The sequence below is a fragment of the Brachypodium distachyon genome, chromosome 1, assembly GCF_000005505.3.
Source record: "Brachypodium distachyon strain Bd21 chromosome 1, Brachypodium_distachyon_v3.0, whole genome shotgun sequence".
NCBI lineage: Eukaryota > Viridiplantae > Streptophyta > Magnoliopsida > Poales > Poaceae > Brachypodium > Brachypodium distachyon.
In genome coordinates this window covers 52,616,562-52,895,032 of record NC_016131.3, presented here as the reverse complement: position 1 = coordinate 52,895,032, position 278,471 = coordinate 52,616,562, and the positions used below count along the sequence as shown (strand labels likewise).

The 278,471-nt window shown below is 46.2% G+C and overlaps 24 protein-coding genes, 4 long non-coding RNA genes and 2 pseudogenes across 91 annotated transcripts; 16 read left to right on the top strand and 14 right to left on the bottom strand.

Moving 5' to 3' along the window:
• Positions 1-1,031: 1,031 nt before the first annotated feature.
• Positions 1,032-13,093, bottom strand: LOC100835136 (probable Xaa-Pro aminopeptidase P). 2 transcript variants are annotated; one of them, XR_002961637.1, is made up of 14 exons: positions 12,717-13,093; positions 11,729-11,854; positions 11,514-11,633; positions 10,454-10,729; positions 9,550-9,722; positions 7,152-7,424; positions 6,439-6,590; positions 5,675-5,865; positions 5,414-5,522; positions 5,135-5,289; positions 4,923-5,015; positions 2,633-2,920; positions 1,857-1,937; positions 1,412-1,453 (listed from the first exon to the last, which is right to left on the bottom strand). XR_002961637.1 is itself a non-coding variant. In XM_003557353.4 (13 exons), exons 1-13 carry the CDS (start codon positions 13,017-13,019, stop codon positions 1,391-1,393), a joined length of 2,115 nt encoding a protein of 704 aa, XP_003557401.1. In that variant the 5' UTR covers positions 13,020-13,091; the 3' UTR covers positions 1,032-1,390. The 2 variants fall into 2 exon arrangements, 1 of the variants encoding a protein (XP_003557401.1); XM_003557353.4 differs by lacking the exon at positions 2,633-2,920 and having other exon boundaries at positions 1,032-1,453; positions 12,717-13,091.
• Positions 13,094-14,913: 1,820 nt separating this feature from the next.
• LOC100834529 (sugar transport protein 8) lies at positions 14,914-16,899 on the bottom strand. The gene is made up of 3 exons (XM_003557351.4): positions 16,673-16,899; positions 15,619-16,574; positions 14,914-15,524 (listed from the first exon to the last, which is right to left on the bottom strand). Exons 1-3 carry the CDS (start codon positions 16,812-16,814, stop codon positions 15,084-15,086), a joined length of 1,539 nt encoding a protein of 512 aa, XP_003557399.1. The 5' UTR covers positions 16,815-16,899; the 3' UTR covers positions 14,914-15,083.
• A 799-nt stretch (positions 16,900-17,698) lies between these two features.
• Positions 17,699-28,569, bottom strand: LOC100834229 (cycloartenol-C-24-methyltransferase 1). 2 transcript variants are annotated; one of them, XM_010229936.3, is made up of 14 exons: positions 28,361-28,569; positions 27,977-28,181; positions 27,112-27,178; positions 26,545-26,618; positions 26,328-26,412; positions 25,945-26,000; positions 25,419-25,473; positions 25,233-25,280; positions 19,598-19,681; positions 19,307-19,507; positions 19,014-19,139; positions 18,279-18,376; positions 18,091-18,159; positions 17,699-18,011 (listed from the first exon to the last, which is right to left on the bottom strand). In XM_010229936.3, the coding sequence occupies exons 2-13, from the start codon at positions 28,057-28,059 to the stop codon at positions 18,102-18,104; spliced, it is 1,035 nt and encodes a 344-aa protein (XP_010228238.1). In that variant the 5' UTR covers positions 28,060-28,181; positions 28,361-28,569; the 3' UTR covers positions 17,699-18,011; positions 18,091-18,101. The 2 variants fall into 2 exon arrangements, with proteins under 2 accessions (XP_010228238.1, XP_014752873.1); XM_014897387.2 differs by having other exon boundaries at positions 27,977-28,073; positions 28,361-28,568.
• LOC106865883 (protein FAR1-RELATED SEQUENCE 7-like) lies at positions 20,166-24,618 on the top strand. 4 transcript variants are annotated; one of them, XM_024456949.1, is made up of 8 exons: positions 20,166-20,573; positions 20,692-20,928; positions 21,089-21,353; positions 21,492-21,750; positions 22,611-23,068; positions 23,228-23,273; positions 23,346-23,515; positions 23,652-24,618. In XM_024456949.1, the coding sequence occupies exons 1-5, from the start codon at positions 20,524-20,526 to the stop codon at positions 23,048-23,050; spliced, it is 1,251 nt and encodes a 416-aa protein (XP_024312717.1). In that variant the 5' UTR covers positions 20,166-20,523; the 3' UTR covers positions 23,051-23,068; positions 23,228-23,273; positions 23,346-23,515; positions 23,652-24,618. The 4 variants fall into 4 exon arrangements, with proteins under 4 accessions (XP_024312717.1, XP_024312718.1, XP_024312715.1 ...); XM_024456950.1 differs by having other exon boundaries at positions 20,692-20,880; positions 23,228-23,515; XM_024456947.1 differs by having other exon boundaries at positions 23,228-23,515.
• A 10,607-nt stretch (positions 28,570-39,176) lies between the features above and the next one.
• LOC100842709 lies at positions 39,177-42,631 on the bottom strand. Of its 2 annotated transcripts, none has more exons than XM_010229935.2 (3): positions 41,840-42,631; positions 39,596-39,665; positions 39,177-39,506 (listed from the first exon to the last, which is right to left on the bottom strand). In XM_010229935.2, the coding sequence occupies exons 1-2, from the start codon at positions 42,527-42,529 to the stop codon at positions 39,597-39,599; spliced, it is 759 nt and encodes a 252-aa protein (XP_010228237.1). In that variant the 5' UTR covers positions 42,530-42,631; the 3' UTR covers positions 39,177-39,506; position 39,596. The 2 variants fall into 2 exon arrangements, with proteins under 2 accessions (XP_010228237.1, XP_010228236.1); XM_010229934.2 differs by having other exon boundaries at positions 39,177-39,509; positions 41,840-42,630.
• Positions 42,632-44,344: 1,713 nt separating this feature from the next.
• Positions 44,345-46,593, top strand: LOC104581689. Its single transcript, XR_002962167.1, has 2 exons — positions 44,345-46,123; positions 46,196-46,593. It is a non-coding gene; the product is annotated as an uncharacterized LOC104581689 (long non-coding RNA).
• Positions 46,594-47,953: 1,360 nt separating this feature from the next.
• LOC100842403 (leucine-rich repeat receptor-like tyrosine-protein kinase PXC3) lies at positions 47,954-51,392 on the bottom strand. Its single transcript, XM_014897676.2, has 2 exons — positions 48,683-51,392; positions 47,954-48,611 (listed from the first exon to the last, which is right to left on the bottom strand). The coding sequence occupies exons 1-2, from the start codon at positions 51,066-51,068 to the stop codon at positions 48,286-48,288; spliced, it is 2,712 nt and encodes a 903-aa protein (XP_014753162.1). The 5' UTR covers positions 51,069-51,392; the 3' UTR covers positions 47,954-48,285.
• A 4,589-nt stretch (positions 51,393-55,981) lies between these two features.
• Positions 55,982-58,361, top strand: LOC100833918 (40S ribosomal protein S2-4). The gene is made up of 2 exons (XM_003557349.2): positions 55,982-56,774; positions 57,942-58,361. The coding sequence occupies exons 1-2, from the start codon at positions 56,091-56,093 to the stop codon at positions 58,101-58,103; spliced, it is 846 nt and encodes a 281-aa protein (XP_003557397.1). The 5' UTR covers positions 55,982-56,090; the 3' UTR covers positions 58,104-58,361.
• An 806-nt stretch (positions 58,362-59,167) lies between these two features.
• Positions 59,168-60,316, top strand: LOC104582276 (putative F-box protein At3g10240). The gene has a single exon (XM_010231710.1). It carries the CDS (start codon positions 59,168-59,170, stop codon positions 60,314-60,316), a length of 1,149 nt encoding a protein of 382 aa, XP_010230012.1.
• A 15,478-nt stretch (positions 60,317-75,794) lies between these two features.
• On the top strand, positions 75,795-79,522 carry LOC104581688. 3 transcript variants are annotated; one of them, XR_729768.3, is made up of 4 exons: positions 75,795-76,365; positions 76,823-76,937; positions 78,196-79,036; positions 79,138-79,522. It is a non-coding gene; the product is annotated as an uncharacterized LOC104581688 (long non-coding RNA). The 3 variants fall into 3 exon arrangements; XR_729769.3 differs by having other exon boundaries at positions 75,808-76,365; positions 78,196-78,357; XR_002962554.1 differs by having other exon boundaries at positions 75,811-76,365; positions 78,196-79,498.
• Positions 79,523-85,487: 5,965 nt separating this feature from the next.
• On the bottom strand, positions 85,488-91,197 carry LOC100833611 (probable cellulose synthase A catalytic subunit 8 [UDP-forming]). 2 transcript variants are annotated; one of them, XM_003557348.4, is made up of 15 exons: positions 91,042-91,197; positions 90,842-90,959; positions 90,533-90,725; positions 89,939-90,201; positions 89,755-89,854; positions 89,475-89,661; positions 88,992-89,258; positions 88,554-88,899; positions 88,334-88,471; positions 88,054-88,179; positions 87,744-87,956; positions 87,342-87,597; positions 87,017-87,219; positions 86,439-86,789; positions 85,488-86,356 (listed from the first exon to the last, which is right to left on the bottom strand). In XM_003557348.4, the coding sequence occupies exons 2-15, from the start codon at positions 90,863-90,865 to the stop codon at positions 85,772-85,774; spliced, it is 3,252 nt and encodes a 1,083-aa protein (XP_003557396.1). In that variant the 5' UTR covers positions 90,866-90,959; positions 91,042-91,197; the 3' UTR covers positions 85,488-85,771. The 2 variants fall into 2 exon arrangements, with proteins under 2 accessions (XP_003557396.1, XP_010228235.1); XM_010229933.2 differs by having other exon boundaries at positions 85,772-86,356; positions 90,533-90,722.
• A 6,484-nt stretch (positions 91,198-97,681) lies between these two features.
• LOC100841799 (remorin 4.1) lies at positions 97,682-99,011 on the top strand. The gene is made up of 2 exons (XM_003561258.4): positions 97,682-98,442; positions 98,542-99,011. The coding sequence occupies exons 1-2, from the start codon at positions 97,849-97,851 to the stop codon at positions 98,740-98,742; spliced, it is 795 nt and encodes a 264-aa protein (XP_003561306.1). The 5' UTR covers positions 97,682-97,848; the 3' UTR covers positions 98,743-99,011.
• Positions 99,012-101,226: 2,215 nt separating this feature from the next.
• Positions 101,227-104,323, top strand: LOC100833304. The gene is made up of 2 exons (XM_003557347.4): positions 101,227-102,426; positions 103,702-104,323. Exons 1-2 carry the CDS (start codon positions 101,361-101,363, stop codon positions 103,740-103,742), a joined length of 1,107 nt encoding a protein of 368 aa, XP_003557395.1. The 5' UTR covers positions 101,227-101,360; the 3' UTR covers positions 103,743-104,323.
• On the top strand, positions 104,176-112,985 carry LOC100841493. 8 transcript variants are annotated; one of them, XM_024457009.1, is made up of 14 exons: positions 105,567-105,598; positions 105,697-105,919; positions 106,017-106,082; positions 106,175-106,240; positions 106,727-106,828; positions 107,576-107,662; positions 107,764-108,390; positions 108,583-109,044; positions 109,481-109,542; positions 109,634-109,733; positions 110,442-110,521; positions 110,614-110,904; positions 111,030-111,187; positions 112,272-112,985. In XM_024457009.1, exons 1-13 carry the CDS (start codon positions 105,582-105,584, stop codon positions 111,064-111,066), a joined length of 2,220 nt encoding a protein of 739 aa, XP_024312777.1. In that variant the 5' UTR covers positions 105,567-105,581; the 3' UTR covers positions 111,067-111,187; positions 112,272-112,985. The 8 variants fall into 8 exon arrangements, with proteins under 8 accessions (XP_024312775.1, XP_024312777.1, XP_024312776.1 ...); XM_024457008.1 differs by lacking the exon at positions 112,272-112,985 and adding an exon at positions 111,667-112,187; XM_024457007.1 differs by lacking the exons at positions 105,567-105,598; positions 112,272-112,985 and adding an exon at positions 104,176-104,303 and having other exon boundaries at positions 110,614-110,920.
• Positions 112,986-120,340: 7,355 nt separating this feature from the next.
• Positions 120,341-124,273, top strand: LOC100832989 (probable galactinol--sucrose galactosyltransferase 2). Its single transcript, XM_003557346.4, has 7 exons — positions 120,341-120,501; positions 120,605-120,828; positions 121,364-121,596; positions 121,701-121,791; positions 121,899-122,850; positions 122,947-123,149; positions 123,265-124,273. Exons 2-7 carry the CDS (start codon positions 120,638-120,640, stop codon positions 123,875-123,877), a joined length of 2,283 nt encoding a protein of 760 aa, XP_003557394.1. The 5' UTR covers positions 120,341-120,501; positions 120,605-120,637; the 3' UTR covers positions 123,878-124,273.
• Positions 124,274-124,877: 604 nt separating this feature from the next.
• LOC100832679 (dolichyl-diphosphooligosaccharide--protein glycosyltransferase 48 kDa subunit) lies at positions 124,878-129,833 on the bottom strand. Its single transcript, XM_003557345.4, has 13 exons — positions 129,465-129,833; positions 128,881-129,017; positions 128,651-128,776; positions 127,573-127,626; positions 127,375-127,488; positions 127,192-127,247; positions 127,081-127,122; positions 126,280-126,355; positions 126,126-126,197; positions 125,928-126,053; positions 125,745-125,849; positions 125,538-125,621; positions 124,878-125,343 (listed from the first exon to the last, which is right to left on the bottom strand). The coding sequence occupies exons 1-13, from the start codon at positions 129,739-129,741 to the stop codon at positions 125,296-125,298; spliced, it is 1,317 nt and encodes a 438-aa protein (XP_003557393.1). The 5' UTR covers positions 129,742-129,833; the 3' UTR covers positions 124,878-125,295.
• Positions 129,834-130,147: 314 nt separating this feature from the next.
• Positions 130,148-135,941, bottom strand: LOC100841189. The gene is made up of 4 exons (XM_010229931.3): positions 135,687-135,941; positions 132,124-132,747; positions 131,395-131,570; positions 130,148-131,308 (listed from the first exon to the last, which is right to left on the bottom strand). Exons 1-4 carry the CDS (start codon positions 135,749-135,751, stop codon positions 130,710-130,712), a joined length of 1,464 nt encoding a protein of 487 aa, XP_010228233.1. The 5' UTR covers positions 135,752-135,941; the 3' UTR covers positions 130,148-130,709.
• A 3,078-nt stretch (positions 135,942-139,019) lies between these two features.
• LOC112269784 lies at positions 139,020-140,314 on the bottom strand. Its single transcript, XR_002961829.1, has 2 exons — positions 139,524-140,314; positions 139,020-139,286 (listed from the first exon to the last, which is right to left on the bottom strand). It is a non-coding gene; the product is annotated as an uncharacterized LOC112269784 (long non-coding RNA).
• A 15-nt stretch (positions 140,315-140,329) lies between these two features.
• Positions 140,330-145,428, top strand: LOC100831882 (DNA-binding protein EMBP-1). Of its 2 annotated transcripts, none has more exons than XM_010229930.3 (9): positions 140,330-140,485; positions 140,577-140,687; positions 140,799-140,935; positions 141,016-141,073; positions 141,173-141,221; positions 141,308-141,549; positions 141,634-141,711; positions 144,622-144,747; positions 144,871-145,428. In XM_010229930.3, the coding sequence occupies exons 1-9, from the start codon at positions 140,330-140,332 to the stop codon at positions 145,024-145,026; spliced, it is 1,113 nt and encodes a 370-aa protein (XP_010228232.1). In that variant the 3' UTR covers positions 145,027-145,428. The 2 variants fall into 2 exon arrangements, with proteins under 2 accessions (XP_010228232.1, XP_003557390.1); XM_003557342.4 differs by having other exon boundaries at positions 144,850-145,428.
• A 251-nt stretch (positions 145,429-145,679) lies between these two features.
• On the top strand, positions 145,680-148,793 carry LOC100832364 (L-type lectin-domain containing receptor kinase IV.1). Of its 3 annotated transcripts, none has more exons than XM_010229928.3 (2): positions 145,680-147,680; positions 148,110-148,793. In XM_010229928.3, the coding sequence occupies exons 1-2, from the start codon at positions 145,887-145,889 to the stop codon at positions 148,230-148,232; spliced, it is 1,917 nt and encodes a 638-aa protein (XP_010228230.1). In that variant the 5' UTR covers positions 145,680-145,886; the 3' UTR covers positions 148,233-148,793. The 3 variants fall into 3 exon arrangements, with proteins under 3 accessions (XP_010228230.1, XP_014752697.1, XP_014752696.1); XM_014897211.2 differs by lacking the exon at positions 148,110-148,793 and adding an exon at positions 147,837-148,102; XM_014897210.2 differs by lacking the exon at positions 148,110-148,793 and adding an exon at positions 147,837-148,102 and having other exon boundaries at positions 145,680-147,748.
• Positions 148,794-152,980: 4,187 nt separating this feature from the next.
• On the bottom strand, positions 152,981-155,507 carry LOC100840882 (L-type lectin-domain containing receptor kinase IV.1). Its single transcript, XM_010229927.3, has one exon. The coding sequence runs from the start codon at positions 155,260-155,262 to the stop codon at positions 153,250-153,252; it is 2,013 nt and encodes a 670-aa protein (XP_010228229.1). The 5' UTR covers positions 155,263-155,507; the 3' UTR covers positions 152,981-153,249.
• A 5,696-nt stretch (positions 155,508-161,203) lies between these two features.
• On the top strand, positions 161,204-168,367 carry LOC100828721 (mediator of RNA polymerase II transcription subunit 33A). The gene is made up of 12 exons (XM_003557333.4): positions 161,204-161,612; positions 162,108-162,218; positions 162,564-162,908; positions 163,652-163,962; positions 164,071-164,162; positions 164,247-164,586; positions 164,671-164,881; positions 165,337-165,451; positions 165,581-165,742; positions 165,838-166,510; positions 166,657-166,863; positions 167,025-168,367. Exons 1-12 carry the CDS (start codon positions 161,323-161,325, stop codon positions 168,131-168,133), a joined length of 3,966 nt encoding a protein of 1,321 aa, XP_003557381.2. The 5' UTR covers positions 161,204-161,322; the 3' UTR covers positions 168,134-168,367.
• LOC100840585 lies at positions 168,288-171,485 on the bottom strand (annotated as a pseudogene).
• A 613-nt stretch (positions 171,486-172,098) lies between these two features.
• On the bottom strand, positions 172,099-176,976 carry LOC100840278. Its single transcript, XM_003561253.4, has 3 exons — positions 174,424-176,976; positions 173,256-173,429; positions 172,099-172,526 (listed from the first exon to the last, which is right to left on the bottom strand). The coding sequence occupies exons 1-3, from the start codon at positions 175,357-175,359 to the stop codon at positions 172,215-172,217; spliced, it is 1,422 nt and encodes a 473-aa protein (XP_003561301.3). The 5' UTR covers positions 175,360-176,976; the 3' UTR covers positions 172,099-172,214.
• Positions 176,977-188,131: 11,155 nt separating this feature from the next.
• LOC100839969 lies at positions 188,132-200,374 on the top strand (annotated as a pseudogene).
• Positions 200,375-200,604: 230 nt separating this feature from the next.
• On the top strand, positions 200,605-206,919 carry LOC100839663 (basic helix-loop-helix protein A). 2 transcript variants are annotated; one of them, XM_010231709.3, is made up of 9 exons: positions 200,605-200,811; positions 201,101-201,427; positions 202,961-203,057; positions 203,368-203,382; positions 203,475-203,531; positions 203,639-204,140; positions 204,293-204,705; positions 204,824-205,222; positions 205,451-206,919. In XM_010231709.3, exons 1-9 carry the CDS (start codon positions 200,714-200,716, stop codon positions 205,526-205,528), a joined length of 1,986 nt encoding a protein of 661 aa, XP_010230011.1. In that variant the 5' UTR covers positions 200,605-200,713; the 3' UTR covers positions 205,529-206,919. The 2 variants fall into 2 exon arrangements, with proteins under 2 accessions (XP_010230011.1, XP_024312732.1); XM_024456964.1 differs by having other exon boundaries at positions 204,290-204,705.
• A 5,920-nt stretch (positions 206,920-212,839) lies between these two features.
• On the bottom strand, positions 212,840-222,910 carry LOC104581687. Of its 41 annotated transcripts, none has more exons than XR_002961913.1 (8): positions 220,727-222,898; positions 220,459-220,506; positions 220,131-220,240; positions 219,303-219,395; positions 218,391-218,663; positions 217,733-218,250; positions 213,371-217,625; positions 212,840-213,203 (listed from the first exon to the last, which is right to left on the bottom strand). It is a non-coding gene; the product is annotated as an uncharacterized LOC104581687 (long non-coding RNA). The 41 variants fall into 41 exon arrangements; XR_002961900.1 differs by having other exon boundaries at positions 219,303-220,506; positions 220,727-221,764; positions 222,699-222,741; positions 222,827-222,841; XR_002961902.1 differs by having other exon boundaries at positions 219,303-220,506; positions 220,727-221,256; positions 222,699-222,741; positions 222,827-222,841.
• A 3,097-nt stretch (positions 222,911-226,007) lies between these two features.
• On the bottom strand, positions 226,008-232,075 carry LOC104581686. Of its 4 annotated transcripts, XR_002961894.1 has the most exons (4): positions 231,723-232,075; positions 229,901-230,162; positions 227,135-227,308; positions 226,008-226,503 (listed from the first exon to the last, which is right to left on the bottom strand). XR_002961894.1 is itself a non-coding variant. In XM_024456966.1 (3 exons), the coding sequence occupies exons 1-3, from the start codon at positions 229,907-229,909 to the stop codon at positions 226,192-226,194; spliced, it is 495 nt and encodes a 164-aa protein (XP_024312734.1). In that variant the 5' UTR covers positions 229,910-232,075; the 3' UTR covers positions 226,008-226,191. The 4 variants fall into 4 exon arrangements, 1 of the variants encoding a protein (XP_024312734.1); XR_729763.3 differs by lacking the exon at positions 229,901-230,162; XR_002961893.1 differs by lacking the exons at positions 229,901-230,162; positions 231,723-232,075 and adding an exon at positions 228,295-228,839.
• Positions 232,076-240,802: 8,727 nt separating this feature from the next.
• LOC100838859 (protein phosphatase 2C 70) lies at positions 240,803-241,873 on the top strand. Its single transcript, XM_010231708.1, has 6 exons — positions 240,803-240,859; positions 240,908-241,002; positions 241,175-241,290; positions 241,375-241,504; positions 241,593-241,668; positions 241,724-241,873. Exons 1-6 carry the CDS (start codon positions 240,803-240,805, stop codon positions 241,871-241,873), a joined length of 624 nt encoding a protein of 207 aa, XP_010230010.1.
• A 1,119-nt stretch (positions 241,874-242,992) lies between these two features.
• LOC100838549 (basic helix-loop-helix protein A) lies at positions 242,993-248,413 on the top strand. Its single transcript, XM_024456965.1, has 9 exons — positions 242,993-243,118; positions 243,279-243,608; positions 245,541-245,637; positions 245,966-245,980; positions 246,073-246,129; positions 246,237-246,738; positions 246,925-247,299; positions 247,437-247,852; positions 247,978-248,413. The coding sequence occupies exons 1-9, from the start codon at positions 243,021-243,023 to the stop codon at positions 248,053-248,055; spliced, it is 1,968 nt and encodes a 655-aa protein (XP_024312733.1). The 5' UTR covers positions 242,993-243,020; the 3' UTR covers positions 248,056-248,413.
• Positions 248,414-278,471: the final 30,058 nt, after the last annotated feature.

Sequence of the window (278,471 nt, the reverse complement as noted above, 5' to 3'; positions counted from 1 at the left end):
TATACTAGTTACTCCACTCGATTCAAGAATCTGGTAATTTGCTTCGTGTTTCTGTCAAATCTGCCGCTATCTTTTTACCTCACTCGGTGGAAATTCCTTGGGGCTGCCTATTTAAGAATTTTTTTTCCTAACCTATACCCGGTTTAGGGCTTCTTTCCTTGACATCATCCGATCGACCCCTTTGTTGTCTTCCGATTGTGACTCGTGGAATCTCCCTGTTGGCCCTTCTGAGTTTCTACAAGGCTTATTTTGCTGATCTGCAATCGGATAAGGTCTTAAGCTGGATTTGGAAGAGTCATTGTGTTCCAAAACTTAAAGTCTTTGCTTGGCTGCCGCTCAATGGAAGGCTGAACACGTATGATATGGTGGATAAGGCTTGTAATAGATCCAATAACTCTTCCTGTAGACTTTGCCCTTCTGCTTCCTTGGAGGACTGCAGACACTTTGCTATTTCAATGTTCTTTCAGTGCTCGCTGCTGGAGCAAAATCAGCCTATCCTGGGATCTGTTGCCTGATATCAAGAACAGAGTTTTGATTTCTAGGGGTGCTTTTGGTAGGCCCTGCTTTATGATGATTTTCATCTGTGCTGCTTGGCACATCTGGAAGCAAAGCAATAACCTCATCTTTAATTTGTCCAGCCACGGTTTGCCAGTGGCTCGAGAATTTCAAACATGAGATTACGTTTAGGCTGAAAGAAGCTCTTCGGTTAGCTGTGCTTGACTGGCTTTACGTCCTGGAAAATAAACACCACCTTGAGTTGGTCGTTGTTTAGGTTTTGCTCTAGTCTTGGTTCTTAGTTTGGTCCTTGTGTCCTTTTCTCTGGGGGTCGTCCCCCCTCCTTTGTGCATCCCTCGTGTGTTATCTTAATACTCCCTCCGTCCCAAAATAAGTGACTTGAATTTGTAGACTCTTATACAAATCAGAGTGAGTATATTTTACTATCATGGCCTCTTCTCTACTTAAAGAAACATGTATGCCACATTTGTGCAAAGAAAGAAAAGGTACAAGCTAGTGACATGATCAAGTTGGTAGGAATCCCGGAAACAACCCTGTGCAATTTACATATATTTCTAAAAAATGTCATCATACAAAATATTCCGCATGAGTTTGTACAACCAACCATCTATTACCCGCACCATAGAGGAATTAAGATCCCAGGAAACAATTGAATCGTCATGGACTCATGGTGGACAATTGAATTGTCGTGCTAATCATTAACAAATGGCAACACATGCAAAACGTTTCACCCCTTTGAATATTGCGCTAAACTGACCGGGTATCATATAAATCACGTTCAACAAATGACCCTGCCACCATCTTTTCCACGCAGTGAATATCTACTGACTCCCTACCTTTTGTAGCTATTGTCATGTCGCGCCATTTTGCATGTCTAAAGAGGTCTTGTGTTCTTCCACAGCCAGTCACGAGGATCACCACTCAACATAGGAGAAACCTGCAAATGATTGTGTTTGATACTTTAGCATGGTAATTATGCTAACAAGATGACATTGGTTACCACAGGAAGGTAATCTTATTGTTTCAAACAGCGTGCAACGAAAAACCATTCATATATGAAATCCTTTGATGGACATATACACGATTATAATACCTAAAATAACTATAGTACGGACAGTAAACACAGGTGTAGGCATGCTGCCATAAATATTTGTTAGTTAAACATCCAACAATAGCTCCTTTATGAGATTGCAAGATGTAAGTGCATATACGTCTTACCCAAAAAAATGCATATACGTATGAGAACACACAATTTTTTGGTCATGCACCACATTCAAATCTCAACCACAACCAGGTTTATAAACAAATTTGTCTCAAGTATGCAGAATTGCAGAGCTCACCTTTTCCCAGACTTGTTCATGGTATTCATTGACCCAATTGATCTCCGAAGGGGATAGCAAGGATAAGTCAATAAGATTGCTCTGAGATTACACAATTTATAAGAAAATAATCAGGAACTTCATGCATAATAACAATAAGTTTAAAGTGAACAATAATAACCAGCAGCTATCAGCAGGTACAACTCAAACATGATCAGTAGACGCAGCAAAAGCTCCAAGCTTGGGACTCCGCATCAATGGGACAGAGACCGTACATGCAAGTCACCATCAATTAAATACTGCTGGGGGGATTTGTTAATGTTGCACTTCTAAAATAGCTTATTCTAAACTTGATTACCAACTATTCAAATTAGACTATTATTTCATGGGAAAGTTACACACATGCCGTTACTTCTGATAAAAACTTGCCTGCTGCCCACTTTTCAGGTAATTGTAAGTTTGCCACTCTTCTGTTGATTTTCTTGTTTTTGCAATTGCTATCAATTTCAAGTCATTACCATCTGTTAGCGAATTTTACTGACCACACTCGTCAGTTCTTTTGGCAAAACTGACTCATAACCTAGCCCTATCTTTTTTCTTTTCGAGAAAACACAGAAGCATTGTGCCTCGATGCATTGATACATAGAAAAAGTAATTTGCAGGCGCATTAATAGGCAGTTATAACCCATGAACACCATGCCCTAAGCGCTAACCACAGCAGGAAGCAACTCCTGAATTATGGATGCCCCAGTTCTGCTGCATAGAAGCATAGAAGCATGGATAGTGTCGAAGTCTACCAGTGTGGGGACCTCTGGCCTCTCGCCAATGAAGATGGAACTATCATGCTGCTTCAGTGCTTCTTGATCCACCACAGTGAGCATTATAAGCGAGGATAAGCCTTTTTACTGTGAGAAAGGGGTGGAGTCGACTGCTGATTGCCACCAGCAAGCAAACTCGTCTCCAGTGGCTAGAGGGCAACCGTTGATCAGATCCAGGAGAGCTTGGGAGGGGCCTGAGTCTTCCAGTTGGGCTTCGAGGACTGAGACAATGCTCCCCTGAAACAGGATGTCTTTTTTTTTTGCGCCCTGAAACAGGATGTCATCAAAGATATGTACTCTAATGTTGTGACAAGTGTTCACGCAGGAAGTGGTGAGACTGATCCATTTCCAATTACGATAGGACTACATCAAGGGTCGGCCTTGAGCCCATACATTTTTGACTTGGTGACAGACGAGGTCACTAAGGATATACAAGGAGATATTCCCTGGTGTATGCTCTTTGCTGATGATGTGGTTCTAGTAGATGAGAGTAGGGTGGGCGTCAGTAGGAAGCTGGAGCTGTGGAGACAAACCTTGGAATCCAAGGGGTTTAGACTTAGTAGGACTAAGACCGAGTATATGTAGTGTGACTTTAGTAGCTCTAGGTGCGATGACGGATAGGTTAGTCTAGGAGGGCAAATAATGCCTAAGAGGGACACCTTTCGATACTTGGGTTCAATGCTACAAAGCAATGGGGGTATCGATGAGGATGTTAGCCACAGGATCAAGACAGGGTGGATGAAGTGGCAGCAAGCGTCTGGAATCTTGTGTGACAAGAATGTCCCACAAAAGCTAAAAGGTAAGTTCTATAGGATGGCCGTCAGACCTGCCATGCTTTATGGAGCAGAATGTTGGCCCACTAAAAGACAACACATCCAACAAATGAGTGTTGCAGAGATGCGTATGCTAAGGTGGATGTGTGGTCACACAAGAAGAGACCAGATAAGAAACGAGGTGATTCGTGATAGGGTAGGGATGGCACCAATTGAAGAAAAACTTGTACAAAACAGACTTAGGTGGTTTGGGCATGTCCAACGGAGGCCACCAGAAGCACCAGTTAACAGTGGGATTTTAAATGGCTTTGATAATGCAAAGAGGGGTAGAGGGCGACCTAAGTTAACATGGGTGGAGGCAGTTAAAAGGGACCTAAAAGGCTGGAATGTGTCCAGAGATCTGGCTTCCGACAGGGCTGCATGGAAATCCGCAATCCATGTGCCTGAACCTTGATTTTTTTTTCTTTGTTTTTGTGTTTACTTTTATTTTCCACAAACTTCTGTTTGGGTTTCATATCTAGTCTACCCCAACTTGCTTGGGACAAAAGGCTTAGTAAGATTTGGAGTATTAGCCGTCTGTGCACCAGCACCAAATGAGGCTGTCAGTCGGCGCTCTACATCTGGATGTACTCCACTGATGTCGGTGATCCAGGATCTCCTGGCAAGAACCTCCAGCATTGTCCCCTTCCTCGTCCGCTTGACACAAGATTGTGAACCTCCGGGGCTAGCTCGACTAAGTACCCTGTCTTCTCCTTAAACTTCTTCATTAACCATTCGTTGTTCCCCACCTGTGGTTGTCCTCCAACCACTCAATCCATTTCGTCTGCTTACCCCATATTGGCCAGCTTGTTTGCACACGCACACCTTGCAGCAGGGACCTCTGCAGCCATTGAAGCTCGCGCTCCTTACTGCTCTGCTTCTTGTAAAAATCTAAATGTCTTGATGAAATTGAATCTTGATTTTTGCTAGTAATCCCAAACGTGATAGTGGGATGATTGGAGTATTCTGATTGTGTGTAAACAATAACAGATCTGGATCAAGAACCAAGAACAAAAAAAAAACTGCCAGAAGATTACAAGCTAGATCTTGAGGGTTTGAGACTTGAGAGAACCTAAGGCAGTGGCTGGCTCAGGGATTAGCAGCCTAGGTTGGGAGGAAAAAGATCTCTCTTCCCTACCGGAGGATGCCTGAACAGAAACAGCGGCGGCAATCAACAATTTGGGCTAGGAGAGAAGGTCGTACAAGGGAGAGGGAGAGAGATAAATGCTAATTTACATCGAACTGCAGAACGGATGGTAATGACCAGAAATTGATGGCAGCGACAAATGAATAAAGAAAATTAACAGAATAATGACAAAGTGTAACTCCAAAAAGCAAGGGCAGCAAATGAGTTTCAATTGGGATTAAACGCATGTGTAATTTCCTTCGTTTCATTGTTATAACTATTGCTAATTTTCATCAATAGAAACATGGAAACTAATAAAATGCATGGGTACCTGAATTGGAACAAAAGTGAGTTTCTCAAACCCAAGGTATGAAATGCCACCAAAAGAATTTGCTAAATTAACCTCCTTCACCAGAACTAGATTCTGCAAGATTCAGAAGGAAAAAAAGTGAGATAAATGACTACTTCCAGCACAAACTCAAGTGTACAATCTAGTCTAAAAAATGTCAAAGATTGACAAGACCACAGAATAGAAAAACCAACCTCTATTCGGATGCCAAATGAATTGTCTTCATAATAACCAGGTTCATTGCTGACAATCATGCCTTTTTGTAAAGCTGTCAAATTTCCATATCGATAGCTTATGCTCTGTGGGCCCTCGTGGACATTAAGTGCAGCTCCAACTCCATGACCTGTGCCTGAAACAAGGACAAACATGAGGAACAATTTAAATTCCATTCCATAACTTATAAGACCAGCCTAAGCACAAGTTAGTATATGGATGATTCAGAGATAAGAGTTTTGAGTGCTTAGAAAAGGTACCATGTCTATAATCAAGTCCAATTTTCCAGAGAGACGAGCGTGCCAGAACATCTAGCACAAAGCCAGGAGTTCTCTCTGGAAATACTGCCTGGTCGAGAGCTATATGGCCCTGTACCAACAAAACTTCATGACATTGCATAAGGTATGAATAACAAGGAAACTGAGTGTCAGAAGAACTATTCTACTACTCCAGTACAAAAACACAACAAGTTATAACAAGTCACTGTTACGGATATGTGTAGTCTAAAAGAAATGAAGCACCTGCAAAACCCTGGTGAAGCATTCCTTCTGCCTCTGGGAAGGCTCACCAAAATGAACTGTCCTTGTTATGTCAGTCGTTCCATCAATATATTGAGCACCACTATCTAACAAAAAGAGATTGTCGCTTCCAACAGAGCTGCAGCTATCTGGAGTTGGTCTGTAGTGTATTATAGCACCATTTGCACCATAACCTGCATGTACAAAACAGTTAATGGTTAAAAAGTCAAGAACTTAGGTCTCTGGACAGTGCACAGGGCACATCATAAACTTTGGCAGACTGGCAGAGATGGCAGAATGTCAACGAGAACAAAATGTTTCCTTTCATCCCTTTCAGCATGACAATCAAGCCAAATATACACCATACCCCAACATTTATATCGTACTAAAGGCCCAGAGTACATAAAAACATGTTTATAAACTACTGTGTGTAGTGTGTACAGCCAACATAGCAGTCCTTGATACAACACAAAAGAGAAAAGCAACTTTCTTGAAATAGGTTAAAGATGGGTGAATTCAGACACATTCAAGTACCCAAGAGGGCACCATCAACAGAAAAAGAATACCACATCCCACCCCACCCAGCATCCTGTCATCAACAGGGCCTCAGACAAGCACAGTTAGGTTTCTAAAGCCTCCTTTTGATACAATGTATCCAGACATACCAAAGAAATCACAAGGAAATATCACAATAGCATATAAGAGTCAACAAATTAGATGAGCAACCCGATACGATTTTACTATTCATGCATAATGTAGAAACATACCACTTATAGTGTCAAAGCTTGTCTCTATAAAGCCATCTTGCTTTTGCCGAAATTCAAGAAGCTTTTCTGCAACTTGAACTTCTGTAAGAGCCACAGTTTTACGAACTTCCTCCTCTAGCCAGCACCAGAATTCTGCTAAAGCGGCAGCATCTCTGCAAATTTATTGATCAAATGGTCTGAAATTGAACAGAAGAGGTGATAGAAAAAAAGATGGTGTGTGCTGAAAATAAAAACAAATATTTCTTTTAAGGTCACATTTAGGAGAAAAAAGTGAAGAACATCTACAGTACTGAAGGTCATGATGCTTCTGCATCTTCATGGACAAATAATTATAGAATTTAATTTGTACGCCCTCCGATCCATAAAAGTGTCGCCCATTTTGTACACTAAAATGGGCGACACTTTTTAAGGATCGGAGGGAGTAAGTGCAAAGGCAAAAACAAAACGAAGTGATTACTGTGATAGGCTACAAACATAAATATCCCATTTATTAATATTAAGAAGCTAATAAATCTGTGGAACCTTGTTTGTGTTCGTGCTACAGTATAATAGCTCATGCATATGTTTCACTACCATAAGTTCAAATTTTATTCGTAAATTGTGGCTGAACCTAGGCTGCCTTCAGTATACTTTTATTTTAGATTTCAGTGAAATTGGTGTTTAGTTTTTCAACAGAATAAAACCATAAATTCATAAGTATGTTGAAGTGATACCTTAGGTGCGAGTTCTTCATTCCTCTGATTTCTGCATTATTTTTAATAGATTTGGCAAGGGTCACTGGTGAAACTTTGTACAGACCATTTAATGCACCATTCTGAACATGGCTTTTGGAGGTTAGCTCATCTGAAGATGTGTCTTTTCCTATTTGTCTCCCTGTCTTTCCTGTCTTTTTCCTGTATCTGTCACAACTAGATCTAAATACACTAGCTATGGCGGCATTCACACTTGAAGAATCCAACCACAGCTTTGCACCCTTCTCTGCCAATCTAGACAAGGAAAATCATCTCAGAATTCAGATGAGAATATGATGGAACACAGAAGAGGTAACCGCAGAGGAATAAAAGATTCGGGGATTGGCCATTCATAATTATATACTTATAATTTTCAGCTTTGCCTTCAGCAGACAAACAACTCAGTGAGATCAAAGTACAAAAGAAGTTTGCATGCTATGATAACCAATTATAGCATGTGCATCCAGGCCCGTCGAAGGGCATGCGCGAGGTGCACGATCGCTCAGGGCCCCCAAAATCGTGGGGCCTCCCAACCTATAGGTAGTTATGGTATTAATCAGAAAAAAGGCGCTAATCACGCACGGACGGCCGACTGCTCGTCTTCTCCGTTGCCTCGATTTTGACTCGCACGGCGCGCTGCCTCCACGGCTCCTCCCGAGGCGATCTTAATCGAGGAATCGCCCTACCAGGCTGCCCCCTGCTGCTCGTCCAGACCGTGCGCACGTCTCGTGATCTCGTTGATTCACTTGATTGCTTGGTGCCCTCAGTCCGTGGCCATCTTCTCTGATCTCTCTGCCCTCGCTAGTTGGCTTGCTGAGTTGCTGCGTTGATATGTGATCTCCAGGCGCTGCTTATCTCTTCTATTTTTTGTTCATATTCAGGTTTGGTCATAGTTAATTTATCTACTGAAAGAATCTATGGGTCCTCTTGATATTCTAAAGTTTTTGAAGGAGCACCCTTATATCATAATACTATGATTGCATACAGAATTTTGGTAACCAATCTGGTGACTGTTGCTTCTGCGGAAAGAAGTTGTTGAAATCTTACTTTCATTTCAAAAGACACTACACCAATGATGCTTTTCAGTAGAACATGAGGTCAGTTTGTTGCTCCAGTACTAATATGTTACCATTACGTTTCTACTATATTTTTAGATGTTGTGTGAAATGAGGCATATTATAATCGTGAAGTTATATAAGTAAATGATGCTTATGATTTAGTTACATGAAGTTGTCCCAATTTTAGAACAAAATTTTCAATTTCGCTCCAAGGCCTCCAATTCCTGGAGACGGCCCTGTGTGCATCTCAAACACATGTTCAACGATTTAAATAATAACCCGTCCACATCCAGTAGGTGTGACATATGTGCAATACCACAATACAATTGTTACTTTTCCACATTATTATTTACATGATTTGGAACTCATATATAAACAAGTCTTCTATCTTATTTTTACATCTTACCAAATTAATGTGTTCGGGAGAAACTCCACTCAGCCCCAGGGCAGGAATGTATTTCACAGGGGAGTTGGATGGTGAACTATAAACTTACAACTAATGATAGTCAAATCTTCAAAAATATATGTCTGTTTGGCCAGAACTAATATTTGACGTAATCAACTGCCAAAGCAAAACATGTCGTTCCCACAGAAGTCAAATCATAAAACAAGATAATGCCATCGAGATCAAAATCAGGAAGCATGCAAGCATGTGTTTTGGTGAACATAAACCCATCCAACGTTTTGAAGATGCTGTCAAATCAGTATTTGTTTAATTGACCAAACATATATCTCAGGTAACCCGGGGCAGAACCAAGTACTGGTCTTCTCTACAACTTAAGATTGTTTTCCTGAGACAGGTAATATCAAAGACGTGTGCACTCAACTGGTAGAAAACAAGGGGAAAACTATGAAGCTCACAAATACACATTCCATTAACATTATTAGAGGCCTTTATAGAAAACAAAAAATCTTGGTCCAAGTTTGATTCAGGGTTTTGCAGTTAGTGATAGAAGATCTTGAATACACTTCCACTGACCTTGAGATGCTGTAGAAAAACTTTTTTTTATCGAATTTCACATAGATGAAACACGAATTGGTTAGATTAATGAGATCCATGATGTTGCACAAAGATCAGAAACAGCTGATTAACAAACCTAGTTAAATCACATTTGAAACTAAAAAGGTTCATTAATACTCCCTCTGATCCTAAATTCTTGACTCAAATTTGTCCAAATATGGATGTATCTATTCTTAAAAAAAGTCTACATGCATGTAATATTTCGACAACAATTTAGGATCGGAGGGAGTACTAAATTACAGAGAATAAATACTGCATATCCTAATTCATATATTACAGAAAATAATTCTGTAAAATATACCTTTCTACAGAGGATAAAATTGCATTGTATGGTTTTAGTGTTACTCCAGCCTTCTCGAGGTGCTCCAGAACATCTTCAGATACTTTGTTTCTATCTACGAATAAGGTAGCAGTGCTCATCTCCACAATCAAGTAACTATAGAACACAGGTGAATGTGGAACGTCACTTCCTCTCTGCACTCAAATGTGGTGCGTACCATGAGTTTCATAGAAAGTATATTAAACTAGATGGGAGAATGATTAACAGGGTTGAAGAAGTGCAAAATCCATCATACTGCTTATTTGCCACAAATTTGCTACGTGCTAACACATCATAAAACTTTCCTTTTAAAGATTTAACGACCTCCAAAATTTGCTAATGATTCTCAAAAAATTTAACAGAATAGTAAAGATTATCATGCAAACTATAACAATCAACACAAAATATATATATAAATGTTAGTTCCAAGAATAAAGTACTATAAGTGGTAAATGGTAAGTAGATCAGTCGACTGGAAAGTACTCCCTCTGATCCTAAATTCTTGACTCAAATTTGTCCAAATATGGATGTATCTATTCTTAAAAAACGTCTAGATACATGTAATATTTCGACAATAATTTAGGATCGGAGGGAGTACTAAATACAAATAAAATATAACATTTAAAAATAAGAATTGCATTGTTGTTACACTATATAAGTATGTAATGCTGTTAAATCAAGGATTTCAGGAATAAGTGACTGCTCACAAGTCACAACAGACATTTATTATTCAAAAGATTTGAAGAAAATTCCTACAGACAAGGTAAGAAGAACATGCAGAGTGTCAGGTACAGCACTTCATACATGCGTAATGTGTTTGCTTAAACTGCAGGACACTCCTATGCAAAAAACCATGTCAAAGTAATGTTGAAAACCAAAATCTCACCATGTTCAACAACCAGGCAATTTCATCAAGCATTGAAATAACCACAGATTCGCACCCATTTTCAGCAAGCTCTGATCTAACATAAGACAATTTTGATGGCACATCAATACCAGCATATTTGATGTCATGCACCCTAACAGGTTCTTTTGGGGGCTCTGGCCTTGATTCTCCCCATATCTCATCAACAAGGTTAAAATCACTAATCATAATTAACTCATGATTCTTGTTGGCAATAGCATCCTTCAATTCCTCAGCAGCGTCAAATGAGAAAAGAAACTGCATCCTTCAAGCAAACAAAGGATTAAAGATTAGGCTAAAGAAACAAAAAAAAACAATTGAAAGAACCAGCAATGTATGACGTAACCAATGGGGAATAATAACAAAAAGAATATAACATGAAAAAGCCTAATACCTAGCCCATTTTTCAGCATAGTGTCTTTTGTGAGTAACTAAGTAAGAAGGCCACACAAATCCGCAGAAGAATGTAAATTTTAACGAGTAAGAGGAAAGAAGAAGACTTTGTAGATATGTAATTAACTAAATACTACCGTAAATTTCTGTTTCAGAAGTTAACTTATGACTTCTTTAATGGTACCTGTTACATATTACAAAGACATGTAAATCCAGAACCTGAAGGTATCATGAATACAAAAAATAATACAACGAAAGACGGATGGCTTGTAAATCCAGAACCTGAGGTATCATGACTACAAAAAATTACAATGAAAGAAGAAGACCAGATCATAAATCTTAAGATTACTGTTACATGGCAGTGTGCTATGAAGCAAATAAGATTAAATTCAGGATATGATATGGCAGTTCCAGCAATTCATAGTTCCCTTATGACATCCATGTATCACTTTCTAATGAAATGGCCAAGTAAGAATTTTAGCTCCAAAAACAGCACGAAGAAGCCTCTAAAATCAAACAAACAACTGCTGCATAGCATCATCAATGAGCACGATATAAAGCATACTAACAAAAGTATTTATTTTGTAAGGTAAGTTCAGTGACAACTTATGTAAATTCTCATGCAACACAAAGCAAAACAAAAGCTCACCGGGTCAATACCAATTCGGCAACCAGATGGTAAGACATCATTCAACCACTCAATAGTGGTTGGAACACCATGATTTCCACTCCGCATGAGTGTCCACTCATGGCTCAATTCCTTCTCGGCCTGCTCAACAGAAAAACAAAACATGAAAGGTTAACCACATTAGCATCATATGAGTATGTGCTAAGAAATTAATTTGCACTATCGGAATGAAATACCTGGAGAAAATACCGGCCATCGGTCCAAAACGCAGCATTATTTTTGGTGACCACAGCTGTACCAGCACTACCAGTAAACCCAGTCAGGTAGGTACGTCTCATGAAGCATTCCGCAATGAATTCACTCTAAATAAAAGTTAACGAAAAAAACCAGATTCAGGGAGCAGGCAGCTTCACAGATACAAGAATAAATTAACAATTTTTTGAGCAATAGACAACAGTATTAACCCCACCAATTCACCAAACAATGGGGACGCTATGCAACATATGCTCTTATGTGTATTGCACTGATCATGATTTCCTACGACTATGGCTCAATGACGTCCTGGTTTCACACACTATGGAGATGGCTTATTTAGGTAACGCGCTGGGTGTATCAAATACATTATACATGTGCATTGTGCACATGTATAACAATGATATCTCGAGCTGATGCCTATTCCTATAACGGCCATCATATTAAAAGCAATCAACAGACCATTACCAGCATGCCTGATATATCATATCAAATGTTTGCTCACTATATATTTCAAATTTTCAATTCTATAGGTCAATACTCGGTAATAGTCACCAATCTGCACATGAACAAAAGGATTTGGAGCTCTCCTAGGACTTGTGCATGATTAACACCACACATACAGCGACAAACTGTTCGCTCCGAGTGACTACAGAAATGTGCTGTGACAACTGGCAAGTGAGGATCATCATGCCGGGAGCAGTAGGTTAAAGTGCATGAGTGGCGCGGAGTTTGCACAACAATTAGTCTATTGCTACTTCTTATGTCACCAGTCACCACTAGCGCAACATTTCACCGTTGTGGGCAAAACCAAATTAGGCAAAATTACATCATTTTATTTCTACTCCCTCCGATCCTAAATTGTTGTTGAAATATTACATGTATCTAGACGCTTTTTAAGAATAGATACATTCATAATTGGGCAAATTTGAGTCAAGAATTTAGGATCAGGGAGTAGCATTTAGGAGAAACCTGGTGGGCGTCCTGCGAGGGGACGATGTAGGCGTCGATAGCGATGTCCGGCCGCACGAAGAGCCGGCGGATCGCTCCCAGCTTACTGTCCTCTCCGGTGGCGGATGCCGAGCTGCGGCGCTTGCGGAGCTCCGAAGAGGGGAGGGCAACGGCGCGGCCGTCCCCGCCGGAGGAGGAAGCGCTGGCGCGGGAAAGGAGGAGGAGCGGTAGGCGGCGGGTGAAATGGGTAGCTGGGAGAGCCCGGCGGCCGAGGAAGGCGGCGGCGGCGAGTGAAGGGGAGAGGCGCGCGGCTTCGATCGCCATGGGCGCGGCCGCGTGGAGGGAACGAGGGAGGGAGAGAGATAAGGGAGCAGAGATGATAGAACACTTGTTTTGTGGAGAGTTTTGTGTGGTGACCCGCAGTAAGGCTTTTTTTTCGTTTGGCTGTTTTCTCTGCAGCAGTTAGACCGAACAAATTTGGAACGGATATGGGTAAAACCCCGCTGCACGGGACGGCAATAGTACTTTTGGATAGCACAACTGGATGGCCGCTCGTTGCTCTGCTCTCATGACTTTGGTGTCTTGCTTTGCACCGCACTGACAGCCTGCATCGAATCTGCACCAAACCTATGTCTAGTCGGCCTGCTACTGTGGAACGACTATATTAACGTACCTCATACAACATCCGTGAGAGAACTTGGCATATAGTCCAGTTTATATCAGAACTATTTTTGTGTCATGCCAATTGTCCGTGTTTGCCATATTAGGTTGTCCTGCATTGCTAGGAGTGTTTTACCTGCTGGCCTAAAGTTTATGGAAAGTTTATTTGCATCATTTCATTATTGTGAAATATGTGTCCTGTTAATTCCTAGAAATTATGATATTTTCCAACACATAGTGGCAGATCTGCTAGTTGGTTTAATTTGTTCATGTCAAACTATCCAATCCGTTCGTCCGAATAATTATCAATGAAATTTGAATAAAAAACATACATCATTGATATTGCATCATCATACAAATAAAATGCTACATGCTCATATGGCAGACTATCATCCTTTTTTGTTTTCAAGGACGCATGGTTAAGGAGTATCTAACCGAAGAGATTGCATAGTCTGCTGATTTCTGGTGCAGTTCCAAGTCGCCAGTTAATTACATCTACAAAATTGTGCCTGCAGGATACCCCGGTTGAACTATAAGTGGTTGTCGTTTAATTTTGGGTTGCTCGTCTAGATGCATACATGATTTTTGTTAAAAGAAAGTGCATACTTCCTTTGTCCAACAAAGGATGTCTTAACTTTGACTAAATTTGAATGCATCTATACACTAAGTTATGTCTAGATACATCCAAATTTTGACAAATTTTAGACATCTTTTGTTGGACGGAGAAAGTACATGATTTTTGTTTTAAAAAAGTGTACCTGGCTTGTTTTATCGATACCGATATCTGGCCACAAGCATGTGTCTCGTCATGTTGGTATTGTCAATCGAATTTGTTGGTGGATGGGATGATTTCCTGTCGATGTCCAATCATGTATTCACCCAGACTTCATCAAGCTCACACACATGTTATATATGTTGTTTTCACCTCGTCGATCCCCGGATTGGGAAAATTTGAGACCTAACCTTCTCAGTGCAACAAATTTTCTAACAAGGATTTTGAGCTTTTTCACATGTTAGAGAGTTTTTAGTCCAGTTCTTTTTCTAACAAGGATTTTTGCGCACATGGTTGGGTGAGTTGCAAGTCACCAGTTAATCACATCTACAAAGTCACGCCTGCAGGATTCCCCGATTAAGCTACAAGTGGTTGTCGTTTAATTTTGGGTTGCTCGTCTAGATGCATACATGATTTTTGTTAAGGAAAAAGTGTAGCTGGCTTGTTTTACCGATACCGATATCTGGTCACAAGCATATGTCTCGTCATGTTGGTATTGCCAATCGAATTTGTGGATGAATGGGATGATTATGTCGATGTCCAAATCATGTATTTGCCCGACTTCATTCAAGCTCACACACATGTTATATACGTTGCTTTCGCCTCGTCGGGCCCAACAACCACTACTGGAGATCTCGTGGATTGGGAAAATTTGAGACCTAACCTTCTCGGTGAAACTAGGTTAACATGTTAGAGAATTTTTAGTCCAGTTAACAAGGATTTTGCGCACACGGTTGGGTAAGTTGTGCATATCACGAATAATGGAAAAATACGAGAATGACACGATTAGCATGGATTACATATGTATTATTCTCACAAGGGTGAAATCACAGTCGTGTCACAAATAATAACCATCATCAAACTAATCAATGATAAATAAATACACAAGCTAATTAATTAATTAATTTCATCATCATCGTCACCACCGTGGTACGTACGTGAGCTAACTAAGCCAGCTAGCAGTTGTTAACCTTGGCGTCGTCGGCGTCGCGGAAGTACCTCTTCCAGAACCAGTGCTTGCGCCAGACCCTGTCGACCATCTCGTCGATGGGCACGCCCTTGGTCTCCGGCAGCAGCGTGAGCACGAAGGCCCCCATTACGACGATGCAGATGCCGAAGAAGAAGAAGATGAATGCCCGCATGGTGCACATCATGGTGAGGAACGCCTGCGCGATGACGAACGTGAACAACATGTTTGAGCTGACGGCGAAGGAGAAGCCCGCCGTGCGCGTCTCCAGCGGGAACGTCTCCGACGGGATGAGCCAGCCCAGCGGCCCCCACGACCACGCGAAGCTCGACACGTAGACGCAGATGAGCACCACCGTCGCCAGCGCCCACCCGTGGCTCGGGCTGTTGCTCGCCTTCACGTGCACCCACATTATCCCCCCCACCGCCACCTGAGATAGAATCCATATTGTCCAATTCAATTCATTACTAGTTCCGATCAGTATGTATATATCTATGTTTATTTACATGTATATATATGTGTACCTGGGCGATGAGCATTTGGACGCAGGCCTCGAGGAGCAGCTTGCGGCGGCCGATCTTGTCGACGAGCACGATGGAGACGAGCGTGGACAGGACATTCACCCCGCCGGTCACGACGGCAGAGAGCAGGGACGCGTTGCTGGCGAAGCCCATGGTCTGGAACAGCACGGGCGCGTAGAACATGATGGCGTTGATCCCCGTGAACTGCTGGAACACCTGCATCACAATCGCGATCACCAGCGGCGGCCGGCTCTCCCTCCGCCGGAGCCTCCGGAACGGCTTCTCCTCCTCGCACATCTTCGCCGCGGTCTCGCACGCCAGAGAAATCTCCTCAAACTCCTCGTCCACTTCCTTGGTCCCCCGGATCCGCTCCAGCATGGCGCGGCCGGCCTCCTTCTGCCCGCGCTCCACGAGGCTCGTGGGCGTCTCCGTGATCACCAGCGAGCCCAGGAACAACACGGCCGCCGGGCCCGCGGCGCCGCCGAGCGAGTAGCGCCAGCCCATGGGGTGGACGGTGGAGGTCAGGTAGTTGACGATCTGGGCCACGAGGATCCCGATGGTGACGTTGAGCTGGAAGAGGATGTTGAGCGCGCCGCGGATGTGGGCCGGCGCGATCTCGGAGAGGAACAAGGGCGCGGCCTGGTTGCCGAAGCCCACGCCCACGCCCAGGCAGATCCGGCCCACGATGAGCATCGCCAGGTTGGACGCCCCCGCGCAGAGGCCCGTCCCGGCCAGGAAGAAGACGGACGCGGCCTGCATGGTCCGCTTGCGCCCGAACCGGGTGCACACCATGGACGCGCCGAAGCTGGCCGTGAGCGCCGCCAGGTAGAGGGACGACGTGAAGAGCTGGAGACGCTGGTCGTCGAACTTGCAGTAGTTGTTCTCCTTGGCACGGTGCTTCCGCGCGTACACCGACGGGAAGAACTCGATCAGGAAGTCGTCCATGGCCGTCACACCACCTGGATGAAATATAACAATCGAATCATATTAATTCCAACACACAATCTGATTGAAAAAACTCGTGACATCAGATCGAAGAACACAGATGATTTTTTACCTGAGATGCCGATGTCGTAGCCGAACATGAGGCCGCAGGTGGCGGCGATGATGCCGCAGATCCAGACGTACCACGTGATCTTGCCCTTGAATTCACGCCGGCCGGACTTGCCGTCGGCGGCGATCGAAAAACCTCCGGCCATTATCGATCTCGATATCGATATCAGGGTTCAGCAGGAAAAGCTAGTAAGACGTACGTGTGTTTGAGTGGATATAATAAGGAAAGTGAGCGGATATATGCAGATAAGTAGAGGTAGATGTGTATATATAAGGGATGCGGGTGGATAAGAGAGGATAATAGTAGGCCGGATCGGTGAGGGTTTGAATTACAACTGATATCCGATAACTACTGGGTCAAGATCCCCGCGTATTTTGCAACGTAAACCGCGTGTTGCCGCGCTCAGGAATCAAGATGCATGCACGCCATGCAAATCCGAAGTTAAAAAATACGGGTAGACCGTACATACGGAGAATCCTCGTTTTAGGCTTAGTACAGGAGTAAAAGCCTGCTGTCCGGAAGAAAAGTACCATAACAGGCCGGCCCAGGATTTTCCCTATGTCATTTGGATGTAAGATATTGGAGATTGAATTGGGCTGGAATACCAATTCATCTACGAATCTGAATTGAACTGGAATACCAATTCTAGTGTGTTTCTCAAAAAAATTTAAAAAATCTAGTGTTTGCACGATCAGATCAAAACCAACAAACACTAGTAGAAGCATGCAGCATTGTGCAGATGTGCCCGTTGCAGCTGAACTTGACGCCAAGCCACACGCTACAAGAAGTTCAGCATTGTATGAATTGGGAGCCGAGGTAACAAATTGAGCAGGCCATCGCCCTACACCAGCAGGAAATTACCGTGAATCAGCAGGCCCCTGATGGAAGCACGCTGACTCTTCCCCACCAGTTTAGCAATACAACGTACTAAAGCTGATGGGCCTGAAGTCCCTAATCTCGAGCACGTCAGTCTTCTTAGGGGGTACAATGCTTTGTTCATCATCTGAATGGAACCTTATGCACACTACAGAGAAAACAAACTGCATCCAGCTTATTTATGTCACTGATAACTTAGCACAATGATTGTCGCAAATCGTCAGTTCATCCTAAGCCTAGCACAAGCACATACCCCACAGACGAAATGCTTGGATTAAAAGCTCATATGGGAATACAAGTATACAACAAAAACTAAACAGAAGCCCAACATTTAGCACAGAACATACAGAAACAACACATTTCACTGCTTCTCTTCTACAGATCACAACCTAGGATTCCCAGCATATCATCAAACTCCCCAAGCGTGCTTCTCCAAAATGCATCCTTGCCTTGTTTGGCTTCAAACCTACCCACGGTAAGGACTTGGAATTACATAAACAGGAAAGTGCTCATCATTTTGAAAACTGGCCAAGATTATCTGGTACCTGAAAGTTGCTCATTCTGAAAGAGGCTTGCGAACCACAAAGAAGTACATCGGCGTGAATATTTCCTTCCTGTAGGTATTGCCCGTGTTACATTCAGATATATAGTATTTAACATGAGGGGGCATAAAAAAGAAAACCAGCGAAGGTGACGAGGAGCTCCAGAAGTTCCATTCTGTTTCATGACTTACTTGCCACCTTCAACAAGACCTTCCGCAGCCTTCTCTAGGAAACTAGAGACCCTCTGACTACCTTGTGGAGCAAGACCAATGTATTCTAATGCCTTGACCTGAACAATATCACCAAGAGAATCATAATGTCAAGTTCATTATCTCATGTGAACAAAGCTTGAAATCATGATTGAACCACTTTGGCTACCATGGCTTACTGCATTGGAAGTTTAACTCTCCCCTAGTTATTATCTATACCTCGTTATGGATTAGGAACTAAATTTTATTGAATTGAAGCAGTCTGATGTTTTCCAGGAATGGCATTGCCGATAATAGGCAAGCCATATATAAATGTTACCAAATGTCAAGAGTTCAAGATCAAAGCCTAGTTGCAAGAGGTGAAACTCAAATTTTTGAAATTATTATCCATATAATTATTATCTTCTACAAATAGTAAATCCATATTATACTATTCCTCGTATTAGTTAAGAGTCCAATTTTGCTCTAGTTGCAAGAGGTGAAACTCAAAATTTTCCTGTTTGTGTCTAATTCAATACAAAATTACTGGCATGATACCTCTCATGATAAAAAACCACAGAACAGGATTCTAATAAAAAAAAAAGGTTTGTAGGAATGGTTTAGAAATTGTCAGCCTATAGTCCTAGTCCTTCATAAGACAGAGATAATAATTTCATTTGATTGTGCAGAATGAAATGATAGAAAGAATAGAAAAAAGTCGAGTATTCATTGTCTCACCATATTGCGAGTAATTAATCGTCCCACGGTAGTCAAACGGAAGCTGCTCAATGAAAATCGACTTGGATCCAAGGGCAAGTACCAAGGCAATGGAGAATCTTCAGCTAGATCCTTATCCCAAATAACCTTCATTAAGACAAAAATATTATCTCCATTAGGGACCCAATGAAACTCCATGAAATTGAAAAGAAATAAATATTTGCAGCACTTTCCTATTCCAGAAGTGGATTCCTCTCAGAAAATCCTAGAAGCACATGACTAAACAAAAAAAGACGGAAATAATAATATCTTACCTCAAACCCAGCATCTTTAACAGCTTGAAGACACTGCCTAGTACTTCGGATATCTGGCAGGCCATTTCCAAGCTCGATTTCATCCTTAATCCTCTTGTGGGTTGCATTGTTTGGATCATAGTGATCAGTTATGCACCACTCATATACGGCAAAAAACTGACCAGGTTTCAATACACGGTAGATCTCCTTATAGCAGCCAACCTGTGCAACAAAAAGATCAATTCACTTTTGCATTGCTAGAAGGTACTAAAAGAGAAGGCAATTCTAATACATAAATGACAGAGGTCATACCGGATCAGGTGCATGGCATGTTGCCTCAATAGCATAAACAGCGTCGAAAGTGTTATCGGAGAATGGCATCTTCATGAAGTCTGCCTGTATTCCGATCAATACGTAGGAAATGAAAACTGTCATTTAATTTCAAAAAGCCACAAGCATATAACTTTTTTTACACAGTCAACATTTGTCTTCATCCAATATACAGATTCTTTATTAAAAGCACCACTCCGCCATCCTCCTAGCACTTTTTGGAACTGTGGGCAAAGCAAATGCAAAGATTTCTTGGACAAGGAATAATAGGACCCGAGCGAGTGTTAGCTCGGTATCTAGAGTGCACAATCGGTCGTCAGGATATGGGCCAGTGGGCCAAGTGACATGGGAAAAGGTTGGGCTTCTCGGCAGAAATTAAGGAATACTGAGGCTTTGGCCCAGGGAGCGTATGGGGTAACAGTGACAAATACTGGACCTCGGTTACGTTTCAGGATTACATTTTGGGCCGTCCAGGGACGAATTAAAAAATGGGACAGGTCTGATATGGGCTTTGCATTGATGGTGGTTTAGGGTGAATAAAATATGCTCACCTCAGGCACCTTGCATTGAAGATGCTTGGCCCCTGTAGGTGAGCATATTTTATTCGTTCCAAGAAGGCTTCATCTCACCCCCTCAAAAAAAGAAAAAAAATGCTCTCAAAAAAAAAAAAAGGCTTCATCTCACTCCAACCGACCTCTCCCGTCGTAGACACCAGGCGGCGGCGGCGCTGTTTGCCTGTTCCTCCGGCGGGGATAACTCTTCCCGGGACAGATCTGGTACGGCACTTGAAGCTCAAATCCGGAGCGCTGGCTCTGCAATCCATTCCCGTGTGGCGAGGGGGATTTTTTGCTGTGGTTGTGTGGTGGTGGTCAGTGTCTCGGCGGCTCTGCACCTAGAACGCGGCGACCATGGGAAGATCATTGACGGAGGCGTCTGGCGACGACGAAGGATGTGCCATGTAAGTCGTCCCCCACCTTCGCCTAAGCTGTTTTGATTGTATTGGATTGGCTTTCTCTCCCCCTCTGTTCCTGTAGTAGCGGGGTACCTTTGACGATGATCATCTGATATGCTTGCAGCGTTCCGGGCTTTTCGAACGACGGTGTGCTGATAGATCCAAGCGTCATTCTCGCTTCTGGCAGCGCAGACCAGCCATCGGAGGAGGTATTTATGGAGGAGGCGGCTCACGATGAGGCTGGCAGGGAGGATGTCGACGCACCTATGCAGGAGGGGCTGATGAAGATCAACTCTGAAGGATGGACGCACAGGTTTGAAAATAGTTTATGGAGCAACGACAGCGCTCAAATCAGTCGGAGGTAGTGCTGCGAGCTTAGAATCATCATGAAAAGCTGGTTAATAACCTGTTAATTTTTCTTTCTGCCGAACGTAGTATAATATGAGGTTCGTGGGACGATTAGGAATGATGTTGTTTATTCAGAGTCTGAGGCCTGCTAATTGGTTTTTATTTCCTTTCAGGGTTCGGACTGGTGCGGCCCCTGAAGAAAGGGAACTGAACCATGAACTAACGAGTGCCCTTGAGAATTCGATTAAGAACTATGCGGAAAGAAAGAGTGACATCGTAGTGAATCCGGCGGTAGGGACGTCATTCGACTGTTTGGACGACGCATACAACTTCTACAACCTGTATTCCTGGGAGGTTGGGTTTAGCATTCGGTATGCTAAATGCAGGCTAAACGTCCACCGGGAGAAGTGCATGCAGGAAATCGTGTGTGCTTGTGCGGTAAATTAGATCTGACCTTCCATTTTGCTACGCATATATTTGGGAAAATGTTATTTCTGTTATTCAGTTATATCTATTCAGTTATTTCTGACCTTCCAAAATGTCCTGATATGATTTAGTGGCATGTTATGGCTGTAGGGGAAGCCGTTGACGGAAAACAGCCGGTCTGCTAGATGTGGGTGCCCAGCTCTCATTAGATTACTTCGATCAGAAGACAAAGGATGGTACATCTGTGAGCATAGAGACAAACACAACCATCCCCTGTCAAAAACTTGTGGTGAAAAGCCGTGCTGGAAGTATACCTGGGCATGGGTGGCCCGGCCTGAAGCCCGACGTCCCGGGCCGGGCTTGGGCCTCCCTTTTCAGTCCCAAGCCCGGCCCGAAATGACTAAAAAAGGTATTTTTAGGGAAAATAGGTATAAAAAATCAAATATTTATTCCAAAAATAATTATTTTAATGCTTAAATGGCCTATTTTCGGTGTTTCGGGCCGGGCTCGACTCGGGCTTCAGGTTCGGGCTTTTATGAAGCCCGGCCCGGGGTTTGCCCAGGTATAGCTGGAAGTCCCATAAGCACATCTATAGGTACACGAAGCAACTGGTGAAGCAAGTCCCATCAGCCTTGGTAAGGTTTACAGCATAATTGGTAGTTTCTTTGGGAGCATGGATCGTATACCATTCACGAAGATGTCTTTGAAGACTCTTTGTGGAAAGATAAGCCAGGAGCAGTCAGATAATGACGCGGTGAAAACACTGGATGTCTTTAGCAAGATGCTGGAGGCGGACCCCAATTTCAAGTATACAGTGCAGGTCGACGACGACAGACGGATTAAGACTCTAATGTGGACGTCGGGCAAGTGCATGGACCAGTACATATGATTCGGAGATGTACTGACATTTGATACGACGTACAGGACCAATCTGTATGACATGCCATTTGGTCTATTCATGGCTGTGAACAACCACTTCCAAAGCATTATTTTGGGTGGAGTTCTCATGAGGGATGAGAGAGTGGAGAGCTCTAAATGGGTGTTCGCAGAGTTCATGCGGATGATAGGTGGGAAGGACCGGCACCCACAAACAATACTCACAGGTTCTTCCTCTAGAAAAACTCCCCAAGTGCCATATTGCCCACATGGCATGGCCAGTTGGTGTGGTCTTTTTTTTTCTTGATTAGATTATGTCCGCATCATGGGCCAATTTGTGTGACCTGTCGGCGATCCCATCAACATATCATAACGGGTGATTGTTGTTTGCAGATCAGGCTAGATCAATGGAACTTGCAATAGCCGAAGTGTTCCCCAACACGAAGCACCGTTGGTGCAAGTGGCACGTGTTGAAAAAAGCAAAAGAGTCGCTAGGGGCTTTGTATGGCAAGAAGAGTGAATTCAGAGCTGAATTCCACAAGCTGGTGAACCTTATGTGTATGGAGGAGGAATTTGAGAGCTGCTGGGCGGAGATGTTGGAGAAATATGGTTTGCAGAAGCAGCCGTTTCTTACTCAGATTTATGAGGTTCGTCGCAAATGGGCGAAATCTTATTTCAGGAACATCTCTTGTGCCAAGATAACAAGCACTCAACGAAGCGAGAGCGCCAGCCATGTTCTGAAGACTTACATGCCTCCTGGATGCCCAATGCATATATTTGTGAAGCAACACGAGAAGCTGCAATTCGACATAGACTCGGAGGAGAGCTACTAGGAAAAAAGGACAGCCCTGGTAAGTGACGTATTCAAGCTATTTTTTATTACATTATGAAGCCGCTATTTGTGGGTTAGATGTAATGAAACATATGTGTTGTGTTTTGATTTCACATGCCATTATGCTCAAGTACTATTTGTTAGTTCGTGATACTACAAATGTTCAAAAATAAAACAGAATGGTGTGGTCCTGAAGGCTAATCTGCCGATTGAGGTGCATGCGGGTAAGGTATATACCAGAACTATGTTAGAGCAATTTGGACACTCTCTATCTGAGTATGGTCAGTACATGCTAGAGGAAATAGAGCCGAGGAAGTCGTACATCGCTAGACATACCAGGCATGTATTCAGGGAAAAATGGTGCAAGACAATATACCGTCTCCAGGTAGATGAAGATAAGGGGGAGTACAAATGTGAGTGTGGCTCGTTTGAGCATTCCGGGATGCCCTGCTGTCACCAAATAAAGGTATGTTCTCTTCTGATATCCGTTTGATAAAAATAGTACTTTGAAATAAAAGGAAGGCTGGTCATAATATGTTCTGTTGAGCTGCTAGTCCCAAAGGGAACTGACGGGATGGTTGCTGGTGTATTTGTTTTTTCAGGTGCTGCTGCATCTGGGGCACATGGAAATACCTAGCAGTTTGGTTCTGAAAAGATGGACAAGGGATGCAGGGGACATTTTGCCACCACATCTCCGCAGCTACCAGAAAGATCAAGGGCGTCACTCAAATTTGTCGCTTACTGCATTCGAGATCGTCAGGATGGGTGATTCGAATCCTGCTGCTTATGAACTGGCAATGGAACTCATGGTTGATGTGAATACCAGGTTGGAGCCTCTTTGTGCAACTCCGGACGGTCTTGGTGTCCACGAGAGAGGGCAGGCGGAATTAACAAGGGAAAATGCGGAGGTCGGGGTTAGGGACGATTTAACAGGGGTCGCGCCGACTCGCCAGGAATTGGACAGGAAACAGCAACAACCCCAGGAACGGGCGAAGCGTGCAAGTCAGGAATGAATGCTCAAAATGGAAGCGGGGTAACGATGACAAGCAAGAAAAGACCTGTTGGGTGACCAAGCAATGGAAGGGAAAAAGCGCCGTACGAGGAAGTCAGCAAGAGGAGCAGGTTCTGTTCAGTTTGCCGTTTATCTGGACACAAGAGCACGACCTGTCCGCACCAGAGTGATATCCCGAAGGTTCCTAGGCGTCAGCCGAAGTGCTCAAACTGTGGCGGTACAGGTCATCAGAAGAACAACTGCGGAAACCCCAAGATTTTGCTTGGCTGAGTCTCTCTTTCATTCAGACTGGTCATCATTGGAGGATAGAAAATAGTGTGGATCATATCCAGCGTCAGAAAACGTAATGTAGCGAGGTGTGTTTCCTTTGGACATGTGATTTAACTTGTAGTGGATTCCGAATGGATGACAATGTATTAAGTTGATTGAAAACGTAATGTAGGGAGGTGTGTTTAAGCTGCTGGTTCGTGAGAACTGAATAAGTTGTAGTTTGTGGTCGGTATGATGCTATTTTTGTGTCTTATCAGTCTCAGCAAGGGGGATTCTGTTTTGTGGAATGTTTCGAAATCTCTGTTTGAATTGTGAAATTGGTACCATAATCGTAGCACAATTGTTGACCCGCGTTGAGCCTAGTATTATTGTCTATTAATTGAAGATGGTGGCATGGCATGGCATGGCACTGTGGACCTATACAACTTTGTACTAAATTCAAGAGACTTATTATGGATGGGAGGGGGTAGTTGACTAGGACAATCAGTTGAGGAGAGAGTATTAAAAAAATTAAACAGCAGATTCTGAGGGATCGAAATGCTAACAAAAATAGATATACATTACGGGACGCGTTTGATGCATATAATTGTAAAAATAAATTGTTCAATAAAGAAGAAACGAATTTGTAATAAGTTAGGGGCATACGGAAAAAATTATCATTTGTGGCAAGAAGATATATGATCATGAATACTGGATGGGCTGGAAAGAATACGCGGAGGTGGAGCCTGCGGCAGGGGATCCCGAGCTTCCTTTCGCGGCCAAGATAACGAGCTAGATGTCGCACGGGTTCTAAAAGGAATTTTCGAGATTTCTTTGCTTACTAAGGAGGGGGGAAGAACAGGAAACTAGGCAAAAAGCTGAACCCAAAATAAATGTGATCTAGTGGGTAGGCCAATAATACCTTGACAAAATCACAAGTTCCACTAAGTCCTGCCAACCGATTGAGCTCCTGAATACAAAAATGTCAATATTAGTATTCAGTTAATTACTGATAAGTGTAACACTTCAAGATGCACATTGAACTGAAGTCCTTAACCACCGATCATCAGCAAAATGAATGAAATTAATTGTGGGAGTGTTGAATCACCTTCCCCCTAGTTATCTGATAGTCGTTGTTGTTCAAACCGGTAACTGAGGTCGAGCTGCAGAGAACGATTGTCAGGTTAGTAATTTCTGGCTGCAAGTACAATGTAATGATATTATGACAAAGCCAATAATATTTTATTTAAAATTACCGAGACATGCGATTTATACATCTTCAATTATTTAAAAACAGAGAAAAGAATTATATTATTTATTTATATGGTTGAGAGATTGACTACCTTGTTTTAAGAGTGAATGGATCAAGGCTTATACCAAAAAATATTTGTAGTGCTCGGTAAATTATCAGGCTCTGTTTTTTATCTTTTCCCAAAGAAGAAGCACATTATAGCTTAGTTGAAAATGTAAATAGAGAAGCAGCTCTGTCTCCCCGAAATCATATCACCACAACTTTATAATTTAAGAAATACAAACATTGATCATTTCTGATGCATTAGTCGTGCATATGAAAAAGACTAATCTGAATGCGTCCCAATTCATGAGAATGAAGAGAGGGGCCCCTGGAATCAAACCTGAATCTGGCAATTTCTCTTAATGGTCCGCCTATTCCGCAGCCCACGTCCAAAACCTATGCAAAGAAGTGAAGAAAACAGTATCTGGTTATTATATGCTTCCTTGTCATGTCATGTTGTACTCCCTCCGGCCTATTTTTGTAGGGGTCTTAGATTTTACTCCAGTAACAAGGCAGTCTACGGAGGCAGCACAGGAGGAAAGAAAACAGGGGTAGTTTAGGCACCGTACAGCTGGAAAAAGTTGTACGCCTACAAAAGCTGGACAACACCATACAAATAAAACGCCTACTAAAAGAGGATGGAGGGAGTAGCAAGAGCTGCGAAAAACTTTAAAGCATTCTGGCTTTGGTTATTTGTTCTTCATAAGAAGTAAGAATGCTGACCTTCATTCCTGGTTTTAACTCGAGCTGTAAGGCCAGAAAGTGCTCATGTCTTTTGATGCTTTCTCTTAATGATTCTCCATTCCATCTGAAATTTCAAGGACCTTTGGTATCACATTCAGTGATAACTTAGATTACTTCATTTGTTTTTTTTTCTTGGAACATTTTTTGTGAAAAATGAAAGGTCAGCTATTTGTTCTTTCAACAAGAGAGTGTTCACCTGTGAGCAAAATGGAAGGATTCACCCCAGCCATACTCATAGAAGCTAGTAGCAAGATCATAATATTTATTGACCTGATAAGACATCGTAGTGTCAGGTGCTGGTATTCAAATCCTAGTGGGCCATGATCATGGGCCATCATACGATATAGCACAGTAAACATATGTCAGCATTCTCAATTGTAACATTAAACATCTCGTTCTTGCACAAACACAAATTGCGCATTCGATATGTAGCCACAAATGATATGTATCCACAAAGATTGCAAGGCAGAACCTAGAAGTTGCAGTTGTATTTGTAACTTTAACCATCTTTCCCATTACTGACTATACGAGAAATATTGAGGCATTAAGTCATCTTTTGAAGAACATAGATCTTTAATGATATCATGTAAGCAGAGTTGCAAGCTAACAAATTTGTTTTAAATACGCTGAAGCTAACTACAAAATTACCAGATTTCATGGAGAAATAAATGAATAATCACTGCTGACAGATAACTTAAGTAGGGATGCATCAAATTTATAGAAATATTTTCCCAAACTGTCTTCCATATAGGATAATTATTACCATATCAGTGTAGTTGGATTTCCTTGCTTCCTCCTTCCCTCCATAATATCCATGATATTTCTCGTACCTTGTGGCATAATTTTGTCCAAATTAATTGTAAAACAAGGAAAATAATGGCAGGAGATACATTTTTATTCAAGAGAATAAGCATACATAAACACTCTCAGGAATGAAGATGCTAATCAACAAGATTACACTCAGCAGATTCTACAGTGCGTCAGTGCTAAGGAGAAACTGAATATTTTGATGGCCCTCTGAATAGTGTGTATATCGAAAGGACCGGTTTAACAGGACACGTTTCCTAGGTACAGTGGTAGGTACAGTCTTAAATGACCAGTTGGATGCCTTGTACTAGCACACAAAGGGGGCAGAAATCGATATGCACGTTTAATCAACCAAAATAGTACCACCGATTGTGAAATCTAAGCTAACAATCACATCAAGAACATGTCCAGAACTGGTAACTCAAAAGGATAGTATTCTTATCAGAAGGGATGCCAAGAATTTTCTGGGTGCAGATTGCAAAGGCAAACTGATGACAGTCGTCATCCGGAAAGGAAAAGGATGGAATACGGTTGTTCTGTCAGATCAACTCATTGGAGCTACAGCTCTATGGCTCTGAACGACATTATTGACATGGAAATCCGAAAACAAGCGAGCCAAATCTTTTATTTCTATTTAATTTAGGCTCACAACTGCAGATACGATTTGAACAACACAAAGAATGCATGGAATTGTAAAAATGACTTGCATCGGGTCAACTCCCTTGCCGCCTTATTTATTCCTTAATACCATCGAGCCCTGCGGGATATTAAAAACAAAAATCTGTACTTCTGGATCACGCAATTGGCATGGAGATACGTACTCATCGACAGCCGATTTGACTTCTTCCTTGGTGATCTTCCCGCCAAGGCCAGATGCGAGATCCAGGGCTCCCGTCTTCGACATCGTGAAGTCCGCCGCTGCGCACAAAGTTACAGTCAGTCAGTAACTTCGGGAGAACGTCCACCCAATAGGGCTTAACGAACGGGCGAACTGAGCGGCGACCTCTCAGGGCGAGGCCCCCAAATCTGTGTTTAGTTAGTTAGGAGAATTAGCGGAGGGAAAAAAAATCTGCCGGCAATCACGCAGCAGGGCCACGCATGGAGGAAAAACAGCAATCTCGCGGCTGTTCGATCGCAATTCCTGGGGACGGCCCTGCAACTAGAGGAGGAGGAACAAGGATTCGAGCAAGACAGAGAATCCTTACCGATGGGAGGGGAGATGCCAGACGGAAGGAGGAGGGAGGAGGGTGCCTTAGGGGAGGACCGAGCTGAACTGCTGAAGTGGGAAGAAGACGCGGAGGAAGAAGGCGGGGCTGGGAATCTGGGATATGACACGGGAGGGAGCCGGCTGCCAGTCCAGCTGAGCCGCCTGGTGCACAAGTGTGCCGACTGCCGACGCCGAGAAAGAAGACAAAAGGCTCCATTTCGATATTCGGATTCGGATTTTATTACTTTGTGATCTGTGATGCACTGGATGCCCCAATTTCCTGATCCAATCGTGCTTGTCCATTTCTAAATGCACGAGGCTCCGTTTATTTTTAGGACGCGCAACAAACGCTAGACTTCTGAAAATATTACACAGGAGACACACAAGATGCCCGTGGCCTATTTGAGAACTGCATACCCATGCGCTGTTCAAAAAATATATATAGGAACTGCATACGCATGCATGAGTATGCAATAAGCCCTCACTTGGTAGTTTTTTTTTTGCCGAACCTCTTCGAGAGGGCAGGGGTCATGCAGTGCGTTAAAGAAGAATAGAATGGTTCTATTTATAAGGAAAACCGAGCCGAAAACCGAACAACGTGACCGACCTGGCCACCCACGCACACTCAACACACACAGCAGAAAGAAGAATACCGCCGAGGTTGTACGCAGATGTTATCGTCATCACACAAACACTCTTCTGAGCTGGCGACTCCGACTTCCCCCACAAACGCCCAAGAACGGGGACTCTACCTCTGCAGGCACGCAAGCACACGCCGGCCCGTGCCAAACAACCAGTCACCCTCGCTAGCGAACAAAAGACGCTGATTCTGATGGCAAGCTTCAGAGGGGTAAAAAGCAGGCCTGCGCCGAACACCCCAGAGAACGAACCACTCCTCCACCGAGTCATCGTCATCACACAACACTCCACTGAGCTGGCGACTCCGACTTCCCAACGGCGAAGCAAAACCAACTTTGGAAAGCCAACGGACATGTCGGAGGACCGACTACCAATCGCCGCAGCCCAACCTCAGCACAACACACCGTCGTCGCTGCCACACATGCCGCTAACGGACACCACGCAGACAGGCAGCCCACAAACCACTAGACCCACGGTAGATGCGAACTCCAAAAGCGATGCCCCTAAGGAGGAAAGCGGCGCCGAAAGCGTCACCATCGCTCAATCCAACTGGATCTCAGGTTTCCCTCGGAGCTCGGTCAGAAGGAGAGAAAAGCAAGACCGAAACAACGATGCCTTCAAGAAGGTAACGACGCCCATGGACGACGCCATCGTTGGCCCCAACCAAGGCTAGAGCACGGCTTTCGCCAAGGCCACGCCATTCACTCCTCAAACATGCGGACAGCCAACCTGCAACGACAACCAACGCTACGCACAACGAAGGAGTGGCGCCAGAAGCACGGGGAGTCTGCCGACCGCTGTTGCGTCACCGCCGACCACCAAAACCGCCACACTGCCACCGCCGCCACAACAACACTCCAGAACCGGCTGGAGCCGACCCAAAGGCGGCTACAGGATAGCAGCAGCGCCGCCCTAGCCTTGCCATCTACCGCCGTGCCGCGGAGCCGCCCGAAAAACCACCCCGCAGCCAGCCACCTCGAGCGCCAGACCACCGCTGGACCTCCGGCCCCGGATCTGGCGACCCCGAGCGCAGATCCGCAGAGAACGGGGCAGCCAGCGCCTGCCCTGTCCGCAGCCCGCGCCGGCCCCGAACCGGGCCCGCCCCACCACAGCGGCAGCCCCCGCCTCCAACGCCGGACCCGCGCGGCCGCCAACGCGCCGCCCTGCGCCGGAACCGCCCTGCACCGGCCCCGCCCAGCAGCCACCCCGTGCAGAACCGCCGCCTCCACGCGCGAAGGGGAAGAAAACCGTGACGAAGGGTCACCTTCGACAATGCCCATGTTGATGAGCTTTAGATCAGGGAGAAGACACGTAGCGTGCATATCGGCGACTTCGTCGGCTAACAAGGACACAAGGGACACGATTTACCCAGGTTCAGGGCCCTCGGAAGGTAATACCCCTACGTCCTGCTTGTCTGATCTTGATATCGATGGAGAGATTACAAGGGAGCCGTTGGGGCTATGATGCGCAGAGTAGATCTGGCAAAGGGGAGTCTCGCAACTCTAGGGTTCTACGTGGAGATGGGTGTATGCGAGAGGCTTGTTCGTTGTTGCCTTTTGTCCTGGCTCCCCCCTCCTAGTCCTTTATATATGCAGGAGTCTAGGTCTCAGGAAGAGTTCAAGCCCATTACAATGATGAGATATGCTATATTTAAAGCTTCCTTATCTCGAGTCGTCGAGATTGGCATGTTGACTCCAGGAGTTGTAGTCATTTTCCTCATGACCCCGTGGTGGGCCATGATGGGTATCCTTGAGTTGAATACGTGATTAGTCATAACCACGTCAAACCGCCCCACCGCCACCTTCCCTGGGCGTGCCCGGCTTCGCCGGCACCCCTCCGGCGACGGCAATGCGAGGGAAGGAGATGGGGGAGGGCTAGGGCCGCCGGCGCCTAGGGTTCCCTCGGGTCGCCAGAGGAGGGCGACGCGGGGGTTAGAGTTTGACGCATCTTCCCAGCTGTCGTTGCTCGTGTTTTCGCGAACCCTCACTTGGTAGTTCGCATAGAGTAAAATATATCCGCGGTACTAATATTATTTACGAGGTGTCAAGTTAGTCCTAAAATTATTAAACTGCGTATTTAGGTCCCAATTTTTTGCTAAGTGTGTCACGACAAGCCCTATGCTCGTCCAGGAGCGTTTGACCTGCTTACGTGGCGCGTTGACCGAGTACACGTCAGTCAAAGAGCCCGCTGGACATAACTGACGTGAGGAAAAATGCATCCGCGGTCCTAATATTATTGATGAGGTGCAAAGTTAGTTCTAAAATTATTAAACCGCATATTTAGGTCCTAATTTTTTGTTAAGTGGGTTACGAGAGGTCCTAAGCTCGATTAGGAGCGTTTGACCGTCCTACGTGACCGAATACACGTCGGCTAAGGGGCATGTTGTCATAATTGACGCTATGAAATAGTGTGTTGTCTCACCCATCGCCGCGGTTCTTGCCGGCGAGTCACTAGAGTTGCGGCTAGGGAGAGTAGAAAATTGGGGTGGCCATTGGCCGAGGCGGTGTACAGCGACGGCGTGCAGTGTGCCCAGGACCACACGCAACGGCACAAATGTCATTCACGTTCCCGACGATACAGGGCACTAGCGCAGGACTAGCTTGTGGCTCTAGCTTCGGCGGAGAAAAACGGTCAAGGCAACGTAGCTTAGAGACCGTGGAAGGCCGTGGGGTTGGTCGTGGTGTCACAAAGGACGAGGTTAGGACCTGTTGTGACCCACTTACCAAAAAAGTTGGACTTAAATATGCAGTTTTAGTAATTTTAGGACTAACTTGGCACTTTGTCAATAATATTAGGACCGAGGGTGTATTTAATCTAATTTTATAGCTTCAGTCATGTCGAGCGGGCCCTTTAGCTGACATGTATTCGATCAGCGCGCCACGTAAGCTGGTCAAACGTTTTTGGACGAGCTTAGGACCTGTCATGACACACTTAAAAAAATAGGACCTAAATATGCAGTTTAGTAATTTTAGGACTAACTTGACCTCTCGTCAATAATATTAGGACCGCGGGTGTATTTTACTATTAGCAAATACTCACTCCTATCCTAAATTATCGCTGTGATTTTAGTAGAAATTTATACTAAAACCACGAGAAGAATTATGATCGGAGGAAGTAGCAAGAAGTAAATCTATATTCATATAATATATAACAACTTGTTTGGCACCCATTATTTGGGAATAGAATTCATTTGAATTAAGAAACCATCATGTCTGGTTCGCACATAATTGGTCACAGGAATTCAATTTCAAATTTCATGAAATCAAATTGTAACTAACCTCAATTCCTTTCTAAAGCCATCATCTCTCTGGAATTGTCTCTCACCTTACAAATTCATGTGGTAGACAAACATGATGTTTGAACCCGAATTCAAATTCAACCAAATGAAATCGTATCAAAAATTGGATTTCATTTAAGGATAGATGTCAAACGAACTGGTAGAGGAAAAGGCTCCAACGTGGATGCTCATAATGCAGGCAAGGTGTGAGCCAGCATTGGTCCTCATGTCATCTATTTGGTTGAAAGCAAGCAATGGCAGCTACCGATCCACCAAGGACCGGGCGTTCGATGTCCTTGTAAACATTTCTGTTGTAATGGGATTCCTTCTCGTTAATAAATGTGTAACAGATTTGCCGAACTAGTGGAACAACGGCATGCCTGCAACTACAATGTACTCTCCCTCTGATCTATAACAAGTCTCTCATTTTGTACCAACTTAAAGTTAGTACAAAATTTGAGACATTGGAGGGGGTAGAATCCAGGGATGAAAATTCAAATGTTGATCCATCCATAAAGTGTTGCAACAAACCGATTGTATGTACAATGATTTTTTTTTTTGTTAAAACATCTTCTTAGCAACAAATTTGGTTAAGGCACGCAAAATTTGGTTAATGCACGCAAAATGATGGCTTAGTTTATCATGGACCATTTCTCCATCCACCAGTACACCATAGATTTTGGACTGAATTTCGCCATCATATGCCTAGTTTCTCTCTTAAGGGCAACGACATTCTTTATTTATCAAGTCATTTAGCTAGGAGCCGCCATCATATGCCTAGTTTCTCTCTTAAGGGCAACGACATTCTTTATTTATCAAGTCATTTAGCTAGGAGCCATATGATGTACTCCCTCTGATTTTAAATTGCTGTCGAAATATTACATGTATCTAGACGTTTTTAAAAAATAGATATATCCATATTTGGACAAATTTGAGTCAAGAATTTAGAATCAGAAGGAGTACGTAGATACTCTCAAAATGCAAGTACTCTCATTCATTTCATCTTAAATCCATTCAAAGGGAGAGCTCCTCCAAATTACCTTAGGCTAGTCATTGTGGGAGTAACAAAAGTGGTAACATAAGTACCAACTAAGCAAATTTGGTGATGTTAGCATGTTATTAATGAGGAGAGAGAGGTATGTGGTAACTAGATATGTTAACATAACATCACACAAATCAAAGTAAGATGAGTCTACAACGTAATAAATGACACAATACATCAAACCACGTATATGTTACTACCCACTATGAAGGTAATAACTTAAAGTAGTAACAAAGACATGTTATTATTCTAAATTATCATGCACTGTGACCGGCCTTACAACGGAAATCGATGAACCTGGGGTTTCAATAGCATAGAGTGGCTTGGAACCGACAGCCTAGGAGCATCATCCTATTTACTCACCGTTCTCCTAACATATCAGGTTTTCAATAGCATAGAGTGGCTTGGAACCGACGACCGAAGCTATTTAAGAGCATCGACATGTCAGGTTTGTCCAGTGTGTACGATGACGTTGTCTAATAAAACTAGTGCATTTGTACCATCGACTATCGACATCGCTAGCATGGTTCAACAATAGCAGTAATCTTAATATTTTTAACAAAACTACCACGTGCGTGAAACGTACGACTGCCATGATAATCATTCTGATTTGACTAAATCCATCCGAAACAGATTTGACGCTAAAAGTTAAGGGCCAAACATATTTGATCCTTAAGTTTATGGACAAACGGACAAAATCAGATTTCTTTTTCACTACAAGAAAGAACATGAAAAAACAGATTTATTTTTCCCTACAAGAAAGAACAGGAAAATCAGATTTATTTTCCCTACAAGAAATAACATTTTCCCTACAATAAAGAACATGGAATTGTCTGTGCACCTTGAAAGTCGTTTTTGTTTTTTGCGAAACACCTTGAAACTTGCCGTCGGCGGCCTGGCATCTTTTTCATGTAGCACTGGACATCCGGATGTTGGCAATGTAGCCGGAGTAGGTTGCCTCTGACCGATCTGCTGGCAAGATCGGCAACTTTGCTACGTATATAGTTTCGTTCTTAATTAAACCGGCCAGAGCAAATTCAACAGCGACAAGCAACAAGTATCTCCCTGCACGATCCGACGTGGTAATATAAAATTGATAGATCCCCTTTAGCAAAATGGATTGCCCTCCTTCATAATTTAGCACCCGCTCATTAAACAGCTTTGCCATGGCATACGATCTATCCAGTACGTACAATTTTAGCAGACTTTGCATAGCAGCCTTCGATGAACCGTACTAGAGCAAGGGAGTCTGCTGAATTGACATCGCAAGTCGTATCGATCTTCGAGTGCCGTACCTGACTGGTACCGTTTCTGTTCACGAGAAGGCCAGCAAAACTCAACCGTAGCAGAAGTAAAGAAAGGGAGGGAGAAGAGAAAAGCAACAAAAAAGCTGGCCAGCCGAGGACGTCACGTAACCCCCAACTCCCTCCTTTACGCTGGATAGGAGCAATAAAAAGAGCGAAAGCTACACTGGATGGACATGCACGGCTCAGGATACACAATTGACAGCATCCTAGATCTTCGAGGCGTCCCACAGAAAACGACCCTACACACCACGCCATCATCAGATCTTAAGTAGACTAATCCGCCTACTATCCTTGGTCCTTGCTGCGGTCAGTTTGATGATAATTCGAGACCATTCCAGCAGCGTCTTTTGTGCCCTGGGCTTGTGCAGATGGCTCGAGGCAAGAGTCAGTGACAAAGTTAAACAAGAAATCAGAACATTCAAAAGGACACAAAAAAAACACTGCTGTCACCATCCACGTGGGATCAAGCGAGCATTCCACTGCTGCGCGCAAGCTAGCACGGCACTAGTGATCACTAACAAAGATGCTGACATATGCATGCATCTGGATCTTGCGCTTGTTAATCGGCTACTCTACGTACGGATACTCCAAAAAATCCAAGCAGACGACGGCCATTTCAGACTCGATTTCAGACTCGCAGATGCACGTAGATCAGAGCATCTCCGTCCGTCCTCCCAAAAACTATCCATCCCGTCCTGCCAATTCTGAAAAGTAGCCGGGACGGTCTAAAAATTTAGCCGGCGCCCTCAGACCGCACCCAACTCGCATGGGGGACGATCCGGGGCGCCGACTGAATCTGAAAAGCAAGACGGGCCACCCCTATCGACGAGATAATCCAAAATTCTCTCCAAATTTTAGCAGGTCCCCTTTTCCCTCCACTCCCCCCCCCCCCCCACCTGGACGGCAGGTCCCGCCATTTTCCACCATTCTCCACACATGCCGCCGCCGCTGCCCAAAAGTCATACCGTCGAAGAGATCGAGGACTGAGCGTCCGCCTGGGATGAGCACTGCCGACTAGGTCGAGGATTGCACCCATCGCGTAGTCGAGAACGCCGCCCGCCGAGGTCGAGAGAAGGAGCCAAGGAGAGGAACGCCCGGTAGCTGGACGCGCAGAGGGTCGTGGCCGCGGTGCAGATGGCCACGACCATGGCTGACATGATCAACGACGCTCCCAGCACGCCCACTACACCTACACTCAAGAAGAGGCCTACGCCGGCGAGGAGGACGAAGAGGTGGCCGGCGAGGAGGCCTACAGCGGGGCAGAAGAGACCGAGGGGCCTGCTGTCGCCGAGCCGAAGTAGAAGAAGAAGGCGGCAGCTGAGAAGAAGAAGGCCGGCGGCGGAGGCCGGGGACCCAAGTAGACTTCCAAGGAGGACGAGTGCCTCGCCGAAGCTTGGAAGGTCGTGAGCATGGATCCCTTCACCGGCGCGAATCAAAATGCCAACACCTATTGGAGGTGGGTGAAGGCGGCGTATGATGAGCACCGGCTTATCAATCGGGAGTTCCAGACGTTAACCCACGATCGCAACGAGTCCGGCATGTCGCACCGTTGGGGCTTGATCCAACAAATGTGCAACAAATGGCATGACATTCAAGAAGAGGTGCCCCAGCGACTCCAAAGCGGCAGCAACGTCCACGATCGGGTAAAGCCGTCGTTTTTTGCTCTTTTTGTGTCGCCGATTTAGCATTTGCCGGCCGGCGTCAGTAGATGGTCGCCATGTTCACCGCCTCCCAAGAGGACAACGACGACGTCAAGTTCAAGTTCATCTACGTCTTCGCAAGAATTGAGACGTGCGAAAAGTGGATGGAGACGCGAAATGCTCTCGCCAAGTCCAAGGACGCCCCCTACGACCCAAAAGCCGCTCCTTCGGTGGCGTCGGAGGGACGGCACATCGGCATCAAGAATTCAAAGGCATCGAGGGATGCTGTGCCAGCCACGAAGCGCCTGTACACATGCATCGAGAAGTGCATGACTGACGCCGCCGCACAAGCCGCAAAGAGGGAGGAGCTCGCCGCCAAGAGGGAAGAGGTCGTGGCCTCATAGTGGGCGACGATGATCAAGAAGTAGTATGACAAGCTCGTGATCCTCAAGGCAAACATCGCGGCAAAGAAGAGGCCGGAGGACTTGGCGATCTTGATGTACGGCACCATCGACATGGACGACGAGGTGAAGGCGTTGTACATCAGGCAACGCAAGCTCATTTTGGCCAAAGCGAGAGCGGTGACATCCACTCCATCATCGGTGCCCGACACAGCAACTCCAACCACCTCCACACCTTCGGCACCCGACATTGCAACTCCGGCCACCTCTACATCACCGGCGAACTCGGAAGCGCCTTCAACCCCGGCGGAGGATGAAATGGCCGAGTGAATGTATCTACTTTATTTAATTTGTGTTTATTTGATTCGCCAATACTTGAATTTGGGACGATTTGCGGAGATTTTGGCTGGGCTGGCAAAACTTGGTTTGAATTGTATTTTTTGGGAGCCGTTGTTTGGAGGGTGCGGCTGGGTCGCGACTCGGCCTCAAACAAAAGGTGCGCCGGCGTCTACCATATGGCCTAGCGCCGAACGCAATATGTGGGACCGAGTGGAGATGCTCTCGGTATCAGTTTGACCATAGCCCCATGCGAGAACATCTGGCGTCCTGCGCAAGTCACAAGAGTACGAATACATAATAGTACTCTTGCGACTTGCTGAAGGAGTCAATATGCTAGCTAGCTAGCGGAAACTCTTTTCTACCGGTTCTGCTACGTAGCGAAGCCGGCAGAACCCATGTGATGCTTGCATGCAGAGGCCATGTGCTGCATGAGACCAGCGACGCAATGACATGTGGCATCATACATCATATACCATTAAATATATCATATATCATTGACTGACACCATGTACAAAGACCATATATATTGACTGATACCATATATCATTGTCCGATATCATATAGCAATACCATATACGATTGACCGATACCATATATCAATAAAAATATCATTGGTATACCATATACCATTGATCGATACCATATACTATTAACTCATAACAGAATATAATAATAAAGTAGGCCGCCCTCTACCCGCTACTTAGCGGTGCTGGTAGAATCCCAGCTTACAGCTAGCTAGGGACTCTTTCCGCAAGTCGTAGGAGTACGTACAAAGCCCCACGCGCCACGTGAGTAGCACGAGCACAATTATGCACAGTGAGACAGATTGCATTTGGGATATGTGGAGGGGACTGCGTTCTCCAGCCCAGCTATAGGTCGCTCCAGGTTGTCCGGTTCAGATTTAGCTGCAACAATCCGCCATACTCAAACAGTCCATGTCGTACTCCTTCATCCACGTGACAGCACATACAGGTCGCACTACCTATCAACTTCAGCACACGATGTCCATTTCATTTTTTTGAGGGGAAAACTTAGAAGGACATGATGGACTCAATGGCTGCCCACATATTCGGATACTTCAGCCCATGCTGCCTGCTCACATCATCGTCACGGTACAGTACAGTACTAGCACATCAATACAGTTGTGTGTAAACCATACGCAATGCAATTGATATCAACATCGGCACCACTGGATCCTTCTTCTATTTTTTTTACCAATGTCACGTGCCTTCTTTGGACAGCTCGAAACCTTTCAGCTTTAATTCTTTAAAAAGTTGACGTATTTTGTTTCCTTGAGACAAACTTTTGATCGAAAATTACTTTATTAATATGTAAGTTATATGATATGAAATCATGATCATTAGTAAGAACTTTTAAAGACAAATCCATCGCTATAAATTTCATGTATTTCATTGGTCAAAATTTTGTCTTAACGAAACAAAATATGTCAACCTCACAAAATGGAGGAGGTAGCTGTGCTAGCTGTGTACTGAACTGCAAGGACTGCTCAGTATACGAACTACTACTCATCACGTCTCCTTTTATTCAGATGATCACGTCTCCTACCAAAGGCTCATTCGGTTTGAAGAAAAATACTAAAACACAAGGAAATGGAAAGATATCAATTGGTGCACTTGTCAATCTAAGAAATGGAGGGGGTAGCACTTGTCAATCTAAGAAATTGTCCTGTCTCAGTCCTATGATTTTTTTTTATTGAACCATAATGTTCATTTTCCTCAAAGAAAAAAAAACATGAAACCTCTAGAATTCCAAAGAAATCACTTTGTTTGTTCGTGCGAACCGAATGCATCTACATCAATAGTTAACTTTTCTATGGAATTCCTAATCCCTTGAACACGTGAAAAAACTCTAATAAACGAATGAGCGCTGAGCTAGTGTTTGCCATTTACTCATTCTGATGACTGATGCGTGGCCAGGAGCTACTGCTGCTGATTCCTCGGCAGCGGCTTCAAACAATTTCTCCTCTAAGACCCTGCAGGTACAACAAGCTTCTGCAGTCTGCGCCTTCAGCACTTGCAAACAATAAAAATGCAGAAAAGGCCAATGTCTTTTTCAGAACCGCAAACTTTGCAGTGGCAACTATCAATATTTCCAAGAAACTGCTATATGCCCAGTTCATGAGTTGTGGCCTGCCGGTTTCATAGTTAGTTACAAACAAATTCACTGACAATCCATCATTTATCAACTTCGATTCAAATATGACAAACTGTAAGAGCTCCAGCCCATACATGTTCCTGTCAAATAATGTGCCATTATGTTTTTTCATGTGCGCTGGAAGACCAAATTATGTATATGTGGAGCGAGTTAAATATACACCAGTGGTCGTAGGTGGGCTCTTATTCCAGCCTGTACAATACAATATTCAAACTATTTACAAGCATATACTCTGACAGTTATTTGGAAGCAGCTCTGCAGCTTTGATAATAGCTACATGTATGAATTGTGCGATCATGCCTCATCAAGAGAGACATAGCTTCGCTGCTGAGGGAAAGGGTAAAATAATCAGCCAAGTATAAGTTGCTCCAAAACTGGCATGTCCAAAACCAACAACAGAGCCAAAGCTTTACCTCAATAACAATCCTGACTTATGATACTCTGAGTGTCTGGGCTGACATTCACTGAGCACGATATGAGGCCCTGAGAAAGTAGATACGTTAGAGGTTGACTCAAAATAGTTGCTCAAAACAGATCCAATATGCAGCACGGTAAAATATTCAACATATCCTAATTGTCGACACGTGTTAAACCCATATGCAAACATGTCACAAATTAATATGATAAACCAGCAAACAATAGCTCAGACAACTGAGTCGCAATGAGAAACGAACTTCTGAATAAATTGCAGTTTCAAGGCAAAAGCATTTGAAAAATAATAAGTTAACATTAAGAAGTGGGATAGCTCATCCAGTGCTCCATCATAGCTTTTTTCAGTTTTGTCACAACTTCACATCCCCACTTTGCCCATTGAAGCTAACCCTCTAGCACTATATTACATTTGTCCAAGTAAGAGAACATTTCAATTCCACTCTTTCCGTTGAAGCATCATCTGGTGCCATCCAATATCATGCGAGTAGTCATCCCACACTCTTTAATCTTTATCATCCCATTCACATATCTTTCCATGTCCCTTTACATCCAGGCATCCCTCTTTGATTCACAGGATTTCTAACATACAGGAAAAACGCAGGATTGGAGTGCCATGCCCACTCCAATCCAACAAGATTGAATTACTACAAAAAAGTTTTTTTTATTCCACCACAGGAAAAACAAGGATTCTTTCCCAGAGGTTTGAGTGGATCGAAATTTTCCTTTGAAAGGTAGTGCGAATGAATCCTAGGAAAAATTCCTATGGGATTCAACCATACAAATCAAACAACCAACTCGCTAAAGGTCCAATTAACAGTCCAGTGCCAATTATAGATGTTCAAGTAGTCAATTTCCAATTCAACCCTTTTTTGACTCTCCATTCCCCTTCTCTACAGTTTGCACAATTGAAACCACAACAATTATGAAAACCTCAACTACTTCCATCTTTTGCTTTTATGAACCATTCATTTCAAATATACAGCCCCTCTGCTAGTAAAACTGCACTATTAACTGTTTCTGTGGTTAGTTTCAGTACTCTATTAATTTCAGTTGACATAAGTAATATTTTTCCTTAACAGTCCTCTTTCCATGGGTTTTATCTCATTAGGCTCTTGTTTTTAAAACAGAAAAGTATGACTGTATTTTGATTGAAGTAATGTGTATGTCTTTTTTACATGGATCAACAAAGTGGTTGCTTGAGCGGCGCTTACAGCGAAGTGCAGGCGTTCCGCCTTGCTTTGGGCCTGCACGGCCGATTGTGAGCTAAGTGCGATTAAGCGTTCTGCGTAATGCCTGAGTGTCCGCTTCCGCACGCCGAAGCGTCGATTTGCTGAGAAAGCGACAGGTGCGTGGGCAGGAGAAATTTTGGGTCAGTGCAGGGGGGAAAAGAAAATTGGGGATGAGGGTTAGGAGGCTGTAGGCATACGGGACACTCGTCCAGTCCTCCTGAGTCGAGACAGAGAGAACAGAGAGAGATGACAGTTTGGACCAAGCTGGCAATTTGGGAATCAATACATTAGCGGTGAAAAACTAAATTTCCTTTTTGCAGTAACACAATAGAAAATAAAATGATGCAGCCCAGTTTAAGCCCACGTCTTAGGCCTGATGAAGCCTAGACATGCATACAAAAGGGAAATTGTTGAAGTATATTGTTTACCTTTCCTCATCTGCTTACACCTTTAGGTGAATGGTTCGTGCGTGCAACTAAATATTTCTTACATACTCGATATGAGTTATGAGCTACCTATGGAGTTGATTACCTTCCCAAGAAATTCAATAGCATATAGCGGCATTATAATGGACCAACGAATTATACTCTAATTATCCCTCCCAACATCCAAACTACCAATTTTTTGTTCAGACCTGGCCAGGCGGGAGTACAGTTATCATGTCATCAGTCCTCCAAGTTCCTTTTAAATTGAAATTTAACCACAACCAATACTAAGCTAAGAACAAGCATAAACACCCACAATTCCACATTTAACATCTTAGGCAGCAAGGCTCCTATGATCACACCAAATGTCCTTCAATAACTCGGCAATCTCATGAATTATGACCCAGTCCACCCCAAGAGCTAAAATGTGATTCGAACAGGAAGTGCATAAGCTAGCCCGTGGTAACCTAATACAGCTTTTGAATTCTCCAACCTAATCTCTGCAACCAATAGCATATACCACTAGTAATTCGTAACAATCAATCACAAAAACATGAAGTTAGCCAATTACCTTCACGGGTATGTCAAAACGGAACACCCTGACCGCGCCGATCACCTCAGTGACGATCTCCAGCGGCACAGACCCAGCGGCGATGTCGCCAATCAGCTCGATCACGTCATCCAGCACCTTCCCGGCGTCTACCCACACCTCAGAATAGGCATACGTGTCCCCTCTGGCCGCGAGCTCGCCGGATCCAGGGCGCGCGGTGGCGGAGCCGAGCAGACGGCCGCGGTAGGAGACGGCGGAGGAGACGGCGCGGTAGCGGAGAGGGAGGAGGAATCCAGGGTTGTGGACGCGGAGGCGGAGCGCGAGGTTGAAATCCAGCGCGGGGAGAGGGGGCGGGTTGACGCGGAAGCGGTCGAGGCGGATGTCGGCGACGCGGGCGGCGGGGGCGGACGGGTAGAGGAGGAAAGCGAGGCCGGCGAGGAGCGCGAGGGCGAGGAGGAGCGGGAGCGTGCGGGTGCAGAAGCGGCGGATGCAGGGGATGCGGCGTGGGCGGAGGCGGCGGAGGCGCACGAAGACGGGGGAGGTAGGGAGGACGAAGAGCGTCGGGGGAGGCGGCGGCGGCGGCGGTGCGGGGGCGTAGGCGTAGGTGGCGGCGGGGTAGGCGTAGCAGGGGTGCGGATGCTGGGGCTGCCCGAGGAGAGGGTGGGCGAGGTGGGCCGAGGGCTTCTCGTCGGCCGCCGCCGCGGATGCCATCGCCGACGTTGTGGTTGCGGCTGCGAGACGATTGTTAGCGTTAAGATGAGATAATCTTCCCGCAAGCGGACGCGGCTGGGGGAAGACTTGGAACAGAGCTGAGGCTCATTTTTTTTTCCTTTTTTGTTTGAGGCTCTTGATCACCAATGGTAAGCCGCCACGTGTGTGTTGTAGGAATGGGATTCGTTTGGTGCCCACGGATAAATGGTCCAGGCTGATAACCCATTCGTCATCTCAGGCTTGGGATAGGCCCGTTCGGCCGACCGCTTGCCTTCCCTTGCTCCCCTGACCCTCAATCGCTTCCATCAGAAAAAGAAAAAAAAAAACTCGGCCGGTCGCCTCGGCCCCTCCTCCAGTGCCTGCCCCGCCGGCGACGATGCTCCCCGCCTCCCCGGCTCGGCTGCGCTCTGAGAGACCTACCTCCCTTCCTTCTCCAGGTGAGCTCCCTGATCTATTCAGAGAATGCGGCCCCTGATGCTGTTTGCTCTGTTTAGATTCCGAGCACCTCCATCGTGGGGAACAAGTAGAACGATGTGTCTGGTTGTTGGTGCTTCTTGGAGGAGGTCTGTACTGCAGTTAACCAGAGAAGGAGCCAGGTTCAAATCGTTCTTGGAGTAGATCTGCACTTATCACATATTAGCATGCCCTATCCACATTAATACTGCCTCTAAATTTGATGTGCGCACGATTGTGCGTAGTAGTGGTTAATCTGTTTGGAGAATCACTTTTTTTAGCAATTTCGGAGAATCACTTTCATCAGTGCTCTCTTTGTAAAATTGTTACCCGACGGGCTAGCTGAAGCGAATTTGAGTTAGAACTCAGAAGTAGGGTGGTTTATGATTAAACATAATGCTAGCACGAAGCTGGCAGAATTTGGTGATGAGATTTAATATGATGTTGTTTTGCACCTCTGCGTTAATTGTTGAGAAAATAACTAATGAGGTAGCCTGTTTATTCTGTCGGTGTCGGATCATCCAGTTTTTCCATTTACTGGTCGTTGAGCATTGTACCACAATTACGTAATGAAGTTCAAACAGCTCTCTATTGGTCTGACTTATACTGTTATTATGACACAGGGTGGACAGTGTCAACTGACTTGTGTCATGCTTCGTGAACGAAATCACCCTGACAGGCTGCCTGTTTTCCCTTTATCTTCGTCAAGCAATGGATGGCGAACTGCGGGGGCCGAAATCCCTAACCAGATCTTCCAGCTCCATAAGTGCGATCAGTGATGACCTTCTGCGTGAGATCTTCCTCCGCCTCCCCTCCCTTCCGATCTTTTTGGTGCTGCATTCACCTGCAAGTCTTGGCACCATGCAATCCGTTGCTCCGCAAAGTTTCGCCGCCACTTCCACTGTATCGACCCACCACCCCTCCTCGGCATCTTCTTTGACACTGATGATGCCACCATCCCCGCCTTTCCCACCTTCATCCTAGCACGCCGCTCTGACAAGGACCTAACAGCCACTGTTCGTGGTGGCGACTTCTTCCTCAACTTGCTTCCACAGGACAATGATGTATCCCCTAGCTGGCGTATCAGAGCTTGCTATGATGGCTACCTCTTTCTCGACAACTGCTCTATGAGAATGTTAGCCACCTTCAATCCCTTGACACGGCGAGTTTGCTTCCTTCGTATGCCGTCAGAAGACAATGGGTGGCGGTCAGAGTACTTTTTGTTCCCCTCTATCCCGGACCCTGGGTTGCTTTCTGTTATGCATGTTGATGTGAATGGGCATCTGGCTCACTGCAGCTTAGTCTCTTCAGACACCAAGAGCTGCCATCATGTTTCACTGGGGAATGCTGCAATATACGATATATAAGATGGAGTATTAACAACAGTAGGATGCAAGTCAATGGGTTTGTCTATTGGTCCAATTACAAGCAATCACACTTGAGGAGATTGAACATGGCAACATTTGAATTCTCCATGTGTGACCTACCAGCGAAATTGAAACAGGAGACTCCTCAAAACTTTCAGGTTGGAGAGGCCATGGACGGAGTGCTTTTTATTGTGTGTGCATTTGAATTCCAAGTTGTCATTTGGTTCCGTGAAGCAGGTAATAATGGGGTTGAGAAATGGGTGTTGGACAGGGTAGTCCCTATGGAAGCAGAGGTTGGTCGAATCACTGGCCGATCAGAACGTGATCGTCATGGCCTGAATGTTTTGGCAGTTAGAGATGGTTTTGCATACTTGACAACAATGGCGAAATCCAAATATTGATGGCTTCCTTTATTCCTTTCCCTCTGCCTTGACACCATGAAGCTTGAGAAGCTCTTTCAGAAGGAATATGACTGCCCTATTCATCTGTATTTCATGGCATGGCCCCCTTCTCTGACAGGTAATGGTGGGAACTTTGGGCCTGAAGAGGCTCCATGAAATGCTTACCAGGTATCATTGTACTTATGAGAGAAAGGATGATATTAACAATATGCCATGCACATGTATGCACATATGTGGGTTAGTGCAGATATGTGTGCTTATATGTTTCGAACTATTTTGTGATCAACATATCATACAACTGGATGCTATTGACATAATTACATCAGCACTTCAGTTCTTTCTCCTTACGGTCGACTGGTTCATACACTTGATGCATTTTATTTTTATCTTTGATGGTCCAGTGATGTTTATCTAGTGTCGGTGGTTAACTATCTTTGTGTTGTCATTTTTTTGATCTTCTAATTTTGTTCTGTGCATGGTGAATTTGTCCCGCATATTTGTCAAACTGTTAGGTTCTCAAAGGTATCCATCACATGATTGTTTTGAGAGTCTTTTGTGTTGTGCCTCAATCATGTAGGATTAGTACAACAATAGCGATTGAGCTATCACTGGAGACAGCGAAACTGATGGCTACACTGCAGGGTACTCCGCTCATTTTTTTTTATTGTGAGAGCAGTCTTCCCCCACTCTGAAGCGTGTGCCGTTACTAGTCTCTTGTAGTATACTCTCCCGTAAAGCTTTGTTCTCTGGAAAAGACTAAATACGAGGTGAAAATGATCCTTACGTTGCAAACTTCGCAGAATTCATGTTTACTTTTTTTTTCTAAAAGTCATACGAAATACCATATGTTTGAGGTGTGATATTCTGTGAGTGTGCAAAACTTCGAGTCCAAACTTTGTTGTATTTGAAAGAAACTAAAAAGTACCCCCTACGATCCATCATAAGTGTCGGAGATTTAGTATAATATCAAACAGGAAGAACCATTATTCATGTTGATCTTTTATTTTTGTTCTGATGTCAATGCAATTGTGTCTGCATTTGAAATTTTCCACACCACTGCCTCCTCAATACTCCTATATGCTATATTTTCATGAATTTTTTGAAATGTTTAAAGTAGGTTTTAGTACCATCTAGGTGGTTTTCACCTTCCTTTATAATGATTCCATGGATTTCACCTGTGTTTTTGTGCCACTCCATAATGCTAACACAGCATGGAACTAGAACCGGGGTGTTCGGTGCAAGCCTATCTCCAGGCTCCAGCGCGCCGTTGGATCAAGGAGTCCATGAGCAGATTATCAGCTACGGGCCTACGGCTACACCCTACACAAACAAATGGATGCAACATGGACGCTGTAGACGAAGAATCAAGCAGGGTAAGCAGCAAGCACTGTACGTTCACGTGATCGCATCGGAAGTTCTGAACCGCTGAGTTTTCGGACGGACAGGTGAGGGAGGAACTGAGGAGACAGCTTCACTGTACGCTACTGCAACCTCTGTCTGTTCATTCTTCTTGGTTGGAAATGTCAGAAATGCTGGTTGTTGTATGTCACCACAACTGGAACCAAGAAGTTTGAATCTGAATTCGGTCTATATGTGTAGTTTAGCAATACAAATTCCGTTCAAAAGAAAGTTACAAGTCAGAAAGAACCAAGGATATAAAGGTACAAGTGCTAGTACAGGGAAATTTATCTTCTTATTTTTTTTTACACCCAAGCTGAATTTCTCAGCACCATATTGATTGTCTCATGTCCTATTCAACCAAAGCTTTGGGAATTTTCGATAAACATTCATCATCGTTTGAAAAAGAATGCCTGACAGTACCCAAAGTGTGGGACATATCGCATATGGGATGCGTCCAGTTTTTTTCCCTTGATATGCCGACAGTTTAAATCTCATGTCCCTTACAAACATAGGAGTTCCAGGTGAACTTTACTGGAGCTACTTCATTTGCAGTTAAATTTAGAGTAAATTTCACAGAACCACATTTTTTGGGGTTAGGGTTTCATCGGGCCACAGTTATCGCTAATTGTCTTGCAGAACCACACTTTTTGGGGCACGTCGTCTCAAAGAACCCAAATCACCCAGATTAGGCCATTTGATGGAATTCCCGACAGGTAGGTCCCACCTTGTCAGGTGCCACGTCAGACGACCCGACCCGTTTTCTCCACGTCAGCTCACAGACCCGTTAACCCGAGCCGTCTACCCGAATCCCCTGTTCAATTCCCCATTCGCGACTCTCCCACTCTCGACTCGGACTGGCGACAGGGGTGGCGAACCGGGGGGAGAGGGGCGGCCGCCGGCGGCGAGCGATGGCGACGACAAAAATTGACTGGGCCAACCCCACCGCTGGCGGCGGACGAGGGGAGGCGGGGGGGGGGGGAGGGGAGGGCGGAGGACGCGTGTTAGCGGCGGACGCGGGGAAGATGCGGACTTCCTCTGTGGTGTCAATGCCCACAATCGATTTTCAATCGGGCGAGGAAGCTAGGGGGAGCGAGCTAGAGTTCATGGCTCCGTCGCGAATGGGGAATTGAACAGGGGATTCGGGATTCGGGAGAGGATTCGGGTAGACGGCTCAGGTTAACGGGTCCATGAGTTGACGTGGAGAAAACGGGTCGGGTTGTCCGACGTGGCACCTGACAAGGTGGGACCTACCTGTCGGGAATTCCATCAAATGGCCTAATCTGGGTGATTTGGGTTCTTTGAAACGACGTGCCCCAAAAAGTGTGGTTCCGTGAGACAATTAGCGATAATCGTGGCCGATGAAATCCTAACCCTAAAAAGTGTGGTTCTGTAAAATTTACTCTTAAATTTATGTCCTATAAACTGCCAGGCTAGTTTTTATTATATTAGTAGTAGTGCCCACCAGTTGATCCAAATCCAAGGAATGTCCCCAGTTATCATCACTGCCACAGAAAGTCACGATCGCTTTGTGGCAAGCAAATGGGATAAGAATTGAAGAAAAGCATCTGCTCATCTGTGGACGAATGTCAAGGGCTAATCATTCCACACAGCGATTTCGACGGGCAGATGCTGCGGTTGCTTTCCTAATCGAGTTTCATTAAACAGGTGGAATTTAAAAGCTACAAAAATGTCTAATGCATCTCCCAGAATAAAAGTACTCAGCATCTGACATTACTATTATCATTTTATTTGTATACGCAAGAAGAAGAAAACAATGTAATGATACTATCAACATCAACCAGTTGATTAACTAAAGTTAGATTAGTGGAGCATCCAGCCAGAAATGTACCAAGAATTCTCACATTGCCAGTTGCAAGCAATAGTGCAAAGCACTTTGCTCAAAACTATCAACATCCAACAATGCACAATTCTATGATGCTGCAAGGTTCAGCATCAGGCAATACATACTGGCTTGCGAGAAATTTAGACTATATACACAGAAGAAAATGGCCACTTGATTTTATACCCAGACGGACGAATTACTACAAATAAACGGCGCACAATTGTTCTTAATGCTTGTCATTTTGTCTCCAAAGGAGCAATCTCAGCATTCAGCAAGAGGATGATGCATTTGTCAGCTGTTCTTGGCCTCCTGCAGCATCTCCACCGCCTTCTTCATTTTGGGTCGCTTCGCCGGAGCACGCTCCGTGCACAGCATCGCAACCTTGAGCACGGCGAGCATCTGTCTCCGCCACACAAATGACACGGTGCTCAGTCTCGGATCCATGATCTGCTCCGGCGTCTCCCCCCTCGCCGGGGCTGAGTGCACCCATTTGACAAGGTCCACACCCTCGCCAAACTCCTCATCTACCGGCATCTTGGATGTCAGGATCTCCAGCAGCAGTACACCAAAGCTGTACACATTGCCTGGTACAGTAACCTGCATTGTGTAGGCATACTCTGCAAGAATATAAACACTCTGTTACAATAAGTTCTTGTGTAGTGAGCAACATGTGGGAAAGAGTCCAGACCTGGAGGTATGTAACCAAATGTTCCGGCAACCGCACTGATGCTGGCAGTGCCCTTTGATGGATCCAGCAGCTTGGAGATCTCAACTTCGCCAAGAAGCCCATTGTAGTGCGAGTCAAGGAAGACATTCCCCGAAGAAATATCCAGGTGAATGGTGGCAACCTGGTGGAGAAATGCCAGCCCTTCGGCGACATCAATGGCTATTGACAACAGCTTTGGCCAGTCAGGTTTCTGGATGTCACTGTCGCAGTTATTTGAATTGTGCAGCAGCTGAAGCAGTGTACCATTCGGCATGTGGTACTGCAGCAGCAGTGCAACATCCTCGTAGATGACATACCCAATAGGACGAACCAGGTTAGGGTGGTTCATGTGTGCAAGGCGCTCGAGCTCTCGGATCATCTTAGACTGGTGGTGGATGACCGCACGATCAACCGACTTCAGCTTCTTGACACAGACCACCATTCCGGATGGCATGACAGCTTTGTAGGTTGTGCTGAACGTCCCGCTCCTCAGTGCATTGGCATCCTTGAATGTTGCCTTCACGCAACTCTGAAAATCAATTGCCTGCTGCAAGCTCTCAATGAACACGCTTGAGGCCATGACCTGTGGTGCTTCCACGATCACCTCGCCTGCATTGGCCTTCTTTGCATCAGCCTCCTTCTCCTGTCTCTCACGCCACATGAACAATGTGACCACCAATGATACCACTGAGAAGATGAGAACACAGGATCCCACAACTGCCAAAGCCACCCTGGAAGACACCTTCCTGTGGTCCAATCCATAATTGGATCCATAAATTGATCCACAGTCCACATCCAGCGGGTCACCGCACAGCTTGGCATTGCCAGAGAAACTGGACCCTGAACTCTTCTGAAATGGTCCGAACACCGGTATGGCACCACGGAGCCGATTGTTTGACAAATTGACAACTATCAAGCTCATCATCCCTCTCATATCACCAGGGATCTCACCAGATATCTGATTGCTTGACAAGTCCAGCGCAACGAGCTTATCAAGCCGCCCAAGCTCACGGGGCAGAGGCCCTGAAAGGTGATTGAAGCTGAGATTCAGAGCAATCTGTAAGCTCTTGATCTTGCCCATTTCAGCTGGTATCTCACCACTAAGATTGTTGTTAGCAAGTTGCAGCTCAAGAAGCCGGCTGCAACCAGCTATACCACGCGGGATGCTACCAGAGAACTCATTGTGATCGAGCACTAGAAATTGCATCCTCGATCCGTTACAGATGGTCTCTGGCAAGCCACCACGGAAAGCGTTGTAGCTCAAGTCCAGTTTGCTCAAGTTCCGGCACCGCAGTACTGACCTCGGGAACTCACCGCCGAGGCCGTTGCCAGATATAATGAGCTCTTGCAGGTTTCTCAGCTCCCCTAGCATGTCTGGCACCTCACCCACGAGGCGATTGTAGGCCAGATTGAGCAGCGTCAGGTTGGCGCAGCGAGCGAACTGAGCAGGGATGGCACCGGACAGCTGGTTGCTGTCGGCCTCGAAGTAGGTCAGGCTGGTAACGTCGCCAATCGACGCCGGGATGGCGCCGGCGAGGCGGTTGTTGCCGATGCGCACGTTGGAGAGGCCGAGGCACCGGCCGATGGTGTCCGGGATGGTGCCGTTGAGCCTATTCACGGTGAGGATCAGGACCTGCAAAGTACCGAGATCGAAGACGCTGCTGGGTATGCTCCCCTCGAGGCCATTGGAGTGGAGGTTGAGCACCTGGAGCTTCGACGAGAGCCCGAGACCCGGCGGGATCGGCCCGGAGAGCGCGTTCTCGTAGGCGGACAGCACGCGGAGGCCGGGGAGCCCGGCGAGCCAGGCGGGGATGGCGCCTGTCAGGTTGTTGCCGGAAATCTGCACTTCTTGGAGTCCCTTGAGGGCCTTGAGCTCATCGGGTATGGCGCCGGACAGCGCGTTGTTGGAGAGGTTCAAGAACTTGAGACCGACGGCGCGGCCGAGGGCGGGCGGGATGGGCCCGGAGAGCTTGTTCATGGAGAGGTCGAGGAGCTCGAGGCGGGCGAGCGCGCCGAGCGCCGCGGGGACGCCTCCGGCGAGCGCGTTGAAGGAGAGGTCGAGCCGCGCCAGCGCGCGGAGCCCCGCGGCGGCCGAGAAGTCGCCGCGGAGGCCCCGGCGCGGCAGGTCGATCGCGGTGACCGCGCCCGCGCCGCCGTCGCCGCACGTGACGCCGCGCCAGGAGCAGTGGTCCGCGGCCGCCCAGTCCGGCGGCGCCAGCCCCCGCCGCAGCGCCTGCATTGCGGCGGCATCTCCGCCGTCCCCGGCGCCGCCGCCGGCGCCGTCCGCCCCGAGCGCGAGGAAGGAGGCCGAGAGGAGGGAGAAGAAAAGGCAGCGGCGGGGGCAGGGGGAGGGGGAGGGAGGAGGCATTTGGGGCGCGGGTGGGGGGTTCTTGGCCTTGGGCCGGCCGAGGGTGGGGTGGTGGTGTTGGTGGTGGTGGTCAGGCCCTCCGCGTGAGTGCCCGGCTGCTTTTCTTGAGAGAGCACGGGAGGAGAAGGGGGACACAGCGACAGGCGCTGGCTGTGGCCGCTGACACTCTCACTGCCTCACACAAACCCCTCTCTCTGGGCTCTGGCTCCGGCTCCATCGATGAGAGTTTTCTAGGGGAGGAAAAGGGAAAGGTGGTTTTCTGATTATTTCGAACCACTTCCTACCAGCGTAGGTCATGCATTCATTCATCTACAGGGTTTAACATAATTTCTATCCGATGTGTACGAATTTTTACAAATTCCCTCCACGAAATGAAAAGCAACGTGCATGATTTTTTCTCTCCACGTTAGAAACATGGCATAATTTTCATAACAACTCTTCGCGTCATTTCGCTTTCAGATCTGACTACGACAGAATTTCATTGCAAACTCGGTTATCTAGACACAAGAAGCCATAGCGGTTCAGAGCAAGATGATTCTCTTGGCTCTAAGTACAAAGATGTTATTGCACATTTGGAACAATGAAGATCTTATACGAAATTGAAGATGTCACCGATGGTTTCTAAATCATGCCGTGGCCAGATAAATCAGACGAGCGATGGGGTTAACATGCACCATCTCTTTGCAGTGTAGATGTCTTGTTTTTATGGTGCCTCCTATAAATATAAAGATGCGAAACTCATGGAACCAAGCAAGTATAAAAATTAAAAAAGGTAAATGATGTTGGCCTTTGTTGTTGAATTTCTAGTAACAAATGCTCCATATTTTTGCGGCGGTTAAAGTGATAACACAACCACGGTAAGCCGTCTATCCTTGTTTGTTGACTTTCCTCTACTAACATCAGCAAAATGTAATACTCCAGTACACAAATGTTTTCTTGATAAACTAAAGATATAGTTTTCTAAGATCCAAACATTACAGGACTTTGTTATTCGTGGGATTATGAAATAACATGAGCATGATAGGAGTGCATGCGCAAAAACAAAGGATTAAAGAGCATAAGAATTATGTAAATTTGGTCTCTTTGATAACAGAATATCGGTAAATATGGTCGAATTAAGTCAAATCACATGCAAAAAGAGTTCTAATTTTATTCATGCAAATGAGTAAACAAACGTGCATGTGAAGTTTGTGTTTTCCTTTTAAAGTGAGAACATCGAAAAAATTCCTCTATTTGTTCCTTTTCTTTATTATATTGGATCAAATGGAAATTGATGAATTGTTACAAAATAAAATTTTCATATTCCTATTTTCCTTCGCTCTTTCTACATATCTTAGAGGCTCTAAGATGATACCAGTGGTCAAAGTTTGATCAAAATCTTGTCCAACATGTCACTTATTTATGAAACGAAGGAAACGGTACCGACAAAACAATGTAGAAAGTAGATTTCACGATCTGTTCTCTAAATCAACTTTGGAGCCCTTGCAAACGTGTGATTCGGGCTTAGTTTGCGTTTATTGAACTGAGTTATGCCGAACTTATTTTATAAATATTTAAAAATAGATAGTATTATTGAGCGAAAAATAAAATACACAAAAAGTGGAACAAACGGCGTTAGGGGCCTCCACAGTGTTGGCTAAATAGCGGTGCCAAATTCTCTATTTGGCATTTGGCACCTTGAACAACATTGTGAGGCTGATGGCAATATCGAAATTTGTGGAACCGGTGCAAGTAGCTGCTCCGGTGACAAATTCGTTGAGGCAATAAAAAATTCAGCTAGCTCCTGTCTCTCGCGCGGATGGATCCCGGGAAGGCACCGGAAAAGCACCATTGATGGACTGCACAGCGCACCTACACGCATCTAGATTGGGGCGGCGCCGGGGTGCACGGGGACGACACGTGCCTGGACTGCCGCCTGGGAACGACGCCGACAACAGCGCAGGTCTCTAGCCACAGCCTTCCTGCCCTCCCCGACCATGCCGCCGGAGAGCAGATCTTCGGTCCCGTCCGGCACAAGGTGCCTGTCGTCCCTCCGGCCGCGAGAATAGAACCACGGCAAGCGGCTGCTCCAGTGGTCCAGCTTAATTTCTCACTCGGCTTGGTCTTGACTGTGATTTGGGAGTGGAATTTGTGAAAAGTTGAGCTGGAAACTTGGGAGCAGAGAGAGTTCGTGAGAGCTGTCACGGGGAAAGAGAAGGGGAGAGCTGTGTTTTTTTGATTATTTTATTTTCAGGTGGAGACCTTCTTAGCTAATTTGGCACTGCACACGTTGCGGAGAAAACTGACATTTGACACCGATGACAGGCAAATTTGGTTTTGACTCACCGTGAAAGAAAAGAAACAAATCACACGGAAACAGCAAAAAATATTCCGTCTTCTCGGTGTGTTGGTGTACCTAGTGATTCGGCCGCTGGACATAGTGAATTTCTTGGGCAGTGTGCCTGCGAATCTTTGTGCTCTGTTCCTTTCTCTACCCAAAACAGTATCTAATTAATTAAGACGTACGACCTGTCCTGAGTTTACTGACATTGAGGGGCCTTTGTCCTTGGCTATGGCGCCGATGGGAAAGCTTTCCCTTCCGATGTAATCACTCACGTTCTTCCCAGCCATTGTGAATGTTGTTCTTGCTCAAAAGGCCGTGAATCATGGTCCAGAGAGAAGATAATGCCATAAGTAAACTTGGAATTAGGAAAAAAAAAATCTTGAGCGGGTGGAATTAGGATATTAGTAATACTCGCAGAACAGGGAAAAAAAATATTTTGTAAAAAAAAACGTATCCGAGAAATAATAGCAGCCTATGTGATCAAGCGTGTCAGATTGTAGGAGAAACCAGATGCGACCTCAGTTTACGATATTCCGTATATGGTTCCTTGTCCTCACCTGTCTCTTTCTCTAGCTGTGTGTGATTGGTATCCACATCCTTCATGAGCCATAATTCGATTTCTTCTTTCTTCTCTTCTTCTTTTTGGACCATCAACTTTGCAAGAATCGATTCCTTTATCTTACTTATCTCTGCAAATGGCCTCCACTAACTAACCATCATTAGTACTCATTAGTACTAATGATGGTTTGCCAAGACAATGGATCACCCACATAGATGGTTTGTTAATTTACCTCTTTTGCACTCGGCGGAAAAGAGAGAGCAAATTATGATTCCTTTCCAGAAGAAGTTAGGCCTAACAATAAAAGGCTTACCTGTGCTTGGAAATTATTAGGTCAATGTCGATGTCCAATTGTCCATGATGTCTCTGCTATTAGATTGGTTCACATGGCCGCTGCGAATCTTAGGCTCTGTTTGAAACACAGGAAATTTCGGCCAAAATATCTACACAGTTTATGTCTGAACCTTTTTCTCTTGATGGGAACTATGTCTGAATCTTTGTGCTATGGAAAAACCCATCATTACGGCGTTTCTTCTGTCTTCCCAAAAGGATGCATCCTTCTCTTTTAGTATATCGTTTTATAAAAACAAGTTTTGCGGTGTTTAGTTGTTTTGCCTAGATTTCAAACTTGAATAAAAAAATGACCAGTTTTTGTAGGGAAAAAAAAGACCATGTAAGATCTTGGAGCGACCTGCTTCGTTCAGCCCGTAATTTACAGATGTCTTCAAGGCCGTGTTAATCATATTCATTGGGGGATACGGCTATGTACGTATGTACATACATTGCACTATGCACCTTCTGCTGTACTCCAACCTTGGAGGCAGGGAAGCACTTGATGCTGGTTGTTGAGGTACATGGAATACGGTGCCGCTCCTTTCTTAATTGCATATTCGCAGCGCTGTCAACTCCGAACTTTTTGCTGCATTGGCCTTCTCACCGATGTTTTTGACAGAAATGACTTCCTCCAAAAACTAATGACAAAAGTAGCCCGACGGAAAGCTCAAAAAGCGACACATAACTCATTCCGCCATCTCAGTTCGCGGCCCATGCTTATTGCCAATGTCATTGACGGGAAGAACTTAAATCCAATGACATCGGAGGAAGGCCTATAAATTGCCATTTTAAGCTGGTACAAGAAAGACTCGTAAAAAAAAAAGCTAGTACAAGAAAGGTCACATGTGAAAGGTGAAGGGGGCTCGGCTAGCAGAAAGTGGCAATCCATAGGCCTTCCTCCAATGTCATTGGATTTAAGTGCTTTCCGCCAACGGCATTGGCACGAAGAGGTGGCAGCGTTTTGAGATGACGGAAAGGGCTACGTGGCGCCTTCTAAGCCTTCCGCCATGCTAGTTTTGTGAATAGTTATTGGAGGAGGTCATTTTTGTCAAAAGCGTTGTCCAATGGGCCAGTGCAGCAAAAAATTCGTCTAACTCCAAAATTTGCAGTCCCATGGTAGCTAAGCTACCCGAATTTGGATTGGGGAACTTCTGTGCTCTGAAGAGCAGGGACTACAAAACTTAAAAGTGACGAATAATTCGAATGGTGAACGCCATTAGATGATGTGAAGATGCATGAGAAATTATGACATGCTAATTTTGTTTGTGTCAGGATTTCAGCCCATTTGTTAGGCTGGCCCATGTGTGCATAAGCCTTGGCCCATTTTCTAAATTTTTGGAAATATATAGTTTCCCATGGTTCGGTTCGTCTGAACCCAATCATCTCAGCCCAGCTGGAACGAAAGTGAACCAAAACAAGCTCTGAAGGGATCTTAGCGACTCTGCCACTGGAATTCTTCAAAACATTATTTATTTGAGGGATAGAGGAATTCGTGCTGTTGCTTGAACAACCTTATTTTTTTTAGAATCTGTTGCCTTTTTTTAGATCGATCTGTTTCTTGAACAACTGCAAAAGAACTGACGGCCTGAGGATCAGCCACCATTTGGGCCCACTTGATTCGGCTTTCTCGATCCAGTCCGACGGCCCAGCCCAACAACTCCTCTGTGCAAAAACCCTAATCCTACCGTCTCGATATATATATATATATATTTCGCCGCTACCATCTTCCTTCTCCTTCCCCACCCTCGCTCCGCCGCCATCCGACGCCCGAGCGAACCGAGCTCTCCCCCGAACCCTAACCCTAACCATGGCGGACCGCGGCGGTGAGCGCGGAGGAGACCGTGGCGGTTTCGGCCGCGGGTTCGGACGCGGCGACCGCGGCGGGCGTGGCGACCGTGGCCGCGGTGGTCGCGGTGGTCGCGGTGGCCGTCGCGGCGGCCGCCAGGAGGAGGAGAAGTGGGTGCCGGTGACCAAGCTCGGCCGCCTCGTGAGGGAAGGCAAGTTCCAGAAGATCGAGCAGATCTACCTCCACTCGCTCCCCGTCAAGGAGCACCAGATCGTGGACACGCTCTGCCCTGGCCTCAAGGACGAGGTGATGAAGATCACCCCGGTGCAGAAGCAGACGCGTGCCGGGCAGCGCACCCGCTTCAAGGCCTTCGTTGTCGTCGGCGACAGCAACGGCCACGTCGGGCTCGGGGTCAAGTGCGCCAAGGAGGTGGCTACTGCGATCCGCGGCGCCATCATCCTTGCCAAGCTCTCCGTGGTGCCTGTCAGGAGGGGCTACTGGGGGAACAAGATCGGCCAGCCCCACACCGTGCCGTGCAAGGTGACTGGCAAGTGTGGGTCCGTGACTGTGCGCATGGTGCCGGCTCCCAGGGGTTCCGGTATCGTGGCGGCGCGCGTGCCCAAGAAGGTGCTCCAGTTCGCCGGCATTGATGACGTCTTCACCTCGTCTCGCGGCTCCACCAAAACCCTCGGCAACTTCGTCAAGGTGATAACAAATCATCCTATACTTTAAATTTACACTGACTTGTACATTAAACACACGAATGACTGGCCAAGGACACGCAGCTTGTTATGGTGTGTGCGGATATTTATGTTGCTGTTATATATTTAGTGTTGGTAGGAGAATCTGCATGTGAGACATGGACGTGCTATATCCTGCCATTGAACTAAGTATGGTCCTTTTGACCTCCGATGCCTTTTCCCTGTCTCATCTCATCAATTTTCCTGTCTCATCTCATCAATTTTCCTGTCTAAACCTTATCCTAGTGACTACCCTATTACCATATACATGTCCATGGTTTACACATATGGTGTAATTATTTAATGTTGATCACGAAATTATCCATGACTCCATGCTCATGTTGTATGTCTTTCCTATGCTCTGGTAGGTTGTATTTTTATTGTGAAGCATGTGTTATGCTCTTAGGTTTCTTTTAATGACTTGTTTGAGTGTGCTACCTTGTCCTGCCGTATCTAAATTCTCTAAATGTTTTTGGTCCTTGCAATGTTAATTTTATTGCCACACTCTGGTTTTCTGTGCAAGGACATTTGCATTTCCTCCCCAATCCAAAACTAGTCTGGAGGTCAAAATAACCATACTTAGTTCAATGGCAGGATATAGCACGGCCATGTCTCACATAACCATACTTGGTAAATACCAACACTGAATACTTAGTTCAATGGCAGGATATAGCACTGGCCAATGATATTTTCCCACAATCCCTCCCAGTCCCCTCCAATCCAGAGGGAGTAGCCTTGAACTGAAACTTCAACCTCTTTTGGTCAATAGTTTGCTAACTTCTGGTCATATTTTTGGGCTTATGAATTGTTTAGTTCGAATTTGGAAGCAAACTAGTATGATGTTCATGGCCAGTAAGAACACATATGGTTATTGGCAAGACGTAATCTTAATTGTTATTTTAGGTCTACTTGGAGAATCATCTCATGAGCAAATGAGCTTGCTTGCCATGTATATGTTTATAGTAGCAAGCAGCATGTGTACTATTCAGATATCCTCGGATGCTCGTTATGACTTAAATAGATTTCTTGCTTTCATGATGGATCATTTTGCCTGCTCTGGAATATCTGTTACCCAAGTGTTCTAGCTACTTTGAAGCGTGTATGTGGACCTAAATTTTGTGTTATTTCGCAGGCCACCTTTGATTGCCTTATGAAGACCTATGGCTTCCTGACTCCGGACTTCTGGACGGAGACAAGGTTTGTCAAGGCCCCATACCAGGAGTACACCGACCTGTTGGCTGCTAAGCCAGCAAAGCTCATGATTGAGGCACCTGTTGACCTGCCAGAAGCTTAGATGGTTTGTGTGGAGTACATTGCAGAGTAAGAATTTTGGCATTGGCAGGGAACTTGGCTTCATACTCTTTTGTGCAAGACTTAAGTCTTATGTTTGGGAGGATCAAAAAATTTAATTTTTGAATGTTAAGTTGCACTTTAGATTGTCGAGATGCTTCTCTTGCATACATTGTGCTACCAGTTCCTGTTATTGGTTATGAACTCCTGCTGATAATTTTGGCCAGACTGCTTTGGTTACACAAGAACGTAACTTGCTGAAGAGTGATTGACGTGTCAAATTTACTTCATAAGTGCGTCGACTAGTATTTTGCTGGGTGTTTTGGCCGCAGGGATTTGCTTTTTAAGCTGCATATCCCCTTTTGCGTCCCTGTTTACCTTGTTGCAGCGGAACAACCTAGGCTTGAGAACAGTATTTTTTTGAGCGAATCCTAGGCTTGAGATGAACCCCCACTCAACCTCTTGGGCTCAGTGGCTCCATCCCTCCAACCTCCGGGGACGACCTGAGACCTACAGAAATCGTAGTTCTATTTCAAACAGAGCTTCACTGTTTTAGTACCAATATATGCTTGCTTGAGTACAGGAGCAAACTATGACAACGTAAATGTATGCTTGCTCGCAAGTGTGATTGGCATATAGTTAGGAGTTGTATTCTAGGCGATTTCGTCCTGGTATTCTTGGCTATTTCGTCCTATCTTTTTTCTTTTGCGGGGATTTCGTCCTATCGTCAGGAGCTCGACATATACAACGGAGAAGGTCAATGCCTAGTTCTTGGTATTCTAGGCGATTTCCCCTATCTTCAGGAGCTCGCCAACGGAGCAACAACAATTGAGGAGCGGGGTCTCGATCCAAAAAACGGTTCATTACCCGGAGAGGGCTGTAGGTGTAGCCGTGCCCGTGTGCAGGCCCTCTCTTGTGCCTCCTAATCGTTCACAGTTACGAACCAATTCGGTCTGCGCTCCGGCCAGTGCCCTTGTACATCTCGGAATCCTACCTTGTTTCCCTAAACTAAAATCTTTTGCATCATACATATGCATCCTTACTCGTACGAGCGGTGAGCAAAGAACCATGGATCTGCTGCCGGAGGACGCGATCCACGAGATCCTGCTGCGAGTCCCAGCCAAGCCGCTGTGCCGCCTCCGCGCCGTCTGCCGGCCATGGCGACCCCTCACCACGAGCTCCTCCTTCATCGCGGCCCACACGGCCCGCCACGGCCCACTCGTCGCCGCCATCAAATGGATCCCATACTTCGACGCCTCCAGGCGATCGCAACTCCACCTCCTGGACACGTCGGGCCACGTCGTGTGGCAGATGCGCCTCGACAAGAACTATCACCATCTAGAGCAGAACGGGGAAGTGAGCCTGACGAGTCTGGACGTGCTCTGCCTCGTCGTCGGCGCCGGGGAAGACAAGCGCCTCTGCGTGCTCGACCCAGCCTGCAGCACCGGTCCCATGTCACTCTTGCCACCTTATTGCTGCCACCATGACACCGACTACAACTATCCAGTGTACACACCATTTGCGGTAGGCCGGGCCTCCTCCACGGGAGAGACCAAGGTGCTGGGCTTCACCATGGCCGATTCTGTGGAGATCCAAGGCTGCAAGGTCATCACCCTCGCCGGCGCCGGCCGTAGCGAGTGGAGGGACACGGGTCGCCCACCGGGTTCAGTTCAAACGTTAATGCCCGGGATGCCCAGGTGCGTGGCCCTCGTCAAGGGGGTCCTCTATTTCTTGTCATACGGATTCGAAGAACACCGGATTACGGGCATTGGGGCATACGATGTCGGCGAGGAGAAGTGGCGGCCGGATCTGCTACACCTGCCGGCGACGGCAGTCCCTGGGCAGGAGATGGGTTTGGTTGAGCTGAGTGGCAGCTTGGTTGTTTTCTACTACAAGCATAAAAAGGATTCTGGCGCTGGCAAAGAGAGTGGTTTCTCCATGGATTTATGGTTCCTCACGGACTGCAACAAGGCGATCTGGTCCAAGCAGTGCACAGTCAGCTCGTATGACTCGACTGGCGGTCAGCCCTTGTGGATGCTGGATGACGGGAGGATTGTGTTGTCGATGTGGAAGTACGGCTGGGACACGCCTGTTGAGTCGTCGCTGCGGGTGTATGATCCGAGAACAAACACTTTCACGTCTGGGGTCGAGATGCCAGACTACCACATTATTGGTGTGTACAACGGGAGTTTACTTAAGTCTTGTGTAGATCAATAATTGAGCGGGTATTGGATTGATTTTTTTGACGACTATTGTTCATTGCTAGTTTGATCGATGCATGATGCATGCGTTGGATGCAAATGTTACCTTTCCTGAAACTTATTCTGTGAGTGTCCCTTCAATGTAATTTACATTTATAACTAGCACGGTATCCTTTAAAATTTCGTGGATAAACGTTTCTAATCATGTTTAAGAACTTCTTTTATTCAACGGAAAATCTAAACCCCTGTCGTACTGTATGTGTGCTTAAGCGCAGACGCTTCCTTTGTCGTTCGATTTTAATTTCCACACTGCCGCATCTTAGTTTCTCCTTTTTTTCCCCCTCCTAGCTCTGTCTGCCACACCTCCCCGCAAGCTCTCCCTCCCAGAAGATCAGACCCCGCTCACCTCTCTTCCAACCCTCTCGGCGCACAGCGAGCTCTCACTACCCGAAAAAGGGATCGAGTTTGCAAATATTACCATTTCTCAAAAACACGAACGTTCTCACATGAAAGTTGCGGTAACCTAGTGCTGAATTGCACATCAAAACATAGCCTTTTAAGTGTTTCACAACTCAGTTATAGGAAGGCTACAACATAATTGACTCTAGTTTTCTGAACAAAGGCAGAGAGATCAAAGTACCCAATATATCTAACAACCACATTACCAAATGCTCAAAGATTGCAAAGCAAAGTGCACATTGACGAACGATGGTCACAGAAAATGGGGCTGCCATATAATATTTACAAACTGCTAGAACACAAAAAAAAAGAGAGAGGAGAAAGAGCTGCAAGGCTTATTTAACAACTGAATATTTATCCTGCTGAATGTTTAGCATATGCTCAGAGCATTAATTTACAAGTCTGAATGTTCAGTGTATGTGAAATCTCTTAACCGAATTTACAAGGAATGAACGTTTGCCCTTTCGTCTCCTAGAGCAAACACTTGGTTGTTCGATCGGGAAGAGGCGGGTAAAGTTTAGATACAGCAAACCTGAATTTTTTACTTGGCTTCGTCGATGGTATCGGTTAGGGCACTCCCAATGCACCGTATCTTAACATGCCATCTAAGCAAAAATCTGATGTGGCACCCTATTTAATGAAGAAAGAGAGAGACATGGTATCTTAATCTAGATACAACTCTTAGCGTTGAACCCAAGAAAAATCATAATTGTTCTCTCACAAAACATAATAAATGAGAGGGTGTTTAGATACAACACTAGGATACAAAAAGCATTGGAGGAATTGTATCTAAATGTGTATTTAATGCATAAGATACAATATAAGATATGATGCATTGGGAGTGCCCTTATATCCAACAAGATGGTTATTCGATGTCATGACTGGATCCCAAAATGGAGGAAGTTCATCCTCTTAACTTTCCTTATCAATTGAATATCTAATCTCACTGATTTCGAGGATGGTCAAGCAGGATTCGAAGTTACCGATTCCAAGCAAGCTGCTGCTGCTTCCCAATTGGTTGGTGATTCACGGAGGGGCCCGTTCTGCACGCCGCTTCACCTTCCCGAGGCATGAAACGGGTGGGTCGCGGTCTCTGGGCGCTTCTGCCGGTCTGCCATGCAGCTCGGATTTTTTGGCTTTTCCCGAAGTGGAGGCGCCACGCTGGAAAAGGGAGGCAGTGGCGCTGCGAGGGCGGCGCCGGTGGGAAATGAGCGTTTAATTTGTTTACAAACGTAAAAGACTATACACCCTTCGTACTAAAAAGGATGTCGCAATTTTTTTAAAATATGGATGTATTTAGACATGTTTTAGTGTCTAGATACATCCAAATTTAAACAAATTTCAGACAAATTTTTTTGGACGGAGGAGTTGACGTGGTTATGTCTAACCACGTACTAGCTCGAGTATACCGTCCATGGCCTAGCTAGGGCCCATGCAGAAGCCTACTACGCCTTGCCGAGTCCATATGCCCAATCTTGCGGCTCAAGACAAAGAAGATTAAACATAGTATCTTGCGGCTCAAATAAGGGAGAACAATATGTATTGAGTTTCTAAATTTTCAAATAGCAACACAAAATTCAAATAAAGTTCTTTGAGCTTGCATAAATTTCCTGACCATTTTGTATAATTTGGAGTCATTTTGATTTTTGTCAAACATTCCAACATAGTGAGGTCCAATTTCCAATTCAGTCAAGTCTTGATTCTTCAGTAATCTCCACAAAAGGATTTTCAAAACCATAAATGCAAATAAGATATAATTAATGTTGGGGGTGTTACATTTTATTATTAGTTGAGGCCGTTGATATTGAGATATTCAACTATGGTGCCATCGAAAAAGATATGCATGACTGCATACGATCTTTTATTATGAAATAACAGGTAGATTTTGATGCCCAAAATTTGACATCAACACAGGTATGCATGCAAACTACGACATTATGCAGGTTTCTGGAATCATTAATTGGACTCATCAATTGAAAAAGATTTTAGGCAATAGTTCTAGATTTAAAATAGACGGTCGAGATCATGCAGCCATCGGCTGACAATATCGACCTCACACCTTCGATTGGCCTATAAATACCCTGCAAAGGTGGGGCTACAATGCACAAGCAAACTCACAAGCATCATAGCCTCCTCCTCCTCCCCCAAAGGCTCTAGCTAGAGCCCGTGTTCAAGGTCCACATCCATTCCTTTCTCCATTCCATTCTCTAATTTCTGTAGCCATAGAAAAGTTCTATGTGTAGTTTTGATACCCATACAAAAATTGTTTGTTAGAGGTCCTACATATATACATGTGTAACATGAAACTAGGCCTTTTGATTCTTATACCACACAATATTTCATTGTTTTCATCCATGCACACGTCTAGCTATGTATAACAACCCGTTTTTTTTTTATTGTTAATTCTTTCCTATGTTGTTATTACCCTTACAGATGCGACATGCATGTTGCAAAGAATCTAGGTAATTTTCCATGTTATAATCTGGTATATTATTTTTATTCAAAGAACTACATTTCTTTGTCATTTTCGTCATTTTTTAATTGTTGTTATCTTCATAAAACATGTGATTACATATATGCCACGCCACATGTTCAGATATGCATAAAAAAAAGATTTGGGTATCACAACACCCAGTATGACAATCTCCTTGAAATATTTGGTCGGCCAGAAATATTTGACCTCCTAATTATTTTTGCAGTTTATTGACCATGGATTCCAAAACCCAAGGATCATCCCTGAAGGTGTTGGTAATTGAGGATTGTGAAATTCAGAGCAAGATTCTCCTGATAATGCTGCAAATGTTCAACTGTCACACAACTCGGGTAGAGAATGGGAAAGAAGCTGTGGATCTGTGCCTTGAAGGCAAGAAATTTGATATTATTCTGTGCGACAAATGGATGCCCATAATGAAGGGCCCAGAGGTACTTTCATAAGTTCCCATGTAGATTTAACAATAATTGCATTTTATGGAAACTGGAAACAAAATAAAAATTATCTTGTGTGATTTGACAGGCAGTAGCGAAAATCCGTTCTATGCGAGCCAGTGAGGTGAAGATTGTTGGTGTGTCTTGCTGATTCTGATGCCACCGAGGAGTTCTTGAGTGCTGGGGCAGATATGTTTGTGGCCAAACCAATGAAGCTTGAGGTCCTTGAGGCTATTATTCAGGAGGTCAGCAACTAAGAAGACAATGGCGTGGTGTAAACTAGCTTTTTCCCAATGGAGGAATAAATGTCTACCTAGCTCTTATATGTGTGATTGTGTTTACATTGTCTCATGGTTTCATTATCTGTGTCCGTTTGTATTGTTGTTGTTTCATTTTCCGAGTGAAGCCGGGAAATATATGTCATTATGATTGTTCAATTTTGAGGTTCTATTCATGTCTAAGGTCGGTTTGTGAAGATGAGGTAGTAGTTAGAGCTCTATGGGTTGTGTTATATCGCTGTTCTAAATATTAGTATAATAATTTTGTTAACTCATGGTGTATGGAGCCAGACATGTCCCCCTTTTGATTAAAATGATTCGACTATCAATATATGATAGATATTGGAATCATAGTTTGAATAGACAGTAAACGTACTCCTACTTCATGAACAATCATATTCTCTTCAGAGTTTTGTACCTCATAAAGTTTCTAGATCTAGAGTACATCTCTTGATCTCGCAAACTTAATTGCGTCTGAAGTGTATATTGGTCAGGTTGCGAAAGCCTGATTGGCCAACTCGGTTACGTTCTCCGACCTTCTGGAACAAACACATCATACAAATTTCATTAATTCCAGTCAGTTTTGAGTATATATTATAATGTACGGTGCAAGGTTTTTAATTGTGGTGCACGGGTATTTGCTATAAATCCCGATATGGTATAAATAATGTCTTTTTTGTCCGTATACAGCATGATTAATATATTTCTGATCAATATATTTCACATAAATGCGTAAGAAAAACATACATTTATCACCAAATATCCGAGATACGGTTTTTATTTTATTTACTATCTATTATATATCGGCAAAATCTTATGAAACTTAATTTAAGAACAATCAATACATACCATAACATCGAAATTTATGGAAGAAATATAATTGACGTGGTTATCACAAACCACGTACTCGACTCGAGTATACACTCCATGGCCCTGGTGGGGGCCCATGCAGAAGTCTACTACGATTCCATGAGTCCATATGCCCAATCTTGCGGCTCAAGACAAAAGAGTTTAAACATATATCTTAATGATGTAATTGACTTGGACTCTACCCGAGACCTGGTCTCCTGCATATATAAAGGAAATAGGAGGGGGAGCCAAGATCAACCAATCTCGCATAGAAGTCACCAAGACGCACTCGCCAGATCCAATCTGAGCTTATGCCTCGACGGCAGCTTTGTAATCGACTCATCAATACAGATCAAAGAAGCAGGACCTAGGGGTATTACCTTCCGAGGGTCATGAACCTGGGTAAATTTTCGACTCCCCTTGCTTGTAAACCGACGGGTTCGCCAACACACATTCACGTAGCTTTCCTAGATATAAGTTCATCGATATGGATATTGCCTAAGTTAACCCTTCGTCATTGGCGCCGACCGTGGGGAACGCGTGCATTGGAGTTATGGCCCCGGCGGTTCCATCCTCTTCAATGACAAGTCATTGACTCAGACGGAGTTGATGACGTTCGACACCTTCCACTTCATTGCCCATCCACCGGCCAGGCGCCCGGATTTCGACACGCTCAGCACCGGCGTGGATCTCACGCTTGGGGATTTTCATCTCCGAGATGATCGATCAGGCATCCTTCGCCTGCCCGATTTGACTGGTCCTACATCGGAGGAGTTGCCTTGCGGGACTGATTTGAATCTCGCAGGGGTGTAGTGAGTGTGCAGACCTCCTCCCTAATGCAAGCCTTGCGGGAGAGACACCGCCGCTCAATCCACCTCTCAGTTACGATTTTGTGGATAAACAGCTTGATTCGCCTCCAATCGTAAAACAAAGCAGCCACCAACGGATTGATTATGTCGTTGTGGGGCAGCAACATTCTTTCACCCGCACAACCGGTAGACAGGATGGGCAAGCAGCCATGATGTCGGCTACCGCGCGCGCCAGCGACAGGTACTCATCGTGGTGCCGACAGGGGCAACGCATGGAGGCAGGTACGGCGTAAGGCGCCAGATGAGGCGGGGAAGGCGCACGACGGCAGGCATCGCCCATGGCACGCGCAGAGGCATGCGATGCGGCACGGCGGCGAAGGAGGTGGGCACTATGCACGGCGGCAAGGGCGCCATGGATGGAAGCGACAGCCACGGGGAACGAAAAAGAAAAAAAAGTGCATGCATGCACCTAGGCACCTAGCACTGCAGCCGCATGATTGAAAGCACATGCATGTGTCACGCGGGAATGGCCGCGCGTCATAATTTCATGGAATTGATATTGAGCGAGTGTTCAATCTTTTGTCTCTCGGAGCGAACGATCTGCTGGCCATCCGATTGAGAAGACTATGCTGAGATCGTGCCACATGTCTTCTGGGGTGACAACTTTAGTTCTGTGGTGTGGCAATTTTGGTCTGTGAGGACGGCAACATTAGTTCTGTGCGGGTGGCAACTTTACACCTTCGCGACAGAAGGTCAGGGAGCGAACGTTTAATTCCGTGTAGATGACAACTTTAGTTCTATGGGGACAATAATTTTAGTCTGTGAGAGTGGCAACTTTAGTTCTGCGCGGCTAGCAACTTTACCCGTCGGAAGACCAGGGAGCGAAACCCCTTATCAGTGTATGGAGAGCTATCTCTCGAACGCAAGTTGAGGTCCGTCCTCAATGAAAAAATAGAGAACCTAACAACGCATATCACGGACCAAGAACTATGAGATCACCCCTTTCATTCTGGGTAACCGAGGGATCGTACCATTAGCCTTTTTTTTTCATGTTTTTCCCGGCAGTCCGGACAAAGCCACGTTACCTCCATATTCCATCCCACGATAAGATATACTGGTCGGTTCGTTTCCTGGTCACAGCTAGCGTCATGACGCCTCTCTCTGTGTCCCAGTAGTCCGCATCGTAACCGTCAGTTAACCAATTCCGTGTGTGCTCCAGTGCCCTTGTCTCCCTAAAACCTTTTGCACCATATATTTGCATCGTCGTCGTACGTACGATCGAGCTTTCATCAAATACCGATATGGTCGGACGCAGCAGCACCCCAATCGTCGCCACCTCCTCCATCCAGCTCCCCGAGGACGTGATCCACGATATCCTGCTCCGTGTCCCAGCGAAGCCGCTCCGCCGCCTCCGCGCCGTCTGCCGGTCATGGCGATCCCTCACCTCGACCTCATCCTTCATCGCGGCCCATACGGCCCGCCACGGCCCACTCGTCGCCGCCGGCCACCGGGTCGCGTATGGGCGTGGTTGAGCTGAGTGACAGCTTGGTTGCTTTCTACAATCGTCGCTCTTCTATGGAGCTGTGGTTCCTCACGGACGGCGAGGAGAAGGGTCTCTGGGCCAAGCGGTACACGATCAGCTTGCTAGTGGCAAACTTTGGTTGCAGCCGCCCGTTTGACGGGAGTACCCGCGGGCATCCCTTGTGTATGCTGGGCGATGGCAGGATTGTGTTCTCGGAGTGGCAGTCCAGCTGGGAAGACGAGGAATGGGATTTTGAGCTGCTGCGGGTGTATGATCCGAGAACAAGCACTTGCACAGATGGGGTTAAGATGGTAGACTACTCCATCATGGGTGTGTACAACGGACTTTACTCAAGTCTTCTGTATGAGCAGGTTTATGATTAAGGGTGTGGCTATTTTTCGGTACGATTGTTTTTAAGAAAAAATTCTTAAATTTCGGTCGACGTACTAGAGTCGTTGGATTAAGATCTGTACGGCACCCCCTTTCTCACCTCCCACACACTGCCATTTGATTAAGGTCTAACGGTCCATGTAAATTCACATTCTGATTCCTTGACACGTCCGGCCACGTCGCGAGACAGATCCAAGTCGAGAATTGCGCCACAAATTGTTGTAGCAGCCTTGACCTCTTGTGCTTCCCAGAATCCCAGCCTGGGAGAAGGACGACAGACGCCTCCGTGCGCTCGACCCAGCCACCGGCGCCGTGTCCCTCCTGCCGCGATGCGGCACTCGCATTCCCCATGTCGACCATCGCATCACATTGTTTGCACTACGCCGAGCCTCCTCGACGGGGGATACCAAGGTGCTGGGCATCACGGAAGGCTTGTACAGTTGTACCAACAGCCCCAAAGCTGCATGGTCCTCACCCTCGGCGATCCCGGCGGGTGGAGAGACACAGGGTCACAGGCAGCCCACGGATCGTCGTCATGGCAGCTCTCAGGTACGTGGCCCTCGCCAACGGGGTGCTCTATTTTTGGCGCTACGATGTCATTGTGGCGTACGACCTTGGCAGGGAGAAATGGCGGCCGGATATCCTTGGCACCCTGCCATCAATCGCCGGAAAGAAGGTGGAATTGGCCGAGCTGAGAGACAGCTTGGTTGCAGCAGCCTACTACCCGAACCACGATGGCGGATTGGCGGTGATGCCTTCATGGTTTCCCCACCCTCTTTCGTACCCCACCCCGTCCCGTCCACCCGCCATGTCAGACCTCCCCGTCGGCGTTTCCCGATTCTCTGACCGTCGCCCATGGGTACTCATCGACAGAAGATCGCGCATCGGCGGCTGCAGAAACCCAAACCACCGCAGAAACATGGACGAGCGGAGGCCCCATCGTCAGGGTGTCCTTCGAGGTCGCCGACCCCCCTGGGGAAGGAAGGGGCGGTGATTTATCTGTACCTGGAGTTCTGGACGGGACGTGCAGACGGCGGCAGAAGATTGGGGAAGAATCAGCGTTTAGGTTTCTTTTTTAGATGGATGCATGCTTCTCTTCTCTGTTTCTGTTTCTGTCTTGCCTCTGCTTTTATATCTCTCTTTTTTTTTGAACGCTCGTCTGTTTTTATCTCTATCTCTACTCCGTGGACAAGAACATCAATTCGACAGGAAAATATTTATCTTTACTACTCTTTAAGCCACGGTTACGTACGTATGTGCATCCCTCGTGCGTCCTCCCTTCCGCCCGTGGCACCCATGCAACAGAAAACCAACGAGGACCAAAAAAAAGAAAAAAGAAAAACCGGATCCCGATGCTCTCTCCTCTCCCGATCTCTCTCCTTTCCAGATCCTCTCAATCCGAAAAACCAGCACCTCCAACCCCCGATCCCTTGATCTCAGAAAACTGAGACGGAATCCTGCACCTCCCGGACTTCACGGTGGCGGCATGCTTCGGGTGGAGGAGGGTGTCACGATAGCGACTCCTGCTACTGCTGTACTTGGGCCAAGACGTCGCCGGCCCACTGGGCGCTACGACGCAGCCCAGTGGGTGACAAACTGAAGTGGGATAAATTCCCATAGAGAGCTGTTCTAAGTTGTCGTCGAGAATCTGATTACCTGAAGCAACACCCGGCCAAACCCCAAACTGTATTCGATCCCCCAAATTCCCAAACATTGTATCCGAACAATTAGTCAATTCAATCGAGAGTAGATCGGGTACGCAACATTCTGGTATCAGAGCATTCGATCCTAGAGAAGCCACATTGTCTCACCAAGCAGGCGAAGCAGATCATGTTGCAGGAGGCAGTGATTTCCGAGTTGATGGCTGCCATGAAGGAGTTGGTGGCGGGGCAAGGAACGTTGGTGGCGGGCCAAGAGCGGCTGGTGGCGGAGTCCATGACCCTGCGGGACACGGTCATGGAGGTGGCAGGCCAGTGGCGACCACAAGTGGAGGCGAACATGGTGGTGTGATATCGAGATAGGCAATGAGACGGGGGAGGGGTGAATGATTGCGCGGAAGCAAATTAAAACTTTTCCGGAAAGTTCAAATCCTGAAATCATAATCTGTTCGTGATAGTAAATCCAATGTAACATTAGATCGGCTGAACCAAAAATTACGTATAAGTATTCAAAAGAAAGGTATTGAAATTAGCTAACCAACGCAACAAGAATAAACTCAATGGGACGTATGATTCAAAATATATGATCAAAACAGTAACAGCTGACAGAAAGTTACGAGAATTAATCTATACTCGATTTCGAGGAATAACAAAAAAGATGAAGTAATCGCGATCTTTCCTTGATCTCGTGATAAACCTGCCGCAAAGTATTATGAACTCATGTGAACCTGCAGCAAAGTGTTAGAAAGATGTAGCACGAAGAATCCACGATGATCCGAGAAGAACAGAGATGACACCGCCAACGAATTTCTTTATTGCAACGATGTCAATCGATTACAAAAGATGCAATCTTGCATCCATTAACTCTCCCATAGTTGATCTAGACCCAAATCTCTGAGTTTCCTCACGTCCTTGCTAAAACCTTAACCGGGAGGCCGTCTATTTATATTTTATAAGGGAAAATTCGCGACCCTAACCCGAGTCCGAACCCAACACGAACACCTCTGTCCCGGTCGTTATTCTGCCCGTTGGGCCCGCATACGACCTCAGATTGAGATGACTCCAAAAGCAAAGTTGTTCATCTTGACGACACGCACAACGCTCATGTGGTCCACCTTTCCATTGGACGTCATCTTACTGACGCTACTGTCCAGTCTTTAACAGCACTCAACCGGCCAGGACTAGACCTATGCGTCTTCCGTCGATGCCACTCCATGCCATCAATTCTTCTTGTGATGTCTTCAAAACTTGACCATCACATGTCGAATATCTCCAATAACGTACATCTCCAGTATAAACAATTTACGACAAACCGGTGCCCTTCCGGATCATCGTAGGCTTCACTTTCATTGTTCCTTCGCACGGATGTCCCACATGACCTTGATCCTCAACCTCAGCTTCTCCCAAGCTTCGTCCCTCGATCTCGTCATCGACCACAATCCTCCAGCTCCGGCAACACCTGAAAGCGAACACACACATAACCAGTACGAGCACAAGTCCACGAGTTGACTCAGGATAAGTTTCCACACAACTCACGCCATGTTTTCACATAAGAAACTAATGGATCAACACACCACTAGCAAAGCAGTAAGTCCAAACAAGATACACGTCATCTCATAAGTATCCATATAACCGAAAGTATCCACATCAATGTTTCACTAAAACACTTGCCAATGTTACACATCACCTATGACTTCACAATCTCGACTGGCAATTGGGCGATCTTCGCACGTGCCTGGATTCAATCTATTCCTCTTTGTCTAGTTTTGATCAGAAGGCTGATGGTGTGGGTGGTACAAAGCTGCACACGGCGTGAAATCGGAGTCCCACGGGCCGTATGGCCACCGCGATGACTCGACTCCACGGGGAAGGACCTGTGGTGCGGCGATCACCATCAGGTCGACCCCGGGCAAGGGTGCGTTCTCAAATTTCTGCTCTCCTGGTGATGATTCGGGTTGGGCAGGGCTTCAGTTTCACTCTCATCACACCCCTCACACCCGTACGGATTTCCCACCGTTTTCCGGCAAGCACCCACGTCAGTGGCGTCACCGGTGTGAGGCTTATTTTCGAGTTCATGCTATGCACCCAGATACTTGGATAGATACTGCTATAATTTTCTTCTCTGGTGTTGCGTCCTTATGGTTAGACCAATGCAATTTTCACCTAGATAAAATGATTTGGGAAGAATTAATTTTGAGGTGTGTGAGCAGTTTGGTCCGGAAGAGTACCAACAAGTGTTTCATCAGTTTTTCCACTTGTGTCAGTCAGGCACCGTAGCTGAGTACATTGAGAAATTCACCGAGATGATGCATGCCCTGAAGGCTCATCACTCGTCTTGGGATCCTAATTTTTTTCCATCTCGCTTTGTTGAGGGATTACGTGATGATGGGAAAGCTGTGGTGCTTGTTCATCGTCCGAAGGACCTAGTGACGTGGTTATGACTAACCACGTACTCGACTTGAGTATACCCGTTACGGCTCAGCTGGGGGCCCACAAGGAAGCCTACTACGACTTCAGGAGTCTACATGCCAAATCTTGCGACTCAAGATAAGGAAGATTAATTAGAGTATATCTCTTCATTGTAATCGACTTGAACTCTACCTGAGACCTGGGTTCCTGCATATATAAAGGACCAGGAGGGGGAGCCAAGAGGGGACCCCAATTTAGATAGAAGTCACCTAGACGCACTCATCGACTCTGTGCATTTAGCCTCTGAGGCACCCCATTGTAATCGATCTCATATTCGGCAAGTTCCATGTCCGATCCGGTATCCTTCGACTGCCAGGTCTGACTGCTTCGACTCCGGAGGAGTTGCTTCTCCTTTCTCCCTCAAGGAAAGACTCACCGACAGGCTCGGCAGGGCCACTCAATGAAGCAGAGCATGTCTCCTCCGGGACTTGCCCTGATTCTAAAGCAGATCCATCTCCGCGTGCGAACAGCCCCGTGCCAAGCGACGCTGGTGACCGCTCGGAACAAGGAAGTTTCCTTGTCGGGATCACCCGACGAAACAGAATAGGTTTCCCTTGGAACCTACTCTGATTCTGAAAGCAATCCACCCTAGTGTGCAAAAAGCCCCGTCCCAGGTGACGCTGGTGACTGCTCAGAGCGGGAAGGCTGCCATAGCAGCAACGTTCTTGCGCCCAAGTGCGCCATCGCTCAAGTCTTCATGACAAATCCTGTCGCCCTGAAATTGACTCCTCCGGCTGCGAGTGCATCCGCGAATCCACCGGCTGGATATTCAGCGGCAGAGAAGGCTCGAGTCCAGGCAACCCTTGAATCGGGAGTCCTCATGAAGGATCCCACCGCCACTGAATTGCAATTGTATGCCAATTCGCTTGCTAGGGCTCAACGTGACCTGAACAAAGAGAAAGAGGATATGAACGCACTCAAACTTGTGAATACAACAAAAAGCAGAACGTAGGGTATTACACCTCCGGGTGGCCCGAACCTAGGTAAAATCTTATTTCTACACTTCGTGTCTATCGCCACGCCGGCGATCGCCGGAGCGATCACCTCTCTCCACCGAACCAAAAAGGGGGTGCTCGGCATCCCTGGTGTTGGAGACCGTGCTCCGACATCTGGCGCGCCAGATAGGGGGGCGTGCAGAGAGCTTCGGGTGACCGCTGACGTCATTGTCATCAACACCGACTTCTTCATATACGACGTCTTCAATAGCTAGTTCGCCATGCCGCCCAAGAAGGCAGACGAACTCCGGGTTAACTTGCGCGACACTCTCGCCATGCGCGCTCGGTCCCATAACGCTGCGCGCGCGTCACAAGCACAAGGGGACCAGGGGTCCCCTCCACGGCAGCAGCAGCAGTCGCAGCTGCCGCCTCCACCTCCTCGGCCGTCGGCAAACAACCGGCCGAGGGGGCCTGCGGCTCCCAGCGCCGGAGCCAGTCGTGCGAACGGCCACAACGTCACGCGCGCTAGCCAGTGAGTCCACTCGCGGACCGAAGACGCGCAGCGACGGCTGCGCCACGAGCACCGTGCGTCACGAGCGACGCCGACGGAGTCTCGCCCCACACATCCGAGGGCACCGGGTGACAGGGCGGAGGGCAGCCGGTCGGAGAATCGACAGCCTCCCGCCCAGACCCTGGTGGCAGCCATTAGAGCCGCGCGTGTCATGGTGCGCTACGAGCCACTGCAAGGCACGCCGGCGCATGAAGCATGGAGGGCGGAGCTAAACGTGCTCCTCGCACTCGCCGCCCAGCCGCCGCAAGGCGAGGGTGCTCCGGCTGGTTCAGGCCGGGGGCAGAACCCGGGACGCGGAGACGCGCCCCGCGTCTCGGGATACGGAGAACACCCTCCCACGCCGGGAGGGCAAGGAGGCGAGGATCCCGTGGGGTCCTCGGATTTGTCACGGACCGTTACACGGGATGACGCATGACGCGTCCTGAACGCCCGACAGCAGGAAGACCTCCGCCTGCGCTTGGAGCGCCGGCGTGAAGCAGACCGCCCGCGCCTTGAGGAGTAGGAGGATGCTCCCATGGGCACCGAGGACGGCTGCGCCGTGTTTACTCGCGAGCTACGCCGGGTGACATGGCCTCGCAAGTTCCGAGCGCCGACGCTCAGGACGTACGACGGGACCGTGAATCTCAAGGATTTCCTCCTGACCTACACGTTGGGCATGCACGCCATTGGTGCTGACGACAAGGTCAGGGCCAACTTGTTCCTGATGGTCCTGAAAGGATCAACGAGGACTTGGTTGCTAAACCTGCTCGCCAGGTCCATAGCCTCTTGGACCGGCCTCCCCAGGGACGCGACAAGGACCGGCCTCCCCGGGGACGCGACAAGCCTCGTGCTGAGCAGCGCGAGGATGTCTACAGCGACGCCGATGCTGACGAGCCCGGCTTCCAGGAGCCTCGCGATGTCACCTGCATCCTCGAGGGAGCATATGCTCTCACGTCTCACGCTGCCGTGAAGCGGCTCACGTGTGAGGTCTGCGCCCTCCTCCCCAGCGTGGAGGCGCAGCAGCCGTTGAGGTGGTCGCATGTGCCGATCACCTTCAACTCGGACGATCACCCGATCCGTCCCTTGGGTTTCAGGGGTGCTCCCCCTCGTGGTGTCGCCGATCAGAAACAATGTGATGGTGACCAAGGTACTAGTGGACAGTGGGGCAAGCGTCAACCTGTTGTCTGCCAAGCTGGTGGAGAAGCTTCAGCTGCCCCTGGAGTAGATGAAGCCCACCGACCCGTTCCGGGGGATCAACCCCGGAGTGGTGCAGCCCATGGGGCGAATCACGCTCCCGGTGACCTTCGCTTCCCGGGAAGCGTTCCGGACTAAGCACGTCATTTTCGATGTGGCTCACACCCCGTTGCCGTACAACGGGATCATTCGTCGGCCAGCGCTGATCAAGTTCATGGCAGCAACGCATTGCGCCTATGGCGTGATGAAGATGCCGTCAACTTACAGCATTCTCTCCATCAAGTGGGACCTATAGGATGCTGCTTTGTGCGTGGACGAGGCCATGAAAACCTCCGCAGTGGCGGATCCTGGCGACTACGACGTTACCGGGAACGAGGATCCACTTGCGGATGAACAACCCGCACAGAAGAAGGCGCGAGCCACTCACGAGCAGGATGTTGGGGGCAGCTCCAGCTCCAGCCCGCGCGTAAGCAAGGGCACGAAGCTGAAGGAGGAGGGCACCAAGGTCAAGAAGGTGCCCCTGCATGCCGGCAACGAGGCACGCACTGTCTCTATCGGTGCGAGCCTCGGCGACAAATAGGAAAGCGCCCTCGTCGCCTTCCTCTGGGAGAACTCTGACGTGTTCGCTTGGGAGCAGTCAGATCTTCCCGGAGTCCCTAGGGAGGTGATCGAGCATCGCCTGGCGGTGTGGCCAGACGCGCAGCCCGTCAATCCGAAGGTTCGCCGGCAAGCACGAGAACGCAAGGACATTATCCAGCAGGAAGTGGAGAAGTTCAAGAACGTCGGGGCAATCAGGGAAGTGTTGTACCCTACTTGGTTAGCAAACCCTGTTGTAGTTCCTAAAGCTGGAAATAAATTGCGCATGTGTGTAGATTTTACTGATCTTAACCGTGCATGTCCTAAGGACCCTTTCCCTGTACCTCGTATCGATCAAATAGTAGATTCTACAGCAGGTTGTGAGTGTTTGTGCCTTCTAAATGCCTTCTCCGGCTACCATCAGATCAAGATGGCAGTCGAAGACGAGGAGAAAACAACGTTTATCACCCCGGTTGGCTGCTACTGTTACACGTGCATGCTTTTCGGGTTGAAAAACGCGGGCTTGACATTTTAGCGCGCCTTGCGCGAGTGTCTGGGACCCCAGCTAGGCCGGAACATCGAGGCCTACATGGACGATATCGTCGTCAAGTCGGGCGTAGGGACTCGCTCGTCGGCGACCTGCAGGAGAAGTTTGACAACCTCCGCAGGATCAGGCTCAAGCCTACCCCGAGAAGTGCACGTTCGGTGTGGACTCGGGACACTTGCTGTGCTTCTTAGTCTTTCACGAGGGAATCGAAGCCAACCCATAGAAGATCGAGACGATCGAGAAAATGAAGACACCCCGCAATGTAGGCTACTTGCCCGTGTATATATACACCTGCACATCCGACGAACTAGGACTCATGAAAAAACGAATACACCTCAAAAACTAGTCCTACTCGGAATGATAAATGCCGGTGAAGAATATCTCTCCTCTCTATAGGGCGGAGGATTGATGGCCTGATTTGTGCCTCCACGTATCCCTGTCGAGGCCGTTGGTGTACCTTCGTCCCTGCCGTTGGTTAGTTTCTTTTTCTTTCCCGATCTGCTGCGCCTGCGCTCGATCAAAGTCGAACACTCGAACTGTCTCGATACCTCCCGTCTCGTCCCTCTCCCAATCGGCGGTGGGCGGCTGCTCGACGCGGGCGGCGGTTCCGGCGCCTAGAGGAGCACCTCGACGGCGAGCAAGTCAGCGCTCTCTTCTGCCCTCCTGCTCCTCCTTATCTCATCTCGGCGGAGTGGCGGCGGTTGCAGGGGCTGCGTTGCGGGGTCTGCTAGTGGCGGCTGGGACTTCTTCGACGGCGGAAGCAGTTGGAAGGACGGTGGCAGGGGCTTCCGGCGCTAGGCGCACCTCCACCCCGTCGCCCGTCGGCCCCTCGATGGCAGGCACTGGGGGCGCTTTCAGTCTCTCTTCTCCCTAAGACGAGATTGTCCCAGCCGGTGGCAGCGAGGTACATGCCGCCCTATCTTCTTCTTCCCTTTTGCATTAGTTCTCTAATTGCCCCATGATGTACCTGTACCGTGGAAGCAGATTCTTGCAGTCAGATTTGGGAACAGACTTTAGTGAAACCGTTGGAAATTGAGGAAGAGAAGAGGCAACATACGCATATATATTTTCATGCATGTTCTTTTGTTTGAAAAATGGATTATTTAAGTAATTTCAACACCTTCTGTGTTTGAACCAACCAATTATGTGAAAAAATTAGAGAGAACGAGCTGTGAATTGAGATCGATAAACTAAGACATGTAATTAAGCTCTCATGTGCTGAATTAGAGTCAGAGCGCAGTAACAATTTGTGCCCCTGGGGAAGCTCCAGCAACCATGGTTCTGCTTGGTTTTTTGTTTCTTTCTTTCTTGATGAAATAGGTGTGATATAGCTTGGTCTAACATGTTCCATCTTTGTACAGGCCTAGGCGAAGATGATCATTTGAGCCAATAAGCTCTCCTTAAGAAATTGGTGGCTTAGTTATCAAAGCAAAGAATCCATTTGAATGTTTCACCATATCCAGGTTGTCTATTTTGGTAAGTGAAGTGAAAGCACTATGCTAAAATTCTGTCATATTTTTTTTTCCGGTTTCATTTTTCAGTATACCCATTTTTCTTACGTAAAGTTCTGTAAGTAGAGCACAGATCCTTTCAGTTCTGTTAGTTTCATCACAGTTAGTTTGTGCGGTGAAATTGCCATCTACAGTTGCATGATAAAAAGAAAATGTCGCCACTATTATTTTTATTTCTCACCAATGCTTTATTAACACTTTCTCCGCAGATATTTATATTGTTTTTATTGTTGTTCTCCCAGCTTTATTTCTTGTTATTACTTATGGTGAAAAAGAAACACAAACTGAACTGGTCTGTATTATGTCCTTGGCATGTCATTGTGTTTACTAGATGAAATGAAGCCATTGTACTCATCTGTGACTCTCTGAGCTTTTTAGATCTTTGCAAATACTGATTACTTCATAAATATGATAAATCTCTAGGAATAATATGTCATGTGCTCTTCATATTGTTGTCGTGTTAATATGGTACTCTAATTTTACAACCCAAAGGACAGTCTTAATCCTTTAAAAGTTATGTTTGATTATTATTTGAGTTTTGGTAAATGGTATACTGTACATAGCCAGATATTTTGTCTCACCTTTGCTGGATCCAATGCAGCCCTTTTGTTACATTTTTTTGGGGCATTATTTTTTCTAAATTCCTTGGCGTCTTGCAAACTTCTGTGTTTACTTAGCATAGTTCAGCTCTACTATAGCAAAATGTTCATTGTTTCTTGGCATTCTATTGCAAGATGAAACTGAGACTGTATATATTAGGCGTTTTCGTGGCTTCTGTTCAGAATGCCATACGTGTCTTGAATGACAGTCATTGCAGCAATTAGTGTCACATAGTGCAAGCAAAGTCAGTTCTGCCTTGCAGTCTTTTAGCTCATAACACACACATTCTGTTTTGGTTGACTACACACGAGTGGAATAGAGCATGTATTGTTTTGGTTAACTTCGACTCAGTAGTTCATTAGCAGTGAAATAATGGAGTTCACCTAACCTTTGTTGGTACGAGAAAGATCATAAGTTGTCATAACCTATGTGACTAAGTGCAAATGTTTTGAAACTGTCATGTATTGAGTTAGTGAGAAAACGTGAAAAATTAACCTGTGTGATGGCGTGCAAGTGTTTTGAAACTTTCATATATTGAGTTAATGAGAAAAGGTAAAAGAAATGTTATATATATCATTATTTGTTGAGGCATACATGGCAATCCTGACAAATTGCATATTTAGAATCTGTCATGAAGTGTCCGAGGCCTAAGAGCCCTTAACATGCTCCAAGCTCGATCGATGAAAGAAGTTATGAACAACACCAAGACAAGCTGAAGGACCAACAAGGAGGCAACGGCTTTTTTGCTCTAGACCTTGGCTGTGAAATGTCTGTAAACTATATCTGTAAGTAAGAATCATCATTTCGTGAGCCGTGCCATGCAATTCAGTTTTGAGATTGTCTGGTTGCTTGTGAGCTTCCATTTGATGAATAAGAGGTGTTGCTATTTCATTTTATGCTCTTTGACGCTTTAATATTTAGATTGGAAAGTGATTTAGTTTTTGGCCATACCGCATCAATGCAAAATTGTTAAAAGTGTCTTCATAAATGTATCAGAAAAGTTCTGGGCGCAAGCTCTAACGTGGCCACTACTGCCGCTGAGTCTGAAGATGCTTATGTTATGTATGATGTTGGGATGCTGGTATCAAAGTCATTATCTTCATTCGCGTGCACATACCGGAGAGCTTTCTATTACTCAGTACATAAGCAATGTTCAGTTATTAATTGATGAACACTTGGCAATTACATGACAAAGAAGGGGTCTTCTTTGGATTATTTCTTTGTTTTAGAGGTTGTGAATGGAAGTTTTGTGAATTCTGCTAGGCGTGTTCCATTTGTTATATAATATGTCATACATAGATTTACACAAACGTCATTGGTGGATGACGTGGATTATGGCAACAATTGTCCGGCACAGTGAAGCGCGCTATTCCATCTAGTCAAATTCTGTAGAAGTACCAGTTGGTTTGTCTATTTTGCACCAGGCGGCGAAACCAGAAATGTTGCCGTTGCATAAACCATATGGTATGTTTAGTTAGTAGACTAGCATGTCATCTTACAGCTGTCTTGTTTGGACAATTTCCAGTCTTTGCATAAATAAATTATAAATGTAATGAATTTCACAGGTTATGCTGGATGCTCAGGAGATACTCATGGTTTAACAACGGGTGTGCACAACGGAAGGTTTAATGTTTGATTGGGGTAGTATGATCTGTTTGATGGACTTGGATCTTACCTGCTTTTTTCAAGAAATTCCAGCATGTCTTCAAGTTGATGCGGAGGACTTAATATTATGTTTGGACCGTCATACTGCAAAACTGGGAACCATTATGGATCACAATTTGGACCTGTTAATTCCCCTAATGTCTGTAACATTTAGTACATTCACTGAAGCATATAAGCTTCATACTTGCGCTTGAATTTCTGTCATGAACTTATTACTATTTGTAGTGGATTGTTGCTACTTCTTAAGTTCTTTTTAAACCATTCTGGACTCATGCTTTAATAAAACTGTGATTAGCCGAAAGGATATAACTTATCTATAGAATCACCATGAAGGAAAAAAGTTTTTTTTTCTGACAGGAGTTGTATGATAGCTAACCCTTTCAGTAAACAGATAAAATAAGCTACAATAACTGCCAACATTTCTGTGTCCACACTTTGTTGTTCTAACTATGAAGTTAGAACAAAGATACGGGCTGCGCAAGCAAAAGCTAACCTATATGTAAACTCAGCATAAGGGTTGGGGCAAACTTTAAATTCCTCATAACACAAAACAAAACAGAGTTTTATCCCAATAATGACGTCTTTACACAATCAAAATAGGAAAATTGCCTTCTATTGGTATCAACATTTCAGACTGATACAGGTCTGTGACTCTGCCCGGTTCTCCTATGCAGGTGTGTGGTTTGGTAGGTAAGGTCAACCTGGCCGGTTCTCCTATACAACATTATCGGTGTGTATAAAGGACTAAGCAGGTATCCAAAACGTGGACTTCTGAAGAGTACTAGTTTCTCCTGAAGTTAAAGACCCGATGTTGGGAGGTTAAAATGCGCATAAAATTAATTGGGTAAAGAATAACAAATTTACAAACAAAGAGTAAAAAGTGGAATTCGTTTCAAAAATTAGCATAACTACTTAAAAGTGTCGGATGGGTTAACAACTGCCATGCATGTGATCTGCTGCGTGTGACCAGCTTTGTCACCCAACATTTACTGAATGCATGAGAAGCTAGCATGCAGAAGTGTTTTTGGTTCTTTTTGCATGAGATGAGTAGATGCCCTCACACCTTTCTTTCTCCTTTAGCCTGGCGAAGCTCGCTGTTAAACAGATCTCAGGAAAAGGGGATTAATAATGTGAACTATCATATCATATATGGCAATGGTACACCTTCATTTGCATTATATATGCAATTGCTATTTGCATGGTGGAGAAGAAGATTGTTCAGGTTCTAGGTAGCTGGCCAAAGACTCAGCTTAATTCATACGCACCTAGCTTCCTAGTCCCGGAATGATATAAAATGAGATTTTGGAGTGAACCAAACGTTGTTGATGTACTCTCTACTGCCCTCTGCTTTACAATTTGCTTCAAAGGTGATAATGAAGAGGCGCATGTCGTGCTGGAGCGTGTCCTGCCATGGGGAATTTTCCCACCCGTGGGAAACATGTCACCCAGCATACCGGCGAAGCTGTGTCGGTAAACAAACATAGAGAATGGTCTCACCCTCGTCCCGAAGTTGGCTAGGTAGACATTGTCCATATGAATTTCCTAAACCTCGCAGATGTAGATTTCAATTTTATGGTGGCGAAATGGGTGAGAGCAGTGGCGCTGATGAAGTTCCAGTACGCCGATGATAGCTCCTGTGTTTTTTGTTTTGTTTTGTTTAGGGTCTGCCTCAATAGGAGTATCATCAAAATGCCCAGCCGCATAGCTGGCTTCTCCAACGCCGGCTTCTCAACAGCCTTCGCCAAGGACGTCTTCTCTCATTTTGCAGACCGTCATGCCTAACTCTGTGTTTTCGTCTCGCGTGCCATGTAAGCACAATACGACTCAGCGACTCTTCTTTTTTGTTTTGTGGGCAGTATCTTCTCTCCCGGTTGATTTTATTTATTTTCAAGCTGAGAGAGCGTGAGTTTGGGAAATTGTTTTCTTCTCTGCTAATTCTTAGTATCTCCTCTCACAACAGTGCTAGTTCTAAGCTGGTGGCCTGGAATCGCTTGCTCGGTGGTTCAGTTAACCCAAGATCAGGATATTTGTTGGTGGAAATTACATCAGTCTCGTCTTCTTTTTCTTTTTTAGCTCAATGTACCGCGCTGGTCCATTCTGCTGTGCCTCCCATGGAATAACTAGGTAATTGTGGAAACTCAAAGTGCACTGTGTGCTCTTCTTCGACCACCTTTATATGAAGAAGACTCTATTCACCAAAAAAAACTAGGAAGAGGATTGCTTATTAATTTGGCATGCAGATATCTAATATCCAATGGTCATAACTAATTGATGCTACAGTTTGGTCTTACAAGTTTTGCGTGGGAAAAACACACACCCTCCAACAAATATAACATTGTAACTGCGCCACTGATGTTGGCTGGTCGAAAATTGCCAAGTCCGCGGCTGTCTTTCAGTGGCGGGCGGGGCATCGACCGACACTAATGCTAGACGTCAGTGGCGGGCACAACTAGCCCAACACTGATAGCTCGTCGCCTATGTGCCAATCGGCGGCTGTTTTTTTTTTTCATTTTCGAAAAAATCTGTAGTAGTGAGAAGTCAAAATTTTACCAAATTTGTTAACCTGCTAGAGACGCTCTAAGAAGGCCGGAATCACTATGCTGAGCAGGCTCTTCATCTCCTCGTTGAACACCTCTTGCTGTTGCTCGCTAGTGATGATGGGATTATCTATCTAGACACCACATGCAATACTTGCTCCGTGAGGAAAAGACATGCAACTTACGTTTCACACACAACTTTTATACGTGCCTCAAACATTAATTTTCAAGCCCACATATTGGCTTGAAGAAACAAAAATCGATGTGTTATAAATAGTGTAGCATCTCAAACTCGCATTATATATGCAGTTCCTTCTTGGATGTAGACAAACTTATCAGCAGCTATTATGTTGAAAATAGGCAATGACATTGTTGACGGGAGTAATCAGCACATGAAATAAGTGAGTGGCAGTGAGACCTTGGAAGAAACCAATTGTAATTGTTATCAACGGGTATGCTGCAGTTTGCTACTCGCCACTATAAAGGTTTTTTCTTGTCAACAACAGAGTAGTCCCGTTAGAAACAGAGAAGGTCGTTAGAAACAGAGAAGGTCGAGGGTTCAAGGTAACCGTTGTTCTTGAGCATGCCTGGGTGTGCTTCCAAATGAATTGGCCGTTCCTCAGCACCCTGCCAACCACACGGTGACTTGAAAGAATGACAATCCTTCGGTAATGAACCTCTTGCTCTGCTTCTACTGGAACAGGATCTCCAAAATACTGTACTCAATACACCTCTACCGCTGCATTGCAGCAGGACGGTGAAGAGAAAGGCACTCGTCTCTGCCATTCGTTTAGAGAAAAAACAACTCACGTGTAAAGGTTAATGGGTCGTAAAGGATTGATATGATGTTTTTCAATACAAGTGGTGGTTTGTTATCGAGGATTTTTACGGTACCCTAGTACTCCATAAGGAGAACCAGGAGTACCAAGTAAATCAACTGCCATTCGATTAGAGAAAAAACAACTCACGTGTAAAGGTTAATGGGTCGTAAGGGATTTATATGATGTTTTTCAATACAAGTGGTGGTTTGTTATCGAGGATTTTTACGATACCCTGGTACTCCATAAGGAGAACCAGGAGTACCAAGTAAATCTAACCATTGATTTAGGAGACTATATTAGTCAATTTTCCATGACCCTTCGTCTAGAACGGATCCGCATACAATTTCCTGATACCTTTGTCCCGATCGAGCAGATCCGCTGGCCACCAGCCGCCCGTTTAGTACTCCCCGATGTGGAAGCTGCCAGGGCAAGTTTAGGTTGATATTGGGTCCAACCTTGTAATTGTTGATGCAGCCATGTACGCATGAACAAGGCGGAGCATAGAAATCTGCTATGTCCCATCATGATTGTAAAGCCCGGAGTATAAATCTGCTATGTCCCATCATGATCGTAAAGCCCACTACTATAGCCAGGATTGCATTCATAGTCTAAAATCCCGATCACAATCAAAGTCGCAGATGCCCGTGAGGATCTCCTAGTTCTGATCTAGAAGGAAGTATGGCGGCGGCTAGGTTAGCCGGTGGTTGGATACTTGGGTTAGCGGTTAGCCGGCGGTTGGGTACTTGGGTTAGCCGGCAGCGGAGTAAAAAAACGCACTGAGATTGTTTTTTTTCTGATCCGGTTCAGCACGTGAAAAAGACCAAACTACCCTCTCATATTACGATGTTGCCCTCCGAATCGAGGTACTCCGTTGGTTTTCGAATCGGTACTCCATGGAATTAGTCATGGAGTACTAGCTAATAATAACCACTAGATCAGGACAAATGTACGGTTTATATTAAGTACGGGGTACCGTAAAAGAGCTCTTGTTATCTTAGCTCGGTGCATCGTCTAGATAGTATAAAACTCTAAAGTACGTAATCAGTTTGCTTTCTTTGTGTTGTGACAACGAAACGTGTTAATTTTTTTTCACATGCCGAGGATCAAGCGAATGGAGAGACGGCACAAGGGGTTTTTCAAGGGTGGAGTGATCGTGTATGTCGAAATTGAGATGCACCAGGTGGTGCCCTTCGGCTTGGGTGCTCTCGTTCCGGATCAGACGATGTTCCTTATGTTGTAGTTATTCTTTCTACTTTCTAGATCTTCTTAACCGTACCTCCAAACTAGGGTTTTTTCTGTGTGTTCATCTATTGTTGGGTATTTATGCCAGGTTTTCCTTATAAACGAGACCATTTATTCTGCGGTTGAATTTTTTCGAACGTTCTTTGGCAATAATAATGAAAAGTTTTTTCACATACAAAAACGAAATCTTATTTCCGATATTCCCTATAGAACCCACCAAAAAACGGTATTATTCTTTTTAAAAAAATGAAAAGTTGCATTCTGGGATACATGGCATTATTTTTATTAAAAAGATGTTAGGCATCAAAATCGAACACATCAGCTTAAAAAAATAGAGGCAATTTTCTATAGACGAGCCGTGACAACCATCTTCTCCATCTACCCACAAACCAATTGCCGGGGACCAAATTAAGTAGTAGGAATGACGTGGGATCAACACAAGACGTGGTACTCTAAGACAACATCTTCAAGAAAAGATCAACAATGTTGAGTCTAACCAAACCGGTCAAACAAGCCAAAACCTTCAACAAGAACATGATTCACGTACGTCGATGTTGCCTGATCTAGCCAAGAGCGAAATCATGGGTTTTCACCGAGAAAAATTAAGTGCACTTGCTATCAAATTTGCCATGCCACCATCAACCATCTCTACCGGCAGCCTGCACTCGCGCTAGCCGGCTCCTTACACAGAGGGCGCCCTTGTCCTACTCATGTCTTGACAGAAAATGTTGGAATGGTCCCCGCAAAAAAAAATGTTGGAATGGAGTGACACCATGGTGGGTCGTGCACGTCCCAATCTGAAACACTTGTCCCCTGATCCATGTGAAGGAGAGGACGAACACAGATTCAGCCTAGCTCGCTCATCTTGAGCTAGTCACTAGCTATCCCCGTTGCCAGGAAGGGCCACCGTCCTAAGCCTCAACAACTCCACTCGGCCAGGCCCCCGTGTCGCGCCACCCTCCTGTGCCCGAGGAGCTTGCCACCACCAATTGAAGAAAGAGGATGGAAGGACGGTGGCTAGGATTTGGCTCTCCCGGGTTGCCCGTCTAGGACGACATGGGATCAGTCAGATCTCATTTGGTTGGGGATGTCATGGTACGCCACCTCAGAACTGCTAACCGGCAGAGATAGATTGAAAGAACTGTGAACCATCAGATCTCACAATACGCGCACTTGTCTGTGCGTTTCCGAATGAACTGACCGCTAAATGGTGGGCACAACTTAACGGCAATCCTTCGGCAATGACAAGCTCTAGGTCTCCTTCCGCAAATCATTGGATGTACAGTACGCGCAGAGGAATTAATTGTTGTTCAAGATTGTCGCAGGCCCGACAGAAGGTGGTCATCAACAATGCTAGCGTCCGGTTTCTTTGGAATCTTTTAAGTGGTATGAAATTTTCTGCCTTTTGTTCACAGGATTGAACATTGCATACAAATTCTAATAGGTATTCATGCGCCCAAGTTTGACACATTAGCTTCCCGCTGGATTTACATTCGCTGCAACAATGTTTCAGCTTCGGTACATGCTTCATCGATCAGTCAAGTTGATGACTACGTATTTAACACCAGGTTACTCGTGTAAACAAAGAATAACCAATTTAAACATTCTGAGAGAGAGGGAGAGAGAGATGAGAGAAAACTAGATGAAAACTGATAGAAGAATGGAAACTAATAACTTATTTCTGTCCTTCATAAGATACAAAACTCGTTGACAATGTCAGCCACTCAACAAAATAGTATTAACTTATCAACAAAAGAATACATATCAACAACACAAGTAGCTTCCTGATAAGCAACATGCTCTGGTCTGTACGTAGCTGTAAATAAAAGCCACCCCGTTATAACTTAAAACAGAAATGGCGGGCAGTGGCGCTTTCGTATTCTGAAGAAAACACAATTTTGTGGTATTTTCTGTCTCTACAATCTCCCACTTTCCTAGCAGTTGATGCCACAGGTTTGGATATTCGGGCCACTGACACGGGTGGTAAACGGATCAACGCGAACCCACAGCAAGGAGAAAATTGAAGCAAGGAGAATAGCCCAGACGATGACAATTGTCGGTGTGCGGTTCTGCTTACCCATAAGACCCTTGAGGAATGGGTATAAGTGAACAATCACCCAGAACGCAAAGAAGAGCTTCCCAAAGAGCGGCCCCCATGATTGGTAACCACTGTTGATGGCGTAGGAGATACCAGCAACGACACCGACCAGGTTAATGATCAAAATGGTCGTTGGAGGAATGAGGAGCGTCGTCCACTTGAACATGTAGAGCTCAGCAAAGTCACCTTCTTCATCATTAGCCTTTGAGGTGACAGTGAAGTTGGTGTCGATGCCGGCAAGCACCTTCAGGAGACCCTGAAAGACAGCAAACAGATGGGCAGAGATACCTCCAATAACCCAGAACTGTTCATTCCTCCACCACTCGTCGATGCCAACGCCACTCCACCTCATCTCAAGGATACCGGTGGCGAAAATTGAAATGAAGAGAGAAATGAACCAGATACTGGCAAAGTTGCTAATCTGCATTCCAAAATGAATTCGGTCAGTTTTGTTGTTGCAAGCTCCTTCGACTTAATAACTGAAATATGTGATCCATGTTTACCTCTGGCATGATGAACTTCCCGGTGAGCAGACAGATAGCAGGCAATATACAATAGACTAGAAGTGGGATCGACGTAAGTGGGTAAATGGTGGTGTTGATGTAAGCAAATCTCTCCAGGAACTTGAGGCGTCCTCCGTAGCCATACCATAAGGGGCAATGCCGGCTGAAAAGAATCTCAACAGAACCAAGAGCCCACCGGAGCACTTGGTTCAGACGATCTGAAAGATTGATGGGGGCAGATCCCTTGAAAGCTGGGCGCTTAGGCATGCAGTAGATTGACCGCCAGCCTCGCGCATGCATCTTGAATCCGGTGAGAATATCTTCTGTAACAGAACCATAGATCCACCCGATCTGCAATTCAGAACAACCTCAATACAGTTAATACAGGAACTAGCCATACTCATTTGCAATTGGTATCTACAATAGCCGGCACAAACTGTATTGTGAACTTGTGCAAAAACAGTTACAGGTGTCCACAAATTTGCTTTGCATACTCATAGCTCACTTTAATACTTAGGTAAATTGTTTAATAGGAAATATGAATGTAAACATTATTGATGGGATGATTGTTACATTACCTCAGTTCCCCATTCAGACTTGTCCTCATAGCCACAACTTATGACATGGATAGCTTCTTTCAAAAGAGATTCTGGAGTTGAGGACTGAGGAACGCCACCATATTCCATCAAAGTGGAGGCAACAAAAGCTGCGGACTGTCCAAATCTCTTCTCCAGGCTCATTTGAGACATAAGAAGTGATTTCTCATCATCAAATCCAGCACCTGCCACATATTGGTGTGTCAATATGCATACATGTTGATTAAAACTCCAGAAATATACAATAATCACTGCATACGACAAAACAGTATAACTCCTCTAGAAGATGAAAGAATATAGATGTTACCTTCAACACCCTCCTCTATGTCTTCGAGGTTGAATACTGGGACAGAACTGTCCACATGCTTGTTTGACTTTTTCTTATCTGAGCTCTTTTTCTTTGACTTGCTTGCCTTTTTCTTGCCCCCACATAGTGATGACAAGAAACCTCCCTTCTTCGGCTTAATTGGGGGTTCATAACCATAGATAGCTGTTCTGTTGAAAACACAACCAGTTCCGACGTAAACTGGTCCTTGAATACCATCAAGACCCCTCAAGTTAATCTGCAGCAAGCAGAAACCCACAAATTATTAGATATGATTAGGGATTTTGAACTACTCCATCAAATCTTAGGCTCTTAGCATCACTTATTAAGCTATGATTACTGGACACCACTGAATTCAGATAAGGGGGAGGATTGCGTACTTACATCAAAAAACACAGTGTTCCTGTTTGCATATCGATCATTCCTATCAATACCATCGAATCTTTGTGGGAACTGAACATAACAGACACCCCTTCCTAGGTTTGGATCCATAAGGAAACACATAGCTTCCCGGATAGCCTTGCTGTTGTTGATGTAGTGATCACAATCAAGATTCAACATGTATTGCCCATTAGTAAGGACAGCAGAGACACGGACCTGTTGAAAACATTAATCTGCAGTTAGAACCAAGAAATGGAAAAGAAGTAGACAATTTTAACTCCAGTTGGAGTAACATTTAACTTTTATCACTCACAAGAGCATTCATGGCGCCAGCTTTCTTGTGATGCTGGAATCCAGGACGCTTCTCACGAGATACATAAACCAAACGGGGGAGCTCATTACCCTCAGTATCAAGGCCACCACTGTGACCAAGGAAAACCTGAGAATGATGAAAAAGAGGAGTTAGCCAAGCATAAAAAAGAGAGTAATTAGCCAAGCAATGACCTTTTAAAGAGCAAAAGACAAAAATAGCAACCAAAAAAGACATGTCTAGCTGTTAATTGAGTAATACTACATGCTGGAAATACACTAACCTGAATCATTCCAGGATGGTCCCTGGTATTGTTTCCTGGCCATGGTGTACCATCTTGCATGATCCATCCTTCCTCAGGGACTTTCGTTGCCTTAGCAACTAGGCCATTTATCCTAATTTTAAATTCTTCATATTCTCTCTGCAATGTTTTTATAAGACACATTAGCATTGAATCAGAAAAAGGTGAAATCAATATCTATATGTTTACTCAGCAAACACACCTTCATGGCACGGCGGTCTTTAACAAATGAAGGGTGAACTTTGTCTTTCAAGTAATCAATTTTCTGGCAAAAGTACCACTCAGGAGCTCTTGGTTCAATGTTATACTTCTTAACGAATGGCACCCATTTCCTAGCAAACTCTGAAGTCTCAGCCAATGCGTCAAAGGTCAGCATTGCAGCTCCATCATCAGATACATAGCAAGAGACCTTGTCCACAGGATAATCAACAGCAAGAATTGATAGCACAGTGTTGGCAGTGACAATAGGTGGCTCCTTCATGGGGTCGACCGTACTGACAAAAATGTCAACAGCAGCCAACTGAGATGGTTCACCTTCTCTGTCATACCTGTTACCCAAAATGAAATAGTAACAGCATCAGGAATAATTAATAAGCAAAGTATGTGCTCGCACTAAGTACAAAAGAACTGATAAGTTCACCTTAAAGCCAGTCTATCAAGGTAGGTCTCACGGTTGATTGGAAACCACTTTGGGAACTGATCCAATATCCAGGATAAAGCAAACCAGATCTCGCATATGACAGATAAAAGCCACAGCGGGTATGCATTACGCACAGGATTCGTGATACGGTAGTGCAGGAAGATGCTTAGAATAACCAATCGCAGAACAATAACCATTCTGTATGGATTTATTCTTGATGAAGGAAGGGGAACTTTTCTAGACAGAGGCTGCCGAGTTTCATCATTCCTGCAATTCAAATGGCATAAAATTAAAGTTACAGGAGAATAGGAGAAAATTTTGTGATAAGAAGAACACAATGTCCAATATTCCTATAACAGAAAGGTTTATTAGTTGTGCAAGTATAAAGGTAACCTCCTAAGTAAGTTCAAGCAGGCTCTTTGCTGACAAAGAGCAGATAATGCTGTAAAATTTGATAACTGAGAGGAGGATGCTGGAACTCACAGTAAAGCGTCTTCCATGTTGTATTCAGTAGATGCATCATCAGCAGCTCCCCGGCCTTCAGAGGGAGCAATGCTTGTGCCATTAGTCATGGGAATTGCACCCTTGTCCTGCTTCATTTTCCAGCCATCAACTCTCTCTTTCCAGGCAACATTCCCAATACTACCAGAGAACTCCCTTGACGGATTTGCTGGCAATGAGCAAAAACAATAATCATATCTTCACATTTCAAACAGGTGTCGCAAAATGAAACACGAGAGATCATGGCAAGAAACAAGCATACGTGAATGGTTCACATAGGGAAATGGAACACGTTTGCCAATGTTCCCTGTAGGGGACATCATATGATGATCAGGGGAAGCTCCAGGGATTTCTCCTGAGATCTGCAAGGACCAATTCAAGAAACTAAGGTATAGTGCATACCCGACAAATTCTTAGCACAACCTATTATAATCTTTAGCACCAACCTGGCTATTAGTCACGGAAGGGATGTATCCCCGGGGGATCTCGCCACTGTCATACTTGGAGAGCCCGATCTCGCCGCTGTCATACTTGGCGAGCCCGATAGAACGGCCAACATCCCCACTACCCCCTGCATTCATGCGCCAGCTGCGCATCCTATCAGCGATCTTCTGCTTCTCGTCCTCGGTGCCAGATGCAGGGTAGTTGAAGTCACTGCCATCATCAGCATCAGTATCATCACCCTCCTCCCCACGGATCGCTGGGCTCCCTAAATAATTCATGCACAAGTCAGCAAAGACTTAACAAAAGGTTTCAACCCTCATTTCAGTTCATGACTAGGACGTACAGAACGTGGAATCATAACTACAATTCACGCACACATATTTGAGGCTACAGCATTCTAAAAATTCAGAGAAACACAAGACCTTATGTTAGCTTCCCTACAAGAATGCTGTAAGATCTACTGAGTAAAAGGAATTCTGATTTTCGATGTTCTTAACTATAAATCTGAACTTCTCGGTTGCTCTCAACTACACTTGGATTGCAGGCACCGACAGAGATCAGTGGAGAAGGAGAGGAGGGCGAATGACAATCGTTACCTTTATGGCGCTTGTACTTGGTCTTGCACTGCGGGCACGCCTGGGTGCCGTCCTTGCGCTCGTACTCGTAGCACGGCCGGCATACCGGGAAGCCGCAGACGTCGCACGGGGCGAACACCTCGCCGTCCGCCGTGGTGCCCACGCCGTCGCCGCAGATCTGGCACACCTGCCCGCCCCCGTGCCTCCCAGACTTCTGCACACGAACCGAAACGCATGAGACCCGAGGCTCCCAATCCCAAGGATCCAGCCCCCCAACAACCCACAGCAAAATGCAACCCAGATTCGTCAAATTCTCCGCGAAGAACTCACCACGGCACCCGCGTCGACGTCCATGGCGCGGCAAACGATTCACACCGCACCGGGAAAACCGAGCCCAACCAGCTCCTCCCCCACCAAGATCCAGCACGGATCAGCACCGCATCCCGCGCTGCAAGAGAAGAGAAACAAGCAGATCAACAACCGAACCGGAGCCAGAAGAAACCGCCGAGGAACAGGCGCGGCGGCACTACCTCGAGAGTGAGTCCTCCCAGGGAAGGCACCTCCAAGCACGCGGAGTTCCGGGGCAGTGGGGGTGACCGCGGGGAGTGCTGCTGCTACTAGTAGTGGCGAGGGAGACAGCGCTTAACTAATGGAAGGCGAGGGCGAGGGAAAGGGGGGAGAGAGAAAAGGACATGGCACCAATGGTGAGTTGGTTCCGCTGTCGCTTTCGACGCGCGATTAATTAGCCATTAACAAATCCCTCCGCGACTTGGTGTTAATTATTTGATTAAATTTTTAAGGGGGGCGTTTGGTGGGCTTTGGGTTAATTTAATGGGGGATTGGATCGGCTGAGAGCGTGCGAGCCAGTGAGGCGGGAGGTGGAAGAAAGGTGAGCTGGCGAGGTGGGTCCCGCGTGACAGAGAGAGATGGCCGTCGGGCACCGACAGAGAGAAATCACTGGCGTTGGAGCGGAGGGAGATTTGGTAGGTGCACACCGGCTTTTACAGCCTCAAATAAGGTCTGGTTATTAGCAGGAAAAATGTATGCAATTAAGCTAAGACAGTGGAATAAAAGGTATTACTCCCATTGTTCACAACCTTCAGTGTTGTAAGTGAGATAATTATAGAAAGTTTATATACTGTAGTGAAATTGACTTTTATGAACAAAAATTATAAATAGGTTAATAAATTGAGGAAGTTAACTTGCAAGTAAAACAAATTGCAAGCTCCATTCTGAAATTCAAACCTAACCACTCAAGGTGAAGCAGGCAAACAACAGAACCCGTTAGGTCCACAGGATTTAAATAAAGAATCATCATGCTTCATTTGGGTGGAACGGCAGAACAAAAACATGTCTTATTTTGATCCCTTCTAGCTGTGAGGTACATGGCCAAAAGAAGAAGATGCAGTCTTGTGACATATTATGGCCAAGACCATGCGTGACAACTATGTAAAATTTAAAACAAAATTTATGGTCCATTTCGATTTATGGTGTGTCTGATTACTCTTTGAGCAAGTAGCACTAGATAATCTTCAAGAGGAAATGTGTTAACTTTCAGTTTATCTATTTCTAGTTGAAGCGTAGCAATGCAAGCCGGTGGGATGTGCAAGTTCAAACGATTTTAACTGCCTAGCGGGGAACTGTGGTGTGACTTTTTGATGTAAACGGCAACCCAAACCAACTTAACTAAAGCATTGTGGCAAATGGTCGTTTGAGATAATGGTATAGCACTATAGCTAGCTGTGTTGTGTAGGAGATATTAAGTGGTCCTCTATCTGTCCAAAAGAGAGAGGGGATCTTCGGGGAAGGATATGATGTGCTATATAACTTATTCATTTGCATTCAAATCCTAAACGCACCTGGGGATGGGCGTGTATTTTTCAATTTTCCATTTCAGCCAGTTAACTAATTAAAAGTTATCAACAACACTAGCAGAGCAAGCAACTAAATAGCTGTTGAAAGTGGCAAGTTGTACTTGTATATATATCAACACCTGTATATGTTTTGAATATATAGAAATAGATAGAAAGTAAAAAAAAAGATTAGAGACTACACAAGAGCACCATGGACAAACTGTGATTGCGAGATTAATGCCATGCCATACACATGACAATTCTGAACACACAATTGTAAATGGCTAGAAAAGGAAGAAATGGTGTAGGAATTAACTACCAATGCATGCTTGACAGCCTCTACTACTCCGTATTATATAACCAGATCTGTCCAATTAGTGGAGCATGAAGCTATGCGCTGCGAGCTCAGCAGCTAGGTAAGCCAGGCCACGTTGGAACATTCTCTGTGACCCTAGCTAAAATTTCTGACCGACACAAGCTGAGCGGGCCCACGGGCAGGGGAGAGATTGTTTCTCTCTTCTCTTTCCGTGTGCATGCATGTTAGGTGCGCTTGTGGATCTCGTTTGGGCGCGGCAGGGGACGCCACCGACACCGACACCTCGGCCACGGTTGTTGGCGGGTCCTTTTTGTAATTCCGACAGCAAAACCGTTACGTGTAGCCTTGGGCTTCTCCACCATTCCCCAACTAATCACCGTTCGATGGTGATTAGAGTAGTTTTTGTATTCTTCATTTTCGGCGTGGTAGATGTTGTTTATCCTTTGGTATTCGTATTACTCTGCAGGAAAAAACTTATTAGTATATAACAAAATGCACACAAGATAAAATTTGGACTCCTCTGAAACAGTTGTTGGAATCGTTCCTTCCATTGCATTGTACTCCCTCCGTCTAAAATAAGTGACCACGTCTGTTATTTTGGAACGGAGGGAGTATTAGTTTTTATAGAGTATCTTAATCTAGTCTTGACTGCGCAATCTCGATGGGTGTAGCTGATGGGAATGCTTGAACAGACCAAGTGGGGGCTTAATTAACAATGCGAACAAGAATTATCTTATGCATGGCAGCATGTATTTGCACAGTATCAAGGACAGCTCAGGACCTGCACTTGACTCATGTGCATAATTGACTTGCCATTTCGTTTTACCGTGACAAAGACAGCTGATTAATCAAACAACACATTCTTAATATAATGATTGGAGGAAAGTTGGTTTCCTAAGTTCCTAACCACCTCATGTGCAGCCAGAAATTGTTCTCCGGCAGATTCCGTGCACTGGCAGAGTGGCAGTGGAAATGGTAATTCGAGAAAGAGCACATGGGCACTAAACTCAGCTTTTTAATTGCGGCTTTATTTTTAAAAGGGCAGAGTTTTCATTTCCGATCCTCTGCATCTTTTTCACCCGTGTGAAAATGAAATGACGAGATTCAGAAAATAAAAATATAGAAGTGTGAAGTGGCTACAAATAGGCCGGGATTCTACTTCGGTGGGCTCACCCAAATGGGTCACGGACCTATTAGGGGAGTTTTATCGAGCTTTGCACTTGTTTGGGTTCAGGAACTTCAGGCCCGGCCCATCCAACCGGCCCATCTGGAAGCAATACTGAGCAAAAACGTGTACTATTTTATCCGAGAGCATCTCTGGCAGATCCCCGTAATCAGATCCGCAAAAACACATATGCGGTGTACAAATCCTTATTTTTCGGTATGAAATTGACCCGGACAGAACAGAGCCCGCAAACTGGACCAAAATACCAGTTCAGGGCTGTTTGTGGGATCTGTTCTGCACGGGGTTTGCAAATATGTAAATCTGGATCGGTAAAAATAAAATTAACATTTCGACAGTTCATCAGTTTGATAGTTCAACAGTTCGCAGCTCACAAAATAGTTGTGCATCATCAATGAGACATAGTGCATCAGAGTTGGCACAAATATGGATCGATAAAGCAATTAAGCAATATTGTCTTCTCCTTCACGATCAGCAGCTTCCAGTGGAGCATTGGCAGCAGCGGCGGCAGCAACTGCGGCTCTAGCTTGGCGTTGATGATCCATGATCTCCTCCCTTCTCATCTGCCACCACTCGCGTGCGAGTTCATCAAGCTCGCTAGGATCGATCATCATTAAAAAAAAATCTCCTGCGCCTCCAATTCCTTTGCCATTTTGCTCTCCTCAAGTGCAAGCTTGCAAGCTTAACTTCATCATCTCTTCTTCTATTGCAGTCCTGCGTTCCTCCACTTCTTTCACCGATAGTCACTTTTGTAATTTGTCTGCATGCTTCTTGTCAGCAGCCAATGCAAGTTCGACATCCAATTTATTAGCCACGGCAACCTCTTTCAATTTCATCAATTCATCGAATTTGGCCGTCAAACTTGAGGTCTCGCCTTGTTTCTTCAATTTTTCAGTCTCCTTTTCCCTTCCATCCAACTTTCGCATGTTCCTTCCACCCGTCGGTGCATCACTATCCTCGTCCTCATCATCATCATCCAATTCAATAAAATGCCCCTTTCTTTGGGGGTTTCTTCATCCCCCAATATTCATTTCTCGCTATGCTCTAGAACCTTCCAACAATGATGGAGTACGAAAGGCCTACAATTTGAAGCCGGCATTTGCTTGTACTTCTCCATTGCAATCCGATCCTACAACAATACAAACAACCACAAAATTGTGTGTTGCGAAGAAGGCGTCGGCGGGAGCCGCGTGAGAAACCAACGCAAATTTATTGCAATTGGGATGGGTAACGCAAATCGGTGCAATCGGTTTTGGACGCTGCTTGAGACTCCATGGCGAGATCTGGCAGCGTGGCGTGGGCACTAGATCAGCGGGAATGGCGGAGGGGAAGCAGCGTGTGCGAGCTGAAATTTTCATCTCAAGCGCCCGTGAGCGATGCGGTATGCACGCGAATCCGATCTCCCTCCCCCCTATATGGGGATTTTTGGCTCGCGAGATCAGGACCTGAAAAATTTATTCTTTTCGCGGAACCTGGTCGGGTCCTTTTTTCCTCACTGAACCCGCATACTGACGGTTTTTAAAAATCAGATAGGGGCCTTTTACGAGATCTGCTAGAGATGCTCTGAGCAAAGTATGGTTCCTCTGGAAGGGCTGGTTTCATCTGAGAATCCATTTACCGAAACGAAACAACAGATATTAAATCCGGTTAAATTGAAACCGAAATTTTTAAAAACTGAATTTATTTGGGTTAGTTCATGCATGTTTTACCCTCGGTTCGGCCTAGTCTCTGGTTCTCTCCACTCTCTAGGCCCAACCCGTGTTGTGCGTAGGAGGGAAAAAACCACGCCTAGTCGGTGGTCACTCTCCCCATCACCACACAGTCCTTAATTTTGTTACTCCCTCCGGCCAGAATTACTTGTCACTGCTAAATCTGCGACATGTAGTATGGGTCGGAGGGAGTAGTAAAGTCAGAAAACGGAATTTATTAGTATTAGTATTTGATTTTATTAACTTTTAAATACCATATCATATGGTGATGTGTTCATATTACTATATGTGACCAAGCATCATTGTTTCAAAAATGTTTTAATCTTGTTTGACAAGTCGACCACTAAAACATATATTTAAATGTCATTTTTTTGCGGTGAACATTTGAATGTCATTTAAACTAGGGAGAACATATGTGATAAGTTCGAAAGATATCGATCGATAAGATCTCAAGAAATCATGAAAATCTAAATCAACTAAGGTTATTTGAAAAAAAAAAACTTCAGTAAACAAGAAACAAAAATCATACCATGATTATATACAAATCGGACGTAGTTCACTTTAGATTTAAATCCAACAGTATTCACATTTTTCGAGTGTGGAACTGTTTCAATTGAAATATTTCGGGCACCATAGTTACGTAGCACGTGTGTTGATGTGATTATTTTTAACAAAACTATATGGTATTGTTGGGGGTTTCAAAAATTCTGACTGTGTCATTGTCACGATGAGAATGAGCTACCGATGCGATGGGATGGCATGGTATATGGGAAAATCAAGCATGTATTTCCTCAAAAAAAATATTCAAGCACGTTCTTTTCGGATCCAACGGCCACAGAAACAAAATACTCCCTCCGACCGGTATTACTTGTCTCATGCTCAAATACGAATGTATCTATGTGTAAAAAGCGTCTAGATACATGCAATATTTCGACAAGTAATTCCGGCCGGAGGGAGTAACAGAAAACTAAAACAGACGTTCTTCCTCCACAGTCTACATTGCTTAGCTTTCTATGGTTCTTGTTTACTTGTTTGTTCTTTTTTGTTTTTGTCCTTGGCTTGTACTTTTGAAGTTTCAATTACATGCAATAGGATTCTGGTCTTCTATGCGTCAGAGATAACCAAATTCAAGTTAAAAAAAACCCATCCGTTTCTGTTAAAGAGATCATCAATAGTTTTACAAGATCTAGTTTGAAATAGAAAATACAACGACGGGTTATCGAAGTTCCAATATGGAAAACAAGGATTACAGAAAAGCAAAACAAGTCTCCAAACTGAAATCCACGTCAATTACATCCAACAACATCATGCAGCGATGCTCCTGAATGTGGCGTCCAGCCATGACGTGGATCATATGTCTCTGAGATCATCCATTTGAACTTCTGCGCTCTCTCCTCCAGTTTTCGTTGATTTCTTTCGTAGAATCGCCCACAAGTCAAGATGATTGCACAAGTCAAGATAACAGCTGCAGTATCAAATGGAAAGGAATGCATTTCTGGTTTTCCAAATCTTCCAGACAATGTATTGTGGTTCCTCCATAAAGGACCAGTTTGTGTCAAACAAAACACAATATGTCATGGGAGATAAGAAAATTAAGTTTAAAACCCGGTCCGAAGATAAGGAAGGTGGCTGGTCAGGTAATTTTTTCTTTTGAGAAAACACAGTACAGACGCAGACGCTCACAAGTACGCACGCTCACTCACCCTATCCCTAGGAGCACTTCCGAGAGACTGGTCCAGCACATCATCTTGAGATTGACGGATACATCACTTCCACTTAAAACACAACGCCGGTTAGATCTTAAAATAAATTCAGAAAAATGCGAGCACCGACATCAAGTCGGAGAGCTGAACCAGCGTGGGTTTCATCACAAGTAACTCGGGTCGGGTGAATTTTGTTTTAAGATGATCGGATAATTTTTGCGGATACGGAAAAAAGTGGACTAGCGACGATCGGGAAGAAAAGGCCCACGTCAAGGCAAACAATGATCTTTGGACGCGTCACAACACACACTGGACTTTGAGTACGTGTCGCCGCCACACGTCAGCGGATGAGTCATCGGTCATCGCACACACCCCTCTCTGCCGTGCACCAGCCGCCTCTCTCCCCTTTTCGTCCTCCCATTCCTTCCCCCTGCGGCTCCACTCGCACCAACTCCATCCCCAAGAACAGGACTGGGTCGGCCGCTCCACTCCACTCGATCCTATCCAATTCCATCGACGCGGTTCTCAGCTCGACAACTCCCCCGCTTTGATCCGATCCGATCGGCCTCAACCATGGCGGAGAGCGTGCAGCAGCAGCGGCTGGCGACGCCGTCGGCCCCGGCGGAGGACGAGGTCGACGTGGACGCCGACGGCACGACTTTCCGCGACATCCACCCGTCCCCGGCCCCGCCGCCGCCGCTGCGCCAGCCTTCCTGGGACGCGGCCAGCCAGCGCTCGCTCTCCTCCTACTCGGACGAGCAGTTCATGGCCACCATGAGCCGCGAGTTCACCGCCATGGTGGACGCGGGGGACACCTACTACTCCGCCTCCGCCGGGGGCGCCAGCAACAGCAGCGACCTGCAGCTCGCGCGCATCGGCGAGCACGAGCCGCCGTCGGCGGAGAGGAACCCGCTGGCCATCGTGACGACGGAGGAGGAAGACACCACCAGCTGCCCGCCGCCTGCGCCTGCGCCTGCGGCAGCGACGTCGACGGAGGTGGTGGAGGTGCGGCAGGTGAAGAAGGAGGAGGCGGAGGCGAAGGTGGCGGCGTGGCAGGCGGAGGAGGTGGCCAAGGTCAACAACAAGTTCAAGCGGGAGGAGGTCGTCATCAACGGCTGGGAGACCCAGCAGATCCAAAAGGCCACCGCCCACCTCAACAAGATCGAGGTACTAGCTAATTCCATTGATTCCTTCTCTGCTCGTGTATTTCTGTTGGAATTGGGCGCCGTGATCGAGTTAATCGATCAATTAACTGATGGGGTGCAGAGGAAGCTGGAGGAGGAGCGGGCCAAGGCGATGGAGAAAGCGCAGAACGAAGTGGCCCGGGCGCGGCGGAAGGCGGAGGAGAGGCGGGCGTCGGCGGAAGCGGCGCGCGGGACCAAGACGGCCAAGGTCATGGAGCTCGCCAACTTCATGAAGGCCGTCGGCAGGGTGCCCACCAAGCGATCCTTCTTCTCCTTCTCCTAGCCATGCCCATGCATCCCAGTCTTCTTCTCCATCAAGAACCATCAATTTTCCTTTCCCTTTCCCCCCCTCGATTTTATCTATATATGCATGCCCAAGATGTGTGTTTACTGAATCCATGGATCGTAATTGTACAGCGTTTATAAGGATACTTTTTCTTTTTCTTTTGCTGGCTTGTACCATCTTGTAATCGTATATTGGTATTGTAAGAACATTTTGAGACTTACTCCGTAGTCATTAGCAATGTACCTATAATACCTTACTAGTAGCAACTGACGACCTTCCTTGCGAAAATTCCTTTCATTTTTCATGACCTTTCTTTCTTCTGAATAAGTATGATTGATTGTCTCATGGAGCCTAATCTCATTCATAACCCATTCCCGCCCTGAATCCAGCCAGATTTGAACCGTTCAAATAATTTCTCTGTAAAAGTTCCTTGGAAAGTTTTCCCTGTTCATTCAGATAGGACGCGAGCTTGTGTTGTGTGTGACTCACTGGGACTGTGATACTCAACTTACTGAAGATACTCATCGAAAAAGGGGGCATTTCCACTTGGTCAGAGATCTGCCCTGAGCTGCAGGTCATCAAGGTTTTTGCCCTTTCCAAATGGCAAAGCCAATTTTCCATGCCTTTGGTAAGTTAGCCTGAAGCTCATGGAACGCGAGTATCATTTAAGGGCGAATTCAAGGTGTGACAGTGACCGGCGTGATAGTGATTGGGTGTGATAATAATGTACTAGCCAAATTATGTGATGTGTTGTTCCGATTTTGACAACAAAGATTAATGTAACCATTTGTGCGGCACTCATGAGATGAGTTGGATCCCATTGCGTACCCACCGTCCTGGATGTGCGTCATATTCATATTCAAGCCCAAAAAAGAAGCAGCTGATGGAAAGAGAGAGTGGAGAGATAGGGAAGAGAGGATGAACCGAGTTACGGTCAGTTTTCCAAAGCGTCGAGTTCTTCATGGGAAAATTCTTATGAACGAGAAAAATGATTGGGTTGGCTAGGAGCCTAGGATGAATTTTTGCCCAAGATTTAAAGATGAGACCGAGAATTTGATCTAGGATGAAATTGAGCAAACGGGAATTTGGTAAAGAAAGTGTCTATTGCAGACGGGAGTGAGCATGTCACTGCCAAAGTGCCAACGTGTGAACTTTAGGAGATGCAACGAGCCGGTTTTTCTTTAGAACAATCGTCATTTCGATTTGTTTCCTTTCCTTTTCTTTTTTTTAGGAAAATTGGATTGTTTCCTCGGCGCGGTCTGAAGGTTAGCCCAACCTAGTTTCTCCCTGCTGGATCCAACCCTTCCCGGCTTAGGCCTCATTCCGTTATTCGGTTGTTAAAATCCCTGCAAGTATTGCAATAGATTGAGGGGGACTGAAGGAAAATTGAATTGAAGTCCCAACAATTCCTCTTGATCCCCACCGGGCGGAGCACAACCGAATGGGGCCTTAAGGAGGTCATAGTATCGGGGCAAAGTTTTGCATGATTGTTTCTTTTGTGTGGCACCTCCGTGTGTCTTTGTAGATTGTTCCGACGTTTGTGAGTCTGTGAGCCGGGAGAACAATTTTGTTCACAAACGATCGGATGTTATTGATGAATGAAACAGAGTATGTGAGATCAAACAACCGAAGCAAAAATTAACAACCAAGATTTCTAATGAAATTGGAAAATACATAAAAGTCTTGTAAAGTTACTGCAAGGTCTATCTTTTACGTGTTGAAGTTTCTCCATGAATCCAGCAAAGATGTCGCAGAAGATCATACTTGCATAAATTATACTAACATTAAAGGTTTTGAAATAGGTGCATGAGCCACCCGCACCAAACGTGAGAATCAAAGATTGTTGACCGCATTGTGACCGATTCGTAAGGCATGCGTTGAACCACTGCTTCGTCGCCGTATTATCAAGAAGACGACAAGGAACACAGGAGAACAAAAGTAGAGAACTATTGATAAAAACAATTTTTATGGAGCCATCATCTTTGTTGCCTCAAAGTGGAACCAAAACATCTAGAGATATAACATGCCGAACCAAAAACGCCAATTCAAGGGACCACATCGTAGGCTCTAAAGGATCCATGCATCGTTAACGTTAGCCACCATTTGTGTTGTCATCATGAACATACAAATCTAACCTAGACGCAGCCTTGGATTTCAATGTTCTAACCTAAACGCAGCCTTGGATTTCAATCTAAACATTTGATTCGCGGTTCTCCCGCCTCTTGGTGTCAGATCAACCACACGAAGCTAGGGGACAGGTGGTTTTTGATTGGGAACCTAAATTTTAGAAACGGAGAAAATGCTTACCAACTTTTTCGGTATTCACTAATGTTGACACTAAATGACAGCGCCGACCGCATGGTGCGGCGGTGGACGCGAAGGTTTTGGGTGGAGAGCTCGAGAACAGAGCAGGTAACCTTCGGGGTCAGCCATTTTTTGATCGGAACTGTCTGACAGGTGGGCTCATGAGACAGAGACTGTGGAGCCGAAGAAAGCCTTCCTTCTCTCACTCTCTCGAAGGCTCGAGTCTGCGGCTGTTCTTCCCCAACGAACCAAATCGGCTAAGAAAAAAAATTCGCCTCCGCAGAGCAGGAGCACGAGACCGGGGGATCGCCATGATGACGCCCTTGGTGCCGGGGCTGCCGGACGATCTCGTTGAGGAGATCCTCCTCCGCTTCCCGCCCGACGAGCCGGGAAGCCTGATCCGCGCGTGCCTCGTCAGCAAACCCTGGCGCCACCTCCTCACGGGCGCCGCCTTCCTCGCGAGCTACCGCAAATTCCACCGCCAAACCCCGCCCATGCTGGGGTTCCTCCACCGCCTCTACGACGAGGAGCCCTGCGTGTCCCGGTTCGTGCCCACCACGGCCTTCCGCCCGCCCCGCCCCGACCGCCGATGCTGGTACGCCCTCGACGCCCGCCACGGCCGCGCCCTCTTCTACGACTCGGAGAGTCACCCCACGCCGTCCTTCGTCGTCTGGGACCCCGTCACCGACTGCCAGCGGAAGATCCCTCTCCCCGAGTTGCCTCAAGCGTGGAACGCCGCGGTGCTCTGCGCCGTCGACGGCTGCGACCACCTCGACTGCCATGGTGATGACCCTTTCCTTGTGGCGTTCCTGGGCACCGACAAAATGGAGGGGTTTAGGCTCACCACCGCCTGCGTCTACTCGTCGGAGATTAGGGCATGGAGCGACACCACCCCATTTGAACACCCAGATGCCGCTGTCCAGATGCAGCCCGGTGTCCTTGTGGGGAGTGCACTCTGCTTCCTCTGCGAGCAGAGCAAGAGGATTCTGCAGTACGACTTGCTCAGCAGGGAATTGTCGGTGATCGACCTGCCGAATGTGCACGGCAGTAGCATTGTCCTCATGACAGTGGAGGATGGCACTCTGGGGTTTGCATGCATGGAAGAATCCAGAGTCTTCCTTTGGTCGATGGAAGTCGTTGACGATGGAGCTGCAGCATGGGTGGAGCATAGAGTTTTCGAGATGCAGACTCTGATACCCCCTCGTGCTCTCATGATCACACCCGATGTGGTTGGCTTCGCTGAGGGGATTGGTATCATTTTTCTGAGGACAATTGTTGGTTTATTCACACTTGAGCTCAAGTCAGGCCGAGTAAGGAAGGTTTCCACCAGGGGAAGTCTCTGCACTGCCATTCCCTACGTGAGCTTCTACAATCCAGGTAGAAGCATCTTGGTCAGATCAGTTGTTGTCTTTAGTTGTTACCTTGAATGTTCAGTCAGACACCGTAAATACTGTTTTTGTTAGCAAGATAAAAATGTGGATACTGGCAGGGGCTGACCCACGTAGGGCCAGCCTGGTGCACTGGACACCGGGTAGAAAACTTCGTTATGCCTAAGTACATAAACCCCATGGATGCTGGACACCCCTAAATTTGTTGGATGGACACCCTCAGCCAACAAACGTCCAGTTCGCGAGTGGTAAAACTCAGGTTTTCTGCAGGCAGGCAGGCAGTCGGTTGTTTCATTGATCGATCAATCTTCAGTTCACGTACTGCCGTGTCATTTTTTGGGATCTAGCCAAGTGATCCATGTGTTTGTGTGGTTAGACTTATTATAGATTTTTGTCGCAGTTTCAAAGAAGTATAATTTTATCCTATCTATATTAATTAAGCTTTTCATTGGTTTCCCTTCCTAAGGACACGGTTATATATATGCGGACAAATATGGTGACTTCATGTCCTTCTGTTTTAGTCATACAATAGATAGTTCACACACGTCTTCATTTGTCTGATGCTTTATTGCTCAATTTTTATTGTCAAATTATATTTTAAGTGAAACTCCTTCACGTACTTTGGCAAGGATTTCCATTGCTTCATCTCAGCCTAATAATTTTAATTGTTAAGTGCTATACTATTATACTACTCCCTTATTTTCACAAAGGTTGGCATATTTGATTTCGTTAAGACAAGACTTTGATCAACAATAACTTTATTAATATGTAGTTTATATGATAGGAAACCACAATCATCAGCAAGAACTTTTGAAGACAAATCTATTTATATAAATTTTATGTATTAAGAAAATAATTCTCAGTCAAAGTCTTGCCTTAACGAAACCAAATACACCAACTTTTGTGAAAAGGAAAGAGTGTATCTCTTAATATCCATGCCTATTTGATGTATATGCGGAATCCGGGTAATTTTTGTCCTGGGTCCTCCCCTGATGCTGGTATTTCCAAGTTGCTCTTACCTACTTTTGGTTTGGTTCAAGTTCAACTTGTCAAGGACTATTCTGGAAATTTGCTAGATAGATGATAATAAGGAAGATCAAGAGAGTATTTATTAGCTAGATACGTATAACTAGGAGCTTGTATTTGTAGTCCAATGTGAAGAAGACCTTCCAAACCCAATCTTGCGTATGTCATGATTGTTCCTCATAGGTGAGCATGTTGAGCTGTGGCATGTTCATAACTTTTGTCCGTTCTATCTTTTCAGATCGTGCTATTTGCCAGTTGCCACAAGCTCATGACCAGTAAGGATGCAAAGATCCATCTGTTGACATGAACCTGCTGCTGCTGTGATCGTGCTATTCGCCAATTGCCACAAGCTCATGACCAGTGAGGATGCAAAGATCCATCTGTTGACATGAACCTGCTGCTGCTGGCTAGCAGAGATCGTTTTTAAATAGGTGTTTATCTTCAGTTGTATAGTTGGGGTAGGATGAACCTGGCAAGATTAGAGGTCAGCATGTTTCCTCAGTACAGTGAAGCAATTGCCTGTAGTAATAAGAATGAAGGCCCCAAAGACATTTTGGTATTGATTTGAGTATTTGCAGGCATTGGAATATTAGAAAGATTGCTGTTGAGGCTCAGCTCCCTTGGTGCAGGAAAAAGAAAAGCAATCCCTTGATTGCAAACTTCTATTAGGATCAGTGTTGGAACTTGGAATAAAGGCAATTGGAGAAGGTTCCTCATTCCGTTGTTGTTTCACTTTTGTAATTATGATGATATCAAAATTGATACCTAACTCATATGTATACATCCTATATACCTAATGCACCTTGAAGAGCAAGCATTGCATCTTTCCATTGAACAAAGGTTAGTTTTCCTGTGAAAAAGGATGTTCCATTTGGTTGTTGTTCCTCTGGCTTAAGCTTACCAGAGCAGACTCTTTTAAAGTTCACGTTTTGGGTATTGCATACATATCTATATCTCCCACTATTGGAAGGATTTGACAAATTTATGGCATGATTATCTAGTTCTATAACAGCTGAATATATGGACAGGAGAGTTTACATATTTGTAGCATCATTAATAGGACTGTAATTGAATGCAGTGACCGAGACGGTTAATTAATTTAACATCTCTTTTTCTGCGATCCTGAGAGTCTGTGCTCAAGTATCAAGTGAGTTTTCCTTTTATAATTATATTCTTTTTCTTACTGGTGCTTACACAGAGGTACAATAGTTATCTATTGTATGATTCTGTTAAGATATTGGAGTAGTGTGGTTATCATGTCGAGTTTGTTGGAATAATGACATGAGCCGTTTTTATCCAAGCAGTAGTTGAGCACATCCCTGGAAATTGGAAAATTTTGAGGTACCCATGAGATTTACTACACAAGGTTGTTGTTGTAGTTACCAAAATGAAGAATACCTTGTACAGACATATAGGTAGAGTTACAAGATTTATGAAATGACAGAAACACCCTTTGAAGAAATTGGAAATGACATAATATCCATGTTCCTGTCCTAGTATTTACTATGTTTTTGGTTTCCACTTAGGCTTTATTAGAGCTAGTGTTTTATTTAGAACTGAAGATATCTCGAATATTTGTTTCTTCTATCTCTCCAATTCAAATATGTTTCAGATTAATTATTGTTTTCTGAACAAACGTGTGTGCATGTAATAGTTTGATTATTCGCATGCATACAACTAGAGCAGGAGGCCAGATTTTTTTTTTGAGGGAATAAGGCATTTTATTGATCAACACATATCGTCATACAAAGTCTCCCGGATACATTTCATAGTACACAACCTGAAAATAGAAGATAGAAAGTGATGCTCATGATTTTATCAAGTGCGCATAAACTGAAAACATGTGAACTGATGAAATGTCAAGCCGAGCTGAAAAAAAAAAGGATCCAGATGCCTCTTCCTCTTTACTGGAAACAAATGTGTTCACATCTTACATGATCAGGTCTTCTGAAACTATAACTTAAACTCATGGCTTGAGACAAACTTCGGCTACTCTCGAGATCAATCTAGCACTCCGATTTCCTTTGTTTCTTTGAGCTGATACTTTTGCTTTCTTGGCCTTGAACTATTCCCTTTTTATACAAGAACTGAATGCATTGTTCCATTTCAGCTGATCAAATGTATTGCTTTACAAGGTTTTACCTTTTTTTTAGAGAGACATTGCACATTTGCACCCTCTGAACGATCTGAGCTTCTGAATTTCTGAAACAACCCTTCCACTCCGGAGTTACAGGTTACACGAGCTGCGTTCTTCTCGTCAAAGCGGTAGCTCAGAACTACGCTTTCTTCTGGCGAAGACGGTGTTAACATATCTCGTCAAACGCTCCTCTGCTCAGTTCGAACTTCGAAGCATGGATTCGAGCCGTGAGGAAATGGAGCAGCGGCGGCGGTGGCCGGAGCGACAGCACCTCGCGCGCCTCTGCGACCTCGTCGCCGTCAACCTCCTCTCCCACCTCGTAAGCATCACCTGGCCCGGCGCCTGGTCTCTGCTAACACCTCGGTCTCCTCCTAGCTAGCCTCTCACTCCGCTTGCGGCCGTTCTCCCAAACGCAGGAACCGGCGCGGCGGCCGCAGCTGTCACGGGAGGACGAGCGGGGCGTCCTCCTCGCGCTTTCCCGGGTATTCCCCTAGCTTCGATTCCGATGATTTACTGCTGCGCTATATTGTCCTTTCCTGTTCTTCCCATGAGCTTTTGGGGATTTTTGTGCTAGGTAAATAGGGCTATTCGAAGATGGGACGAGGAGGAGGAGGAGGAGCAAGGGTGCGAATCGGATCAGGTATTTCTTCCGATTCCATTTGCTTATGCCCCCCTTTTGACCGTTAATTTCTGTAGTTCTAGTTGGATTGCCGGATTGCCCAGCTGCTCTGGTGATTGGTTTTAGGGGTCACTAGGTTAGGATTCACATTGATCGAACCGAACCTGTAATTAGTATTTAGTACGACATAAATGTACTTGGTATTGTAAACTGTTCTCGTGGAGCAGCTAGAGAGTGCCAATCATACAACCAATACTGTAATTTTGGGTCAGTCATTTGGAAAGGCAAAGTGGGTTGCACATTTTTTCCTGAAACCCACAGATATCATGTAGATGTATTGAGATACTCTGTGCAATATCTTATTCTAAGCTTAGTGATATCACCTGCCCTTGTCTCTTATCTTCTTAAATTTTGTTGATTTGAAACTAACGTCAATGGTTGACTAAGTTTAGTACAAGGTTATCATGAGATAATACGCATTCATTTGTTTCATGCCCTTTCCTGTAGGAGGCTGTTTCGTGTTCTGAAGAAGCTCACAGTTGCTGTTTACCACCTGACCAGCTTTTTGATGATGGCTTTAGCTGCCTGGCCAATATTGTCTCCATATTGGTAGGCACCATATGCTGTTCTCCTTGTATAATGTTCTTTTCCCTGCTGCTACACACCTAGATCAACCTGCTGTCAACACACATGGACCATAATTTGGCTGTCTAGGGTTTTTGGCAGTAGTTTAATGCAAGTTTTTCTATGATGCAGCAGAAACGAATTACACTCGTTGTGTATGTTTTTCTGACAATAGAATTTGTCTACCATTTTTTTTTTGCAATCTCTTGCTTTGACATTTTTTGAGGTATACTTCTGGCATGAGGAGAAGAGTAAGGGTGAAGCTTCCCGATCATCTTTGGGTCTTTGCATCCAATCTTATCTTTTGTCCATAGGTTAGTGTTATGTGTCCAAAATAGTCCTACCTAGATGAAAATGGATAATGATGGACAACAGCATCACACTAATAATTAACCTGAAGTTTTGGAACTTTGAGGCCTTCGTTATCTAGCATGTGCAGAACTGTGTCTGCTGCTGTCTATACTCAGATTGGTGTTGCCCTTTTCTTTGGTGATTTTCATCATTCTTATGCACTTCCCACTTTTAGTACTCCCTCCGATCCAAAATAAGTGTCTCGGTTTTGAACTAAGCCTAGTTCAAGCCTAGTTCAAAACGATGACACTTATTTTGGATCGAAGGTAGTATTAGCTAGTGTATTGTTATTTACGTTTCTTTGTATTATTGCAGGTCATTACAATAGTATGACATGACTGCTAAACTACTAAACTTCTATGTTACCTCCATCCTTTTCAGGTTGGCTTACAACGTTTCTGTAGTGATTACGTTAAACACTCTGCTGGGAGTATCTTGATTGCGATCTCTAATTCCCTAATGAAGTTTGTATGGTGTTCATACTCTTTTCTCCTAGTTTTTTTTTGTTGCATGCACTTCTCTATTGAGAGATATTTTTTATCATTATGTCTCTGGTGCTCTATTTGTAGGAAGCTGTTTGGGTTCCGTTTGTCGAGCTGGTCTGGGCAGCTACACATGCAGTATCAACATGTGCTGATAATTATGTACCTTGTACAATTGATGTCACCAGTTGTTCCGGAAAAGGCTCCATTTGTTATTCCTCTGATGTGGAAAGCATAAGGCATGACATAACGACTGCAAGCACCAGTATCACAAGCTTCATGGCAGTTCTTAAGCTACGATGTCTCAATACCAGTTTACAGATAATGGCTAACCTCTTTCGAGTACTACACGCTATTCTGAAGATCCTGAAACTCAACGACTCTGAATTGAAAGATGACTTTATTTGCCGGTCCATTCATCATATTCACAAGTTACATGGGGATCCTTGTTACCAGCCCAATGCAGAAGAACTTGTAAGCCTTGTCAAGGTTGACAGACATAATTTGAGTAAAGATTCTGAACAGTTCGGAATTGTGTCAGGTAGTCTCCTCCAACTCTTGTGCTCTATAGTTGAGCAAAGGGACATGGAAGACACGGACCACCGAGATATGCTTGTGAAGCTTGTAGATGTCATACCTAGATTAGCGTCTTTCTTACAAGAGCAAAAGGATATCCCAAAAAGTCTCTCTCAATATTCAAAGCACAAAATTCTGGTAATATTCGTACATTCAATGCCCTTTTTTTTAGTGTCTGCATGAAACTTTTCCATTGCTTCTTTAACAGTAGTGATGAACAAATATTGTGAAAACACAGTTCTTTGCTGACTAGTGTGCCCATTGAGTTTTCATATGAAATCGAAACAGTTTGTAACCACACACTCATGAATCACTGTTTTTTCAATGCAGATGCTAATGATAAGGCTTAAGCCTCACATGCAGCAGAATTGCTCACACATTGTTTGTTGGCTGAAATTACTTCGACACCACTTTCAGGATCTCCTTCATGAACCTATGTCCCAACATATTACTAAACTGGAGAACTGTTTAGAAGGATCCCCATTTTTGTTGAGTGTTGTAGGTTTGGGCGTGCTTCAGGATAAATCGACTCGGCACTTACAAAGGCAGGCTTTGTATTTGTTCCTTAGTTGTTGTATATTCTTGGCTTGCAGTGGAAATGATAGTCGACCGCAATGTTCATGTAAGAGAGATGAATTTTGTCACAATGTGCAAGGCTGCACTGACCATTGCAACTGTTTTGGATTATCAGAAATTTCAGACTGGTTTCATAGATATTGCTTAGACAAGATTTTCGACTCGAATTCATCAGCAGATATTGTTCTATGTTTTCTGCAGCTATATATGGAGGAGGTATGTTTCTGCTCTAAATACCTGACAACTAACTAGCATTGTTTATAGTTCGGTGGCAAAATGAGTCCCCTTTTGAGTTGGTCAATTTTGTGCATCCTGTAGATGCTAGATAATTTGGGTTTCATCTTCATCACTCATATATTTCTGTTGCAGTTGTTGTTCTCACCTTAAGTGGGTAGTCTGTTTGTGTATGGTAGGGTAAATTATTGCACATTTCTAGTATTGAGCATCAGTGAGATATCATGCTCATCATACCGAACGCTGCTAATGTTTTTCTCTTCACGTACAATCAATTCATGCTCTCTTGCCCTGTTTGTTCATTGTGAATTGTAATGCATGCTGAATGCTTTTATCTTAATGCTTTGTTCCTTTGACATGTATTCCCCTTGTTGGAGTAATTTTAACAGTATTGAGAATATGTTCCTTCATATCGCAGGACGATATGCTGTTCATCATTCTCTTAAAGCTTTTGGATGCTCCAGTCATTTCTTTGGAAATGTAAGCAAGATGTATCATATAATAGTTCATAACAGAAAGTTATCCACAGCGTATTTATCTTTATACTTATGATCTCTTGTCCAACTTTCAGAGAGAGTATGGAAACTAAATGGACTTCTGAACTGATTGGTGCCAAACTGTTCTCCATCATCTTTGACCCAGTTCATATTTTCCATGTATTGCTTTCAGTGGTGAGTCAGTCAACATGCCATACATCTCATTCTACTAGTTTTTCTTGATGATCAATGATCTCTACAAAGCAGCATCTTGACATTCAGTTTTTGTTCATTTGATTGTGCAAGTGGCATTCATCGTTTCATGCTGTTATGTTGGTAAAGATGTAACAACAAGCTTCCGGTAGTCTTAAGCAGTGCAGGATAAGAGATGTCCTCCTTTACTGAGTTTTGAGCTGTGCCTGTCGATCTCTGGTTACTGCACTTCCTACAATAAATAGGTAGTCGATCAGTTAGCGCCCTGATAATGATCATGTTGATAGGGGCACATAGTTTACAGAAGCTACCATAGCTAGAGGTAAATTATCTCCTGTTACTATCTCTTAACCAACTTAAGTACTAATGGTTTTCCAACTGAGTGTGAGACTATAGACATTGTTAAAATATATATGTTCCATAGATTGTAGGGATGTGTTGCAGTTTACACAAAAGTTCAAGCAAAGAAAGTTCTTTCATTAGACCCTTAAAGCATACAGAGCATTTGGGAATTTTTAATGGGACATATCAAACGAGATCTTTATGAGTCCTGCCTTTACTGACCAATGAGCTATTTCTTTTCTATAGATCATCCAAATTTATTCTCCTGTGGCTGTTTTACTCTATGATATATACAAATTGAATTTTTCAGGATACTGTTAATTGTTTATTGTTATATTTATTCTGCAGCTGCACTATGATCACTTGTTACTTGTTGATTATCTCATATCTAAAGATGTAGGTGTATATTGTGCTCAGTATCTATTGAGGTCAGTTAGTAGCTTCATTTTTTTCCGATGTATTCAGATGACACAAGACACATCATGTATCTCCCCAATGTATGTCTATCTCTCTTTCTCAGGTGCTTACGACTGGTATCCCAGTGTTGGGATGCTTTTGTTGATGATTCAGTTTACGAGGCAAAAATACAAAAACTCAATTGTAAAAGGCGAAGATCTTTGAAAGATATAAATAGTATCAGGGATAGCTCAACTGAAGGCACTAAGTTAGGTTCCTCTTGTGATAAGGAGAGTAAGAGCAAACAACAGCTTTTCCAAAGTGCTAAAGTATGTGTTCTTTCGTTAAAGAGAACACTGGAAGATCTTCATAAAAAGGATTTATTCCCTTACGACCCAAAGCCTCTCCTTAGAAGGTCCGTTACCATGATGGTATTTTTCCTGCTTAGTTCAGTGAAATATTTTTCTGCTTCCACTTTTGGTTTTTTCCATTCAAATGCCTTCTATTCCAAAGGAACATAAAGATAAGTGCTTTTTGCAGGTTAGCCAGATTTCAGGAGCTCTGTGAGCAGTGCTGAAATAATAAAGTTGTGCCTAGTGAGATGCTACCACCAAATCAAGAATCAGTGCAGGATGCAATCAACAAAAATGATACTGGGAATTCAAAGGGTATACCATTGCCTCTTTACCCCGCAACAGGTATATACACTAAATAAAATGTTATTCTCTATATGTACTCCGTAGTTGATAACATTACTGATTATGAATTATGACCTTATGTCTTCATCTATTCATCGTACCTGCTGAAGAGCATACATAGTAAACTTCTAATATGTAATGTACTCTAGCATTTTCAAATTAATGGCTTCTGGAGTTCTTAAGTGTCTGGAATTATCTCTTAAATTATCATCATCATTTGTAGGAGACCACTTTAATCAAAGTGGTTTCTAGGGTACAGTGCACTTTGTTGCTACAAATAATTAAATAGCAGATGATTTCAGGAAATAATTGCCTAAAGATTGTGGTCCTCAAAGTACCATTGCAAGTATGTACAGTAGGTTCATTTTACCATTCTAACAAGAGTCAGGGGAGATTACTGTACTTCCCTTACAAGTTAATGCCTTTATGTTTTTTGGGACAAGGTTCAGCAATAACCCGGTTCATGCCTTGGCCTGCAGCCTAAAGATCGATAGGTGCTGCTGTAGATACAGCATTTCTCGGTCCAGCAATTTGTGGAAGTCAAAGATGCAGATCTTGGTACATCATTACCAAAATTCTGCTTACCACTTTCATTCGATATTGGGCCGAGGCTGCCGCAGGACTCAAGGCCTCCAAACTTCTAATCTCGGGGTGGTAGTCTAGGTGTACAGTGCTCTTTCTGTTTTCGCCCCTTTGGTTTACTTGTCTCTGTTTGTTTTTCTTGTTTTGCTGTTGGGTTGTAGACTTATGCCATCTCGGTGCCTTCTTCTAATGAAAATGATCCACCCTTTAAGGGTGGGTTTGAGAAAAAAAGAAAGAAAAATGCCTTTATTGCGTGCTTATACAAAAACTTCTTCATGATTAACTGTATTTTGATTCTTGAACGGTTGTGATCTGGTACCATACGTCAGTTATTTGTCATCTAGGTTGACATTATATCGTTCTTGTACACTTGGAATGGAAAGCATCATCAAACATAGTTTTTTTTATCTATGAAGCACTACCTTTATTTGATTCTCTTTCAATCGCTATCTATCCAATTTACTTGAATGGTCTAGCTTTTACAACATACAATTCCTCTCAGGTTTCCTCATAAACCTAGTACATATACTGTATGATGAGCAGTGGCATCTTTATACTCCATCCGTCCATTCGTCACAAGCGACTGTGCGAGGTCCAAAGATTGACATCTCTGCTGAACCTTGTCCTAATAAACTCATAGGGGATTCTCCATCTGTAAAAGGTGATAGCAAGCAACCACTCAGATGTTCATCCTGCAGCACTGGACTGTCATGACTCTATCGGAGTAGACTGTACTACTTCGTTAGCTCTACTTCTTGCCAGTAACTTATGCCAGGAACCTTTTAGCGCTGGCTAGTTGGTACTAACTCCGTGATCCAAAATAAGTGACGTGGGTTTGAACTAGGCTTGAACTAGGTTTAGTTCAAGACTGAGACACTTATTTTGGGTCGGATGGAGTATTGTTTTATATTGTTATGTGCCCTTTTTGTCAGAGCTGTTCTGCTTAATGCAGAGTAAGCTCTTCAGTTTGGCATGTATGAACTGATTTCAGCCTATTGCTTAGCTATAGTCAAATTTCATTTAGCTGAAGTTAAATGAAATTGTAGTGTGTTTAGGACAGTGCAGTGATCATTGATCATGAACTAGAAGACATCAGGGTTAAGAATTATAAGATCTTCACATTACTATTATACCCTTATGTTTAGGGTACACCTCAGCTTTTGTACGTGGTACTCCTTTGTGGTTATATCAGAATACCATGCAATAGTGTCTGTTAGATCAATATAAGTGGGAGGCTAATATTTATCTCAGGATACTGTACAAGAGCTCAGTGGCACGTCCTGAACATGCATGCTCTTCTTTCCATTCGTCACAAGCGACTGTGCGAGGTCCAAAGACTGACACCCCTGCAAGGATTTGAAGAAGAAAAATGAAATCGCAAGATACAAGTATCACCTAGCTTTGCCAAAGATAAGATCGAAACCCTTGCCAAGGGATTCAACTTAACCTATCACGGCCCAAACTAGCAAATAACAATTCTAAGTCCGGTCTATAATATTGTTACCGACAACTATATGTTCATATGCAATAAGATTATATTTGTAAACACATAAGTAAATTTACTCTGGAAAAAATAAATGTTTCCCAGTGTCATAGTCGCTTTCACTAATGGCATATGTCGAATCTCAAGAGAAACTTGGACTCATAGACTCCGCTTCAAGTCACTGGCTATTGATATAACACTTTGTTAAAGTGGTCATCTTGTATGTGCTGTACGGTTAGAAGAAAATGGAGAACTCGAAGTGGGGTGACGAGGCATTTCCCTTCCAGACCACACTTAGCGATCGTGTGAGTGGGAGAAAGAGACTAGCTACAAGAGGTCAAAGAGATGAGCTAAGCCTTTTTGTTGGAAAAAGGTAAAGGAAGAGAAAGGAGATGGGATGTGGCGATGAGGCGTATTTTGTTTCTTTCCACCGAGCATTTGAGCAAAAATTAATCCATTAATATAGTATTTACTGCAAAACAAAATCGATATCGTTGCATTTGTATTCAAAAATACAAAGCATAGTTCAAAACTGCGACACTTATTTTGAATTGAAAGGAGTATTTATTTATGTCTATGATTTATATCACATAAGTCAGATGCAGTAATTTTTGGTCAAATGCTCCGTCAAAAAAACAAAATACCTCATATTTTAAGAAACAAAGGGAGTAGAATATACTAGAGTACAAGAAAAGGATCCTGTGCGACCTCACCTCCAACGATCCAAGTCTTGGTACCCCGTTCAGCTAGTTCGATCTGAAACTGCATCTGCATCGAGATGCGCTGGGTGTTGCGATGCGTTCGTTTTGCACAGAGAGATCGAATATTGTTGGATGGGTCCACTACTGGGTCATTCTAGTGTGGGTCGCATAGAATTTTTCTCCCCCTACTAATATCACTATTTGAAAATAAAAAGTACTTGTTCTGTTTTTTTTAATAAGACGGTTTTGTCAAACCAAATTGATTTGCCAAAACATCTTATAAACGAGATGAGGAAGCAGTAAACATAATTATATCATCTTTTGTAAGACCATTGCAAATCTTCTGCCTCACTTGTACCGTGCACACAATAAATACCAATCTTCAACAAAAAGAAATCCAAGTTCGTACCATACAGGCCTTTAATTTTGACAATTTTAAATACAAAACCTGGAAGGAATTAATGCCACGAGAGATTTTTGTTTCGAAAAAAAAAAGGTTCCCCTGCGCTGTACAAATCCAAAATGGGGATTCTCCTAAAATACCAGCTCACTAGAAGAGATGCACTAAACATAGGACCAGCTGGAAATCTGAATTCACGGATTGCATCTACCGGGCGAGGAGCATTCACCTGTCCCTGTCTACCAGCCGCCCATATATACTTCCAGCACGCACATAGCGACGGCTTGGGACTCTCTGGAAGCGTCTTCTTCTTTTACAGAGCTGTTGGCACGCTTTAGCCTTTAGGTCACTGGCTAGTCAGTCCGACTCAGGCGGATGCAATGCAGACAAGGCAATGTTGGGGGAAAGATTATGTCATTTTGAGGGCGACCGATTTGCTTAATTAGATCGACAAGATCGTTATTGATGGCCATGGGATGCTTGGCGCACCGCACACCTGGCCTCCTAAATTATCGTCCGGGACGCGTCACCTTGCACGGGCTCTCTAAATTCTTACATGCATGTGACCAGCTTTGTCTTTTTCTTGCGACGAATATTTTGCAGGCTCGGTCATTTGTGCTCGTTGTAAATTTGTACTCCGTAGTAAGTATTACTATGTCCTAAAATAAGTGACTTTAATTTGTTAGACTTTTATACAAATTCACGTCACTTATTTTGAAATAGAGGGATACTATAATAAAATTAGAAAATAAGTTGTAAAAAAAATACTCCGTAGAAAAAAAGAGGTGATGGATCATGGAAACCAAAGCGAGGTGACCAACCGTCATCGGGGAAGAGAAAAAAGAGAGAGGCTAGGTGACTATGCATCGATCCTTTGCCTGTCTAATTAACCGCACTTGTGGCAGTGAACGTGCAAGGTCAACAGCATGAACTGATCAGCTCATAGGATTAAGCGAATGATGGCCACTCCATCAAAACTCTTCGTGCTCTATGTGCCATAATTAATTGAAGGAGCCCCATTAAGGCTATCCGTTCAATGTGATAACCATTAATGTTTTTTGGAGCGGACGATTAATAATCCTTGGTAAGTAACGATGTGTAAACGACAACTGTTAGAGAAAGAGAGTGGAATCATCACCATGTGAGTGTTTTTTTACAGGATCATCATGTGAGTGTTTTGTAGTGTTGACTAAGCATCACATTAGTTCCCGAAAACAAACATCGATATCATATAAGTCATGCCGCGTGCATAGGGTTTAGTAACCAGGGTAATTTGGGTACCGGGGTTATCATCCGAGTCTTTTGTCAGTAAATATGTTTATTAGACAAAAAAATTACTCTGTATTAAGAAAAAGGATGGAACAACACCAGAAATCCATAAACTGGGTGGTGAGAACAATTTAACTTAGGCAAGCGGGAACACTTTCAGTCGAAATCTTGTTTTAGAACTCAAATCTATCATTCTTTTCCATTCTTTTCCAAATCCCTAACTAGCGAGCCGGCCACTACATTGATGAGCATCTGTTGTCGGCACTCTTAGGGCATCAGATGACAAGGGAAAACATGCCAAGATTTTTTTTTTGCAAAATCATCTATTGTCGGCACTCTTAGGGCATCCGCAATGGGTGACTCTTAACCAACTCTTATTTAAAATTTGCTTGTCTTAAGGAAAGAAAATTGGAGAGAGAAGGGAACCGACTCTTCGTGAAGAGTCAGACCCTTAAGGAAATAATCGACTAAGAGTCAGGTAAGAGTTACTCCCTCCGATCCATATTAATTGTCTCGAATTTGCCCAAATATGGATGTTCTATGCCTAAAAAGCGTCTAAAAAGCGTCTAGATACATGTAATATTTCGACAATTAATATGGATCGGAGGGAGTAGCTAGTCGACCTTTTAACCATTGTGCAACATCGCATTTAATGCTAACAAATCATTTAGAGTTAGTTTAAAGATTGCACGTGTATTTTACCCGTTGACTCTAAATTACGAATGCTAACAAATCATTTAGTGACTCTACCATTGCGAATGCCCTTAGACTCACGTTATGACAAGCGTGTGGGCTCTCTAAAGTTAATGATTTGAGAAAGATTTAAGGTATTATTTCGAAAATTCTAAAGATGCAAGTTTGCTAGAAATCCTCCTCGAAACTTTCCTAACAGCCAGGCTAGCCACCACGCGGCACATTTAAGCTATAAAACACGATTTGAATTGAGGGCGTGTTCCCGCTTGCCAAATTTAGAAAGTCTACGAAGTGTTCAAACCTGCTAAGTTTATGGGTCACTGGTGAAGAAAAACTTGGGTCACAAATGAACGTTTTTTTAGGTCAGAAATGAACGTTGTTGAACCCATTACCTCCTGATGAGGAGTGGTAGCTCCGCGCGCTACATAGATTCAACCCACGATTTGTTTTAAAATATAAATTCAAATTTTAGTTACAAATCTCGTTTGATGAATTGGCCGGTTGATCGATCCCATGCCGTCATGCACAAGTTGGTCCATATGGTCGAAACAGAGAGAGAGAGAGGCGGCTAGCAAGTATAGCAAGCAGACAAACAAACAAGGACGCCAAATTGTTCCAGTTTAGCTCTGGAGTCTGGAGGCATATGCAGCGGGGGCCTCCTCCTTTGACCGCCGCCCGACCCGATCGGTCGGACCTATCCGCCGGTCCGTTGGATCCGACGCAGTATCCGGCCCAGGGACGCAAACTTTTGTGGAACGGCTTCATTTTCCTTGTCAGGTCAACTTGTCTGACAACCTTTCGTAACGTGCCAGAACCAGACAACAACAACGGCTCGGTCTCCCAGAAAGTTCGAGTCCGGCTCGCCACGTACACCGGCCGCCGGTCGGCCCTTGGACGCACGCACAAACAAGACGGCCGCCGGGCGGATCGATTGTGCGTGTGTTGCGTTTGTTTAAGGTGCGGTGCCGTTTTGCCGACATGTTAACCCGTGAAAGGAAAGGATCGACACGAAATGTTACATGGCCACTGTTGGCGTGCAGTAAGATGCATGACTCGACGGTGATATATTTCCGGCGCAAGGACGACTCTTCCGATCATAGGAATCCAGCGGACTAGCTAGGGCAAATCCCATTTCCTTGCAATCATGCTAGCTCCCATCCAATCGGTCAGTTAATCAATGCGCAATCATGGGTAGGAACAAGTCAAGCGCGGCGCAGTACTGCAATTACCAGTTGCCAGCACCGCGCAGACGTGTGCCCCGTTGCTTGTCCTCTCTGCACATGTATATGTACCACCAATCCTTACGCTGCCCTCAGCTGATTGGTAAGAATAGATCGCTTAATTCGATCCTACAGCTAGGCCTGCTAATTAAATGACCAATCAAAATAGCCAAAAGAAAATGGCCTGAGACTGAATGCAAAGACGCTGCTGCTTCTACGTGTTGGCTAGATCGGTTATTTGTCCGTGCTGTTATCGTCATAATCAATGTCAAACTTGTTTAGTCACGTACATATTGCTTGCACTATTACTACTAGCCAATCTGCTCTCATCATGTACGTGTCGTGTAATCAACTGCGTGCAATTATTGGAGTCCTCGTGTGATCTTCGATCCCCATTTCACCGAGAAAGGATTCATATACAGCGGCGAGCGATCATGAATTCATGGCAATTGGCACTAGTTTCGATCATCGCGTCGAGTCCTTATCTTTGGTCAAGAGGGCAGAGTAGCCTAGGGAAATTATTGGAGAATAATTGTATGTAGTCCACCAATGATTAATTTGAGAGAGCTCTTACTGTGCTAGCGACATGGCCGGGCAGATAAACACACCAGCAGAGCAGCACCAGTCAACAGTATGTGCCCTGGACTCCTGGTCATATGCTAGCAATCGCCCTGGGAAAGGCCGTTCATTTGTCTCAACTCTCAAGTGCGTCGCTGATGCATGGAATCTGGTAGTCACCTACGCAAGCAAACAATGTGACAACATAGCTAGAATTTTAGAATCTTTACCTTTTATCTTTTTTTAGGGTTAAAGGCTGTAGGCAAAATGCCTACAGTCATATATTTAAAAAAAGAGTAACTGTACAAGGAAAATGAAAAAGAAATGACAAAATAAAGCTATCTGAAACTACCAAGCCATGAGGCCAAGTTGGATTTCTTTCTTTTAGCTCTATCAAATGAAAGACCAGATTCATCTCTTCTTTGAAAATTTGCCTGCATCAGTAGAGGCTAGGAGTTCGTTAAGTCTTATCTTTACTTTTATAAAAGAGTGAATTAATGGAAGTGGTCAGTTAAGTCTGAGCTTCTTCTATTGTAGAAAAAAAACCAGAGAGAAATCATCACTGATTTCGCATGCAACGGTAAGCTGAGATGAAATTACAAGCAAAATGCAAAAATCCCATCAATCCTCAATATTGGTTTTCCATAGTCTAACTTATCAAAGAAAAGATAAGCAGATAATATCCTCTACTATTTAGGTATCTTTTCATGACGAGACAAAAACGATCATATTTTTTCAAAGTATTAAATAGTGCGCTAAGTTATTTAGTGGCAGACCACAAATTGGTGCCATAGCACGCTATTTAGAAGTTTTGGCACATTTAGAGATACACTTCGTGACAAAACGTTGTAGCTTTTTATTTTTTTACTGAATTCCAGTTTTTACCCCCTCTAAGAAAGTTTGGGACACATTTTTACCCCGTTTAGCAAAAATTCTTTTCTTTTACCCCATATAAGAAACTGTTGACACAACTTTACCCATTTTAAGATTCTCATCATCTTGACAAAGTGGCCTCACATGTCAAGTCCTAGACACCTGAATAAGATTTCCCGTCAGGGTTTAAAATTTTGACAACCCAAATTTTGAAGGTCGCCAAAATTTCAATGAATTTTAACCAAAGTTAAATTTTAGGATTTTAATTTTGTTTGAATCCTAATAGAGTGGTCCCACGTTCCAGATCTATGTTGTGCTACTTAGTGCGGTCGTCCATGAGTTGGTGTGGCTTAGCCTAGGGCACGGACGACCCCTGCTCGGTCGGAAGTAAGTTTCAAAGTTTCTATGAACTTTTTAGTAATTTCAATGAGTACCAAAATTCTTCTATCTTGAAATTTTGAACTAGATTAAAAAAATACTCCCTTCGATCCAAGTTAATTGTTGCAGCTTTGTCTAGACACGAATGTATCTAGACGTGTTTCAGTGTGTAGGTACATGTGTTCTAGACAAAGCTGCGACAATTAATTTGGATCGGTGGTGTAAAATCTTGAAATTTGATTTCAGCTAAAAATCATTTAATTCAATGAATTATGGTCGATATAATACCAAAAATGACTTTTAAAATTTTCTAAATTCCAGTGACCTTTGATATTTTAGGGTTGCCAAAATTATAAACATTGACCTGGAAAATATTCAAAAGTAAAACTGTGTCAAAGGTTTCTTAAAACGGGGTAATGAAAGAATTTTTGTTGAGTGAGATAAAATGTGTCCCAACTTTCGGGTAAAAAGTGAAATTCACTCTCTCTTTTTTGGTGAAACTATGCATGTACACAGAGATGGTATTTTGTAGGGTCATTTAGCAAAAACAGCATTCGACCGATGGAAATGCAGAGATACGACGGTTCCAACACGTACGTACATGCGTCAGTCGCTCTGTTGGGTCGGCAACACGGAATACACAGCAACGAACCAGTTGTACTAGCACAGTTTACACAATTATCTTTCTTCTACGAAACAAATGCATCGAACCGGAACACCTCAATTCCCCGCAAAGAAACAAACAAACAAAGGAAGAGGCGGGGACACCTCAAGCCATGCATCCAGGCTAGCATGCAAGTCTTCCACACAAAGAAACCACAGAAACAGGATAGAGATATTTTACGGCAGATAGAGCAGAGCAGTGGTGACATGTGAATTCTCCAGCTTCTGCAAGATTATCTTCTTCACCAAAAAATAAGATAAAGATAAAGAACGGGCCGCGTGTCACCGACCACGTCATCCTCCCCTTCTCCCGGGAGTATATAAACCCCTCGCTTCTTCCCTCCCTCCATCTCTCCAAACCCAGCGAGGGCACCACCTCGATTAGTTTATTTAGTCTGCTAATTACGGTTACTAACCCAGTTATTATCTTCACGCAAAGCACTCTCTTGTGTATCGACCTGTTCTCTGCGGTCTCTTCTCGAATCGAAGCAAAGGTACTACACATTTGCTTCTTGATTAGCGCGTCTCGTGATAACTATTACTCCGTACTGGTTATTATGGAGCTAATCCGTTGCTGTTTATATTGTGAAATTGCAGAAGGAGTTTGCTGTTGTTGATTAAGTTTAGAAGATGACGGTGACGCCGCAGATCACGGTGAGCGAGGGGAGGCTGGCGGTGCGCGGGCGCACGGTGCTGAGCGGCGTGCCGGAGAACGTGGCGGCGGCGCACGCGGCCGGGGCGGGGCTCGTCGACGGGGCCTTCGTCGGCGCCGCAGCCGACGAGGCCAAGAGCCACCACGTCTTCACCTTCGGGACTCTCCGGTGAGTTGAGTAGTAGCATGTCATTCCTGCGGATTCTAGAATTTTTCGTTTTTTGTTGTTCCTGTTGTTTTGGAGAAGGAGAGGAAAAGGGAGGTGGATGGGTGAGTCACGTAATGAGTTCTGTTGCAACACGTGACGTGAGCCAGGGAAACTCTAGAATGTACTGCCGGAGTTTCCTCTGCTTTTTCCCGCGTTTTCTTCCTTCTATTTTCAGGTCTCCGATTTGGTTGTAGAAGTACTAAAATTTAGTGTGCGGATGAACTTCTTGTTAGGTTCGTTTTTTAATATAAAAAAGTGGAATTCCCCTGAAAACAAATTTGAAATCTGAGATGGCCGCTACAGAACTTTCCTGAAAAATCTCCATTTGGGTAGGCAACAAGATCAGGTTTGGAGGTTTGCAGGGTATAAAACCAAAAACAAGTTCCAACATTTCCGCAGACCTGGCCCCAAATCCTGACCCTATTGTCGTTGTTTGCGACCAGTAATTTGCTTTCACTTGGGCTTACATTTCAGGAATTAACTGTTTTGAATGCAGGGATTGCCGGTTCATGTGCCTGTTCCGGTTCAAGCTGTGGTGGATGACGCAGCGGATGGGCAGCTCCGGCCGCGACGTCCCTCTCGAGACCCAATTCATCCTCATCGAGGTCCCCGCCGCCCCCGGCAACGGCGAGCCCGTCTACGTCGTGATGCTGCCGCTGCTGGAGGGCCCCTTCCGCACCGTGCTCCAGGGCAACGACCTCGACCAGCTCCAGATCTGCATCGAGAGCGGTAAATATAAGAAGATTTCTTTTACCACTTTTGGGCTTTTTTTTTAACGAGAGAGAAATGTGTCAGTGATTTTTTTTGGCCATGGGGATTTTTGTGGTGTGCAGGGGACAAGGCGGTGCAGACGGAGCAGGGGATGCAGATGGTGTACATCCACGCCGGCGACAACCCCTTCGACACCGTCACCCAGGCCGTCAAGTACGTCACCACGTCCTCAATTAGTCCCATCTTTAATTTTCTTCCTGCCTCTAATTAATTACCTTTCGATATAAATAAGCTGAGGCGGTAAAACCTGTGATTGCCAGGGCGGTGGAGAAGCGCATGCAGACGTTCCACCACAGGGAGAAGAAGAAGCTGCCGTCGTTCCTGGACTGGTTCGGCTGGTGCACCTGGGACGCCTTCTACACGGACGTCACCGCCGACGGCGTCAAGCAGGGCCTCCGCAGCCTCGCCGACGGCGGCGCCCCGCCGCGCTTCCTCATCATCGACGACGGCTGGCAGCAGATCGGTACCGAGAACACCGACAAGGAGGAAGACGATCAGTCCGGCGGCGCCGTGGCCGTCCAGGAAGGCGCCCAGTTCGCCAGCCGCCTCACGGGCATCAAGGAGAACACCAAGTTCCAGAACACCAAGACCAACAACGACGAAAACAACACGGGAGGGCTGAAGCAGCTGGTGGAGGCGACGAAGAAGGACTACGGCGTCCGGAGCGTGTACGTGTGGCACGCCATGGCGGGCTACTGGGGCGGCGTGAACCCGTCGCCGACCATGGCGCGCTACGAGCCGTCCTTGGCATACCCGGTCCAGTCCCCGGGCGTCATGGGCAACCAGCCGGACATCGTCATGGACTCGCTCTCCGTCCTGGGCCTGGGCCTCGTCCACCCGCGGAAGGTGTACAGCTTCTACGCCGAGCTCCACGCGTACCTTGCCGCCTGCGGCGTGGACGGGGTGAAGGTGGACGTGCAGAACATCATCGAGACCCTCGGCGCCGGCCACGGCGGCCGCGTCGAGATCACGCGCGCCTACCACCGCGCCCTCGAGGCCTCCGTGGCGAGGAGCTTCCCTGACAACGGGTGCATTTCGTGCATGTGCCACAACACGGACATGCTCTACAGCGCGAAGCAGACCGCCGTGGTGCGCGCCTCCGACGACTTCTACCCGCGTGATCCGGCGTCGCACACCGTGCACGTCTCCTCCGTGGCCTACAACACGCTCTTCCTCGGCGAGTTCATGCAGCCCGACTGGGACATGTTCCACGTATGCATGAATTTTACCGTTCTTGATTGCTTTCTTCTTGGACGTTCTACTGTGAATTTGTTTGTTAGATTGATGATATGGATTTGAATTTTGCAGAGCTTGCACCCGGCGGCGGAGTACCACGGCGCGGCGAGGGCCATCGGCGGCTGCCCGATCTACGTGAGCGACAAGCCGGGGAACCACAACTTCGAGCTGCTCAGGAAGCTCGTGCTCCCCGATGGCTCCGTGCTCCGCGCGCAGCTCCCGGGCCGCCCCACCCGCGACTGCCTCTTCACCGACCCGGCCCGCGACGCCGCAAGGTCAGACTTCGTTTCAAAGCAGAGCATGTCCTGCTGCCGCTGCAGAGCCTCTCGAATTCTTCCTTCTTCCACTGCTGTTTGACATGGTAAATCCGTTCCTCTGTTTTCGCTGCAGCTTGCTCAAGATCTGGAACCTGAACAAGTGCGGCGGCGTGGTGGGGGTGTTCAACTGCCAGGGCGCCGGGTGGTGCCGCGTCGTCAAGAAGACCCGGATCCACGACGACGCGCCGGGCACGCTCACCGGCTCCGTGCGCGCCGCCGACGTAGACGCCATCGCCCAGGTCCTCACCACCAGCGATGTCTGGGACGGCGAGGCCGTGCTGTACGCGCACAGGGCCAGGGAGCTCGTGCGGCTTCCCCCAGGCGCCGCGCTGCCGGTGACGCTCAAGACGCTCGAGTACGAGGTGTTCCACGTCTGCCCCGTCCGCGCCGTGGGCGCCCAAGTCTCGTTCGCGCCGATCGGGCTGCTCGACATGTTCAACGCCGGGGGCGCCGTCGAGGACTGCACCACCGCCGGAGTCAGTGACGACGACGGTAAGGCCGTCGTGGCGATCAGCGTGCGGGGGTGCGGCCGCTTCGGGGCGTACTGCTCGCGGAGGCCCGTGAGGTGCTCCATTGACTCCAAGGAGGTGGAGTTCAGCTACGAGGATGAAACCGGGCTCGTCGCCGTCGACGTGCCGGTGCCGGAGCAGGAGATGTACCGGTGGGCGCTGCAGATTCGGGTCTAGGCTCTCTGATCCTACAAACATGCTCGGATCGTGTTTCATGCATTCATGGGCGTGGCTGAAGCATTCTCAGTCAGCCCAGCCGCCCGTTGGATCGTTGGCACTGCTGATGCTTGAGATGGGTTGCGAGACAGAGTGTCACGTGGAGAGAGATTATAATACGCTTTGCTCTTATCACTATCGCATATTCCCTCCATTCCTAAATACCTGTCGTGGTTCTGTCGTGGTTTTAGTGTAATTTTATACTAAAACCGCGACAACTATTTAGGAACGGAGGAAGTATGTATGTTGTTATCGCTGCTGCATTGTTACTCTCTGGAGATTTGATGGATACAATAAAGGATGGTGCTTCTTGTAAATTGTACAAGTTCATGATCGGCAAACTTTGTTCTAGTATGATTGCTTGTATGTTTTTAGTTGCTGACAAGAAGTGGCAGCTAACTAAGGGGGTGCTATCTCTTTTCGATCAAAGAATTTTCAGAAGAGATCATCAAGACCTTCTATAGTACATCCTTGGAACCAACATGAGTGAATTATTGGTGTCTCTTTCTCAATACGAGTTCTTGCATTTCGAGATGGACTTCAGGGTTGTTTGGATCTCTTCCATGCCACGCCCGACCTTTGGTAATACCATTTTATTATCCAATCTTTCGTCAGACATGTGGGTTGCCACGCCCACGCTTTTATAAGCTACGCATAACCTACTCTTCGTTGTGGTAGAAAGGACCTAAATAAAGCTTAGGTAAAATCAGCCTTTGAACCAAACATTTGCTTAGTTGCCAAATACACGTGAGAATTGTTCTTCGAGTCCGGTGCTATTAAGCAAATGCACCCATGCTCTTCCATTGTCAATCAGTGAAAAGTAAAGACCAGCCAGCAGCACCTATCACACAAGACAACTTCTGGGGAATCATATCGTAAATCATACGTAATAACTATTTGTCTCCAGCCAGTTGTTGTCACTATAAAGTAGCGCTCAGGATGGAGCATTTAAACGTCACAATTAATGGGTAATTTCCCGTTTGAACAAGCTCCCATTTATGTTCTCTCAACCTCATAAAATGAGGGAATCCAAAACTGGCACAGGTCGTCATCTATGAACTTTGCAGGTTGGAAACCCATACAACTTATCAGGAACTGAGTATTTCCAGTTATCAAACTCGTTAAATACTTATGCTCTTCTCAATCTGTTGACTCTAAAAGTTCCCAGAGCTGCTGATCAGAAAAGACCAAGAAAAATGGGGTGTGGAAGTTTCTAACAAACATGATTAAGCTTCTTGTAATCCTTGATAGCGGTCACGATACTATGGTTGGGGGCTACACAAAAAATGGTTCTATAAAATTGCACCTGATAACACCAGGTTTACAGCACAGATATAGCACAATCAGCCTCAGGTAACTTCCGCTATCACATGAGTTATCTATTTGTGATACAGGTACGCGATTGAGAATATGAAGAAGGCTCCCATCTGCGACAGAGAGGAAAGTATGTTAGAAGTCACATGAAGCTGCTAGACAACTTAAAAGAATAACTTGCATTAGCTCCAGCTGAAGGAAACAGAAGTTGCACACTGGAAACAACTTCGATGACAATATCCTAAATTCCTAATTTGAAAACAAATTTATTAGTATATGAATTGAAGTATATTTAGGTAGATCTTACTGTTGAAAATGAGGCAGCATAGTAAGGGTATGCCGAAGTTATGAATCTCTCGTACTCATTATGCCTGTATGGCCGCACTGGAATCTGCAGCAGACAGACAAGTTGTCAAATCCAATTTCATAAAAGATAACAATAGGTGATGGTCCCATCGATATGATTTGCCTAACAAACAGAACTATGTAGGAAAGGAAGCATTTCATGACCAACCTGCTTTGCAAGAGAGAGACCAGTGTATCCAAGCTTCTGGTACTCAACTTTGAACTGGAAAACTCCATAAACATCCGGGACTTTGAAGGATGATGAGTATACACCCTACATTGGTAGGACATGATATTTTACACTGCAATCTCACAAATGACCATACACATTACAGATTCACAACGATGATACCTTCTTGTCAGTTGACATATTTTTCAAAACATAAGGACTCATCATATAAAACTGAACTTGGACATCATCAGCAACATATGGCTTCCAGCTTGTTCCAGACCATTCATAGATTTCAACCGAGTATTCCTTCAGGGAAAATTTTATATCAGCGCATTTAACACCTCTTATCGATACACATCAAGGGAAATGAGTTGTTACCAGGTCATCATTGATGCGGTACATGCTAGGTTCATTTGTCTCCCCAATCTTGTGGTGCTTGACATTCACTGCCTGTAAAGTTGAACATAAAAAACGGTTATGGCGTAACTTCTTTACAAAGTGATAAAGATTGCAAATAAAGGTAGCCCATAACCTTTAGATGGCCCCTCTCATGGAAGACCCATTTGCTTGTCTCTGTCACAAATTGCTCATTTCCAGCTTTCTCGTGGCTGTAAATAGAAACTAAGTTGAGCATGTAATGAAGCTGACTTTTATAATGAAGTATATGACAGATTACAGTGTGCTTCCATGTATGCTTGTTTGGTGATATGCAGTACTTTGCATATATTCAGAAAATGCCATCATAAATATGATGTTTATTCACTATCTACAGCCCGTAGCAGTAAGTTCGTCATTGATCTCTGTGGTTTGGCATGCTTAAAGATCTTTACATGTTCATGGCTGATGCATTCGTTTAGCCCTTGCTTAAGCAGCAGCACATTAAACTTAATTCTTAGTAAACCTTCCACACAGGGTCACTAAATTCGCCCTTAAAATTGTATAATTTCATGTAGCGATATCCTATGGAACAAAGTATTACTCAGCACGAAATATGCAAAGTTTCATGCGCAAGATATACATCTTTCAATCCAAGTTGTGCAGTGAATAAGCAAGCAGGACAAGCACAACAGTTCCTGGAGATCCTCTATGGCCTAGTAAAGAAGTATTCTGAAGTATAAAAGAATTAACAAACTTCAACAATTTGGTATTATGATAGGCATACAACCTTATAAAATCAACAATAGATAAGGAAGACCACATAATTAGTGTATCTATTTACCAATAATATCATCTATAGTCCTACATCTACAAAGAAAATCAGGTAGAATCTGCACAATCTTAATGAAGCATGGATGCATCACAACTCCAATGAATACCAAGGTAACTAACTAACCTCAGCTTGCTACCAGCCTTCTTAACACTGGACTTTAGGAACCTGATTGAGCAAAAACACATGAGAAATAAAAAAACAGATGAAACTAACTTAATGTGTGTGGTAGCATACCGGTTGCTAAACAAATCCAATGATCCAGATATCAAAACCCGAGCATTATTTCTTGCCTGAAAGGAGACAGACAAAAATGGTTTGTATCGTTGACAAAGTAGGCATTCATGATCCAAAAAATCATATGAATAAGTTAGTTAATATAGTCAAACACGCAAGACAACTGAAAACCGTGGTAATAACCTGCATAACAGAAACCAGCGATATGGCCGACCCTGTGAGAGATGGAGGCGATGCTAACTTAGTCTTTGGGTTTGCCGAATATGCTGATGGAGAGGCAGACAGAACTTTCAGAACCTATAAATGTGCAAAGATAGAGAAGGTTAGAAAAAAAAATTGGAAGTCATGCAAAAATCTAGATGAAAACTTTAAACGACTAACCAAGCTGTTTGACGGATTAGCTGCATGTCCAATTCCTCGAAACAACACAGGAGCCTAGCAAATGTGTAGAACTTATTAAAAGAGGTAAAAAATATTACATCTATGCATTGTACAATAATTTAAATGGAAATGCAAAAGGAAAGTCTAGAAATTTATGCTAGAAGTGTTATCCTCGTCGGTATCAAACGTTACGAAACGTAACAGCAATATGCGTACCCAAACTTCTAAAATACTGCATTCATGGAACAGCCTGCTCTCCAATAGGAATACAAAGAGTTTCATACACAAGTTTCTTAGCTAATGCATTCAGTTAAGTAAGGTGATACTCCAGTCTAGTAACTAGGGCTGCATATACATTTGCCATGGATGAAAGAACAGTGCAGTGAAGACATACTGAGCAACTACTGAAGTTGACAGGTACACACAGGTTCAGCTTGTGACAGTTGTGCTATCATGCGCTTATTTTTAATGTACTTGTGAAAAAGAAGTGGGGTAAATCACTCAAACTGTTGAATAAATCAGATAACAGTTAGACAAATTCTATTGTCGGACGCAGTAATATATTTGTCTGCAACTTGATTAAGAAAAAAAGTAGCTAGCCATACATCCATCTTTCTAAGAGATGGTTCAAGCAAACACGATTAGCATAATCCATTGCAATGTCATATGGGCCTTAAAGTGATAATGTATGGTCAAACAAGGTTCAGTGAAGATTGTAATTGTTGTCATAGAAAACAGACCCCGAAAGGCCAAAATCTGCTAACTGCGAATAGTAAAAACACATTAATAGACGACCATGTACAAAATAAGTACTCCCTCCAACCCATATTACTTGTCGAAATATTACATTTATCTAGACGCTTTTTAAACATAGATACATCCATATTTGGGCAAATTTGAGACAAGTAATATGGATCGGAGGAAGTACTACAGATCTCATCATAAATACAAGTTCAGATAAATATTTAACCACAACTTAAGTCTAGTTATGGATTATTCAAATAACATCTAAAACCCTGAAAGGTATCGAGTGCTTGAAACTTGGAAGGATTGGATGAACTTTAAGATCGGTACTAACATCGATCTTTTTGGACCCCAATATCACATCTGACTCGATCAGATCATCACCAGCAATCAAGGTGTGATCACCCTCAACCTCTGTGGAGGCATAATTAATGTGATCAATAACCATAGCCTCTGGATCCTGGAAGGGTTCAAACAAGTAGATGAGGACTTGAGATCAAGGAAAGTAGAAGCACTTGTAGGAAAGGGTGGATAAAACGGGGCAAACCACCAGGAACAACTTGCCTCATCGAAATCAACCCCACACTCTGTTGCAATGCCTCGGATAAGATCAGAAGCTGAAGAATCTGCTGCCAGGATCATATCATGCCCAGCATCGATAAATTCCAGGACAGCATTCTGGTCCACTGATCCGCCGAAACCTGCAATTAAACGAAGACTTAACATTAAAAACCGACATGGATGAATCAAAGTTACTCAATCATTCCACAAAAACACTGCGAAACTGGAAACAACTGGTATCTCAGGATCTCTTTTTCTCCACCAGAGTTAAAGTGCTATACATAAATGTGAAATGAACCTTGTTCTGTAAGCCCAAACTTCTGCATCCGAAGTCCATAAAGCTGAATTTTACCACAAGTCCACAAATATCACAGGATTTCACTATGGAACTACTACAAGAGCGCGGATAGGATCACACAACCGACCAACCCAGCACCCAGAGCTCCGATCTATCCACCGAATCTACCACCAAAATCACTCCAATACGACAGATCGGGTCAGGTTCAGCTCACGAACCACAACATCAAAACAACTGAATGAGGCTAGAGATCTAAGGGGGAGAAGGGATGGAGTAGTTGATTAATTACGCGGGGTGGAGGGGGCGAAGAGGACGAGGCCGTCGTAGAGGTACTGGCCGTAGCGGTGGAGCGAGAGCTTGGGGTCGTCGGCGAGGCGGAACTCCAGATCGAGCCCGCGGGCCTGGAGCGACCCGAAGAAGGCCGAGTGCGACGACCGCACGGCCAGGTCGTCCACGAGCACCAGCACCTTGCGCCCGCGGGGGCCCTCGCCCGAAGCTTCGCCGCGGCAGGCGACGACGAGGAGGGCGAGGAGGAGGAAGAGGACGGGGAGGCGCGGCGCCGCCATTGCGGTGTGTGGTGGCGAGATGCGCAGATCTCGCGGTGGGGTTTTTGTTTGGGTTTGGAAGTGGCGCAGCGCGGCGACGGAGACGACGACTACCGGCCAGGCCAGTCTATACTTGAAGCAAGGGAAGCCAACTTGACCATCCGATCATGCGAACTGACGGTCCAGAATGACCATGCTTCTTGGCCCGTTCCAAAGAAACGCAGGATTATTTATTTTCTTTTCTGATTCTCGGCTGAAACCGAGCGTTCATGTAAAAGTTCTTTCGTGTTCCAATGCCCTAAGAGTGGATTGAGTTCGTTCTGCTGATCTAAATTCAAGAAAAGAAATTTTAGAGCTGTCATAGGGAATATACGCAGATATCCCAGGGACTTCAAAGGGAGCAATTCAGGATGTTGGACGGAGGGAGTACTAGAAATACGCATTCAAATTTAGTCAAAGTTGAGACATCCTTTGTTGGACGGAGGGAGTAGTTGTAAAAATTGCAATGTTCCGAATGGTTCTCATTGCCTGAACTATTACAACATCGACAACCGTCGTAAAATTAGCAAGATGCCATCCAACATCATATGTTCACGAATTCAGCGTGAAACATTAGAGGAACCACTGTTTCCCAAAGCAGCCCACCCAAATCCACCACCACAGGTTGTCCAAATGTAACCAATTGAATTTTCTGCCACTGAACATGTCACAAACTAGCCGGGGAAGTAAAGCTTCTAAAGTTACATCAGCATGGGTTTGATCTGAAGAAGAATCTGGTCTTCTCTTCACTCGAGATGAACTATCGCTTATCAGAATATGTCAACCTGAATTCAGAAGTAGCCTGAATATGTCAACCTGAAGAATAAACCCAACCTTTCTCATCCTCCGTCATCTATCAGACTATAGAAATCTGAATCTGATATTCTCTGCGGCGTTAAGCCAGAAATTTAGCGTGGAAAACTTTGGGCATGCTGTTTCTCTTTTCCTTTTTAGATTAGCTCCTGGTCCTTGAAGCTGGACAGCTTCGCATTATCTCTGTCGCGTTTGAACACAAGATACAAAGGGCTGTAGAATAGGACACAAACCCCAAAAGGAACTATCATCATGGTTAGTAGCCCTCTTGACAGGGCATACGCCCCTTCTGCTGATCCGTTTGCGATGTTTACAGTCTTTGCATCGTAGCCATATATCTTCTCGGTGACCAGACCAACAGCAGGAGCCGCCAACGAGGCAAATGAGCCCTCGAAGGCGCGGTCGAATGCGTAGATCATGGTGCGGTGCTTGGGAGGCACTACCTCTGCGAACATGGGGTTGTTTGCTGAAGTAGCACACCAGCTGATGGTGATACCCATGAAGAACAGAGTGACTGCATAGGCCAACCAGTAATCAGTTGACTGGGGAATGACTGTAAGGAGGATCCATGAGAAAGGAATTCCCATGAAGGCACTGAATTGAGCGCACATGACCCGTGCAGAATCTGGATAGTGACGTGACAGGCGATCTGCTATTACACCACCAAGGAAAGCTCCACTGGCACACCCGATTGCAAATAGACTGTTCAATGCTGCAGAACTCCTGTTGTCAAAACCTAGGAGGATTTAACACTGTCAATATTTCAATTTAGAGAATTTCTATCAGTTTAATGTAGAAAAGTGTCAGCTTTTTTTGTCCTACCAATGAGTTCAAACCACATTGTGAAGAAAACTATGGCGGTCCAGGGCAATGAGCCTATTATCCCTTGCAACACGATGATCTGAAATGTCTTCACTTTCATGACGCTTCGTGTTGCTACCCAAGAATCCCACCACATAGAAGGCGGCGGAAGAACATCTTTGCTGGACAAATGTAACCTGGGAAACCGAGGATATCAAGGTTATGTTTGTCAAATCTCCGTGTTGTTGGATTTAGCTCAACTAATAAGCAGTTTAGTTCGTGCAGGAACAAATATATTGTAAACCTACGAAAGCACTGCCAATGCAGTAACATTTAGAATAAAACGCACTTAAGGGACAATTTGAAGTTAATGAACTTCACTGACCAAGGAAATCTTTCGGTCTTAACTGCAATACCAAACTGAAAGGGACAAAGTAGTAAAAGAGATATGCATCTTTAGAATAAAACGCATCACATTTTAATCATATGCAGAGCCAAACTTACAATCCAAATGCCATTCATACAAGTAAATGAAAACTCATGAAGGCATCCTATCTGGCAGAATCATATAGCCATAGGAGTACAACTCAAAATGAATATGGCTGTGAAATTATTGTACTTAACTCAGAAAGGCCTATGTACAGATATCCATTACACTTGTTTTTACGAGGACTAGTCTCAGATAGTAGTCATTATTCAATCGCCAAAACATGTACAAAATGGAAAAGGGAGGCAGAAGAAGAGGAATACCGCTCGTAATCGTCATCATCAAGAAGATGGTTGCCAGGGATTCTTCTTGGATCAGTCGCATATAAGTACACAAGGATTCCAATTATCAAGCTGAGAAGCGCAACCATAATAAAAGCAACACGCCATCCTGGCAATCCCCAATAATCCTTCCCTGCCATTAGTGTTGCCAAAATACTGCCTCCTATACCACCTACTGCACCGATGAGGCTTAACAAACCAAATCCTGCACCGCGGGTACCATCTTTGTAGCTATCAGCAATGAACGACTGAAGTGCTGGTATTACAATGGCAAGTCCAAGGCCATTTACAGCTCTCCAGAATGCAACCTGCCCAAAATGCTGGCTAACACCAACAGCCCCTGTTGATAAGGCCCAGAAGACAGTTCCGATTGCAAGCACTGCGGGGCGATCATAATGAAGTGCAAGGACACCTGCCAAGGGAGATGCTATGGACTTCAGAAAGTTCATTAGAAATGTGAGATATCCCAGATCTGTGGGACCCACATTGAAGGTCGCACTGACTTCCTTGTAAACTGCTGGGAGGAGGTTCTCATCAGCACGCTCCATAATGGATGCCAGATTAATGAGGATGAGAGATACAGAGAAACCAAATATCTTCTTTGCTCTGCAGGAAGAAAGAGATCATAGCGTGTTATGTTAAAGAATGTGGCTATGCAACGTAAGTTTCCCTTTGTGACTCGGTAAATTTCACGAAATAATCGCATATGTTGGGCACAATAAAATATACTCCCTCTGATCCATAATAAGTGTCTCAGATTTAGTACAAATTGATCGGAGGGAGTCCAACATTACACTTGGTCTCCAATCTGAAGGCTGACGCCTTTTCTTATTATCCTCTTTTCAACTAATATAGCACATTCATTTCCTGTTTTGGTTCTCCGCATTTTTTTTCCTGTTTTGGAGGCCTAAGCACAGCTCAATGGAGACAGCCTTCATTTAAACATCAATTTTCTTAATTGGATGCATGAAGTATTAGAATAGTATACCCATGCTATTTGCAGTTTGAAGTGAAGATAGAGGACAAGACGACAGGCCACAAGGACCTTTTGTTCCTTGACATAAACCTACAACATATGATTATAATTGGATATCTCCAATGTGAATGGAGCAAATCTATTTATGGTGACATTTGTTGATTTAATTGAACCTAAATGAGTTTTTACATGCTTTGCCTGCCAAAAATAGCCCAAACAATAGTATTATTGTGTTCAGAGTGTGTTTTTAATGCTCAATCCCTTTTACATGATACAAATCAAAACATTTAATAACTTTTCACACAATATCTCAATCTTTGGTTAAAGTTGCCTTCACCAAAGTAGTAGAAATTGTAATTCATGCTAGAGATGCATATTTTTTCCAAAAAGGGAGGCTATACCATATATTAGTTGTGTAATATCCCCATTGTGTAAGTGTTTCCTGCATATGTACATGTAGCATCCCCATCGTCTATAGCCTCATAAGAATACAAATTGTATTTCCCTGACATGGTATCGGAGCCTAGGTTTGGGATTTAGGTTGCCCCTCCTTCCTAACTAATTAGAATAGCAACTTATCTAGAGTCAGTTATTAGCTGCCCTGTGCTGTCTTTCTTTCCTTCCGTTCTCTTCAGTTCTTGCTTAGCTTAAGAGTTTTCTTGATTCTTTTTGTATTTGCTGTTCCATTCTGGTCCTGATTTTGAGTGCTTGTATGTTTGGTGCCTTCTCAGAGTCCTTGTAATACAAATTGCACGCTTTCGATGTGTGTTCGAAAAAAAAATCGATGTTTGGGTTACCACACACTAGAACGGCAGATGTGGTGGTGTGGGCCGAAGGTGAACGGACCACGACCACAGATTGACATGGAGTAAAGATGAAGATTGTAGTGTCATCATTTTAGTGTTGTCATTATGGCACGACCACGGATTGATGCACAGAGCCACTTAAAATTTGGGAGACAATTTCACTTCTCCCGGCCTTTGCACCAGATAGGATGCATGTGGCCTTTTTAATATTATCAAGATTTAAATCTTGGTAGACACGCACTCCTCCATCATGCACCAAGCCTGGTCCTCATGGAAAATAAATGGGAAAAAAAACCTGTGCAGCACGATTAAAATTTGGGAGAGAATTTCACTTCTCCTGGACTCTGCACCAAATATAAGAGGAAATAAATGGGGAAAAACCCTCTGCAGCACCAATTGATCTGCGGTATCAAACCCAAGTGGTCAGGCTGCACAACAACAAGCCCAACCACTGAGCCATGGCTCTGTTTGCATCCCCCTTGCCAATCTAACCATGATTAACATGCTTAGCTCATTGAAACCGTTTAGTTTCCTGTCGATGGACATTGCAATAGCTTCTAACCAACCGCATACCTGAAATACAGTGATAGAGAACATGCCGATATCTATAGATCTAGACTGCAAAACAAATCACAATGACCACAACTTTCTTCAGGAATGTTATGCATTAGTATTGCTAGAGCTGTGAGATTCCTGCTATTGACACTCCCGGATACAAGGGAAATGGAATGACGGGCCAATTACCCCCCTGCTCCACCATTTTCTCAATTGAAATTTGATCATACGACCTACTTTACTTCGCACTTTGACAACATATCTCCTTCATGTGCCACTGACAGGTAGACCAGAACCCCCCATGTCAGTGACGCCGGAGGCAATATGCTGTCAATGGACAAAGTAAAGTTGGGCATATGATTAAATCTGCCTCTCCATTGAAACAAACTGAGTATCCACTCGATACCCACCATGTATGCCAACATGACCTGAACTCACATACAAGCTGAAGTGCTAGGCAACTCAAAGTCACGCTGACGTGCTGAGCACATCATCAACACCTTTTTCCTATCCGAAACTGCGCCAGCAACTGGGGCTTGCTTTTCAGTTTCCATTGCCCACCCACATAAGCTAAAGATAATGCACAGAAGGTCAACACCATTACACCAGGCGCACGCGCACTAGTGCTTCGTGCGGATACCCATATCACTATGTTCCACGACGCAGAGGGTCTCCGAGATCCCGGGGTGCTGCGCTTAAAAAAGAAGGGAAAAGGGAACGGAGACCGATTTGCTCAAATCTGTTCTTGAATACCAAATTCAGGCGATAATTTGACTGCTATTGTTTAGCAAAGGTCAGCGTTGCATGAATCTGAATCAAAGCAACACGACCACCTTTCAATCACGCTGACATTCTTCTCCGGCACTTTCGTTCTAAAAGGCATTGCCCCAGATTTTTTTTTTGAAATAAATAAAGTTACTATACCAAAAAGGGCATCGATATTCCTGGGTTGTTCTAAATAGCTCATATTTTCAAGCAAAGCTTACAAAAAAAAAGGCGGCAAAAGAAAAAGGTTTTCTTTGGCCTGGAACAGATATCGCCAGGATTCAACTAGTACCCCAGCTTCAGACCTTCAGTGGAAGCTACTAGCGATTTTTCACATAAATTTGCATGAAACATACTGCACAGGAACTGGCAAAGAGAAACAAGAAACCGCAAAGGACAAGACCCCGAGAAGAAGAAAGCAGCTGAGGCCATGGAGAGCTCACCTCATGCTGGCGGATGGAGTGAGCGGGGAGCTGGGGGTCGAGCGAGCTCTGTGCCTCATAGCCATCGATTCGGGCGCCGATAGATCTCCACTGCCAGTCGCAGTGCCCTTCTCTTCTCTTCCGTGGCTTCTCCCCGCTGGCTGCTTACTTGAGCTGAATCGAGCGAGGCGGGGCAGAGGGGGAGCGGAGCGGGGAAGAAGACGAATGAGGCAACGCCGCACGAACAGGAGAGGCGACGCCGCAAGGTGGTGACCGGATTTTGTCGTCCTTTCTCTAGTTTACTTTACTTTAACGGATTTGCTACATGTCGGGCGAAAATAGACCAACTGATAGTCTAAAAAAAATCGTGTGCAGTTCTACTTATGCAGTTGTATATTGTCAAGTATAGTTGAAAAAACTGAAAATATGTAACCGCCCGATTTTTGTTGGACAATTAACCGTCGGCTTAGACGAATTAGAAATAGATGCTTAATTTCAAATTATGTAAATTCAATTTTATATATTTTTGCTAGAATACTATGGTCACATATCAAATCAACCAAGCTTTAAAACAAATACACACAAGTCCTTGGAAAAAAAGACAATGTTTCCCTCTTGCAATTGCAGTGGCGTGTCACCGAAACACACCCAAATCAAGAAAACTTTGATGACGTAGCAATTGGCAAGTCATCAGTTAGAGCCAGAAGACACAGACGATAATGATCTCAAAAACCGATCACCCTTCCCGGAGAAGAAAGCGATGAAGAGGGCTGGAACCACCCCAGATACAGGGATAACTAACCTCGTTACCTTTGCGACGAAGGTCAAACCTCTTCGATCAGAAAAGAAACATGAAGGCCTTCTTCAAAACATAGAGATAGAACCAAATCCATTGCTCCAGAAAAGTAGTTACAAAATGATCAACCTGCTCTCTTCTATGTTATTGACGAGATTGTTGCCGACGTGGTGTATCAGGAGACGGGAATATCTTACTCTTATACAACATGATGCCGCCATATCCACCGTAGTGTCACTGCCGAATAAGCAAATTCTAACTCTAATAGACCTAATTACCACACCGAAACACAAAACCAAGGTCCCCATCGCCTCCCGCCGGCGGAGAGGTAGATGGAGGAGGAATGGACTTGTGGTAGAGCTGGCGGGGAGTGTTGGTGTGGAGATGTTTTTTTTTGCGAGAGAGAGACGCCTGGCTAGTTTTTTTTTATGATGCGCTAATTCAAATACAAACCTAGGCTCGACGATTATAACAATTCAAATAAATTACATACCTTTCAAAAGTGCACAAAAAATAGGCTTTTTCTGATCATGCATGTGATGAAAAATACTCTAAATAGGAGTTGAGTGTTTTTTTTTCATATGTATGTACTTCATTCTAAAATGTTTTCCCCATTCTACATGTTGATATATTTTTCTATAAACTTGCAGAAATTTTAAGAAATTTGATTGATGTAACTTCCTATATTTGAAACGTAAGTAGTATCAATTTTCAGAACTGTTCCATGTATTAGAAACAGTGTATGCCTATTTGGAGGAACCTAGAAAACCCAACTTGTTAAGGTGAGCTTGAAAATCGACAACATGTGGGATCAAATTAAAGAGCAAACAGAACTACTTTTTCGTGGAGTCATGGGTCAAGGTTTAAATGCTAGTGCTCGTATTAACACGTAAACAGCTTAGTGAGATTCCCTATAACTTATCATTTTAACACGTGATTAGAAGGCACGTTTGCGTGGACGTGTTAAATGATGTGTGTTCGTGATCATAAAACAAACAAGATTTAGGTACAGTAGCAGACGGTCCTAAAGTTGGATAACACCCAAATGATTCGGGATCCGTTCAGATTTGGTGCTGACGTACGCATGTGCACACATTGGCCATTTGTTTCGATTTCAGGCGTTGGCATCACAAAATGGTCAGTTAGTTCCACGGATGTCGCATCGATAAGGCTCGAATTTATTGGGCTAACGCCCGGCGAGGTAGTGCACCGTGGGAGCAAGCAACAACTTCATTTTGGCGCGCCAAGGTACTCATTCGCTCCATCTATTTACGAGGCTTCCTGTACCGCGACGCGGGCCAAGAAGGGTTGTGAATCTATTGAGTTGATCAACGTGTTAATTTGGCTCAGATTTTGGAGAAATTACCCCCGTGGTGACGATGAACTGATTATCTCAGGAGAAAAGGCGTTGTCAGTGATATTCTCTTATGTGTTGTTTTTAAGCGCACCATAAATGATGAATCGACATTAAAATAATCATTATGTAAAATTCTGAGTTTATTAGACAAGTCACACATGTGTTAACCAATACTCTCTCATTTTCACATGGGTCTATCTACGGCCCGGTCGATTATGAAATTCTCAGTCCACAAGGCTGTACGTGTGCGAACCTATCGATGCCCGATCTATCTCTCACGGTGCTTTCTCGTCGTATGGCTCATTAGTGCCATTGGGCTGGCTGGCCCAACTCTAGGATATGGTTTTTGTTTGTTTTGTGTTTAGAGATATCTACTAATGATAAAAAAAGGGACCATGGTTGTAGCCGTATTTTTTCCAATAGAATGGAGTTGTAATCTTTCTGGTTGCATCCGTAATTTTCTGGTTGTATGGGTTTGCGACTGTAAATTTTTCAGTTGCACCCCTAATTTTCTCCGTTGCATCAGGTTGCGACTGTGATTTTTTGTTGCACCTAATATTTTTTTCCTTTGCATGAGGTTGCGATTGTAATTTTTGCGTGGGATTGCGACTATAATTTTTCTGTTGCCCCCTAATTAACCATTCTCTTCTTCATAAAGTTATTTTTGTGCTACTAGCTAGTAAAAAAAAGTTAGCAGAACATGTACTACCTCTGTTTTCAGCACTAAAACCACGACAAGTATTTAGAAACGAAGAGAGTAGTTGCTACTCCCTCCATTCCCTTATATACTTCATATAATTTCTTTTCTATTTAGTAACTAATGTAGCTCGCTGGCTCGTTGACTTCTGCTCCCAACCAATAAATGCACACACTTATTTATTCCTAACCAACATGGATAGCCAAGAGCTACAAACGAAAACTCGTCTTGATACAAGAGAAAACAAATCTATATGAACTATGAAATGGAGGCAATAGTTTGAGATGAGAGTTTGTGAAAGGAGAGAATGATCTAATATTCAAATCTTATGATTTTTAGATAAAATTTGTATACCAGACAATAGTTGTTTTTATACTAGGTGACGTATCCACTGCAAACTTATAAACTATCCAAGTGGAACATTGTATCTAAAACATGCGCTGCAGATCAAAGGTGAATATCAAGTGTTACCAAGCATGGAATAAGTATATCGGGTTATGTGAATAGAGTGCTTAAGTGGCTGTTTTGAATTTTGATTCCCACCTTTGATCTGCACTGCACATTTTAGATCCGGTGGTTCGTGAATAGTTCGCAAGTTTACAAAGGATGAAGGTTTGCATTGGATACATCGCTTTTTTTGTGAGAAACATAACACAAACGAAGACGCTCACCCCTATGAACGCGAACACCCATACGAGCAGATTTTGAAAGATTCAGAAAACCATTGTCACCACGTGCGTCTTGTCATTGTTGACGGGTACTTCACCTACACTAAAAGAATAGCGCCGGTTAAATCCTGGATTTGAATCAAACGAGCTGAACTGGAACTACACTCTCAGTTCACTTAAATCATAGAATAAATCGAGATAAATATGAGCGATACGTCTCCTGCATAGGAGCATTTTTTTTATTTTAACATTTGTGTGAATTACAATAAGAATTTTCAGTTTTAATATTTGTATTTCGTTCGATTCATAATAAGTGAGAAATATTTTTAGGGGATCTTACTAGATTTGTAGTGACTGGAATTAGAGGCCAAGGTTCCAGTCCGTAGAAGCCGGCAGCGGGAAAGCGGCCCATGGAAGGAAACATGCGAAACCAAAAGGTGCCTGGCCCAAGAAGCCCGGGCAGCGGCGCGCCGCGCTGTCCTCGGTCCCCGACCGAATCAGTGCGCGGATCCCGGCGTGTCCGACTCAGCGCCAACGTACCCAGTGGGCCCACGCTCCATCCAAGCCCCCTGACACCCCGGCCCAGGACCCACCCACCAACCGAGCACCACCTATAGCCAGGCCTCGGCCCTCTCGTGCCGTCCGGTGTACACTACCGTCCGTCCCACCGAACGGGGCTACTTGTCCTCACACTGGCACCGCCGTGCCTTCTATTCGCTTCGTCGACCACGCCCCCTCACCCCGATTCGCAGCACACGACGCCGACACGTGGACCCGGGTCAAAAAAGCCCCTTCGACGTGTCATCCCTTTTTATTCCTCTGCAGGCCGCACCTCATCCCGTAGCCAATCACGGCACGCCACGTACGAGCGGTGCCGCTATGCGCACACGCGAGATGTACACGCGGAGACAGGGCACCAAACCCTAGCCTTTTTGCTCCCCCCTCCTCCTCCTGGCTGGCTTCCTCCATCCTGCTCGGCTCGGCTGCTGCTTCCCCACACCGCCCGGTAGCCTCACCGCCGGCGACGCGCTATACCCACCACCTCCGCCGCTTCCCTTCCTCCTCGCCCAGGGGAGGTGCGGAAACCCCCTAGATCTCTCCGTTTCTCCCCCCCGCTCCACCGCGAGCGCGCCGCCGCGCGCGGACATGGCGTCCTCCTCCGATGAGCAGCCCAAGCCGCCCGAGCCTCCCGCGGCGGCCGTCGCCACGGCCGTGCCGCCGCAGACGCACGCGGAGTGGGCCGCTAGCGTGCAGGCGTTCTACGCCGCCGCTGGGCACCCCTACGCCGCCTGGCCCGCGCAGGTACGACGAGATGGGCCCGAATTTTGTTCCCGCAGGAGGGCGGAAGGCGGGGGATTCTGACTGGTTTCCATTTTCCCCCCCTCTGATGCAGCACCTGATGGCAGCGGCGGCCTCAGGGGCGCCGTACGGCGCGCCGGTGCCGTTTCCCATGTACCACCCGGGGGCCGCGATGGCGTACTACGCGCAAGCCTCCATGGCAGCGGTCAGTGCAGCACGAGTTCCTTTTTTTTTCTGGTCGTTTTCGGGCCCAATTGGGGGAATTATTCTTGGATTTGGCGGGATTTTGGTGTGTGAAATCGCTGTCTCTGTGCAGGGTGTTCCTTACCCGACCGCTGAAGCCGTGGCCGCGGCACCAGCTGTGGCGGAAGGGAAGGGCAAGGGTAAGGGTGGTGGCGTGTCGCCTGAGAAGGGCAGCTCTGCCGCGCCCTCTGGTGACGATGGTTCCCGGAGGTATGTGTTTGTGTTTTTTACTCATTCTTGTCTGCTCGTGTATTTTTAGTTTTTTGGGGGATTTAAATTTTGTTGTGCAGCTGTGACAGTGGCAGCGACGACTCTTCAGATACCAGAGATTATGACACTGACCATAAGGTACCAATCAACTGTGACGCAAGTGACCATTTTAAGTTTCTTCTTTTCCTGTAATTAGTATGTTTATGACTTCGTGTGGTTCATATTGGTTCTCTTCAGGATTCTTCTGCGGCTAAGAAGAGGAAATCTGGTAATACGTCGGCAGAAGGTGGGTCATCGGAATGCTTAACTATGTTGTCGCTTGAGTTGTTCCTTTTGTACGTACGATTGAATGATTAGACTGGTATTTTCCAGGTGAACCGTCTCAAACTGCTGTTGTGACATATGCTGCCGAATCACCATACCAGTTGAAGGCGAGGTCTGCCTCAAAGCTTCCTGTTTCTGCTCCTGGGCGGGCAGCGCTTCCCAACGCCACGCCAAATCTGAACATAGGGATTGATCTTTGGAGTGCTTCTCAACCCGTAGCTGTGCTCCCGGGGCAGGGGGAAGCGAGTCCTGGGTTGGCGCTTGCCCGATGTGATGGCGTTGGTCAGCTGGTATGCATTGCTCTCGCTAAAGCTTATGACAGCATGCTGAATTGGATTTTCATGCATTACTCTAAATTGTTCCTATTTTTGCAGGATGAGCGTGAAATTAAGAGAGAGAGGCGAAAACAATCTAACAGGGAGTCTGCAAGGAGATCAAGGTTACGCAAGCAGGTAACATTGGAAACGATGCATTCGATTTCCTGCAGAAATGTACCATAGAAATATATCAAGCTTTTTCTCTCCATTTATCATTGTTGCTCATGTATGATTGTGCCATTGTGGTGAGCCTGGTAAACAATTATTTTACCGGGAATGAACTAAGAGACTTCAAAGTATGTCAAGGCAGTTTTGTGCAAGAATTGCCAAAAATTACCGAATCGAAAGCTGACATATAGCGAAATAGTTTGTTGGATAGGAGATAAGTATGGTAACCATATCTTTAGTTTACTTCTGTTACATTTGTTTGTTGTTGTTGCATGGCTACTACAAGCAAAAATGAGTCTAGAAGTGCCACCACCACTGTATTCCTCTCTCTCCTGAATTCTCTCGTCCATGCTGAGTGCATTTGTTCATTTGACTCTTGTCGTCAAGCCATCTCTCTCTGACCTCTGTGATGGATTTTTACCCCTAACGTGTGTGTACTGTTTGGCCCCTTGGGGACTTGACTTTTCCACCTGACCTATCAGGCTATTCCGTATGTGTTACAAGGCCCGATGTCCCAATAATGTAGTTTGCTGATATATAATTGGTAATTGGTATTTTGGTCAAACTGGTTTCTGACTTTCTGTTACTTAGAAAAATGAGCTGTCTAAGTACCAAATCAGGCAATTTTCTTATGGGGGCAGTAACACCAAAAATACTGGGTTTTTTAGTTCAACATTAAAATGCTCACCCCTATCCTTCCCACATGTTTTGAAATGTTTGTTTTACTGGATCATAGTCAAAATTTCCCCTCAGGGAAAGACATCAGTTTTGACATAGCCACATAGGCCATACCTTTCTTTCTATAAGTTGAAATACTTGAGAGTGAGTATATGCAGAGTGGGATAGTACACATTAATGTTATTTTGAACTGGTACTAATTAAGACGGTCCATGATTGTGCACTTAGCCCCCTAGATTTTTTTGGGTTTGCTTAACTACCTAAACTTCTAACACTCATCACATGTTCCCCTAAGGCTGATTCCGAGAGCGTTTTTTGACATTCCAGTATTAGAGTTAAAGGTGTTATGTTGATCAAGAAAAGTTAAAGGTATGAAGAGGACGTTTGTGATATCTGAAGAGAGTAAAGTGGACTCCGTCCTTCAGTGATAGTTGCATATTTACTATATTTTTTTCCTGTTATAATTTGGTTTAGGTAGCTAAATCTTCTCTGTAGTTCCATTGTGCACTCAGTTTTTATTTGCACGGTTCTGTTTTCAGTGGCACACCTGTTGTACATGGAGGTACCCTAGCTACCTAGCTAGTGGCTACTACCTAAAATCTTCTGGATGCTGTATATTTATTGTTTATTGTTTATTGGAGTTCAGATGGAGACTGTCACTGTGGCCAACAGTTATAGGAGTAATCTTCATATACTTGATAAAAGAAATCAGAGCAGTGTGCTAATTGGAATGGAAAAAATGAAGGATGTTTTGAGGCCTGCCACCTTGACTTTTTATTTTTTGTTTCTGTATAATGATCTGATGCTGAAATATTACTTAACTGCTAAGTTTTCTAGCAGACAGCTTGCTAAATTTGGTGTAAATATTCGAGCTATTTTATTGATTTTATTTCCAGTTCATGTTTACTTCCGACTTGCCTACTTTTTCTGTTTGATTGCCATAGCTATAGTTGTATTGCTAAAATCTTGCAACATATGGTGTGATTTTTTATAGAGAAAGGACAAAAGGTTTGTGTCTCGTTTCATTGGTAGAGAAGAATGATTTATAAGCCGAAGACGAGGCCAAACAACCAAACACAACCACAGCAAGACAACTCCTTGACGACTACTAGAGTCTAGATGGACTACTGGATGTTATAATAGACGCACCACCAAAAACCTACCATCTGCCTTGATTCTTTCCATGCCCGCACCAAGGATGCCGCTGTCCAGCCAAGACCTCCGTTCGCTGGGAGAGAATCCAGCTCTGCAAAGAAGGGCAGAGTTGGGCCATCTTTCTGGAGCTGGATTCTCTCCCAGCTGGGAGATGATGATGGCCCAATAGCGACCATGAACTGCCACTTCATACCACAGACAAAAGCCGTCCTTGCTGCACCTAGTCGTCGGGTCCCCCCACCATGTAGGGCAGATCTGGCGTGACCCGCACAGTGAGGAAGAGTTGTCCCCAACAGGCTGGAAATAGCACGCAAGAGGCTCCTGCCGCACAGAGATGCACACAAACCGCCTCCACAGCCATGGAAGGCATTTGCTAGTTTCTTGTCAAGAATATCATCACGGTTGACAAAACATGACCATGATAATATTTTTGACACCTGACACTTATTTTCCGAGTCTGCCAACATAGTGAGCCCATCTACCAGCTAGCTAATAGTTGTCGTTTAGCCAACCATGTCAACATAGTTTTTGGCTTTTTGTTGATTGCACACATGTATGCCTTCACTCATGGGGTCTTAATGTAGGAATTATATACATTTTGGAAAGATACCACCAGAAAAAATAGATGATAAAATTGGAACATGTATGACTCAAACTCGGAAAATCAGCTTCATATATGGTAAGGCACTGACCATCTTATTGGCTACTTTTCTTTGAACGCCCAAACACACAACACTAACATGTTATATGCACGGTTTGAACAAAAAGGGGCTGCCTACTCAAATTTCCAGAATCCTTAGAATTTTAATAAATTTGAATTTACAATAGGAATGCACGCACTCGAACTTTCTGCCCCACTCAAATTTTCTTCTGCGCTGGTCCCTGGGTATATGAGTACATGTGTTGTTGGAAACTGTCGAAGTTGGACATATAATCTATTCCACTTGAATACTTAACAGTTACCAGTGGTGCCTTAGGGCTTTCTTGCATTCACAAAAAAAAGGTCACTTTTGTATTTGACATGCTTCCTTTTCTGTTCATCAGCAAGAGTGCGAGGAATTATCCCGGAAGGTAGCTGAGCTGACTACAGAAAACAATGCCCTCAGAACTGAGCTTGACCAGCTTAAGAAGGCCTGCGAAGATATGGAGGCACAGAATACCCGACTGATGGTGAGTACATGGCACTACAGCCATACACTTTACCATTATGGAGATAAGAATTGCAAATTTCTTTCTCGGCACTTGCCCTCACGGTATTCTAACTTTGTGAAGGGTGAAATGATCCAATCCCAGGAACCTGCTGCTGTCACAACCACACTGGGCATGAGCATTGAAGCACCAAAGGTGAAGCAGCACGAGGACGAGGGCAAGCTTCATAAGAAGTCCAATAATAACAGCAATGGGAAGTATGTAGGCGGCAGCCGCAAACCTGAGGCTAACTCTAGGTGAGAGACGGCAAAGACAGAGGAAGTTACAGAGATGAGATGAGGTGTTCCTTTATCTAACCACAACACCCATCATCGATTCAGTGTGGTTTTAGCAAAGAAATGTTGTTTTAGTCCTCTTCTCACAGCTCACCGGGGCCCCTGTAGAGCTGCCCCCATCGCAGCCATGTATTATTTATGGCTCGTTGCCGAGAAGAATGTGTTTTTTCCGTTGTTTGTGTGCACCTCTGTGTTTTGTGTAAACTGATTGGTGTAGCTATTTGTAACAAACTACCTAGAGCTTAGAGTTTTTATGTTTGCTAACTTTGGATGAGCGATGTAACCTGCCAATTCGATGGCCTGATGTTCAGTTGATGAAATGCGTAACAAATAATCTTAGCAATTCAATCTCACCTCGTTGGCATAATTTTTTTTGTGTCTCTGGCGAATTTTCTTCCAAGTCGATGGCCTGATGTTCAGTTTACTGCAGTACTCACCTCAGTGATGGAATAGCTCAACGTGGATAACACCTCCAAATTTCAGAATGTCTGCTGGTCCTTGTGCGTTTTCTAACTCGTGATTGTATCCGAGTATCAAAGAGCCCTCGCTGCATGTGCGGCTGCCAAGTCATAGTGGTGCCGGCGCTAGGCCGAAGTCGATTTGTTTCATTTTCCAAGGCTAAAGAACTTGGTATAATGAAATATCAGATCTTTCTCGAAGAGTGGTTAAATCAAATCAAATCCAACAGTGTTGTGCAAGAAGTCGTGAACGGATAGCGACCCATGGGACAACAAGTTGATCTTAGCTAGCTAGCGCTAGCACAAGCTCTTGAAGCTTAAACTTATTCAGTTTGGCAGAAGCGAGACTCAAAAAATTGACATCACCATGATGAAGCTCATGACGTTCTTCCTCCTCTCGTTTAGCTTCCAGTTGTCAGCCGTCCTATGCGCCGGCGACGGCTTCCAGTTCGCGTTCCCAGGCCTCGCCGGCGCCAACCTGACCCTGGACGGCAACGCAAGCGTCACCCGCGACGGGCTCCTGGTGCTGACCACCCTGAAGACGAACCTGAAAGGCCACGCCTTCTACCCAACCCCGCTGCAGTTCCGCCGGTCCCCCGGCGGGAAGGTTCGCTCCTTCTCGTCGGCCTTCGTGTTCGCCATCGTCTCCGACTACACCGACTTCAGCGCCCACGGCATGGCCTTCGTCGTGTGCCCGTCCCCGGAGAGCTTCTCCTCCGCGCTGCCCGCGGGGTACCTGGCCCTCCTCAACGTCCAGAACAACGGCAACGCCACAAACCACCTCTTGGCCGTGGAGCTCGACACCACCCAGAACACCGACTTCCAGGACATCGACGCCAACCATGTCGGCATCGACATCAACTCCCTGCACTCCCTGCAGTCCCACACCGCCGGCTACTACCCCGACCACGGCGATGGCGACAGCGGCGGCTTCGAGAACCTGACGCTCTTCAGCCGGGACGCGATGCAGGTGTGGGTGAGCTACGAAGGCGCCGGCGCCGGGCAGATCAACGTCACTTTGGCGCCCATCGGAGCTCCCAAACCGGAGAAGCCACTGTTATCCGCGGCCTACGACCTCTCCACGGTGCTCACGGACCAGGCCTACATCGGCTTCTCCTCCTCCACGGGCGGGATCAACTCGCGGCACTACGTGCTCGGCTGGAGCTTCGCCATGGACGAAGGCGGTCCTGCTCCGGCCATCGACATCGCCAGGCTGCCCAAGCTGCCGCGGTTCGGACCCAAGCCTCGTTCCAAGGTCCTGGAGATCGTTCTGCCCATAGCCACGGCTGCAATCATTATTACTGTCGGCACGGTTGTCGCTCTGCTTGTGCTGAGGCGTCTCAGGTACGCGCAAGTGCTTGAAGATTGGGAGGTTGAGTTCGGCCCGCATCGGTTCTCCTACAAGGATTTGTACCATGCGACCAAGGGATTCAAGAACAAACAGCTGCTTGGTGCCGGGGGTTTCGGGAAGGTGTACAAAGGAGTGCTCCGCAAGTCCAAATTGGAGGTCGCCGTAAAGAAGATCTCTCATGAGTCCAGGCAAGGAATGAAGGAGTTCATAGCTGAAGTCGTCAGCATTGGCCGTCTCCGGAACCGCAACCTCGTGCAGTTGCTTGGCTACTGCCGGAGGAAAGGGGAGCTCCTTTTGGTCTACGAGTTCATGCCAAATGGCAGCCTCGATAAGTACCTCCATCTCGGAGAGGACATGCCTGTACTATTGGATTGGCCCAAGAGGTTTCATGTCATCAGAGGCGTTGCCTCCGGCTTGCTCTACATCCATGACAAGTGGGAGAAGGTTGTCATCCACCGGGACATAAAGGCAAGCAACGTGCTGCTGGACAGTGAAATGAACGGACGATTAGGCGACTTTGGGCTTTCAAGACTGTACGACCATGGCACGGACCCACAGACCACACATGTGGTTGGCACCATGGGCTACCTAGCGCCGGAGCTAATACGCACGGGAAAAGCGTCCACACTCACAGATGTATTTGCTTTCGGTGCGTTCCTTCTTGAGATAACTTGTGGGAAAAGACCAGTCAATGACGGTTTGCAGGGCGATTATGAGATGTTAGTAGACTGGGTTCTCGAGAACTTGCATAAAGGATCTCTCACTGAGACGGTGGACGCGAGGCTGGAAGGTGATTATGACGCTGATGAGGTATGCCTGGTCTTAAAGCTGGGTTTGTTGTGTTCGCATCCATTTACCAACATAAGGCCAAGCATGAGGCAAGTCATGCAGTACCTTGATTCTAACACGCCACTTCCAGACTTGACATGTACAAATATGAACTTTAGCACAATGGCTCTAATGCAGAACGAAGGGTTCGATTCATACGCCATGTCTTATCCATCTTCAACTGGAATTAGCGTTGGCACCATATCAGACATATCAGGTGGGAGATGACATGCATATGGGCCTTTAATGCCGTCCTCACACCCCGGGTTCTTATTTTATGATTGTTCTTAATTTAAAGTATAATGGTCAGATCATGTAAAAGCCATCTATGTACGCTCTATGTAAGGCGCGGATGCCTGGTTTCAATATAGTATAATGGAACCTGATGGTTATTCCTCCCCGTTTCCTCAGGGCGTGCGCTACTTGTATTCATGGATTAAGGAAAACACAGTGCATATGCCGACGAATGCAAACATATACGAACGGCGACAGTGTTGCACCACCAGCACACGAAAGCCCCTGAACAACAAATAAGAACACAGAAACCAGGGACGCCTTCGACACCTTCTGGACTCCTGATGGGCCCTTCCTCCGGGCAAACCACCAACCCAACAGCACCGGTCGACCACCTTGGTGCCGGAGAAACCCCTAGCCAAACGGCGTTGAAGAAGTGCCAGTAGCCACCACCTCTGTGAAGGATCTGAACCGATAAGGAGCAGATGTCGGAGCCACACTCCAAGCACCTCCAGCACCGGATCCAAGGATGAAACCACACCACCCCTCACTCATCGGGCAGATGGATCCCAATCCTCCTAGCACGAGCCCGCAACAAACGCCACCGCCCTTCCCGGTCTGCCCTCCACAGGCAGCACCACAAGCCTGTTGATGTAAAGAAAATTCATGGGATCATGTAAAAAAAAGCAATACTAGTGGCAATCTTACGAACTCATACAAGCAAGCATCATTATTTATGTGTATATAGGTCCGCTTGCTTGACATGTACAGTTTTTTTTTATCGTGGTCAAAATAGAGGACCCTTGTGTACGTGTTAGTTGTATTTGTATATCAATTAGTGATAATTGATGCTGATTGTTATGTCTTATGTGTAATTTGGTGCCAATCATTTTTATTAGCTCTTATCTGCAATTACTAATTATGATATCGGTTTTGCTATTTCTTAGGCGACTAAGAAATAACTATTTCTCAATCGATAATAACAACCTTTTGATTCAATCACTGAGATTCATGTAAGATTATTGTAAGCCCGATGGATAAGAAAATCTTGATTGGATGGCTACGATTGTTGACTGAGAAATAACTATTTCTTAGGCGACTGAGAAATAGACACTCCCTTATGATATTTGTTGGTCAATTCGATATGGCCAAAACGTTATGTTAAAAATACGTTGTTAGTTATAAAATACCACTAAAATATAGAAGAGCGGAATATAGAATGAGATTTGAGAATTCTGCTAGAGAGGAAGGATTTTTTTGCTCAATTAGCACCTGACCAACGTATTTTTTTTTGCTCAATTGGCACATGACCAGCGTTTTTGACAAAATGGCCCCCTCCCAAACGAAATGCCAGAAGTGGCCTGGTGGAATGCCCGGCGGAAAGGACTTAGGTCTGATTGTATTGGTGGAAAGGACTTAGGTCTGATTGCATGGGCGGAAAGCATATGCATGCAACTTTAAGCCCCGCCTCGATTGATTCTCTTTTCTATTTTCTTCTTATACTCCAGTTCTGATGTTTGTAAAATTTATTTGGAGACCCAAATGAACTCCGATCTTTGTGAAAGTTTGAGAGTAACAGTGAAATTTTAATATTTTTGAGCAAGTTTGAAATTCTGTGATTTATTTGAATTTGAAACTTGTTTAATTCAAACAGAGCTCCTCCCCTAATGTTGCATGCATATGCTTTCCACCAACGCAATTGGGCCTAAGTCCTTTCTGCAGTGCTGTTGGCGGAAAGCGCGACGTGGCCCCTTCCGGACGTGCCATCACGCCACTTTTGACAATTGTTTCTGTGGATGGAAGAGATATTTTGAGGTGATCGATCCTGCATAATCACACATGGCACATGGTTCCTCTATAATCTACTACCCCCTTTCACAAAGGTTGACGTATTTAGTGTAGAGTCAAATAATGAATGTAAATTGTGTAACCATCTCAGCCACATCTGCTATTGGAGCACGAGTGAGAATCGATAGTAACCGGAGACTGTGTCTTAGTTCCTCAATTCCAAATGTGGGGTGTATAACTTATGTTGACCGTCAAATCTTTTAAAGTTTGACCAACTATTTTAGCAAAAAAATCAACATTTACCATATCAAATAAAAATATTATGAAAATATATTTCACTATGAATTCAAAGATCTTCATTTGAAACCGTATATGTTGATTCAGTGTGGTTTTAGCAAAAAAATGTTGTTTTAGTCCTCGTCTCACAGCTCTGGTTGAAGAAAGAGAAAAAAACAGTTCGGACGGTCAATCGTCTAAGAGTTTTTTGATAGGCCGCGGCCCTGAGATTGGGGGGGCCGGTGTGAAACAAAAACTTAGGGCCCTTAATATATAAACTTCATAAAAACAATACTTAATATATGTAAAACATATATTGTCAATAGCACTTAAATGACGTGCGTTGAGTTGGTCAAATCGGCAACGTGCATGTACGACGTCTTCAGACGGTCAAACAAAGCAGCGTGCCGTACTTACTAGGGTCGCGCGATTGGGGTCTTGGGAATCGAAATCAGTGAGACGATAAACTGATGATTGGAATTAAGAAAAAAAAAGGAGAAAACGTAAACGAAAAGTGTGGCGGACTGTGGCTCTAGTCCCACGCTGCGCCCTGAACAGCCACAAGATAGGAATCGAGTAGATGAATCGTTTTCTGATTAATTTTCATCACGTGAGTACGGAACGTACAGACGGTTAACTAAACCAGACCGATCCATGCGTGGTATGCCCTGTTCTCTAGCACCTCCAGGGGTGCCCTGTTCATGCTCCTCTTTTCCTAATTAATTTGCACCGGAGATTTTGCAAAAAACTTTTACTAATTCACGAAATCAACATGCAGTACACATCTTCAATTGAACATGGCTGCGTGTTGATTTCGAAAAATTATAGGTTTTTTTGCAAAAGTTCTGATAGAATGTATGCTGCAGATCGATTTTGAAAATAGCAAATATCTTTTTGCGAAATTTCTGACGGCAATTAATTAGGAACAGAGAAATATGAAGAAGTGGATTACCTAAATTCAACGGCTGGTATCCGGAGGGAGTTAGGTCCAGAAAAATCTGTCTCTGCTTCCGAGGTCCAGACTACCGTAATTCCACTTGTTACATGTATATGTATATGATCTCATCCGGTAGTTGTTGCAGTACAGCAGTGGTAGAAAAAGTACTTCCTCGGATGGTTATTATGAATCGGAGGTAGTACCAATCACAAAAGGTCCTCTGCCAAGGTCCAGTTCAAGGCTTTCTCCCACGTATACTCAGCTGTCGGTAGTAGAATTGTGGTGGGGCCAAAATTTCTCACCTGTGTGCATGCCATCCTTGTCAATGCCCCTGTCGGGCTGTTAATGACTCGACGTCGCAAATGCCGTCAGAATCCTTCTATCCCGATATTGACTCTCGTTGTAGTATATGCTAATTAATATTCTAGCGGGTACACATTTCTCTGTTTGAAAGGTATTTGCATGACCAGCAGAACTATCACGCTTCAGAATTAATGCTAAGAGGATTCTAGTGGCGTCTCCAATAGTTCAACACACTATCGTATCTAATCTGCTAAATGTAAGAAGTGTCATCTTTGTTGTAAGTCAAAATTTCTTAAATTTGACCAAACTTATAAAAAATTATCAACATTTAGAATATCAAATAAGTATACAGATACGATGAATTTAGGAGTACATCTAATTTAGAGTCGTATATGTTGAAAGATATTTCTGTAAATTTGCCCAAAATTTACAAAAGTCTGAATTGAAACAAAATTATTACTTCTTGCATTTAGGAAATGAAGGAGTACTGATGTACTCCTTTTGATTCTAAATTCTTGACTCAAATTTGTCCAAATATGGATATATCTATTTTTTAAAAACGTTTAGATACATGTAATATTTCGACAACAATTTAGGATCGGAGGGAGTACTGTCTAATCCTCATATGTCAAGTCCCTCCATGTTATTTCTCCAACACCACTGACGGATCCACTCGTGAACATTGCTCCACCTCGTGCCATGTCCGCCCGGCAATCCACTTTACAAAGAGAAGGGAAACAAAAGACTGTTGGGAACAAGTTTTTTATTCGTCCAATATATGTTGAACACTAAAGATGCATTGACTAGGTTTGCACATATTTTTCAAAGGGGTTGTCGTTTTTGACCCAAGTGTACACATGGCACTCCACCAGAAGCTTCGAGAGACTCGACATCCCAAATCGAGCTCTTTTACGGTACCCTGAATTTAATATGAGCCGTTTATTTGTCCCGATCTAGCGGTCAGTATTATCTGGTACTCTATCTTTAATCACTCGGAGTACTGAGACCAAAAACACCGGAGTACCTCAAGTAGAAGGGCAAAATCATAATTTCTGTGCCGAACTGAATTTTGGTTTGTAATAAAAAAAATCTCAATCACGTGAGGGTTTTGGGCCACGAGCGGCCAGGGAGCCGTGAATGGCAGCATAGGCGCCTTGGGGCCGCGCAGCTGTTCAAATTGGATGTCTGTGGTTGGGGGTGGCGAACGTCGGCGCGCTGCTACGGCTCGATTTGATGTGTCGGCCGGGGGCGGCGACGCGCCTCGATTTCGCAGCGGCAGCTGCAGGCGTGCTGCCTTGATTGGACCGCAACTGGAGACGGCACTGCGCGTCGATTGCACGGCGACGGCTGGAGGCGGTGCTGCCTCGATTGGATGGACGGCGAGGCGGTTTCGAGCGCACATAGAAGTGTTGATCAGCGCTGCTGCTTGATGGAGATCAGACTGGACGTACTGAAGGGATCGAGGTGATAGGACGGAAAAGACCAAATTACTTCGCAAATGACTAAGTTACCCTTCGCTAACGAAGGTTAGATATGTTTGGTACTCCAAGGTAAGTTTTTGGAGTATCATGGTACCGTAAAAAAGCTTCCCAAATTTGACCTTTTCGTACTTACTCTTGTCATGGAGAAGACTGATAACCTATACATATTCACACGCACACACGCACAAATATATATATCGGAAAGTATTAGTGCAGCGATGGACGTTGTTGTTAGCTATCTAATGGCATGTCCAATGCGAGTATTTACAAAATTAAACCGGTTTATATATCTTAAGCATCAATGTTTTTTTCTATAGCAGATGTGTCTAATTAGGAATGTCCTATAGAAACAAGCACCCCACTACTTAAACAAAACAAAAGTCGGTTTATATTCCGTAAGCATACCTCTGACGCCTTGCATTGTAAATGCTTTAAAAAAGATGCTAGTAGTCAAAAATCCAAAGTTTCAAGTTTTATACTATGGGGTTGGTAACACCCAGGCAGGGAGGCAGGCACACACCGATCATGTTTGTTATCTTCCTCCCGAGAGGCTAGATATAGTCCCATTGCTTGCCTTGGATAGGAGATTAGCTGTATCATACCGGTGAAATTCCTCTGTTTGGAATGGCACCACCATGTCAGATATCTGATGGGTCGGTACCATCTCTGGCAACGGCATGTCGCCGTCAAGGTACTGCATGATTTGGTGCATTCTTGGCCTTGCATTGCTGAATGGGTGTGTGCACAAAAGTCCAAGCTTTAGCACTAAACTAGCCTCATTAGCATCGTAGTTGCCTTGGAGTCTAATATCCACTGTATCCAAAAGTGACCCATTTTGCCAGTGTTGAAGCACCCAGTCAACCAACAAGACCTGGTTGTATCTCCCGCCCTGCTTGACAGGTCTCTGCCCACATGTAACCTCTAGCATGAACACCCCGAAGGCAAATATGTCAGTAAGAGGGGACGCCTTGCCATTGCGACCAAGCTCTGGAGCTATGTATCCTATGGTGCCAACAACATGGGTAGTCAGTGGGTCGGACCCGTGATCATACAACCTTGCCAGGCCAAAGTCACCCAATCTTCCATTCATCTCATCGTCGAGGAGCACGTTACTCGCCTTGATGTCTCGATGGATCACCACTTTCTCCCACTCATGATGAAGGTAGACTAACCCAGAAGCGATACCTTTGATGATCCGAAACCTATTAACCCAATCCAACTTGTGGGGGGCCTGGTCATTAGCATGCAAGTACTTGTCCAGGCTTCCATTTGACATATTCTCATATACCAGAAGGAGTTCACCTTTGCGCCTGCAGTAGCCATGTAACTGCACGAGATTGCGGTGCTGGAGGCGACCAAGGCTAACAACCTCGGCGATGAACTCCTTCATGCCTTGCTTTGACCCGTGTGATACCCGCTTCACGGCGATTTCCGACTTGGACACAGGAAGCACCCCCTTGTACACCCTTCCGAATCCTCCTATGCCTAGCAGGTGGCTGCTCTTGAATCCTTCCGTGGCATGGAACAGATCTTTGTACATGAACCGGTGTGGGCCGAACTCGTCCTCCCAATCTTCCAGCAGCTCAGCGTACCTCCGGTGCCTTCGTACGAGGACGAAGAGGACCGCGCCGACCGCGAGGAGGAACGCTGCGGTCGCTAGCGGGAGGACAATCTCCAAGACTCTGGATCTGTCCTTGGGACCAACAGGAGGAAGCTTGGGCAGCGCGCCGATGTCGATGGCCGGGGCAGGGCCGTCCATCCCGAAGCTCCATCCAAGCACGTAGTGCCGCGATCTGAGCGTGCCGCCCGTGGCCGCGGAGAAGCCGACGTAGGAGGCGTCCGTGAGCACCGTGGAGAGGTCATATTTGGCGGAGACCAGCGGCCTCGCCGGTTTGGCCACGTTGAGCGGGGCCATGGTGACGTTGATCTGCGTGGACTCTCCGTCGTACTCCACCCACACTTGCATGGCCTCGCCGCTGATCAAGGTCAGGTTGCGGAACTCGCCGTTGTCGTCGAAGTAGCCGGCGGAGTAGGACTGCAGGGAGCGGAGGCTGTTGACGTCGACGCCGAGGTGGTTGTCGTTGAGGTCGCCGAACTCGTCGTTCTGCATCGTGTCCAGCTCGACGGCGAACAGGCGGTTGCTGGAGCTGCCGTTGTTGTTGCTCGTCACGTTGAGGAGGCCCAGGTAGCCGCTCGGCAGCGCGGCGGAGAAGTCCACGCCGGCGCCGGAGACGACGAAGGCCATCCCGTGGGCGCTCAGGCCCGCGTGGTCGGACAGGATGCCGAAGACGAAGGAAGCGGAGAAAGACCGGTTGGGGCTGAAGCGCAGCGGCGCAGGGTAGAAGGCGTGGCCTTTGCGCTGGAGCGTGCCGTTGGTCAGCTCGAGCTTGCCGTCTGCGGTCACCCCCGCCACGCCGTCCAGGGTGAGATTCGTGGCGCTGGAGAAGCCCGAGTACACGAATCGCTCTTGCGCGTCCCCGCCGGTGCTTAGGAGGCTCAGGCCGAGGCAGAGGAGGTGTGTGAGGAAGAAACGCATGCACTTCATGGCAGCTAAGCAGTACGGTTTTACTGCGGCCAGCAGTGGCGGAGCCGGAAACCGGACAAGGAAGGTGCTAAGATATGACTAAATGGTGCTATACTTGTGGATTTTACATACTAATGAACTAAATACTTGATGAATCCTCTTGTGAGCATCCTTGAGCAACAGGCCTGGCTCCGCCCCTGGCGGCCAGTGACACAAATCGAAAGGAGATGCAAGTATGCGGTGTTGGTTCCTTCTGCTAAATTAATTCTTGCACTACGCTATGATGATGGTGAAGGCGCGCTTAGCAGTTAGCAGGAGGAAATTTCCTACCGGGTCGCTATCCTATTCGTAATTCGTTGTTACAATCTGTTCCAACCTTTTGTCCGTGCCAGTCGTGGTCGATCCGGTGCACCGTGCTACCGCACAACGTGCACCCTGCATAGTGTGCACACCATCATCTCTGTTTAATCCTCAGTTCCTCACAAGATTTCTCTTTCGTTTTTACTCTTCCTCCGCCCCTCCGCCAGCCGCCACCTCCGGCCGCTGCCGCTCCACGGCTCCAACCTCCAGCACGAGTGCACGTACGACAAAGCTCTCCGGCGGCCACGACCATGACATGGATCCGAACCAACCTCTCCCCGCTTGTCCCCTCATGATTCAAATCTAGCGGTGGAAAAAGAGAAGAGAATCTGCTAGGTCCTCTAGCTAATAATAAAAGTATTTGCTAATTTGCTCAAGCGAGTATCTGATACTTCCGGAGAAAGTATCTGAAAGTTACTGAAACTGGTCAATACAGTAGTAAATGTCAGTCTTGCAGATTATGGGAATCTTATGCTTAGCTTTAATTGTGGATATCGCTTAATGTCTTGGAGAAAGTATCATCTTCAAGCAAGAGTTTTCAATACTATCTTCTGTATTAAAGTGAGGTTCGGATGCACTATCTTCTTCTTGATTGTTTGTTTATTCTTGGACAAATCCTAATTATTCTCTGTAGAGGCTTGCCGTTTTGTTGCAATTTTATGGATTTGTTACTGAGGAGTAACATTATGTTCCTAACGATTCTCATAGATTTCAAAGAGATTGTTGGATTAACACAGATTTTGGTTGCACCCCTCCTACTTTTTTTTTAGGACGCACCCCCCTTCTACTTTGTTCTTTCATCTAAGCACATTTATCAAGAACAGCCAACCAAGAATTCCCCTCTTCTCTCGCAAGAAGGATGCAAGTAATGTTGTTACTAGGAAGACAAAAGGAAAGCTAACCTGCAGATGTGCCAGTTTTTGCTGAAAGACAGACAGACAGACAAAATTCATTTGATTCTCACACGAATATGAAAAATAGATGATTGGAATGTCATAGACACTACAATTTTTTCATGAGATCTCACTTAATGTAAAAAATCCTTTGAAATTAGATCTATTCGGACAAAATTCTTAAGAATCTAATATCTCTATTACCGTGAAATGAAGATTTTCTAAGGTTTGAAATCACGTAAAAATCTTACAGCTCGTTTGACACCCATTCATTTGGGTCTGGAATTCTAAAATACATTTTGGATTCTAGAAATCAACTTGTTTGGCTGGCGTGGAATCTATAAACTCTATAAAGTTGAAACCCACTAAATTTAATAAATTTAGCAAGCTGCACATGTAGTTTATCCACTTCAGCAATTTGCCACGTCATCATGTAGGGATCAGTTATCACTAATTAACCATGCACTAATCTGGGCCAGCACACCGCATCTGCTCGCAGCATTCCGTTGCATGCTTCGCCAGCGCCAAGGAATTCTGGGCCAAGTTTGCAGCCCAACAAAAACTGTTCCCAATTGTAAGTGCCGTAACCCACGCACTGTTCTAAAAAACCCTGTAACGCACATGCACGCTATCTATTTTCCATGCTAAAGCTAGCCACGTCAAATTAACTCCTTTTAGTTGAGATTCTCAAAAAAAAAATTCTCACATTCGTTGTAATCCCTCTAATTAAGGAACGAACATCCCGTCGTTTCCTTTCCTCCTCTACAACCCGTTTGCATTCCTTTTCCCCTCCGTCTTTTCCAATTCCACTAAATAATTGTCCACTTTTCTACCCTTGAGCAAGTGATATATAAGTCAGTTGCTGGCAAGGCTGTAGGACTATCATGGGAGAGCAGCGACAAGCAGCGAGCTCAAGGTCGCCGACTTCATCCTGGCTGGAGTTTTCTCGCCATTGCTGCCGTCACCGCTGATGACGAGCCGCCCTGTGACGCTGTCGTACCGGCCGCCGGAGATGCCGTTGGGCGGCTGGGCGCCATGCCATACCAGTCCGTGGACCTGTGGAGCGTCGGGTGCGCCTTAGCAGAGCGGCGCGTGCGGCGGCCCGTGGGGGAGCAGGTCCACCGGATCTTCAATCTCCGCAACTTGCTGCCCAACACCTCTGTCAAATACTGGCCGCTGCCTTGCGCCCTGTCCCACAGGTGCTGAGGTGCGTACAAGAGCCGCCGCCTCCCGTTCCGGCCGCAGGTGCGTAGGAGAGCCGGCTGATGGGGACATTCGTGCCATTCATGGTGCCAGACGAAGCCGCGTTCGGGTTTCTTTAACGCTGCTCACTATTGACCCGATGCGATGGGACAAATGAATTACAGATTATTAGGATTTCATAAATTCAGATATTTGCACTATTATATGTTTGCACTATTATATGTGTGTAATCTGGAAACGGAGATGTCGTCCATACGATTGTATTCGACGATGGTTTTGTCATTGACTATGGTATTGGTACATGCAAAATTATCAGAGATTGCGCATTTTGCTATTAACTTCCATCTCTGATATTGCAATATGGGAATTTACCGTGGTCCACAAACCCAAGCCCAACATTAGTAGATTTTTTTTGTAACATATGCTCCCGCAGCAACGCGCGGGGTATCATCTAGTTGGATATATGAATTCAACCTGAAATTCCATGAAATCGCACTATAACTAACCCCATTTTCTCTCTAAAAACCATTATTTCTCTAGAATTGTCTCTCATTCTACAGATTCATGTGGTACGCAAACATGAATTTTTAATTTGGAATTCAAACTCAACCAAATAAAAATCATATCTAAAATTTATTTCTATATAAAATAAAATAAAATGAGGGCTACCAATGGGTGTTCGCACATGAACACGTCACCGTGTACCCTTGATGCCGAGCGCGATGCGCAGCATCATGCGTCGAGGGAGGCTTGCCGGAAGCGCGATATGGAAGACAGTCCGACGAGCGATTTTGCTGACCTGAAACCCCGCTCGTCCGGGAGGGACCCCGTTAGGGCAACACAATGGCTATGGGCTGCCTTAGGTCGCCCTGACCTCCCCTAGGGCCTCGTGGATTTGCTCACCTCCAACTTGAAGAACGAGAAAAAAGATACATGGGATAGAGATAAAAAAGAGATGTGTTTGTTCGATTGATGTTGATACCTCCCTCATGTATATAAAGGGCAGCTGGACTTCCCATGCAAGAAATAGTCTTGGATTAACGTCCAAGACCCTAATTTGGTTTTAATTCGGATGGCTTGGTCCGAACTTTTCATAACTTTGTACCCGTTTTGAGGTAGTAAAAGATCTCGGATCGAGATGATTCCAGAACAAAAGTTTCATCTCGAGAAAATGAAGAACTTTCACGTTTACAACTTTTCAATCTGAGTTTAACTTGACTTTTTTTATAACTGTTTCCAACTTCGGTTCGGACTTAGCCTGAGAAATAACTTTGGCCGAAGCCCCTGAATTGATAGGACTCAGACATCGTTTCCACAAAAAACGTGATTTCCAATTGAGATGATAAAAAAAACAAAGTTGCTTAACTCGACAAGGCTCACGACTTTCATGTTAGGCACTTTCTCATTTGAAGTAATCTTTGTGACGTTCATTTCTAAGCCAAAATTGGTTGTCATCGGGCTGTTATAAAAATTGTACAAAACTGAAACGGAACAAACCAATCCAATCGGGGCCGACACGCGACCGATGAGTCCAGAACTCCGATACGGAGCCGTATAGCACATCTCTGTTCCATGATTCGCTCCAGTTCCAGTCAGCCCCCGTGGTGGTTTCTTTTTTTGAGCGGGTAAAACTTTCATTCATCAAATAATGGTTACATCTTTGAGCAACAGGGGAATTATAGAATTGATCCCCCCGTGGTGGTTAGGTGAAGTACGAGACGAGAGTCAGAGGACGCCTTTTCATCGTGCCGCTAGTGGCCGGTGCGCTTTTGGCGTGCGGGGCCCAGGCGCGCCTTCGTTCGAACTTTTTCCCACCACCTCGACCAGATTCACGCACACCCACCGGACAAGGCGGGTACGATCGGGACCGGTGGCCCCACATGTCAGCAGCCACAGAGCCGCTCTCCCACGTCGGATTGGTTTGTCGTTTCGATTGAGCTGGCCTACATCACAGCCGTTGGGATCTTCTCTGCGTCCAACACCCAATGGAGAGTGAGTGAACCTGGATACAAGTCATGTTGGTATTTAACAATGCTAAATCAGTCCAAGAAAGTGATAGTTTAGTGTAATCAAGTGTGGGAGGTTGTTGACGGCATTGGAAGAAAGAACAAAGAAAATAATACTCTGTTATCATTGAGATGGAGACGGCATCGAAACCAAGCATACTGCAATGAAAACACTAAAAATGCTTTGATCTTATGCTGATGTGCGGAGAAAAGAGGCTGAAGTACCCCATGTTAAAATTCCTTGAGTTTTGTTGAAACGGGGCGGGCAAAGATGAGCTTTGAGCTCGGAATGAGACGATCAGAGGTGGAGTGGAGGCAGGAAAAACCATAAACATGGCCAAAGCAAAGAAGAGAACTATTAGGAGGGCCAAAACATAAGAATGCACGGGTTGTTGCACCTAGTGATTTTTTTTATCACAAATATAACTTCCTACCATGAAACATATTAATATTGAATTTACTAAAAACATGATATTAATCTATCAATAAGATCTTGGAAGCAAGGAAGAGTTAAATATAATCGCATAATTAGAATTTGCCAAACAACGCAATCTTTTGAGCTATTAGTTTGATTCAACATCAAGCACAATTTGTATGTTCCATAAGAAAATATCAGCATCAGAGCAATTTTGCAATAATTTCATTTTCAGTCCGCGACGAACGTCGTCTGCCGCTCGAGCGTGTCATCTGAGTCTATACGCGATTGGGCTGAGCTCTCCGGTCCGTTTCTCGATCGCTAGTAGACGGCGACCTCAGTATAGTCACTAGGCGACTACGGTCGGTGACTCTGCAAGAAGTTGCAAAGCGAATTGCTCCTAATCGGCTAGATATGTACGCAACAGAAACAAACGAGGAGACAAGAAAATCGATCCAGGAGGAGCAGGCGAGATGGGCTGGGCTGGACGCTACTTACACAAACTGATTTTTTTCATTTTGTCTTGTACTCAAAGATCGCCCTGACCACCTTGTGGATCCGCCCATGCGCGTGAGCATCCATGAGTGGAAACGTGCATTCATGTCAGAGTGGCTACGGTTTGTTAAACACTGGGATTATTTGCATATGTTGACTCAGTCTGAGAAACGATGCTCGTACCAAACATGGACAAACTGTACGGTGGATGTGGACCCAGTTGCAATGTAGGCAAAAACACCTTTAGTTTGTCAGACTACGGCCTTGGCAAACATACATATATCAAAGAATTTTATACATAAGTAAAACAATTGTACTCTGTATGATAAATTGTTGACAGCGGCACGTTTTCATTTTTTACATATGTAAACATACCACCAAACCAATTGGGCACGACCTAATGAACCGTCGGGGACGAAGACGAGATCAACGGCAACACGTGCACGTTGACCGGGCCAAGACTTGATCCTAGAGACCGGCCACTGTGCCTGTGGGTCGCAGAAGATCCATTTCGGGGACCACCGCGCGGTGGTGCGGTGGGCGTAGTGGTTGCACCAACAAACACTAGCACACACATCCCTTTTTCTCCCCTCCGCACGCCTCCTGCGCTGGCCACGGCGAGCGCAGCGCGCAGTCACCACCACACCGTCGAGAGTCAGCCGCTCCGCCTCCGGCGAGGGCGAGCGGGGGCGGGGGCCCACCATTCACCATGGCGTCGTCGTCCTCCGCTTGGGTGGAATGGGCCGCGGAGTACACCAAGGCGGCGCAGGCTGATGCTCGCCCCGCGCACGAGTGGGTGGCGCGGGTGGCGGCGGCGGCCTCCGCGGGGGACGGTGAGGACGTGCAGTTTTCTGCGGGGCTGGCCGAGATGCTGGCGCGCGTGCTCCTCTCCGGCGGAGGCAGCGGCGCCGCCCCCGCCGCGGCGTGGAAGTACGCCGAGGCCGCCCTCGCCGCGCGCCTCGCGTCACCGGCGCTCCTCCTCGCGCTCCTTTCCATCAGGTACGTTCAATAGGGCTCCCCCCTGGTGTTTCTGGTCTGGGCGAGTGGTAGGGGAGGCGAATGCGCGTGGGGACGGGTCCGACAGATTCTCCGGTTCCGAATCACGACCGAATCGGTGCTAGTTTTGGATCTAGGAATTTCTCTAGGAAACCAGAATGTCTGGAGGTGGACATGGAAATGGAAGAAACGCTTGGTTCCCCTACATGATAGTAGGCTGGTGATGTTGTTCAAAAAATTGGAGTAGCTGATTTTGCTTTGCGCGGAAAATGCATAATGCACATCCGCAGATGTATTATTCCGGTTTGTTTGGCCTCTACAAACAACTGTTTACTGAATTAACCAGTGTTGCTTAGCATATTTTTAAGAATAATTTTGGTGAACAAGGAGCATAATTCAACTGGCAGTAATTACGCCAGTTGACTGCGAATGTGTGGTCTGAAGACATAGATGACTGTTTGATACTGTATTGAGCTCCTTGCGTTCTTCTGTTTGCAGGGTCATTCCTCACCGGTTAGCAAGTCCAACAGCGTATCGACTTTATCTGGAGCTCCTGCGGAGACATGGGTTCACATTATGTTTTCAGATAAAAGGGTCGAATTTCAAAAAGTGAGCTAACCCATTCTGCCTGCTTCTATAGTTCTGTAATACATTTGTTCTGCAATGTTTTTTTTGTGCTGTTGATTCTTCAGTCAATCTTGCTTTTGTGTTCTTTGTTAATTGTTGCATATAGTTCTTTTATGTTCCTTGTAGAAAGTTTGTCGGGAGTGATGCTCCTGGTTGTTAGCAACTTACCAGCCTCTGCTTATACCTTGCATAAACCTCTATTACTGTAATTTATTCATTTGTATCATATCTCTGCTTTGTAAATACTAAATGGATCCTGTGTTTAAGGGAAAAAGTGTGGGGGCATTAGAAGGGAAGTTTGCTAATGCTTTCTCCATATTTCTGCAGGATTACGCAGTCAATAGACGATAACCTTAATCTCTCCAAGATATTTGGAATTTCAACATGTGAACCAGGGGTCTTTGTTGTTGAATTTGTCCTTTGCATTCTATGGCAGTTGGTTGATACTGCATTAGATAATGAGGGCTTGTTAGAGTTAACTCCAGAGAAGGCCGCTCAATGGCCAACTAGGCCTCAAGATGTGAGTACATTTGAAGGATCTTTATCTGAACAAATGCCCGAGAAAATCGAAAAGTTACAGAAGATGAATAGTGTGACAACTATTGAGCTCATTGGAAATCTTCTCCATGATAAAGTAGTTAATCGTATCCTCTCACTGGCACGCGAAAACATGTATGACTTTTCAGCTTTAATTAATCTTTTAGTGAGTTATTTCAGCTCCTTCCTATCACTAAGAAATTGTAAATTTGTCTTGTTGTTTTGATTGGTCAATTGAAAACCACCTCAGTTCAGTAACTAAGTGGACCAAGTTAAATTTATCTGCAATGTAAATAGTTAACCCTACTGGTCTGATGTCCTCAAGTCAAGTTTCTGCAAGAAGCATTAGGTTTAAACCTGTCAATGTGGGTGTAGTTTCTGTGTGCTATAAGCTATTGCTCAATATTGTGCAGAACCACGTCAACTATTCATGGAATGACTACACAATTTTTCTGATGATCCAAATACTAATATTGAGCTAATCATGTAAAATGAGTTGGTTGTAAGCACCAGTTAACTTTGGCAAACCTTCAGTAACAGAGCAGAAACTCTGGTCATGGGGCATAAACATTATGGCGGGTGCATGCAAACGCTTGTTATTGCAGTTGGAGTTGATCAGGTGTCCATAACTCATTCAATATTGCGGTTGAAAGTTGCTTAGATGTTAAGAACTAAACACTAGAATGAGCTAAAGTCAAAACATTGTCCCTGTTACCCTATGTAGACTTGTATAAATGGCATTCTTTATTTATGTAATTGCTGAGGTGGGGAGCAGGCACTTTTTTACTTAAGGCACCACAGGCGACTACACTTCCTGTTTCTTGTAAGAGTCTAATACCTTTGTGTTAAAAGTCATTTTTATTTTTTTAATAATTCAGGAAAACTCAGTGGGGAGTATTTGCTAACCGGTTACAGTTGCTTGTGGCAAACTCATCCACCTTAAAAGCTTCAAAGATGTCCTCGGAAGCATTTCAGCAGTTGATTCTGGATGAGCACAATGTGTACGGTGAGAATAAACATAGTCTGCGCAAAAAATTCCATCCCACGGTGGCTTTTAATCCTATATCTTCTCCAAATGGACGTTGCCTTGGCGCTAGTTATTCTGCACTATGGATTCCTATTGATATGTATCTTGAGGATTGCCTTCATGGCTCAATTGCTGCGACGAATTCCATTGAGATTTTAAGTGGTAATTCCATTAAAAAGCTGAAGTCCTTAGTTCTATTGAATAATTAATTTTTTCTATCATATTTTTTTCTTTTTGCTGCTGCTTTTGTAACTCGATAGAAGTTTGCAGGTTTGGTGAAGGCACTTCAAGCAGTCAATAGATCCACCTGGCGTGATGCTTTCATGGCCCTTTGGATAGCATCAGTTCGCCTTGTGCAAAGGGTGAGTCTTAATTCTTCATTCTGTTTAATCAAAGCTGAAACCACCTTACATATATCCTAATATTGGACCGTATAAAACAAGCAGGAAAGAGAACCAATAGAAGGTCCCGTTCCTCATCTAGAAACACGGCTATGCATGCTGTTGTCTATAGCAACACTTGCAGTTGCTGACATAATTGAGGAAGCAGATTCTTGTCACAATGAGCTCAACAACCATTGGAAAGGAAAGTCAGCAAAAGATGATCTGCGCAAGGAATTGATGTTAAGCTTACAGGTTCTTGGCGATTATGAAAGTCTGCTTGTTCCTCCTCCTTGCATAATCTCAGCAGCTAATCTGGCTGCTTCCAAAGCTGCAATGTTTGTTTCAGCAGCCAACATTAGCAATGGTTACATGGAAAGTGGCAACGACAGCACAATGAACTATTGTATGTGGTTGCTATTGATTTTTTTTTCATATTGAAATACATACAAACTTATATGATTGACAAGATCAATTTAAATTTGATCAGCTGGAAACATGCGGCACTTGATTGTGGAGTCGTGTATCTCAAGAAACTTGTTGGACACGTCAGCTTACTTTTGGCCTGGTTATATTAATGGTCATGTCAACTCCATGTCTCATACACTCCCTAGCCAACTTGCTGGGTGGTCATCTTTCATGAACGGTGCACCATTAACTCAGTCATTGGTTAATACATTGGTCTCAATTCCTGCTTCAAGGTGTGCCTCTTTTTCTCCGAGCAAAATAATTACTCCCTCCTTCCAGAATTACGTGTCACTGATTTAGTACAACTTTGTACTAAATCTGTACTAAATCTGAGACAAGTAATATGGGTCGGAGGGAGTACATAACTTTCCATGCATTTGGACTCACAATTTCCCACAAAAATGTCATGAATCACATGAAAAGGAGAACTACATTTATTTATTTTCAATACCGTGCTATAGCTATTTCAAATATTTCAGATTAAGCAGTTAGCCTGTTCTGCAATCGTAGTATTAGGAATGCCTGTGTTATTTAGGTACCATGCTATAGCTAGGGTTTGCTCTTTATTTTGTTTCTGTGCTCCTGTTAATTGCTATTACTATATATGACTGAATCATGCTATTTAGTTAATACTCATACATTGTTCCTGTAATAAATCACTGAATGAAGCTCATAAACTTGATGGAAGCTTAGCAGAGCTCGAAAAGTTATTTGAAGTTGCAGTCAACGGATCAGATGAAGATAAGGTTTCTGCTGCTACTGTCCTCTGTGGGGCCACCTTGTTACGCGGTTGGAATTTTCAGGTTAGTGTTGTGTACTTTCCATAGTATGACTGCTTTTTGTTGGCGCTGGTCATTTTGATGACTATCTAACTGCGCTTCTGGTTGTTTCCAAGTTATTAATTTTCTGAATTATGGAATCTTGTTTTGTAGGAGCATACAGTTCGCTTAGTCGTTAAACTGCTCTCACATTCTGACGCTGCTGATTTTTCTGGAAGAGAGAGCCAATTAATGAAGCATGGTCCGATGCTTAATGTTATTCTCACTGGAATATCACCTGTAGACTATGCTCCAATCTTCTCATTCCATGGCCTGGTATGGTTAATATGACAACATACCTTGACTCCCATTTTACCAGTTTGTATATACCTTTGACTCTGAAATATGTTTATTCTCCGAAAAATCAACAGGTTCCAGAGTTGGCTGCTGCGCTGATGGCAATATGTGAAGTTTTTGGGTGTCTTTCCCCAAGTGTTTCATGGACGCTGGGAACAGGGGAGGAAATATCTGCTCACTCGGTTTTCTCAAATGCATTCATTCTTCTTTTGAGACTCTGGAAGTTTAACCATCCACCACTTGAATATTGTATAATGGGAGATGGGGCTCCTGTTGGATCACAACTAACTCCTGAGTATCTTCTGTTGCTGCGGAACCCCCGAGTTCTATCTGCTAGCAGTTTGTCCAAAAGCAGGAGTAGCCAAAAGCAGTTACCGGTTAATTCAAGCCCATCATCCTATAACCCTATTTTTATGGATTCTTTTCCAAAGTTGAAATTATGGTACCGGCAGCACCAAGCTTGTCTGGCTTCAACTCTCTCTGGACTTGCTCATGGAACGCCTGTACATAACATTGTAGACAGCCTTCTCAACTTGATGTTCAGAAAGGCCAACAAAGGAAGCACATCTATTGGTTCTTTGTCTGGGAGTAGCAGCATAAGTAACTCATCTGGTCCTGGTGGTGACGATTCACATCTTTGGCCTCAGTTACCTGCTTGGGAAATACTGGAAGCTGTTCCATTTGTGGTTGATGCTGCTCTAACTGCTTGCTCACATGGAAGACTATTTCCACGTGAACTGGCTACAGGTTTGTAGTTTCCAATTAAGGACAACAACTTTGTAAATCATGGTTTGAGAATTAAGACTGAGGGTTGACCCTCTGTATTCAACCATCGCTATTTATTATGGGCTATAGGATCATCAGTGCTTGATACTGCCTTTTTTTACTTTTAGGTCTCAAAGATCTAGCTGATTTTCTGCCTGCATCTATTGCAACAATTGCAAGCTACTTTTCAGCAGAAGTGACACGCGGTGTTTGGAAACCAGCGTTCATGAATGGAACAGATTGGCCTAGCCCGGCTGCCAATCTATCCATGGTTGAAGAGCATATCAAGAAAATTGTAGCTGCTACTGGTGTTGATGTTCCAAGGCTTGCCACAGGTTCTTATTTCTGACTCATATATCGATGTTTTCATTGAAAGTTTATGGAGCACTTTAGTGTAAATATCCCTGTGATGCTTTGCTATCTTTGTTCCTAGCCATGCATTGTGCTAAGCATAAGTTCGTACATAGTATTAATCTGGTTCTGTATTACTTCACAGGTGGAAGTACTTTGGGTAGACTTCCATTGCCGTTGGCTGCTTTCGTGAGCCTCACCATTACATACAAACTCGACAAGTCGTCCGAACGTTTCCTTAACCTAGCTGGTCCAGCTTTAGAGAACCTTGCGGCTAGCTGCCCTTGGCCAAGCATGGCAATTGTTGCAGCACTGTGGACTCAAAAGGTGAAGCGATGGAGTGATTTCCTAGTCTTTTCAGCATCACGCACGGTATTCCACCATAACAATGATGCAGTTTTCCAACTTCTTAGAAGCTGCTTCACTTCTACCCTTGGCATGTCATCGACATCATTATGTTGTTGCGGAGGTGTTGCCAGCCTTCTGGGTCACGGGTTTGGCTCTCACTGCTCTGGTGGTCTGTCCCCTGTTGCTCCAGGAATTCTTTACCTCCGGATATTCCGGTGCATCAAGGACTGCTCTATACTTGGAGAAGATATACTTAACCTGCTGATGCTTTCGGTGAAAGACATAGCTGAAACAACAGTGTCCAGGCATCGATCGGACAAACTAAAGAGGACCAAGTATGGAATGAGGCACGGACAGATCTCCCTTGCTGCTGCAATGACGCAAGTGAAGGTAGCAGCATCACTTGGAGCGACACTAGTGTGGTTATCAGGCGGCACAACCCTTGTCCAGTCTCTGTTCCAAGAGATGCTGCCCTCGTGGTTCCTTTCCGTGCAGGACCTGGACCAAGGAGGAGCCAGTGGAGCAACAGTATACAAGTTAGGCGGCCATGCGCTCGCCTACTTCGCAGTGTACTCTGGAATGTTCGCGTGGGGCATAGACCCTACACCTGTATCCCGGCGTCGAGAAAGGGTAATGCGGTCGCATTTGGAGTTCCTGGCAAGTGCATTGGATGGGAAGATCTCACTGGGTTGCGACCTCTCCCTGTGGCGCGCCTACGTCTCGGGCTTCCTGGGGCTAGTAGTGGAGTGCACCCCGTGTTTGTTGCATGAGGTGGACCTCAAGGTGCTCAAGAAACTGAGCGTTGGGCTCCAGCAGTTGAGAGAGAATGAGCTCGCCATTGCCGTGCTTCGTGGAGGAGGGCCCAAGGCGATGGCTGCCGCTGCAGAGTTGATCCTGGGCAGCTGAGTGCGGACGCCAACTCTGCCGTTTGTACATATAATCAAACATGTGCTGTGTATGCTTGATTTGTCAGAAAAAAACTTCTAGGCGCTTTGCTGTCATTATCAGCTGCTAACCGCCACCTCAATCCGTGGACTGTGGAAGGAGGTAACTCAGTGTCGAATTAGCTCAGTTATGTAAATGTTACGACAATCTTTTTCTATGTTTTTTGAGAAACAGTGATTTCTGTTCCGTGTCTTACTTTTTCCAATCTATATGGTGCCATTGTCAGATTATGAGTGAGAATAGTCCGATTCTCAACTTGAGCTATTTAGCTGAATTCACATTACAACTTTCCAATTCTTTTTGGAAAGACAGGGGCCCATCCCCGAACAGTCTTCTTATGAACATAATTTCCACAATGTGAATCGATAAATTTTACACTCCAGAAAAAATAAATCTTAGCTAGGCTTCAACATGTTTCAAGTTAACTGAGCTGCAGTCAAAGAAAAGAGAAGCATAAGATAGGCATAAAGCGTGGCTCTCTGAAGATCTTCGAACTTAGGCACGATCCAAGAACTCCTTCATGGGCTCTTCTAGCCGCTTCATTACAGCTTCCCAACCAGCATCAGTCGGGTGCATGTCGTCCCAGTAGAAAAATGTATTGGACTTGTCGCACACATTGTAAAGAAGCTCTGAGTCCTTGCTCTGCTGTCCGCAGTAACCTTTTGAATCGAAACTCTCGCAGCATGGCGACAACTTATGCTTGAATTGCTTGGATAGCTCTGAGCCTTTACCTACATGGACATCAAAGAAAAAAGATTTGAGTATATAAATTTCAAGCACACAATGGATCTATCTATTACAAATCTTACAATGCAACACACTTGAGAAATCATGGAAGTACGTACTTGGGGAGTAATTGATAATCTTGCTGAAGGCGGTGTAGAGGTCCACGACGTGGATATTTTTCCTTGCAGTCATCACTTGCTTCATGTTGTTGTTATGGAGCGAGGCACCGTAGTCCCCAAAGATGTCACACGCGGTGTAATTGCCTGTCCTTGTTCTTGATGGCGTGCAGCCTAGAGGGTGCAAATTGTTTACAAGAACTTTGTTTACCCCAAACTGCTCCAGGCGCTCAACATTGGCCGCAATCTCTGTCATCACCTTCTCAATATGAGCGTTGATCTGCATTCATGTCAGAAGTCAGTAAGATGTTGACATATTGATTCAAGTGTACAATTAAGCTCCCGTGTAGTCATTACCGGAGATGGCCACAAGCGCGACAGAGTTACTAAGTTGCTGATTTGAGATGGTACCATCTTTGACCATGTTCTTGAAAGTATCGACCTGGTTGGCGAGGGTGGGAACCTTGTGCAACGAATTGAACACGCCGGCGCCAGCATAAGCGAATGTCATACCGGACGGTCACAAGATTTTTCTGCCGTGACTGCGTACGCTGGTGGAGCTTCCTCCAGGCCCAAGATTCTTGCTGCAATGACAAATTAAGAAAATAGATAGAGAGGGTTAATTAGCTGATGGACATTAGAAGGCACATAACAGAATGAAAATCAACTCATATGAGATCAATCGGGTATGTACATACCGATGAAGTCCGGCTGAATCCGGTAGTTTGAGAAGCGGCCGCTTGGAGTATTTGGCCGTGGAAATCCAGCATGATCAACGTAGGAAGAGCCATACGGATAGCTCCATTGGCGTGACATCTCGGTGACGGGCTCCGTCAGAGGGAGGTTCCCGTTGTCGGCGAAATCATCCCCGAAGACGAAGAAGCTGTTGCTGGACCACTTCTTCTGAGTGCCGGCAGGGGTAGGACGGGCCTCCACAGCGCTTGCAGTGAGACCAAGTAGAAGGAGGAGCAGGCAGACGATGGCCAGAAGAAACTTCATGGCTGCACAGTACTGCAGACGGAAGATCTCTGCTCTGGGCTTTCTCCTTCCTTTAATTTCAAACTCGCAAATTGATCTGGCCCAGAACAGCAACCCTTGATGTGTGTATATATACACAGAACGTTAGTAGGACAAAAGACCGACTCCGAGTAGAGCAGACAGCGCAGCAGCAGTCCGATTTCATCTCGCGCAGTGGAGTATGCTCTTGTTCGCGTCGGATACGAATTCGAGGCCACCGACCTAGTAATTGATAAATAGCAGATCAATTCTTCCTTGAAATCTTATTCCTTTCTGCCCCAGGAAGCACCATCTCCAACTCTGATCCCCGGAAATTGCCCGGATCAAGATCGGAGCTCGTCCGATGGCGAAGATGCTCCTGCTCCGGAGCTCCGACGGCAAGGTGCTCGTCGCACCGGCATGGGACAAGCGGCCGAGCGCCGCCACCCCGCTGGAGACAGGGGTGCCCTCGCGCGCCCTTGAGAGGGTTGTGCAGTTCTGGACCAAGCACGCCCTCGCCAAGTCCACCGGCGAGTCCCGAGAGTCCCTCGCCCGCTGGGATGCGGACTTCGAACGCCGCCTGGAGGAGGACGCCCTCTGGTGCTGTCACTTCCAAGACTGGCTCTTCCGTTGGATCTGCACAGGCCGGCCGCACAATGCCTGCCTGCTGAGCCTGTGAAAAAGGCAACAGAGCAGCTGCCCGGCCCATCAAAGCCAGCAGCTTCGTCTCTACGCGCTCAGTTGCAAGTGTCCTCTCGTCGCTGTACCAAGGAAGAAGCAGCCTGCAAATATTCGCTCTTGACTCCAATACTCCAGTGTTAGTATGCAGTCTTTTCGCTTCCTAAACCATGCACTCCTGAGTCTCCTTAACCTTAATTTGGCCCTCTAGGTTCTGCACTTGCTTGGAAAGATTTCTAGTGTTCTTTGAGTCTCTGTCAGGCACTACTAGTTTTGCAAGAGTGTTAGCATGATCTCCAACTAGTCAGCGAGCTCTGTTACGACGGTGCAAGACAAGGTTCACTATATCCTAACCTGGTCCTAAACAAGGGTTTAAGTAAATAAGAGCCTTTTGAATAAATCAAAGTAAAGCAGATGACTGAGCGAAAAACTCATTTACTGCAATACTGGCACGAGATGGAGCGTAAAACGCACTCGCTGCAAAAATCAAAACGGCCGTTTGCTACCCAGTTTGTAGCAGGAAAAAGGATTAGAATTGAACCTTGCGATGCACTTCGTAATTTTGTGAGCTGCCCAAGTTCTGGAGACTGTGCTGGCTATTCTGTAAACCTCCTAGTCTTGGCTGACTTAGACTCATAGGCATTGGTGTCTTCTTGAGTACAGTCTGCAGTTTCTGGTGAGTTAAGGGGTTAATGAACTGTTGTGTGTATGCGTGGATGAAGCTTTCAGGCTTTACAAGCCCTTGATGTATCGAGCAAACTGTACTCAGCTTCAGATATGAATGAAAATAAAATTTGTTGGTCTGAATGTGGGCAGAATTTTTTAGTAACTTGTATATACTTACTCACGTGATGCTGCTCTGGCTGGAATATTTTTCGTGTACAAGTCGTAAAAATGCAGTGGGTTCCCCTCAGATTTCACAATCAACTGGTAAAACACAGAACAGAACCATGTTTTGTTAGAGAAAAAGATAATACTGCAATCTGATTGTAAAGAATGTAGCCCGCATGAACTGCTACTGGGTGCATATAGATCTTTTTGCTTGTTTGGTCCTTGCAATTCTTAGCCTTTCTCATATTATTTCTTACTTTTTGTTTAAATTATGTGCAGACACGGTGTTACATTTTCACGTTGGTGCTTTCAAAGGCTGCAAATTATACTATGGCTGTACTAAGGTTCACCTTGGCTGTGCCGCGCTGAACTTATTTAATAATTTGCTGTGGAAGAATACACGTGAAAGTAGAAAAAAGTTGATTATCCAAGCATAAAATAGGCAAAAGTTGGATATCAAACATAAAAATAGGGAAAAGTTGGTCGGAAGATAATCCACCTCAATACAACTCACCCTAAATCTCCTGATAGTTTTTGATTAAGCCATAATATGCTCAACATATATTATGAAATATAGAATAAAAAACGGTGAACATCTGGATTAACATTCATATTTAGGTGAAGCAACACACTCAACTACAGACAGATAAAACCTTCGATGCACCCATCGTCATACCCATTCATCACCAAGTTCCCTAGCCTGCTGGTGAATACATCACCTCGTCCCCATTGACATAGTAGTTAATCTTCATGCAAGTCATGGGATGAGAGAGGCCAAGCAGTTTCTCACACACCTCCCCAGTAACAGTGATGGCATGGTGAAAAGAAAGAGTAATTGTTTTAAGCATGGCTGCCCATCTTAATAGTCGTTCCACAAATATGAATTCATGTTCTGTTCCCGACAATCCAGTGATTTCCACTTCAGTCAGAGAATTCAGCAATATATCATCAGTTTCCATGTCTTCTTGCTGATTGCAAATGCAACCTGACGAGCAAGTTTTTTGTTCCTGCAGCAAGAAAAAAACAATTTGACATTATGAACGTCAATTTGGCGGCAATTTTACTCAGCATCTAAAGTTACATCAATCCATTTTTTAGAGCACATACATAAAAATTTACCCTTAAGCAGATAGAAATAGAAAGAATTCTGCTAAAATGGAAATGGGCATTTTTCTAAAGAAAGAAAGATGCTAATTTGATTAATGTCAGGAGATCAAATGAATGATACTCGCTCCGTCCCATATTAACTGACTTTCTATTACATATATTTAGACGTTTTTTGACATACATACAACCCTATTTGGACAAATTTGCTTCACTTATTATGGGACGGAGGGAGTAGATGACTACAAGGAAAAGAGATAGACGATTTATTCAAAAAAAAGACCCAAAGTTTCAAACATGTATCTAGAATTGCTGGAAAACTACAAACAAAAAAAGAAGTGAAAATGAGCTCGTTAGGAGCCCATCCAAGATCGTTGTAGACCCAACGAATTACTAGTTCCCGACCCGGGTGGAGTAAAACCAACAAAAGAAAACAGTAACCAAAGGATACTCAATTCACAGGGTTGCAGCAGAAGATATGTTGAAAATCTACTCAATTCACAGGGTTCCCTTGTGCGAATCATCAGTATACTACGCACCTACTTTAATTCTATCACGTATACCACAAGCCAGCTTTTAGGCACAATCAAAGTACTAGCACTGAACTAGGTTGCGCTAATCCAAGTATTTACCTCACTGTTTCGAGATAATTCCAGCTTAAGGTTTCTAATCCCCGTGGACAAGCAGAGCAAATAGAACACATAAGGTCCAAAGACATGCCCATCTGGTGATAACCAAAGTGACAAGGTCTTAGTGTCTGGGAGCATGGTTATTTCCTTCATCAAGTACTGGCAGTTGTCGATGATCTGCAGGGCATACAAAGTAAAAAACCAAAAGTATCAACACAACTATATATCAAATAAAGAGCATAGCTTATTCTAAAATTCAAGCTTCTAATACATTTAACTTATAGAGGGCAGAGAATAGTGGGTTTCTAGTTATCTTGGATCTCAGCTGGCAAGCCTATATAGGCCACAACACTGGCGATGAAATGGGCGTCTTCTGTAGTCTGAACAACACACCAACTAAATACCTGTGTGTTGCTGCAGCTAAAACAAGATTGGACCACTCGCTATAAATAAACTAGACTAAACAACACTATTACATGTTAATAGCACTCTCTAGTAACTGTTTGTAATAGACTTAATTGATAGCATTAGAATAGAAGGGGAAAAAAATTACAATAGAAGGAGTGACAGACTGCCACCTGACTCTTTTATGGAAGTAAATATATATATAGTGAACTTTAAATAAATATACCAAAATTTAGGCTTGAGGCTTCAACTTTTACATTTTTGTTAAGCTTTAATAAAGTTCAAAAATAATAATTGTTCATGGCAACTAAAATGCGGATACTGTAATACCATCATCTATCAAGGTGTATACTTACATTAAATTTATAAAGATAAAAGAGTGCACATGCTCAGTCGTGAGGCTTAAATAAAGAACCTCATATGAAAGAATATTGAATGGGCGAATAGGTATGCATCGCAGACTGGCCATGTGTATTTTATTGTTCTTTGTTATCACAATACGTATTGCCAGAAATTTGTTTCAATGATGAAACCATATTGTTTGTAAATACATATAAATCATGCTTGGCGTTCTACCCGTAACATATTATTTCGCTTGTTACATCAATTAGTTAGGCAGCACATGAGTTATATTAGGCAGGACATGAGTTATGTTAGGCAGGACATGAGTTATATCAAAATAAGTAAGAACTCTAATAGTTTTTAGCAGGGCTTACTTTTTATTAACACAAGAAAGAAATCCACGGTACTGAGAAGGTGCACTTACATCTGGTTGGGTAAGGTAGAGCTCCAAACTGGAGATCGCCCTAAAATGTTGAAAGAGCTTTACTGATTCTGAATTGTTTGGAGAGCCAGGTGGCCCATACACCACCAGGCTGGTGCACAGACTTGTGACGTGCGCCATCTCACCGAGTTTTGTCAAGGTCGGATCATAATCAACATACCAGCTGAGGCTTTTAAGTGAAGGGGCAGATATGTCTATCACCGCCCTCCCAACAAAACAACACTGCAAGTCCAGAACAAGTAGCATCGGCGCAACAATTGTGATCTTCTGCAATCCTTCGAGACTATGAAGTTCGATATCGAGGAGGGACTTCGAGTGGATGGTGAGATTAGTAAGCCCATGGATGTTGTAAATTTGTAGATCTTGTAACAATGGGCACCGTGCCGATGAGACCACCTCTCCAAGATCGCACCAACCATCTATCCACATGTTATGAAGGTACAAAGAAATAAGCTTCAAGAACACACCTGATGTTGGCAGCTTGAGGCCAAGAAAGGGCAGATTTAGATGGATCTTTGTGGCCCTGTTAAAGCAAGGCAGCTCAAAAGCATCGCTTCTCCTGTCCTCCTCTCCCTCTTCAGCATCACACAGTTTCACGTTTTGTATGAAGATCTCACCTATGAGGAGCGGCGCGGAAAGGAAGAGGACAACTTCAACTAATTCTGGGGCAGCCCTGCGGGTGGTGATGTCCAGATAACGGAGAGTCATGGCAGCATAGGCAGCAAGGACAGATCTAACATTGGCTAGGTTGACTAGATGGAATTTCAGATCTGGGAGTTCGGACCAGATGCGGTGCCAGTTGTGGGACAGGACACTGGTTTGTGCTGCAGCGCCGGCAGAACCGAGTCGGAGGAGGATCTCACCGAGGACATCATCGGGAAGAAGGCTAAGGAGATCCTCGCCGCCGGCGTCGGCCATTTAGGGAGGACCCGAAATGGGGGATGTGGCTGTTTCCTCAGTGGCGCAATATTATATATTTTCTGCACGGCATCATGTCTTATCTCGACCCTGTGGGCCAATCCTACAATTCACTAGCAGTGGAGTTAATGTTTGTGATTAATGTTGTATTATGATAAGGCGATGGCAGAGATTTGCCGGAGAGACAGAGACTCTTCTTTTATTCAAATGATGAATTTCGGAAAATCGTAATCTTGTTTGCACTCTATTGAAAAATCTCATTGACAAAGACCTTTTAAAAAATTCAATGCTCAACATGATCAACTATTTTTTGAACAATTTATAAATATTTCTCCTATATGATTTAATAATTAAGGCATGATACTGTAAAAAAAGAATTACACTACTGTAGTTTGACCCTCTCTTGTCCCTCCTACAGTGTTGGTTAGCCCCAGCAAAAGGAAAAGCCGCCACTGAAGATTCTCCGGATGGCCGGGCCAATCCAGTGGTAGCCTTTGGTGGCGGCTTTGAGGAACCACCACTGAATGGTATCCCTTCGGTGGCGGTTTGTGGGTGGACTGAAAATGATCTACCACTTGAGGGTAGCCTCCAGTGACGTCTCTATCAGTGGCGGTTGACATGTCAGGAGCTGCAATAACAAAAACCTAAAACAGCACCGCAAATTTAAAAAACACTAGTTCATGCTGGAATTAATACACGGGTCAGCGAAAGGAATTTAAAAATAACATAGTTCATACATCAATTCAATCAAAATTCATACAATATTCGATCTAAGATTTAAACCTGAAGAAAAATAAATTAAATTAGGATGCGGCTACGCAGGCGAGCTCGCCAACTCACTCGGAATCAGAGGAGATGCCGACGAGCGCCTGGAGCTGTGCGTCTACACGCCACGCTGCCGCCCGCCTCGCGTGCTCCTTTCGACGCGAAGCGCCTCCACGCGAGCTCTTTGTCAGCGAACATCCGGTGGCAATCTCCCGTGACAGCCCAAGGGCATATAGGACCAGGCCCTCCACCTCCTCCTCGTCGGTGCCGTGTGGTTGGCTTGGGCACTTGCGGAGGTGGACGGTTGGCTCTGTTGGAGCCAGGAGGTGGAGGTGGCGGGTGGCGTCTGGGAGCTCTCCAGCTCTAGCTCCCCGCGGTGGGCGTGCCGGACCGGGCGCCTCCTCCTCGCCGACACTTGTGGTCAGCGTTGGCTGTGGCCGAGGAGGATGGTTGGCAGTGTCGGCAGTGTCGCGGGTAGCGCTCCGGTCCCCTCTAGCAATCGGCATGGAGTTCTCTGGTTCCTCTCTCCCTGGTGAGCGGCGCACTCCTTCCTCCCGAAGACGCTTTTCCTGACGACGGTCATTTAGCTAGTCTCTTGGAGAGCGTCAACACAACAAGGACCGGGGCCGCCCGCCCGGAGGATATCTAGTTTGCCGCTCTGCTGGACCGCACAGATGGGGACGTCTCAGGCAGTGTGGCGGGCGACTGAGTTAGAGTGTAGTGGCAACGGCGGCTCTCGCTTCCACTGTAGCTGTCTGTCTCAGCGTGAAGTGCGACATTGTGACGATGAGAATGTGGGGATGGAAGAGATGAGGAGGTGTTGGCAGCGTAATGTGTGGAGCGAGCAGAGGCGTCGGCCTCTACTTAACGCAAGAGGAAGGCAGGGAGGCCAGTGGCACACATGATCATGATTGAGATGAGGCAACACATCCCACTAATACACCCTGTCATTGTGATCTCTCATCAAACCAAGTTTAATTGAGGTGAGGCAACACATCCCACTAATACTCCCCTGGCATTGTGATCTCTCATCAAACCAAGTTTAAGATGAACACAAAACTTTAAGATGATGTTGAACAAACAAGACTCATTGTTGTCACTTGATAGCATATTGTCGTCAATATTTATCCTTCCATATATTGATGCACGAAAAATGGGATTTAATTAGTTCCCAATATTCGGTGAAAGTTAAAAACACTAGAAACATGCAAATTTGCTTCTCAGGGTTAAATTTATAGGGTGAGGGAATTGCCCTAAAATCATTATAAATTTATCAAGAACTCAATTAAAATGTTATAAGGAATGTAGAAAAATAACATAATAAACATCAAAGTTCATGTATGCATTTAAATGCATCAGGCGCCCACGGGACGACATTGGAGGCGACACCCAATAAGCGAGGAGCCCGTTGAGGGTTTAATAACAAATTGCAGCTTGCCTTCCCCGAGATGCCGCCACATCTCAAAAATTATCCTGTGTCTATCACTGCTTTTAGGACTCCACGTATCCTTTCCCATGATTTGTATATTCGTGTTGCACTTCAATACTATTCCGGGTTAAAAATATACAATGAAAAAGTATTAACAAAAAAAGAATGAAGATAACTATTTCTCATGTCTTTTTAGAAGTGTTTAATTTATGTTCGTTGAATTTTTTTTGCACGTGGAACTGTGCAAGATTCCTGCTTGGATAAAGAAGTTACTACCTCCGTTTCTAAAGATAAGAATATCAAATAACTCAAACTTCTTCAAGTTTGACAAAATCTGTAGAAAAATATCAACATCTAGAATATCAAATAACTATGCTTTGAATATACACATCATGCTAAATTTAATAAAAATAAATTGGACAGTATTAGGGGGTGATCGTGCACTATTAGGCCCCTCACGGTGCACACCCGTATATGGTAAGTCTCTTCTGTCCTTTTCTAAAATGGAATATATTATCCCCCGCAGCCTCCTTGATTTCAAGGCGTGCTTCCAGCCTAGTACATCGCGCGGCCGTGCGGTCTCCTCCCGCCAACTCTTGGGTCGCCAGGTTGTAGAAAGTGGGGGAACAAAAGTTGCCCCTTCATGCAAGCAAAAAAGGAAGGCCAAAAGTAAAAACAATTATTAGGCAAAGCCCACAGAACATTTTCTACACTATTAAATCAGCTTTGTACAGGTTGTTGTGGCAACTCTTTGCTTCAAAATGCATCAACACAGACAGTACAGTAGGGCAGTTTAATAAACCTTCTAATGCGGGATTCAACAAGGACAATGCCTCCTCCAGATTCAAAGAGTAGCAAATCTGCTTTGTACAGGTTAGATGGTTCCTCCAGAGGACCCGGATCCATGCTAAAGTCAACTGCACGAGGACAATCTCCAGTTTCTACTACACGTATACACTCTTCAGGAAGATCTCCATGCTTGACCAATAATTTTCCATCTTCTTTTGTGAATATATCATTTGTAACCTGCACACAAAAAAGAGCAAAGAAAGATGAGTTTGAAAGGTATAGTGTAATTCTAGAATACATGTCAGAGACTATTAGTTGTCTGTTTTGCAGAAAAAAATTCATAAGAATTGACAAACAGGTTCCAAGTTTTGCTTTGAGTTTAACTATCGTAAATTTGGCTAGTGAGAACCTGGTTAAGTCTCTTGTCTGCTTTCCAAAAAAACGTTGCCCTTTATCCAAGCAAAAAGAAGCAACTCTGCTTGCTTTTACTTTCTCTATCCCCTCCACTCCATCGTCCCCAACTGACCTTCTGGACATCATGATTCCCTACTTCGTAGCAATAAAGGTTGCTTAAGGGATTGTGCGAGCAATCAAAAGGTCCTCAAACCACCCGGTTTTAATGGTATTTGAGCATAGCACTTCTCTAGTGTACAAGTACAGGAAGCTAAAATCACTTTTGCTGATCAAAGTTGCCTGGGGCTTTGTAGAAATCAAAGGAAGGTACAGTACATAAAACCTAATCAAAGTTGCTTTTGGATACATTTTGCCATCCAAAACCGGTAGAAATCACATTAACAGAGATCCATGCCCCCACAAAAATGGCTTATCTAACAATAAAAAAGGAGAAACACCCAGTAGATCCTCCTGGTAGTCATGGTTGCCAGAGAGAAAATTGTGGCAAGAGAAGGTGCAAAAAGTAGCACGCTGCTATAGCCCTGTGTTGGACACTTGATAGCTACAGAAAACACAGAAAAGAAAAAAAATACAATTAGGTGCACTATATTGCAAAAGGTGCACTATACAAAAAACACAGAAAAGAAAAGCATAAAAAGCACTGAGGTGTGTTTAGCGTTACCGATTCTACAAGTATGTTGCCCAAAAACAGAAAAGAGAAAACACATGCACGCTCTAGCCATATGATTAATCAGGTGAATGTTTTATTCCTACTGTTGCTTTGTTCTTTGCGAGAAAAGACCCACTAAACACACATAATTCTTTTGTTCCCTAATATCAACATTTGATCTTGTCGCAGTCAAACCTTCTGTTTTGTTGCTTCCATGATACTTACTTTCACTTTGGCGCTTCCATGTCTAAAAAAAGCATGCTTCCTGAGGAAATAGAACCCAAACAACATGCTTTACTTAAAGGCAGCTCCAAAAAACAAAGAGAAGAGAAACGATTAAACAGACAAATTATGCTCCTTAGGAATGCAACTTGTAATTCAAAACTTAAGCTAGGATGCAACTTTTACTTTAGAAAAGGGCGATGAAAAAACAACTTAGTGTCAACTATAGAAATTATGCTTCTTAGGATATGCAACTTCTAAGTCAACATTTCAGCTAGGGAAGCGTCTTTTATTCTAGAAAAGTTTGGTGAAGTAAAAAGAAACTTAGTGTCACCTATAAACTGAAATTATGCTTCTTATGAATGCGACTCCTAAGTCAATATTTAAGCTGAGAAGCAACTTTTACTCCAGAAAAGTTTGGTCAAGTAAATACAACTTAGTGTTATAAACAGAAATTATGCTTCTTAGGAATGCAACTCCCAAGTCAAAATTTAAGCTTAGAAGCAAATTTTATTCAATAATAGTTTGGTGAAATAAAAAAGCAACTTAGTGACAACATAAACTGAAATTATACCTCTTAGGAATACAACTTCTAAGTCAAAATTTAAGCTGAGAAGCAACTTTTACACCACAAAAGTTGGGCGATGTAAATGCAACTTAGTGTTACATAAACGCAAATTATGCTTTCTTAGGGATGCAACTACTAAAGTCAAATTAAGCTAGGGAAGCGACTTTCGGTCCGAGAAAGTTTGTTGTAGCAGCTTAGTACCTGCCAGCGTTGTAATTATGCTAGGATGCACCTACCGAACTCAAAATTAAGCTGATTAGGTCTTACTGCTAGAGAGAAAACTCACAGAAAATTGCCTGAAAATTTGCTTAGATTGGGGCAGTTGTGGGAAGAATTTGAGAGGATCTAACCTTGATAACCTGATGGAACAGTAGATGCGTCCCTCCGTGCTTAACTTGTTCGTCGTCCTCAATGCCCCCGCCCTGGTCTATGCGCCCCGCTGTGCCTAGATTCAACAACCAAAATCGCCTTCATGCAGCCCACCTGTGCAATTTCTTCGGCACCCCTCCCTTCTATTGTAGTTGACAAACCCTAGATCATAGGAAATCAAAAGTTAATCACCCCTAAAAACACCCCCTAAATGCCCCAATTGCTATATATTTTAAAAAATGCTGCATGCCAGAGTTGGAATCTGGGGTAGGCAAAAAAATGGAGATGCTTCTAGTAGCCATATTTTTCACAGCAAGGACAGGTGTTACACATTTAATGGAAAAAATAACATATATTAGGAGTAATCTAAACTGTCAGCTATAAGCAAACCAAAAGCAACTATGAACCGTCGACTACAAAACAAAAAGAGTAGCCTAAAACTTACAGATAAATACAAGCACTACTTCATGCATAAGTTGTTTTAAAAAATAAAATTCCATAGACTTCTTTGCTACAGAAACACACATGTTGGAGGTGATTGTTTCGTCCCCCAATACTTTGTCTTAGGCAAAAGGGCCAAAACACTGAACAACTTGAATCTATCAGTTTTTCCCCTTGCTTCATAATACTAAAAAAAAGCAAGTAGGGTAAAAATTAATCAAAACTATGAAAAATGTAGGGAACAAACTAATGTAAATGTGTAGTTGAAAGCAAGTTCTAGTAGTAAAATTGCTAGCAACTGAATAGTCAAGTTTAGCCCAGAAAAATAGTCTGGTCTACCTATACGCAGCTTGCCTCAGGTGATTTCTTTCAAGAAGCAGTCTTCAGCTAGAAGTGTTTCAGACCCAGTAGATTAGCTATGCTTCTATACCCTGTTCCCAGGTGAGCACTGACTCAATCAATTTTCTGGTTTCCCTTGCCTCCACTACCAGTACTAGTTTTCTGCCTCCTGGCTCCAGCAGTGTTTCTACTTAAGAGAAGTAGAGGAAGAGAACAAGAGACTTGTCTTGGCCAGAACACTAGCTTCGATGATGGCCAGAGGCTTCTATTTGCCTGAGCTATTTATAGCTGCAGCATAGTCACTCTATAATGAGCAAATAATACCAAAGGGGGGTAGTTTTGGTTGTAAGGCAAAAGCACATCCTACACGATGATTTGCATGATCAGATGCATATTAGAGGGTAAAACACAACTCCTAATCAGTAAAATGTGAACACTAAAAGCAAAATCCTACTACACAATGCAACACGGGATTTTAGGTACAGAAGCATGGCCATTCAGGCCAATTTAATGAGAAATTTAACACATGCTAATACAGTGAGATTACCCCCTGTACGAGATCAACAAGCCCCACCAGATAAGCATTATTGAGCTTGTTTCGAACAACATGACAAACTTACGAATCACATAGCTATCAGCCCATGGAAACATCTGCTGCAGCACCACCAAAGCCTAGAACACGACGTGCTTGAATTGGGCGCTGATGTTTTGCAGAGGAAATCAGGGGCAAAAAATAGGGGAAATAGGAGATCTAACCATGGGGAAAAGCTCGCAAAAACAGATGGCTCGATGCCCTGACCCCGTGGTCGATGTGCCCCGTCGAGTTCCTCGCGGTCAGCACAGGCAGATTCAACGATGCAGTCACCTTAGCATAGCCCTCAAGACCTCCCCTTGCGACATGCAGGAGGTCCCGTGCCCTATGGCTTTGCTGGTAAAACTCGCGCGGTGGCGAAATCAACCAGCAAAACTCGGGCAAAACAACACGTTGACGCTGACGCCGCCCCTCCCGGCACTGCCTACGACCACGCCACTAATCCGATGCTGCCGTTAATCCAAAATATTACAGCAAGTCAACTATCATGGCAAAACCAGCCTGACACCCACGAAAAGCAACTTATTAGGAGCTCTGTAAACATTGAACCTATCGAAAATTGGAGAACACTAGTCCCCAGAAGAAAAGCAACTTGTTAGAAGCTCTGTAATCATTGAACCTATCGAAAATTGGAGAACACTAGTCCTCAGCAGAAAAGCAACTTATAAAATCACTAAAATCATTCATCAGTCAACCCCAACACCCCTGCCATGAACTAAACACACTAGTCCTAATATACAGCAAAAAAAATGCCTAACAGAATAAGCAGAGAAAGCATATCCTAATCCTACACTTGATGCAGTAAGTTGCAAGCAGAACATACAGGTAGAATTGCTTAACCACCCCCTGAATGCAGCTACAAACCATGGGAACTAAAAATCGCTTGCCAACACACAACATATATGACTAGTACAGCGGCGGGCCTCCACATCTAAACCCAGGACTAATCAATCGGGCAAACACACAGGGGGTCAGTGAAAACTCAAACACAAACACATGCAGTAGCACGGGGCCGGGCAAAAATGCAGCCGGAACGATGGCGAACTGCAAAATCGACGGCATCACTAACACAACCCCACTAATGCTGCGAATTCAACAACTCAAGCGTAGATGCGCGTTAGGAGGTGGGAGTAGAAGGACAAGAGAACTAATCGAAAGCAAGGTCAAATTGATGATCTAGATGCACCCGTCGAGCTCGTTCCGCCCAGGCGTCATGGATGCGAAGGCCGCGCTCGAATCACCAGCAGATCCCTGACCGCGAACACTGGATCAACACGCCCCCCGACGTGCAGATGCCCCCGGCCTCGCCAACCACTAGCAAAACCTGCGGGCTGCAGCTAGCCATGGGGGTGTTCGACGACGCGGCGAGAAATAGACAGCGAGTTGGGGCTCCTCGTCGACCACGCTCCCTGCCCACTCATGCCCCTATTCTCCCTTCTCCGTCAACCCGCCCCGCTGAGAACCACACCGCACAGAAAAATCGCCGGAGAGAAGAGAAAATGACGGAGGCAGAGAGATTTCAAGAGAAATGAGAAGGTGAAAAGGAGGGGATAGCTATCAAACACAGGGACGGGTGGGGCCACCTCGGGGCGTCGTGGAGGGTGGACCAGATGGACTTTGTCCTAAATCCATCGGACGGCTGCACGTCGCCAGGAGAAAACGAGAGGCGCGGAACTGTGCGCGCGCAACGAGCACAAAAAGTGCATAAGCACTTTCAAGCAATTATAGTCTTAAACATTTATAGACTTTTTATAAACCTGGTGTGAGAACTCGGAATTAACTTTCGAACCTTACTTGTGTTTAACTTCATCAGTCCAGGATCAAACCGATCAACACACAAAATCAGTGTCATTGCACAACAAACTAATGATAAAATAAACTTTATTATGAATATGCCAAAAGCCTTACAACGTACAATGTCTCAGAACATTAATACAATCAGAAATCAGCGTCTGATGCCACCATACTGTTGGTAAGTTAAATAGAGTAGTTACAAAACCATGTCGGCACTTGTTGCACAAGTCCCACCACACTTAGCATTCCATCATGCTCACTATAATTCAGTTTTAAAAGAATAACTTACACTTGATGGCACAAAATGAATTAAATTATTAAGCAAGGCTAAGCATTTCTACTTATGCAAGAATACTAAATAAAACTATTCCAGGTATCAGGACAATGGAGACAAGCAATCATGGTAGTGTCGGGGGGGGGGGGGGGGGGGCATGCCTCTGTTGATGAATTCTTCTTCTTCTCAAGTTCTTGTTCCACCACATCACTCTATATTCGTCGTAACGATAACCAGAACAAACGAAATAAATATAAAAGCAACAATGCCAAATGAAATACAAATACGAGAGCGAAATGCCGAGGAGGTTAAGAATCGGTTTGGAAAGGGAAGGAACAACTATGATAGGATTAACCATGCATCATGTTCAATAACATGAGAAAGGAACATGACAAGCTATTGAACATGACAAGCTCATATGGTTAATAGCATGCTCAATAACATGAGAAAGGAAACCATCACGTGAGATATCAAATGATAATTCAAGCAAAACTATAATCCTGACCATGCATCTGATAATAACCATCATACATGTGTCTTAAGAAATCAATCAAACTAAACCATAGTAATTAACACATCAAGCAAACACATGCTAGCATACATACTTGTCAGGCCCGGAATTTGTGTCACACAAAGATTAATAAGTAATTAATGACAAGCCAAGACTTCAACCCAAGTGAACACAATGCAAAAACTGTGCGGGGTGATATGGTCCTGGAGAGCTCGGAGAATCAACCCAAAGCGACCGCATTCGTGGATTATGCAGGGTGATATAGCTCCCAACTCTTTGACATGCGGATTCGCTTACACATCATCATGTCACCACTTAATTAAGCATGAACTATACTCCAACCCTACATACATTGTGCGTTATAACCATACACGCAGCACACACGATGTATGACACAAATAATATACTCCCTCTGTCCCGTATTAAGTGATTTTCTATTACATGTATCTAGGCGCTTTTTAGGCATAGATACATCCATATTTGGCCAAATTTGAGTCACTTAATATGAGACGGAGGGAGTATATTACAATAGTAACTCAAAGCATGTATAATACCCATGAATGAATAAACAAATAGAAGTAATACATGTTACTTTACAAATCTACTTCTTTGTAAGTGATTACGCATGTGAGAAAATTCTACAAACTTTAGAAAAATATCCTATGCATGCATATGAACTACACAAAACAGGACATTTACAAAAGGCATTAAATACAATTCAAATTCTATATGAATTTGACCCAAATAGCATCGGTTTAAATCTAGTTTAATTTCTACGCATTAGATTTGGAATCCAATTTCACCGATTCCTAAGGTCAAAGGGAAACTTTTCAATGATGGGGTCGGGATCAGATTGTGGACTGGATTTAGGACACCATAGCGACGTCGGTCATTGACACGATGACATGGACGGTTTTGGAGCTATAGTGAATGGATTGGAGGGGCGTCTCCTGTTCTGAACTCATGGAGAAGAGATGCACACTTTGACACAAAAGGATTTTACAGAAACAAGGTCTAGGTTGTGAATGGCATGGCCATGTTGATCAGGATCGGCATGGTGTGACGAGTGCGCGGCCAACATGAACAATTCGATTGGAGGCCTCAAATACGTGGAGTAGGTCGAAGGAATTTTATACATACTCACCGATGGGGACGAGATCGACCGACGAAGGTGGCGGCCGGAGTTGGAGTAGATGCAAAAACCGGAGAGCTGCGGTCGGCCGATGGAGCAACGGGTCGGCTGAATCGATTCCCGCAGCCAAGGCGATGCTCGTGGCGCGAGAGCTCGACCTTCGGGGCTCCGGTTCGCTGGAGTCAGGTATGGCAGCGGCAATGACGAAAGGCGGCGCTAGGGCAGAGGAGAGGTGGCGATTGCAGGAACGAGAGGCGGCGCTGTGGAGAAGAGAGGAGGGGGATGCTGCTCGGTTTGGGGGCGGATGGTCGAAGGTTCGGTGTAGCCGGAAGGTTCGCATGCTGAGAGGCGGCGGCGTGCCTTTGGTGCGTGCGTCGGCGCGTGCGTGGTAGAGAGACAGGCACGAACGGCCTTTGATCAGGCGTGCAGGTGGGCTGGGAATATACCTGGCTATCGGGCCGGACCGGCCCTAGATAAACGGGCCTAGCCTGGGCATGGGCCCCCAGGCCTGAAATTAAAGGGGCCTGGCCGGGCCGGCACGTTAAGGGGATCCGAAGGCCCAGGCTCGGCTCCGGGCACAACTCGGCCCAGCCCGGCCCGGTAGACTCGCATCGCGCCTACAGTGGTGTTTGATTCTCGGACATTTAGGACATCAGCGTATGTGGGTTCTGTGTAGTTTAGGCCGTAATCTATGAGCGTGAACTCGTATGAATTGGAGTTGTTTGGATCATATGGTGAATTTGGAGGAATGGGTATGTGTTTGAGAGGGGTGGAGTGGTTTGAATGTGAAAATTATGCGTATGAAATGCCCTATTTATAAGTAAAATTCGGCCAAAATCGGGCCTAATTTTTTTTAAAAAAGCACAAATGGGCCTCCGAAGCCCCCCTAAGCAGGCAGCCGACCGTTAACCCCGCGCAGCCAACTAGCGAAAGGCACATGCCCCCGCGCCCCCTGTCCCCGACCGTTCTTTCCCTGTTCTCGCACGCCCCGCACCAATCAGGCGCCGGCACGTGCCCTCTGCGCCCCCGCTCCCCGACAGTTGCCGCGTCGCGCACGCCCTGCGCCTAACCGGGCCTCGCACGCCTCATTTCCGTAATCGGGGCCGCCTTGCCTGCGTAGTTAAACGGGCCGCCGCGCCTGCCGGGCCACGCGTGCCGGGCCGGGCTTCATCGGGCCAGTTGCTAGCCCATCGGGCCTCGGTCAGAAGCTCCGGCGCGGCACACGCCATGCTTCGGGCCGGCCCGGCCCGTTTAACTTCGTGCCGGGCCAGGCACTGCCGGGCCAAGCCCGTCGAGCTTCCGGGCTTATAGATACATTCATATTTGAACAAATTTGAGTCACTTAATGTAATATGGGAGGGAGGGAGTATAAGTCTATTTGATTTACTTTATTTCTAGCCTTTGGGGCTTTGGGCGGAAATATTTTTCTGGCCCATATATAAATGGGGAAATTGGCCACAAGACATAATTATTTTCTAGCCTTTGCCGAAACACTTCGCCGGATTGCTTCTTTGTCCAGTTCCATTACAATTTCGTGGCCATTTGCCACAACACACTGCTTCGCCTAAAACGGAAAGTTTCACTTTTTCCACGATACCCAGACCTGAAATTTAAACCTATGATTTTGTGAAATGTTATTGTTCGACCTGTGGCTAAATAATGACCAATTTTGTAATCAAATTATGTTCAAAGTCGATACTTTTGTACTGCCTTTGGGGCCAAAATTTCTAGAGATTTTTTTTGTTCAAAACCATCATCCTCCCAAGCAAAAAGCGTCATCCAGAGAAATAAAAAAGTCAAACTTTCCGTTTTGGGGTTGACAGTTTGTTATGTCAAATGACCACAAAATTGTAATGATATTGAGCAAAGACACAATCCGTTGGTGTGTTTCGGCAAAGGCCAGAAAATAACTGTGTGATGTGGCCAAGTTTCCCTATATAAACTTATATCGGACACCGATTCGACTTTGAAAAATCAGGAATATTCAAAGGTAGTCTCTCCGTTTCATAATTCTTGTCGAAATATAACATGTATCTAAACACTTTTTAGTAACAGATACATCCATTTTTAATCAAATTTGAGACAAGAATTATGCGACGGAGGGAATACGTATTTAAATATGCAGAATTTAAATAAAATAATAACAAACCAGAGGAGAAAGTATAAATCAAATTTAAATTCCATTTTGGGTTAACTCAGTTTAAATCAAAGTTACAGAAAGATTTCAATTAAGTTTTGTTTGATTTAACGAAATTTTTCAGTTCTCATTTAGGATTGAAAAAAACTCTAAAAACTTGTACTCCGTATATTACAACTGGTCTGACTTAGAAGCAGAGGAAGTACTCGTTGAAAATTAACGTAGGAATGGTTTGAAAAGAAAAAGGGCCCATTGCCCAAACATAGACTTGCAGGAAAGCGAAGAGAGAAAACCACCGGGATACACATGGCGGTGGCAATGCAGCCACCCTAGCTTCGTCCGCTCACCTCCCCCTACTTTCTATGCCCGTCCCTCTACTAGCCCTCCTAGGCGGTGCCATAGCCGCCCTCGTCGTCCTCGTGCTCGCCATATTTGCCTGTCGGCAATGGCGGCGGCGGCACCGGCGCCACTGCGAGGTCGACTACCCGCCGGCCGTAAGTCAGGTCGAGATCCAAGCTCTCTCGCTCCCTTCTCTCCTATTTCTCTATCGCGTGATCCACAATCAAATGTCGGCAGCCGAAATCCAGGTGTTTCTTGACGCGAATCGGTGGTCCCGGTATTCTCTTGGAGGATTGTGCTATAGACAAGGGTTGGTTTGACTGCGCATGGGGTTCTTGGTGCCACGTTAGCATCGGCCATGGGGTTGTTCTCGCTAGTTTGTTCTTCTCTTCGTTCTCTTTGGAGAACATTGGTGGATTATCCAGTGTTGATGGATAGGTTACTGGTTTATTTCCCACACTGATATTTAGGGGCTTTGTTTCCGCAAAAAAAAAGATACTCCCTCCATTCCTTAAAGGTTGGCATATTAGCTTTCATTAAGACAAGGTTTTGACCAAAAAGTACTCTGTTAAAGTGTGGTTTATATGACATGAAACCACAAGTATCATGAAGTACTTTTGATAACGAATCTAGCGATACTAATTTCATGTCATATAAACCACACCTTGACATAGTAATTTGTGGTCAAAGACTTGTCTTACTGAAAACTAATATACCAATCTTTAAGAAACGGAGGGAGTATTTAGGGGCTTTGGTTTGGCCATGGTAATCGTTGAAGTCTATGTAGATGTTGATTAGAGTGTCCTCCAGAGTCCAGACAGTTATGCCAATTTGGATGACTTCAATCAATGTGCGCAAAAAAAAGGATGACTTCAATCAGTATGAGAAAAACAATATGTTGATTGCTATATCAATTGCACGCAAGTTCATTGACTTATCATATTGGAAAATACAAAAATGTGTGATTTTGTACAGATATGCTGAGGACCATTTTCTCTGTCCAAAAATTCCATCCAGTACTTATTGGAGTAATCAGCACGTGTAATATTTGAAATTTCACATGAAATTGTACTGAAGTCCCAAATAGCAGACATCCCGTCCTTGTATGTCAGATTGACTTATCAAGTGTTGGATATCAATCCATGTACTATTGAATCAGAAAACTTCAAAATTATGAACGATTGTAAAGTTTTCTATTTGTTCATATTTTTTTCGTTTGCGAGTTACTTTCTTGTAGCAATGTAGTTTAGGACAGCCAAATATGTATCACAAAATACAAATTAATATATGAGCATAACAAGTCTTCTTGTAGTTTTTAGGTGAACATTTTGATAAATTTCTTTCTTTGGTGTTGTTGAAAAAGTCTAAAACGATGGGAAAAAAATGAATGAAAAGACATCTGAAAATGAAAAAGGAGAAGGGTGAAAAGTGTCTTCCTAGGCCTTTCTGAGCTCACCTGCTGGTCGTCTAATCCTCACCGCACCACTCTTCACGAGATGGGTGTCACCACCCCGCGTGTCCCTCTGCCTTTTCTCCGTAGTGTCATTTACTGAATCCATCACCGAGTGCTGCAGCTCCAGTAGTCCAGTCTTCTCTGGAGCACGTCCACTCTGCTCCTTTTCCATATGCAGGATCTCTGGCCTCCAGGAGTACTCATACTCTGATCTGGAACGTTCAGATAGCATTTGGTCGCTTCCTCATTCCTGCACAGCATGCTTGTGTAAGCAGACACATTCAGCAACACAACTGATTTTTGGAAGGTTGAGTCCCATTTTTGGTTTTATTTTTTCCCCTATGCAAAATCTTGATATCATCACTGATTGATGAAATTGCAGAAAACCACACATATAATGGCCAAAATGCCAGAGCAGTGCACCGATCCCATTTCACAAAATCACACTTTGTGCACAGTAGCGTAGCTTGGAGTGAAAATTAGAAGGTGCAAGAGTATGAATTTGGTAATTTAAGTGTCAATATTTTGAAGCTTAATCAGCAATCTGTCCTCAATAACACACATTGAATGAAATTACACAAATGTTCTGTCTGAAGCTCCGCCCCTGCTTGTGCGCGAACATTCTTTAATAAGAAACCCTACTTTGTCCGCACACTGGATATAGTGTATGGTGGGTCTATTCGTCAGCCTTGTTTTGTGAAATGAAATCTCAAAGGTGCAGATTTCTGATAGTTTCTACTGTTATATAGTACATATGTAGTTTTCTAAAAGTTACTCTGACAGGATTATCAATCTAGATGAGCTTATTTGCATTAGTAGTTTGTCTCGATTGCTTTCGTGTCACTGTCAAAGTTTGATGAAATAGGCAAGTTTTGTAGTTAGTTCCACTTGTCTGCTTCAGCATTGGCATGGCGTTAAGTTGTGTTGATAGAGGTATGAAGTTATTAGAAGCTACATTTGTGATAAGTAAAACGACTTACAAGTATTTGGGATGCCACACTCAACCTTATGTGTTGTTTTTTCAGGCATTTTAAAATAATTAACTTTTCCAGTTCCGTGAGTAGCTTCTAGATTCAATCAGTCAAACAATAGGGCTAGGGTGACAAGAATCCCACTGTTTAGGTTACTTGCCTGCATAGAGAATGGACTGGCATCAAGGGGTTTCACTTTTTTTAGACTGCTAAACAAGTTCTTTGAAAGCCCAATTATATGCTGAGATGTTTGTTGACAAATCATCCCACATAATCTGCAGACGCTTCCTTTGCAGTATGAGGATCTAAGTGGGCCTCTTCTCCCTGAAAATTTGGATGATCACTCTTGCCAAAGTAACAGTTTTCCTGGAAGTTTTGTTGGATAATCTTTGAAGATTCAAACAAACAGGAGTGACTCTTCACCCAGAATTCATGGTATAGCTGACACCTCTATACAAGGTACCCTACTTGGAAAAACACCTTTCTTCAGTTTGTCCTGTCTTGGCTGGATCACTCAGATCAATTATACAAGCAATGCCATTTTTTCCTGTACTGACAATTGCTATGAGATTTGTAGGAGAAATTCATGTAATTGATGTCAGAAATGAAACTTCTGAAGAGATCCATTTGGGAAGCACACTTAGGTCTACACGACAGACAAGTCGGCCTTCACCTGATCAAAAGCACAAAAGAGGGGATTCTGGAGAGGATACTCGTAATGGCAGCATTCCACTGAAGGATAATGCACATCGTAAGATATTCATCAAACTTGATTTTATCATTTACTAGCCCATGCCTTGCAAAGGTTGGCATTTATATGCCAATTTCATCCAACCTTTTGCTAGAAGTGCAGGAAGCTGCCTAGATTTAGAGGTCATAGCTGGCCCATGTCAGGGAATAAGCTGTTCTCGACAGTCAACTAGTCCTACACTCCCAATAACTCTTGGAAGGGTTCCCCCAAGTGAGTTGGTGTTGAGGGACTCTGAAGTGTCAGGGAAGCATGCTCAGATAAACTGGAATTCGAAGGTATGCTGTTCAGGAATTCTCTGCACTTATCTTCCACATTTAACTCTATTTTATTGGAACATTAGTGGTGTCGTAGCCCGGGGCGTAGACACCGGGGGTGGGCGGCACCCCCTTTAGGTTCGGCAGAGGGCGTCGGGGATCGCTCCGGCGATCGCCGGCGAGGCCAATGTCAAGCGTGACGGAACACAAGATCGCTTTTACCTAGGTTCGGGCCACCCTGAGGTGTAAAACCCTACGTCCTGCTTCTGTGCTTTTATTAACCAATGAACGAGGATTTACAGGTTGCCAGGGGAGTCCTTGGGTGCTCTCTCCTTTCTAGCTAAGGGCTACTTGCTATTTTCGGCTAAAACTAGACAGGAACCGACCCCTTTGACCGTGGACAATGGTCCTCCTTTTATACTCAAGGATGGATGACAAATGGCGAGCAAAGAACTCGTTCACAGCGGGCCAGTCACTGTGGGCTGACTAGACGGGGAATCCCCTTTCTGTCGGAACATTAAATGCTTGCTTGCGCTTCACTCCTTGCCCTGACGAGCCCTGCGCACAGGGAACCTGCCGGGCGGCCACGTGGCGTCGATGCTCTGTCTGTTTGGTACCGTCCTTGTAGCAAGCGCCCGCGCCCGGGGACACCCTCCCCGGCAAGTGACCTTCTCGGGGAGCGCCCAGACGGGGATTCTCTTGTTGCCTTCCAGGGCAACCCCCGCAGCCTGGCTAGCCTTGCTAGGCTGGTGGCTTGCCGGGCAGCTTGTGCGGTGCTGCCCGGGGCGCTATCCTTCCGGGGAGCGGGTGAGGCGACCCACGCGTTATGCAACGGTGGTACCCTGGGTGCCACTGGTGCGACAAGTGAAGAGCCCTACTGGAATATATTAAGAACCAAAAAATATGTAGAGAAGCAATGTCCAGAAGACACATATAGGTTCATAGAATACGAGAAGCTCTTACACCATAGCTGTGGATGATAAGACATAATAGTACTATGGGTGGGCCACACTCTAGCTACTGGCAGGGCCTCCCCTACAGTTTTCCCCTATAAAAAGCGACACACTCCAGCTACTTACCCAATCACAGAGTTTACTCTAAGCCATTTGATTGGTTGTTTCTACAGCCTTTTAGCTCATTGCCAAAATTTAGTAAGTCGATGTTGGTGATGAATCGTAACAATGGCATTTTGTGTGATAGGATCATATCATATGCATGATTTTTTTTCATCTGTGTTAGATTACATCCCCACTGATTAAATTTACTCATGAGTGATCAATTCTGGTTGGTAGTCTGCTAGGGTGGTACAGACAGAATTTGTAATCATTTGCAAAATCCTGAAATTATTCTTTCGATATTAAATTTGTTTGCTTAATTTTGTAATACAACAATACAATGCGAAACATGTAAATCTATTCATTGAGTCTTAAGCAACAGCAATTTCTGCAGGGGAGCTTTGCCATGCTACCTTTTCCATCAGCACTTCATTGATGTAAAACACTCATTATGAGTAGATACTTATTTCATTGACTGTAATTATGAAAAGTTTCTGAGCATTTACCAAGTTGAAAGTGTGAAATTGGAAGGCCATCTAGTCTATATTGCTGCTTCAGTTTTGAGCTGCTTGCTCTCCTCCATTTTGAAAGTGCATCTATGCCCCCGTAGTGGGTTATGGATGATTAGTGACAATTGAATCAAGGGGCAAGGGGCTAAGGGTGTGTTAAGGTGTTAGACATGTCTTTAGACCAAAGATTCTCAAAGGAAGGATAGTTGATGACCCCTGGAAAGATTAGAAAAGAAACAACAAGACTAAGGATGATTCTATGGTTTTGTGATCCATGATCACATTGCGTCCTTGGAATGCCGTACTAAAAAGATGGGAACTAGTCAACGACTGAGGAAAAGATAAGTTGCCAAGTGCTCAAGGAAAATCTTTTTCCATCTTCATCTTTCTTCCCTGTTGAGTTTCAGTACTACTGACTGACTCCCTCCCGGTACTATCGACTTGATCTAGAGAACTGATCCCAGTGCTGAGTATCGGTTTGGAAGTTTCAAATGGGAACTGCCTGGTACCTCTGAAAAGGGTCGGTGGCATTTGCTAGCAGTTTGGCACCTCAGAGTTTTAATCTCCCAGAAACCCAGAGCCTCCAAACACAAACAGAGGCTCTGTAAGCTTTCGGTACCACCAATTGATTTCGGTTCAGTACTACCGAAGTTAGCCTGATGCTACGTAGTTAAGTTCTGATGTCATCCGGTACCTCCGAGTCAGGACTTGGTCCCTGTCCAAGTTTGCCTGTTTCTTCAGATACGTTTGACAGTTTGAGTTGGAACAGCTAAGCGGAGCAGGTTGCTCTCTGTTGTGGTTCGGTACACCTGAGCAAACCCTAGTTCCAGGACAGAGACTGGCTTTTGATAGTTGGTACCTCTGAATGAATTCCAGTAAGTACCTCCGGTTGCTGATTTTGAACAAGCTGTTCTTTTCATTATTGAACTACCCGTTGTTTCAAACTTCGGTACTACTGACATGAGTTCGTTCGGTAGTACCGAAGGTCGATTTCACTGTGCAACGGCTAGAATTTTGGAGACCTCCCCACTTCTTGGGGCGAGTAGTTCTTCCATTTCTTGTATCATCTTTCTGCTTCACAAGTGAGCTCTCTTTTGTTCTTTTGAGATTTGATCTTTAGGGAGAGATTCTTGGAGATTTGGGTTGGATTATCCTGGACCACTCAATAAGGGATTTATGGAGAAGGCAGGAAGTTTGTTTAGGCTTGGAGATTGCCTCAAAATCCACCATGAGTGATTGGGCATTGTTTTGGTGACCTAGTTCAAGGAGATAAGGTGACGATTTTGCGTCCCCGTAGGTCTTCTTGACCAAGCCTCTCAAAAGGAGACGTAGGATCACACCAACGATTCAAACTCTAGGAAAAATCCTTGTCTATTAACTTTCTATACTTCTGGCACCTATATTCTTGTAAGTTGTTTCTGCTGAGTAGAATTGCACATAGGTTATTTGTCGATCTACTTTGTCTTTCACATTACTTGTATGCTGCATACACATTTTGGTTTCTCTTCCACTCCCTTTCAACAGTGAAAAGTGACCATTACTGTATTGCAGACAATGAAGTGGGAACTTGTGGACATGGGCAGCTTGAATGGAACATTCTTGAACTCCCAAGCAGTTCACCACCCAGATGATGGTTCTAGACACTGGGGGGAGCCTGCCGAACTAGCAGACGGTGACATTATAGCTCTAGAGACTTCATCAAAACTATCTGTAAGTTCCTGATATGCTTCCAGTATCTTCTTTTTCTTCAAGATTACTGCAATATTTTGTTGACTTCCTACTCTATTGGGGTACAATTGGTTTATGATGTTAATCTCCATTGTGTGTGTGTGTGGGGGGGGGGGGGGGGGGGCTTATTGGGGTGTGAAATAAATCATTGAGAGTTGATCCAGGGATGGCATGTTTTTCTGGACTTGATCCCATAGCAAATCTAGCCCCTGGAACTTACTCCCTCCGATCCATAAAAAGTGTCGCTCATTTTGTACTAAGTTATTACAAATTTTGTACTAAGTGGATGACACTTTTTATGGATCCGAGGGAGTACATGAGTATATTTATTTTCTTAAATTTTTACGTTTAAATGGCCATTATAAAGTTTATGGTCATATACATCAATTTGGTGGTCCAAGGAGGCCAGGACCCAAGTTTATCATTTATTGGTAAGTTCTAATTTGGTTACTACTCCTTACGCAGAACAGTTCCTGGTTCCTCTTACATCTGTAGTTCCATTAACCCGGAACAAAATATTAATCTAATAAAGTGACATCTGTACAAACTGTTGCAGCGTAGTTCTGTCAACGCTTATACAGAGGTTTTCAGCCCCTGCTGAGCCATAGACCAGCCCATTGTATCCATCATTTTCACATATTTGACCCTATTCAAGTTGAAAAAGGGTTTGCTCAACACAACTTGGGTAATGTTGAGCTTAAATAATTTGATTTGTGATGTCTTCATCATGAAAATTGTAAATACATTGATTGTTCATTGATTTATTATATCAACCATATTTTCAATAAATTGGCTTCTTTAAAGCTTCTTGATTTATGCACTATGTAGCAGTGGATCCAGCCCAACCTGCTAATTGGTGATCTTATTCCATCACTTGCATCACGCTGGTACCTTATTGTAGGTCCACATTGCACTGGAAAATCGACGTGTTCCTGCTGGAGTTGGTATAACATCTGATCCAATGGTGGTCCGTTGAAGTGGAAATAAACTTCCAATGGAGGACATCAGCTTTTGCCAGTATCCTCTGCAAGGTGTTGAGCAGGTCAGTAATAAGTTAATTCTCAGTCTTATGCTATTTTTGTTAAGTTTTAAATAACTGTATGCTTATTTATTATACCAAAATTGCTTTGCAGTTTGGGCTCTTTGGAATTTTTGATGGACATGGTGGGGATGGAGCTGCTAGAGCTGCCAGCAAGTTAGTCTTTATGCTTATCTGTTCCATCAGTGTGATGTATTTTATCCTAACATAGGGGTTTGTCATACTAGCTTGGTCTAACAAAATCTGCTCTTGTTCTAGATCTGATTATTTTCAGCATTGTAAGGACATTGCGCAAAGCTGATGTTCCTTTTGGTTGTTAGAATTCTTCCAGAAAAGGTGGCAAATATTTTGTCTCAGCATGAGACAAAAGAAAAGGTTCTTTCATGCTCAGATGCTTCTGATGTTCTTAGATATGCTTTCAGTTTGACAGAAGCTGCAATCGACCATCAGTATGAGGTTCTCTGTTTTTCTTTCTATTTGTTCTTGTTTACCTACTAATTCATTCATTTAATATATACTGCAAGGTTTGATTCAGGATTAAATGTGTTCGGATGGTAGTGTTGTGTAGTTTTTATAATCCTTCACCCCTTTTGCGCTGTGCTCTACCAAGTTATCGTTAAGATGGAAGCCCTTTGTTTCATATGTTAACAATATAAACATAAAAAGTGTAAGGTTGCCTAAGATTCTTTATACGTATGCAGGAAACCCACGGTCTTAATTCCCTTGAACATAGTGACACAAAAAATAGTTTCCAAATTGTTTACATAAGTTTTTCTTATGCAGGAACCCCTACTGTAGGTGTGGGTCCTAGCTAGCAGCAGCCTAGGCTGCACCATAGAGGTTACCCAAGTCAAGTCTTGGGTCCAGCATATTTACGGTACCCTGGGACCTGCCGTGCTGGTCCAGCATGTTGATGTTTCGTGACAGCTGTGCCACGTTACCCTCGCTAAGGTGCCGGATTCCTCACGCTGGCGCATGACTGCCCAGGGAGAGTTCACCTCCATGTTTTGCTACACCGCACTCTTCAACGGCTCAACTTGCGGCGATAACTGGAGGCCATGGCCCATGGGGATCCTTGCGGGTCAAGTTCCTCGTCCGGCTTGTGCTCCAGGACAGGTATTGTGGAGCACCTGGCACATCACCATCTCCCCATCGCAGCCTCCTGCCTCCTCTGCAATCAGGCGCCAGAGACTATGCGGCACCTCTTTTCTGGCCGTTCCTTCTCCACCAGGTCTGGCACAAGGTCCTTTCCTGGTGCCGCTCCCCAGTCAGCCTGCCGCAACCTGCCAATGACATCGCAACTTGGCAGGCGTCTGTGGTACGCTTCACACTGAACAGCCAGAAAAAGGGTTGGTTTCCATCACCATGCTTACAGCTTGGTGGCTTTCGGAACACCAACATGGCTGTACCTCCAATGGTGAGCAGCCATAGGTCTTCCGACTGGTACAGACCATCCAGGACGATGCACGTGACTGGAGGAAGGCAGGAGCGCTGGGTGTTAGGCACATCATCCAGGACAAGACGGAGCAAGACTTTCCTAGTCTTGCCATCAGGTGAGCGTGAGTCTGCTCATTCGTTGCCACATGCTGTCCATGTGCGTGTAATGATATGCAAGGCTCAAAAGGTTTGGTCTGTCCGAACCCGTCTCAGACCTTACCCCTGTTATGCTTCCCTACACAATCTTGGTCAGAAGTCCAGTCCTTGAATTCTATGTTGATATGTCCAAAAATCACTAGGTCTGGATGTGCTATCTACAACAAATTTATAGGAAATCATCTTTGGATGTTTCAGATTTTATCATCATGTTTACTGATCTTGGACTTCTCGAATCCGGGACATCTAAAAGCAGCAATTCTGAGGTTACCACATGGTGTCTGCTGGACCATATGCACTGCTCTTCTGACTTGATTTTCACCTATTCCGCACTAAACATTAAAGGGAGAATATACTACGATGTGTAAATACAAAAGTTGATGTTGACTCAGGTAGCTATTCATGAGCAGTATAGCTGATGTGATGATCTTCTTGCTGATTTCATCCCCAGGATTCAGATTTTTGGTAGTTTTACCCCCAGACTTCAGATTTTGTTGACAGTCTGCTAGTAGTTGCAGACCCAAACACATTCATTGGTAGAGCGGCATGTTTAGTCACAAAACTTGTCAAGCTATTCCCGTCCCCATGATGCAAATTTTAGGAAGTTATGTTCCCAAACTCTAGGCCTTGTTGCTATCCTTGTCCGAAGATCGTAGATATTTGGCAATTTACTGGCCTAAATCCTATTTATAAAGTTCGGAGTTGGTGGTTGTCCGTTCACTCCCTTTCAACTCTTCTCTTCTCACCCCTGATAGGGTGGACCGTGCAAACCCCCGAGTTAGAGAAGCAATCAATAACACACCTCCTAATCTCCTCCTGCCACCTCTGCAATTTCCAGGAACTTGGTTTCATAGTTCAAATCTTGCAAAGCTCATTGCTAGGCTTTAATAGCATTGGTCCATAGTATAATTATTATTATTCGTATATTTTTTTTCTTAGCGATTCCATAGCAAAGCACGGGCACTATGCTAGTGTTAAGAAGAAAAATAACCCTCCCACGGTTGTTGACTTTTAAAATGCTGGGCCTAGCCAGAGTTAGGAGTACTCACTTTTTCCTGGAATTCTGCATATGGTCTATGTCAAGTCTTGGAGGTTTGTGTGGTTTATTATATATGTTTGCTCTTCTCAGGGATGTACAGCAACAGCCCTTCTGATTTGGTTTGATCAAAATAAAGCTTGTTTTGCTCAATGTGCTAATCTTGGTGATTCTGCTTGTGTATTGAGGTAAAAACAAAAAGATGTTTACTTTATTTTATGAAGTTCCATATTAGAATTTCTGTCAAGTATAAGCCACCAGATAATATATGCCAAAACACTAGTTCTCCTTGGTAATTTCAGCACAATACAGTATTTACTAAGAGTTCCAAGCCCCATTTTGTGTTGCCTATTTTTGTCAGTGTCAACGGAAAGATGACTGATATGACTGAAGATCATCGAGTAGCTAGTGCGAATGAACGAGCTAGGATAGCAAGAAGTGGGCAGCCCCTGAAAGATGGTGAAGTCCGTCTTTGTGGTATACTACGGCTACCAGTGCAACTCTGTTTTTATCCCAATGAATGGTGAAAGCAATACCAATTTGATTGTTATTTTGACAGGACTAAATCTTGCCAGGGTGCTTGGAGATAGGTTTCTAAAGGAACAAGACTCACGCTTCAGCTCAGAACCATACGTGAGCCCAGCCATTCACATTGCCAAAGGAAGCACAGCTTTTGCCATTATTGCTAGGTAACATCATTTCTCAATGCTGCGAAAGAAACACGTGTTGATGTCATGGTTCCATCGTGACGTTGTGGGTTGTTTCTTATGCATGCAGTGATGAGCTCTGGGATGTTATTACTACGAAAAAGGCAGAGCAGCTTGTTGTTGAGGTGAAAGAGCTATGTTTGTTTGTTAGTTGCATTGTCTTGTTAATTTGTAGTCTCAGCCGGTTTCGTCACCGTTTTGCAGGTTAGGGAGAACAATTGTGATAATGTCTCAGCCGAGAAAATAGCAGTCGTGTATTAAGTGAAGCTAGGAATTTGCGAACCAAGGACAATACATCCGTTATATTTGTGGATTTCGACATTTTGAGAACAGATCCTTGTATCGCCACATGATTGCTCTGTTTTTTGACACAGCTTTCTGTAAGAATAATCTGCTAGGCTGCTTGTACCTCCATTTTCCTCTTGATTCAGTTTCCGTTTCTGTCAAGATAATCTTAATGAAATGCTCTGAAAGCATGGTGTATGTACTGATGAGCACAGCATTAGGTGATGGCTATAAATCCTGAAGTTCCTACTACAGTTCACATTTCAGCAGATGAATTCTGGGTGTAAAAGGACTAAAGTCTAAATGGTCCTGCGCCTGCACATTAACTTGACAGCTTTTACCAGAATCTAGCACCCAAAGAGAATGGTGCCAAGTGAGAAATGTTGTGGTTTCCCAACCAACCCAGCAGGTCAGCATGGTAAGCAGCAGGGATACAGAAAAAAAAGGTGCTGTTGCAATTTGTGCACACTGCTGGCCTCAGAAGGCAGCAATTGGCGGACTGACAGGAATGGAAGGCTGATGAATCTGCCAAGGGCTAGAATCTAGTGACATTCTCTTTAACTCCATCTGGCAAGGTCAGGAGACAGGGCAGTGCCCAAAGCTTTTACTCCTTTTTGCAGCCCTAGATTTGGAACCGAGCTAGCAGTAGCCCCCCGGCTGTGTGCTCTCTCTGTGCTGCTTAGGGCACTGGAAGTAGTTAGGTCCATTTGCCTGTTCTGTGAGATGGAGTGTGACACCGAGAACATTTCATTGGCGTGTGTGTACTGTGTGGTGGTGCTTATGCCGACTTACCTGCGAGCATGTAAATGCGTCTGTAAAACATTCGACTACTCTTTTAAATTCTAAATTAAGGATGCGAATAGGATCTTACATATACCTCGCTTCTAGGCCAACTTCTAAATCTTCGGGTAAAATTTTATGCGATTTCTTTGAAACAGCAAGTCGATTAAACTTACCAGCAAAAAAAGTCAATTGAACTAGATCCTGTTTTCACATTTCCAATCCAAAGCATATGCTATAGTTGGAAGAAAGGATAGAGGAATTCACCAAATCGGTACTCCTGCTGCCTACTACCCCACGTGATCGACGACCTCGCCATGAGCCGTCTGGTGCAGCCACCAGTCAAACTTTAAAGCCCTTGAACCAGCTCTCTAGCTAGCTGATCCCTCTTTCACACCAGTCAGTACTACTAGCTAGGCCGGTAGAGCCATGGCGAGCTGCAGCGAGGTGCACAAGTCTCTGCAGGCCGTGGCGCAAGGGCTGCGGTGGACGTACGCCCTCCTCTGGCAACTCTGCCCCGACCAAGGGTACTAAAACTTCAACTTCTCCTTTCTTCGAAAATGTCGGAATGACCTCAGCCTCTTCATCGATCGATGCACACAGCAAAACAAGCAACTCTCGTCGCAAATGTTTCATTTACCCCGATCTCTTGCACGATTGATCACCATATGCATGTACTCCCTCCGTTCCATAATTCTTGTCGAAATATTACATGTATCTAGATACCTTTTAGGAATAGATACATCTATTTTTGGACAAATTTGGACAAGAATTATGTAACGGAGGGGAGTAGTTAAACTGGTGGCGTGCATGCAGGGCGCTGCTGTGGGCGGAGGGGCACTACAACGGGGCCATAAAGACGCGCAAGACGGTGCAGCAGGCTCATGGAGCGCCGGCGCCGGCGCCTGCGGAGGCGGCCGACCAGGCGGCGCGGCACCGGAGCCGGCAGCTGAAGGAGCTCTTCGAGTCGCTGGCCAGGGAGGCAGCTGCTGCCGGTGGGATGATGACAGGCTGCAGGGTTGACGCCGTCCAGGCAGAGTCGGCGGCGCGGCGGCCCACGGCGGCGCTGGCGCCGGAGGACCTGACGGAGACGGAGTGGTTCTATCTCATGTGCGCCTCCTACTCCTTCCCTCCCCACGTCGGGTACGTACGTGTACGGGGTAATTATCAATGGAAATTTCCGATGTTACGTTTCGGCAACTTATGAAAAATACCTCAAACACTTGCGCGCTCCACCGTTTCGATCCATGTACCTTTCTTTTTACAGCAAAGCACCTCTTTATTCATTGATAATCAAAGTTACATCTTTAAGAGAGTGTACCTTGTCTTGCTAACAGAACAAAGAAAGTGTTTATTTCTCGGTCGATTTAGAAACTTTCTCTGTCAACAATTGTAGCCATCCGATTAAGATCGTAGAAAAGAGTCGATGTTTTAAATTGCAGGATATAGAAATAACAAATTATGAGTCGATGTCTATATGAGAAATATATGTGCACCATACAAATTATATTATTGGATTAGTTTTACTCCAATAAAGATCTCAATCGGTGGCGGGCGGGTCCATCGCCTTCCGACAACACCATCATTTGACAAGATGCAAAACATCCAGACAGTGTAGGTTCCAGACAGTGTAGGTTCGTATGGATTATTTGATCTAAGAAAGTGAATGATACATAGTAGAACATTTTATAAAAAAAACTCATATTATATTACTTTTTAGTTCGTAGCAACGCGCTGTGTTGTGCTAGTTTAAATAATAAATGGCATTCATGTGCATGTACGTCCAATATATTAGCCATTTATATATTGTCATTTCTAGAGCATATAGATTGACGGACATATTTCTTTGTTGTTGTTTGTCAAGTGCACCAACTATTCAACAATGTACATATAGGAATACTTTAGGAGTTGTTTTTAAAATTGGATGTTCTTATTTCAAAGATATTCTGAAATTCCCTCTGGACATGTGCTTCATGCATGATGCACTAAATCTGTTAGGTAACATACTGTAATACTACATCCTAGGTTTTCCTCTTTTAGTAAAAATATAAATGTTAATGAGTTTCTCCCGAAATTTACACAGAAGCACAAATTCAGATTTTCATTTTGTAATGCTCAATAAAATGTATGGTTCTTTAGAGCTTCTTAATTACTATCTCCGTTACTAAATATAAGATGTTCTAACTTTGTCTAAGTTTGACATATTTATAGAAAAATATACGAATATTTACAACTTCAAATTAGTGTACTGTGGACTTATATATCATGACGGGTCTTATAGAACTAATTTCCTATAAACTTAGTCAATTTTTTTAACAAGTTTGACTTAGGACAAAGCTAGAACGTCTTATATAGTATTTTGATATAGATGGAGTACTTCGCAAAACCATATATATACCACTTTCCAGCATATGTGTTTCCAAAATTTCATATAGTCAAGCATAAATAGAGTAATAGATAGAAAATAGTAGGTTTGTAGATGCAAGAGATAGCTAGGCACATGATATTTGTAGCATGCACGTAGAAACTACAAGTACACGAAACTAAGATAATCTTTAAGGAGAGAAAACTAACAAATTATATCAGAGTTATCATTGTCAGGTTATCATTGTCAGCATTGTCCAATTTTGCCAAATAATATTTGTGAAATGGCTGATAAATATGTTCTGTTTTCAGGTTACCCGGAAGAGCATTTGCAAAGGGAGGGCATGTATGGCTCTGTAGGGCAAATGAAGTTGACAGCAAGGTCTTCTCAAGAGCAATTCTTGCCAAGGTACTTCTCTTTGCTTATTTCACCTAAATCAGTGGTTGTTGACAGTTTATATTGAGTCTATGTGTATGCAAATTGCATGACGAAACTAAATCAAGAAAAAACGACAGAATGAGAAAAAAGAACTCCATGCCTCTAAACAGAAATTCATAACATTGGAATGCAAACTGTATGAGCATTCTAATTCCAAAGTCAATACAAATTTATAAAATTTCATTTTCTTGCTATACTCTTTTTTCGATCATGACTAATTTGTCTTCTCTGGCACTCTTTTCATGCGGTGATAACGGATTTCGGTGGTAATGAGTTGCAGAGTGCAGGAATCCAAGTATTTTCCAACAACCATAGCTAATTATCAATTACAAATTTCGACCTGGACTTCATCTAATATCCTCTCATTGTACTTCATTCCAACTGCAGACAGTCGTATGCATTCCAATTGTTGATGGTGTCCTGGAAATCGGGACGACAGAAAACGTGAGTTCATATTGTACTATTCAGTAATTAGATTAAACTAATCAGCTTGTACTTACTCTGAGGATACAATTGGCGAAATAGGATTAATTAACCTATATATATTTCAGGTGAAGGAAGACATAAGTTTAGTTCAGTATGCAATGAGCATCATCATGGATCAACAAGACATCCAGATGATCCCTACTATCTCAGAGCATTCAACTTCAGACAAAATCTGTCACATGTATCAACAGTCATTCCAAACACAGAGGAAGATACATGGTGGTCAGGAGAACGAAATGGAACACGACGATGACGACATCGGTGCGGAGTGTGCGTCGGGTTCGGGGACCAACGCTGGAAGGAATTACAGCCAAGATACCCCACTGAACATCGTGGGCAATACTGATGATCAGGAAACACCCAATGCAGGGAGCAGTGAGCTAATGCAGCTTGAAATTCCAGAAAAGGTGAGAGATGGCTGCTCAAGCAACTTGGATGATGAAATCCAGATGCTAATGGTTTGCCAGAACAGCAATGACCAGTCCGATTTCCAACGGCAAGATGAGCCTTGCGACTCTTGGCATTTTCTCTATGAGGAGTTATGCAGTGGCTACCCTCAGTCGTCAGGTATATCCATTTCTTATTGACACAGAACATTGCATGGACAGAAAAAAATATGGTTAATTTGTTAGTTTTACTCAAAACACTTGTGTAATGCAAAGCATGGTTAAAATCTGAGCTATGTCAACATTTTTCTTTTCTGTACCCCACCATAGCAGGTGAAAATCAGGACATGGTACTCCAACCCGAAAACGCGCACTACACAGAAACAGTCATGTCGATCCTACAGCGCAACACGCGCCGACAAGCCGCCGGCACGAGCACCAGGTCCTACGTGGCAGCATCGCACCAATCATCATTCTCCACGTGGCATCCTACCATGCTGCAGCAGGGACGCACGGCCACCGGAGCCGGAGGCACAACCCCACAGAGGATGCTCCGGAGCGTCCTGTTCAACAATGCTGCCGCAAGCGGCCACGGCAAGCCGGCCGATGACTTTCCGAGGGGCGGCGGGCCGCGGAGAGAGGCGGCAGACTTGAGCGCCAACCATGTCCTGCAGGAGCGGAAACGAAGGGAGAAGCTCAACGAGAGGTTCATCATCCTCCGGTCCCTGGTACCCTTCGTGACCAAGGTACACTATACATGAATGATCTTCAGTTATCCTTGGTTCAGAAAATTCAGTTATACTATTTTCTTCAGGATTCAGATGATTCAGAATGGATCGATTCCTAACGAGCGATGTGATGCAGATGGACAAGGCGTCGATCCTGGGGGACACGATCGAGTACGTGAAGCAGCTGAGGAGCCGCATCCAGGACCTCGAATCATCATCGACCAGGCAGCAGCAGCAGGTAGTTCACGGCTGCGGCGGCCTGACGGCGGCGGCGGATCAGGCGAGGAGCGCGAAGCGGAAGCTGGCGACGAGGGAAGGGAGCAGCGCGAGCAGCAGCAGCGCCCCGTCGTCGTCTTCGGCCGAGGTGCAGGTGTCCATCATCGAGAGCGACGCGCTTCTGGAGCTCCGCTGCCCCGACAGGCGCGGGCTGCTGCTCCGGGCCATGCAGGCGCTGCAGGACCAGCTCCGGCTCGAGATCACGGCAGTCAGGGCCTCTTCCGACGACGGCGTGCTGCTCGCCGAACTGCGCGCCAAGGTAATGTACTTCCTCCGTCCAGATGTCTAGAATTTGACTAAATTTGAATGCATCTATAAGCTAAGTCCCAAATTTTGACAAAGAAAGTCAAAACACCTTTTGTTGGACCGAGTATACGTTGTTTTTTTTGTCCTGTTCTGTTTCTGTAGCGTGCAGCGCAGAGTCTCTGGTTTTGCTCTGTTTGAGCGTTGCTGTTTGATCTTTTTGTCTTGTGTTCCGGATCTGCAGGTGAGGGAGGTGCACGGGAGGAGGAGCAGCATTTCGGAAGTCAAGAGAGCGATCCATCTCATCATCTCGTCGGGATGAATGTACAGAACAGAGAATAAATCATGCGAGAGCGAACCGAGAATAGCGCCACTGTTTAAACTTGATGTACGTAAACTGAGCTCCTTGACAACGGTGCATGTACAGGTGAACTGGGGGTAATATAAATGACGATGGCTAGCTGTGCACTGACATCACTTGCTAAAGTAAGCATGTTGCCTTCTAACTGTATTGCTATTTTCCTTTGGGTGGAGTCCGTTTTACTCACGTGAACTTTTAAGCAAGTTTAGATCACAACTCTCCACTTGTTCTAAATTACCCCTCTCAATTTTTTTTTTCCGAAAAGGAGGACGTTCTCCCGGCCTGCCCCTCTCAACTCTTAAAACAGGCTAAGACTACTCTCTAACCATGGTTTTGTCCTATGTGGCGCCTCATCGGCGCGTAACCAAACTACTAATTGTGCCGGTGACGACTGGGTCGCCCATATCTCTCAGCCTCACCCCCGTAGCCTGGCCAGATCCTCCTCCATCTCCCTCCTGTAATCGCGTCCACAACAAGAGGGCCGCATGAATCCAGCCCGAGAAGGTGAACGGGTTGGCTGCATGGATTGAGATTGGAGAGAGACATGGGAGAGAAGGGAGCGATTAGGAGATAGAAGACGATGACAAGTGTGTGCCCATGCCGATCATCCTATAAGGATCAAGCATTCAGGCTCTACATCAAATGGTGCATACATCAAGAACACAAAGCATGTATGTATCTCCCCGCAATGTACCACCGCTCCCCGGCACCGCCTCCTCGGGTCCCCTCCTCTTTGTCTGCCACTCTGATGGCAGGAGGGGGTGCCGGATCTGCATTGCCACGCGGTAGTTAGACCACTTAGAGAAGGAAGGGGTTGGACCCCCACTACTACAAAAAGGGTCATCACTAACGGTCAAAAAACGTTATCAGTAACGGGCGAACCGCCCGTCACTAACTTGCTGCCAGTAATGTGGGGTACATCAGTGACGGGCGGGCAGCCCGTTAGTGATGCTATATGCCATCAGTAACGGTCACAGTATCAAGCCCGTCACTGATGTCCTTTTTGACATTTAAAAAAAAAGTGGGCCACAGCCCGCACACGATGAATCAACAAATCACAAATCAACAATTTAGTCCAACAAATTGGTGATTTAATCCACGAATCATATACAACATACAACAAATCACAAAAAAGATCACAAAACGCGGTTTCGGTTGGCTGTAGACGCGCCCGTACAGCGGGCAGATGTGCGAGGATCCACTGCCACCGCATGGAATTCGATGACAACGCCGGCCTTGTCTCCACGGCGGCGATGATCTGCTGCCCTGCAAGAGAGATGGAGGGAGAGAGAGAGAGAACCTTACCGGCGGCGAAGGGGCCGGGGCGGCCGGATCAGGAGGCGGCGGGGTCGGGGCGGCCGGATCCGGATGAGGCAGAGCCGGGGACGGCGTCCATGGCGGGGGTGGCCGGATCCGGAGGAGGCGGAGCCGGGGAGGTAGGCTTCCATGGCGGCGGCGGCGCCGGGGTCGAGCGAGGCCGACGCGGACGAGCTCGTGAGGGACTCGGGCACAGGGGGAGATGGAGTTGGAGGGAGGGCTCAGGCGCAGGGGGAGATGGAGTTGGAGGAGGGGCGCAGGGGGAGAGAAGAAGGGAGCAGGAGGAGGGCCCTTCGTGGGAGAGAAGAAGAAGGGAGCAGAGGAGTTCGTGGGAGAGAATAGGGGAGGCGGCGGGGTTGAGGGAGAATAGAGAGAAGCGGTGGGGAGGGTTTTTTTATACCAATACCTGAAACCCTAGCTGGCCTCAAAGGTCTCTATGGGCCATCAGTGGCGGGCACAAATGTTGTGCCCGCCACTGATGTTTGTTTTTTTATCAATTTTGCAAATTTTTAGATTGGACCATTACTGACAGGCGTCCCGTGCTCGTTACTGATGATGGATCATCAGTGAGAAGCCTTGCTTGCCCGTTACTGATGAGGAGTCATCAGTGACGGGCGTGTCTAAAGGGTCATCAGTGACGGGCACGCAAGTGACCGCGATTGATGAGGGTCATCAGTGACGTGCGGGAAAGACCCGTCACTGATGACCCGTCTCATATGTTGTGTTTTGTAACAGTGCCTGGACCTGAGTCAGTGATTGCTTCCTTAGCAACCGTGCTATGTTTTTTTCGAAAAGGAGGTTGAAACCCCCGGCTTCTGCATCAAAATGATGCACACAGCCAATGGCAACCGTGCTATGTGGATATGATGACTTGACTGACTCCTGATCCACCTCATTGGCAGCGCAGAGACGGATGACATGGGATTGCCTGGTCATTGGTCTGATGAAGCTGTGGATTAAATTATGTCTCCGTACTTCTTCTCCGGTCGACGATATCCGGCCCATCTCGGCTTTATCATGGAGCTACAAATGTTAGGTCTCGTTGGCGACGGTCTAGATCAGCGTCAGAGTGTCTTCCGACGGACGACTCTCGTCTGCCAAGTGGGGAAAAAAATCCAAGCTCCGACGTGGCTTGAAAATCAGAGGCAGCGTCGAGCTTTCCTCATTGCATGTCACCGATGATGCATGATAGATTTGTGTGTAATTTATTTATTTGAAGAGAGTGTCTGTTTATCAGTCGACTAAAAAATAGTTATTTTTCAGTCAACGATCATCGTAGCCATCCAATGAAGATTTTCTTATCCATCAGACTTATATCAATTTTACACGGATCTCGATATTTGAATCAAAAGGATGTTATCATCGACTTAGAAATAACAATTATTTCTCTCGGTCGTCTAAAAAATAGCAAAACCGTTTCTTTAATGATGGCCGTAATTTTAGTTTTCTTTAACGATATATGGTTAATAGACGCGGTCTTGGCCTTGTAGCTCGGAAAAGAAAAGATGCATAGATCAGCCATAGCATAGTCTACGGTGCGTGTGCGGCTCCGACCTTGTCTTGATTTGGACGGCGCCCGATTAACGTACACCCATGATGGTACACGCGCCCATGATTAGTTGGGCGTCCGTGTGCGTGTGGTACAGTACTTGGTATCCTCCGATGCAGCAGACACCGAGGGGCGGCCACGTTTTCTCGGCAATCCGTCCGGATGTGCTTTCGAAAGTGCGTCACTGGGGATCGAAACGACCGACGTGACATCACCTCAGCCGAGGGCGATCGATCGAGACCGCGTGAACGTAGCCCCAGTGGGATCGATTTCTGCGTCCGGATAATGGGGCTGTTTCGTGCGAGAAACAGGTTCCTGTGGAATTATTTCTGATGGATGATGGATGGATGGGTGATTCATTTGGGGTGTAGCAGTGTAGCACGCACTGTTTTGTTGGCAAATTGGTGCGATGGTTTATCGTTTTTTGCGGCGTCGCTTCGCCGGAACACAGTGTGGATGGAGCGCTACAAGGCGGCGAGCACTGTGTCCCATCTGACAATAATGCACGTTCGTATCACAGCGTGGCGCCGCACCGACCCTCAGATGCAACAATGGAATTCACGATAGACAGTATGGCTAGCGCAGAAATGAAAAGAAACAAGTCTATATTACCTGTATGAACTCGTAGACATGAACGGACTCAGGAAAAAAAATTGAGAGAGGGCAAAATGGTACAAAAGGAATCAAGTGGGAGCATTTTTATGGGCTGAGTGAGGTCATTCTCCTCATAAATGGGCCAAATACAAGTGGGCCAAAAAATCAAGTTGTCCCCAAAGCCCTCCACGTGGGTCCGCCCATGCTTGTAGACAAGTTAACATTAAACCCTTCTACTGTGATATTGTTATAGACCATTTATTATGACAGTATAATTTGGTACTCCATGCTAATCCGACATAGTACTGACTACCGAGTCAAAAACTAATGGAAGTTTTGGCAAAATCGTAATATGTTTATTTTGATTTGAAGAAAACTGAACCATTAATTTCCAAAAGGGATGTTATTGCGTTGGGCTACCGCAAATGAGAAGGCCCTCATGATCACGAGTGTTCTCTAGTTCAAAGTCTGCTGCCTAGATAATACTCCCTCCGTTTCATATTAAGTGTCGAAATATTATAAGTATGTAAATACATGTATTTTAGTATGTAGATATATTCATATTTGAAAAATTTGAGACACTTGATATGTGACCGAGGAAGTACTTGGGAGTGAGCTAGTACTCGTATCGGGAATAGGGGCATTGGTGCCAGCGTCACTGCTCGATTGGGTCGCCTCCGATTTGATCAGAGGGGTGCCTCCGTCGCTAAACTGAGCCGGCTCAAATCGACCGGGAGCTGTGGAAAACGGTAACCCTTTGGAAAATCTATAATTTGCCCACTGACGTGAACACGGTCTGATCTGTTTGGCACTATGTAGTATTTCGGTATATATTTTCGAGTACCTAGGTACCCTGAAAAAACCCTTCTAAACAGAGCAAAACCGTGTGATTCACATTTTTCAAAAGAAAAAAATTACCGGAAAGTTACTTAATTTGGTAGGCACCTATCAATGATAAAATCATAGTCGCCGAATTATAGACAGCTACGTCCGTGGGCTATGTCAATTGTGGTATCCTCAGTTCCTGGCCTAGTCCCGCAAGATTGTGGCGAATTGTAATCTTGATTTCTGTCCGATTTCCTTTTATTTAACTGCAAACTCTTTTCGTCCTCATTAATGGACTGGACTAGTGCCCTGTCCCCTGTAGCTGATGGAACACGAAAGAAAAAGAGATGCGCGACGTCGTCTCGGACATATATTGCTAGTGTGATGTGATGATGTGCTTGCAGGTCGGTCATACGCTTCAGTTCTATAATTGTGATTACTTAGCACACTAGATGATGCTCTAAACCATCATATCATTTCGTGTGTTGCTAAGTGTATCTGTTGTACAACTGTTGGTTGCCGCACTGCGATCCATATTAAAAGCAGACTCCAAGTCAGTGGCTCCTTTTTGTTGGTGCGGTCAACCAGTTGTGTCTTCCTTTTTTGTCGGTTACTGCACAGTGTAGAGAGGAAAAATTAATGAACCGTGTTCTTAACACGCATGAATTTCAGAGAAACCAATCCTTAATTTTACGTACGAATACTGAGTAAACCCCCCGCGTTTTAAACAGAGACTCAAGTTGAATGCATAATAAGTGGATGGATCTTTCTTCGCACGCCGGCCATTATATGTAGGAAAACAAAATCCTTTATTTCCAACAAAAATACCATCCATATCTAACCAAAGCATAGCTTTGTCAGTAAGCTACGCACTAGAGAAGAAAAGCTCATCTGGGGATCGATGTTGGACAAAGAAAAGGATCGTTGGCATGCATGTATCGATCCGTTGATAAATTCATTCTAAGATTTGGTCTGGATCGGAAACCAGTCATGCTTGGCACATGTGCGTGCACCTATGATAGATCCCATGGACCGATCTACACTACATACACAGATCCTAACAGATGCATCTAGCCAGTCTTCCAGCTTAATCCTAACCTATTGAGGCTGCAGGCTGTGTCTAGCTAGCTTAGCTTGTTTGCAAATTGGGACAAGGTTGGTGCGCTGCACGACCAGGTTACTGTACTCTATTTTCTTTGCGTGCGTGCGTGCGCGCGCGCGCGACTTGTATCCGTCGAATGATACGCGCCCAATCTGCATGTATCATATGAAATTCAGATATGGGCGAGAGATCTTGTGTCTCGGTTTCAGGCACTTGAACACGCAAAAGCTGTACTGTGGCGGCGACCCAGGTAATCTATTGCCTGATCTCTCTTTCTGGGAGAGAAGAGAATGGAAGACAGGCGAATTTTGTTGGTACATACAGCTCAGCTGCTACAGTCCCTGCATTGACTTCCACCGACATTTGCAGGGAAGGGCCGTTGGATGGTAGGATGATTCAGACTTTCAGAGGTTCTACAGCCAAAGCTACAAAAACATGTACGAATTTTTCTTATGTTCAGAAAATTCTAATACAGAGTAACTTTATTTGAACATGTAAATGTACGAGTTCTAAAGCGTGTGCATGCGGTGCGCGTTGAAGACCTACTGGATTGGGTGTGCCCTGTTGCGGCCAACGGATTTGGATGATGTGCGTTGGTGTGTGGTCAGGGCATGAGATCCCGATCATCGTCACCCCCTTCATCCAGTTTGTAGGTATTCCGACAATTGTCGTCAGAAAGGTGGCTTTGTGTTGATCAATGTATTTGTTTTGTTGGATTTATTGAATAATATAATAAAAAAAAGGCCGTGTGCATCATTTTGATGCAGATGCCGAGGGTTCATCCTCCTTTTCGAAAAAAATTTACGAGTTCTCGTAACAATTTTAGTGCTTACAGTTTGCTCTCCTTTTTTACAATGATTTTTTTGTCCACAATATGAATTTATTTATTTTCATGAAAATTTACAACTTTATTATTCAACCCGGGTGCAATTATAAATACTCAATAACATGTACTCCTACAAAATCTGCACGCGTCCGTAACAGATTACAAAAATACCCTCGCGTGCGTGACAAAAAGATAAGAAGCCCGGCCCCGCATCGCACCGACCCGGCACGGCTCGAACTCGAACTCGATCCACGAAACGCGGTGCTCGAACTCGAACAATTTTTTGATCCCATTTAGCAAAACTTTTGCCACTAATGACCCCATTTAAAGTTTTACCCGAATCGCCTCTTCCTTTATCTTGGTTTTGGACCTGAAGATGGATTGGACCAGCTTGTGCATCCTGCCATGGCAGCGTTTCTGCTGCGTTTCCTTGTCGCGACAGAAAAACAGAACAAAAAACAGATCGAACTCTGAATATTTGTTAGCCGCCAGAACTAACGAGAATATACTATTTTTTAGTAGCAGTTATAGTATTAACTGATGAGATTTTTAATATGAATTTCGTTTCAGGCAGCCTATTGATGAATTGAGAAAAATGAGCATGAGCAAAGTTAAAGAAAGGCACAAGGAACAATTCGTCTCTTGGTTTGAGCATAAAGTGAGTGATATTTCAGTTCAATACCTAGCTAGTCACTTTTCTATGTATAACACTAATATATTTCGCACAAAATTGTGACTATGCTTTAGTTGTTTTTCTTTCGTAGAGGTAGGAATTTGGTGCTTACCCTTGTGTATGTATATGCTAGCCTGGCTTGTTTACTTCTGATGTACCTTATGGCAATGTAACTGATTAATTTCGGATGTAAATTGAAGCTGTATTTTGTTACTCCATCTATTGAGGATGTTTGTAAGACACTAGATGCTGGGGCGCGCCAGGCGCGCCACCTATGCGTTACTGAGGCTATCTAGTTCATACCATTCAATGTTACTGAGGCTATCTAGTTCATACCATTCAATATAAGTTTGCTGAAACGGTGCTGCCAAAAATCGAAATGCCAGTGATCACGGAGTGAATAGACATAACAGTTATAATTTACAATTATATAAATTTCTGGCTGGTCTAGATCGCCTTCATTACACAAAACATCTTTACATGTATTATTTGTACGAAAACTATGGTGACAACAACCAGCAACATCACAAACAAATAGGGGGCAACAACAATTCAGAGCCATATAATGAGCAGCTTTAAAATTTGAACCAAATACTTTTTTTTCATGGTCACTTAATGACATCTTGTGTTTGGGTCCCATGTAGTGACACAATGTAAAAATTTGGTAAACCCAAGAAAGTTTTGTTTGCCATCTGTTTTGCTGATCCAGTCTTGCACAACGGACTAACGAGTTGGAGCAAGATTTCATTCCTGCACACAAAAAGGGAGGTCAGCTTGGATATTATAGTACAGGAGCACCACAAAAATATGATCTCTTCTGACCATCTCAATTGAGGATGCCAAAATTGATGCAGATGGGCAAAACTATCCTCGCAACAGAGACACATGTACTGTGAAATTACTGTCAGCCTACATACCTATGCCAACTCCTCAACTGAATGACTCAGTTGCCCTCTTGTTCAAACTGTTGAAAAGCTGCTGCAGCAATCTCGTCCTACGTTTCCATAGCCTTGAGCTGGTAAGGGTTGATTGCTGCAGGACAGAATTCTTCAAAGGCAGTCCATACTTCTGTATGCAAGTGGTTCCAACTGAGAAACGAAGATGCCATGAGCAACTTAAAAAAACGAACTGGACACTGACACAAATGATATCTGATAGAAAATTAAACAGAAAAATGGGAAATAAGTTTTAAGTGAAACAAGCAACTTAGCAATGAAAATAAGGCATCAATATACTTAAAAAGAATTAGACGCTTCAGTTCACTCTATTGTAAGCTAATGAAATGTGACTCACCAATTCGTGGAAAAACAATTAGCAAAAAGCTCATTCCAAGCATCAGGAAACATGTCAAGAATAACTTCCATTGCCGATTTTGGATACTGACACGACAACAGCTCTGCTAAACTAAAAACATGTGGTGAATTACATGATCCAAAATAGCATTAATGCCTTGATTCTTTCAGATTCTCGACATCAAGTCTACTCCTAGTGCAGTTAAAAATGGCATTCGGTCAAAAAAGTTAAAAATGGCATTATTAATAGAAAAGTTATGTGATGTTAAACTGAAGTTGTACAGGACACAAGAAACACAAGCCCAAATGTAAAACTTTAAACTGTTCCATGAAGAAGGTAGATCTCCATGATCAGTTTCCCATGATTTAACTACGACTCTACGAGGCCCCATGACTAAAACCTTATATCAAAGACCCAAATCTACATAACAGACCTTAGAATAAAGATACATCATACACGTACAAGAGAAGGAAATGTCAATATATGGAGATGAGAATCTTCTTTATTCATCCTGTAAGAGGTGAAAAATTGACATAAAAGGTATGCTAAAGAGCCGATCCTCTCCATGTATGATGTCTTACAGCAACAACAACCATGCTTTAATTATAATGATTTTTGTGGTTTTTCAAATTATAGCATTTTGTTTTATGCTGCAGAAATCAGACTAATGTAACTGCAACAAGTTCTATTGTGAAGCTAGTGAAGCAATAAGAACAGAATGGAGTCAATTTATTCAATACTGAACAAGGAGGCCCTATAACAAGTTGTTTAGTAAGTGACAATGTCATGGGAATCCTGGCTTCTTCATGAGATGTACCAATATGTACAATGGTAGACATGTAAAATCATTCAAGCAAAATGGTCAAAGTAGAACAAAAAACTGCATCCAACATTTCTCTGGTAGACTACATCGTCTGCAATTTCTTTTAACAACAGGAAAGAGCAACATCCAATAAACAAGAAATATAGAGAAATTTATAAAAAGAATTAAGTCTTCATGAAGCTAATAATACCTCGACAACATAAAAAGCTGCAGGTTTTGATTTGGTTGGAAAAAAAATCCATGGATCAGATTTTTTTTTCACATCAGAACACTATAATATCAAAAAATTTAGTATACGAAATAATCAGATTTAGTTTGCTCACCTAGGTGCACTTGCTTGCCGCGATCCTGCATTATTACCAATGATGCGAGAGACAACTTGTGAGGATCTAACAATTGATTAATCGATAGTACTTGAACATAATTGATTGACAGTACTTGATGAAAAAATGGATATTGTTTTACAGGGAAGGAGGAATGATTGATTGGTGAACGGAACACTGGCTCATGCTTAGGGGAAACATTAAATGGTGGTAACAGAAGTGCAAGATCTAGAAACCCCAATTTACAGGATAATAAATAAACCTTCATATGGTGCAACCTGAGATCAGCTGGGCGATCTCCCTGCCAATGCACACCATCACAAACTGCGAATAGTGGAAGTGAACATCTGTAGCAGCTTGTTTCTTCTGTTCAGTATGTAAAACATAGGCACATAGAAATTTGACATTTCCTCTAAATACCATAGAAAAAGGATTAGTATGTTCTACTTGTTGTCGCAGTAGTGAAAAGAAAGTTCACTAACCAGTCACAGCCTAATACCATTAATGATTTTAGCCTAGCAGCGAGTACTTTGACATCAACTCAGTTTTGTTCAGGGAAGGATACTGGAATTGCATTAAAGCTGCACATCTAGCTTGGGGGATCGCAAAATCAACCTCAGCATCTGACAAAATGCCCCAGCTATAAAGAAGTTAGGAAGCTAGTAGAGCCTTTATATCTTTAGCAAACAAGCAAGGAAAGCCAATCTATCGTCACACAAGTTTACCAGAAAGAATGTGTATGTGATAGTTTATAACAGTTTGCACCTTTTAAATAAAAACTAATAAATAACTTAGAAGTGTCAGAATCTTACCTCATGTTCTAGTTTGAAAATATGTCGGTTAAAATGGTTTGTAGCCTTTCATTGGCATAATTTGTACAGAATTGCTCAAAGCCATTTTTCTGGAGTGCTAAAATTAAATGTTATGAGGAACAGACAAGCGAAATCGATATAAAAAATGCAACAAACCCCATATATTGAAAGATTTGAAACCATGAATATCTAAAATACTTATGGATCTCCGTGTATGTTGTCTTCCTGTTCCAAGTGAGCGGTAAATTTGCTCAACAATCCAGTCAAACAAATGTGCTTAAATTTCTATAGACGACGGCAATTAAATTTCTTTAACCAAATTATAAGAGGAGGTTAGGACATTCAAGAACATCATATAACTACGACAGTCTTATAAATGCTTAATGTCAATACCTTAGAATATATACTTCTCGTGTAATCTCGTTACAAACATTCTTATTCAAATGCTCAGCTTTAAAACTTTAATGGCAACATCCTTGCCGAAGTAAGTCCCATGAAACCTTCACATAAGCATAACACACTTTAGAAAGGAAGTACTACCTCCGTTTCATAATTCTTGTCAAAATCTTACATGTATCTAGACGGTTTTTAGGAATAGATGCATCAATTTTTGGACAAATTTGAGACAAGAATTATGGAGCGGAGTAGTACTGAACATGAACACATAGACTAAAGAACTCAGTGCTACACAACTGACTCACAAGTCTCAACAAGAACCAGAAGCAATAATCTCTCATCTTCAGAAGTCTTTTGTCAATTTCCCATTCACCAACTTTTACCTGGAGTGGCAGTGTTCTTTCCGCAGCTGAGTGAGATGAACCAGACCATGAAACCTGCACACTCAGAAGGAACCAGCAAATGATATTGCTTCGTGCATTAATATGAAGCAGAAAGATAATTAAGTAAATTAACGAATGTATACATCGCACAGTTTAGCCCATAAAGTAGCACCGCTCACTGTATTCAGTGACCCGAACAACACCTCCGCCTACCAACAACTGTCAACTCAACAAGCTACTATTTTACAGGAAATCCTCAAGCAGGTTTATCCCCTGAACAACCCACGCGGGGCGCAAGGTAGGGGAAGCAATGGTTTAAGCAGTGGAGATGGGATGGACACTTGGAACGCAGTGAGCCAGACGGGGTCGCTTTTTCCCCGCCATGCCAGGTGCTGCCGGCGAGAAGAGGTCCATCTGACCATCACCGCCGGCGCGCTTGTCCGCCGCCTCGCTCGTGCTCAAGGCTGCGTCGTCATCCTGCACCATGCGCAGTTCCTCGCGCTCCTCCTCCATAGCCATGCGCACGAGCTGCTCGCGGTGTTCTCCTTCAGCCCTGGGCTCACCAGCGCCCCCGTCCAACGCTCCTTGCACTCGACGACGCCCTGCTGCCGCGAGGACCCACGTCAGATCGAGCAACAGCTCCTGTCTATGCCCCGCCTTGATCCTGCGGGCGTCCTCCCTGTAATCTACAACACCTGATGGGATACCCGGCTATCCAAACAAGGGGATTCAGATGCGGTGGTTTCTCCGGGGGCTGTGTCCCCACTGGCGGTCCAGCACTACTTGCCCGCGCGGCCGCGGCATCCTTGACCCACGCTTCTACCCTCGCCGGTGGATGCTGCTGCCCGAGGGCCGCGGCCTCTACCCAGGCCACGGCAAGCTCCGCGGCTACGTCCGATTCTTCAACCTCTCAACTGGTGCCTTCGTCATCGTCCGGCTGCCCCTTTTTAAGGATCACTGCGTCCTCTGCTCGGAAGCGGATGTAATCCCGGAAGTCGCCGGCTAGCACTCGCCATCCGATTAGGCTCACCAAATCCTCGTCCAGGGACGCCCACGAGGATGAAACCTTCCGCCGCCGGCGCGTACTGCTGCACGCAACGAAGGCCGCTGGGTGATCCCGATAATTCCATGAAGACATGCCACTGCAATAAATAGCAGATGTAGTTCACCAAACTAAGGGTCGCAAGATGGATTCATCGATTCTAAATTTGCCGGAGGAACAAAAATACAATTTTTATTAGGGGATCACCTGGCAAAGGACCAGCGGGAGATGCAAACGAGGAGAAGGAGGATCGGCCGCCTTCGTGTTCGCAGCGGCGGCGTAACAGATGGGGGAGGAAGCCCTAGGTCTAAGCCGCTGCGCCGTAAAGGGCAGAACGAGCTAGCTTTTTTTCTTTTTTTGAGAAAAGGCCGACGAGCTAGCTTTTATAGATGCGCCAAAGTGTGGACGCCCCAAGGCTTAGAAGCCCATCAATGTGACAGAAAGCCCAAAACATACGGTCTATGGACCGCATCCATCTAATCACTCCATTTTCTCAGAAAAAAAAACCTAATCCCTTCGTTCTTCGAAAAAAAAAATCTTATCCCTCCATTCCAAAAACAATGCAATTCTTTTTTTGAGAAACACACTGCAGACGTAGACGCTCACAAACAAGCACACACACTCACCAATATGAACGCACGCACGCACACCCTACCCCTATGAGCATCTCCGAGATTGACGAAGTCACCACCGCCGCCTCGTAGTTGATGGGTACGTCGCTCCCACTGAAAGCACAACATCGGTTAGGTCAGGAAATGCGAGCACCCACGACAAGTCCGAGACTTGAACCTGGGTGGGCTGATTCCACTTGAGATAGGCTCAGTTCGCAAAACAATGCAATTCTACCAGTGTCATGTTCCAGTACCTTAAGTTTTACGTCAAGATCAGGGGCTGTCCTTTCCCTTTTTTTTGGCGGTCAGCTCTTTGGACACCGTGTTGTCCGTGTGGCCTTGTTAGGTGACTTGGTTAAGTTTTTTGGGTCTGTAAAATATTATTCTACTAGCAAAGTGTCCGTGCGTTGCAACGAAAAAGTACACCTAATATGAGGCCATGTTAATGAAATTTGTGGCCAACATTCTACATCGTCAATAGTGTTCATCAACTTCGCTTCAAGCTCAATTCCGCTTCCCTACCTCACCTGTGACAACAAAAGACACGCCAACATGAATGAAGAAAATATGTAAGAACGATGACAAACAAAATGAGAGTGCAAGGATAAAAATTTGGTTCATAGGCAGGATGTGCTACATAAATATAAATAAAAACAAATTTTCTTTTAACTTCAATATGAGCAAAAATTACAAACATTATCTTTCAAACATAGGAATCTCCAATGCGAAACTGAAGTTTTCGAGTAGGAGCATGTATTGACCATGCTACTAAATCACAAGTAAATTTTCAGTATTTATGTAGGATACTTATTTTGTTTTCAACAATACACACTGCGGAAGATTGGTAAAGGCAGAACAATGTGATCCCTTGCCTTTATTATTTCTAACAAAAACAAAGTTCCAAACCCTGCTTTTCTGAAACAGACGATGTAACAATGTGTCCCCTATGCCAAGATGGGGCAAATTCAAACTCAGTGGCATCTAATTAATATCACCAAAAAGACAGGTGGTTCCGAAGTGACATGATCAACACACCAAAATGAGTATTCGTGCAGTGAACACTAACATGCTCAACTAAAATTTCTTTAGATATGAGTTCAACACCACACTAACTTTATATTAGGACAAATGGGGAAATTCTTTTGTGCAACAATAGGACAATCTACCTGACCAATCAAGCAAAAGAACAAACATGTACTCCCTTGCTGCCGTGGCTCATCTTTTCAATTGTAGGACCAAGCCAGCCATAAAGCTTTAACCTACAAACAGATGGTGATTATTTTTAGATCTACCAGATCTGCTATGGCCAGTAAAAAGGATCTTAAACAGTTGAACTGCTATGGCTAGTAAAAAAGGAACTTTAAAAGCAGGAATTCAAAATGAAAATTGTGATGAATATCAACCAACTGTTGTTTTTCCTCAATTCCAACAACAAAAACTCAAAATAGCAGAAAACATACTGTAGAAGCTAAAATATGTATGTTCCAAAGATGTTCGCATGATGCAAAAATACAATGGGGGCATCTAGGAACCATTGATATTCCCAAGGCATTCAACTCGAAACAAGAGATGCATTAAAATCTTATTCTAAAAAGAATAAGCCACACCAAACCTGTAACCTGCTGCCAGCATTCCTCTATGATGTTCCACTTCTAATACATGTACACGATATTTACTACATCTACATTAAAAATAACATATCCAGAAGCTAATTCCGTAGAAGGATATTTTGTATCACGAAATAACTTTGATTTTGCTTAAACAACATGAGCAAAACAGAAACCACCACCATGAGTAGCACTTACAGATTGTGTCATTACCTGATCCATAGCCATAACCAAATTTGCATGCAACAACGATTTAGTGCAGACAATTGACATTGGAGGTGTTGCATATATAAATTACCTGAGAACCACTACATGTACCATAATATACAAATACTGCATACTTCCCAGGCCAGTTGTTACACTACGTGAAGTATGATATTTTCTAACCTGAGCTATATCAGAGCAGGATTTGAGACTCCTCAATAATATGTAATCCTCCAGATTCAACTTCTAACAACACCATTTTGATACACAAATTTCCTCGCCTCTTCTTAAGTCTTCTAAACAAGGCAAATTAACATAACATATCAAAATCTTTTTGAGAGAGAATTTGATAATATATGAAGAGGCAGCCAGTAGTGTGCTACTCCTTGCCTCAGAAGCAGCCTGGAGTTTAGAAAGCACCATGCACATGATGGGCTTATGGGGCATCAAGAGCAGTGAGCAACAGAAGAACATGGTGTAGAAAGATGAAGCCGTGTTTTTTAGAGCTCACCTTGTAATCTCCTCGGTGTGGTGTTGATTGTGTCCACGGTGGCTACAACTGTTTGTTTCCCCCAACAGTAGATGGATCAGAATGTAGCACGCAAACAGATGTTAAACCAGTCCATCCAACAAAACAATAGCTATAACATAACAACGATCTGCTACATCAGAATGATCATCTAGGGACATTGTAAAGAAAAGAAACAGGGTACATTGACGAGTACACAAGTAAAATAAAGAGATGGATGAGGGGGGCGACGGAGGAGGAGGGGGATTACTCTGGGGGTTGCAGGCGGTGAAGAGGACGGTGCCGGGTGGTCGCCGACGAGGCACTCGGCGCCGCGGGTGCGACGGAGGTGGGAGGCGGCGGCGGCGGCCATTGTCGTCGTCGTCCCGCCGTTGCTTTGTGTGAGGAAAGGAGGAGCGGCCGAAGGCATCTGCGCGAGAGACGCCGTCTATGTCCAGCGGCCCGGTCCAGCCCCTGCCGAGCGCGGCCTCGGCTGTGGCCAGCAGGCAGCGGCAGCCGTCATCGTCGTTCGCCGCTAGGGATAGGATTGAAAGATTTGCGTGCGGTGAGGGGAGAACGGTGGCGCACGAAATTTGCAAATTTGCCACCGCGGTCTGGAGAGCAGAGGAAGAAGGCAGGTAATCTGGTGACTGAAGATAATCGCGGCAGTGGAGATAACTGGAAGGTCGAGTGCGGAGTAAATTCCGGCGTTGATTGATGTTTTGATTTGAGTAAGCACGCGTGAGGGTCGTGGTTGCTGCTGGCCGAAGGAGGGACGGACCAACGTAGGTTCGTATCAAACTGCAAATTAAATAGTAATAAAGATAAAGATATAACTCGTGTAACCCGTGTCTACCGCACATTTTGTTTTGCTGCTGAAAAAGTTGTGCGTCCTTTCGTGTCCACTTTGTGAAAATTTTGTACTCGGCGAGGCGTCGAGCATTGGCTGGATTGATGACCGAGGATCACAGTCACGTTGGCCAGACGCACTGATACAGATAGGATGTTTCCAGCCACCGGTCAGGTTATTACTTGTAGCATTGCAGACGAGGTCGTTTTGTTCAAGGGTAGTGGTTTGCCTGGACTGCAGAGAGTCTTGTGTTGGCTTCGTCTCGAGACGTTCCTGAGTGCACGCTCGCAAGAAGTGCGTGCCGAAGAGAATCTCGGCATGGGTTGTCGGGGCTTCAGTGTCGTCCAGTGTGTCGCCGCAATGCAAGGATATCTTCGCGGATGCATCACGCGTCGATCGGAGATCCGCGAGAGACTGCTTCCATCCTTCCTTCCTCCATCAGACTGGCCTTCTTCCATTCTGTTCAATTTTCTGATCATAGTATCAGATGTTTTAATTCAAATATGACTCCGTAAGACCTTCCCAGGCAGTCTACACTTATGTAATTCTATTGAGCTATTTAATATATGTCGACTTGACTCGCAGTGAGTCAATCATACGCATTTCATATGCATCTCATCGCATCGCATACATACTCTGTATCTTGATTCATTATGAGTTGAATGCTTCTTTGCGAAATTCTGATTATCAGCTCGTGCTGCTGATATTTTAATCCTTTATGAAATCACTGTCTGTTTGTTGATTTGATCGACAAATCTTTATCAAGGTTTCGACTCGACGTGATTACTGAGTCAGAAACTTACTTTTACATCTTCCATCTTAAACTGATATTGTATGCTTGGCTTAAAAGCACTGCAGGATTGAATTCTTATTTCAGGATTTGGATTCGACTCAAAGAACTTTTGAGTCGATAAATATATTCAATGTTATTAAACCTCGACAGGTTCTGTTCATGATGATTCAAGCTTTGCATCTTAAGTCCTTAGTTGAATTCTTAATTCAACTAAGCACTTGGGTGCTACTGACGTGGTTATGACTAACCACGTATCCTACGGGAGGATACCCCATCCGCCTAACATGGGGCCCGCACGAAGTCTACTACAATTCCAAAAGTCTCATACCAAATCCTACGACTCGAAGAACAAGAAAGTATAGGAAATTATAGTCTTATTCTATCTTTTAACTTGTAAATTACTTGGACTCTACCCAAGACCTAACTTCCTGTGTATATAAAGGACAAGAAAGGGGAGCCAAGGGATATCCGATCTACTCTCTCTCTCTCTCTCTCTCAGCCCTTACTTTCGAGCCGTCGAGACGCACTTCAGATCTCGCCGGCAACCCTTGTAACCGAAGTCTCAATAAAGTACAGACGAGCAGGACGTAGGGATATTACCTTCCGAGGGTTCCGAACCTGGGTAAATCTTTGCCTCCCTTGTCTGTAAACCGACGAAGTCGCCGACACACACATGTCATTCTCCCCTAAACACAAGTCCCCTAAAAAGGACATTGTCGAAGTCTGACCTTCATCACCTGGTGCCAACTGCCGGCATGAACCCGAAGTCATCTGCGAAATCTGGCCCCAGGAGATGAAGGACCAACGCGCGATCAAGGAGGGCCAACTTCGTCTCCTAGAGGCAAATGACGTCAGCCCGAGCCTCCCTAATCAGTGCGCGAACAGCCGCATGCCGGCCAGTCGAATTTAGGCCCCTTACGTTCCAGCAAAGGACGCGGGGCGCCGGATTGGGGTCGCTAGCCATGGGGGCACCGAAGGGGCAAGCCAGGAGACATCACGTAGACGGAGCCGTCGAAGCGGCGTCGAAGAAGAGGGAAGCGCACAGCGGACGACTTACAGGGACACTACAACATCAAATTCATAACAGACAAGCTTACAGGAGCACGACTTCGACGAGGAACATCGACATGACGAATGACCGAGAAGCGACGACAACAACTAGCATGACCACAGACGACAGCAGAGTACGACAACGGGACTTGACAGACACATCACACAGAGATAACCACAGGCTTCACCATCTTCTTCTTGTTCGAGCTGCACAAGGACGACATCGGGGGGAGAATCAGACAGCTGTCAGTGGCTCCAAGGCGCCGTGGTCCTCACCAGCAGCCTTGCCGCCACTCTTGCGCGGAGTCTTGGCCTCCTGGACGAGGCAGTCAATGGCTTCGATGGCGTGGTCAGGGAGCGGCGAGTCGAAGAGGGCGACGTAGGCCTCCTTCGTCGCCCCATCCAGGGGCGCCGCCAACCTGCAGACCAAGCCGGCGCGCCAGGACTTGCTGGGCAAGCTGCTCCGTGGAGAGACCTAGGGCTGGCCTGGCCGCCAGCCTGGCGCTTCGGCGCGCGACCGGTGGTGGCAAGGGCGGCGCAGGGCCATCCACCAGCAGGGGCGGCGGCAGAGGGGAGGAGACCGAGTCGATGAAGTCCACCAGAGGCGTCCGCGGCGGGCTCGAGGCCAGCACCAGGGGTGCCGCCGGCGGCGGCATCGTTGTAGCGGTGGGCGCAGCGGCCAGGGGTGTCAAGTCGGTAGAGGGAAGCACTTCCTCCACCGCAGGGACAGGAGAGGTGAAGGTGATGTGGCGCGGCGTCGGGGCAGCTGGTTCCTCCTCTGGCGGCGCGGCCACGGTGGGCGGGGGCGCCAGGTTGGTGGAGGGAAGTTGTTCCTCCACCGCAGGGACCGGAGAGGAGAAGGTGATGCAGCGCGGCTCGTTCGGCACGGCAAGCGTAGGCGTCGGGGCAGTAACTGGCCAGAACCTTACCTAAGCCAGAGCGAGCAGACGGCGGCGGAGGGGGCGGGTGATCGACACTGGGATTGCAGAAGCTAGTCATGTAGTTTAGCAGTAATTTAGAATGAAGATCTCCACATGGATTAGATGTGCAATAGTTTCTTTTTACTAAATTCTTTAGCTAAACAAACAATTTGGGGTTGAAAATTGTCTAACTAACAAGGTAAAAACAAGCTACAACTATGTTTTTGGGTTTTCTGGATTCATTATTCACTATCTGAAACAGATTTTGTCAGAATCTGAAATGAAACAGTGAACAAAACTTGACAGCAAAGACAGGGAAATAAGGAAGGATTGAGGGGGAGAAGAGAGATCAAACAACACTGACTAAGAAAAGGAAGGCGTGCGAAAAAAGAGCAGAAGGAGTTTAAGATTGGGAAGAGCAATGGATGAGGGAAAGAAGAGAAATAGAAGAAAGAGTGAGAGTCAAGAAAAGGTAGGAGTCGAGAATAAGGAGTAGGAGTCGAGAAAAGAAGAGTCGAAAAGAAAAGGAGTCGAGAAGAAAGAGTAGGAGTCGAGAAGGAAAGGAATCAAGAAGAGAAGAGAAAAAGTAGGAAAGAGGAGGTGAGTCGAGAAGAGAGAAGGAGAATCGAGAAGAGAAGAGCCGAAAAGGAAATGAGTTCAATTCTGACGGCCTCACCGCAGAGGCCGCCGAAACCGTCCGACTGTTGTGCTGCAGCTTCCAAGACCGGCTCTTCCGTTGGATCTGCACAGGCCGCACAATGCCTGCCTGCCAGTGCTGCTGCTGAGCCCGTGAAGAAGGCAACAGAGCACCTGCCCGGCCCATCAAAGCCAGCAGCTTCGTCTCTACGCGCTCGGAGGGGACTGCCGGAGCTCAGTTGCAAGTGTCCACAGCAAAACCCTCTGGTCGCTGCACCAACGAAGAAGCAGCCTGCAAAGATTCCGCTCTTGACTCCAATACTCCGGCGTTAGTATGCTAGTCTTTACGCTTCCTAAACCACGCACACTGGTGAGTTTCCTTTAGCCTTTGGCTCTCTCGGTTCTGCACTTGCTTGGAAGATTTCTAGTGTTCTTTGAAACTCTGTCAGCCATCTGTAGTTTTGCAAGAGTGTCAGCATAGTCTCCAACTAGACAGCGAGCTCTGTTACGAAAGTGCAAGACAAAGTTCACTATATCCTAACCTGGTCCTAAAAGAGGTTCAAGTAAATAAGAGCCTTTTGAATGAACCAAAGTAAAGCAGATGATTGAGCGAAAAACTCATTTACTGCAATACTGGCACGAGATGGAGCGTAAAACGCACTCGCTGCAAAAAATCAAAACGGCCGTTTGCTGCCCAGTTTGTAGCAGGAAAAAGGATTAGAAATGAACCTTGCGATGCACTTCGTAATTTTGTGAGCTGCCCAAGTTCTGGAGATTCTGCTGGCTATTCTGTAAACCTAGTCTTGGCTGACTTAGATTCATAGGCATTGGTCTCTTCTTGAGTTAAATCTGCAGTTTCTGGTGAGTTAAGGGGTCAATGAACTCTTCTTGTGTGCACGCGTGGACGAAGCTTTCAGGCTATACAAGCCCTTTATGTATCGAGCAAACTCTAATCAGCTTCAGACATGAATGAAAATTTGTTGGCCTGAACGTGTGCAGAATTTTTGAGTAACTTTTATATACTACTTTATTACTTACTCGTGTGATGCTGCTCTGGCTGGAATATTGTCGTGTACAAGTGGTACAAATGCAATGGGTTCCCCTCAGATTTCACAATCTTTGGTAAAAACACAGAACAGAACCATGTTATGTGAGAAGACCTTTTGGTTAGAGAAAAAGATAATACTGCAATCTGCTTGTCAATAATGTAGCCCGCATGAACTGCAGACACGGTGTTACAGTTTCAGGTTGTTGCTTTCAAAGGTTGCAAATTATACTATGGCTGTACTAAATCTCCTGGTAGTTTGATTAAAGCCAAATTATGCCCTCAACATATATTATGAAAAGACTGATCTCTTGATAAACATATAGAATAAAAAACGATTCTGGATTAACATTCATATTTAACTGAAGCAACACACTCAACTACAGATAGATAAAACCTTCGGTACACCCATTATCATACCCATTCATCACCAACAAGTTCCCTAGCCTGCTGGTGAATACATCACCTCGTCCCCATTGACATAGTAGTTAATCTTCATGCAAGTCTTGGGTTGAGAGAGGCCAAGTAGTTTCTGACACACCTCCCCAGTAACAGTGATGGCATGGTGAAAAGAAAGAGTAATTGTTTTAAGCATGGCTGCCCCTCTTAATAGTCGTTCCACAAATGTGAATTCATGTTCTGCTCCCGACAATCCATTGATTTCCACTTCCATCAGAGAGTTCAGCAATAGATCATCAGTTTCCATGTCTTCTTGCTGATTGCAAATGCAACCTGACGAGCAAGTTTTTTGTTCCTGAAGTAAGAAAAAAACAATTTGACATTATGAGCGTCAATTTGGTGGCAACTAGTTAAACCTAACCAAACTCAAGTATCTAAAATTACATCGATCAATTTTTTAGAGCACATACATGAAAATCTACCTTTAAGCAGGTAGAAATAGAAAGAATTCTGCTAAAATGGAAACGGGATTTTTTCTAAAGAAAGAAAGATGCTAATTTGATTAATACCAGGAGATCAAATGCATGATGGATGGCTACAAGTAAAGGAGATAGACGATTTAAACAAACAAAAAAAGACCCAAAATTTCAAACATGTATTTAGAATTATTGGAAAACTACAAAACAAAAATAGTGAAAATTAGCTTGTTAGGAGCCCATCCAAGATCATTGTAGACCCAGCGAATTACTAGTTCTCAACCCAGGTGGAGTGAAATCCAACAAAAAGAATCAGTAACCAAAGATACTCAATTCACAGGGTTGCAGTAGAAGATATGTTGAAAATCTAATCAATTCACAGGGTTCCCTTGTGTGAATCATCAGTATACTGCACACCTACTTTAATTCTATCACGTATACCACAATCTAGCTTTTAGGCACAATCAAAGTACTAGCACTGAACTAGGTTGCCCAAATCCAAGTATTTACCTCACTGCTTCGACTTAATTCCATCTTAAAGTTTCTAATCCCCGTGGACAAGCAGAGCAAATAGAACACATATGGTCCAAAGACATGCCCATCTGGTGACAACCAAAGTGACAAGGTCTTAGTGTCCGGGAGCATGGTTATTTCCTCCATCAAGTACTGGCAGTTGTCGATGATCTGCAGGGCATACAAAAAGTAAAAAACGGAAAGTACCAAACACAACTATATATCAAATAAAGAGCATAGCTTATTCTAAAATTCAAGCTTCCAATACATTTAACATATAGAGGGCAGAGAATAGTGGGTTTCTAGTTATCTTGGATCTCAGTTGGCAAGCCTATATATGGCACAACACTGGCTATGAAATTGGCGTCTTCTGTAGTCTTAACATACACACCAACTAAATGCCTGTGTGTTTGTTACAGATAAAACAAGATTGGACCACTCACTACAAATAAACTAGACTAAACAACACTATTACATGTTAGTAACACTCTCTAGTAATTCTTTGTAATAGACTTAATTGGTAGTAGCATTAGAAGGGAAGAAAAAAATTACAATAGAAGGAGATGACGGACTGCCACCTGACTCTTTTATGGAAATAAAGATATATCTAGTGAAAATATAATAAATGTATTGATGAATTCTATACCAAAATTTAGGCTTGAAAGCTTCAACTTTTACATTTTTGTTAAGGTTTGGTAAAGTTCAAAAATAGTAATTGTTCGTGGCAACTGAAATGCTGCCACTGTAATACCAAATCAAGGTGTATAGTTACATTAAATTTATAAACATAAAAGAGTGCATATGCTCAGTCATGAAGCTTTAAATAAAGAACCTCATATGAAAGAATGTTGAATGGGCGAATAGGTACACATCGCAGGCTGGCCATGTGTATTGTATTGTTGTTTGTTATCACAGTACATGATCCACATATTGGCAGAAAATTTGTTTCAATGATGAAACCATATTGTTTGTGTCAATAAAAATACATATAAAATCATGCTTGGCGTTCTACTGTAACATATTACTTTCCTTGTTACATCAATTAATTAGGCAGGACATGAGTTATACCAAAATAACTAAGAACTCCAGTAGAGTTTAGCAGCTTAGTTTTTATTAACACAAGAAAGAAATCCACGGTACTGAGAAGGTGCACTTACATCTGGAGATCACCCTAAAATGTTGCAAGAGCTTTTGTGATTCCGAATTGTTTGGAGAGCCAGATGGCCCATACACCACCAGGGTGGTGCACAGACTCATGAGGTGTGCCATCTCATTGAGTTTTGTCGAGGTTAGATCATAATCAACATACCAGCTGAGGCTCATAAGTGCAGGGGCAGAATACGTAGCATCGGCGCAACAATTGTGATCTTCGGCAATCCTTCCAGACTATGAAGTTCGATAGAGAGGAGGGACTTCGAGTGGATTGTGAGATTAGTAAGCCCATGGATGTTGTAAACGTCTAAATCTTGTAACAATGGGCACCTTGCCGATGAGACTACCTCTCCAAGATCGCACCAACCATCTAGCCACATGTTGTGTAGGTACAAAGAAATAAGCTTCAAGAACACACCTTATGCTGGCAGCTTGAGGCCAAGAAAGGGCAGGTTTAGATGGATCTTTGTGGCCCTGTTAAAGCAAGGCAGCTCAAAAGCATTGCTTCTTCCGTCCTGCTCATCCTCCTCCTCTCCCTCTTCCGCATCACCCAGTATCACCTTTCATATGAAGATCTCACCTGTGAGGAGGGGCGCAAAAGAAAGAGGACAGCCTCAACTAATTCTGGGGCAGCCCTGCGGTTCGTGATGTCCAGATAACGGAGAGTCATGGCAGCATAGGCAGCAAGAACAGATCTAACATTGGCTAGGGTGACTAGATGGAATTTGAGATCTGGGATTTGGGTCCAGATGTGGTGCCAGTTGCGGGACAGGAGACTGATCTGAGCTGCAGCGCCGGCAGAACCGAGTCGGAGGAGGATCTCACAAAGGATATCATCGGGAAGAAGGCTGAGGAGATCCTCGCCGCCGGCGTCGGCCATTTAGGGAGGACCTGAAATGGGGGGATGTGGCTGTTTTCGAGGTCGGCGAGTTTCTCTGTATAAGGTAAAGAACTCACTGGCACAATATTATATATTTTCTGCACGGCATCATGTCTTATCTCGAACCCTGTGGGCCAATCCTACAATTCACTAGCATTAATGTTTGTGATAATTAATGTTGTATTATGATAAGGCGATGGCAAAGGTTTTGCCAGAGAGAGAAACTTCTTTTATTGAAATGATGAATTTAGGAAAATAGTAATCTTGTTTGCACTCTATTAAAAAATCTCATTGAAAGAGACCTTTTCAAAACTTCAATGGTCAACACGATCACTATTTCTTTGTACAAATTATAACACTTCCAGTCCTATAAGATTTAATAATTAAGGCGTGATACTGTCAAAAAAAAGAATTACACTACTACAGTTCGACCCTCTCTTGACCCTCCAGCAGCGGTTAGCCCCGGCCAAAGGAAAAACCGTCACCGAAGGTTCTCCGGATGGCTTGGGCAAATCTAGTGGTAGCCTTCAGTGGCGGCTCCGAGGAATTGCCACCAAATGGTATCCCTTCGGTGGCTGTTTCTAGGTGGCCAGAAAATGACGTCTCTGTCAGTGGTGGTTGACACGTCAGGAGCGGCCAGAATAGAAACCTAAAAGAGTACTGCAAATTTGAAACAAACCAGTTCGTGCTCGGATCAGTAAAAAAACTTTCACTACTACAGAACTCCTTACCTCTGACATGTCCAAAACCCTTACAGTTGACGCTTTTGGGACGTGACAGTAATCATGTGTCAGAGATGACTCTCATAGTTCTGACACGTCCCGGCTCGTCGGAGACAACGAAAATCCTCTGACGCTCCTGACCAAAGAAACGTCAGAGATGATTTTCTCCGAGGCCGATCGTAGCGCCTGCAGTTCCCTCCTCTGACACTTTCGCACCCAAGAAGCGTCACAACTGCTTGTGCACTGACTCTTTTGCAAGTAAGCGTCAATGCTGAGAGACGTAAGACTAAAAAAATTAGTCACCACACGTTTTGTTTTTACCCTATGTGAGCTGCGAGAATGCTAATTTGTAATTTAAAATTGCACTGAAACATTGCAGCAATGAAAATTCATATTGATTTGCATACATAGTTCGTACATTAATTGCATCAAAATTTATAAATATTCGATCTAACATTTAAACCTAAAGAAAACTAAATTAAACTAGGACACAGCTTCGCCGGCGAGCTCGCCGACTCACTTGGAGTCGGAGTCAAAGGAGATGCCGATGAGAGTCTGGACTTGTAGGTTTGCGTGCCACGCCGCTGCCCTCCTCATGTGCTCCTTTCGGCGTGCAACGCCCCCGTGCAAGCTTACTGTCAGCGAACCTCCGATGGCGGTCTCCCGCGACAGCCGAAGGGCGTAGACGACCAGGCGCTCCTCCTCGTCCTTGTCGGTGCCATATGGTTGGCTTGGGCGCTTGTAGAGGTGGAGGGTTGGCCTTGTCGGAGCACAGAGGCGAAGCCGGCGGGCGGCGATTCGTGAGCTCTGTGGCTTGGGCCCCCATGGCGAAGCCAGAGAGTGGATGCTGCTGGAGCGGGGAGGTGGAGGTGGCGGGTGGCGTTCTGGGAGCTCTTTGGCTCCGGCTCCCCGCGGCAGGCGTACCGGACCGAGCATGCCTCCTCATCCTGGCCGGCACGTGGTCAGCGTCGACTGTGCCCGAGGCGATGGTTGGCAGTGTCGGTGGTGTCGCGTGTAGCACTTGCTACTTCTAGCAATCAGCATGGAGCTCTCCAGTTCTGTCTCTCTTTGACAAGCGCGGCACTCCTTCCTCTCGAAGACGCTTCTCCTGGCTACGACCATTTAGCTAGTCTCCTGGAAAGCGTCCACACGAGAAGGCCCGGGTCCGCCCGTCCGGAGGATCTCTAGTCCGCCGCTCTTCTCAAGCGCACAGATGGGATCGTCTTGGCCAGCGGTGGCGGGTGACCGAGTCAGAGTGCAGCGGCAACGGCGGCTCTCGCTTCCACAGGAGTTGTCTGTGTAAGCATCAGAGTGCGTGCGACATTATGGCTGTGAGAATGTTGGGATGGACGATATGAGGTGGCGATGGCGGTGGTAATGTGGGGAAGGAGGAGAGGCGTCAGCTTCTATTTAACGCCAAATGAAGGCGGTAAGGCCAATGGCACACATTAATGATTGACGACGTGGGGACATGTAATTCCTAAGGTTGTCCTAAGGTCAAAGGTAAACTTTTCTATGCCGGGGTCGGGCTCAGATGGTGAACTGGATTTCGGACACCATGGCGATGTCGGTCATTGACACGATTTCATGGACGGTTTCAGAGCTACAGTGGATGCATTGGAGGACCGTCCCATGTTCTGAACTCACAGAGAAGAGATGCACACTGTGACGCAAAAGGATTTTACAGGAACAGGTTCTAGGTTGCGAATGGCACGACCACATGGTTTGACGAGTGCGCGGCCAACATGAACAATTCGATTGGAGGCCATATCCAATACGTGGAGTAGGTCTACGTAAGTCTACAGGTCAAAGGAATTTTATACATACTCACCGACGGCGACGAGATCGACCGGCGAAGGTGGGGCCGGAGTCGAAGTAGATCCGAAAATTGGAGAGCCACGGTCGGCCGATGGAGCAAGAGTCATCTGAATCGATTCCCGCAGCCAAGGCGATGCTGCTGGCGCGAGGGCTCGGCTTTCGGGGCTCCGGTTCGCTGGAGTCAGGCATGGCGGCGGCAACGGCGACCGGCGGCGCGAGGGCAGAGGAGAGGCGGCGCTGTGGAGAGGAGAAGAGGGAGGATGCGGCTCGGCTTGGGCCTTTGGGGGCGGGTGGACGAAGGTTCGGTGTAGCCGGAAGAGTCGCTCGCATGCTGAAAGGAAGGAGGCGGCGTGCGTAGGTTGCCTGCGTTGGAGAGAGACGGGCACGAACGGTCTTTGATCGAAGTTGGGCCAGTGAAAAGAGAGACGAGAGATATAGCCCAGAAAGATAGTTCGGCCCAAAGGTTAGGAAAAAAAAGCTTTTCTTTTTACTTTTTACAGGAAGGTAGTAAATCAAATAAACTAGATCGAATACCGAATCAAATATGAAAATTCCAGGAACATTCAAATGTGCATATTTTAATATGCAGAATTAAAATAAAATAATAAGAAACCAGAAGATAATATAAATCAAATTTAAATTCCAATTTTTCAGTACTCATTTTTAGGAAAAGATTTTTGAAAACTTCAAAATTTGTATATGTCACAACTGGTCTGACTTAGGAAGCAACGGAGGGGGTACTCGTCGAAAATTAAAATACGGAGTAGAATGGTTTGAAAAGATAACGAAATGGATGTGCTAATTGCCAAACCCACGGGGATGCACAAGGCGGTGGCGATCCTAGCTTTCCTCCCTTCCCCTCCTTTGCATGGCCGTCCCTCTCCTAGCCCTCCTAGGCTGTGCCATAGCCGCCCTCGCCGTCCTCATGCTCGCCGTATTTTCCTGCCGGCAATGGCGGCGGCGGCACCGGCGCCACTGCGAGGTCGACGACCTGCCGGCCATTAATCAGGTCGAGATCCAAGCTCTCTCGGTCCCCTTTCTCTTATTTCGCTATCGCGTGATCAGCAATCGAATGTCGGTAGCCAAAATCCAGGTGTTTCTTGACGCAAATCGGTGGTCCCGCGTGTTTCCTTGGAGGATTGTGCTAGAGACAAGGGGCGGTTTGATTGCGCATGGGGTTCTTGGTGCCACGTTAGCGACGGCTAAGGGCTTGTTCTAGCTAATTTGTTCTGTTCTTCGTTCTCTTTGGAGAACATTGGTGGATTATCCGGCATTGATGGATAGGTACTCGTCTATTTCCCACACTGATATTTAGGGGCTTTGGTTTGGCCATGGTAATTTGTTTTTGAGTAATTTTGGCCATGATAATCGTTGAAGTCTATGTAGATGTTCATTAGAGTGTCCTCCAGAGTCCAGGCTGTTATGCCAATTTGGAAGACTTCAATCAGTATGAGAGAAACAGTACATTGATTGCTATATCAATTGCATGCAAGTTCATTTACTTATCATATTGGAAAATACAAAAATGGATGATTTTCTACGGATATGCTGAGGACCATTTTCTCTCTCCAAAAATTCCATCCATTACTTTTTGGACTAATCAGCATGTGTAATATTGGAATTTCACATGAAATTGTACTGAAGTTCTAAATAGCAGATATCCCGTCCTTGTATGTCAGATTCACCTATCAAGAGTTGGATATCAATCCAAAATCCATGTACTATTGAATCAGAAAACTTTACAATTGTTCATAATTTTTTTGGTTTGCAAGTTACATAACTATAAACCTCGTGGCTTTCTTGTAGCAGTGTAGTTTGGGATCGCCAAATAAGTATCACAAGTTAATATATGAGCATAACAAGTCTTGTTGTAATTTTTAGGTGAACATTTTGATAAATTTCTCTCTTTGGTGTTGTTTGAAAAAGTCTAAAACGATGGAAAAAATGATGAAAAGACATCCGGGAATGAAACGGCAGAAGGGAGGAAAATGTCTTCCCAGGCCTTGCTGAGCTCACCTGCGGGTCGTCTAATCTTCACCACCCCGCATGTCCCTCTGCCTTTTCTCCGTAGTGTCATTTACTGAATCCATCCACGAGTCTGCAGCTCCAGTAATCCATTCTTCCTCTGGAGCACGTCCACTCTGCTCCTTTTTCATATGCAGGACCTCTGGCCTCCAGGAGTACTAATACTCTGATCCGGAATGTTCAGATAGCATTTGGCCGCTTCCTCATTCCTACACAGCATGCTTGTGTGAGCAGACACATTCAGCGACACAACTGATTGTTTTGAAGGTTGAGTCCCATCTTTGGTTTTATTTTTTCCCCTATGCAAAATCTTGATATCATCACTGAATGATGAAATTTCAGAAATCTACACATATAATGGCCAAAATGCCAGAAAACGGCACCGATCCCATTTCACAAAATCACACTTTGTTCACAGTGGCGGAGCTTGGAGTGAAAATTAGAAGGTGCCAGAGTATGAATTAGGTAATTTAAGTGTCGATGTTTTGAAGCTTAATCACCAATCTGTCCTCAGTAACACAAGTATTGAATGAAATTACACGAATGTGGTGTGTGGACGGGAGAAGGTGCGCATTGGCCCTAATGAAGCTCTGCCCCTGCTTGTGCATCAACTTTAAAGAAACCCTACTTTGTCCACACGCTGGATAGAGTGTATGGTGGGTCGATTCGTCAGCCTTGTTTTGTGAAATGAAATCTCAAAGGCGCAGTTCTCTGATAGTTTCTATTGTATATACACTAGCAAGGTGGCCCTCACAAATGCGAGGGCGAGGGTGACTTTTAAAAGTCTCAAAAGATAGATATATAATTTTATAGCGATCCACTTAAAATAATTAATTGAAAAAAATACTCTCTTCGATTCATAATAAGTGTCTCAAAATTGTGTACTAACTCAGTACAGAGCTATACTAAATCTGAGACACTTATTATGGGTCGGAGTGAGTACAAAGAAGTAAGTAGAGGATAAATAAGAAAACACAATATTTTGTCTCGTAGTTCTGAAAATAGAGTTCTTATTTTTTACAGTATTGCTTTTCATTCATCTATAAAGATTAGTCCGCATATATTAATTACTTCCTCCGATCCATATTAGTTGTCGAAATATTACATATATCAAGACGCATTTTAGGCATAGATACATCCATATTTGGGCAAACTTGAGACAATTAATATGGTGATCGGTGGGAGTAGATACTATTTAGTAGTGTTACCATTTGAAAGTCTATAATAGTAATAATAATAATTATTATTATCATTATTATTAGAAAATAAGAATAAAGGATAGAGCATGGATCTATTCATTTTTGTAGAGGTTATAGAGAAAGTGAGATTAAGTGAAGCGATACAGTTTATAAACTACATCTAAATAGAATGAAAATAAAAATAAAAATGAATATCACCTGTGGTAAGAACCATCTTTACTCGAATGGTTATTATACCATCTCAAGAAAATACAACAAAACGAACGATTTCTCGGAACTCCCTGAAATCCTATAGCCAGTTTATGTCTGCAACCAATAGACATTTTCAAAAGTAATATAATATGATACGTCTCCTTGTCAAGGCCCTACAAAAGGGTATTAATCTGAATTGTTGATAGGGTAGCGCCACGAAATGCGTGATTTTCTAAATTAACCATAGACATCTTTGACTATCTTTCCTGTCAAGAAGCTGCTCGATTCTAAAAGGAGTAAGATTTTTTTGGCTTTCCTCCGTTTGTGGGTAAGTTTGTTTGGAGTCTTTCTTCCTCGGGCATTTTTACTGTAAAGTCTATGTACGCAGATTTTATGGAAGGACAAACGGTTTTTCATCGGAAATACCTGTGGAAGTTAAAAATTCCTTCAAAAGTGAAGATATTTATGTGGTTTCTCGACCGCAAAGTTCTTTTAACTAAAGAGAATCTTGCAAAACGGAACTCGGAGGGGAGTTTAAAGTGCTGCTTTTGTGACTTCTATGAAACTATACATCACTTCTTTATTTCGTGTCCTTTAGCTCACATTGTGTGTCGCATCATTTATATTACTTTTAGTCTGCCTCCACCGACTTTGATTACTAATTTATTTGGCAACTGGCTTAATGGGTTAGACAACAAAATTAAGGCTCATATTCGAATGGGAGTTTCAGCTTTTTGTTGGGCTATTTGGAACTGCAGAAATCATGTTGTTTTTAATAGAACCAGAGTTCCACATTTTTTGCAGGTTGTTTTCAGAGCTACCCATTGGATCGGACTGTGGGCTTTCCTGCTTCCTGCGCGTCTGCGGAAACCTTTGGATACTGGATGCAACCGACTGGAGATGGTCGCTCGGGATATCTTCAGCCAGGCTGTCTGGCGGTGTACTAGATGTCTAGATGCATAATTTCATCTTGTTAGAGCTATTTCATTGGCTTATCTTTGTATCGACTATCGCTGATCAGTGAATTGTATGACTTTTGATCACTTTGCAATAAAAATGGTTGTGTGCATCAATTGATGCAGAGGCCAGGGATCGCTTCCCCTTTTCGAAAAAAAAAATCAAAAAAAGTGGGTGATCTTTTACTGATTATTAATTTCTTAAATGCGCCCCGTAAAAAAGTGGGTGATCAGACTACATTAGTGAATCACAGAAAAAATGCTCAGATCTTGCTGAAACATTGTCTACCTGTATTGCTGCTTTGACGTGTGATATTAATGATGCATCATGGTCGACAATAGTGCATCAATCAATCCAAAGGAGGTGGAAGTGAAACTGAATTGGGTAGAAGGAAGGGAGGTTGCAGCTGCATGTATGCATATATTTGTCATCCTCCGCCCGACGGAGTCTACCATGTCCCATTATGGGTTCCTTGGGAGCGAGCATCTGGTCGAGAACTGCATGGGCATATCGTACACCCCTGAGCGGTAGCAACGCGATGAAGCGTCAGCAAAACTGGCTTGCAGACCAATTTGGATGTACCGGCGTCGGCGGAACGAAGCTCTCGGACTTATCTCGGTGCTTGTGTGCTTGAATGGCGACAGCTTTTGCGTTGTACGTTTCATATTCATCAGGTAAGGCTTTGCTTGGCCGGCGAGCTCCCGGATGGTGAACATGTGCATCTCGGTAGACACACGTACACCACGTTATCGGGGGCTTTAGTGAAGGAGATGTACAGACAGGAAGACCGTACCGGCGCACATCATGCTGTCATGTACCCCACGCGGGAAATCTGTCGGGCTAGGTTTAAGCGCTCGAGGCTGCTGAATCGTGGAGGAGTATCTGAGCCGTAGAGAAGCATCAGACGGCCGAAACTGATGTAACATGTTTGGACTGAGATTCGGTAACACATGTTTGGAACGGAGAATGTCAAACAATTCCTAAAACTGTACTAAAGAGGTATAGATGTAGATTATGACTAATAGATTTAGCTTATTATTTAATATTTTCATGACCTGTGAAGAAAAACAACGAAAAATAAAATTGAATGTCGTCGTGTAACGGAATATGTTACGTTTGGCACCATAAAAAAGACTTTGCTTATTACTCTCTCCGATCGTAAATTGTTGTCGAAATATTACATGTATCTAGACGCTTTTTAAGAATAGATACTTTCATATTTGGGCAAATTTGAGACAAGAATTTAGGATCGGAGGGAGTATTTAATATTTTCATGGTCTGTGAAGAAAAACAACGAAAAATAAATTTGAAATGTCGTCGCTTAACAGAATATGTTACACTTGGCATAAAAAGAAATTTAACTTAATTACATGTTTATCACGAATAATAACATATTGGGCCTTAAATCATTTTAATATTCATGGTAGCCCATCAAATATACCTCTAATTATCACTAATTCTATTAAGTGTGTCTACTTGGGCCTGAAAACACTTTAGTGTTTAATTATCACTAATTCTATAAAGTGGGCCTACTTGGGCCTGAAAACACTTTAGTGTTTATTAATAGCCTATCAAAATACACACCCGTTAAATTTGGACTGTTAGATGTCAGATTCAACGGTCAGATTTTTTTTTTGTGGGATTTTCTTGCCCACCTATCTTTTTTCTGATTGCTCCGTCATGTACTTTTAGTATATAATAGATATGTAGTTTTCCAGAAGTTACTCTCGCAGGATTATCAATGTAGATGAGCTTATCTGCATTAGTAGTTTGTCTCGATTGCTTTCGTGTCACAGTCAAAGTTTGATGAAATAGATAAGTTTTGTAGTTAGTTCCACTTGTCTGCTTCAGCATTGGCATGGTGTTAAGTGTGGTTTATTGTCTTGATAGAGTTATGAAGTTATTAGAATCTACACTTGTGATAAGTAAAACGACTTACAGTATGCAGGTATGCCACATTCAACCTTATTCAACCTTATATGTTGTTTTTTCAGGCAATTTTTAAATAATTAACTCTTCAAGTTCCGATAGTAGCTTCTAGATTGGATCACTTAAACAATAGGGTCTAGGGTGACAAAAATCCCACTGTTTAGGTTACTTGCCTGCCTAGAGAATGGACTGGGCTCAAGAGGTTTCACGATTTTTTTAGACTCCTAAACAAGTTCTTTGAAAACCCAATTGTATGCTGAGATTTTTGTTGACAAATCATCCCACATAATCTGCAGACGCTGCCTTTGCAGTATGAGGATCTAAGTAGGCATCTTCTCCCTGAAATTTTGGATGATCACTCTTGCCAAAGTAACAGTTTTCCTGGAAGTTTTGTCGGAGAATCTTTGAAGATTCAAACAAACAGGAGTAACTCTTCACCCAGAATTCATGGAATAGCTGACAGCCTGACACCGCTATACAAGGTACCCTACTTGGAAAATCACTTTTCTTCAGTTTGTAATGTCTTGGCTGGATCACTCATCTCACATATATAAGCAATGCCATTTTTTCCTGTACTGACAATTGCTATGATATTTGTGGTAGAAACTCATGTAACCGATGTTAGAAATCAAGCTTATGAAGAGTTCCATTTGGGAAGCACACTTAGGTCTATACCGCAGACAAGTTGGCCTACACCTGATCAAAAGCACACAAGAGGGGGTTCTGGAGAGGATACTAGTAATGGCAGCATTTCACTGAAGGATAATGCACATCGTAAGATATTCATCAAACTTGATTTTATCATTTTACTAGCCCATCCTTGCAAAGGTTGGCATTTATATGCCAATTTCATCCAACCTTTTGCTAGAAGTGCAGGAAGCTGCCTAGATTTAGAGCAGTGAAACCGGATCGGATAATATCCGGCCGAATCCGGTTCCGGATCCGGTCAGATCGGATATGGGAGATGAGTTTGCCTATCCGGTCGGATACGGAAACGGATATCGGATAGTTCAATCGGATTCGGAATAGGATACGAAATAGGCATTATCCGCGGATACCGGATTATCCAGATTATCCGACAATGTGAATTCGGAATTATCCGGTTTTCATTATTTAGCCCATCCAGAAAATAAGGCCCAGGCCCAGCTCGTCAATCCTAAGTCCTAACGGACACGCTGCCTGTTGTGTCCTGCCCTGCTCATGCGTGTACAGGCGACTAGTATGCAGCGACCAGTGCTCCTTGTTCGTATGAGATCCTAATTATTTGGTTTTTCTCTTGTTGCATCACTGTTAGCTTATGTCCATCACAAGGTACCGGTGAAGTGCTGAGGGCTGTGTGTGACTGTGTATATGTGACCGTGCGAAGTGCTGAAATGTTTGTGCTCTATTATTGGTTAACGATTATTCTTTCTATTATCGCATTATCCGACCATAATTATTCGTTTCCGGTCCGGTACCGTCCGCTACCGTACCATATCCGTTTCCGACAAATTCCGGTATATTCCGTATTCGTTTCCGCACCCGAATCAGTATCCGAACCGTTTCCGAATCCGATAAAAAATATGGATACGGATATGGTACGAATATTATCCGTCCGAATCCGATCCGGTTTCATCCATATTTAGAGGTCATAGCTGGCCCATGTCAGGGAACAAGCTGTTCTTGACGGTCAACTAGTCCTACACTCCCAATAACTCTTGGAAGGGTCCCCCAAGTGATTTGGTGTTAAGGACTCTGAGTGTCAGGGAAGCATGCCCAGATAAACTGGAATTCAAAGGTATGCTCTTCAGGAATTCTCTGTACTTACATTCCACATTTAACTCCTTTGTTATTGGAACAGTAGTGGAGAGCCCTACTGGAATATTTTACCTATTACCATGGTTTCTTTCTCTCTAAACTCGGTGTTGTTCACCCGCCATGAGTTTGTGTGTGTGTGTGTGGGGGGGGAGTTGGTTTGTTAGAGATGTATCTCTCTTGTATTTTCCCATTGTATAAGGGCCTCTTTGCATATTTGCCCTCCAAACATGTACATGTATATTTGCTTTTTGGCACCTGAGAAACCCAAGCTGCTTAGTTCATGACAATTGGCAGGTTGCAGCGGGCTGACTGGGGGGTGTCACCAGGAAAGGTCCGTTGTGATGATATTCTTCACTATCTGCTGGTAGTTGCAGAACCAAACACATTCATTGGTAGAGTGGCATGTTTAGTCAGAAAACTTGTCAAGCTGTTCCCGTCCTCATGATGCAAATTTAAGGAAGTTATGTTCCCCAACTTTAGGCCTTGTTGCTATTCTCGTCCGAAAATGGTAGATACTTGGACTTTACTGGCCTAAATCCTACTTATAAAGGGTTGGTCCATAGTCTAAATCCTACTTTAGGCCTTGTCAAGCTGTCGTCAGTTCACTCCCTTTCAACTCTTCTCTTCTCACCCCTGAAAGGGTGGACCGTGCAAAACCGCGAGTTAGAGAAGCAATCAATAACAAACCTCCTCCTTATCCGCAAAATAAATAAATAACAAACCTCCTAATCTCCTCCTGCCTCTGCAATTTCCATGAACTTGGTTTCATAGTTCAAATCTAGCAAAGCTCATCGCTAGGCTTTAACAGCGTTGGTCCATAGTCTAATTATTATTATCCGTGTATTTTTTCTTAGCGATCCCGTAGCAAAGCACGTGCACTATGCTAGTGTTAAGAAGAAAAATAATCCTCCCAAGGTTGTTGAGTTTTAAAATGCTGGACCTAGCCAGAATTAGCAGTAGTAATCACTTTTTCCTGGAACTCTGCATATGGTCTATGTCAATTCTTGGAGGTCTTACATTATTTATGTTGCTTCGGCAAGCAGCTGGCACTGTAATATAAAAGCTTTTCTCGTTTATTATATTTGTTTGCTCTTCTCAGGGATGTACAGCAACAGCCCTTCTGATTTGGTTTGATCAGAATAAAGATTGTTTTGCTCAATGTGCTAGTCTTGGTGATTATGCTTGTGTATTGAGGTTAAAAAAATGATGTTCATTTTATGAAGTTCCATATTAGAATTTCTGTCAAGTATAAGCCACCAGATGATATGTGCCAAACACTAGTTCTCCTTGTTAATTTCCATGGTAGAATCACCACAATATTTACTAAGAGTTCCAAGCCCCATTTTGTGTTGCCTATTTTTTTCAGTGTCAACGGAAAGATGACTGATATGACTGAAGATCATCGAGTAGCTAGTGCGAATAAACGAGCTAGGATAGCACGAAGCGGGCAGCCCCTGAAAGATGGTGAAGTCCATCTTTGTGGTGTGCTACATTATTACCAGTGCAACTCTGTTCTTATCCCAATGAATGGCGAAAGCAATACCAATTTGATTATTATTTTGACAGGACTAAATCTTGCCAGGGTGCTTGGAGATAGGTTTCTAAAGGAACAAGACTCACGCTTCAGCTCAGAACCATACGTGAGCCCAGCCATTGACATTGCCAAAGCAAGCACAGCTTTTGCCGTTATTGCTAGGTAGCATCATTTCTCAACGGTTCGAAAGAAACGTCTGTTGATGTAATGCTTCCATCATGACATTCTGGGTTGTTTTTTATGCATGCAGTGGTGGGCTTTGGGATGTTATTACTATGAAAAAGGCAGTGCAGCTTGTTGCTGAGGTGAAAGAGCTCTGTTTGTTAGTTGCACTGTCTTGTTAATTTGTAGCCTCAGCTGGTTTTGTCACCTGTTTTGCAGGTTAGGGAGAACAATGGCGACAACTCCTCAGCCGACAAAATAGCCAGTCGTGTATTAAGTGAAGCTAGGAATTTGCGAACCAAGGACAATACATCGGTTATATTTGTAGGTTTTGACATTTTGAGAACAGATCCTTGTATCACCACATGATTACTCTGCTTTTCACTTTTTTGACACAGCATACTGTAAGAATAATCTGCTAGGCTGCTTCTAGGTTGTAGCTCCATTTTCTTATCGATTCAGTTTCCGTTTCTGTCAATTCCATATAGTTTTTACCAAGAAGAGGCAATCTTAATGAAATGCACTGAAAGCATGGTGTCTGTACTTGATGAGCACAGCATTAGGTGATGGCTATAAACCCTGAAGTTCCTACTACAGTTCACATTTCAGCAGATGAATTCTTGGTGTAAAAGGGCTCAAGTCTAAAGTGTCCTGCCTGCACGTTAACTTGACAACTTTTACCAGAATCTAGCACTCAAAGAGCATGGTGCCAATGAGAAATGTTGTGGTCTCCCAACCACCCCGGCAGACCGACATAGTAAGCAGCAGGGATACAGAAAAGAAACAAAAAAACCTGTTGCAATTTGTGCACACTGCTGGCCTCAGAAGGCAGCAATTGGCGGACTGACAGGAATGGAAGGCTGATGAATCTGCCAAGGGCTAGAATCTAGTGACATTCTCTTTAACTCCATCTGGCAAGGTCAGGAGACAGGGCAGTGCCCAAAGCTTTTACTCCTTTTTGCAGCCCTAGATTTGGAACCGAGCTAGCAGTAGCCCCCCAACTCTGGCTGGCTGTCTGCTCTCTCTGTGATGCTTAGGGCACTGCAAGTAGTTAGGTTCCTTTGCCGTATTATGTGTGATTGAATGTGACGCCGAGAACATTTAATTTAATTGGCGGTGCTTAATGCTGACTTACGTAGCGAGCGGGCACGCAATGCGTCTGTAATACTCACTAATGTTTTCAGCTGAGGTGATCCAAAATAAGGATTCAAAAAGGAAATCTAGAAGGCCAACTTGTAAATCTTGAGGTAAAAAGTTAAGCAATTTTTTTGAAATAGCAAGTCAATTAAACAGGATCCTGCTTTGCATTTCTAATCCAAAGCATATGCTTAGTGGGAAGGAAGAATGGAAGAATTCACCAAACCGGCACTCCTGCCTCTACCCCACGTGATGGACGACCCCGCCATGAGCCGTCTGGTGCAGCCACCAGTCAAACTTTAAAGCCCTTGAACCAGCTCTCTAGCTAGCTGATCCCTCTTTCACACCAGTCAGTACTACTAGCTAGGCCGGTAGAGCCATGGCGAGCTGCAGCGAGGTGCACAAGTCTCTGCAGGCCGTGGCGCAGGGGCTGCGGTGGACGTACGCCCTCCTCTGGCAGCTCTGCCCCGACCAAGGGTACTACAACTTCAGCTCCTCTTTCTTCAAAAAGTCGGAATGATCTGATCGATGCACACAACAAGACGTCGCAAATGTTTCATGGATCTCTCCGGCCCGATCAACGACTGATCAGCAATATATGCATGTAATTGAACTGAGTGAATGGCAATGCATGCAGGGCGCTGGTGTGGGCGGAGGGGCACTACAACGGGGCCATCAAGACGCGCAAGACGGTGCAGCAGGCTCACGGGCATGGGGCGCCGGCGCCCGCGGACCAGGCGGCGCGGCACCGGAGCCGGCAGCTCAAGGAGCTCTTCGAGTCGCTGGCTAGAGAGGCTGCTGCCTGCGGCGGCCCCGGTGGGATTATGATGATGACGGGCTGCAGGGCCGAGGCCGTCCAGGAGGCGTCGGCGCGGCGGCCCACGGCGGCGCTGGCGCCGGAGGACCTCACGGAGACGGAGTGGTTCTATCTCATGTGCGCCTCCTACTCCTTCCCTCCCCACGTCGGGTACGTACGTATGTACATACGGTTTTGTTATATCTAAGTCGACTGATTTTTAGTTAGAGATAAATCGATTTCTCAGCCATTGGATATGATATGTGCTTTAAGATTGAAAGTGGATAGTGTGTCCATATATTAATCTAATGACTATGATACTGATTTTTAAGAAAATCTCAATCGACTGAGATATAGCCACACTATGTATATATGCCATTTGCGGGCCTTTACGTGGAAATTCATTCCAGCAGTAGGCAATTTATAGAGTTTCTGATGTTACCTTTGGCAACTTATGAGAAAACCTCGTCTCAAAAAAAAACTTATGAAAAAACTCTCAACCCATGAACCCAATGAAAATGGTCAAATATCGGTCAAAAAAATTGAAAATGGTCAAATACAATACATTTAATTTGGACGCAAAACTATGTCTGAACCCATGCATGTTACAATGGAATGAACCCAATGCTTGGTTTATTTTTTAGCTCCGCTACCGTGTAAGAAACAAGGTAAGGAAAATACCAGATTCTAATGGAAGCAAAAGAAACAATTTCACAAGTTGTTGCCGAATTATTCATTTATAATATTTTCAGTTCCATGATGAGAAATTGTTGTCTCTAGGTATTACTACCAGTATTGGTAATAATACTTTAGGTTCAGAAATATGTGACTAGCCAGTAGCACATCCTAAACTTGAACGTGCACATAATTTTCAAAATGTATAACTACTTCTTTCTAGTATAAAAGGGCAATTCTACGGTACCTCCCTGCTCTCTCTTAACCTTCTTCTCTGTTTTCTCTACAATGGAGGTCACACTGGCCCCCACAATCACAACCTCGCCATCGAAGTTGCAACTGGGATATCGCCAAGGATGGCTGCAGGCGCCGGCGTGGCAACCTCGGGGGCGTTGGGAAAGACGAAGCACGACAGACAAGGCAGGCGAGACGTGGGACACGATCGAGCTAGGCGTCGATGCAGTGGGCAACTCGGGTTGGGATGCGTGGGAGCACCGGCGCATTGCACTCATTGAGGCACCAGAGGAATCGATGCGGAGAAGATGGGCAGTTACAGAACGTGGTCGGGCGAACTTACTTTCTTAACCCTCAACGCCTTGGTTCCTCCATCGGCTGCTTGCAGTTCGTGTGCTGGTACCAGCCATCTTCAGCCGTTGAATCTAGCCATAATGGACGGCTGGAATTTTTTTCAAGCACGGGAGATATGTACCAATGAGAAATATATGTGCTCCATATAAATTGCCGACTTGCGAATAACAACTCCTGAGTGTAGATATGTACCAATGAGAAATATATGTGGTCCATATAAATTTTATTATTGGAGTATTTTTTTTTTTGCGGGCATATTACTAGATGGGTTATCTTTACTCTCATGTATATCTCAGTCAGCGGCAATGGTCCATCACCTTTAGACCACACCACAGTATCGATGGGTGCGTACGGATTATTTGATCTAAGAAAGCAAATGATAATAGAATAGTTTTTCTTTTTTCAAAAAGAAGGGAAACCCTCCCTGCCTCTTCATTGATTAATGCACACAACACTGTAAACTCGCAATATTGTATTATTTCTTTTAATAGTTTGAAGCAACACAGGTGTATTGTGCTAGTTTAAAAAAAAAATAGTACTCGTGTGGATATACGTACGTGCAATATGTTAGCCATTTATCTATTGTCATGTCTACAGCATGTAGATGGACATTATATATTTCTCGCTGTTGTTTTTCAAGTAAACCAAATATTCAACAATGTACATATAGGAATTTTTAGGAGTTGTTTTTCAAACGTTGAGTATTTGTGCATCGATCTAGTAGGGTTAAGCATGGTCCGATTTTGCCAAATAATATTTGTTCATTTAGCTTTATAGTTATGCGTTCCGAAATGGAGCACGTGCGATCACATATGGCTGATTAATATGTTGAGTTTCCAGGTTACCTGGAAGAGCATTTGCAAAGGGAGGGCATGTATGGCTCTGTAGGGCAAATGAAGTTGACAGCAAGGTCTTCTCAAGAGCAATACTTGCCAAGGTACTTCTCTTTGCTTATTTCACCTAAATCAGTGATTGTTTGCAATTTATATGCAGTGTATGAGTATGCAAATTGCATGACAAAACTAGATCAAGAAAACATAAAGAATGAGAAAAACAGAACTCTGCCCCTCAAAAAAAAAGAAAAACAGAACTCTATACCTCGAAATTCTAAGCATTGCGCGCAATGCAAACTGTATGAGCATGCTAATTTACAAAATTCCATTCTCCTGCTTTAATCTTTTTCTGATCATTTAGAATACTAATTTATCTTTTCTGGTACTTTTGTCATGCGGCGGGTAACGATTTTTGGTGACGATGAATTGCAGAGTGCAGGAATCCAGGTATTTACCCATAAACATATCTACTTATTTTATAAATTTCGACCTTGAAATTTTATCTAATATCCATTCGTTTTACTTCAATCCTACTACAGACACTCGTATGTATTCCAGTTGTTGATGGTGTCCTGGAAATCGGGACCACAGAAAACGTGAGTTCATATTGTGCTATTAAGTACTTAAATTAAACTGATCAGCTTGTACTTTGAGGATATACATTGGGAAAATAGTAGGTCTGAGTAACATATACATACTTCAGGTGAAGGAAGACATAAGTTTAGTTCAGTATGCAATGAGCATCTTCATGGATCAACAAGACATCCAGATGATCCCTACTATCTCAGAGCATTCAACTTCAGACAAAATCTGTCACATGTATCAACAGTCATTCCAAACACCGAGGAAGATACATGCTGGTCAGGACAACGAAATGGAACACGACGATGACGATATCGGTGCGGAGTGTGCGTCGGGTTCAGGGACCAACACCGGGAGGAACTACAGCCGAGATGCCCCACTGAACATCGTGGGCAATACTGATGATCAGGCAACACCCAATGCAGGGAGCAGTGAGCTAATGCAGCTTGAAATTCCAGAAAAGGTGAGAGATGGCTGCTCAAGCAACTTGGATGATGAAATCAAGATGCTAATGGTTTGCCAGAACAGCAATGACCAGTCCGATTTCCAACGGCAAGATGAGCCTTACGAGTCTTGGCATTTTCTTTATGAGGAGTTATGCAGTGGCTACCCTCAATCGTCAGGTATATCCATTTCTTATTCTCCCAGTTAATCATAAAAAGACCTCTTTGTTGACACAGAACATTGCATGGACCATGGACAGAAAACAAAATATTGTTAATTTGTTAGTTTTACTCAAAACACTTGTGTAATGCAAAACATGGTTCAAATCTGATCTATGTCCACATTTTCTGTACCCCGTATAGCAGGGGAAAATCAAGACATTGTACTCCAACCCGAAAACGCGCACTATGCAGAAACAGTCATGTCGATCCTACAGCGCAACGACACGCGCCGACAAGCCGCCAGCACCAACACCAGATCCTACGTGGCAGCATCGCACCAATCATCATTCTCCACGTGGCATCCTACCATGCTGCAGCAGGGACGCACGGCCACCGGAGCCGGAGGCACCACCCAACAGAGGATGCTCGGGAGCCTCCTGTTCAACAATGCTGCTGCTGCTGCAAGCGGCTACGGCAAGCCGGCCGACGATATTCGCGGCGAAGGCGGGCCGCGGAGAGAGGCGGCGGACTTGAGCGCCAACCATGTCCTGCAGGAGCGGAAGAGAAGAGAGAAGCTCAACGAGCGGTTCATCATCCTCCGCTCCCTCGTACCCTTCGTGACCAAGGTAACAGTACTATCCATGAATGATCTTCAGTTATCCCTGGTTCAGAAAAGTTCAGTTATATTCGCTTGGCATGGATCGATTCTGTAATGCAGATGGACAAGGCGTCGATCCTGGGGGACACGATCGAGTACGTGAAGCAGCTGAGGAGCCGCATCCAGGACCTCGAGTCATCGTCAACCAGGCAGCAGCAGCAGCAGGTCCACGGCGGCGGCGGCGGCGAGCTGGCGAGGAGCGCGAAGCGGAAGATGGCGACCAGGGCGGCCGTGGAAGGGTGCAGCGCGAGCAGCAGCAGCAGCAGTGCCCCGCCGTCGTCGTCGTTGGCGGCGGCGGCCGAGGTGCAGGTGTCCATCATCGAGAGCGACGCGCTGCTGGAGCTCCGGTGCCCCGACCGGCGCGGGCTGCTGCTCCGGATCATGCAGGCGGTGCAGGACCAGCTCCGGCTCGACGTCACGGCCGTCAGGGCCTCGTCCGACGACGGCGTGCTGCTCGCCGAACTGCGCGCCAAGGTAGTATTTGTCCTTCTCATTTCTACTGTGCAGAGTCTCATTTCGATCTAGCGTGCAGAGACTCTGATTGTGGCCTGTTTGAGAGTTACTTTTTGATCTTTGTCCTGTGTGTTTGGGTTGTGCAGGTGAGGGAGGTGCACGGGAGGAGGAGCAGCATTTCGGAAGTGAAGAGAGCCATCCATCTCATCATCTCGTCAGGATGAATAAATCCTACGAGAACGAACCAAAAATAGCGCCACGTACTGTTAAACTTGATGTACGTAAAGTGAACTCCTCGACAAATGGTGCATATATGCACTGGTGAATTGGCGGTATATACATGACGATGATTAATTAGCTGTGCATTGACATTGGTTTTGCTAACCAGTAATTAACATGCTTTCTTGTACAGATAAAAGTTCTACTAGTTGTGCTATTTTCCGGTCGTGTGACCGTTTAAAAAAACAAATTGTGCTATTTTCCTTTGGGAGAAGTCCATTTTACTCCAGTGAACTTTTAAGGAAGTTTAGACTACAACTCTTGACTTTACTTGTTATAAATTGCCCCTCTCGGTTCCTCAAAAAAAAAAAATTGCCCCTCTCGGCTCTTAAAACCGGCTAAAAGACCCTTCCCTGATCATGGTTTTATCCTATGTGGCGCCACGTTGGTCATGATGATTGACATGGGCACACACTTTTCATCCTTTTCTATCTCTTCTCTCTTAACCGCTCTCTTCTTTTCCCATGTCTCTCTCCAATCTCAATCCATGTCGCCAACCCGTTCACCTTCCTGGGCTGGATTCGTGTGGCCCTCTTGTTGTGAACGCGATTACATGATGGAGATGGAGGAGGAGGATCTGGCAAGGTTACATAGGCTGGGGTCTAGAGATACGGCCGGAAGCAATCGTCACCGGCACAATTGGTGATGTGGATACGATGATGTGGTGCCACAGAGGATAAAACCGGGTGAGACCCCGTCAAAATAGAGAGAAAAGGGTATTTTAAGCAATTTAAGTTTAGCAAGTTTAACCGTGGTTTTCCATTTAAGTAGAATCATTTGCATTTATTTTTTCCATTTAATTAGTAAGTTTAACGAGTTAAAACATTTCTTATTTTTTTTTCTTGTAAAAGAAGGATCAAGCCTTTGGGCTCTGAATCTAATGGTGCATACAACAAGAAACAAAGCATTTACAACAAGTCATAGCTTAGGAAAAAAAAACTAGATAGACATATCATTCTCGAAAAAACGTCTTTCACCGCTCCCCGCCACCGCCACCGCCACCCTGGGTCCCCTCCTCTTCTGTCTACCACTCCGACAGCGTGAGGGGTTGGAGACTCGGATCTGCATTGGGGCGAGGTAGTTAGATCACTTGGAGAAGGAGGGGGTGGGACCTCGAATATGAGTTAGCACTACTATAGAAAGGCTTATCAGTAACGGTCGAAAAACAACATTAGTAACGGTCGGGGCCGCCGTTACTAACTTCCTGTCAATAATGATGGGTATCATCAGTAACGGTCGCTCCAACTGTTACTGATGTACCTATCATCAGTAACGGTCACTGCGACCGTTACTGATGTACCAGCATCAGTGGCGGGGGCCCGACCCGACCGTTATTGATGAAGACCATCATCAGTGATGGTCACGTTTCCGCGCCCGTCATTGATGATAGGTACATCAGTAACGGTCGCTTTGCCACATCAGTGTCGGGCGACCGACCGACATAGATACATTTTCAGTAATTAAAATAATAATTAAAACCATATAAAATACACAGGACTAAAATATATATTTGAATACACAGCACAGAAAAATACACATCCACATCATTTAAAGCATACAAATGTATATAAAGCCGCATCATTTAAAGCATATAAAGAATACAAATGTATCTCACTTCACGACATTGATTACAAAGTGTCAAAATTTCATAGCAAAATCAAGTTTGAAGCTATTGTTGTGGGTGAACCCTAGTCACCACTTGTTCCACGCGTTCGTAGAAGTCCCCACTAGGCTTGATGACCTCATTGTTGATGAGATGGGCGAACTCCCTTTGAATGTTATACACGACCCATTTAGGTCGGTGTGCCATTGTCATTCGGGGCCGCCAGTACTCTTCCATCGCCGCGATTGACCCCTTCCACTCAGGCTTGAACATGCTGGCATTCTCCATAAGGATGTGACAGTAGTAGTAGCCACAGTATACACTGCCGGCCAGCTGTTGCTGGCAAGGGAACCTGTGGTTGTGGTGAGGCTCGTCTTTATAGCCTTTACCAGCTAGTTTTCCCTTGGTCGCAACTTTCCAGGCAATGTTAATGAGTGATTTGATGGGTTTCCAGTAGCGACCTCGAACACCTTTCTTTGGAAGTAGTGAATCGAAATAGTACACCGCGGACCAAGGCAAACAAATGAGTAGTGTCATCCAATGGTCTCTGTTTTCAAAAGAAAGAAACTTTAGTATCTAAGGGTGTATAAGAAAGACTGAATTAGAAAAACGAACGGTTCCATATATAAAATTCAACTTACTCCAAATTAAGGAAGAAGAGGATAAAGTCTTGGTCCGCGTATTTCTCCAGACATGCCACCAAGTATTTAAACGCCAGGGTTCTTGAGGGATCCTTTTCTGGCTCAAGACCGATGTCACCGTAGTTGAACACCGCGGGGTCTAGAATGGCTACTCTTTTGACCTCCATTCGCCGCATTTTCCTTATTTGGTAGGCATACCAGAGCCTTAAGAGATTGATATCAAGCTTTTGGCGGTTGAAGAGGTGGAACAGTTCGTTGAACTCCACACCAAAGGTGATAGGACGTTCCTGAATGTTCCCAGTTTCTTGGTCAAAGAAGCCATAGTCTCATGGGATTCGAACATTGATTTGTTGGGCATGCTGTTGAGAACCAGCTGATGCTTGCATGTAGAACTGACGAAGCTCTTGCATCTCTCTGGACACGGCATGCAGGGAATCTTCGGTGAGCATCGGTCTTCCAGGATCGTAAATAAGCACCCGGTCAAACTCTCTAGCCACGAAATAGCCATCTCTTGTAGTAGTGTAGTGTTTGTTTCCTTGGCAACTGTGCTATGGTGGATATGGCAGCGTTGTGTGGTAGAAAATAAGATTTCACCAACTCCTGATCCACCTCGTCAGCAGCGTAGAGAAGGACGTGGGATTGCCTAGTCATTGCTCCGATGGAGTGGTTGGATTAAGTTATGTCTCAGTGCTTCTTCTCCGATTTGCGAGATCCGACCTGGTTCAGCTTCTTCGAGGAGCTCTACAAATGTCAGGTCTCATTGGATCTATCTTGCCGGATCTCGAGTGGTCATCTAGCCCTTTTTTTACCTTCATTCCAAGACGACGGTTTAGATAACTGTCACGGTTTCTTCTGACACTGTCGTAGCCCGGGGCTTAGACACCGGGGATGCGAGGCACCCCCTTTTTGGTTCGGCAGTGGGCGTTGGGGATCGCTCCGGCGATCGCTGGCGAGGCCAATGACGGGCGCTGCAATGCACAAGTCGGTTTACCCAGGTTCGGGCCACCCGGAGGTATAAAACCCTACATCCTGCTTCTGAGTGTTTATTAGCCAATGAACAAGCGTTTACAAGGTTGCTGGGGGAGCCCCCGAGCGCTCTCTTCCCTTTCTGCTAAGTGGCTACTTGTTACTTCTGAACTAAATCTCTCTGGATTGCAATCTACGCTCGAGTCTAACCTTCGGAAATCGGAACCCCTTGACCGGTGGCACGGGTCCTCCTTTTATACTCAAGAGGATACCACAGGTGCCACAGTCTGCATGGGGGATGCGCCCTAGGACACGCGTCGAACAGAGGCCCAAGGCAGCTGCCTTCGCTGCACTGGCATGCATGCATGGTGAGACGCACTGTAGCTAGGGCCACACGTGCCCTAGATTTACTGCGGGCTACTCACTGCAAGCTACTCACTGTAGGTTGACTAGACGGGTAACCTCCTCCCTGTCGGAGCATTTAATGCTCGGCTTGTGCCACACTCCACGCTCTGACCAGCCCTGCACAAAAGGACCCTGCCGGGCAGCCACGTGGCGCCGATACTTTGCTTGATGGGCATCGGCCCTGTTGTAAACACCTGCGCCAGGGAACACTCTCCCCGGCAAGTGGGCTTCTCGGGGGGCGTCCTGACGGGGATCTTCACGTTGTCTTTCGAGGTAACCCCCGCAGCCCGGCTAGTCATGGTCCACGGCAACCCCCTTCCCAGGCTCCTACCAGGCTGCTGCCTTCCCGGGCAGCTCGCACTGCGCTGCCCAGGGTGCCGTCCTTGCAGGAAGCAAGTGAGGCGACCCACGCGTTGAGCAACGGTGTGTAAGACCTCGGGACCGGAATTATACAATTTAGCCCCAAATTGCTAACCTTTGCATAATTCAAGCATCAGGTTCTTAACCTACGATAAACACTTCAATACATACATGCATTAATGTGCTCATCGCAGGGTTTCGCAACATGAATATCATTACCAAAACTCTACAGAAGAGAGTAATTACAAAGCTCATACAAGGAGCAGAATAACAAATATTCCAAAGAGAGGACACATGTCCCAACATTACATCATTACATCAGCGGAAGTCGAATTATGCCCGAGTACGAACAAGAATACAGCATGGCCTGAAGAGGCTGGAAGCTGGAAGGAAACCCGCCACGAGTCTCAGAACCCTGATCTGGATCTCCTGGCTAAACATCGAATCCAACGTCGTGCTCCACGAAGAAGCTAGTGGCTCACCTGCTTTGCTGGAACCTCTGAAGAAAACAACGTCGCAAAGCAACTGAGTACAAAGTACTCGCAAGACGTACGGGGAGATCTATGCTAGTATGCAACATGTCTCAAAGGATGGATAAATATGGTGGGGTTATGCAGCAGCAATATATCTGAAAAGACACACTAATGACATCGTCTAATGAGAGAATGAGAAGCGTCTACTAAGTGAGGTGATCTCCTAATAACTAACACGAACCAAACGCAACCTCTTATCACCCCCTCAACCCCCTGTGAGGAAATGATCCAAAGGCACTCACACTTAAGCAGTTTTAAGCATATCCATGATTAAGGCTAATTACTACTCAAGTTTATGAGATTAAGTTGATTAAAATGATTAAGTTCTCTATGATCAAGTAATGACCAACCAAGTCGTCCATAACCGCGGACATGGCTTTCCGAAAGATTTATCCCTGCAGGGTGTGCCAATTTACCCGTACACGTTCGTCCAACCTTTGTTGCCACTCGAGTAGGAATACACAAAGACGAGTGTCGGCAGGATTGGGCGACACGACGTTTCCAAGCCCCACAACTAATCCAGGGAACCACTCAACTGAGTCTAATCCGAAACGAGAGCCCGGCCGAAGCGTCGTACAGACTCAAGAGTTGCGTGGACAGCTGGTAGTGGTTTAGTGTCCGCAGAATGACCACTCCAGAGTAGTGCCGTAATCCTATATGTATGCAAAGTCACCAACAAGTCTCCACAAATCTCTGTGTGCATGCAATGCAAATGCCAAATGGAACGCCCGAACTATGTGGCCCCTGGAAGAGCTATGAAATGAGTACTAAGCCGAGGGGGAACCCATATATTCTCCCACGTGCGGTTAGCGCGAAGTTTCTTGGGTCGGCGAAAACGAGAACTCAGTCCTTAGGTCGGCACCAATGGAACAAAACACCAATGCGTTAGCATGGCCTCCCATCATTGCCTTGTGCAGGTAATAACAGGTCACAGTTTAACAATTGCAATTAAATACAGAAAAGTAGCATGTGGATGTAGCAATTGTGTAACCCCAAGTAAGGACACTAGACTAGCAATCTAAGCAAGACTTCTAATGACCAACTAGGGCAATAAGCAAGCGTGTGACATGGAAATGGGACAAGGAACAAGGCAACAAGCATTTGAGTAGAGCTGACTAAAGCTATGCAATTCTAGAGGCATCGTGACAATAACTGAGAACGTAACTTAGTGCAAGAATGAGAGAGAGGCATTGGGTAAAATCAACATGTTCAAGGAATGGCTGCTGTCGCACCAGTGGCACCCGGGGTACCACCGCCGCTCGACGCGTGGGCCCCGTCTCCGAGTTCCCGGAAGGACTTCGTCCCGGGCAGCGGCTGCGAGTAGCCCGGCAAGACACCAGCCCGAAAGGGTTAGCGGGGCTTTGAGGAATATTTCCGCCTGGCACCTTCCGGGAAGCCCCTTCCCGGGAGGCGGGGGGGGGGGGGGGGGGTTCCCGGGTGCGCTGGACCTGGGCACTTCCCGGGGGGCGACTAGCCGGGAGAAGGGGTTCCCAGGCACAGGCCCCCGCCCCAAGGGGGGGGGCCCAGCGAGCAGGGCAACAGCGCCACGCGGGCGCGTGGCGGGCGTTGGCCGCGCAGCCTCGCCGGGGCGAGGAGTGAGGCGCACGGCTCATTAAATGAGCCGACAGGAGGGGTGTTACCCATCCAAATCAGGTGAACAGTGGCTGTCCAATCCTACCCTAGGGTTCTAGACCCCTAGCAGCGGAGGTGGCCTCCATGCGCGCCGCCAGCTCACCGAGAGGGAGCTGTATGCCTCCCCGTTCGACACTCGTAGTGCATGCACCGTGGCACCTGTGGTATCCCCTTGGTTATAAAAGGAGGACCCCCGCCGACGGTCAAAGGGTTGGATTCTGGTTCTGCTCGGTTAAGTCCACAACTGGCCCTAGTTCAAGAAGGGCAAGTAGTGTTTAGCAAGAAAGGAGAGAGTGCCCGGGGACCCTCCCCCGGCAAGTTGTAAGCACTTGGTTCATAATCAATACAAGCTCAGACAGGCAGGACGTAGGGCTTTACACCTCTGGGTGGCCCGAACCTGGGTAAAATGTGCGTGCATGTGTTCCTAGCTTGCATGCATTCCGGGCGCACCTCTTTGCAGGTTACGTATGCCATCGGCCACGCCGGCGATTGCCGGAGCGATCCCCGACGCCCCTACCGAACCTAAAAAGGGGGCGTGACCGCATGCCCCCGGTGTCGGAGCCCCGTGCGACAACATCTGGCGCGCCAGGTAGGGGGCACGAGAGGAGAGCTCGCCGGTGATCGCCGACAGCAGTACTTGCCTCGGTGTCGGCTTCGTCTTCTTCGCCAACGAGACCAGCCACCATGCCCCCCAAGCGGGCTGGCGATCCTCGGATGGACTCGCGTGAGGCCCCAGCGGCGCACACGCGGTCGCGTGACGTGCGACCCGAGCCGGGGGCTCAGGAGAACCCAGAGCCCTCGAGAGTGCAGCAATCACATCGGCCTCCCCCGCCTCCTCGGCCGTCTGCGAACAATCGGCCGAGGGGACCGGCCGCCCCCAGTGACGGGGCCAGTCACGCAGCGGGCATGGTGCCGCCCGCGCCGGCCAGCTAGTCGGGTCGCGAGCCGAGGATGTGCAGCGATTGCGGCACCAGGAGTATACTGCGTCGCGGGCAACCCCCGGGGGCTCGCACCCTGCGCACCCGGAGGCGTCCGGGGCCGGAGCGGGGAGCAGCCGCTCAGGGAACCGGCTGCCCCCCGCACGAACCCCGGCGGAAGCCCTCATCGCCGCGCGTGTCATGGTGCGGTATGAACCGCAGCAAGGCATGCCGGCGCATGCGACGTGGGGCGAGGAGTTGGACGCACTCCTCGCTCTGGCTGCCCAGCAGCCGCAAGGCGAGGGCGCCCCGGTAGGCTCCGGCCACGGGCAGAACCCAGAGCGCTAGGACGTGCCCCCCGCCTCGCGACAGGGGGAGAACCCTCCCCCTCCGCAGGCGGGTCAGGGAAACGGGGGCCCAGAGGGGTCCTCGAACTCGTCGCCCACCGTTCTGGGGGGCGACGCGCGCGGCATCTTGAATGCCCGCCAGCAAGAGGACCTGCGCCGCGTTTGGAGCGCCAGCGCCGGCGCGAGGTAGAGCACCAACGCCCATAGGAGCAGGAAGACGCTCCCATGGGCCCCGAGGACGGCTGCACCGTGTTCACACGCGAGTTGCGGCGAGTGACATGGCCCGTAAGTTATGAGTGCCCGCGCTCAGTACGTATGACGGGACCGTAAATCCCAAGGATTTCCTCCTGACCTACACGCTGGGGATGCATGCCATCGGTGCCGACGACAAGGTCAGGGCCAACTGGTTCCCAATGGTCCTGAAAGGATCAGCGAGAACCTGGCTGCTCAAATTGCCCGCCGGGTCCATCGCCACTTGGGCGGACCTGCGCGAGCAGTTTGTGAGCGCGTTCCAGGGCGGCTATGAGCGCCTGGGAACCATGGCGGAACTGCACACCATCGTGCAGAAGGCAGGAGAGACGTTGCGGAGCTTCGTCAACCGCTTCTCCAACCTCTCCTATTCCACCCCGGAGACGGATGCGGCTGCCATCGTCAACACCTTCGCCATCAACGTCCGCGATCCCAAGATGCGCGAGAAGCTGAGCACGCATCGGATCCGGACGACGCAGGATCTGTACGCCCTGGCGCACAAGTGCGCTTAGCACCCGAACTAGCAGCTAAGCACCCGAACTAGCAGCTAAGGCTGCCGCGAGCCCCGGCGAGGGCTCGCAGAAGAAGGGTTCCCGCAAGCACAGCGGGAAGCAGGTTCTCGCTGCGGACTCAGGGGCTCCTGCTACGAGGCCTGCGAAGAAGGCCTCGCCGGGTGGCGGATCTGGCGGCAAGCAGGGTGAAGCGCCCTGCTGCCCCATCCACAGCAACTCCACCCACGACGCGCAGAACTGCCGTGTTCGGCAGGGGATCAAGCAGTGGCGGGAGCAGCGCCATGAGGAGCGCCGCGCTGCCGGAGCCTGCTTCAACTGCGGGGACATCGGGCATCTCTCACGAGATTGCCTGGACGACCCCAGAGCGGGGCTGAGGCTTGCCGGCGGCGGAGCCGGCAGGGACGAACCCTAAGGGGGACACGGTCAGCCCCGCCCGGGGTGGGAACGCCCGCCCCGGGGACGTGACAGGGCTCGCGCTGAGAAGCGGCGCGAGTCCGATTGCACTGGTGGTGACGAGTCGGGCTTACAGGAGCCTCGCGGCGTCGCCTGCATCCATGGGGGAGCCTACGCTCTCCCATTCCACGCCGCGGTGAAGCGCCTCACCCGCGACGTGTGCGCACTGTTGCCGGAGCAGAGCCGCAACAGCCGCTGAGGCGGTAGCATGTACCGATCACCTTCAGCGCCAACGATCACCCAGCGCGGCAGCTGGGTTCAGGGGTAATACCCTTCGTTGTCTCACCGATCATTAGCAATATGACGGTGACCAAGGTACTGGTGAACAACGGAGCGGGGCTTAACCTCCTGTCCGCCAAGCTGGTGGAGAAGCTCCAGTTGCCGGTGGAGCAGTTGAAGCCCACCGATCTATTCCGGGGGGTGAACCCCGGGATCGTGCGCCCGTTGGGGCGCATCACGCTGCCGGATACCTTCGGGTCCCGGGAAGTGTTCAGGACCGAACACATAGTGTTCGACGTGGCACACACCCCGCTGCTCTGCAACGGGATCCTTGGTCGGCCAGCGCTGATCAAGTTCATGGCGGCTACGCACTACGCTTATGGCGTGATGAAGATGCCGTCCGTGTATGGAGTCCTCTCCATCAGGTGCGACCTCAAGGACGCGGCCTGGTGCATTGGCGAGGTCGTCAGGGCCGCCGCCGCAGCTGACGCTGGCGACGAGGATGGTGCCGAAAAGGACAGCTTGTCGGGCGATGCCCCGGTAACGAAGAAGGCCCGCGCTACCCCGCAAGAGCTTGCCGGGGGAAGCGCAGGCTGGAGCTTGCGCCCCGGCAAGGGGCAGAACCTCCAGGAGGAGGCCGCCAAGGTGAAGAAGCTACCCCTTCAGGCCGGCGACAAGGGACGCACCGTCACCGTCGGTGCGAACCTTACTGCCGAATAGGAAAGCGGCGTCATCACTTTCCTCCGGGACAATGCTGACGTGTTCGCCTGGGAACCGTCGGATCTTCCCGGAGTCCCCAGGGAGGTGATTGAGCATCGGCTCGCGGTGCGCCCGGACGCGCGCCGCGTCAAGCAGAAGATTCGGCGGCAGGCACAGGAGCGTAGAGATTTCGTCAAGCAGGAGGTGGACAAGCTCAAGGCTGCCAGGGCAATCAGGGAAGTTCTGTACCCCACTTGACTGGCTAACCCTGTAGTAGTACCTAAAGCAGGGAATAAGCTTCGCATGTGTGTAGATTTCACCGATCTTAATCGCGCATGCCCCAAGGATCCCTTCCCTGTACCCCGTATCGATCAAATAGTTGATTCTACTGCTGGTTGTGACTTGTTGAGTTTTCTGGATGCTTTCTCCAGCTACCGTCAAATTAAGATGGCGGTCGAAGATGAGAAAAAGACAGCGTTTATCACCCCGGTTGGCTGTTATTGTTATACATGCATGCCTTTCGGGTTGAAAAACGCGGGCTACACATTCCAGCGCGCCCTGCGCAAATGTTTGGGGCCCCAGCTAGGCCGCAATGCGGAGGCCTACATGGATGACATTGTCATCAAGTCGAAGCGCGAGGACTCGCTGATTGATGACCTGCGGGAGACGTTTGATAACCTCCGCAGGATCAAGCTCAAGCTGAACCACGAGAAGTGCACCTTCGGTGTCAACTCCGGGCAGCTTCTGAGTTTCTTGGTTTCACACAGGGGGATACATGCCAACCCGAGAAAGATAGAGGCCATCGAGAAGATGGAGGCCCCCCGCAAGGTGAAGGATGTCCAGCGCCTCAACGGCTGCGTTGCCACGCGGGTACGTTTCATCTCCAGGCTGGGCGAACGCGCCCTGCCTTTCTTCAAGGTGATGAAGAAGAAGGGTCCGGTTGACTGGACCCCCGAGGGACCCCCGAGGCCGAGGCGGCGTTCCGGGAACTCAAACAGTACCTGAGGTCGCCGCCCGTTCTTGTCGCCCCCAAGCTGGGCGAGCCGCTGCTACTCTACCTAGCGGCGACTGACCAGGTGGTCAGCTCGGTGCTGGTTGCCGAGAGGGAGGAAGATATCCCGGGGACTGAGGCGGCGGGGCAGGGGGCTGAGCGACCGCCGACAACCGCCTCGGACCCCGGGACCACCCCCGAACCGGCAGCGTTGGCACCGCGGAAGCGGTTGGTGCAGCACCCTGTGTACTTCGTTAGTACGGTGCTGCGCGACGCGCGAACAAGGTACCCGCAAGTACAGAAGCTCCTTCTGGGGATTCTCCTTGCGTCCTGCAAGCTGCGCCACTACTTTCAGGCGCACCGCATCACGGTGGTGTCGGGGTTCTGCCTCGAGCGGCCCCTCAACAACCGTGAAGCCACCGGGAGGGTGGCCGAATGGAGGATGGAGTTGTCGGAGTTCGACCTCCACTTCACCAATGCTAAATGCATCAAGAGTACGGCCTTGGCGGACTTTGTCGCGGAATGGACGTCAACAAGCATGGAAGAGAATGAACCGGAGACTAGCCTGCCCGGCAAGTTGGACGAGGACCACTGGGTCCTCTACTTCGACGGCGCGTTCAGTCTCCAAGGAGCAGGCGCCGGGGTCGTCATCGAGTCTCCAAGAGGGGACCAGTTGAGGTTCGCTGTTCTGCTCGATTTCCCGAACTCCACCAACAACACGGCGGAGTACGAGGGCTTGCTCGCCGGGTTGCGGGCGGCGGTCGCCCTCGACGTCAAGCGCCTAGTTGTTCGCGAGGATTCCCAGCTCGTGATCAACCAGGTGAACAAGGACTACGACTGCCCGCAGATGGCACCGTACGTGGAGGAAGTCCGCAAGCTAGAACGTAAGTTCAAAGGTTTGCGATTCGAGCACGTCAAGCGGAAGGACAACTTCGCCGCTGACGAGCTGGCCAAGATGGCGGCAAAGCGCCAGAAGCCTCCGGCGGGGATGTTCTGCCAGAAGCAAGCGGCTCCTTCAGTCGCCCCTGAGCCAGCTGCCGGGGATGCCCCTCCGGCAACCGAAGGAACCCCTGCAGTAGCAGGGGTCCATGCCACTGACATAGCGGCATGCGTTGGCAGGGAGATCCCTCCCTGGGCGAAGGAAATCGCCCGTTACTTGAAAGGGGAGGCTCTCCCGGAAGATGACGTCGCCGCGGAACGAGTGGCGCGGCAAGCCAAAATGTACCGCAGATGTGCAAACAGGGTCAAGCTCATCTGCGTGCCGCAAGACGAAGGGCGAGCACTGTTGGAGGAAATACATCGAGGCACGTGTTCACACCATGTGGCCTCTCGGGCTTTAGCCGGCAAGGCATTTCGGCACGGTTTTTACTGGCCCACGGCCTTGGCCGATGCGGAGCGGCTGGTGAAGACGTGCGAAGCATGCCAATTCCACTCGAAGAGGAGCAACCAACCGGCACAGGCCCTGCATGTCATCCCGGCCTCGTGGCCGTTCGCGGTCTGGGGGCTCGACATCGTCAGCAAGCTACCGAGAGCGGTTGGTGGGTACGAATATTTGTTCGTGGCCATCGACAAGTTCTCCAAGTGGGTAGAAGTGGAACCAATGCGGAAGGTGATCGCCCAGGCGGCCATCAGGTTCTTCAAAAGCATTGTGTGCCGATTTGGGGTGCCTAACGGCATCATCACCGACAACGGCACGCAATTCACGAGCACGGTGTTCCAGGCCTATTGCGAAGGCATGGGCACTAAGTTGCACTTCGCGTCCGTCGCTCATCCAAGGAGTAACGGACAAGCGGAGCGAGCCAACGCAGAAGTGCTACGGGGGCTCAAGACGAGAACCTTTGACAAGCTCAAAGGCCACGGGAAACACTGGGTCGAAGAACTCCAGCCCGTGCTGTGGTCGGTCAGGACCACACCTAGTCGGGCAACGGGCGAAACTCCTTTCGCCCTTGTCTACGGGGCAGAAGCGGTGCTCAAACACGGATCTCCCCAGGTACGCGCGTACGGCGACACCAGCCAACACGAGCAAAGGGTCGATGATCTAAGCTTCATCGAAGAGCTTCGATGCCGAGCTGCTGTGTGAGCCGCGCGCTACCAGCAAGGACTCCGTTGTTATCACGACAGGCGAGTCCGTCCCTGGGGGCTCGAGAACGGGGACCTTGTCCTGCGCCAGATACAAGGAACGAAGGCCGGGAACAAGTTGACCCCGAAATGGGAGGGCCCCTTCCGGATAGTGCAGGTGACCAGGCCGGGGGCTGTCCGACTGGAAACCGAAGACAGCTTGCCGGTGCGAAATAGTTGGAAGATTGAGCGCTTGCGCAAGTTCTACCCGTGAAGTGGCGGAGCCCGACCCTGAAGTGATGCCACCGATGCATACCTCTCGAACTAGTGTAGCCGGACAGCCCCCGTGTGTAAACCACTAGTTATTGTGAATGAAGATAAGTGTTTCGTTCCTGAGCTTTAAAATTGCCTTGTTTATTCGCGTGTTCTTCCTTCTTCTCTCTCTTGCTTTAGGTGCACAAATGTGTCTTTCCATACTTGGTTGTGAGCAGGGGGCTGCTGGAGCCTCGAAAACATGAACTCGCCGGATAGTTTCGGCACGGGACATGCCATTGGCGGGCTCCCCGCAACGTGCATCACGGGACATGCAGTTGGCAGGCTTCCGGCAACGTGCATCACGGGACGTGCAGTTGCTGGGCTCCCCGCAACATGCACCGCGCAGTCGCTGCGCCTGGGAAATGAAATGCTCACATCTAAGTCTGGCATCGACCCTTCTGTGCCCAGGGGCTGGGAGGCAGGAGGTTATCCGTGTTGCTTTGAGTATTTTCGTGAATTCCGAAAAAAAATTGCAGCACCTCGGGCCTGGTAAGAACCTAACCTGCAGGGAAAGATGGAATTTTATGCACTGTAATACCCATGGGCTACCCACGGGTTGCGGCATGCAGCGGTGCCTTGTGGTGCGGGACGACCGCAACACAGGGGACTCACCGCACTCCGAGGCTTCTGACTCGGGAGGGCACCGCCACGTGTGCCACAGCAGCTTGGCATGCGGGGTGGCGGAGACTGTACCACATTTCAAGGGAGGGATGCCACGGGTGCCGCGCTGATCCGTCGCGCACGGTGGCAAGCCCCTCCCCCGTGCCTATAAAAGGCGCGCCCCAGCCATGGAACGGCTCAGAGCGAAGCCAAGAGCGGGTGGCTCCTGGGCGAGGGCTGCCGCGGAGGCACTGTGGTGGTGCATCCCATCCGCGCCCGGCGCCGACGGGTGCACTGCCGCAGTGCCCTTGTCGCATCCCTCCATAAGACATCTTCGCAAGGAGTGGGGGTCGCCGTGGAGACACTATGGTAGTGCATGCCATCGGTGCTCCTTGCCGACGGGTGCACTGCCATAGTGTCCCTGCCGCATCCCCCTAAGAGAGCGCCCCTACGGGCGGGGGTCATCGCGAGGACGCTGTGATGGCGCCGGTACCGGCGTTTGCCGTTCGTTCCGGCCCATCACCGCGTCCCTGCCGTGACCCTCAAGCAGTTTTGCTCCTAGGCAGCGAGGGCTGCTGCGGGAACATCGGGGCGTCCTTGCTGCCCGCTGTCGGCGGTGGCGGCGAGGAAGCCACGATGTCCTTGCTGAACCCCTCGGGACGAGTTCCCCAGAAAAACCAGGTCTCCCCGGATGCGGGGGCTGTCGCCGGGAGGCTATAACTTCCTCGCCACCCGCGCCTGCCGCTCCAGGTGAGGTGCAGCTGGCGGCGAGGACGTTATAGCCGTCTTGCGGCAGCCCCCGGGGCGGAGTCCTCTTAGGCCAGGGTTTTCCCCCTGAAGGCGAGGGTTGCCGCATGAGCGAGAGGGTAGCATCGTCGTTGGCGCTCGCCGGCGGCGGCGATCCTACCTCGGTGTTCCTGCCGCATCCCTCAAGGCAGATTTCCTTGGACAGGTACCCGCGGATGGGTCCCTACTAAGGCAGTGCTCCAGGCGCACTTTTCCGGCAAGCATCCCGAGGCATCGGACAGAACGAAAAAGCTAAGTGCTTGAACATGAATGTTGAACTCGCTAAGAACTGAATGTGACTGAAAGCTGATTTGCCAAGGGTGACCCCGGAACCTGCGCGTGGTCGGGGTGTTAGGAGGACGGTTGCGGGGGGAGTGCGCTCCCCGTGTGGCTTCCCGGGTCCGTCCCGGAAGAGCACGGCTTGGAGTAGTTACCCCGCAAGTGGAGTGGCTCCCCGCTACCGCTTGACCCCAGGTCGGCACCGCGGGTCCGTCCCGGGTCCCTGGTCTGGTCAAGGGTGAGGCGTGCGAGTCCCCGGCAACACAAGGCACAACACGCAAAGGCTACGGGAGCCGTCCCGTGAGACAGCACCGGGAACAAAGAACTAGAAATTGAACATATTAAAGAACTTGATGGTCCAAGTGTCGAACGATTACACGAACTAATGGGAAGATAATTGTTCAAACGGCGCCAAGCGCCACACTTGCAGGAAAAACAAACAAACAAAGGAAGGTACATTGCGAAGCAGCAAGGACGGCCGGGGGCTGCGGCGGCTAGCTGCCTACGTCTTCGGCCGGGGGCTCAGCAGGCAGATCGGGCTCCGGCTTCATCTGCATCCGCTTGACCACCTCGTCGATGAACCCGCACACTGCTTGGGTGTGCGTGGGCTCGTCCTCGCTGTCTGACCAAGCGTCCAGCAGGGACTCGAAGCGAAACTCTGGGTCCCGAAGATGAATCCGTGGGAGGATTGTCCCGGCAACCTCCCGGGCGCAGTTGGCGCCGTACTGGGCGATCCAGACGTCAAGCGCCCCAAGCTTCCCCACCAAGTCGGAGAAGAAGGGGTTCAACGTCGTGACATCCGTCCCGTCCACCTCCGCCACCTGTAGCTCGAACTTGGGCAGCAGATCGCGCAGCGCCTGGGCAATCTTGAGCAGCTTATCGGTCTCGATCTTCCGCTGACCAATCAGCGTGCCGTGATGAAGCCGGGCGTTGATGGCAGCCTTGGCCGCATTGTCCTCGCCGTCCTTGCCGAGGCGGCCCGCCAGCTTCACGAGCTCTGTGGCCTTGGCCGCATTGTTCTCGCCGGCCTTGGTGAGCTCCTCCCGGACGGCGGTCAGCTCGGTCTCAAGCCTGGCCACTCTGTCCTTGGCGGAACCGAGCTCGATTTCGTGCCGAGCCGCTGCTCCCACCGCTTCCTCGGTGGCCTTGACTTGCACCTCCAGCATGACGCGGAGGCCCTGAATCTCGCCACGGTAGTTGGCGATCAGGTCGCTCTTCTCATCCAGCCGGGTTTGGGCTGTCGCGAGCACCTCAGCATGCTCCTTCCTGGTCACCTCGAGGGTTGCCGCCATCGAGTCCAGCTCCCCCTGAGGCTTCGTGCGCTGGGCCTGCAGCTGCTGGTGGAGCTCGGCCTCGGGGACCACCGGCTCCCTGGCGTCCTCCAAGGCTTGCCGGGCGAGGCACGCCTCCTCCTTGGCGAGGCGCGTCCCCTCGCGCAGCCGGGAGAGCTCTTGCCGCTCCCTTTCCACGGCTTCCCGCACCTTGCCAAGTTGGTTCTTGGCGGTGGCGTGGTGCTCCCTCACCTCGTTGAAGGAGGTGACGAAGGCTTGTTGTTGGTCCCTGACGGCGTCCAGGAACCGGTGCCCCCGCTCAAAGATGCTTGGATCCTAGGTGATAGGGTTCCAAGCGATCCCAGCGAGGGTGCCGAGGTCGGTACCGGGGAGAGCAGCCGAGGACGACGAGGCCCCGCTGCCGACGTGGGGCTGTGCGAGGGGTCGCCCGCCTGCTCCCGGGGGTCTTGCTGCCCTTCCCCGGCAACTTCCCCTGCGCCTGCGCCCGGGGACCCCGGGGCTGGGGAAGCCTCCCTGCTCTCGGCGGGGATTGTCGCCTGCTGGGCGGCAGGTGAGTCCGCGCCAGTCGCGCCCACGGCGGCGGGCCCGTTGCCAAGCGCCGTCTCGGTGGCGCGGCGGGGCTTGATGTGAGAGCCAGTTCCGGCTCTTCCTCTGCCCCCGTGATCTCGGCGACCGGGTCAAGATCAACCACGGTCCCGCCCGTTCCAGGTGCGGGCGCACTTGTGCCTGCAGCGATGAGAAATATGCGGATCGACGAGTAATAGAGCTGTCAGAGGCGGGAAAAGGTGACCAGGGTGGTTACCTTGCGCGGCGGATGGGCTTGCGGGGAGGGCCTCTCCGGCGTCGCCTGCGCCGGCAGGAGCCTCCGGAAGGCTTGTTGCAGGCGAGCTGACGCTCACTGAAAAAGAAGGTACGCTCATATGATTAACTAACAACTGAAAAAATGCAGCTAAGGAGAAGCGAAGAAGACGTACCAGTTGCCGGCCCCGCCTCTGTGGGGGCTGGGCCGTCGTCGGGCGCGATCATGTCACTGCTAACCCCTGCAACGGTGGGGTCAGCAGAGCCGCTGGCGTCTGCGCGCGCCCTCTTGCTCGGCGTGGTGGGGGGGGGAGTCACTCCTCGTTCTCTTGCTGGCACCCGCCGGCGAATTGGACTTCGGGGGGTTACGCCGGAGTGTTTAGCCCCGGAAGACCCCCCGAGCAGGTGGCGCCGTAGGCGCCCGCGGGGTCACCGTGACCCGGAGTGTCGCGGGTGTCGACGGTGATGCCGCTGCGGGAACAAGAGCCAGCCCAGGGGAGGCTGCCGCCGCTGGGGCGAAAACTGTCGTCGAGGCTCCGGCGACCCCCGCGGTCGCGGGCGCTGCTGGAGTACCGATGAGCGCCCCGGGAGCGTCTACCGCCACGGTGCTGGCCGCCGCCGTTGGGGCGGGAGCCGCCGCTGACGCTTCGGCGACCCCAGCGGCCACGGACGCCGCCAAGGTACCAACAGACACCCCGGAAGCGGCCGCTGCGGAAGCGGATCCAGCGATTTGAGGGAGGGCTAGCTGGGCTCGGATCCGCCCCCGCTCTCCTCGAGCACCTGCTTCTCGCGGAGTGCTGGCAGGGGAGCGCGTGGGGCCCGGGTGGGGGTGTCGTCCATCAACCGCCACTCGTTGCGAGGCGGGAAGGCGCTGACGATGTCGCGGAACGCCGCAACGCAGGCACGAACGGAGGAGACCCCCGGCGAGAACTGTATTGATTGGAAGGTCTCGCCGGAGATCCCCCTCACCCATGTCCTGAGGGTCTCCAAGTCCATGCCGTCCTGCTAGAGGCGTGTTCTGTCCCCGGGACCCGTGTACATCCACGCGGGCCGGGAGCGCAGTTGCAGCGGCGCGATACGCCGGTGGACGAAGGTGCGCGCCACTTCCACGTTGGTGAGCCCCGCTAGCCGCAACGCCTTAATCTTCTCCACGATGGGGAGGAGATCGGCGTCGCGGTGGTACTTGTCTTGCCAGCCGCTGTGGGGTTGCGGCAGCTCCGTGGGCGCGAGGATGAACTCTTGGGGGTCCTCCACCCGGCACCAATCGCCCCGCCACTCCTTTTCAATTTTCTTCCCCGACCGGACGATGAACTCGGACTTCATCTGGTCACGGGCGCGGAACACCACCCCCGACGACATCGCCTTCGCGTTGTCAATGCGGGGGTAGAAGTAGTGGCGGAAGAGTCCCACCGACGGCATCACCCCCACGAACGCCTCGCAGAGGAACTGGACGGTGGCGAGGAGTAACAGCGACGTGGGGTGGAGCTGCGCCACCCGCAGCTGGTAGGACTCCATCAGTGCGTGGAGGAATAGCGAGAAGGGCGGCACCAGGCCGATGAGGAGGAAGCGCGCGAACACCCGGAAGTCATTGTCCTGGTGCTCGGCACCCGTCGGGAAGATCAGCGTCTCCCCGTGCTCGTTGAAGCTGGAGGCGACGGCATGCCGGACCTTGTCCAGCGCCTCGCCGTTGTAGCCTGGGCGGTAGAAGGCAAGCGTGGCCCGCATCTCCCGCTTCTTCTGGTCCTTGGCGGCGGCTGCCTTGGTTGCCGCCTTGCTCTTGCTGGCCGCGGCTTTTGCGAGACCGGCACCTCCTTCCCCTTTCTGGTGGTGGGGGGCGCCATGGAAAATGAAGACGAAGGCTAGCAGGAGCACTGGGGTGCGAGATGCGAAAGAGGATGAAGACGAAGGCTATGGGGGGCAGAGTGTCTTTCCTCTTTTGGCAACCGTAAAGAGCCTTATAACACCCGGCCGTTTCGTAACGGCCGGTCCCGTACCCTACGGGTGCGCGGGGATAACTCCTAGTCATTAGGAGTAATGTGCGGAGTGGCCTTAACTTCCCTGTTTAAGGGGGGAGTTAGGGCGGCAAATCGTGCGCCCACTACTCTGTCTGTAACGGCGTAGTGCTAGGGGCAACGAAGGGATGCGGGCCCGAGGGCAAATCGGGGCCCATGCGTCGGTTGGGGGCGTAGCCCGGCAACCGACCTAGGGAAGACCCATCCGGGAATAGGTGATGCCGGCCCACGCCCGGGGGCTACTGTTGCACCAGTGGCACCCGGGGTACCACCGCCGCGCGACGCGTGGGCCCCGTCTCCGAGTTCTCGGAAGGACTTCGTCCCGGGCAGCGGCTGCGAGTAGCCCGGCAAGCCACCAGCCGGAAAGGGCTAGCGGGGCTTCGAGGAATATTTCCACTTGGGCACCTTCCAGGAAGCCCCTTCCCGGGAGGGGGGGGGGGGTTCCCGGGTGCGCTGGACCTGGGCACTTCCCGGGGGGCGACTTGCCGGGAGAAGGGGTTCCCGAGCGCAGGCCCCCGCCCCAAGGGTGGGGGCCCAGCGAGCAGGGCAACAGCACCACGCGGGCGCGTGGCGGGCGTCGGCCGCGCAGCCTCACCAGGGCGAGGAGTGAGGCGCCTGGCTCATTAAATGAGCCGACACGAGGGGCGTTACCCATCCAAATCGGGTGAACAGTGGCTGTCCAATCCTACCATAGGGTTCTAGACCCCTAGCAGCGGAGGTGGCCTCCATGCGCGCCGCCAGCTCACTGAGAGGGAGCTGTATGCCTCCCCGTTCGACACTTGTAGTGCATGCACCGTGACACCTGTGGTATCCCCTTGGTTATAAAAGGAGGACCCCCGCCGACGGTCAAAGGGTTTGATTCTGGTTCTGCTCGGTTAAGTCCACAACTGGCCCTAGTTCAAGAAGGGCAAGTAGTGTTTAGCAAGAAAGGAGAGAGTGCCCGGGGACCCTCCCCCGGCAAGTTGTAAGCACTTGGTTCATAATCAATACAAGCTCAGACAGGCAGGACGTAGGGTTTTACACCTCCGGGTGGCCCGAACCTAGGTAAAACGTGCGTGCATGTGTTCTTAGCTTGCATGCATTCCGGGCGCACCTCTTTGCAGGTTACGTACGCCATCGGCCACGCCGGCAATCGCCAGAGCGATCCTTGACGCCACTACCGAACCTAAAAAGGGGGCCGTGACCGCACGCCCCCGGTGTCGGAGCCCCGTGCGACGACAGCTGCTTGCCTGGAGTACTCAATTGCCCGAAATTGAGCAAGAATCCTGGAAGAAGAACACAAGCGTATTCGTCGTTGTAGGAACCGAAGACTAGCGAGGAAGAAGCAAATACACCACATAAAAGGAAAGTATAAGCATACAAGATACACATGGTAATTAATATGCGCAATCAAAGAATGATGCGTGACATAGGGATGATGCATGTCATATTAAGGAATCCGAAAGTAAATCCAATATACGATTACCAAGTTAAATGGAGTCCGAATACTCTACACATAGTATTTATACAACTCCATATGCAGGAAATAGAGTTCAATTGATTAATTACACACAATAATATTATAGTTGGATTAGGATGCATGACAATGACATGAATAGGTGCAATGGACGATTTAACAACAACACAAAGAATCGACAAGGTCGGAATTGCAAACACCGATGGCAAGGAGGTACCTGCATCTATCGACACTATCGGTACATACACGGCATCTCATACAACACATGCATGTCATATACTGCAATCTACGAGTTTACGCCACAAAACGGTCGCTCCAAGGTTCTACCTTCGTTGCGTGCCACGGCGTAGTCGATGTAGTCGACGTCGTCGAGGTAGTCGTACATGTAGGCGATTTAGTCGTCGTAGTCGTTCATGGCTCCTCGTACATAGTCGTGCGCGGCTACTCATCTGGCTACAGGTCTTCGGTCTCCTCGGCACACGGTAGCAGCAGCACCAACACACAACAGCACCAACACACCAAAGAGAGAGGGCAGCGGCTCGATGAAGCGCACGCGGAGCGGCGGCAACACGACAGCGAGCAGCGGCAACCAAACAATAGCACACAACACTGCTTGCTGGGCTTGGAGACGGGCTAGAGAGGGCTCGGCTGGGCCTGCGGGCTGGAGAAGATGCAGAGGACGGGGAGCAACCTGGGCTTGGGTGAGCTAGGGCAGGAGGAGGAGCTCAGGCCGGCGAGGAGGCAGAGCGGGGAGTGAGGTCGACGGTAGCGGGGCAGAGCAAGGAAGCAGCGGCGCCGTGCTTGGGGAAGGGAGGCGGACGCGGCGACGAGGTGGAGGCGGCGCTCGGTGGAGAGGGGGCGCGCGGGCGGTCCGGCTGGAGGCGGAGGCACGGGCAGGCGCGGGGAGTGAGGGCGGCGCTGGAGAAAAAGGGGAGGCGCGCGGCGAGGCAGTGATGCGCGTGGTGGAGCATGGGCAACGGGAGCAGGGAAGAGGCGCGGTCGGGCGGCAAGGTGAGGCGGCGCGGGCAGGCGGAGCTCGGTGGAAGGGGAGGCTTGGGGGCATGGAACAGAGCGCGGCGCCGGGGAAGGAAGGCGCGCGGGAGGAGACGACGCTGGTGGTGAGGTCTACGGTGCGGGGAAGCAGCGCCGGCGGAGGAACAGAGGGTGGCCTCGGCAAGACGAGGTGGCGCGGGTGACGGCGTGGAGCGAGGGGAAGGCGGCGAGCGAGGCCAGGGGAGAGGGAGCCCGCGGGGAGAGAGAGGTAGGGGGAGCGGCGCTGGCCATGGGAGGTGGAGCAGTGGGGAGATCGGGAGGAGGAAGACGCTGGCGGCGGCAGGAGGAAGAAAAGAGGAAGAAAGGAAAAGAGAGAAAGAAAAAGGAAAGGGAGAGGGGATTAAATAGCTAGGGTTAGGGTTAGGGTTTGGCTTAGATGGGCTGTTTTTGGGCCCAACAAACAATCGCACACAAAAATAAATTAAACTGATATTAAATTTGATTTTGAAATAAAAATGAGAAGAGAGATGGTGTAGGTTTAATTAGACCCGGAATTAATTTATCAAACTCAAATTAGGATTTGTACAAATTAGTTTTAGGTTTTCGCGGACACACGAAAATGCAAGCACATGGAACGACAGCTTTTATGCAAACGAAAAATAGTTTCATGTGACATGATGCTAATGACATTGCCAAACAATTATGATGACATGAGCATGACAACATGATGACAACAATTAAATTACAAAACAGTCCAAAAGTGCTTAGCAGGAAAAGGGTTGCTCTCGGGCTGTTACACGGTGGTACCCCGGGTGGCAGCCTGCGGGGGACAGCCTGGCAACAGAAGCCGGGACTGAGGGGGACAAGCCTCCCTGCGCAAGCGCGGTGACCCTGCAAGGTACACATCCAGAACTCCCTTGCGCTCGTCGCCGGGTACCCCGTCTTGATTTGAGGTACTTACTCTGCCCTTGTCGCAGGTCCCGATGCGCCCCCCACAGGGGCGGACGATACGATGATCGATCTCAACTCTGACGTCGAGGACGTAGAGTTGAGGGACGAGCCGGAGGTGGCTCCAAGGCCAAGCCCCGCCGCCCCAGACGCGCCGGTGGTGGTGCCCGCCGCCGCTACCGGAGCAGGACCCAGCGGCGCGTCGCAGGCCGGGGGCGTGAGTCCTGTGGCCGCCCAGAAGGAGACGACTCCTGCCGGGAGCGCGACCCCTCCACCGGACCCGCAACCCACGGGCGCGGGTGTGGAGGAGGACGTGGCTGAGGAGCAGCCGGCAGCCCTCCTACAAGGGGACGGTGCTCCCTCCGGCCAAACCATGGCGGCGGGGGTCTCGTCGTCGTCCGCCACTACATCCATCCCAGACCTCGGCATTCTTGTCGGGGCGACTTGGGACCCAATCACCTGGGACCCAAGCATCTACGATCAGGGGCACCAATTCCTCGACGCCATCAAGGAGCAGCAGCTGGCGTTCGTCACCTCGTTCAACAAGGTGAGGGAGCACCACGAGCTAGCGAAGCTCCAGCTGGGTGAGGTGCGGCATGATGTCGAGAGGGAGAGGCAGGAGCTCTCCCGGCTAAGGGAGGAGACCCGCTGGCCCGGCAGGCCAGGGACGAGGCCACCACGCCAGTCGTCCACGAGGCGGAGCTCCTTCGGCAGCTGGAGGCCCAGCGCGTCGAGCACCAGCAGGTACTGGACTCGCTGGCCGCAGCGCGGGAGAAGGCCGACAAGGAGCACGAAGACGTGCTGGCCACAGCTCAAGCTCACCTCAACAAGAAGAGCGAGCTGGTCAGCGGCTACTCCTCCCAACTCCAAGCGTTGCGCGCGAAGCTGGAGGAGCAGGCCAAGGCTGCAGAGGACGCGGCAGCGGCGTCGGCGCGGCGGGAGAAGGAGCTACGGTAGAAGTTACGGACCCGGGAGCGAACTCGTGGGGGAGCTCAATTCCGCCAAGGAAAAGAGCCCCATCTCGAGTCCGAGCTGACCACTGCACAGGGCGAGCTCGTCAAGACTGGCGAGGACAATGTGGACAAGGCCAAGGAGATCATGCGGCTCACAAAACTCCTCCGCAAGGCCAAGCTTGTGGTGGCGTTGTCACGCACCAACCACGACAAGTTGGCGGAGCAGCGGCGGAGGGAGACCGAGAAGCTGCACGGGATCGCCCAGGCTGTTCGCGCGCTGCTGCCGAGGTTCGAGCTGCAGGCGGCGAAGGTGGACGGCACGGACGTCAGCACCCTAATCCCGTTCTTCTCCGACATGGTGGGAAAGCTCGAGGCGTTGGACGTGTGGATCTCCAAGTTCTGCGACGGGGAGATAGCATCGTGTGCCAGGGAGATCGCCGAGACGATCCTCCCTTGGGTGCACTACTACCACCCCGACTTCCCCTTCGAGGCGCTGCTGGACGCGTGGTCGGACAACGAGGACGGCCCCTGCCACACCAGGGCGGTGGGCAGGTTCATCGATGAGGTGGTGGAGCGGATGTAGCGGATACCGGAGCCCCCAGCGGAAGACCTTGGCAGCAAGTCGTCGTAGTCCCCTATTATCTTTTGTTTTATTTTTGTTTCCTGCAAGTGGCGCTTGGCGCCATTAAACAATTATGGTTTCATTAGCCCATGTAATCGTTTGCTACTTTTAGAAATTCCGCTTTCTGGTTCTACTTGGTATTTGCTCCTGAAATTGACTCGCGGGGTGGGTCTTCCTATCCTCGTGTGTTATGCTTTGTGTTGCCGGGGACTCGCACGCTACCCACTTAACCAGACCAGGGACCCGGGAAAGACCCGCAGTGCCGACCTGGGGTTAAGCAGCAGCGGCGAGCCACTCCACTTGATGGTTAGCTACTCCCAAGCACGCGCCTGCGGGACGGACCTGCAAGCCGCATGAGGAGCGCACTCCCCCCCGCAAGCGTCCTTCCAACACTCCAGCCACGCAAGACCCAACCCACACCAACGAGCCAGCGTTGAGATTAGAAAGCTAGGCGCCTAGGATAATGCACTTAGCTGTCTGTTCTCTAGTCGAACGTAACGGCTCTGCACTTGGGACGACTGCTAGAGGGATGCGACCAGGGCGCTGTAGCAGTGCACCCATCGGCTCAAAGCACTGATGGCACGCACCACCACAGCGTCTCTGCGGCAACCCTCGCCTTGGAACCGCCTGCTGGGGGGATGCGGTAAGGCCGCGATGGCCGTGCACCTATCGGTGCTAAGCACTGATGGCATGCACCCCCATCGTGCCTCTGCAGCAGCCTCCGCCTTGGAGACGCCTGGTGGAATGACATGGCAGGGACTCGATGGAGGGAACACCCTCGACGCTTGTGCGCAGAGAAATGCACCACCACCGCTCCGTGGCCACCACTGCATCACTCGCCACCTTCTTAGTTTTGCTTTGTGTTGCTCCGTGGCCACCATGCCCTCTTATAGGCACGGTGGAGAATCCTGCCGCCGCGCGCGGCGAGCCACCGCGGCACCCGTGGCGACACCCTCCTGCGGTAAGAACCTTGAAGCGGTCGACATGCACCAGTGGCTGCCCGCTAGACGACCCGGCCCGTGATTACTCCATGAGTATCACCGTGTGTATGACCCCTAACCTTATCCTGCATGTCAGATCCTTACCAAGCCCGAGATGCTGCAAAAAATTTCAAAATGCACGAAAAAAGGTACAGCACAGATAGCCCTCCTGCCTCCCAGCCCCCGGGCACAGAAGGATCGATACCAAACTTGGGTGTGAGCACTCTCCTATTCCCAAGACGCAGCTGCTGCGTGGTGCGCGTTGCGGAGAACCCGGCAACGGCACGACCCCGTGCCGGAGTGATCCGACAACGGAATTTTTGTTTTCGAGACTCCGGCAGCCCCTGCTCACAGCCAAGGATGGAAAGAGACTTCTGTGCACCTAGAGCAGGAGACAGAAGAAAAAACATGCAATAACGAGACAACTTGAAATTCAAAGGAAATTACTTATCTTTATTCATAGAAACTAGCGGGTTACAATCGGGGGTTGCCCGGCTACGCTAGTTCGAGAGGCATGCTGCAGCAGCATCACCTGTGGGACAGGCTCTGCCGCTTCACGGGTAGAACTTGCGCAAGTGCTCAAGATTACAACTGTTTTGCACCGGCAAGCCTTCTTCGGTTTCCAGCCGGACATCCCCCGACCTGGTCACCTGCACTACCCGGAAGGGGCCCTCCCATTTCGGAGCCAACTTGTTTCCGGCCTTCGTTCCTTGTATCTGGTGCAGGACAAGGTCTCCGACCTCGAGCTCCCGGGTACGGACTCGCCTGTCATGATAACGGCAGAGCCCCTGCTGATAGCGCGCAGCTCGTACAGCAGCCCGGCATCAAAGTTCTTCGATGAAGTTAAGATCGTCAACCCTTTGCTCGTGTTGGCTCTGCTCGCCGTACGCGCGTACCCGAGGGGATCCATGCTTGAGCTCGAGGGGCAGCACCGCTTCTGCCCCATAGACAAGGGCGAAAGGAGTTTCACCCGTTACCCGGCTAGGTGTGGTCCTGATCGACCACAGCACGGGCTGGAGTTCTTCAATCCAGTGCTTCCCGTGGCCTTTGAGCTTGTCAAAGGTTCTCGTCTTGAGCCCCCACAGCACCTCTGTGTTAGCTTTCTCTGCCTGTCAGTTTCTCCTCGGGTGAGCAACAGAGGCGAAGTGGATCTTGGTGCCCATGCCCTCGCAGTAAGCTTGGAACACGGCGCTTGTAAATTGTGTGCCATTATCGGTGATGATGCCGTTGGGCACACCAAACCGGCACACAATGCCCTTGAAGAACATGATGGCCGCCTGAGCGGTCACCTTCCGCACTGGTTCCACCTCCACCCACTTGGAGAACTTGTCGATGGTCACGAGAAGATACTCGTAGCCGCCAACCGCTCTCGGCAACTTGCCGACGATGTCCAGCGCCCAGACCGCGAACAGCCAGGAGGATGGAATGACTTGCAGGGCTTGCGCCGGCTGATTACTCTTCTTCGCATGGAACTGGCACGTCTCACACGTCTTGAACAGTTGCTCGGCATCGGCTAGTGTTGTAGGCCAGTAGAAGCCGTGCCGAAAAGCCTTGCCGGCTAGAGCCCGGGAGGCCACATGGTGCGAGCATGTGCCTCGGTGTATATCTTCCAGGAGTATGCGTCCTTCGTCTTGGGGCACGCAGAGGAGTTTTACTCCGTTCGCACGCCTCCGGTAGAGATTCCCGTCTACCAGAGCGTACATCTTGGCTTGCCGGGCTATGCGCTCCGCGGCAACGTCATCTTCCGGGAGGGCTTCCCCTTTGAGGTAGCGGGCAATGTCGGCCGCCCAAGGCGGGGCTTCCCTATTCATGCATGCCGCCACATCGGCGGCATGGACCCCCGCTGTTGCGGGGTTTCCATCGGTTGCCGGGGCTTCCCCGGCAGCCGGCTTGGGAGCGACTGAAGGCGCAGTCTGTCTGTGCCAGAACACTCCCGCCAGGACTTTTCGGCGCTCTGCCACCCACTTGGACAGTTCATCAGCGCGAAGTTATCCTTGTGTTTGAAGTGCTCGAATCGCAAACCCTTGAACTTGTGTTCTAGCTTGCGGACTTCATCCACGTACGCTGACATCTGCGGGCAGTTGTAGTCCTTGTTAACCTGGTTGATCACGAGTTGCGAATCCCCGCGGACAACCAGGCGCTTAATATCGAGGGCGATCGCCGCCTGCAACCCGGCGAGCAACCCCTCGTACTCAGCTGTGTTGTTGGTGGAGTTGGGGAAGTCGAGTTGGATGGCGAACTTCAACTGGTCTCTCGTGGGTGACTCGATGACGACTCCGGCGCCAGCCCCCTGCAGGCTGAACGCGCCGACGAAGTACATGACCCAATGGCCTTCATCCAGCCTGCCGGGCAGGCTGGTCTCTGGCTCCTCTTCTTCTATGCCCGTCGAGGTCCACTCTGCAACGAAATCAGCCAGAGCGGCACTTTTGATACTCTTGGTGTTCGTGAAGTGCAGATCAAACTCCGATAACTCCATCCTCCACTCGACCACCCTCCCGGTGGCTTCTCGGTTGGTGAGGGACCGCTCGAGGCAGAACCTTGACACCACCGTGACGCGGTGTGCCTGGAAATAGTGGCGCAGCTTGCGGGATGCAAGCAGAATCCCCAGCAAGAGCTTCTGCACTTGCGGGTACCGCACGCGGGCGTCGCGCAACTCCGTGCTGACGAAGTACACCGGGTGCTGCACGAGCCGCTTGCATGGTGTCGACGCTGCCGACTCGACGGCGGTTCCCGGGTCCGAGGCGGTTGCCGGGGCTGGCTCAGCCACTTGCCCCGCAACCCCAGCCCCCGGGAGATCTTCTTCTCTCTCGGCGACAAGCACCGAGCTGACCACTTGGTCAGTCGCTGCTAGGTAGAGCAACAACGGCTCGTCCGGCTTGGGGGCGACGAGGATAGGCGGCGACTTCAGGTACCGCTTCAGGTCCTGGAACGCCACCTCAGCCTCGGGGTCCAATCGATTGGGCCCTTCTACTTCATTACCTTGAAGAAATGCAGGGCGCGTTCGCCTAGCCTTGAAATGAAGTGCCCCAACGCGGCAATGCAGCCGTTGAGGCACTGGACGTCCTTCACCTTGTGGGGAGCCTCCATTCTCTCGATAGCTTCTATCTTCTTTGTGTTGGCTTGAATCCCCCTGTGTGAAACCAAGAAGCCAAAAAGCTGGCCTGAGTCTACACCAAAGGTGCACTTCTCAGAGTTCAACTTGAGCTTGATCCTGCGGAGGTTATCAAACGTCTCCCGCAGGTCATCAATAAGCGAGTCCCTGCGCTTTGACTTGATGACGATATCATCCATGTTGGCCTCAACGTTTTGGCCTAGCTGGGGTCCCAAGCATTCGCGTAAGGCACGCGGGAATGTTGAGCCCGCGTTCTTCAACCCGAAAGGCATGCACGCGTAACAGTAGCAGCCAACCGGGGTGATGAACGCCGTTTTCTCCTCGTCCTCGACTGCCATCTTAATTTGATGGTAGCCAGAAAAAGTCCAAAAAACACAGCAAATCACAACCGGCACTCGAATCTACTATTTGATCAATGCGGGGTACAGGGAATGGGTCTTTAGGACATGCACGATTTAAATCGGTAAAGTCTACACACATGCGCAATTTATTTTCCCCCTTGGGTAGTACAACTGGGTTTGCTAACAAAGTGGGGTAAAGTACTTCCCTGATAGCCCCCACAGCCTTTAGCTTGTCCACTTCTTGCTTGATGAAATCTTTGCGCTCCTGTGCTTGCCGGCGGACCTTCTTCTTGATGGGGCGGGCGTCTGGACGCACCGCCAGTCGATGCTCGATCACCTCCCTAGGGACTCCGGGAAGATCCGATGGTTCCCAAGAGAACATGTCGGAGTTCTCTTGGAGGAAAGTGATGAGGGCGCTTTCCTATTTGGCATCGAGGTTCGCACCGATGGTGACGGTGCGCTCCTCGTTGCCAGCTTGGAGGGGCAGCTTCTTCACCTTGGCGGCCTCCTCCTTGAGCTTCAAGCCCTTGCCGGGGCGTGAGCTCGAGCTTGTGCTTCCCCCGGCTAGTGGTTGTGGGGTAACATGAAGCGACCGCCCCCATACAAGGGTTCGATCTCTGTGCTTTAGTGCTAGTCCCTGGATCGACTCACTAGCACACACAGTTTCAAAATGTAATATCATAGAACAAAGGTCTCAATATTACAACGTTTCATCCAGAATATAAGAGGGTACTTACAACTCGCATAACCTCACGGGTTAGCTGGAAATAAAACAACTGTTTAGCAGCGGAAAACGGAAGATACAAGGGCACATCAACACCACGGTGAGAGCGTGTTGGAATTTAGGCCCGTAACCCAAACAAGTAGAACGTACATCTTACTCGTCGTCGAAGCTTCCTGCGTCATTAAACGATGCAGCCACTAGGGTCAATACATTGAATGTATTGGCAAGATTCACTAGGAGTTATATCAGAACCTACCAAGTATATGCAGTATTTGGCAAGGTAGAGTTCAGGCTGTTTGCGTGGAAGCAGAACATAAATTACCCTACTACAAAGGAATGTTATAATAATGTTAACTAATGGACACGGGGTAGACACACCCATGCTCCTATTAACCTAGAGTACATTGAAGTGGATTCTTCAAGTGCTCCTACCCTGTTCAAACCATTCATTTTATTTAAGAAATTGGAATGAGTGAGACTTTCCTTACAGCTCCACATCTAGTTGCTCAAATTGTCCGTTGCCGGGGTCACGGCTAAGTACTTAGTTTTGACGCTCTCGAGAGTTTGTACACATTCCCCACAAGAAACCGACGTGTTAATCCCTTGCTGTCCTCAGGGTAGAGTAGCAACGGCATCGATTACGAGATTTTCAGAGGTAGTTCCCTAAACCACGAGAGAATCACGCTCCCCCTACACGGCTACCTCAGTACAATTCTTCGGGTTTAGGTTCATACAACTTACTCTTGTCTCGCCAGAGCCCATATAGCATTGTGGTTGTACTAGAAGCTTCTAAATAGGAAACTAGTCCAGTCTCGGTTACCCCAGGTGGCATTCCACATTTGCAACGTAGGCGCTCCCCGAATCCACGGGAGAGACGTCCATGGACGATCCATTCCTGAATCCACAGGAACTCGACTCAGAGGGACCCATAGAAATGGACCTGACGCCGCTAATCCTCAAAATCCTCAAAGCAGCCCACCCAGGATGGTTCATTGAATTAATTGTTTTGCCTTACATCTAACAAAAACATTTCATATAGTCAAAGGCATATCAATATCATAATATAGTTATTTCCCCCACGATACTACCATAGCCTAGCATTCAACTAAAAACGATGGCAATTTGGTGGCAAGGTAATGGCGAGGGTAAACTATACTACCTGGGATTTATAGTTAGCATAGAGTACGAGTAATAGTCCTATCAATGCATCTCTACCAACAACACTAATGCATAAGTATTTTAAAACAACAATAATAATGGGATATGATCAAAGTGAACTTGCCTTGTCCAAGGTTGTGATAGTTCTCACACTCTTCGCAACAACAAAGAATACACTCCACACAATCTAAAAATAAAAGAAACATGCACACAATAAACACAACACTCAATACAAAATCATGCCATGATGCATATGCTATGATGATGCACAACGAAGGTTACTTCTAAAGTAAAAAGTTTTGTTTCTGTTTTGAAAAGTTTTTCAAATGATTTGGACAGATTATACACCAATAAGGAGTTAACAAATATGCATGAAACATTGATAGGGTTTAAAACAAAAAATTGAG

Coding starts and splice junctions, on each gene's coding strand:
- LOC100835136 (XM_003557353.4), bottom strand. CDS start 13,019: ATGGCGATCGAAGCCGCGCGCCTCTCCCCTTCACTCGCCGCCGCCGCC. Junction 11,855..12,716: donor CCTCGCAGGACGCCCACCAG/GTTTCTCCTAAA, acceptor ACTTTTATTTAG/AGTGAATTCATTGCGGAATG. Junction 10,730..11,513: donor GCCGAATTGGTATTGACCCG/GTGAGCTTTTGT, acceptor TGAAGGATGCAG/TTTCTTTTCTCATTTGACGC.
- LOC100834529 (XM_003557351.4), bottom strand. CDS start 16,814: ATGGCCGGAGGTTTTTCGATCGCCGCCGACGGCAAGTCCGGCCGGCGT. Junction 16,575..16,672: donor CTACGACATCGGCATCTCAG/GTAAAAAATCAT, acceptor TATTTCATCCAG/GTGGTGTGACGGCCATGGAC. Junction 15,525..15,618: donor TCCAAATGCTCATCGCCCAG/GTACACATATAT, acceptor ATTCTATCTCAG/GTGGCGGTGGGGGGGATAAT.
- LOC106865883 (XM_024456949.1), top strand. CDS start 20,524: ATGGGAAGATCATTGACGGAGGCGTCTGGCGACGACGAAGGATGTGCC. Junction 20,929..21,088: donor AGCGCTCAAATCAGTCGGAG/GTAGTGCTGCGA, acceptor ATTTCCTTTCAG/GGTTCGGACTGGTGCGGCCC. Junction 21,751..22,610: donor GCCCGAAATGACTAAAAAAG/GTATTTTTAGGG, acceptor TGTTGTTTGCAG/ATCAGGCTAGATCAATGGAA.
- LOC100834229 (XM_010229936.3), bottom strand. CDS start 28,059: ATGTCGAAGACGGGAGCCCTGGATCTCGCATCTGGCCTTGGCGGGAAG. Junction 25,474..25,944: donor AGAGAAATTGCCAGATTCAG/GTTTGATTCCAG, acceptor CGTTCTCTGCAG/CTCGACCTCAGTTACCGGTT. Junction 19,140..19,306: donor TTAAAGATGCTGGGTTTGAG/GTAAGATATTAT, acceptor GTCTTAATGAAG/GTTATTTGGGATAAGGATCT.
- LOC100842709 (XM_010229935.2), bottom strand. CDS start 42,529: ATGGCATCCGCGGCGGCGGCCGACGAGAAGCCCTCGGCCCACCTCGCC. Junction 39,666..41,839: donor GTTTTGACATACCCGTGAAG/GTAATTGGCTAA, acceptor CTACTTTCTCAG/GGCCTCATATCGTGCTCAGT.
- LOC100842403 (XM_014897676.2), bottom strand. CDS start 51,068: ATGCCTCCTCCCTCCCCCTCCCCCTGCCCCCGCCGCTGCCTTTTCTTC. Junction 48,612..48,682: donor ATTTGGTTACATACCTCCAG/GTCTGGACTCTT, acceptor ATATTCTTGCAG/AGTATGCCTACACAATGCAG.
- LOC100833918 (XM_003557349.2), top strand. CDS start 56,091: ATGGCGGACCGCGGCGGTGAGCGCGGAGGAGACCGTGGCGGTTTCGGC. Junction 56,775..57,941: donor CCCTCGGCAACTTCGTCAAG/GTGATAACAAAT, acceptor GTTATTTCGCAG/GCCACCTTTGATTGCCTTAT.
- LOC104582276 (XM_010231710.1), top strand. CDS start 59,168: ATGGATCTGCTGCCGGAGGACGCGATCCACGAGATCCTGCTGCGAGTC.
- LOC100833611 (XM_003557348.4), bottom strand. CDS start 90,865: ATGGACGTCGACGCGGGTGCCGTG. Junction 89,662..89,754: donor TCCCTATGTGAACCATTCAC/GTATGCTTGTTT, acceptor GCTCATTGCCAG/CAAATCCGTCAAGGGAGTTC. Junction 88,472..88,553: donor AAGACCGCCGTGCCATGAAG/GTGTGTTTGCTG, acceptor AAAACATTGCAG/AGAGAATATGAAGAATTTAA.
- LOC100841799 (XM_003561258.4), top strand. CDS start 97,849: ATGGCGGAGAGCGTGCAGCAGCAGCGGCTGGCGACGCCGTCGGCCCCG. Junction 98,443..98,541: donor CCCACCTCAACAAGATCGAG/GTACTAGCTAAT, acceptor GATGGGGTGCAG/AGGAAGCTGGAGGAGGAGCG.
- LOC100833304 (XM_003557347.4), top strand. CDS start 101,361: ATGATGACGCCCTTGGTGCCGGGGCTGCCGGACGATCTCGTTGAGGAG. Junction 102,427..103,701: donor CGTGAGCTTCTACAATCCAG/GTAGAAGCATCT, acceptor CTATCTTTTCAG/ATCGTGCTATTTGCCAGTTG.
- LOC100841493 (XM_024457007.1), top strand. CDS start 104,260: ATGCACCTTGAAGAGCAAGCATTGCATCTTTCCATTGAACAAAG. Junction 106,829..107,575: donor CCAATATTGTCTCCATATTG/GTAGGCACCATA, acceptor CATCCTTTTCAG/GTTGGCTTACAACGTTTCTG. Junction 110,921..111,029: donor GAAGGTCCGTTACCATGATG/GTATTTTTCCTG, acceptor TGCTTTTTGCAG/GTTAGCCAGATTTCAGGAGC.
- LOC100832989 (XM_003557346.4), top strand. CDS start 120,638: ATGACGGTGACGCCGCAGATCACGGTGAGCGAGGGGAGGCTGGCGGTG. Junction 121,792..121,898: donor ACCGTCACCCAGGCCGTCAA/GTACGTCACCAC, acceptor TGTGATTGCCAG/GGCGGTGGAGAAGCGCATGC. Junction 122,851..122,946: donor CCGACTGGGACATGTTCCAC/GTATGCATGAAT, acceptor TGAATTTTGCAG/AGCTTGCACCCGGCGGCGGA.
- LOC100832679 (XM_003557345.4), bottom strand. CDS start 129,741: ATGGCGGCGCCGCGCCTCCCCGTCCTCTTCCTCCTCCTCGCCCTCCTC. Junction 127,123..127,191: donor TTGGATTTGTTTAGCAACCG/GTATGCTACCAC, acceptor TTGCTCAATCAG/GTTCCTAAAGTCCAGTGTTA. Junction 126,054..126,125: donor ACCGCATCAATGATGACCTG/GTAACAACTCAT, acceptor TTTTCCCTGAAG/GAATACTCGGTTGAAATCTA.
- LOC100841189 (XM_010229931.3), bottom strand. CDS start 135,751: ATGGCTATGAGGCACAGAGCTCGCTCGACCCCCAGCTCCCCGCTCACT. Junction 131,571..132,123: donor GATGATGACGATTACGAGCG/GTATTCCTCTTC, acceptor TCGGTTTCCCAG/GTTACATTTGTCCAGCAAAG. Junction 131,309..131,394: donor AATGTGGTTTGAACTCATTG/GTAGGACAAAAA, acceptor AAATCCTCCTAG/GTTTTGACAACAGGAGTTCT.
- LOC100831882 (XM_003557342.4), top strand. CDS start 140,330: ATGGCGTCCTCCTCCGATGAGCAGCCCAAGCCGCCCGAGCCTCCCGCG. Junction 141,550..141,633: donor GTGATGGCGTTGGTCAGCTG/GTATGCATTGCT, acceptor CTATTTTTGCAG/GATGAGCGTGAAATTAAGAG. Junction 141,712..144,621: donor GATCAAGGTTACGCAAGCAG/GTAACATTGGAA, acceptor TCTGTTCATCAG/CAAGAGTGCGAGGAATTATC.
- LOC100832364 (XM_014897210.2), top strand. CDS start 145,887: ATGATGAAGCTCATGACGTTCTTCCTCCTCTCGTTTAGCTTCCAGTTG. Junction 147,749..147,836: donor AACATAAGGCCAAGCATGAG/GCAAGTCATGCA, acceptor GCTCTAATGCAG/AACGAAGGGTTCGATTCATA.
- LOC100840882 (XM_010229927.3), bottom strand. CDS start 155,262: ATGAAGTGCATGCGTTTCTTCCTCACACACCTCCTCTGCCTCGGCCTG.
- LOC100828721 (XM_003557333.4), top strand. CDS start 161,323: ATGGCGTCGTCGTCCTCCGCTTGGGTGGAATGGGCCGCGGAGTACACC. Junction 162,219..162,563: donor AAAGGGTCGAATTTCAAAAA/GTGAGCTAACCC, acceptor ATATTTCTGCAG/GATTACGCAGTCAATAGACG. Junction 164,587..164,670: donor CGACAGCACAATGAACTATT/GTATGTGGTTGC, acceptor AAATTTGATCAG/CTGGAAACATGCGGCACTTG.
- LOC100840278 (XM_003561253.4), bottom strand. CDS start 175,359: ATGGCCGACGCCGGCGGCGAGGATCTCCTTAGCCTTCTTCCCGATGAT. Junction 173,430..174,423: donor TCTACCTTACCCAACCAGAT/GTAAGTGCACCT, acceptor TATGCCCTGCAG/ATCATCGACAACTGCCAGTA. Junction 172,527..173,255: donor AATTATCTCGAAACAGTGAG/GTAAATACTTGG, acceptor TTCTTGCTGCAG/GAACAAAAAACTTGCTCGTC.
- LOC100839663 (XM_024456964.1), top strand. CDS start 200,714: ATGGCGAGCTGCAGCGAGGTGCACAAGTCTCTGCAGGCCGTGGCGCAA. Junction 204,706..204,823: donor TGGTACCCTTCGTGACCAAG/GTACACTATACA, acceptor GATGTGATGCAG/ATGGACAAGGCGTCGATCCT. Junction 205,223..205,450: donor TCGCCGAACTGCGCGCCAAG/GTAATGTACTTC, acceptor CCGGATCTGCAG/GTGAGGGAGGTGCACGGGAG.
- LOC104581686 (XM_024456966.1), bottom strand. Junction 226,504..227,134: donor AATTAAGTCGAAGCAGTGAG/GTAAATACTTGG, acceptor TTCTTACTTCAG/GAACAAAAAACTTGCTCGTC.
- LOC100838859 (XM_010231708.1), top strand. CDS start 240,803: ATGTCAATTCTTGGAGGTCTTACATTATTTATGTTGCTTCGGCAAGCA. Junction 241,505..241,592: donor GCTTTTGCCGTTATTGCTAG/GTAGCATCATTT, acceptor TTATGCATGCAG/TGGTGGGCTTTGGGATGTTA. Junction 241,669..241,723: donor TGAAAGAGCTCTGTTTGTTA/GTTGCACTGTCT, acceptor CCTGTTTTGCAG/GTTAGGGAGAACAATGGCGA.
- LOC100838549 (XM_024456965.1), top strand. CDS start 243,021: ATGGCGAGCTGCAGCGAGGTGCACAAGTCTCTGCAGGCCGTGGCGCAG. Junction 243,119..243,278: donor CAGCTCTGCCCCGACCAAGG/GTACTACAACTT, acceptor CAATGCATGCAG/GGCGCTGGTGTGGGCGGAGG. Junction 247,300..247,436: donor GAAGAGAAGAGAGAAGCTCA/ACGAGCGGTTCA, acceptor ATTCTGTAATGC/AGATGGACAAGGCGTCGATC.